At 33.8% G+C, this 288,358-nt stretch overlaps 17 protein-coding genes and 6 long non-coding RNA genes across 34 annotated transcripts in view; 8 read left to right on the forward strand and 15 right to left on the reverse strand.

Annotated features, from left to right (window-relative positions):
- The first annotated feature begins 11,188 nt into the window (after window positions 1–11,188).
- LOC136273705 (uncharacterized) lies at window positions 11,189–13,426 on the forward strand. Its single transcript, XM_066078878.1, has one exon. The coding sequence runs from the start codon at window positions 11,950–11,952 to the stop codon at window positions 13,003–13,005; it is 1,056 nt and encodes a 351-aa protein (XP_065934950.1). The 5' UTR covers window positions 11,189–11,949; the 3' UTR covers window positions 13,006–13,426.
- Window positions 13,427–19,078: 5,652 nt separating this feature from the next.
- On the forward strand, window positions 19,079–23,680 carry LOC136273331 (scavenger receptor class A member 5-like). Its single transcript, XM_066077764.1, has 4 exons — window positions 19,079–19,230; window positions 20,914–21,064; window positions 22,280–22,458; window positions 23,466–23,680. The coding sequence occupies exons 1-4, from the start codon at window positions 19,161–19,163 to the stop codon at window positions 23,678–23,680; spliced, it is 615 nt and encodes a 204-aa protein (XP_065933836.1). The 5' UTR covers window positions 19,079–19,160.
- On the forward strand, window positions 23,669–27,910 carry LOC136273704 (coadhesin-like). The gene is made up of 4 exons (XM_066078877.1): window positions 23,669–23,995; window positions 24,096–25,982; window positions 26,183–26,302; window positions 26,580–27,910. The coding sequence occupies exons 1-4, from the start codon at window positions 23,785–23,787 to the stop codon at window positions 26,666–26,668; spliced, it is 2,307 nt and encodes a 768-aa protein (XP_065934949.1). The 5' UTR covers window positions 23,669–23,784; the 3' UTR covers window positions 26,669–27,910.
- A 2,006-nt stretch (window positions 27,911–29,916) lies between these two features.
- Window positions 29,917–31,231, reverse strand: LOC117692645 (uncharacterized). The gene is made up of 2 exons (XR_004603948.2): window positions 30,717–31,231; window positions 29,917–30,039 (listed from the first exon to the last, which is right to left on the reverse strand). It is a non-coding gene; the product is annotated as an uncharacterized lncRNA (long non-coding RNA).
- An 18,643-nt stretch (window positions 31,232–49,874) lies between these two features.
- Window positions 49,875–71,602, forward strand: LOC105325348 (SCO-spondin). The gene is made up of 12 exons (XM_066078871.1): window positions 49,875–50,064; window positions 53,267–53,417; window positions 53,549–53,727; window positions 54,036–54,180; window positions 56,411–56,583; window positions 58,348–58,492; window positions 59,303–59,499; window positions 60,140–60,688; window positions 61,014–62,558; window positions 62,647–69,993; window positions 70,356–70,469; window positions 71,235–71,602. The coding sequence occupies exons 1-12, from the start codon at window positions 49,995–49,997 to the stop codon at window positions 71,285–71,287; spliced, it is 10,668 nt and encodes a 3,555-aa protein (XP_065934943.1). The 5' UTR covers window positions 49,875–49,994; the 3' UTR covers window positions 71,288–71,602.
- Window positions 71,603–73,135: 1,533 nt separating this feature from the next.
- Window positions 73,136–77,263, reverse strand: LOC105325347 (solute carrier family 25 member 35). 3 transcript variants are annotated; one of them, XM_034481186.2, is made up of 5 exons: window positions 77,194–77,263; window positions 76,776–76,970; window positions 75,800–76,043; window positions 74,955–75,173; window positions 73,136–74,679 (listed from the first exon to the last, which is right to left on the reverse strand). In XM_034481186.2, the coding sequence occupies exons 2-5, from the start codon at window positions 76,904–76,906 to the stop codon at window positions 74,353–74,355; spliced, it is 921 nt and encodes a 306-aa protein (XP_034337077.2). In that variant the 5' UTR covers window positions 76,907–76,970; window positions 77,194–77,263; the 3' UTR covers window positions 73,136–74,352. The 3 variants fall into 3 exon arrangements, with proteins under 3 accessions (XP_034337077.2, XP_065934952.1, XP_065934951.1); XM_066078880.1 differs by having other exon boundaries at window positions 77,197–77,214; XM_066078879.1 differs by lacking the exon at window positions 77,194–77,263 and having other exon boundaries at window positions 76,776–77,123.
- Window positions 77,264–86,196: 8,933 nt separating this feature from the next.
- Window positions 86,197–94,862, forward strand: LOC105325346 (transmembrane protein 26). The gene is made up of 5 exons (XM_011424866.4): window positions 86,197–86,425; window positions 87,922–88,134; window positions 89,874–90,060; window positions 92,813–93,022; window positions 94,197–94,862. Exons 2-5 carry the CDS (start codon window positions 87,944–87,946, stop codon window positions 94,785–94,787), a joined length of 1,179 nt encoding a protein of 392 aa, XP_011423168.3. The 5' UTR covers window positions 86,197–86,425; window positions 87,922–87,943; the 3' UTR covers window positions 94,788–94,862.
- Window positions 94,863–95,931: 1,069 nt separating this feature from the next.
- On the reverse strand, window positions 95,932–117,207 carry LOC105325345 (dynamin-like GTPase OPA1, mitochondrial). 3 transcript variants are annotated; one of them, XM_034481187.2, is made up of 30 exons: window positions 117,043–117,207; window positions 116,417–116,744; window positions 115,893–116,024; window positions 115,489–115,600; window positions 114,386–114,421; window positions 113,086–113,168; window positions 112,842–112,895; window positions 112,527–112,631; window positions 112,034–112,117; window positions 111,611–111,687; window positions 111,357–111,474; window positions 111,130–111,204; window positions 110,718–110,789; window positions 110,442–110,541; window positions 110,031–110,161; window positions 108,563–108,635; window positions 108,133–108,205; window positions 107,920–108,035; window positions 107,589–107,653; window positions 107,101–107,177; window positions 106,466–106,558; window positions 105,601–105,673; window positions 101,176–101,331; window positions 100,403–100,511; window positions 99,837–99,970; window positions 99,156–99,242; window positions 98,725–98,841; window positions 97,876–97,969; window positions 97,034–97,144; window positions 95,932–96,140 (listed from the first exon to the last, which is right to left on the reverse strand). In XM_034481187.2, the coding sequence occupies exons 1-30, from the start codon at window positions 117,069–117,071 to the stop codon at window positions 96,076–96,078; spliced, it is 2,979 nt and encodes a 992-aa protein (XP_034337078.2). In that variant the 5' UTR covers window positions 117,072–117,207; the 3' UTR covers window positions 95,932–96,075. The 3 variants fall into 3 exon arrangements, with proteins under 3 accessions (XP_034337078.2, XP_011423165.3, XP_065934953.1); XM_011424863.4 differs by having other exon boundaries at window positions 112,034–112,120; XM_066078881.1 differs by lacking the exon at window positions 114,386–114,421 and having other exon boundaries at window positions 112,034–112,120.
- Window positions 117,208–119,720: 2,513 nt separating this feature from the next.
- Window positions 119,721–121,340, forward strand: LOC105325344 (14-3-3 protein beta/alpha-A). The gene has a single exon (XM_011424860.4). The coding sequence runs from the start codon at window positions 120,149–120,151 to the stop codon at window positions 120,902–120,904; it is 756 nt and encodes a 251-aa protein (XP_011423162.1). The 5' UTR covers window positions 119,721–120,148; the 3' UTR covers window positions 120,905–121,340.
- Window positions 121,341–127,398: 6,058 nt separating this feature from the next.
- LOC105325342 (14-3-3 protein beta/alpha-B) lies at window positions 127,399–129,247 on the reverse strand. Its single transcript, XM_034481190.2, has one exon. The coding sequence runs from the start codon at window positions 129,146–129,148 to the stop codon at window positions 128,399–128,401; it is 750 nt and encodes a 249-aa protein (XP_034337081.1). The 5' UTR covers window positions 129,149–129,247; the 3' UTR covers window positions 127,399–128,398.
- Window positions 129,248–130,868: 1,621 nt separating this feature from the next.
- On the forward strand, window positions 130,869–137,368 carry LOC105325343 (uncharacterized). 3 transcript variants are annotated; one of them, XM_066078883.1, is made up of 4 exons: window positions 130,869–131,426; window positions 133,650–134,100; window positions 134,694–134,790; window positions 136,440–137,366. In XM_066078883.1, exons 1-3 carry the CDS (start codon window positions 131,292–131,294, stop codon window positions 134,783–134,785), a joined length of 678 nt encoding a protein of 225 aa, XP_065934955.1. In that variant the 5' UTR covers window positions 130,869–131,291; the 3' UTR covers window positions 134,786–134,790; window positions 136,440–137,366. The 3 variants fall into 3 exon arrangements, with proteins under 3 accessions (XP_065934955.1, XP_019921519.3, XP_011423161.3); XM_020065960.3 differs by having other exon boundaries at window positions 130,870–131,426; window positions 136,447–137,364; XM_011424859.4 differs by lacking the exon at window positions 130,869–131,426 and adding an exon at window positions 132,889–133,240 and having other exon boundaries at window positions 136,447–137,368.
- Window positions 137,369–139,019: 1,651 nt separating this feature from the next.
- LOC105325341 (caspase-2) lies at window positions 139,020–150,752 on the forward strand. Its single transcript, XM_066078882.1, has 9 exons — window positions 139,020–139,290; window positions 139,564–139,993; window positions 142,272–142,403; window positions 142,684–142,811; window positions 143,881–144,051; window positions 144,524–144,749; window positions 146,696–146,833; window positions 147,075–147,184; window positions 148,103–150,752. Exons 1-9 carry the CDS (start codon window positions 139,159–139,161, stop codon window positions 148,235–148,237), a joined length of 1,602 nt encoding a protein of 533 aa, XP_065934954.1. The 5' UTR covers window positions 139,020–139,158; the 3' UTR covers window positions 148,238–150,752.
- A 954-nt stretch (window positions 150,753–151,706) lies between these two features.
- Window positions 151,707–155,908, reverse strand: LOC136273708 (glutathione S-transferase kappa 1-like). The gene is made up of 5 exons (XM_066078884.1): window positions 155,752–155,908; window positions 155,088–155,123; window positions 154,500–154,616; window positions 154,172–154,265; window positions 151,707–151,904 (listed from the first exon to the last, which is right to left on the reverse strand). Exons 1-5 carry the CDS (start codon window positions 155,857–155,859, stop codon window positions 151,861–151,863), a joined length of 399 nt encoding a protein of 132 aa, XP_065934956.1. The 5' UTR covers window positions 155,860–155,908; the 3' UTR covers window positions 151,707–151,860.
- A 1,481-nt stretch (window positions 155,909–157,389) lies between these two features.
- Window positions 157,390–164,540, reverse strand: LOC105325336 (glutathione S-transferase kappa 1). Its single transcript, XM_011424853.4, has 8 exons — window positions 164,449–164,540; window positions 162,266–162,350; window positions 161,856–161,956; window positions 159,979–160,101; window positions 159,477–159,512; window positions 158,872–158,988; window positions 158,548–158,641; window positions 157,390–157,674 (listed from the first exon to the last, which is right to left on the reverse strand). Exons 1-8 carry the CDS (start codon window positions 164,521–164,523, stop codon window positions 157,631–157,633), a joined length of 675 nt encoding a protein of 224 aa, XP_011423155.3. The 5' UTR covers window positions 164,524–164,540; the 3' UTR covers window positions 157,390–157,630.
- Window positions 164,541–165,714: 1,174 nt separating this feature from the next.
- On the reverse strand, window positions 165,715–166,745 carry LOC105325335 (uncharacterized). Its single transcript, XM_011424852.4, has 3 exons — window positions 166,590–166,745; window positions 166,014–166,248; window positions 165,715–165,866 (listed from the first exon to the last, which is right to left on the reverse strand). Exons 1-3 carry the CDS (start codon window positions 166,642–166,644, stop codon window positions 165,824–165,826), a joined length of 333 nt encoding a protein of 110 aa, XP_011423154.3. The 5' UTR covers window positions 166,645–166,745; the 3' UTR covers window positions 165,715–165,823.
- Window positions 166,746–182,725: 15,980 nt separating this feature from the next.
- On the reverse strand, window positions 182,726–190,029 carry LOC105325334 (uncharacterized). Of its 2 annotated transcripts, none has more exons than XM_020065965.3 (3): window positions 189,034–190,029; window positions 184,950–185,149; window positions 182,726–184,799 (listed from the first exon to the last, which is right to left on the reverse strand). In XM_020065965.3, exons 1-3 carry the CDS (start codon window positions 189,296–189,298, stop codon window positions 182,979–182,981), a joined length of 2,286 nt encoding a protein of 761 aa, XP_019921524.3. In that variant the 5' UTR covers window positions 189,299–190,029; the 3' UTR covers window positions 182,726–182,978. The 2 variants fall into 2 exon arrangements, with proteins under 2 accessions (XP_019921524.3, XP_065934957.1); XM_066078885.1 differs by lacking the exon at window positions 189,034–190,029 and adding an exon at window positions 185,986–186,397.
- A 12,069-nt stretch (window positions 190,030–202,098) lies between these two features.
- On the reverse strand, window positions 202,099–250,860 carry LOC109618378 (uncharacterized). 5 transcript variants are annotated; one of them, XM_066078888.1, is made up of 2 exons: window positions 250,787–250,860; window positions 202,099–205,789 (listed from the first exon to the last, which is right to left on the reverse strand). In XM_066078888.1, the coding sequence occupies exon 2, from the start codon at window positions 205,765–205,767 to the stop codon at window positions 203,809–203,811; it is 1,959 nt and encodes a 652-aa protein (XP_065934960.1). In that variant the 5' UTR covers window positions 205,768–205,789; window positions 250,787–250,860; the 3' UTR covers window positions 202,099–203,808. The 5 variants fall into 5 exon arrangements, 4 of the variants coding, with proteins under 4 accessions (XP_065934960.1, XP_019921523.3, XP_065934959.1 ...); XM_020065964.3 differs by lacking the exon at window positions 250,787–250,860 and adding an exon at window positions 236,843–236,995; XM_066078887.1 differs by lacking the exon at window positions 250,787–250,860 and adding an exon at window positions 223,100–223,238.
- On the reverse strand, window positions 239,801–242,107 carry LOC136273710 (uncharacterized). The gene is made up of 2 exons (XM_066078886.1): window positions 240,776–242,107; window positions 239,801–240,505 (listed from the first exon to the last, which is right to left on the reverse strand). Exons 1-2 carry the CDS (start codon window positions 242,105–242,107, stop codon window positions 239,801–239,803), a joined length of 2,037 nt encoding a protein of 678 aa, XP_065934958.1.
- Window positions 250,861–254,742: 3,882 nt separating the features above from the next.
- On the reverse strand, window positions 254,743–257,133 carry LOC105325332 (uncharacterized). The gene is made up of 3 exons (XR_010711936.1): window positions 256,880–257,133; window positions 256,746–256,780; window positions 254,743–256,632 (listed from the first exon to the last, which is right to left on the reverse strand). It is a non-coding gene; the product is annotated as an uncharacterized lncRNA (long non-coding RNA).
- Window positions 257,134–264,339: 7,206 nt separating this feature from the next.
- Window positions 264,340–288,358, reverse strand: part of LOC136273712 (uncharacterized) — a 28,697-nt gene continuing 4,678 nt past the window's right edge. The window contains exons 2-3 of the long non-coding RNA XR_010711938.1: window positions 264,913–264,947; window positions 264,340–264,817 (exon numbers count right to left, since the gene is read on the reverse strand). This is a non-coding gene — a long non-coding RNA (uncharacterized lncRNA). The remainder of the gene's footprint in view (window positions 264,818–264,912; window positions 264,948–288,358) is intronic.
- LOC136273353 (uncharacterized) lies at window positions 273,023–273,890 on the reverse strand. Its single transcript, XR_010711541.1, has 3 exons — window positions 273,760–273,890; window positions 273,628–273,662; window positions 273,023–273,547 (listed from the first exon to the last, which is right to left on the reverse strand). It is a non-coding gene; the product is annotated as an uncharacterized lncRNA (long non-coding RNA).
- On the reverse strand, window positions 275,028–276,452 carry LOC136273603 (uncharacterized). Its single transcript, XR_010711775.1, has 3 exons — window positions 276,323–276,452; window positions 276,056–276,108; window positions 275,028–275,277 (listed from the first exon to the last, which is right to left on the reverse strand). It is a non-coding gene; the product is annotated as an uncharacterized lncRNA (long non-coding RNA).
- The window catches only part of LOC136273711 (uncharacterized), a 1,631-nt gene continuing 623 nt past the window's right edge, over window positions 287,351–288,358 (reverse strand). The window contains exons 1-3 of the long non-coding RNA XR_010711937.1: window positions 288,268–288,358; window positions 288,131–288,165; window positions 287,351–288,017 (exon numbers count right to left, since the gene is read on the reverse strand). The exon at window positions 288,268–288,358 is cut by the window's right edge and continues 623 nt beyond it. This is a non-coding gene — a long non-coding RNA (uncharacterized lncRNA). The remainder of the gene's footprint in view (window positions 288,018–288,130; window positions 288,166–288,267) is intronic.

Genomic DNA, 288,358 nt, shown 5'->3' on the forward strand with positions numbered 1-288,358 from the left:
TAAGAATCTCTCTTTGTTACTGCATTTACCTTGCGGAAGTCAGTGCGAAACCGAAATGAACCATCTGGCTTGGGAACAAGAATACAAGGGAAACTACAAGGACTATTGCTATGTTCAATTATGTCATGTTATAACATGTAAGCTATTTCTGAATGACAATGTTCTTGTTTTGCAGGGTTCATTCTATAAGGATGCTGTTTAATGGGAGATGAATCTCCAACATCTACATCATGATATACCAAATTTGTCTTTTGGGGTACATCAGGGAACAAGTCTGAAAATTCTTGTATAGGATTTGTAAGCTTCAATCTTTCAGTGTCATCTAAGTGAGCAAGTTTTAGCTTTAGATTAGCTAAAATGTCAGAGTTCTTCAACTTTGGTGTAGACTGATCATGACACCAGTTCTAATTTGTAGTATATGTAATTGAAGAGTTTGATGCAACTACTTGTTCTGACTTGCAATAATGTGGATCTTGTCTGTCATGATATTGTTTAATCATGTTAATGTGGCAGAGCTGTTTGCTCTTGCGTCGACCTGGAATTTTGATGATGTAATTAACATAATTGACCTTTTGCTCGACCTCAAATGGGCCAAAATACTTAGCACGTAATGGTTGACCTGGAATGGGTAATAAGACAAGGACTTTGTCTCCAGGCTTGAAAACTCTAGATTTACTATGCTTGTCATACCAAGTTTTCATTTTTGTCTGACTTACCTTTAGATTCTCTCTTGCCATGGTCCAGGCTATGAAAATTCTCTCTTTGAATTTAGACACATAATCTTACAGACTTGTCTCAGTTTCTGGACTTAACCATTTCTCTTTTAAGAGTTTTAATGTGCCACGCACAGTGTGACCATATACAAGTTCAAAGGGACTAAAACCCAAGGACTCTTGTTTAGCATCCCTAACAGCAAATAATAGATAGGGGATCCCCTGGTCCCAATCTTTCTCATTTGACAAACAATATGTACGCATCATAGTCTTTAAGGTCTGATGAAACCTTTCAAGAGCCCCCTGGGATTCTGGGTGATATGCACTTGAAGTGTGATGTTTGATACCTAACTCACACATGACTTGTTTAAAGACTTGGGATGTAAAGTTAGATCCTTGATCCGACTGTACTGATAGGGGTAGCCCTACATTGGTGAAAAACTTTGTCAAAGCATTCATAATTGTTCTAGACTTAATATTGCGCAAAGAAATTGCTTCAGGGAATCGTGTAGATGCACACATGATTGTCAACAGGTACTGATTACCTACCTTAGTTTGGGGTAATGGGCCTACACAGTCTATAATGACCTTGGTGAAGGGTTCATCAAAAGTAGGGATTGGAATTAAAGGAGCAGGAGGGATTTTTTGATTGGGTTTCCCTACAACTTGGCACACATGACAGAACCTACAGTACTCAACTACATCCTTTCTCATCTTAGGCCAAAATTAATGAGCCAAAACCCTACAGTAAGTTTTCTTAATGCCCAAGTGACCTGACATAGGCGTGTCATGAGCGAGACCTATGACTGTTTGTCTGTATGCCCTAGGTACTACTATCTGATGGTGGACTTGCCACTCATGATCTACAGGAGCATCACGGGGACGCCATTTTCTCATAAGAACACCTTGATTCTTATCATAACAAATAGGGACCTTTTCTGCCTCCTCAGGAGACAAGACCTGGGTACTTAGACCTTTAGTTTCTAAATCTGATTCTTGCTCAGATATCAGCCTATCCCTAGTAAAAGGTGTCTTATCAAACATTTCATGTAAACCCAACACATCAGCCTTTGATGCATGCTGATGTTGGTTCTCAGAGGAAGTATGACTTTCTGATTTCAACAAATCAGACATAAATGTCTCATTTAGACCAATATTTAAGTCATTTCCCATATCTAACTTATCCCGACTTACCTTCAGATCAGGATCTCTACGTTTCTTAGCCATGGCACTAGTGACTGCACAAGAAGGAAATAACTCTTTATTCTCCTCCTCCCCTATTATATTAGGCCTGTTACAAACAACTGGGTCAGGAACAACCTTGCCCCCTGCCAAATCATTTCCTAACAGAAGTGATACACCCTTAACTGGTAAAGTAGGTCTAACCCCAACTACTACATTTCCAGAGACTAAATCTGATCTCAAACCTATCTCATGAAGAGGAACTTTCACAAATCCCAACTCTACACCCTGAATCAACACATCGGAACCAGTATACGATTTCTCAGACAGTGGCAGCACGCCCTCTAGAAACAAAGACTGAGAAGCACCTGTGTCCCTCAAAATTTTAATAGGGTGCAAGTCAGTACCATCTAAAGACACAAAACCATCAAACACAAATGGTATAAATTCCTCCTTAAGAATATCAGATTCAGACTTTACTTGGGGGTTTTCAAACTTGCTACGGACAAACTCACCTTGTACAGAAGTAAGGGCACTGGGACTGGGACTATCAGAATTTAACTTCTTTCTCTGTAATGCCCAACATTCTGATTTAATATGGCCTTTTCTCTTACAATAATTACATATAGGACCTGACTTGGTAGTCACGTCATTCTTGTCAGTGACTTTCACTTGCTCGGATGAAGTTGATTTCGAACCAAGTGTTACCTGTGAATTGTCTGGTCGCCCGCGAGAATTGTCATTATTTGAATTTCTCTGCTTTGTAAATGACCCTTTATGAGTTAGTGCATAGTCATCAGCTGCAGTAGCAGCCTGCTCCAAGTTTTCAACTTTCTGTTCATCTAAATATGTTCTAATTTCTGGATGAATGCAATTTTTGAATTCCTCAATCAAAATAATTTGCTTTAACTTTTCAAAGTTTGAACCCACATGCTTAGATGAGCACCATCTTTCAAACAAATTCTGTTTTTCACGAGAAAATTCAACATGAGTCTGTTCATTGAATTTCTTATAGTTGCGAAACTTTTGTCTATAAGCTGCTGGCAAAAGTTCATTTGCTTTTAAGACATTCTCTTTGATAATATCATAATCTGAACTTTGGTGCAGTGACAATGCCCCATAAATTTCACGAGCTTTTCCGATAAATGTACTTTGAAGCAAAAGTGGCCATATTTCTGTAGGCCAATTTAGATTTTGTGCCACTTTCTCAAAATGAATAAAGTACTTGTCAACGTCTTTCTCTTGAAATTTAGGAACAAGTCTTATATTTTTTGCAACATCAAAGTCAGGTTTAGATCTCGCATTTGCTTCAGCTTCTTCTCGTTTCAATCTTTGAGTGTCAAATTCTAATTGCTTCATTGTCAAAGCATGTTCATGTTCTCTTTCACTTCTCTCTTTTTCATACTCTCTCTCTTGTTCTCTGGCCAATCTCTCCTGTTCTCTAATCAACCTCTCTTGTTCAAATTTTTCCCTTTCATATGCACGTCTCTCTCTTTCTTGCTCTATCTCTAATTGTTTAAATTGCAACTCAAATTCATAATCTTTTTTCACATGCTTTTCTACTTCAACAACCAATGACATAGCACTTAACTCTAAAACCCTTTCTTCTGCCAAATACTGCACAACAACATTTCTTATTTCTGCTTTCCTAGAACTACGTTTCACATTCAAGCCAAACTTTGTTACAAACAAAAACAGTTCATCTTTTGTCAGATATTGAAGCCTGCTTGCGTCAGGAGATTTCAAAAAATCCTCTAAGCTAAAAACCATTTTGACTGGTGTGTTTCTAAATATAGCGACACTTACAAAAGACACCAGTCATAACGATTAACGTTTACACATTTAATAGATTACATATATATCAAAACACAAACAATAAACAAATACAGAATCAATTAATCTTAACAAAGTTTCACAGATACTCAGCTGATTAAATGGCGACAGGACGGTGCAGTTTTACGGGACGGTACGCGCACACGGACGAATCACAGTTCACAGGAAGATCACAGTTAACAGACGGATCACAGTTCACAGAAAGTAAAAGACGGTCCAACAGTCACAGTTATATCTAGATCCCGCACGGCATGGCCGAATTACCGAGGATTCCTCAACGTCTTTCCTCACCGATCCCTGGCGTCTCTCTAACCTCGCAGACGACACTACAAATCCTGTCGCGCGCTATGAGGTCACACATAAACATAAACACAAAACAGCTAATCATCATAACAGGGGTCTGTACATTTGAATCTGCATGAACATATTCAGTTTCTGGCCAGGCTGCCTCTACAGCTTTCACGGGAGTGTTTACAGGGGCAACATCTGTATTCACGATGAAATTTACACGTAGATTACTAAGAATTTCAGATTTTTTTATTTTTAACTGGTCAACTTAATGCTTCAACTCGAAGTCTATTTTGTAAAAATTGTTTAGTTTGTTAAAAAACATCTGACACACGAACGGTGAATTTCCGTCATTTTCTTTCGGCTGGCACCGTAAAACTTCTGCAAGCTGTTCTGACACAGTGAACGATTTCCCAAAAATCAATCGGCGATATTTATTTAAATTATTGTCCTTACAAATACGACAAAAAGATACAGAGTTTGCCATTTTCTTGGATGAACATGGCCGTAGCCATATTTGTTTACATCATTTCTCCTCTGAATGAGAACCGCATTCTGATTGGCTCCAAATTAAGTTTTGGAACCAATGAAATACGACGGCGTAAGCCCGACTATTACGAGGGTTGTTCGGAAATTATTGAGACAACTCCAATATTTTTTTTTTCTAATTGACGGATTATTGTGAAAATTGGCATAGACACTGATGAAACGCCACCAAATAATTAAAAAAAAGTAATATTAAAAGAATATTTAATATTTTGTTTACGATAGTAGATAAACAAGTCGGTGGTCGGGGTACCCGGCGCAGCCATGAACTCGGAAATTTAACAGCTTAAACATCTACTTTATAAGTGTCCGTAGAATCACAGTTAACGATAAAAGAAATCAAATTAAATATGTCCATTTTGCTATTCTTTGCGACTAGCTTTTGATTAAGTTTCACTGATGTTCCAGTTGAAATACGGATATGGTACACATATATTTACCAAACAATAGAAATCTGACAACGACTTTACATTGAATTTTGACGTCAAGGCGGCGCATTGAAAACTGTCAAACTGGTGGATATCTCAAAAGAAGACCTTTTAAGGCCACGCAATGGCTAAAAAAACTATACGAGGAGTATAGAGGAGTATAGAGCTTCAGCTCATCATATTTTTTTCACTGATTGCTTAACTAGAATTAGGCCAAAGGATTAATTATCAAGTACTTTTGACACACTAACTGTTGTCAACAGTTCTAAAATATATAAAAAAAATGCAGGAGACATTCACAGTAATAAGACTTTTGGGTAAAAATAACTCGAGTTTTTCCCTAAAAAAACAAGAATGAGAGAAAATGTAAATGATGACTTCTTGAAATGAAAACAAAAGATGAGAAATAAAGAATAATTCTTATTTCCGTTCGTTTGTAAGCTGTTTAAAACACAGGAACAATAAGAAGCGTTAAAATGACGCTGCGATAAGTTTGCGGTTGCGCCGGGTCACTGGACGAGGGAACGTTGGTCAGCTTACCAAGAATGATCTATTTATGCCATGGACAAGAAACTTTTCACATTGATAATCTTTATCCTTATTTACATTTTGGTGAAATTTCAAGAGTTTATCTTTTTCACTAAAAGAATAAGAGAAAATGTCTCATTAATTTCCGAACAACCCTCGTAGATAGCGACTTATGTCAAGGGTTTGTGTGGAGTTCCGTAATCACAAAACCTTGACGTTGTGAAGATGCTATAGCTATTGACTCATTAAACACACAGCTGCAGTATATTACAATTCTGGGTTACCGTAACATAACAGCTATTTAAATTACAATTACACATACCTGTAGTCTAACTCTACTCACAATGCAAAACTAATATAAACCAGAAAAATATGACACTTACTGGGTTGTATCTCTCTCATACAAAAAGGCCCACACCGGGATGCCGTTCCCAAGATCACACAGCATGGGCAACGCCCAAGATATCTCAGCAAGAGTACAGATACGTCCACACAGCTTGTCGCCCAGAATACATCTAACCTCACTCTTCAAACCACTAAGCAAGTTAATTTAAAAATAAATCACACCTGTTAAGCAGGTTTTCTCCAGTAGTATTCCTACACCCAGTGACCACTCATGCAAGCAAAAATAAATAAATAACTCAAAAGTATGGATATACATTTCAAACAAAAGTTAGATACCAGAACTCAACCAAAAGAATGGGAGTATGTTTGGAACATAATTGTGACTGTACCTAACATTACTTGTCTGAATGGCATGGCCAACTTCCCTACTACTATTTTGAACAAGCTCTCCCATTCTAAAATAACCCAAAAAGGTTGTGTTAAAGATAGCAGCAAAAAGTGAAGCCTCATAGTGTTATGTGCAAACAGATGGTATTGCAATTATGATTTTCCGCAATATGTCCAAAGTTATGGGTTAACGATTATCTGTCTGTTCTTTGGAGCGGCAATTACCAAACAGTGTTTTCTTCACTATAAAGGATTGAGTTGTGTTTGAGACATCTGAGATTTTACAATAAAATGTGATTCCTGCTAGGTATTACTTGATGTGCTGAGGCTATATTTGTGAATCGCCAAGTAGGCGATGAATTGTGTGAACTGGTAATGGGTAGGAGACCGTATGATTCAATGGTTGTACGAAGCTCTGAATGCATTGAACATGCAAATACTTGCAGAGTACAATTACTTAGTATAATTGGCTAGGGCGAGGTTCGGCAGTGCTTGAGATCTATATTGCAGATCATCTTGTGAAATGAAATGGGTACCTTTGTTGGCTGCTTGTCGGTCACTGGAAATGACTCTCTGAACCTTGACCATTGCTGCCAGGAATGAGAGTTTGCTTTTACATTTTTAATACCCTCTATATGCTCCCCTCTGAATAATACATTATGTAATAGAGATTGCTGGACTAAAGGTCGAAGTATATACATAATTTACTCTGATTTGGATGTTTTGGAATTCAAAATTGATACAAAAAGCCTTGTGGTCAGTGTGCAATATATGGAGAAAGTCATATCAATAGATACTAACTCTAAAAATGTAACCGGAATATCTCTATTCATGTGGCTATAAAATGTAAGCCCAAATATTGCACCACAACCCATATCTGAACAACCTGCAGTGTCAGTAAATAACTGCATGTCAAAGTCTCTACCTGAAGGAATAGCCCTAATACAAAAATTCAACAACCCTGTAAGTTTTTGCAATTGCTTGAGTGTTACCTTTTTTATACAACATAGATACTAACACTGCCTTGAGCTGACATAATTTGTCATAAGGTATCTGAACAGTCATGTTGTTAAAATTAACTTTTAACCAAAGAAAAGTCAAAACTGTTGTGGGCCTATTTTTGTCTCATGAGCGATATGAATCCCAAAGTTAGCACAGATATAATATAAAGCCTGACATGAGAGTTGTACAATCCAATGTCCCTGGCCTAGCGGCCAGTAAAACATCATCTAAATAATGTATAGCATTGCTACTTTCCGACTGTTCCCTAAGTGCCCATTCTAAAAAAGATGAAAATTTCTCTATTGCTAGCACATCCAAAAGGTGGACATATATCTATGTAAACTGTGTCCAGACCTTTGAAACGTAACAAGTCAAAATCAGAGGGTAAATCATTGGTAAAAGTCTAAATGCACTTTTTATGTCCAGGCGTGCTACGAAAGCCCCCTTCCCAAAGTACCTAGTATATCAAGTGCAGTCTTAAAATATGTGTAGCTCACTGAACAATAATAGCTGTCGATCAAGTCAGTAACGCTTAATCCTGATAGATAATGGATTAGCCTCAATGTTCCATCTCTTTTGGGTACTAACCCTATTGGTGACAATCTAAGGTTAGGTAAGGGACTAGTGGTGAATGGGCCAGCCACTCTACCTAAGTTTATTTCTTAATTATTAGTGCTATTGCTACATTTTCAAAACTCATAATCACTAGAGATTACGACAATCTGTTACACGTCTTGGGCCGTCATAAGAAATATGAAACCCCTACGAGAACCCATGGATTAATTCAGTTGCTATATATGTTTTGGTCAGGATAAAATTGTAAATAATTCTTTAGCTGTGATACATTAATGGGAGTAGATGACATTTTATTGACGTCCAAATGACTGAATTGGTTTTGGGGTGTTGGTGGCTGATGGTGAGACGACTCTGCTCGATGACTGTTGTGTGTTTAACATTGTACAGTTTGTGGAAGGCCTTAAAAGGTGACATTTGGTGGATGTGTGGTTCAGTGAGCAGCGGAAACATCGGTGTTATAGGGGCAAGGCCTTCTTTGACAGACTCCCCGGTAATTAAAATCATAACACTTACCAATTTGCACGGTATTGTTTCAAGAGGAAGGTAGAGGGGCTTGCATGTTCAACAACCATAACTCTTTGTCGACCATTCCGAAAGACATATTGGGGTTTCGCTTCTTTTTTAAGCAAAACTGAACATCATAGTTGCGCCACCCAAGGCCTGCTGACCTGCCAGCACCTCAACGGACAGTAAAACTGATTTTAATAACGCAGGGGTGCATTCAGGGTGTGCTGCAGGATAAATTGATGAATATATGAAAAGTAAATCTGTCCAGGTTTGGATATCATTGACAAGTTTGGCCTTTGGTTTGCTGGCCATGGCGAGGCTGCCATCCCGTACCGACATAAATTGGGTTTCATCGTCGGGATCTGAAGCATTTCCCCGTAACTCAGCTAAGTTGACATACTGCCCATTTAATATCTGAATTTTTATTTTGTTTTGCACATTATAGCCTAACTCAAAACTGTAGCTGACCACTTGGCCTGCTTGATAGCCTATATCCCCTGAACCTGACTAAGGGAAATCTAAAATTTAGTGCTGGGTATTGCCACTGAAAAAAACGTATTACGATATATTGCAATACTTTTTTCCGTATTGCAATATACCACAATATAATCATTTTCAATTCTTTGGTGTTTTTATTTGAAAATAATTTTTTAAAAAACTGACTTGATAACATACATCACGTTTTTTTTATTTCAACTTTAAAGACTTTAAACACTTATTTAGTGGTTATATAACCTTAATGAATATTTAATTGCCTTATTTTTTCAAAAAAAATTAAAATATCAGAATAAGTAACATCTGAATGAGCTGGTAGCACAATCAACATAGCAATGATTTGAGTCACTGTGGATTTTTTTTTTAAGGAAAATTAGCTTGTCCACATGTGAAGGCTTTAAACAAGCTCTTTGACTTGTAACTATGTCGCCTGCTGTGGAAAAAAATCTCTCTGATGCAACAGAAGTTGCAGGAATGCACAATATTTTCTTTGCCAGGACTGCTAACAATGGACATTTTAATTGCTTCATGCATTTTCCACCACTGCAGGGGATCACTATTAAATAGAGAAGGGGGCAGAGTTTTATAAGTTTCCACATCTTCTGGTGATTTTTGATATAAACTTTTCTTTGTTGCAGGTGTGTATGAGACAACATACACGTCAAAAAACAGTGAGGCTAAATCTTCATTATTTCCTTGCTTGACTTTTTTTCTGGGGACTCTTGTTATTATTTGTGTCAGAGTCTTCTATGCTGGTCACAGTACTTATATCAGTTGATTCCAACATGTGAGCAGATGGTAGTTTTGGAAGTGTTGTTTCTTCAGGTTCCTGTTTGATTTTCATACTCTGTCAGCTTGGCTATTACATTTGAATGTACTTCTTCTTTTAATGAGTCATCTTCTAGAAGGGGCACTGATTTAAACCTAGGATCTATGAAACTTGCCAAAGTAAGAAAATCTTTCTGGTTATCATATCTGTGCTGCAAATCCTGAACAATTGTATTTTTCCTCTGTTAACCCTATTACTGTCATCATCTTTAGTTTGCATCTTGTGAAGAAGTGTGTGGTGTATGAGCATAATGACAGATATAGTGGGCATACTCTCAGTACAAAGAAATGTTGTCACAGTTTTTAAGGGCTTCAAGCATTCCATAACTTCCTCTGCAAATGCCAGATCTTCCTTGTCCTTGTCTCGAAATTTTGATACTTCTTTCATTCTGAGAACAGTTGCGATAGCACATTGCATTTCCAGAAAACGACTAACCATGTCATATGCCGAATTCCACCTTGTAGGCATATCAATTAGTAATTTGTGAGCAGGTAATTGTGTAATATCAGCTTGCTCTCTAAGTTTTGCAGTTGCAACAGAGCTTCGATGAAAAAAGCAACTATCTATCTCATTCTAGAAAGAATATGGGATACTTCCTTAACCTTGAGAGACTTCTGTACAGCAAGATTAAGTGTATGAGCATAACATTTAATGTGACACTCGGTTTTGAACAAAATTCCAGCCTTGTCCATATTGCTAGCATTGTCTGTTACTATTGGAGGATTTAGATTGGAAGGTAGGCCCAATCTTTAACTGCCTGTTCCAACGCTCGAGCAAGGGTTTTACCTGTAACAATAATAATATGAATTTCAATAAAACTCTTTTAAAATTATCTTGATTTTTTTACATTATTTTAAATCTTTATTAATACATTTTTTTTCAAAAATCAAAAAATACCTGTTTGATTTTCTGACAACACTTTGGTTTGAAGAACAAAAGTTTGTAAACTCCAGTCTACATCCAAAAAATTGCTGTTATTGTAATGAAAGAATCAGTACTCCTTGAGGTCCATCCATCAGTGATCGATATTTGTCGGTTTTCCCCCTTTGTTAAAATATAGGTGGCGCTACGAACGTTTAGGTTCACGATCTATACTTCCGGTAGTAGCTCGTCACTGTTTTGGTGTTTACATTGTTATCGTAATGCCTACATGTTGTTGTGTCCCTGGGTGCTCAACCCGCGGTGGATTGAGTTTCCCTAAAGACAAAAAACTGAAGAAACTCTGGGTGTTAGCCATCAAAAGAAACAGCGAGGAGTTTCGCTATAAACAATGGTGTCCTCAGCCACACAGCGTTGTCTGTCACAAACATTTTCGGGAAGATGACTTCATATCTGTAACTTCGCACGGTAAGTTTTCTCTCTGATATGTTGTTTCATTGGCGTTATAACAATTTTCAGTTAATTGAATTTGTGTTTTGGTATTAAATTTTTATAATGAGTGAGACTGTTTTCACTGGGCGGAAGGGGGGGGGGGGGGGGTCGGATTGCTTTGCATTGTAATGTATTGATGTCCCGAAAATGAAAAAAACGAGAAAGTGAAAACATATGTGTCTTGATTATTTATATGTTGTATACTTTTGTTCGTTGTTGAATAATTTTTTACTTTATTTTCATGAATTGATTGGCCATGTTTGAATAAATTGGCAGATTCAAAATATGCAATGAAATTGACAAACTTGTGATTATGTTACAAAGTTTGCTCTTCCATGGCTATTTTGTTTTGTCATAAATCACAAAGCATAGACCCATATTTAACTTGAGCTGACAGAATGTGATGAAGAATGATGAAGAAAATCAATTTCTTGGAGGAGGAATGTCACAACATGCAGGATAAGATTTATTATTTTCTTTTATGTTAAATGTTGTTATCAAACTTATGAATCAGATAAAATTCATTATAATATTTATAATGTTGAATGTTGTTATCAAAATTTGAGAAAGAAATGAAATGGAAGAAATTTTTCACTAATTAGAACTGAAGCTTAATATAGTCATAACTTCAAGTAAAGCCTGTCTGCTATTGAGAGAAGATGTAATCTGAGCTTTTTTTTTCATAAAAGAAATTCATTTTAAGACCAGCAATTTGAATAAATAAAATGAAATTGTATTAATATTTGTTTTAGGAACTGATCCTTTGAAAAAACAAAGAAAGGCTGATGCGATCCCTTCAGTTTTTCCTTGGAATAGCTGCATCAAACAGAAAAAAGATCAGCGAAGTGAGCGAAGAGATGCGCGCAATCTTAAAGTTGAAGAGATTAAGAATGAGGCTGAAGAACCATTAGAAGTATTGATGGATGATGCTGATATCTCTGATGTGGCAAACTGGTGTACTGTTGATTCAACAGACAGCAACTTAAATCAGGATGAAGATGCATCAAATTTTACTGAGTTGGAAGACAAGGAAGAAGTGTGCTTCACAGAGACATCATCTCAAACCATCCCTACACCTTTTTTATCCATAGAAAACTTTATTGATGACCATGAAGGAATGCTATTTTACACCGGTCTTGCAACACACACATATTTCCTTTTTGTTCTTCATAGTTTAGGTCCAGCTGCTTATCATCTAAGATATCTTTACAATCAAGTTCAAAATTTGTCAGTTGAAAATCAACTGTTTTTAACTTTGATAAAACTAAGACAGAACCAAACAAACTATGAATTGAGTCGCTCATTTGGAATATCAAAAACTACAGTAGACAACATTTGGATTACATGGGTAAATTTTATGGCAAGACAATTTAGAGAAATTAATTTCTGGCCTGATAGAGACACAGTTAATTTGTTTTCACCCTGTGACTTTTTTCAAAAATTTCCCTCTACAAGAGTTATTATTGATGGCACTGAAATCCCAGTCAAAAAACCAAAAACCCCTGTTGCTCAACAATCTACCTTCTCAACTTACAAAAACAGAAACACTGTTAAAGTGCTTGTTGGTGCTACACCTGGAGGACTTATATCATACATCTCCCCAGCTTATGGAGGGTCTACCAGTGACAGGCAAATTGTTGAACGTAGCCCTTTAACAAACCTTTGTGAACCAGGGGACTCGATTATGTCAGACAAAGGATTCAATGTCCAGGATTTGTTTGCCCCAAAAGATGTTAAGGTGAACATTCCCACATTCTTTAAGAAAAAAAACCGTATGTCTAATAAAACTGTTTTAAGAGACAGAAAAATTTCAAGCAAACGTGTTCACATTGAGAGGTTGATAGGGCTTGCGAAAACATTTAAGATATTAAAAGGACCCCTCAACTCTACGGAAACAAAATTAGCAAGTGAAATTTCTTATGTGTGTTTTATTATGTGCAATTTTCGAAAGTGCATTGTCCCTAAACATGCATAAATACACTCCTATTCAAGTTGAAAACTTTCAGTTTTTTGCTGAAAACAAAAAGTATCACATATTTATAGATTGAAATTTTTTATTATCAAAAAACACTTTTTATAAACAATTGTGCACTGAAAATGTATCCAATTTGTAAGTGCTGCATATTTCAATCTAGTGTACAGTCAGAGTTTTATGTTCAACTAATATACAGGGAAGTCTAATGTATACCAAGAATTCAACAAGAATTCAATAAGGCACATCTCAGCATTTAATCCATTTGTTGGAAAAAAAAACCTATTCAAAACAGCTTTCTTGAAATGAGTCTCAAAGAATTCTTTCAATTTCTTGAGCATGTTTTCAATAAAATGTTCATCTCTAAGTATTGTAACTGTTTTTATGTCTTTTAAAGTATAAACAATAAATGTACATTCCTTCCTTCCAGAACAGAAGAGCTGTCCTTGCACTTGATAGTAATAATCATGAGAATTGTCAAGCTCTAAGGTGTCATTAACATAATTAAGATAAGGTACAGTTTCCTCTGATATTTCTTTGTTTTTTGCTGAATAGGGACATTTGATTTCAACTAATCTGTTGTCATCAATGACTGCATCAGGAGATGCAGCCAAGTAAGGATGTGATTTAGACACAAAAATACCACACTTTTTGGTTTGAATACCAGATTTTTCTTGAAATTCCTGTAAAGCAACTGATTCATAGCATTTGCCATGTAAAATAGCAGGGGCAAATAATTGGGGGCTATGTTTTGTCAAATTTTTGGCAACTTTGTTTAGATCAGTTTTCTCAGTTGCTTTACAAATTTTTCCAAAGTTAGAGGAATGAATTCTCTTTTGACGTTCAGTATGCCATAATTTATTGTTACTTTGTCCACATGTCTGTCTTTCCATCCGCATTATTTCATTGTCAGTTATGGCAGTAATATTCATATTCCGAAGCCAGTTGTCGGAAAGAGAACCTTGTAGATAGTCATGGTCATTGTTTAAAGCCACTTTGTTGGCATATGAAAATAGCTGAGACACAGGGAAATAATCAAGATTTGGGTGATTTAACCACACATTTCTGAAAATGTCTTGATGTCCAGCAGCATTTTGAAATTCTCTTGGTCGAGGTTAAAAAATGACATTAAGGTCTTGGTTAGCCAATGGTAAGTCTTTGGCCTTGATGGGGCTACCCTTATAACGTTTGGTATGATGAAATGTTTGTAGGTTTTGAGTACATGTTTCTTCTGTTACTATGTCTCCACACTCATTAAACATTTGTAAACCAAACAACACAGTAGATACATGCTTACACACAGCAGATGGGCCCATCCCTGCAGCACATTCACACTGGCATTGCACAATACATCCATCTACATCCACACAGACATCCACTTTGTATGAAATGCTTTTCTTCATCTCTGCATGACATTCAGCTCTCACAAAAAACAAACCAACATCACATGCCAATCGCACATATTTCAGAAACTTGCTCTCATATATATACTTCACATGATCATCCACACTTTTCCCCATTTTCCCTAAATATGCAGCAATAGCTTCTTTCTTTACAGGTGTAAATTGTGTGTCTTTGTTAATATCTTTGTACTGCTCATAGCAGGGCACTTTCATTTCATATTCTCTCTCAACATTCTCACTGCTACCAAAATTACTGTTTCTGTCATAAGCTTCTAGTCTGAAAATATAGACCATAATAAGTTTAATCTTTTACTTAATTCGGATTTGTTGTTATTTTTCTAATTCTTTTCATTCAATTATGTGCTAAAATGAAAGACATTTTTCCTTGTGTATATTCAAGTTTGTGTTCAGTATTTTTTTTACTTCAAAACAATGTTCCATGACTTAACCCTATAGCTACAACTGTAATAGTCATTTGCGTAAGTAAATAGTTCTCATACACCAGTTAAAACAACTTTAAAACATTTAGATTTCATTTATTCACCACTCTACATGTCAATAATGTTTAACAGAGGAAATTATGGTTAAATATCGAAGCGAGTCAGACCTTTCGACAAGCTCTCTTTTTCGACCGGAGACTCGCGCATTCCGTCGACGCAATTCGTCTCTTATATCTTTGAGGCACCACCATCCGTAATCAGCCATTATGTATAATGTTTAAAGGAATCTGCGAAGCGAATTACGATTGAAGGTTAAAGTGAAAGTGATCTTCAGTCGCGGAGGCGAGAATAGCGTTGAACCTAATCGTTGTGAGCGCCACCTATAATAAGGGGTGGGTAATTGGGAGTTTTATTTGCCGTTTTCAATGCTACATACAGGATTTAATTATCATTTAATGAAATTAATCACTGATTACATGAGGGATAAATATTAAATACTCTATATGCACCAACGAGTAAGCAGTATATGCACTTAACATCCAAACAAATATGTAAAATAAATTAGTAATTTTTCTTCCCTTTTCCTGAAGCATAACATTTATTAAATTATTAAAAAAAATTGAGATTACCTTATCTGCATTCTTTGGTTTCAATTTCAACTTTGCCTGTTGTTCTGAGTATATTTCTGGGATTATGACTTCTGAAAACTGCTTTCGTCCAGGGATTGTGCACATTTTGTTATGTATAAGTCATTAAAATTAAATAATAAAATGGACATAATTTTATAGAACTGAGTCAACTGACTAATTGTGTGACTAGACCGAATTCTATTTTTACTATCAAATGGAATTAATGAAATAAACCTTTATCCAAATTATATTTATTTTATTTTTTTAAGTTTTAAACATCCACATTTCCATGGTGTCGCCTCATGTGGCTAACCAAATTTGTTGTACCCCCAGAATACTTTACAATCTCGTTACAATAATTGCAAACTGCGATATTTAAGAAGAGTTTCTTGTTTTCCACCTTTAACTTTAAATGATTTCATATGGCTGATTTAGCTTTTTCATTTTTTGCAAGTATTGAAAAGGCACAATCATACTGATATAAAAATTTCCTATAGTCTGTCCCAAAATGTTTATGCAGCAAATTTGGACGATTTTTGATAAAAATACACATATCTGTTAAAAAAGTGTAATTTAAAAAAATTAAAGGGAAATTATCAAACTTAAGATAAATGCAATGACACATTTTCATTATTTACTCGGGAAAATTCATGGGAACAGAACAGATTTCTTACGGAGGGTTATTTTTGACATTTTTTGTTCATTCGGAATACCTGGCACAATTTTTCAATTGTTATCAACTCGGTCTGTTGCAATGCAAAATTCCCGTGGACTTCTTTATTTTAAGTCGTGAATTTTAACCTGATAAGCTAGAGGGTACGTTTCAAGGAGAAATCTTTCCATACTTTTGAATAAACATCTCTTGAACCATGAGGTATAGATAAATACATTGTATCGAGTTATGAAGCAAACTCTTTTGGAACAAAGTGTAATGTGCATTTAGAGCCTGTAATAGAATCAGGATATGATGACATCTGCGCACATTTAAGAATAGGTTCAGGGCGTAACACCCCCCCCCCCCCCCCCCCGCCTCCCCTCCACTATTAAATACTTTATGAGTATCAATGTAAAATGAATTGCACTTTCAATTAAAGTTAAACGTAATCCAAACCCAAACTCTTTTTTGTGTGTGAAATACATATCTACATCGCACGTTGGATCACTCGTTGCTAAAGAGCACTCAACTCTTCTTTTGTGTGTGAAATACATATCTACATCACACGTTGGATCGCTCGTTGCTAAAAAGTACTCGGGCATTCAATAGTGGGTTCGGATGTCATTATTAGTCCGGGCATTAAATCCGAGTTTAGTAATCGGTGCAAAAATTACTGTCCCTGTATATTACTTGTTTTACAGTTAATACTTGAATTAATATACAAGGACATTTTCTTATTTCATATCATTATTAGACATCCACCAAGTATGTAGGATTCCCTTATTCTATTTTCTACGGAAATTGTTTGTAATTCATTCTCTGACTGAAATCTAAACGCCCCGTTTATCGTTTGTTTGAAACCTTCATCGACCAAATGAAAATCATGGACTGCACAAAAATAATTATGATGATGTCAGACTCAAATTCCCATTTAAGAAGACATGGCTTTTTCATTTTTTAATGTACTGATGTACATTAACAATAATTGATTTCATGTAATTTTACTTTCTGTATGCGATTCATTAATTTGTTAAATGAAAGCTGTAAAAATAAGCAATAAAATACTTTCTTAGATGATTCATGTTGATACAGAGGCGAATGTGGTGAAAAAAACAGACACGGATACATGTACGTTTCTTGAAATCACAAGTGTAAAGAAAACTAATTCAAAATTGCCCCCGTAATTGTGACAGACACAAGTGCGTCCAGTCTGAGAGGTCACTTAAGTAAAGTACAGTGAAACTGACGAGAACCCACGCTCAGAGAAAGAGGCACCTACCTACATGCATGTACTTCCTGGTCATAGGGATAAAAGAATTATGTTTACGATCTTCGAATTCGTAATACTAGTCATCCTTAAAATTTCATAATAACATGTGTAATGAATGCTGATTAAAAGAAGATTGTAATTTTTAAAAAAGTGACCGTTATTAAAAGATTTTTAAAAAAAATGCTAATTCCTCACTGTCTATAAATGAACTGAAAAGAAACTAAAGAACTATTTGTTGGGATTTTGAATTTTAATTTATTTTAATAATCTACTTTATGAATGGCAAGTATGTTGATTCATTTACAAATCCAATTAGGGACAACTTTTTTTGTTAAAAAGATTTTTGAAAAGTAGCCTTTCCATTAACAGGATTGTCGAAGGAATCCTCAAGAATATATCAAATACGATTTATAACATCCGAAGCGAAAGAAACTACAAAGAGCCTGATCGTGTTATGCTGGTATTGAATATTGGTTTTTCGGCATTCAGGACAGTATAAAAGAAACCAGGTCAATTTAAACAAAATTTAAACGCAAATTTTTGATATACACATTTTATTTTGGTTTAAAAAAATAAAATTTCTGAAGAAAAACATCATGCTCTAAGATGAAAGATGATGTATTATTTTCACTTTCACCAATTATAAGTTAACTATACATCTATTATAACCTTCTTGAGAGGATCTAATAGGCCTTAATCCCCTGTCGCTAGCATACACACGGGGTTAATAAGGCCGTCTCTCTCTCTCTCTCTCTCTCTCTCTCTCTCTCTCTCTCTCTCTCTCTCTCTCTCTCAATCTTGAGTTCATCTTAACTATATTTGAAACTATTCTTCAACATTCAGCTTATTGGCTATGGTTTTTAACAATTTATACTGTGACCTCTAACTTACAATTACAATATATAAGTAGCTTTAGTGGTCTCATGTTTGCACTCTACGGCAAAACGAGGACAAATACTCCGAGAAAGAAGAATTATAAAAATACCCATAATCTACAACTTTTTAAGAACCTTTGAAATGAAATTTGGGAATATAAAAACTCTTATTACTAGTATTACGTTGCATAAAATATATATGTAGCTGATAACTTCATGTAAATTGCGATGATTAATGACAGCTTTCGGTTCTGGTCATAATTATTGAAGATATTATATAAAACAGTATTTTCCGTACAAGATAATTAATCGATTGTTATAATTGACTGATTGATTCATTCACTTATTGCCTACTAATTTACGCTTATAAACTCTATTTTATAACACTTTAATCGCAAAATAAATGTTTCAACATTGATTCTTCTCATATATTAACTTTGACAAAACAAACTTAATGAAATACATGTTTGAATTAAATGAAAGGTTGAGAAATATATGTAGAAACAACATACTTTAACAAAAATTGACATACTTTTGACCAAGAATAAGAATATTATGATAATGATTAAAAAATAATTTTGTCTCATTACGTAGTGATAACAAAGTACATGTAATATTCGATATTTTAAATGTTTCCACGTTTGTCCTTAAAGGAAGTTTTAATTAAAAGGTCACTTTTGAAACAGGAAAGTGTTTTCATAAGAACAGTTTACCTCGTAAGTAGCGCTTTGACCAATCACAGTGAATGAAAACGAGATGGTTTTTCCAGGTTTTATTTCCATTCCTTTGTTATCAGTATATATATAAGATTTTTTTTCGCAATTTCTATATTCAGTTCCAAGCAGAATGAATAATACCTGATGTTAAATCAGGGTATGAATTCAAAATGGAATCAAGCAAAAATACAATGCAAATTATTTGTATAATTTTCTTTGCAAGAGCCGCATTTCTTGACGGTAAGTACATTTTTAACTCTAACCATCTCTCTCTCTCTCTCTCTCTCTCTCTCTCTCTCTCTCTCTCTCTCTCTCTCTCTCTCTCTCTCTCTCGTCTTTTTCTTTCTTGATAAAAATTGATCATAATTGATTATGTAATTTATATAGAAATAATGGATGCAAAGTTTTTGTTTTTAAACAATTTTTTTTTTAAATGCATACAATCGCTATTTGATATTAGTAGCATCGGGAGACTTCATATATGTATTCCAAAATCCTAAAATACAAATTTAATAGTAAATATGAAAATATACTTTAAAAAAATTCAGACAAAACTTAAGTTTTTTAGGCGTTTGAATTCAAAATTGTTTGTTGCTGTAAATGAAGAAGTCTAGATGCCTACAAACCCTCTCCTTTTAAATTGTAAAACTAAAAAAAATTGTAATACGTTAAAAAAAAATTCTCATTCTAATCGTTTCAAGATTTGACAATATGTAAAAGTGTAAAAAAAAAAAAAAAACAAAAAAAACGGTCACAATGACTTACTTTTTGGGACGACATATCGTCAAGGTTTACTTAACTGACACATTTATTTTTCCTAAGCCTTTTAAAAATTCGTATCACAGTTAATAGGACGCAGGTAAGAATGACATGTTTGAGTATATATATCTAGAAGTTGTAAAATGTACCAACTAAAATGGCTTCCTGATTATAAGCCTTGTAGTAAAATGTTCCAATGTTTAAAGACCACGTCTCTAGCTACTTTTAAATGAAAGTCCCTGAGCCCAAAAAAAAGTTATATAAATTTAACTTTTGACTTTAGAAGGCGTTTTTCTGACTTCTTAATTCCCTTCCCGATAGCAAAACAGTAATGAATCTACACAGCTGTATGATGCTCAAACGTTTGTGGGTTTTTTCTCTTTCTGAATTAATTTCTCATATTCATTTTGTTTCTAATAATTAGTCCCAAAAGTTACACATAAGATAATGATGTTTTTCTTTAACTAAAACTTCCAATGTAGTCTCGTGACAGAAACAGAACTACTTGTGCATTGAAGTTTTACATCCTCGTAATTTTACATCTTTGTTCATTAATATCATTTGAATATATTTTCTTTACTTAAAAAGTACTGATAGTGCATACAAGCATCCTCTTTTTATTCAAAGTTATAATGTAAGTTATAATGTAAATTTAATGACACTGCTATATGTGTTAAGAAATACTTTTAAAACAATGTTATTGTTTGGCATTCTTGTGCCAATAATCAATACGTTATTTAATTGCTGAATAAGTAAGGAACCTTTTTGATGTAGTTCTTTTTACAGTTTAATTACTAAACAGTAAAATTAACACAAAGGCACATTACTGGAAAAGATACTACTTTGAAGTGGACTATCAATCTAAATAACTTAAATTTAATTGGGGTCCCTTTAGGAACTATAACTATTTCATTTAATTAAACTTTTAGGCCAAGCACATTTAGAAAATGATCAAACATATTTATTGCAGTGTTTAAATATATTTTTTTCTTATTTTTAACCACATAGTCAAAGCGACCTTTTTAATAGTAATAATAGACAAAGGTCCTAACCATTAGTGATTTAAACATCAGTGGACACACACATGGTTGGATTATGTTAAAAGTGATTTAAAAAACAAATTGAATTTTAAAAAAATACTCAATGCTTTGTTTTTATTTTCAGCTCAAATAAACAATGTTCGACTGGTAGGGGGAAACTCGCCGGCAGAAGGTCGAGTAGAGGTGTTGTATAACGGAGAATGGGGGACAGTGTGTGATGATAATTTCGATGACAAAGATGCAGCTGTCGTCTGCTCAATGCTGGGTTACAGCAGGTAATATATAGGATGGATGTGTAAATTAAAAGGGAAGGGATGTCGTAATTTTTTTCAAATTTAAACTCTTCAGTAGTTTCAATGATTACATTTAGTAAAACTGTTTGAAGATGAACAAAATAATTAAGCTTTGATACACGTTTGAAATAATAAAAAATGAATTCCACTTCATCTAGTAGTCATTTAGTGGTGGCTAACATGATGTTAAACTCTTGTAATGAAAGCAAAGAAACCATTTATTTTGAAGTCACAACATTTGATTTACTATTCACTGTACATGTGCTCTGCTTTGGTTCAAAAGCTGGTTTATGTCATTTTGTTACGCGAGCAATCAACAGGAAAAATTCATGATGTTTTGATAATATGCAAACCTTGATAATATAACAAGTTCAGGTTTATTGACTAAATCTATTTGTCAGTTTATTAATACGCGTTTTTATGTTGTTGGTTTTAAGACCGCTTTCATGAAATCAAATTTATGCTGAAGCTTACAGGGTCTTAATTCTACACATTTGGATTTCATTTTCTATGTTGAGAACGATTTTAACCCTAGTCAGAAATCAAAATTTTTCGCTACAACTAAATTAATGTGTTATTATCGAGATAATGAAAATACACCCATAATCCTTGAAACTTGAAATTGCACGGTATTAAAACGACATCAGGCATTTTCTACGATGTCTAGCATATGTTGACAAAACATTACAACTTAGCTGAGATTACGTTGGCCTTACTCCTATCATGTAAGATAATGGCGTCTACATTAATAATAACTTAAATGATAAAGCATGCTGTTTTTTGATGAAGAAACTGTCTTCTCTTGATTTTGTTTTGGGGGGTAAAAAAATTTAAATCAATATGGTTTCTTTACTTTCCAGAACTTGTCAGTTAAGAGCAAAAAGTTGCTGAGAAAAAATGATGTGACGTCAAAGAGTTCAATGGCAGTTCCCATATCGGCGGGAAATTTTAATTGATCAATCAATAACTCTGATTTATTCATTTACAGGGTTTTAGTCAAAAGATATATGATATACAGTGATAATAGATGTTATTTATTTGATTCAAAGTACAACGTATGTATAGTTTTCTCCTACTTTAATTAGGGGGCATTGTGAATTATCAAACTCTGCTATTGTTTGCTCAATGCTGGATAATACAATTTTAAAATTGTTGTTCTTGTTGACAAAATTATTTTTATCTGTTTGTTCATTGTAGGATGAATGCTAAGAGTAAACAGCAAGCATTCTTTGGACAAGGAACTGGTAGAATATGGATGGATCAGCTAGAATGTACAGATTATGACAGCAATATATTTAACTGCTCACAGAATATTTTGGGTACACACGACTGTGGACACTACAAAGATGCGGGGGTTGTGTGTAACATGTTTGCAGGTATGCTTGTCCACTTGAACATATATATTTGGACTAGATTTTTTTAAAAAGGCACTTAAAACTATATGGTCTAAGTTTAAGCAACATATTTATAAAAAAAACTTTGATTTTTGATAAATGAATTGCATGATAGCATTAAAGTACTAATTTTGTAAATAACACGTTTTGTCTTCCTCAACTCAACTTTTATTTAATTAGTCTAAGAGTTCTCGTAAATTTAATGCAAATAAATTACTACAAAGTAGACAAATGTTTTAATTGAATGGGAAAACCATACTTTATTGATTAAGTATTCAACACGTGTATTACTTAGATTTTTCTTAATTGCATTAAAGTTCCTAACATAAGGTACCACTTTTGATGATACACCTAATGTCCTAAGAAAAATCTAATTACCTGGATTTATTAATTTAAATTTGTTATTCTGATGTTTAAAAAAAAACGATTAGAAAAGGATATAAAATTACAGAAAAATAAATAATATATTAAATTGTATTAAATATATCGGAATAGTAAGTAGATGAATTCAATTTCAATTGATGACAAATTGTTCTTATTCCTTACTTTCTGGTTCCAACTGATTTTATCAATTTGTAGCAATCACCTTTGGCAAGTTTTATTTGTAATCTTGTAATGTTGTAAAATAATTAGTTATGTAATAAAAAAAATCTCCATGAGAGGGCTTTTTAATTTCCATATCTCAGTTGGATGTCATGTTTTCCTGTCTTTGTTGTGCAGGGAAACATGAAATCCAAATTAAATATTTTCAAAACGACTTAAAGCTGAAATAAAATCAAAATCAAATTTGTACCCGTAGATCAAATTTAATATTATTAAGATATAAAACTATCTTAAAAGTTTTAAATGATAACTATTCCTGTAGTATCGTTAAAACTTATCTTAAGCAGAAAGGTTGCACCTAATTTTTAGCTTAATCCAATTTTCATATTGTAAGATATTTTTTTTTTAAAGGAAAAAAACCATGCTTACTAATTTGAATATTGTAGATTGTGGGAATGCAGACATTCTGATTATCATGGATGAAAGCGGAAGTGTTGGATCAAATCACTTTAATACAATGAAAACGTTTGTACAAGATGTGATTCGAGGTTTGAATTCAGTATTTTTTAGATTTAGTGTCATAACATACAGTAATTCCCCAAGAAAAATATTTGGATTTCGCAACTTTGATAATCTAAATGCCATTATATTCAGTATTTAAGTGGAGGAACGAGAACTGGCAGAGCACTTGAATACGCAAGGGTGTCTATTTTTAACACCAAGAGGGCAGATTCTGCTGGTATAGTAATTTTGTTTACGGATGGAATGTCCGGTAACTCTCAAAACACAAAAGACGAAGCTGCTTTACTGCGCAATGAAGGAGTGCGCATATTTTCGATTGGGGTTGGAAGTGGACCTAACATAAAAGAGCTTCAGTCAATCGCATCGTCACCTAGCGATGAACACGTCTTCCAAGTATCATCGTTCAGCGCTCTTTCACATATTCTCAATGCAGTGCAAACCAGAACATGTCAAGGTATTTTTGGAGAAAAACATAGCTTAAGTCGAAATAAAGTAACAAAAATAGTACTTAAATTTTCATTACATATTTCCTAAACATATTTCTTTCACTTCAGCATCTGTGGATGGTGGATTCAGTGAATGGACTATGTGGACACCGTGTAGTAGGACGTGCGGACATGGACTCAAGTCAAGACGCCGGACATGTACAAATCCAGTACCTACCAGAAATGGCAGAAACTGCACTGGAACTTACTCAGAAAATACAGTATGCAGTATAGCAGGCTGCCCAGTGGACGGTAATTGGGGACATTGGAGTTCTTGGTTAGATTGCAGTGTGACATGCGGTACCGGCAATCAAATACGGAGAAGATTTTGTTCAAATCCAAGGCCTGAAAATGGAGGTGGACAATGTCAGGGATCTAGCACAGATACACTGACTTGTAGTCTTGGTTCTTGTCCTATTCATGGGGGTTTCAGTGAGTGGAATGTGTGGTCTGTTTGCTCCGTTTCATGTGGGGGTGGATTCAAAACAAGAGAAAGAGCATGTGCCAATCCATCTCCACGACACGGGGGATCCAATTGCTCAGATTATTTTACAGATTCAGATATCTGCAACACTTCTCCTTGTCCCGTAAATGGTGGTTTTGGAAATTGGGGTTCATGGTCGGTGTGTTCCAAAAGCTGTGAAGGGGGATATAAAGTAAGGCGGAGGCTTTGTAATTCACCAACACCCGAGTATGGTGGTAAAAAGTGTATAGGAAATGCTTCACAAAACCTAGCTTGCAACGAACTGCCTTGTCCAATTAATGGAGGATTCACTGAATGGAGCAACTGGACTGATTGTTCCAAAAGTTGTGGAGGGGGTTTGAATATACGTAATCGATCATGTACCAATCCGTCACCTAAATATGGAGGAAAGCATTGCAAAGGTAGTTTGTCTGAGTCTCTAAATTGTAATGAGCATCAGTGTCCTATTGATGGTGGTTTTTCATTATGGGGTACATGGTCCTCGTGCACTGTCTCTTGTGGTGGTGGAACCTTATTACGATCACGATCCTGTACAAACCCTTCTCCTTTATTTGGAGGTAAAAACTGCACTGGTAATACCGAGCAAACTAAAGACTGTAATATACAACTTTGTCCAATTGATGGAAAATATGGCGATTGGACCACATGGTCACAGTGTTCTAATTCATGTGGTGGGGTCTCCAAACTAAGATCGCGAAGATGTGACAATCCTCTTCCTCAGAATGGAGGTAAACAATGTAACGGGATCAATGAAGATCATTTACATTGCAACACTCAACCGTGTCCAGTTGATGGACACTTCAGCGACTGGGGGACATGGACTCTTTGTTCTCATAGCTGTGGAGGAGGCATAAAAACAAGGTTTAGGCTGTGCAATGATCCCTTTCCGGCGTTTGGTGGACGGAATTGCTCGGGTTCGTTTCAACAATTTTCTCAGTGTAACCCATCACCATGTCCAATAGATGGCGGTTTAAGCATATGGAATGAATGGTCACTCTGTTCGTCAACTTGTGGTGGAGGTATTCAAATAAGAAATAGGTCATGCACAAATCCTGTCCCACAAAAGGGGGGGAAAGAATGCGAAGGGAAAACTACGGATTCTCTCGAATGCAATGTTAATGAATGTCCAATAGATGGAAATTTTTCTGATTGGGGGGCTTGGACAATGTGTTCGGTTACATGTGGAGGAGGAACTAAAATGCGAAATCGCACCTGTACAAATCCATCTCCACAATTTGGAGGAAAGGAATGCTCCGATGAATCAGGGCAATCTGAAAATTGCAATAACATCAGTTGTCCAGTAGATGGGGGTTATAGCGAATGGAGTTTATGGGCAGAATGTACCGTCCCGTGTGGGGGAGGAACTTCAATGCGTAAAAGAACTTGTACAAATCCATCGCCACAACATGGAGGTAAACAATGCGAGGGAGAAGCTAATGAAACAGTGGAGTGCAACACAAACAGTTGTTCAAGTAAGTTTGAGTTCTTATCAGATTCAATAGCGATTATAATGACCAATGTGGTTTTATTAGGACTAAAAATTCTCAAACGACTTTACGTTACGTTTCTTAATATTTATTATAGCATTATATTTTTTTATTTAAATTACCTCTTTATTTTTACCGGTTTTTTAGTCGTGTGGTCCTGCAATCGTTTTCTAATATTGTTGTAGTTTGTAACAACCCCGCAATGGAATTTGAATGTCACAATAAGGTGCACTGTATAGACAAAGATTATGTTTGTGATGGTTTACCAGATTGTGCTGACAATAGTGATGAAATTCCTGCTGTGTGTAAGTTTCCATGCTCCAATTTTAATATCTTTTTTAATTTATTGTTGTATAACATGCATTGAATATATCTTTGAAACAAGTAGGTTTTTTTTAGTTTTGAGTAATTTTCAATACATTACTCCATGTAAATAGATTTGTATTTTGTAATTTATTTCAATGAGAACTTATATTTTTAGCTTATTTTACTGTTTTCATCATTGACTATTCTTAAGCAAAAAGAAAAGACGCAACGCTGTTTCAAAGGAGTTTTACTGAGAATGTATTTGTGCATTGACAGGCTATAGTGGTGGTCAAGCTGAGATGACTTGTCCAGAGGGCCTTTATAGGTGCCCGGACGGTTCCTGTAAAACCGGGCCGGAATGTTAATGCTGTGGAACATTTTGTTTGAGGATATTAAAGTGTGATTATTGAATACATTTATGTAACATGCCTTCTCCTGCTACTCTACCTTCAATGTATAGTAATTTTATGCATGTATATTTCTGATTTGTAGCAAGAAATTTATTAGTAGAATAGCTGTGTTTAGGAAAAAGTTTTATCAGAGAAAGATTTATTTGTTACATCGTGAATCTATTGCTGCATATATTATGACCTTTGGTCTTTCTTTGCAATCATTTGCCAAGTAGTACACAACCTTCATTTTCTGTTCTTTCTGAAAATAATTGTTGAACATCTTAATATTATTTACAGTTGTGTGTATTTACTTCATATTATACTAGATGAGATCCCGCGCAGCGCGGGAATTAACACTTTACACATTATCATGATTTAATACTTGATATGTTGAACCATATTTTGTTTCATTTTTGTATATACTTTGTTTAGATTTTTCATTATCTTAATTCTTTAGAATTGAAATAAAAAAACAAACCATTTTAATTCAAAGTTGTCAGACTCAAAGTAGCTGGTCAATGCGGATGGTTAACTCGCCCTACACTATTCGCTATATGATGTCAATTAGTCAACCCATTTCTAGGCACCCCGTTCTGGAAAGTTATTTACATTAATACTAAAGTCGTATTATTTGTTCCATTTTATTTATTTAACTTTTTTGTATTAATTCTCTGAATAGGCTCACAGTAAATATATTCACTCTATACGTAATCATTCAGTATTATTTCATTGCAAGTATATATTTCGATCGAGACTATTCCTGACTTGGATCCGCTAAATTGTGTCCATAACCTTACACTCATTTTTGCTATTTCGGGCTTGTTTATCGAAAATGAAATTAGGAATTTGATTTTCACAATAATAAGTTAGCAGTTAAAATTCAATTATACTTTACGGACATCATTTCACAGGTGTTGAAATACCAAAGGTGTAAGCAAGTACTCTGGTGCAGGTATTTTGTAGTTTTTGGAAAATGCCTTAATTTACAAGTATATATAGATTATGTTAGAGGCCATAAATGTAAAATGTGATATACAAAATAAACTTAATATTTGCATTTTGGTTTTGATTGCAATTGGATAAAAAAAACCCAACGAAAACAAAGATTAAATTTTATCAAGGAAATAATAACAATATTTAGATACAGGAAAGAAAAATAGCATTTAGCTTCCTTAGCTTGCTTTTCCCCAAGCTATTCACAAACAACTGCCATGTGAGACTCAGATTTGGGGGGGGGGGGGGGGGGTTCAAGGGATCCAGACCCCCCCTTGCAAATTTCATATTTCTTTTATTTCCATTATAAAATTACCAAAAATATGTCTCAGACCCCCCCCCCCCCTCCTTGGTAAACTCAACTAAAAGTTGCCCTTTTAATCATAATAACATCATCTCCCTAAGCTCGATAAAAGGAGCAGAAGTTAAAGCTGACATGAATTCATAAATACGCGTTATTTCCCTTTTATCTCCGACTACCGCCATATTAGTTATCGATTTCTATTGTTCTGCTCATCGCTACACACCCCCTATATAAGGCTAAGAGCCCTCGTCATGCTTCACCGCATTCAGGAATTTCATACACCCGAACACGTTACCCTGGACGAAAAGACTTGTAAAAACGCGTTTTGAACAATAATAATATGACAACCAATTCACTGGCAGGATATATCCAATAAACGACGAAACAAGGAGACTGAAATCCAGGCGCAGATACTTCAAAAATTCCTCGATAATTGTAGACCGTTTTCCTGTGTATGTTATAACATCGCACATGCGCAAACCACACACTGTTGTAGATCGAGCAATGTCAATTATCGCATGGATTTTATAAACGGGGAGTTTTTGTAGGAACGGATGAAAACGTTGTTACTTTCTTGGATTTACTATCATTTAGCTACTGTGTTGGATGTAGTGTCGCCGGGGTATTCAAGAAGATGCAGACGTTATGCACTCTGTATGAACGACACACGTGTTCGATGTGCATGCGAAGTAAGGCAGCACTGTCTGTGCAAAACAATACGGATACCTTCGACATCCTTTCAAAGAATATATATATTTTGCATTTCATAGATTGTTGTTTTCTTTATTCTTTATTACTACATTTTACTATAATGTGTAGTTCATGCATTTAGAAGTCCGTGCAAAGTGAATGCTTCGATCAGAAAGCAACCGACCGTAACTCTCTCAACCGGTATATATACCCCAGTGGCAGTAGAGAAGCGATCGAAATCAATATGGCGACTAAATGCTGTTATGACTTCATGTCAGCTTTAAATAAACTTGTTATATACTAAATATAAGACTTTCATTGCATGTGTGTATCACAGGATTTTAAATTCAAACTATAATACGTTATGCAAGTTTTGGAAGCCTGTCCAAAATATTTATGCAGCACATTTGGACGCTTTTTAATAAAAAACACATACATGTGAAAAAATGCAATTGAAAAAGATGAGAGGGAAAACCTCAAAGATTACTTCATTGAACATTATCAAAGACAAATCATTGCTTACCTAGATGTCAAGAGATGAAAAAATATTCTTTTGTGACCTACAATGATATTGGTATTTGTTGCCAATAATAAACAAAAGGAACACAAAATACTCTCGAACTTATACAGCCTATTGTGATAAAAATCTCGTAGCTGATTTAGCATTCAATGTATCTATGTAAACACTTGGACTTCCACCTGCCCCCTGCTGCGATCTGATCCTCACTCTTGCCCTGGACACAGGCATCTGTGGCTGCCCCTTTGCGAAATAAATTTGTTTTGTACCCTTTGGCATCTAAACATAATTTAGCGATGAGCATGGAGAAAACTGACATAACCTGATATCTAGTGACGACTGACGTGCCTCTAGCATAACAAAAGAAAGTACCGACAATGAGATATGGCTGACATGATGACTTGAGCGACAACACTTGAAAAGTGATGTCATTTGTAGGTAGCAAGTTTATGAGTGACCCTTTCCCCTCCTAATAGGTTTTTGAGTGTTTTAGTGAAATTTGAATGGTGTTCTTTGATGCAATGTACCTGTCACAATTGCATTCAAATTGTATAGGGTTCTTAAAACATTTCACCAATCTGGTAAAAAGGATGGTCCTTGTAAGTCAAAGAAAACAATATTTACAAAACAAAAACAATTTATTTACAAATATACAATAAAAATGAGGCTGTTGACATCAGTTCTTCTCGGATGGACTAGCTGGCATTCTACACGACGTTTACATTAGGTAAGTTCCGTAGGACTGGGAAAGCATAAGTTTTTGGTTCGGAAATTAAGTGTCCCACCATCAGTCCTTGCACAGATATTACATGGTCCACCACGTGCCCACTCCGTGGTCACCTATTTAAATATCGAACAACGTGGCATAATAAGTTTTCTTATACACATATTTGACTATAGATATTGACTCATTAAACACACAGCTGCAGTATATTACAATTCTGGGCTACCGTAACATAACAGCTACAGTACCGATCAGACCCAACCTAACAGAAAGTAAACTCCAACTAAACTAAACCCTGGGTTTACTTTCTGGGTTTACTCTGGGTTTACTAGAGTGGACCCAGAGTAAACCCAGAGTAAACCCCAAGTAAACCCAGAATGGACACAGATAGTAAACCCCGATCAGAAGAATACCCTGAAAGCAGACGCTACATGTGTATTCGGAATATATAAGGGGCAGGAATTACAGGCAGTAGGATGATAAGATAAAAAAAACAACATGTCTTTTTCACACTTCAGTGCGTATAGTTGACTCCAAAAGCAATTCTCGAGTAAACCCAAAGTAAACCCCGAGTAAACCCAAAGTAAAACCCGAGTGGACCCAAATTTTCAAAAAGTAAACCCAAAGTAAACCCAGAAAGTAAACCCGGGGTTTAGTTGGGGTTTATTCTGGTGTTAGGTTGGGTCTGATCGGTACTGTATTTAAATTACAATTACACATACCTGTAGTCTAACTCTACTCACAATGCAAAACTAATATAAACAAGAAGAATAGAAAAAAATATGACACTTACTGGGTTGTATCTCTCTCATACAAATAAGCCCACACAGGGATGCCGTTCCAAAGATCACACAGCATGGGCAACGCCCAAGATATCTCAGCAAGAGTACAGACACGTCCACACAGCTTGTCGCATCTAACCCCACTCTTCAAACCAATAAGCAAGTTAATTTAAAAATAAATCATACCTGTTAAACAGGTTTTTTCCAGTAGTATTACTACACCCAGTGACCACTCATGCAAGCAAAAATATATAAATAACTCAAAAGTATGGATAAACATTTCAAACAAAATTTAGATACCAGAACTCAACCAAAAGTATGGGAGTATGTTTGGAACAGTACCTAACATTACTTGTGTGAATGACATGGCCATCTTCCCTACTACTTTTTGAACAAGTTCTCCCATTCTAAAATAACCCCCAAAGTTTGTGTTAAAGATGGCAGCGAAAAGTGAAGCCTCATAGTGTTATGTGCAAACAGATGGCATTGCAATTATGATTTTCCGCAATAAGTCCAAAGTTATGGGTTAACGATTATTTGTCTGTTCTTTGGAGCGGCAATTAACCAACAGTGTTTTCTTCACTATAAAGGATTGACTTGTGTTTGAGACATCTGAGATTTTACAATAAAATGTTATTCCTGCTAGGTATTACTTGGATGTGCTGGGGCTATATTTGTGAATCGCCAAGTAGGCGATGAATTGTGTGAACTGGTATTGGGTAGGAGACCGTATGATTCAATGGTTGTACGAAGTTCTGAATGCATTGAACATGCAAATACTTGCAGAGTACAATTTCTTAGTATAATTGGCTAGGGCGAGGTTCGGCAGTGCTTGAGATCTATATTGCAGATCATCTTGTAAAATGAAATGGGTACCTTTGTTGGCTGCTCGTTGGTCCCTGGAAATGACTCTCTGAACCTTGATCATTGCTGCCGGGAACGAGAGTTTGCTTTTACATTTTTAATACCCTCTACGTGCTCCCCTCTGAATAATTCATTATGTAGTAGAGATTGCAGGACTAAAGGTCGAAGTATATACATACTTTGCTCTATTTGTAGATGTTTTGGAACTCAAAATTGATACAAAAAGCCTTGTGGTCAGTGTGCAATATATGGAGAAAGTCATATTAAAAGATACTAACTCTAAATATGTAACCTGTTTGAAAATATTGGAATATCTCTATTCATGTGGCTATAAAATGTAAGCCCAAATATTGCACCACAACCCATGTCTGAACAACATGCAGTGTCAGTAAATAACTGCATGTTAAAGTCTCTATCTGAAGGAATAGCTATTACACAAATTCAAAAACCCTGTAAGTTTTTGCAATTGCTTGAGTGTTACCTTTTATTATACAACATAGATACTAACACTGCCTTGAGCTGACATAAATTGTCATGAGGTATCCGATCAGTCATGCTGTTATTATTAATTTCTAACCAAAGAAAAGTCAAAACTGTTGTGGGCCTATTTTTTTTTCATGAGCTTTATGAATCCCAAAGTTAGCACAGATGGGAAAAAAAGCCTGACATGAGAGTTGTAAAATCCAATGTCCCTGGCCTACCGGCCAGTAAGAAATCATCTAAATAATGTATAACATTGCTACTTTCCGACTGTTCCCTAAGTGGCCATTCTAAAAAAGATGAAATTTTCTCTATTGCTAGCACATCCAAAAGGTAGACACATATCTATGTAAACTGTGTCCAGACCTTTGAAACGTAACAAGTCAAAATCAGAGGGTAAATCATTGGTAAAAGTCTAAATATACTTTTTATGTCCAGGCGTGCTACTAAAGCCCCCTTCCCAACTTACCTAGCATATCAAGTGCAGCCTTAAAATATGTGTAGCTCACCGAACAATAATACCTGTCGATCAAGTCAGTAACGCTTAATCCTGATAGATGATGGATTAGCCTCAATGTTCCATCTCTTTTGGGTACTAACCCTATTGGTGACAATCTAAGGTAAGGTAAGGGACTAGTGGTGAATGGGCCAGCTACTCTACGTAGGTTTATTTCTTTATTTATGAGTTCTATTGCTACATTTTCAAAACCCATAATCACTGGATATTACGACAATCTGTTACGTCTTGGGCCGTCATAAGATATCTAAAACCCCTGCGATAACCCATTCATTAATTCAGCTGCTATGTTTTGATCAGGATAAAATTGTAAATAATTCTTTAGATGTGATACATTTATGGGAGTAGATGACATTTTATCGACGTCCAAATGTATGGATCGGTTTTGGGGTGTTGGTGGCTGATAGTGAGAAGACTCTGCTCGATGACTGTTGTGTTTAACCTGGCACCAAAATAGTTTGTGGAAGGTCTTAAAAGATGACATTTGGTGGAGGGTTGGTTCAGTGAGCAGCGGAAACATTGGTGTGTATAGGGGCAAGGCCTACTTTGACAGATTCTCCGGTAATTAAAATCATAACATTTGGCAATTTGCTCGGTATTGTTTCAAGGGGAAAGTATAGGGGCTTGCATGTGCAACAACCATAACTCTTGGTCGACCATTCCGAAAGACATATTGGGGTTTTGCTTCTTTTTAAAGCAAAACTGAACATCTTAATCGCGCCACCCAAGGCCTGGTGACTGCTAGCACCTAAACGGACAGTAAAAATGTATTTAAATAACGCAGGGGTGCATTCAGGGTGTGCTGCAGGATAAATTGATGAATATTTGAAAAATAAATCTGTCCAGGTTTGGATATCATTGACAAGTTTGGCCTTTGGTTTGCTGGCCATAGCGAGGCTGCCATCCCGTACCGACTTAAATTGGAATTCATCGTCGGGATCTGAGGCATTTCGCCGTAACCCAGCTAAGTTGACATACTGCCCATCAAATATCTGAATTTTATTTTGTTTTGCACATTATAGCCTAACTCAGAACTGTAGCTGACCACATGGCCTGCTTGATAGCCTATTTCCGCTGAACCTGACTAAAAGAAATCTAAAATTTAGTGCTGGGTATTGCCACTGAAAAAACGTATTGCGATACATTACAATACCTTTTATCGAATTGCAATATACCATAATATAATCATTTTCATTTCTTTGGTTTTTTTTATTTGAAAATAATTTTAAAAATCTGACAACATACATAATGTTTTTTTTTATTTCAACTTTAAAGACTTTAAACACTTATTTAGTGTTTATATAACCTTAATGAATATTTAATTGCCTTAGAAACCTCAAATATCAGAATAAGTAACATCTAAATGAGCTGGTAGCACAATCAACATAGCAATGATTTGAGTCACTGTAGATTTTTTTTTAGGAAAATGAGCTTGTCCACATGGGAAGGCTTTAAACAAGCTCTTTGACTTGTAACTATGTCGCCTGCTGTGGAAAAAACTCTCTCTGGTGCAACAGAAGTTGCAGGAATGCACAATATGTTCTTTGCCAGGGTGGCTAACAATGGACATTTGGCCTCATGCATTTTCCACCACTGTAGGGGATCACTATCAAATGGAAAAGGGGGCAGACTTTTATAAGTTTCCACATTTTCTGCTGATTTTTGATATAAACTTTTCTTTGTTGCAGGTGTGTATGAGACAACATACACGTCAAAAAACAGTGAGGCAAAATCTTCATTATTTCCTTGCTTGACTTTTTTTTCTGGGGACTCTTGTTATTATTTGTGTCAGAGTCTTCAATGCTGGGCACAGTATTTATATCAGTTGATTCCAACATGTGAGCAGATGGTAATTTTGGAAGTGTTGTTTCTTCAGGTTCCTGTTTTATTTTCATACTCAGCTTGGCTATTACATTTGAATGTACTTCTTCTTTTAATGAGTCATCTTCTAGAAGGGGCACTGATTTAAACTTAGGATCTATGAAACTTGCCAAAGTAAGAAAATCTTTCTGGTGATCATATCTGTGCTGCAAATCCTGAACAATTGTATTTTTCATCTGTTAACCCCATTACTGTCACCTTGTGAAGAAGTGTGTGCTGTATGGGCATAATGACAGATATGGTGGGCATACTCTCAGTGCAAAGAGATGTTGTCACAGTTTTTAAGGGTTTCAAGCATTCCATAAATTCCTCTGCAAATGCTAGATCATTATCTGTAAATGAATTGATGGCCTTGTCTCGAAATTTTGATATTTCTTTCATTCTGAGAACAGTTGTGATAGCACATTGCATTTCAAGAAAAACGACTAACCATGTCATATGCCGAATTCCACCTTGTAGGCACATCAATTAGTAATTTGTGAGCAGGTAATTGTAGAATATCAGCTTGCTCTCTAAGTTTTGCAGTTGCAACAGAGCTTCAATGGAAAAAAGCACCTATCTTTCTCATTCTAGAATGAATATGGGATACTTGCTTAACCTTGAGAGACTTCTGTACAGCAAGATTAAGTGTATGAGCATAACATTTAATGTGACATTCGGTTTTGAACATAATTCCAGCCTTGTCCATATTCCTAGCATTGTCTGTTACTATTGGAGGATTTGGATTGGTAGGTTGGCCCCAATCTTTAACTGCCTGTTCCAACGCTCGAGCAAGGGTTTTACCTGTAACAATAATGATATGAATTTCAATAAAACTCTTTTAAAATTATCTTGATTTTTTTACATTATTTTAAATCTTTATTTATACATTTTTTCAAAAATCAAAAAATACCTGTGTGATTTTCTGACAACACTTTGGTTTGAAGAACAAAATTTTGTAAACTCCAGTCTGCATCTAAAAAATTGCTGTTATTATAATAAAAGAGTCAGTACTCCTTGAGGTCCATCCATCAGTTGTCATTGCTACCTACAGGACTTAATTATTATTTAATGAAATTAATCACTGATTACATGAGGGATAAATATTAATTACTCTATATGCACCAACCAGTATGCAGTATATGCACTAAACATCCAAACAAATATGTAAAATGAATTAGTAATTTTTCAATTTAAAATTTCTTCCCTTTTCCTGAGGCATAACATTTATTTAATTATTAAAAAAAAATTCTGAGATTACCTTATCTGCATTTTTTAGTTCCAATTTCTACTTTGCCTGCTCTTCTGAGTACATTTTAGGGATTATGACTTCCGAAAACTGTTTTCGTCCAGGGATTGTGTACTTTTTTTTATTAATAAGTCATTAAAATTAATAAATATGATGGAAATAATTTTATAGAACTGAGTCAACTGACTAATTGAGTGACAAGACCAAATAAATCGGATGACTGTTTTATTATTTTAAAATGATTTTATTTAACACTTACCTGGGGTCAAGGATTTTAACAAGATTCCTTCAACCACTGAATAAGGACAAGATCCTTGATGATTAGCCGAGCTATTTGCTCTGTAATTGTAATTGCTCTCGGGCTTTGACTGGGATACTTTGCACCAAAAGACACCCCCCCCCACTCATCATTGCAGTAAATTTAACCTGACCTTGGAGGTTTAAAGAAGGTTGTGTCACATTGTCACTGGATGAAATATCTGGTTTCAGCGCTGCGGAAACCCTTTGGAAACTCTGCGGAAACTTTAGGTTACTTTAAGTTTCCGACAGGATTCAGCACGGAAACTTCAAGTTTCATTAAGTTTCCGCAGTGCTGAAACTTAGGCTGTCCATGAATCCAAATGGTTTCCGCAACGGAAACTTAATGAAACTTGAAGTTTCTGCATAGTTTCAATCTCCATATCTATATTGTGAATTAAGTTACCTTGACATGAGTTCTTCGTTCCTGCATTATCTCCTTGTTGTAGTGGCTATGAATGCTTCTCAATTCTCCATTTTACAACAGCACCTTCTTGTCCATTTTAACCTTCGTTCGGAATCATAAAGTGCGCCAATACTGACCAATCAGAACCCGCTAAATCTTGGAAAAGTGCATCTTGGGATAGTTTAAAATGAATAATGTTTAATCAAAATTATCATTTTTTACCGAATAGTATACTTTTTACATGTATATTTATTCTAAATAAGAACTGTCGGAGTCAGTATTTCCTGGTTAAATACTACAAAGTATTGGCGTGTGTTTGTTACAATTGTATCTGTAACACGTGATTAACAAAAAATAATGGCCGACCGTTTGTTTACAAATGTCTAATGAAGATAAACAAATTCTAATGAGACATATGTATCAAATTTTGTCTTTAACTATATTTTATTTACATGTACTGATGATTTTGCCAAACTAAATATGATAGAGCCATATATAATTTACTGACAATTTAGTCTTGACTAGTCCAATTTTCACCGCGATTCTAAGCATGGTCATATTCTTATTCAAAATATAGAGGTGTGAAAATATTATGTTCATCACAGAGCAGGTTCTGCATGAACACACAGAAATCACAAATATAATTAGATGCCGATCAATTAACGGGGTCCGGTTAACAGCGTTCACCCGTACGGTGAATTTACAACTACGATGAATTGATGGCAATTATTTTACAGTTACACATGTGCACTGATTGGTCATACGATGAACAGTACTTTAGGAATACTTAAGAAATTAATATACAAACGCGTTAAACAAGCCGGGAAGTAAGACGTACACGTCGGACTGATATATAAACAAAGTACAATTTTAATTATTTGGTATACTTTCTACATCAAATGTATACGAATGTATAATCAAATTTTTAAAATGGGATGAAAATCACGTGCACCACATGGCTAGTGCTGGATTTTAAACTGATTTTGTCATATAACGTATAACTTCAGTAAAATTATAAATAATGCTTATTATATCTTATAACCGAAACATGTGCATGTTTCATAAACATGTATCAATATCTGTGTTTACAGTACCCCCCCCCCCCCCCCACGGATTAGGAATTTCCTGATTTTGGGAAAAAAAATTTGGGTAGGGAAAGTATATAGTATAGGTATACCCCCCCCCCCCCCCCCCCCTCCGACGGATTAGGATTTTCATGATTTTGGGAATTAGGGTTTTCCTCAATATTTCTTAGGATTAGTCTAGCACCCCCCCCCCCCCCCACTTTCAATTTGCTTCCGATGCCGCCAGTGAATTATGATACAGTCATACATGTAGTAAAGTCTGAAATGCATGTAAATAATTAAACAATTATTATATTAGACTTAAACTCTAAGTGGGTTTTACTTGTTATTATCAACTGTAGAATTAAAAAAAAAAATTCCTGTGTACATGAATTAGCTCTAAACTTCAGGTTGTACGAATATTTGGTATGATTTGTAAAAATTTACAACGACTTTACCTTAATTTGTTTGCTTAATTAGTAACTGTACCTCAGGGTTCATTCAAATGATAACTAAAGGATTTAAGAAGGAGTCTTACAAAATAGGTATATTAATTTATTGAGTGTATTAAGTAAAATACTTCTTCATACACTGTTTGCGATATACAACTAGCTAGATTTTTTTTTACTAAATAATTATAATTTACTTAACAGTTTTACTAACTCAGGTACACACAAATTGAAAAAAAAAATCCTGCCGGACTCCAGTTATAAACTCACGCTTCGTACTGTGTATATGTTATGTAACAGTCTTTTGTTCACTCCTGACAGTAAAAACCCTGCAATCCACACAGAATATACAGGAAAATCACAGAGGAGGTCACCTGGACAAAGAATGTATACACATGTATACACGTGCCCGAGTACCTAAGATTAATGCTTTCATCATATGCATTAAACAAGATCAGACATCAGTTTTTCTTTTCAAATTCAATTAATTACTTAGTAAGGCTCTTAATCGCCTTATTTTCCACATTTGAAGATAGTTACATGTATACATATAGTTTCAGTCACGCTGAAACCTTACTATACATTTTAGTATGTACGGATTCATTATTATTAGGCTAGAATTAAACTTAAACCTGTTGAAAATATATGATATCACTATTAAACTCAAATCAATTTTAGTAATAGTTTCAGCAATGCGTAAACCATTTGGAATCTTAACTTAAAGTTTCAGCATACTGAAACCTAGCGGAAATGTTCTGAAACTGATTGATATTTCCATAATAATTTACACAACTTTTCACACGATTCAAATTTAGTTTCCGCATTGCGGAAACCATCAGGAATCTTAGACTAAAGTTTCTGCTGACTGAAACCTAACGGATACTTGCTGAATCGATATAATGGTTTCCGCATTGCGGAAACTATACATGAAACTTCAACTTCAAGTTTCAGCAAGGTTTCCATATAGTTTCAGTTTTGCTGAAACTTGATTTTTCATCCAGTGTGTGTGTGTCCTGTTTTCTGACTCGGACCCGACGAGACATCCACATTTCCATGGTGTCGCCTCATGTGGCTTACCAAATTTGTTGTACCCCCAAAATACTTTACAATCTCGTTACAATAATTGCAAACTGCGATATTTAACAAGAGTTTTCCACCTTTAACTTAAAATGATTCCATATGACTGATTAAGCTTTTTCATTTTTTACAAGTTTTGAAAAGGCACAATCACACTGATATAAAAATTTCATACAGTCTGTCCCAAAATGTTTATGCAGCAAATTTGGACGATTTTTGATTAAAATACACATATCAGTTAAAGAAGTGCAATTTCAAAAAATTAAAGGGAAATTATCAAACTTAAGATAAATGCATTGACACATTTTCATTATTTACTCGGGAAAATTCAAAGGAACAAAACAGATTTCTTACGGAGGGTTATAAAGAGGCATAGCGCACTCAGTATGTGATATGGCCCAAATATAGCTTAATTTACAAAAAATATTTTTTTGAAAAAAAAAATTCATGATATTAAAGGGGCATGGTCACGATTTTGGTCAAATTTTATTTTTCTGATTTTATTATTTGAAATGCTTTAGTAATGCATTTCTAATGATCAAATGAAAATTGGCTGCCAGTTAATGAGTTTTAAGCAAGATACAGGGCTCACAATTCTTCGTCATGTAAACAAGGCTCGTGTCCTGTTTTTGTTTACATAGTTTCAATATACCAGTAAAAAATCTTTTTAAAGCTGATTTGTCTATCTTATTATTCATTTAAAGCATAAATAAACAGTTCCTAGCGATTAACACATTTAATTTAGGTCTAAAACTGGAATTTTCACTTCAACATTCGAAATGTAAACAAACGCTTTGTTTACATAGCGTAGAATTGTAAGCTCTGTAAATCGCTCTTACCTCATCAAATGACGCTCAAATTTTGGTTGCCTATTAAACATGCCTTACTAAAGCATTGTAAACATCTAAATCGAAAAAATAATTTTTGACCGAAATCGTGACCATGCCCCTTTAATTATTTCTGGCTATTAAAAATCACAAATTGAACATTTTTTGCGAAAAAAAAACTCCATGGATATAACATAAAGAAATCGTGAAATATAAAGGTGTTGTATTAATTATATAGGAAATTGCTACATGTACATACGCATTTTGAAAATTAAAAGTTAAGTAATTTAACTACCTTAAACCAGAAAACTAGAGAATAAACTAGGTGAAATAGATATCGGGCTATGTTATTATACAAAAACCGTTTTTGGTTTAAGGTGGTCTTCGTATTAAACTTTGACATTAAAGCTGAACACCGCTCGTAAATAGGCACCGTCACACAGATATCTGGTATATAAACCCTTCGATTTCGTTACACCCGATTGCACACCTGAACATCGTGGCCGACATGTAGTATTCCTTTCCTGGTCTTTAGATTTTATGCATTTCTTCTTATGTTCATTTTCTGTTCGTAAATAATGCATTGACCAATTTATTTGATGTTAGTATTCTCCTGGCCTCAAAAAGTGCGTAAAATTTGATAATTTCATCGCGACCGGGTAACACGGCGAGGCAAAATGTACGTCCACACAGGTGAGACCTCTACAGCGAAGTACTTTGAACTGTTTAGAGGTCTGTACCTTATATAAGGGTTGTAGGGACAGCAGTGATTAAAGAGAAATATGACGGACAGTGCCTATTTACGAGCGGTGTTCAGCTTTAAAATACATAAGCCTCTTTTTCCCGAATACACCTGAACGGCATCATTTAAAGTGAAATGAAACCCGCTTCTTTGTTGTGTTGTGCGTGGTGTAGTGGTTTATGCGAACTGTTTTTGCCTTTAGGGCCCCGGGGTCAATCCCCACTGATTTTACATGCACGTTTATTTTTCTTATCTATGATAGAATAAGTATTGTCAGTTTTTCTTTTGTTTTAAGTGTCTTAGCTGATGTTTATTATATTTTAACCACCCACATCACGTGCATTGATAATTCTAGAAAAGACATTACTCATAACATATATAAACGTTAGTACCGCACTGTGAGTTTTCTCGAACCACTACCTGCACGAGACATAGAAAGAGAGAAAATTCGAAACGTTTTTCATCTTAAAACTTGAAATAAGACCCAAGTGCACTGTATGCGGTAAGGGTGTTAAATTAGGTCGAGGCGGAACAATATCTAACAATTTGACTTTTATATAAGACATAATAATATTGACAAAAAATGGGACAAGCTGCAACGCATGCACGATGAAGGTTTATAATATAGATAGAACTATTATATCCGCAAGCAGACTGGTCACTTGCCAACCACCGTCGTCGAGTTTACCGAAGAGCGGTATACATGTGATTCTCAGGATGACGTTGACGTACTTGTTACTATTCCAATGATGTCAGTCAGTCAGTGCCACAATATTTGCGCAATATGTAGAGTGAAAATCAAACCTCTTGTTTGTATGGGGAAATCTGCACGATTAAGCGTATTTATTAATCAAGGTGTATTGCTTAAAGAAGGGGTGAGGTGTTGCAAAAGACATTTAAACGGGAAACAGCAGCTAAAATGCAGTTCTATCATAGACAGATCAAAGCATCGTACAAAGCACGCAACAATAAAAACCACACAACTTTACCAGCTACTAGAAAACCTACGAAGGTCAGCATCTATGTCATCAACAAGGCGCCTCAACTTTGACGATCTGGATAATTAAAGAAACTGACCTTCTAAACCTAACTGGGCTAACAAAGCAGAAATTTGAGAAATGGGTTGAAATGGTGTCAACTCTCAAGAAGTCGAATTAAAGTCACCTAGATTCGCATTTGGGGTTTTACTGGTGAAACTAAGAATTGGGCTTTCTCAGGAATACGTTAGTTAAAATAAAAAAATAAACAGAACCACTAATATTTTTTTGCTGTCACCATCATCTGCATACTACAATCGTAAAAATGAATATATTACATTTTATAACACAATGAAAAATACCCACAGTAAAACCATATTGAACACATATGCAAAAGATAAGTACACATTAATTATTAGTTTCAATAAAAAAAAAAGTGATAGAGAATAAATGGAAAACTAAGAAACCTAGATCATATGTCATATGCAAACAAATCTTTCTATCCTAATATATTGTTTACTTTGTAGATTTATTAGAACTCTTTTTGATAAGAAGCAGAGACAGATATCTCGATACATCAAGCAAGCAAGGAACGCTCTTTGCTCGGATTTTGTCCTTTCCTTTCTCGGGTTTCATAATATTTCAAGAGAGGTAATTGTTCAAGAGCATACAACGTACTATGCTACCCAAATATTTGACTACTTCCTTTCAGATTCTGTAATATCCATAATGGATGGAACTTACTTATATATACAACAAAAGTAGAAATCATGCATTTCAGTGTCGATGTTTAAGCATGCACAAACACAAGCATGATTGTCACAGCAACTGATGGCTATATTATTAGTATTTTGGGACCCTTTTATGCCAATGGTTGTAACAACGATGCATCGATTCTTAAGTATATGTTAAAATCGAATGAAGAGAACAGGATATGCTATCCTGGTTTAAAAAAGATGACATTCTCATTCTCGACAGGGGCTTCAATAGATTTCTTAAACGACATTGGGTTTTCAACCAAATTCCCCGCCTTTCTTGGATCGAAACAGAAACAGTTTAGTACTAAAGAGGGCAATGAGTCTAGATTGGTCACGAAGATCAGGCGGGCCGTTGAGTCCATCAACGCACGATTAAAGACGTGGAAATTCTTCGATCGGGTTATCTGCAATAAAGATATCCCCCAACTCAAAAAATACATCGACATTGTTGTTGCTATCTGTAACTGATTTCGCTTGCCCGTGCAACTATCACGTGAAGTTGATTGTCACATAGCCCGAAAGATGGTAGAACGTTCAATGATGACAAACTTAGTCCAGCAAGAGGTGGAAAGTCATGTACATTTAAGAAAGCATATAAGTCATTGGCAGAGCATTGAATCAATTGATTTTATATTTTCATTTTTAAGTGGAGACTATCTTAGGTCAATCACATTTGGAGTGTATCAACTCTCACAGGCGCCCTGTAATGCCGACCAGCATCTGAAAGACTTAAGAAATGAAGATAATAATTTTTCTATTGATCGACGTATCAAAGAAAAAATTGACCGGAAAACTTCATCAATGCGCGTAGCGCATTGATGAAAAAGTTTTCCGGTCAATTTTTTCTTTGATACGTCGATCAATAGAAAAATTATTATCTTCATTTCTTATCATTTAATAAAACATTTTCAAATAAAAAAATGTGATGTGTCATTGATCAAAAATGTAAATAATGTAAATGAAGCGGTGCGTATGAATACAAAACAACAACAGCAACAATATTCAAAATGGATGCGCCTCAGCTGATGCAGAGCTATTGAGCTGAATTAAAGGATTAAACACAAATAGTGAGTTAAAATCTGAACCGGCTGAATTGAAAACGAAAGGAAAATACATGCGATAGCTTGTGATATTATTCACTGTGCAGAAAAACTCGTAATAAAACTAGTTTTCATGTGAGATCGCTGGAATATGCAACTTGACATAACCATCCAAGGAAAGGCGATCGTGGATGAAAATAGCTGATATGTCGACAGAGAATAGTATGTATAAGCGACTTTTGTAAACGTTGTGGTAACTAGATAGCCAGTGATGTACTTAAATGGTATATTAGCCGCTTGGAATGCGCAGAAGGAGTTGATGCATCACTCATAGCTTTTCTTTACGACGCTTATTCTGATGACCGATCATGTACGTGTGTAAATTTAAAAATTATCGTTACCAAATTTGAACAGCAGTGTTACCTTGAAAGTTTATAGGCCTATATGTTCGTTATAATATTCCTGGAAAAGGAACAGCCAGCCTCGCTGTAGGCCTAAATGCAATGTTGATTGATCTCAAGCAGACGAAATCGTGAGAAGACGCTTAATTTTCTATGTCGTGAATCAAATAATGTGTTTTGTTTATTTTTGAAGGTTAAACTTTCAATTTTTTATATTCACAAGGTTGCATTTTGTTTGCTGACAATAAAACAGACACAACTTTACTTTTCTTGACAGTGTTTATCTTGGAAATTCCCGTTCTATAAATAGTGTTAGATCAGAACAGTTGAGAAAAGTAGATCCGGCAAAAATTTTATTGATGCAGGTATCAAAGAAATTTTTCGACCAATCAGAAGCGCCGATATCTCATCAAATGAATAAATATTAAATGATTTGCACATCAAGTTGAACGTCAACAAGACCTCCAATGAATACATAAGAGGGAAAATCCAATCCAGACATACATCGTTCAAGACATATTTCCTTTGGATAAAAATTAATCTAGATGTTCAACACGATCCACTTGTTGGTTGGTACAAAGCTGGGACATACACGGTTGGGTGTTGTGCCCATGTTGCAACGGTTATTTGGTTTCTGTGAAACGGAGAGCACTCACAAAATCTGATATACTGACAACATTGGTTCAAGATGCGGCAGTAATTCCTGAAACAGAGTTTGACGCTGAACTAGCTGAGTAGTAAATTGGAACATTGATACTTGAGCATTGAATAGTATCAGAAATAAAGATTACAAGATTTTTCGTCTTAAAAACAACCTGATTATTGTGTATGAATAACATTCAGTAGCTAGAATATAATAGATATTATTCGAGATGTAAAAATAAACTATGAATCATTTTAAATTGTAGTTATATATATTTATGAAACACAAATTATTATAAAAGATTAATATTTTAAACAAAAAGTTCGGATGTTAAGCAAAGCATTACATATACTTGACTTTACACTTTAACGCTCCAGGTATTCCTATTTAAAGAAAAAGGAACTTCCCGTTTAAAAACCAAAGGCGGCGAAAACATGGGAAAGGGCGCTATGCCTCTTTTGACATTTTTTCTTCACAATTTTTTCTTATTATCTAGGTCTGCTGCAATGCAAAATTCCCGTGGACTTCTTTAATTTAAGTCGTGAATTTTAACCTGATAAGCTAGAGGGTACGTTTCAAAGGAAAAATCTTTCCATACACTCTAGAACCATGAGGTATATATAAATACATTGTATCGAGTTATGAAGCAAACTGTTTTGGGACAGAGTGTAATGTGCATTTAGAGCCTGTAATAGATTCAGGATATGATGACATCTGCGCACATTTAAGAATAGGTTCAGGGCGTAACACCCCCCCCCCCCGCACCTCCCCTCCACTTTTGAATACGAGTATAAATGTAAAATGAAATTTAAACATAATCCTTTTTTGTGTCACACTCTTTTTTATGTGTAAAATACATATCTACATCGCACTTTGGATTACTCGTTGCTAAAGAGTACCCAACTCTTCTTTTGTGTTTGACATACATATAGCTCGTTGCTAAAAAGTACTCGGGCATTCAATAGTGGCTCCGGATGTCATGATTAGTCCGCGCATTAAACCCGAGTTTAGTATTCGGTGCAAAAAGTACGGTACCTGTATATCACTTGTTTTACAGTTAAAACTTGCATTAATACATAATGTATAAAAGAACATTTTTTTTTAATTTCATATTATTCTATCAACATCCACCAAGTATGTAGGATTCCCTAATTCTATTTCATACAATTCATTCTCTGACTGAAATCTAAACGTTCCGTTCATCGATTGTTTAAAACCTTCATCGACCAAATAAAATCATTGACTGCACAAAACAATTATGATGATGTCAGACTCAAATTCCCACTTAAGAAGACATGGCTTTTTCATTTTTTGACGTACAAACATTAACAATTTATTGCATGTAATTTTACTTACTGTATACGATTAATTCATTCATGCTAAATGAAAGATGTAAAAATAAACATTGAAAATTTTCTTTGATGATTCATGCGGATGCAGGGGCGAATGTGGTGACAAAAACAGACACGAATAGTTACATGTACGTTCCTTCAAATCACAAGTGTAAAGAAAACTCATCCAAAATGACCCCCGTAATTGTGACAGACACAAGTGTGTCCAGTCTAAGAGGCCACTTAAGTAAAGTACAGTGGAATTGACGAGAACCCACGCTCAGAGAAAGATGCGCATACCTACATACATGTACTTCCTGGTTATAGGTATAAAAAAAATTATTTTTACGATCTTCGAATTCGTCATAATTACATGTGTACTTAATGTAGATTAAATGAAGATTGCAGTTTTAAAAAGTGACCATTATTAAAAGATTTTTTTTAAATGATAATTCCTCACTGTCTCTGAATGAACTGAAAAGAAACTTCAGAACAATTTGTTGGGATTTTAACTTTTAATTTATTTTAATAATCTATTTTATCAATGGCAAGTATGTTGATTCCTTTACAAATCCAATTAGGGACAGCTTTTTTGTTAAAAAGATTTTTTAAAAGTAGCAGGCTCCTATTTACTAACAGGATTGTCGAAGAAATCCTCAAGAATATATCAAATACGATTTATAACATCCGAAGCAAAAAGAAACTACAAAGAGCCTGATCGTGTTATGCTGGTATTGAATATTGTTTTTTCGACATTCAGAACAGTATAAAAGATAAAAGAAACCAGGTCAATTTAAAAACATTTAAACGCAAATTTTTTAAATGTTTGTCAAAATCCAACAATACGCATTTTATTCTGATTTTAAAAAATAAAAATTCTGAATAAAAATATAATGCGCTAAGATGAAGGATGATGAATCATTTTCACTTTTACCTATAATAAGTTAACTATACATCAATTATAACTTTCTCGAGGGGATCTAATGGGCCTTAATCCCCCGTTGCTAGCATACACAAGAGGTTGATAAGGCAACTTGACATCCGTTTTTGTTAAAACATTCTGAAATAAACCATAACGGGACTTTATTAATGGCTACACGGTGTTTTTCTTTCTTCATCATTTGTATGTTCATGCTTCTTAGGAACCTTCCTGTGAAAAGTCATGGTAAGTTGATTATCTCTCTCTCTCTCTCTCTCTCTCTCTCTCTCTCTCTCTCTCTCTCTCAATAAAAGTATCATGATGTGAAAGCATTTGTCGGTTTCGCGTTTGAATTCATTCATCTTTTATGGGCATACTTCATGTACCTAAAATTACTAACCATCAAGCACTGTAATAGCACAACTATGAAAGTTCTTAGAGAAAACAGTAGATGCACATTTAATATGATTTTGTATCTTAAAGATTAACATGGTGATACCATAAATAACCATGTTTAGATGTGTTTATTATAGATGGCGAAGGTGAAAGCTGGACAGAGTGGTCCCAATGCCAAACGCCGTGCCCATGGACATGGTGCGAAAACACTATTTGCATCGGTGCTCAAACAAGAAATCGAAGCTGTGTGCCCCATTTATCAAACAATGCCACGATAAAGTGCACAGGAGCTATTAGCGAAAAACAGTTCTGCTTGATAGCTGGGTGTCCCGTGAAAGAGATCTGGAGCGATTGGACGGAATGGTCTGCTTGTAGTGTGACATGCGGAAGTGGATATAGACAAAGAGTTCGATTCTGCGCAGATCGCAAAAATTCCTGTCACGGTGACCTTTTTGAAAGGGAATTATGTGGTTCTGGAATCACATGTGAAAGACTTGATGAATTAAGTATATGGGGTGAATGGAGTGCATGTTCGCAATCCTGTGGGGGGAATAGGACAAGAAGGAGGATTTGCACTGACCTGGGAGATAAAAACTGCTCGAGGTCGTTAGAGGAGTCTCAAATCTGCCATGAACACTTCTGTGAAGGTACACAAATACTATCTTTCCTTTCCAAACATTACTTTTCTATCGTTGTTATGAAATCAAACACAGAATATACATGTATAAACCTTATTCTACTTTATTAAGAAAATGCAAAATCGAATAGTTTACTTTGATGAATGAAAATTTCGTTCTTTTCTTTTTTACTCAGTACGGTTAAATAAGAGTAAAGATCAATGTCGCAAGATAACAAATTTAATATTTAATATAATTCATCACAACTATTAGGTTATAAGTTTAATGAGCCATGTATAAAATATCTGGACTATATAGTGGAAAAAACCTGTATAAAAGATTTTGAAAGTTTTTTTCTCGGATATTCCCATGTTGAATATTAAGGGCCTTTTTAACAGTGTAAAATTATTTCACATATTGAGCATTGCAGTTCAATTAAATATCAACTACCGGTATATTTCAACATACTTGCATATAAGAACCATAATATCATACATAATAACATTGAGTTCTTGAGAAAAAAAATCTAAAAATTTCCCTATGTAAAATTGGACCCCTTAAGTTGACCCCAACCTATCCTAAAATATCATGATTTTGACAAACTTGAGTCAACACTATCTTACTTTAGGTTCCTTTTATCAACGTAAAGGTTTTTCTAGGCAAATAGTATTTAAGATTTTAAATTTTATTTTTCTATATATACCTACATGTATGTAAAAATTGCCCCCCCCCCCCGCATTGTGGTCCCACCATACCCGCGATGGTCGTGATATTGTCAAACTTGAATCTACACTTAGTCTTTATGAAGTTGCCTTTACTTTTACAGGTGTGATCCATCATTTTAACAAAATTGAATCTCCTTAACCCAATATTGCATTGTGCTTTATTGATAAAAATTAGCTAAGTGGTTCTAGATAAGAAGTCTATAATGTGAAGAGTTTACAGACGGTCTGACAGACAGACAGACAGCCAGATGGACGCAGGACAAAAAGTGCCTGAAAAGTTCACTTGAGCTTTCAGCTCAGGTGAGCTAAAAAGTTGCAAAAGCAGTCCACTGTTGTCCCTTTATATCCTCCATATCGCTGATGGGGGCTTTTGTTTTATTTTCAGTAAATTAGGAACAACTGCAAACATTCCGTGCAAGTCATCGTCAACCAACGGATTTTTACTTTATTAACAACCAACAAGTTATCACTTAAAGCAAATGATAGTGCATATATGAGAAACGGTTTTCTTGCTGCAGTGCTGTAGACTGTCCTGTCTGTTGCGTATCATTCACGTCAGAGCAAACAGGTCAATACCTTTTTTTCGCATTCGGTAGCCGTTACATTTTACGTTCTTTTCGTCGATAAGTTGATCCACGAAATTAAATTAAATAACTATGATAACATATTGTGTCAATAGGAATTAGTGTACCCTTAAAACTGTGACTTTCCCTTCATCCATCTAAATTGGTACACACTTACAATAGTTCCACACTAAATACTTTGAAACGCAGAAGTATCGTGTTAAAGTGAAATAAAAAAAACACAGTCCGGTGATTTCTTTCGAGTTTTGATACTAATAAAATTTCGCACCAGCTTGGTTTCAACGATTCTTATTTTATCATCTTTACCTCAGTAATGGCCAGTACTTTATTACAAATTGATTATGATATTAAATACGTAAAGGTTGTACTCTCTGATTTTTCTCTTTGATTTTTCTTTGTCATTTTCTGCTTAGCAATGCAATATGGATCTATTATCATTTCGTAAAGAATACATCTACCTGTGTATACGAAAAATACATTTATAATAACATAATAACAGCTTTCAAACATACCTTTTCTACATGTAAGTTGGATCCTCTGAAATGACAAAGAAAACATACTGTCAAACAATTGTAAAACTGGTGGTATTCCGACAAGTCCAAATTGGATCAAAAGTACCATTCAATGAAAAGTACATATACATACACGTTATTACGAAGTTTTATTTTCTAACAAAAATTTTAGGGGGATTGATGAAAGCAGCGACTCACTCACACATTTTTCGACTCAATTTCGGCATGGAATTCTGTAACGAAATCTTTACGAACTGAAATTGTAATCATTACAATATATATTATTTAAGGAAGTATGACTATCTCAACGCCTTGAGTTACCTATTATTGAGAAAGAAAGGTTTTGCATCAACAGATGTCTTTCTAAGTAGCAAGCTACTGCAAGTTAACCAACACCATGTGTTAAATAAATACAAGAGCCCTCTTTTAAGTTTTCACTTCCTTTCGTGTCGCCTTTCGCAAGCATTTTCTCCATTATCAGTTAATTTCTAAACATGTTTATTCAATTGCATGGATGAAGTATAACTCATGGGAAAACAAAAGACATCTAAGAAATGGAAACATTTTATCGTGCCACACTGTTTATCTGTCTGGTTTTATTATCACACGATGCATTTTGCGACGGTAAGTAATGACGTGCGCGGAGAATTTTTATTATTTTATAGATTTCTATGATCTTGAGCCGAAAATCTCTCTCTCTCTCTCTCTCTCTCTCTCTCTCTCTCTCTCTCTCTCTCTCTCTCTCTCTCTCTCTCTCTCACACACACACACACACACACATTTGATTGACACACAAGCATTTAAACACTGATACAGTATATATTTTTCCTGTTTGATTGTGTTTGATTTTGATTTTCAACTTAATTTGTAAAGCAAATATAAGGTTGAAAATTAAGTCTTTGAAAAGGAGGCAGTTGGAGAGTAACTGCCATATTAAACAATTTCAAAATTAGAACTTTGATATATACTAGTACATGCATCTACATTTTTCAGTGTCTTTGTATGTGATAACACTACAAATCGATTTCGTTATGTATATTCCAATCATGTCAAATAACATATTATTGAGGCGCAAGAAGGGCTTGCTTAATTAAAAGAAATGAAAATCGCATAAATATGTTAATATTCCAATATTTAATCGTACAATTGCTAAAAATCGTATAAATATAAGAAATAAGAAATCATTCTTTGAATATTATGACATGATGCTTTCAGTCGAGGTTAGATCAAATTTATCATAAATCCCATCGTGCTTTATTTGATTTGACCATGCCCCGACCAAAATTATCACCTCATAATACTCAGAGAATGATTCATCATTCCTTAAATAAAACACTTTATTCTCTGCATTCCTTTCAACGAAAAACACTTTTCAAAATACCAGTGACTGAGAGTGGGTGAGTCTAAATGAATGGTTAACCAATAAAATATATAAGCATCATTGCTTTGCCTGTACTTTGTAAAAAGACACATTTCCAAATTGTTGATTGATTTTACAATATTATGTCTATCTTATAGTCATAAACTAATGATGGTTGTATGTTATGAACAAAATTATGTCATTGGCCTACTCTCGAGACATCCATTTTAAGTGCTTATAAGTTGTAGTTTCTATGTCAAGGAGCCTGGACTGAACAATTTTAAGTAGCGTAAATCTGTGACGACTAGATTAGGATCCGTTATAGACATACCTCTAATTGCTGTATCCCTAGATGACGTTTGTTCAGTATCGTCTAGTCCACATGCAAGCTTGTTTTAATCAAATGTCTTTTTTAAACCTTTTTTAGAAAAAAAATAATTGAACAAAATCGTCCAACGTTCATACTGTAGTGCACACGCAAAAAATCGAGAACAACGTTTGTGTTGTACTAGTTCAATATATGTGGGTCATGACGTCATTGTTTTCTGCAACTGATGCTACAGAAAGTAACAAAATGTTGTTGTTCAAACATTCTTATGGTTAAAACGTAAAATAACACCCGTTAAAAAACATCAACTTGGTAAAGGGCGTCAATACAAATAAGAAGAACAATTTACCAAATTGCAGCTTATCATGTCATGTTGTTGACCGTCTTAAATATAGATTATAAACTGAAAAAAATGAAGGATAATAAAAAGGAATTTGATACATTAACAGCTTGTACAAATTTTCTTGAGCTTGAATCACAATGGAGATTATTAAAAAGACGGAAAGTAAGAAACAGGAATAAATTGAAAATGGAAGGTTAGCAGGAAACGATTACAATATTTGATGTCATTTCCGGTGCTGTAACATACTAGTAGTACATTGTATTTGCATTGTAACGTTTCAACTACTGTGTGTAAAATCGTAGCCAGTGTAGATCTACTGTCACTTTTGGTGATTGAAGTACGACGTGATCTAGATTCAGATATAATTTGAGACTACTTTTTAAACTAAATACCATTACTGGTACATCACATGCATTTTTATGTACAAACAAAATATACGCAGCTGAAGGTCACTGCAAGTACGTGATCCTCGCAGTACAAATGCTTTGCTGATGTTCAAAGTATTTCACTCTTCAATGTAGTTATTTCAATAATTTATTCAAAAGTATATCAATGAAACCTGTTACCAACACATACTTAAATATACAAAGAAAAAAGGGAATCAGAATACATACCCCTCAGTTTAGGAGTTTAATTTGACCTTTTTGATTTTTGACCCAAAATACAGTTATTGGTGAGTTGACATGTGTTGCCAGTAATTTTAGTAGGCGGAATAATTACATCAAATATTGTTTTTAATCATGCACAACGACTAGATTGAAAGTACCGATTAATAAGAAAAAAGCATGTATACTGCCACATGATTTATTTAGTGACCTTTGCACTTAAAAATGAACGTTTTCTCAATAGTAACAATTTGATATGAAATAAAAGCTTTTCGAAAGTCAATTTTTTAAATCCAGTACTATTTGTATATTTCATCATGATTTAATTGAAATAATAAAACATGGGGACAATGTTTTCATACTTTAGGAAGAGGCTTTGGAGGTAAAATTATTGGAAAATCAAAGTGAAAAAAATTCTGATTTTTAGATATATTTGCATGTTTTCACGTTGATATCAAATCCTTATCTTAATATTGTTTTGTAAATGTAAAACAAGGCACATAGACTGTGTTTCAAACATATTACAAGTTTAAATCTTTGCATGCTTAATAAAGTTGTAATAAATGATTTTATTTCATTTTTATTTCAGACAACTGTATGATTTTTATGGGTTTTTCTCAACATGAACACCTTTTGCAAAAAGTATATTTAGTTATTGACCGATATCAAAAGGCTATAACTGTTTTATTATAATAAATCAAAAACTAATTCTTGTCATTAATTCTCTTCAAGCGTATGATAGAAAAATATTGTGTACATAATATATAGGTGTTGATTTCGCTAGTATGACGTTACAAAATTGCACGTGCCAAAACCAGTGTTTTGTCATGAAAATCTATTTTTAGTTTAGTAAGGTTTATTTTTCTATCTTTAGTATAGTAAGGTCTGAACCAGAATTTATAGCACGGTCACGAGACAGCAATCGACCAATCATACATTGTATGCTTAAGAAAAATGCGATATTATAGTAAATTCAATAGTAAAGTTTGAAATGCAGGGTCTCAGGCATCTATTCCGACTGTCACTCTTCTCTTCGAGAGATATCTAATAACAAATTTGACCCTCGCCTAGCCAAGATAGATCTCAGAACAAAAATAGTCATTGCTTTGACGCGTCATGAGTTCAAAAATGAAGTAAATGTATATGATTTTGAAGCATTTTTTATTCTAATTTTTATTTTTCCATTTAAGCCCAATCAAACAAAGTTCGACTAGTAGGCGGAAATTCCGCGACGGAAGGTCGGGTAGAGGTGTTTTACAATAGAGAATGGGGTACAGTTTGCGATGATAATTTCGATGACAAAGATGCAGCTGTCATCTGCTCAATGCTGGGTTTCACCAAGTAAGTACCTTAGTCGCTAAGTCGCGTAACTTTTTATATTCTTAGTCATATAAAGAATGCGGATTATGATTGTTATGATAGTGTAAGTTTTATCTATTATTAACCATTCTCTCTGTAATCGTTTTTCTAAGAATGAATGCTAAGGCAAAACAGCGAGCATTTTTTGGCCAAGGAACTGGCAGAATTTGGATGGACGAACTCCGCTGTAGGGATGCTGACATCGATTTATTTTCTTGTCAACAGAGTGCTTTGGGTAGCCACAACTGTGGTCATTCGGAAGACGCGGGAGTGGTGTGTGCCATTTCTGCGGGTATGAAATTTTTCCCAGTCATCTTGGCTGTACATTATGCTATTATATCTTATATTTCTTTAAAACATAACTGAGAAAATAAATATTTAACTGATGTTAACATTTTTATAAAAGGTAGAAAATTCGGTCTTCAAAAATTCAAACTGCGACAAAAAAACCTAAAATAACATAGCCTGCATGTTTGTTGAAGTAAGCATGAAAAAAATATTATTGAAAGGTATTGAAAACTAAAAAAGAAGTACTCGAAATGTTGATTAAATCATCTCAAGTTAATTGTTAATTTTTCAAACGTTTATATTTTATTGAAGCATCTAATATAAGACTGGCTGGCGGAGGTAATCCGATGGAAGGGAGAGTGGAGGTTTATTATAACAATCAGTGGGGTACTGTGTGTGATGACTCATGGGATACAAGGGACGCGTCTGTCGTCTGCTTCATGCTGGGATATTCAAGGTGGCTTTACTTTTCATTTTTTTTAATCTTTTAAATGACTATATATGGTTTGAGCCTAAAATGGCCCCCTAAAATGAACATTGTCATTTTACTGTAATTCTTTATTTAATTTGTACAAATGTACATTTGATGTTTTTTCATAATTTTCATTTTGATTATTAGTGCCCACAATTAAAAAATATGACATCAAAAAGTTTACCTTTTCCAGCCATTTTCTCATTTTTAGCATAAAACAGCTTGGTTTGAAGCAGTTTTTTTTAAGGAAACGTTGAGCGACTGCTTGAACAAACAAAATATTTTCACCAAAGATGTATCTTTCAAATACTTATAAGTGACAACAAGTTCGTTCTTGTTCAAAGAGTCGCTCTATATTTCCCATTCGAAAAAAAATAAGAAAAATGTCAATTTTTGATTTTAATTGAATTATAAAAATAGCGTCACTTCTTACGTCATATACTGCCAGTGAGTGCATATAAATTAAATAAATAGGTGAAAAACATATTTCATGTCAACTCTTTTATAAAATAACACAAAGAATTAATGTACATGAATCATTTAAAAAATAGCAAATTATGGGGGCCAAATTTGGCTAATATCATATATATATTTCTCTATTCTCTTTTTCTTTTATTTAAGAATTAATTTCATATTTATTACATTGTAATATATATAATTTTTAAATTTGTGGAAAAAACAATTTTGCATATTTTATATCAATGATTTAGAATATGTACATAAAAATAACGATTTGAAAGCAACACTACAGCAAATTTAAGGAGTACCCTGTTAGTACATATATGTCCATCCTTATACCAATGTTACACCTTGATTCTAGCATCCTTATCTCTTTTTTTTCAATTTTTACAAATGAATGACTGATATGTATAAAAATGTAGGTAGCTGTAATTTTTTAAATATATTTTTTAAGCCACATAATTATGCCGTATCAAACGTTTGCATTTTTGGAATTCAGACATACCTTTTGTCAGTATGATGAGCTGTACATAAGATAATCTTGCGCCAAATGCGACAGATTATTTTTTGGTATTCATAAAGTACTTGCCATTGGGTAGTTTAAAAGGGCATGGTCATAATTTTGGTCGAATTCTATTTTTCTGTTTTTATAATTTACAATGCTTTACGAATGCACTTCTAATGATCAAATGAAATTTGTGGGTCAGTCGTTAAATTATAAGCAAACACAGATACATAGCTCACAATTCTTTGTCATGTAAACAAGGCCCTTGTTCTGTTTTTGTTTACATAGGTTCAATATACCAGCAAATTAAAAATCTTTTAAAGCTGATTTTTCTATCTTTTCATTCATTTTAAGCATTAATAAACAATGTCTATCCTTTATCACATTCAACTTAGGTCTAAAATTGTTATTTTCTCTTCAACATTTAAAATGTAAACGAATGCTTCGTTTACATAGCAAAGAATTGTAAGTTCTGTAACTCGCTTATGACTCAACGAATGACCCTCAAATTTTTGTTGCCTATTAAAATGTTTAACTGAAGCACTGTAAAAATTAAAAGAGGGGGAATATCGTGACTATGTCCCTTTTATGTAAAGAGAAATATTGCATATCTGTAGACATTTACGTTAGTTTGGACATGTACATGTGCGCTAGAGAGAGATAAAGGAAACGTTATGAGGAAAGAAGCCTGGCAAATTTGTACAAATTATATTAAGTTGTATGAACGTCCTTTTATGATGTTGCCAAAATATTTACCCTTTTCCATATCACAGCCTGTATCAGCCAAAGACCATATATCAGCCCAAGGGCCGAAGGCCCATGTCTTTGGATGCACTCTGAAATACTCAGTATAAAGCTGTAATTAACAAGAAAGATTAAAATAAAGACTTTCGTTACCTTTCTGTCGGTTGATGATTGTATGCAGATAGCAAGCATTGCAAAAATATTCTGTGATGATCGATACTTTTGTCTTTTACTAATTAACAATTTTTAATTGTCAATGTAATTACTCAATGACTCATTGACAATTAAAAATTGTTAATTATAAAAAGACACTTTTATAGTGTTTATGCATGACTTTGTATGTAGATTGTACTTGATATAATGTGTTACTCGCAAATGCAAGCTATTAGGGGGTCAAACTAAAAATAGACACTGTTGAAAAGTTAAGTGAAGAGGTATTGTGGCCCTCTTGTTTAAATTTGCAAGAAACAAAATATCCGATATATATTGCTTGTCAATTTTTAACAGAGAAAACGCCATTCCAAATTTATCGGCATCTTTCGGCCAAGGGACAGGTCAAATTTGGATGGATGACGTTTTATGTGAAGGAACAGAAAGAGATCTTTTTGACTGTAAAAAGTCACCCATAGGAAGACATAATTGCGGTCATTCCGAGGATGCAGGAGTTACATGCTCATTGGGTACATAGTTTTTGATTGTATAATAGTTGCGGGTTTTTTTAATACATGCAACAAAAAAATTATTTTAAACATCTAAATAGGGATGTCAATTGACTGCAAAATTGCCAATCGGTTCATTGTAACTCGTTTTGACCGATTTACCGGTTACTCGTATCAAAAACATTCTTTTTTTTAGTTTACTATAACAAAAATCACTATAAGGATATTGGAATATTCTGTTTATGTGTTAATTAGGATGATAAAAGGAATTCGTTTTTTTTTATTTATTCATGAAAAAAAATTAGGAAAACATACAAACAGTCGTGAAATGGCTTTAGAGACGAAGTATTAATTTTAATTTATCAAATTAAAAGTGATCAACAAAGATTGATTTCACTTTGCCTATGACAAGTTCCATCGCCCGTTGTTCCTGATTGGACCCAGTGTTTTAAGAAGGGCTGGGTTGTCAGCAAATTACAAATCTGATTGTCCTTTAATTTTTTAGATATGATTTGTTTACTTAAAACTATCAATAAGTAAACTAAAATTCTATCTTTTGTCATTTTGAATTTGAAAATGTTACCTTTATCATTATATAGAGCTCTTTTTTAAAAAAGAAGATTGATAAAGTTCGAAACGGACACGACCATCTAGGCCTTATTTTTTTTTAAACAATATTTTAGTATGTAAAAAATATTACAAAATAGGATTGGGCAGCAGGCAATCTGCCTATTTGAGCCCTCTCCTTATGAGTCAAGTGTTACTTCTTTCGTCTGAAATATTATCTCTTCAGGTTGTTGTTACAAGCATACGCCCAATATGCATTTGCTTTTTAATTAACTTATGTTCTCTGGAATGAAAAAAAATCATTCACCACGACATAAGAAGACTAAAAAGATTTTATGTAAGGCACAGTCATAATAATAAACGTTATTTAAAGAGATTTTATTTTTAATTGCCAATGATTTTTTAAAAAGGTTAAACAGGGGGTTGGATATTTAATAATTTAACCTTCAAGCATACCTTAAAATTTTATGGATGTTTTTTAATCTTACCATTTTATTCAGAAACGGAAAAGTCCTTATAAATTTACTATAAAAGAATGTTTTCCCTTATATTTATACAAGCCTCTTTTTCTATTAAAAATGAGAAAATAAAGCCTAAAAGTTGCCTCTTTACAGTAATTATGATTTAAAACATACATATAAAAGAGGCTTGTTATCAACAAATAAACGATCCGATCTACTTCAAATCATTAGCTATGATTTGTTTAGCAATAAACAATCATCAGAATAAAAAAAAATCCATATATTTTACGTAAAAATTTTATTTTTCTCATATATTGATAGAGGGTTTTTTTCTTGAGGAGATGTGCTTTAAAAATGCCACAAACATCTAGCCCTCTTAACAAAATTCCCTTCTTTATCTCAGCCCCTGGACCTTCCCTGTTTTCAACTTAAATTGCCTAAAAAAAAAATTAAAACAAAAATCATGAAATGGCGTTAAAATATAAATTATTTTATTTCATATCATTACGGAATTCGTAACCGGATACCTTTGTTTCAACAGAGTAACTGGTTAATCTGTTAAAAATTGACATCCTGTTTAAGAAATGATATCTTTGCGACTGAAATGGATTACTAGTAATGTAATTCTATCCTTAAAAATTATGTTTAAATATACCATACAACTGAAAAGAAATAATGTTTTAAAAAGGGGTTTTGTACAAGATGTATTAACCGAATTAAATTTTAATACAAAAATGTTCAACTATTTGGTGTTAAGAAGGGAGTGTGCGTTTGGTCGGCGGATCTTCACCTCTGGAGGGTCGAGTGGAAATTCATAGCAGTGGCTCCTGGGGCACAGTCTGTGACGATTCCTGGGACAATACTGATGCCGCAGTCGTATGCTTCATGCTGGGATTCCTAAGGTCAGTATCATTTAATTCCAATTCATTTGTTATTAGCTTTAAGGAGGATGGGTGATCAACACATTAGCCAGCTGAGATTTCAAATTTTTTCTTTTTAAATTATGTATTTAGCTTTAACGTATTATTTAGTAAAGAAAAATCAATATATTTCACATCATAAATTTCGGCATTTTTCCTATATTTTTATATAGAGCTCTCCTTTTAAAGAAGTTTAATACAAATGTACAGTCTAAAATGACCACGACCATCGAACCCTTTTAGATTAAACATTAGTTGTACAAGTCATTAAAAAATACAGAAAATGCTCATTCTACACGTCTTAACTTTATATATACTATTTAAAATAATAAAAATTCCCTTTTTCCACCTTGACAATAAAAAAAGTAATATACGCCTAGGTCGTAAGATTTCATTGTTTTAGCAATATTTTATTTACTAGTAATAAATGAAATCTGAGATCAGGCTTAGCTATTTTTTGTCTTCTTGATCAAAAGTTTCATGACTTAGGTGTGTCAAAGTATTGGTATATTAATGGGATACGAATGAGAGACGAATTTAAACCATAATTATAAATTATCGAATTAGCATTGATATCTTTTAATTTTAAAAATGGGGAAATCATGTTCAAAGGCTTGCTGTAAATGAAGTGTTGCCTAGTACATTATTTATCATTATTCATAGAGTATTAATTATATACCTAATAAAGCATCAGATTTCATTGGTTAATATGACCAAAAACTATGTCACACACAATATAATATTATCTGTATTCTGAAATGCTTATTGCATTGGGACTTCATTTATTTTTAGAGGAGGCGCTGTTGCGAGGACAGGAGGATATTTCCAGTCAGGAGTTGGTAACATTCTGCTCGATGAAGTTAATTGTATCGGTACAGAGAGGTCCATCTTGCAGTGTTTACACGCAGGTTTGCTAAGTGCCGATTGTGGGCACCACGAGGACGCCGGAGTAACATGTAAGGGGGTTCAAAGTGCTGGCATACTAAGAGGTAAACATTTAATTATAGTCAATGGTAATAACCCCGTTCTAGCAAATCTGAGCCAAATTTTCAAATCGTTTCTTTTTGTGTCTGTCTTTCGCCTGTCGGTCCGAAAAAAAATAATATTTTTCTCCTTTTGAAAGCCACTTCATAGGTCAATATCAACTTAAGTGTCTTTTGTAAGGTCAAAGCTAGTGAGGATTGCTAGTATACATTATTACTCTAAAAATATGGAGCTATTTGTAATAATTACAAATAAAACCATTCAGATCAAGATTAAGATATATTAGCATAATGTCATGTTAAGTTGAATATTGGATTAAATGTGTGTTTAATGCTGAAAATATAGTTGTTTGGGTAAGTGATATTTGTGATGCTATCCGTGTACGAGTGAACAATGTGTTCCATGGATCTCTTATCTTATGTAAACTTATTTTGCATACCTGGTGAATAACGGTACCCTAAATTGTTCCATATATATATATATATATATATATATATATATATATATATATATATATATATATATATATATATATATATATATATATATATATATATATATATATATCAAACAACTCTTATAGGAAGGAATAATGTCAGAAGTTTTTAGACCCGGTTCTGATTAGTTTGTATGTCGGTATTTTAGATTGTGGTGCTGCAGATATTCTTATTATCATCGATGACAGTGGAAGTGTAGGAAGAAACCACTTTAATGTGACAAAAATGTTTGTGAAAGACGTTATTCAAGGTCTAAATTCTAAGTTATTTCGATTTGCTGTATTAACGTACAGCAGTAACGTCACAGAAAGATTTGGATTCCTCGAGATTAGTAGGCTTCCTGTTATATTGAACAACATTGATCGTATTCCGTATACATCTGGAGGATCAACGCAAACAGGCAGGGTGCTGAAACACGCTAGGTTGTCAATATTTAACAACAAAAGGGCTAATGCTGCAAATATTGTTATTCTCTTCACGGATGGAGAGTCAACTAACCCTGAACAAACAAAAGAAGAAGCTGCTCTATTGCGCAGGCATGGAGTGCGCATCTTTTCAATTGGAGTTGGAAGTGGACCTAAACAAGAAGAGCTAAACTTAATGGCTTCTTCTCCAAGCGAAGACCATGTATTCCAAGTTTCGTCGTATAGTGCTCTATCGCAAATTCTCAGTGCAGTACAAAACAGGACATGTGAAGGTCTGTATTGTATTTTAGCGATGTTTATTTCTACTTACAGATATAATTTAATTTGACCATGTTTTTAAGGAATTGGGTAGAGGTGAAAATAAACTATTAGAAATGTTAACTGTCATAAATAAGTTATCTATAGATATATTGACAAAATACTTCCAGATAAATATATTATTGGATACCCGTAACTGCTTAGTTTTTCAATGATTTTTTTTTAATTTCGTTGCAAAGAACAAAACATTCATAAAAGTGTATCTTTTGAAATGAAGTTATGAATTTCAAAATTAATCTTTAAAAATTATAAAAGGAAGACTTTTCTCTTCAAATTTAGCGTCAGTAGATGGTGGATTCAGCGAGTGGTCAATGTGGACACATTGCAGCAAGACTTGCGGAAGTGGGATCAAAACAAGACATCGCACTTGTACAAATCCAGTACCAACTAGTAATGGCAGAAATTGTACTGGGGCTTATTCAGAAACTGTCTCATGCACAATAGCTGGCTGTCCTGTGGACGGTAGTTGGGGTAATTGGAGTCCTTGGTTAGATTGCAGTGTTACATGCAGTATCGGATTTCAGACACGAAGCAGAGAATGTACAGATCCTATGCCAGAAAATGGAGGACTTCCCTGTGAAGGACTTAACATAGAAAAGTTAATTTGTCAACTTAAACCTTGTCCTGTTGATGGTGGTCTAACAATTTGGAGTGACTGGAGCACATGTTCAGAGTCTTGTGGGATTGGAACGAGAATAAGGAGTCGTTCGTGTACGAACCCGATTCCCCAGTACAATGGAAGAAACTGCATCGCAGCTTACAAAGAAACGAACGAATGCATGATTAAACTCTGTCCCGTTGACGGGGGATGGAGCTTTTGGTCAACATGGACAGCGTGTACTAGTTCATGCGATATAGGATATAAAATACGAAGCAGAGACTGCACAAATCCAATACCTAAAAATGGAGGTCGTCTCTGTGAAGGCTTTAGCAGAGAAAACGTAACCTGTAATGCAGAACCATGTCCTATTGATGGTGGATTTGCGATGTGGAGTGACTGGAGCGCTTGTTCAGAGACCTGTGGAATTGGATCAATGACTAGAAGGCGCTTATGTGCGAACCCGATTCCACAGCACAATGGAAGAAACTGTACTGGAGCTTACTCAGAAACTAAGGAATGCATGATAAAACTCTGCCCCGTAGACGGAGGATGGAGTTTATGGGCAACATGGACATCTTGTTCAGGTTCATGTGGTGGAGGTCAACGCGAAAGGGAAAGAGCTTGCGATAACCCTTTACCTAGATTTGGAGGACAACTTTGTTCTGGACCTCATTTAGAGCAAATGGAGTGCAATGCAATACCATGTCCAATAGATGGTGGCTTTAGTCAGTGGAGTGATTGGAGTTCATGTTCAGTTACATGTGGTATGGGTGAAAGAAATAGAACTCGTTATTGCAACAATCCATTTCCGAAATACAGTGGTAAGAACTGTAGTGGTATAAACAGTGAAGCAGAATTATGCTTGACTTCGTTGTGTCCTATAGATGGTGAGTGGAATTCTTGGAGTTCTTGGAGTGCGTGTAATGTCTCATGTGGAGGAGGCAAACGAGATAGAGTCAGATTGTGCAATAACCCATTACCTCGAAATAATGGACGTCGATGCCCTGGCAAAGATATTGAAAGTAGCAATTGTGAGATGAATCCGTGTCCAATTCATGGTGGATTTGATCAGTGGGGGAGTTGGAGTATGTGTTCACAAACGTGTGGTGGGGGTCAAAGAACAAGAAAGAGAACTTGCTCAAACCCTAGTCCAGCATTTGGTGGCTCTAATTGCTTTGGATTATGGAACGAATCTCAAGATTGTAATAATCATAATTGTCCAGGTAAATCTACACATTATTTATAACTTGTTCTTAGTTTATCCTTTTATTCAAATCTACATGTCTAAATCATTTTAATTTTTTTTTTAAGTTCATGGGAAATTAAGTGATTGGACACAATGGACTGATTGCAGTGCAACTTGTGGACCGGGTTTTCAACAAAGGTCGAGGACTTGTAATAATCCAAAACCAGCTTATGGCGGCAGAACATGCTCTGGTAGTCAGAATGAACGAATTGATTGTCAAGTTCAAAACTGTCCTGTAAATGGTAAATTTTCAAACTGGGGTTCTTGGTCAATATGCTCCAAATCATGCGGCGGAGGATTGGCCTTTAGATACCGAGACTGTGATAATCCTATGCCAGAGTTTGGGGGATTAAATTGTACGGGTGCTCATATGGAATCTATTTTGTGCCAAACCAATCCTTGTCCAATTGATGGACAATTTGGATCATGGGAGGGGTGGTCAGATTGCACAAAGTCTTGCGGAATTGGTTCCAAAAATAGAGTTAGGAAATGCAATAATCCTTTGCCTCGATACGGAGGTACAAATTGCACAGGGACATCTTTTGAAAACATATCATGCAATACGCACAAATGTCCAATAGATGGTGGTTTTAGTGATTGGACAAGTTGGACATATTGTTCAGTTAGTTGTGGTGGAGGAATAAAAAATCGGAAAAGATTTTGTAATTCTCCGTCGCCATTATTCGGAGGTTATAACTGCAGTGGAAATTTTTCGGAAAAAGTGATATGCAAATCTTACCCATGTCCAATAGATGGTTTCTTTGATGAATGGGAAGAATGGTCGTCTTGTTCGCATAGTTGCGGAGGAGGTATTCAAAATAGAAAAAGAATATGTTTTGATCCTAAACATGGCGGTCAAGCCTGCACGGGTCATTTTGTTGAGTACCAAAATTGCAATTTTCATCAATGTCCAATTGATGGTAACTTTGGTGAATGGGGATCATGGACTTCATGTAGTAAGACTTGTGGTGGAGGCTCTAAATTAAGATCAAGACAATGTGAAAAGCCTATACCAATGTTTGGAGGCAAAAACTGCAGTGGAAAATATAGTGAAGAAAGTGAATGCAATTTAAACTCATGCCCTTTAGATGGAAAATATGCGGAATGGAATGAATGGACAGAATGTTCTAAAACGTGTGGAAGTGGCAATCAATATCGTGAACGAACTTGCACGAATCCATCTCCCAAACATGGAGGTATGGACTGTTTAGGAGTATCCAAAGAATCGGTAGGTTGTAATGAAATTCCATGTCCTGTGAATGGACAATTTTCTTTTTGGGCTGAGTGGAGTAATTGCAATGTAAGTTGTGGAGGAGGGGCATCATATCGAGTGAGGAAATGTAATAGTCCTTTACCTAAGTATGGTGGAAGAAATTGCTCCGGAAATTTTGAAGAATTGAGGACTTGTATGGAGAATTCATGTCCATTAAACGGGGGTTTTGGTAAATGGAGTAGTTGGTCCTCGTGCACAGAAACATGCGGGGTAGGGAAAGAAACGCGTCTACGTTTTTGTAATAATCCAGAGCCACAGTTTGGTGGACACAGCTGTAGGGGTTTATCTAAAAATACAAGAGATTGCAATACACATCCATGTCCGATAGATGGAGCATTCAGTGATTGGCAGTCTTGGACTCCTTGTTCAGATAGCTGTGGAGGTGGAGTAAAATCTAGAATTCGCTATTGTGATTCTCCATCTCCATCAAACGGAGGTAGAAATTGCACAGAAAGGGACTATGAAGAAGTGAAATGTAATGAATATTCCTGTCCTATTGATGGAGGATTTTCTGATTGGACAAAGTGGTCACAATGTACACGAAGTTGTGGTGGTGGGAGCAAAATCAGAAATAGAACATGTGACAATCCTATTCCGCAATTTGGTGGAAATTCATGCAACGGCCATTTTACTGATATTAATAATTGTAACTTTCAGCCTTGCCCTATCGATGGGGGCTTTTCTGAGTGGGGCCTGTGGTCTTCTTGCTCTGTAAGTTGTGCTGGAGGATCTACTCAAAGACGACGTTTCTGTACAAATCCATCTCCAGAATATGGCGGTAAGTATTGTTCAGGGCAATCTGTTGAAACAAAGACATGTCAAATTAACCCATGTCCTATAGATGGAGGCTTCAGTGAATGGAGTACGTGGTCAACGTGTTCGACATCATGCGGTTTGGGTTTAAAATATAAAAACAGATCTTGTGATACACCTGCCCCAAAATACGGTGGACAAAACTGCAGTGGAGTGTTCTTTGAAAATGAGTCATGTAAGAGAAAACCTTGCCCTATTCATGGAGGATTTAGTAACTGGGAGAGATGGAAGGGTTGTTCCACAACATGTGGAGGGGGAACACAAACAAGAAAGCGTAAATGTAACAACCCATCACCTGAATTTGGTGGGTATAACTGTAGCGATCCTTTCTTAGAGAACAGGGAATGTAATATATTTCCATGCCCAGTGGATGGGCAATACTCTACATGGAGCAACTGGTCGAAATGTACAACAACATGCGGTGGTGGCTCAATGTTTCGGACAAGAACTTGTAGTAATCCACCTCCTGAATATGGCGGAAGGCCTTGTAGCGGACTTAATACCGAATATGATAGTTGTAACACAAATGCATGTCCTATTGATGGCGGGTTTTCAGAATGGAGTGGGTGGACAACTTGTACAGACACATGTGGTGGAGGTTCATCAAGTAGGAAACGATTTTGCAACAATCCAGAACCTCAATATGGAGGTGATAATTGTACTGATTCTTTTGAAGAATTAAGACAATGCAATAAATTCCCCTGTCCAATACATGGAGAATTTTCGGTATGGACTATCTGGTCACAGTGTTCACGAAGTTGTGGTGGCGGAATCAAAATCAGGAATAGAACATGTGACAATCCTATTCCAAAACATGGTGGACGCCCATGCTTTGGGCATTTTATTGATTATGTTAATTGTAACATTCAAATGTGTCCTATCAATGGGGGCTTCTCTGAGTGGGAGCCATGGTCATCTTGCTCAGTTAGTTGTGCGGGAGGTTCTGCTCAGCGACGACGTTACTGTACAGATCCAGTTCCGAAATATGGCGGTAAATTTTGTTCAGGGCGGTTTGTTGAAACGATGACTTGTCAAGTCAATCCATGTCCTATAGATGGAGGCTTCAGTGAATGGAGTATGTGGTCAACGTGTTCGACATCATGCGGTTTGGGTTTAAAATATCGAAACAGATCTTGTGACACACCTGCCCCAAAATACGGTGGACAAAACTGCAGTGGAGTGTTCTTTGAAAATGAGTCATGTCAGAGAAAGCCTTGCCCTATTCACGGTGGATTTAGTAGCTGGGAGAGATGGGAGGATTGTTCTACAACTTGTGGAGGGGGAACACAAAGAAGAAAGCGTAAATGTAACAACCCATCACCTGAATTCGCTGGATTTAACTGTAGCGATCCTTTCTTGGAGAACAGGACATGTAATGTATTTCCATGCCCAGTGGATGGGCAATACTCTTCATGGAGCGACTGGTCGAAATGTACATCAACATGCGGTGGTGGCTCAATGTTTCGCACTAGAGCTTGTAGTAACCCGCCTCCTGAATATGGTGGAAAGCCTTGTAGCGGGCTTAATACTGAATATACAAGTTGCAACATTAATGCATGTCCTGTTAATGGCGGATTCTCAGAATGGAATGATTGGACTACTTGTACATACACATGCGGCGGAGGTTCATCAAGTAGAAAACGGTTTTGTAACAATCCAGAACCTCAGTATGGTGGTGATAACTGTACTGGTATATTTGAAGAAACAAGTTTATGCAATGAAAACTACTGCCCTATTGATGGGGAGTTTTCGGTATGGACAGAGTGGTCACAATGTTCACGGAGTTGTGGTGGTGGAATTAAAATCAGAAATAGAACATGTGACAATCCTATCCCGCAATATGGTGGAAATCCATGCATTGGCTTTTTTATTGATTATGTTAATTGTAACATTCAGATGTGTCCTATCGATGGAGGCTTCTCTGAATGGGAGCCATGGTCATCTTGCTCTGTTAGTTGTGCGGGGGGTTCTGCTCGGCGACGACGTTACTGTACAGATCCACTTCCAAAATATGGCGGTAAATATTGTTCAGGTCGATCTGTTGAAACAAAGACATGTCAGATCAATCCATGTCCTATAGATGGAGGCTTCAGTGAATGGAGTATGTGGTCAACGTGTTCGACATCATGCGGTTTGGGTTTAAAATCTCGAAACAGATCTTGCGACACACCTGCCCCAAAATACGGTGGACAAAATTGCAGTGGATTGTTTTTTGAAAATGAGTCCTGTGAGAGAAAGCCTTGCCCTATTCACGGTGGATTTAGTAGCTGGGAGAGATGGGAGGATTGTTCTACAACTTGTGGAGGGGGAACACAGACAAGAAAGCGTAAATGTAACAACCCATCACCTGAATTCGCTGGATTTAACTGTAGCGATCCTTTCTTGGAGAACAGGACATGTAATGTATTTCCATGCCCAGTGGATGGGCAATACTCTACATGGAGCGACTGGTCGAATTGTACATCAACATGCGGTGGTGGTTCAATGTTTCGCACTAGAGCTTGTAGTAACCCATCTCCAGAATATGGTGGAAGGCCTTGTAGCGGACTTAATACTGAGTATGCAAGTTGCAATATAAATCCATGTCCTGTTAATGGCGGATTCTCGGAATGGAATGACTGGACTACTTGTACATACACTTGCGGCGGAGGTTCATCAAGTAGAAAACGGTTTTGTAACAATCCAGAACCTCAGTATGGTGGTGATAACTGTACTGGTATATTTGAAGAAACAAGTTTATGCAATGAAAACTACTGCCCTATTGATGGGGAGTTTTCGGTATGGACAGAGTGGTCACAATGTTCACGGAGTTGTGGTGGTGGAATTAAAATCAGAAATAGAACATGTGACAATCCTATCCCGCAATATGGTGGAAATCCATGCATTGGCTATTTTATTGATTATGTAAATTGTAACATTCAGATGTGTCCTATCGATGGAGGCTTCTCTGAATGGGAGCCATGGTCATCTTGCTCTGTTAGTTGTGCGGGGGGTTCTGCTCGGCGACGACGTTACTGTACAGATCCACTTCCAAAATATGGCGGTAAATATTGTTCAGGTCGATCTGTTGAAACAAAGACATGTCAAATTAACCCATGTCCTATAGATGGAGGTTTCAGTGAATGGAGTATGTGGTCAACGTGTTCGACATCATGCGGTTTGGGTTTAAAATATAAAAACAGATCTTGTGATACACCTGCCCCGAAATACGGTGGACAAAATTGCAGTGGAGTGTTCTTTGAAAATGAGTCGTGTGAGAGAAAACCTTGCCCTATTCATGGAGGATTTAGTAGCTGGGAGAGATGGAAGGGTTGTTCCACAACTTGTGGAGGGGGAACACAGACAAGAAAGCGTAAATGTAACAACCCATCACCTGAATATGGTGGGTATAACTGTAGCGATCCTTTCTTTGACAACAGGGAATGTAATGTATTTCCATGCCCAGTGGATGGGCAATACTCTTCATGGAGCGACTGGTCGAAATGTACAACAACATGCGGTGGTGGCTCAATGTTTCGGACAAGAACTTGTAGTAATCCACCTCCTGAATATGGCGGAAGGCCTTGTAGCGGACTCAATACCGAATATGATAGTTGTAACACAAATGCATGTCCTGTTGATGGCGGATTTTCAGAATGGAGTATGTGGACTACTTGTACAGACACTTGCGGTGGAGGTTCATCAAGTAGAAAACGGTTTTGTAGAAATCCAGAACCTCAGTATGGTGGTGATAACTGTACGGGTTTGTTTGAGGAAACTAGACTTTGCAATAACGTATCCTGTCCAATTGATGGTGGTTTCAGTGAATGGAATTTATGGACTGTTTGTTCCGTTTCATGTGGCGGTGGGTTGAAAACAAGAAAACGAACATGCACAAATCCATCTCCACAATACGGAGGACATAATTGCTCGGGTTCTTTCACACACACAAATACTTGCAACACTTTTCGCTGTCCTGTTGATGGTGATTTCGGGCCCTGGAGTTCTTGGTCAGTCTGTTCTGCAAGTTGTGGTGGTGGAAACAAAGAAAGGAAAAGGTTATGTAATTCCCCTCCACCAGCATATAATGGTAAATATTGTGAGGGAAATAGTTCCCAAACACTAAGTTGTAATGAATTTTCGTGTCCAATTGATGGAGGATTTACCGAGTGGAGCAACTGGGGAGAGTGTTCGCAAAGTTGCGGAGGAGGTGTTCATATACGTAATCGATCATGTAGCAATCCAACACCCCAACATGGGGGAAAACTTTGTAACGGTCATTTTTCGGAATACTCATATTGCAAGACACACCAGTGTCCTATTGATGGTGGATTCTCACTCTGGGGTGCGTGGTCTTCGTGCACTGCATCTTGCGGTGGTGGAACCTCAATTCGGACACGATCCTGTACAAACCCATCTCCGTTATATGAAGGTAAAAACTGCACTGGAAATGCCGAACAACTTATAAACTGTAGTATACAACATTGCCCAATCGATGGACAGTATGGTGACTGGAGCACATGGTCACCGTGTTCTCATTCATGTGGCGGGGGATTTAAATCAAGATTACGAAAATGTAATAATCCACTTCCACAATACGGTGGAAGACAATGCAATGGTAACAATAAAGATTATATACAATGCAACACTCAGCCGTGTCCAATAGACGGGGTCTTTAGCGAATGGCAAACATGGTCAGTTTGTTCACATAGCTGTGGAGGGGGTACAAAAAACAGACTCAGACTGTGTGATGATCCTTTTCCAGCATTTGGCGGGAAAAATTGTACTGGTTTGTTTCAGGAATCTTCAAACTGTAATCCGTTGCCATGTCCAATAGATGGGGGTTTAAGTTTATGGAGTGAATGGTCACTTTGTTCGTCAACTTGCGGTGGAGGTATTCAGAAAAGAAACAGATCATGCTCAAATCCAGTTCCTCAGTACGGTGGTAAAATTTGTGAAGGGGAGACCACTGAATTTCTTCAGTGCAATACCAACGAATGTCCAATAGATGGAAAATATTCGGACTGGGGAGCATGGACAGTCTGTTCTGTAACATGTGGAGGGGGAACAAGATTGCGAAGTCGGACTTGTACAAATCCAACTCCTCAATTTGGAGGAAAAGAATGTTCCGATGGGTCAGAGCAGTCTGAAAATTGCAATACAAACAGCTGTCCAGTTGATGGTAAATATAGCGAGTGGAATTTGTGGTCGGAATGTACCGTCACGTGCGGTGGAGGAACAAAAATGCGTACAAGATCTTGTACAAATCCATCGCCGAAATATGGAGGTAAACTATGCAATGGACCAGCAGACGAAACAACAGATTGCAACACGAAGACTTGTTCAAGTGAGTATTTTTGTTCAATTTTGGCGTCGATCAAAAACAGATTGCGCCTATAAGCTAGCTACAGGTCTATGGCTACATTAGGTCTCATACATATTCTTGCTTTAATAAACAAAAGATTTCCAATTATTCGGGGGTTTTTTTCGATCGCTATTAATTTCTTATATAAAAACATTAATAACGATAAAGTTAAGTGTAAGTATTTTTTCGTCGTTAATGTCTTTACTAATGTTAATTCAAGACGTGTTGAATTTCACTCAAATGAACCCGGCATCTGATAATCTCACAACTTGAGTATTTGTTTATTTATTTGTGTCGCCGAATACGTCGATATAATATCTTTTTCTTTTCTTTTTCGTTTTCAGTTTGTGCTGATCCAAACACGGAGTTTGAATGCCATGACAAAAAGAAGTGTGTCGATAAAGGTTTTGTCTGTGATGGAGTTTCAGATTGTATAGATGGGAGTGATGAAGCTGTGTGTAAGTTATATTTGTCCAACATCTGAACTTTTTTTCAACATTTTTAAGGAAAATTCTTCTGTGTCGTATGCCATGCATGTACCACAAAATGCATATACATAAATATATGAATATGACAACGTAGACATCAAAAGCGTGGACATATCTTAAAAGAACAGCGGAGATGGGATAAATAAGAAACATGAAAATCATTTAAGTAATCTAATTCTCGACTGGATATTATAATCGTCCGATTTGACAACACTAACCTCAATTTAAAATACAAGTTATACAATATCATACACTTATAATTTTTTACTATAATAATAACAGTATATCAATTTAAAATGTGGTAAACTTGCGTACGTACTTATAGAAATTTGAAACACATTCTATTGCTTGACGTGAGCGATAAAAATACATGTACATGTACATTTCATACTTAGTCTACTTAGATTAAAAATTTACAAATTGACAATACCGTTTTCTTAATACACGCAGCTAGGAGTTATAAAAAAAAACAAATGGAAAAATATAACATCAAAACTACATCTTAATCGTTATATTTTGTTTCTTGCCATGAATAATTTATGGCGAGTTTGATGGAATTCGTGATAGGGTGATAAGGCACCAATTTTTTGTTTCATACAACACTGTCTAAAACCTTCTGTCAGTTAGTAAAAATATATCTCGTGTTACTAAGCTATAATAAAAACTAAGAAAGAAAAGAGGAAATTTTATATATCTGATTAATTAAATTATAAATGTAAGTTTTTGCATTGACAGGTAATAGTGGTCAACAGGTTCCACAATGTCCTGAAGGTGCGTCGGAATGTTAATATCTAGGAAGATACTGACTGGTGTGGGAACGTGTTTTTGTGATGAAGGGTTTATCTGAATATCGTGGAGGAATTATATTGGCGTTATCTACGTCTACATGTCTACAATGTTCGAACTACAAATATTATCTTTTAAAAGTAAGAAAATGCAAAGGATATATACTTGCATTCTTGGGGGTCGTATATATATTTTTTTGGAATTCTTAGAAAGAAATGCTGTGTGTCTTTTGAAATAACTGTGTGAATTCAGGAATGCCTGTAATTGTAGATATTTTAATGTTTATCTTTTGTAGACCTCTTCCCTTTGTGTTTATCCCTTTAATCGCAATCCGTAAATGGAATAACATGTGGAAGCAAATCATTAGTTATCATTGTGTAGTCTCTTTCTTAGGAAGAACACACCCGTTTCTATTTTCTGAGAGAAACTTACTGAACACTTTATAAATGTTAACACGTGTACATAAATATATTTCACTTTTTTAAAGGAGTCTGGTCAGATTTCTGAGTAGTCTAATTTCGAAAGTTCATTCAGTACTCGTGCATGTATTTGTCCATTATGTTGAGAAATAAAATATTTTCTTTTCTTAATTTTTTTTTCACAAATTGGCCTTCAAGTAGGCGACATATTATAAAATTTGGACAGGATATTATATATTAGCTTAACGGCGGTATTGGAACGTGTTTGCTAATCAAAATGACTGCAGTAACAATGGTTTATTTCACATTGTTAAACACTAAAAGTTTTGCATGATATTTTAAACTTAAATAACTAATGATTATGAAATTGAATTTCAGAACGTGTTGTATGAATAAGCGTTATATTAAAAAGATTTATCACTGTGTATTATTATAATTTTTTGGTTGATATAATGGAAGTTTTAGTGTCAGCTACTGTAAAATAGTAATACGTGAAATTATCAGCTATTGTTCAATACGTGAATTTTTAATTTTTTTCTTTTCGCATGTACAGATGTATATACGATATAATTATGTATAATAAAAATCACTTTCGTTTTAATGTGCATTTCGAGTTGCAATCTTATGGATTTACTTTTTGTATTAAATGCTTGGTCGGATAAATGGATTGACTGCTTAAAAGGAAGCACAAGAAATCATGTGTTTCAAGACGACAAATATTGGTATTCCCTAAAAAAAATTGCAACTCCCTAAAAACATTCTGAAACATGATTTCTCTTAGTTAATAGCAAAATCATAGCGAATGGAATCATTTACCCGTGACAAAACGTCTAAACATAAAATTGGTATGTTTCTGCGCATGCTTAATATGATTGTCATTATTTAGTGATTGAGTTTAGTCTTTGGTGATAATCTTAAAAAAACAACTTAACATAGCCAAAATAATAACTGCAAATACAGTCAGAGCCGTTGGAATATTGGTGTCTGCATTGTTTCCACAACAGATAGTATTCACTTAAAATTTGCTGTTTGTTTTTACCTCGACATTGAATTGAATATTAAGCAATCCGAAGGAAACGTTATTTTGATATCATTATTCTGTTTCGTAAGCGTAATATCATTTTCATCGTCAACTTTAAAGAATCCAAAAGCTCTGAGCAAAATTCAACCAAACCGGAAGTTTTAGTGATATTTAGCAAAGGTCAACATCTCGAGTCGAAACCTGGGGTCAAAGTCAATGCATCATTCTTAACTATTTGAAAATTCAGTGGAAATCTGTCACCCTGACGGCAAGACAAATAAATGTGCTTATTTCATATATGAAATGCATTATACTTGGTTAACACTTTAAAGTTTTGTTGGTGTAGACCAACACAGCTTTTTTCAAGTTTCGATGATGAAGTAGAAATAAATTGAAACATTAACTACTAATTTGTACATAAAATTATAATATGTAAGTGTCAGATTCAAAATCTTTAAATATATGATTCTAGTAAAGAATAGAGTACTCTTTATCTATGAAACAAAACATAATGAAATAACACTCCACAAATTCTAATGCTTTACAGAATCTCTTACACCAAATTTCAAGCAAACACATACATAAATATATCTCTATGTACATTTTACCAACATTTGAACTTGTAACAGATTTTTACAAATCAACTGTTTAACATTTATAATGTTTATTAGCATATGCATGCATACCAGCAAAACATATCTTGGAAACATACATCACATTACATTCATTCATTAAAACACTTGAGTAAAACTGAGCCTGAAATGAAATATTCAATGAATCATTGTATTGTGTACACAGTTTCTCCAAAATATGCATCATGCATTGATATCCCTAATATCTCTCTTGTGCATCAAATCAATATCTGTGGAAGGGAAGTAACTACCTCAAACATAAAAATTCTAGCTATTTATATGTGTATGCAAGATGTGCAAAATAAATAATATTAAAGATAGAAAATTTAAACAATCTGATGCAAAGAAAATTAATCATGTGGTTTGTTTAGAAATAAAGTTAATGGCATTGATATGTAAAACAAAGGATAAATAAATTTATTTCTACTTACTATTACTGTTTTCACAACTCATATAAAAATTCTTGATGAATAAAAGTTACAGATGGAAAAAATAACCATGTATTATATTAAACACGGTAAATAAGATTTAAAAAAAAAAGAAAATATATCCAGTGGTACATGTATCAAAGAATACTTTTTTCTAATTTCAAGGACTTTTATTTTTTTCAAGGACTTTGTCTTTTTACTTTTCAACACGAAGATAAATGTATATATGTACTTTGTATTAAAACATACTTTTTTCCTTCAAAATTTTTTCTCAAAATATATGTTAACAAAATTACTTGAAGAATTAATGTCCTTGGTTTTCTCAGAAAGTGTGGTAACAAAATTCACTCGCAGAATTAATATCCTGAGTTTAATACAAACTGTTAACAAAATAGAGATTAACATGAGTATAAAATATATACATGTATAAACACTTTCAACAGAAAAAGGAACGGTTTCAATAACGGCATTTCATTTTGTGAGATTTTTCTCCCAAGGCACAATATTCTATAATGACTACAAACTTCCGGTAAATATAATGCATGGATACTCTAAAAATAAGTTCAGCTATGATTTAATGACTTTGTTCATCTGAAAATTCTTATGAAATACTGTCAGTCTGTCCCAAATCATCAAACTAAGTACAGTATGTGGTCCAAGTCTCAAAAATGAGGGTCCCCATCCTTTATAGAAACCCCATAATCCCTCTGTACGGAAAATCTTCACAAAACAGTCTACTACGTTTTTGTAATGCAATCCATTGCCATGCTTATCAATACCTTGGTTGTACATTCGCGTCGACACAACATCAAATGGCGTCATACACATTGTCACAGTAAATGCACTGCAAATTGTGGCACCAAAAGTATTTAACCAGCTGTTCACAGGAAATATCTGGAATTGGGAAAAACAGTCTTAGAAGTAGTGTATATGTGTAACAGATGAAAGTTTAAAGCTATTCATATGATAAATCTTAATTAAGCACTGTAAAAAATTATAAATGCAATACAATATACATGTAACCAAAAAGTTTACACATGTAATCCCTCTTAAAACTAAGGATAGTTAGCAAATGAAATTAATTATGTTGTAAGCATGAATTTGTTATATATGTATTTGCGTTAGCTGTAACCCTGTTTTACTATGCAAAACATAAAATAAAAACTCACCTGACGCTTGGTAAGATACTCCTTTGACTTGGTAAATGAGGATAGCTGTGTTGCTGACCCAACCATGACCCTAGGAATAGCAGCTGACACTCCCCTCCACAGCCCAGTGAATCCGTAGCTTTGGAATACTGACCTGAGCCCATGTAACATGCTTTCATGAGGATGCTGATGTCCAACAGCTATTTCCTTAGCTGCTTTTGACTGCATGTGAGTTTTTATCTGAATACAAATATGTCAGCCCACCATAATTGATATGTTTACAAATGTTGTACATTTTCATTTCAGAATCAAAATCATTTGAATGTTTTTAAATAACCATTCTGTAAAGCATAAATATATACAAAGCATTTTTTATGACTGGGTTAATATCATTTCCATTTAATAAAAATATATACATTAAACTTAATTCAAAAGAACTTATTAATTGTTTTATTACATGACCATTTAATGAAGCTGAGACCAAGAATTTTACTACATTATCTTTTAATAACAGCTTAAATGTTTAATCACGGTATTTCTTGCCTTCCTGAATATAACTGACAATATACCAGTACTAGTACATGTAGTCAATATGCCACTTATTAGTCATTTGAGAACAAATTTCTCATAGGTATTGAGCCTCCTTAATGAATATAAAATTAAGGGGCATGCTCAGCAGAGTGTGTGTTAGTCAGTGCTCAACAAAATTTGTGATACAGGTATAGGAAATTATGGTGAGCACTTCAAGAATGGAGAACCCGCTTTGCCAACCAACTGGGGTTTCTATTGCTGAAACTTTGTCAAAACATAAATTGATTCTTAGTATGTTGCTTTGTCAAAACATAAATTGATTCTTAGAATGTTACCATATAAAATGGACTTCCAATGCTTGCACCCATACAGCCTGCACATGCTCCTGCGATAATACTTTTTGGAAAAGAAACATTTCCATGTTTGTCCTTTGTGATACCAACATTCAACATAGTCTGATAGGAACCAAGGCGAATACCATTCATAACAAGCTGGTACCACAAAGCTGGAACAAGGCCACTTTGAATGGCCAAGATCCCATCTGTTTTCACTATTGTTTTGATGGCATGAAAGGAATTTCTGCAAAATCAAATTGATAATAAAATAGAAAATACATTTATTAACATTTTTTTTTTAATTTGCTACACTTCATTGTAAAAGCATCCTTCATATTTTTTTTACAAGCTTCAATACTCAGTTTGGGTATAAAATCGTCTCATTTCTTAAAGGATGAAAAATGAAACCCTTTCAGTGTCTACATTTAAATCATAGGTTCAGAATATAAATATTTTTTCATTTATTTGCACTAATTGTGTTTGGATCTTCTACATATTTATTACAATATCTGCAACTCTATGACCCTACAGAAAAAGCAACATATTGTTTATGTTTGAATACATTTTCCATCATTTTTCTTTTACTGGTATGTATATAGAATGATCATAATTGATCATTATGTAACACATATGAAGGAGTCACCATGCATGTGCTCCATGGAAGTAAATAAAGATAAAAGTTAAAATGCATACAACACAGAATGTACTGGCGTATGACCAATTCTTGCCAGGGACCATTTCTCACCAGTGCATTTTTTCGTCATTTTTTGTATATGATTTTATGTGTTTGTAACAATGCACTTGAGAGAAGTGGTCCTTGGAGAGCATCGGTCATGTGCTAGCAGTGTTTGATAGTGATGTAACAAGATTATTCCACTGATGTTGGCTAGCTGTTACCAGAGACATAAATAACATTATGTTATTTATGTCTCAGTTGTTACCTTAAGGCTTAAACATGATCCAGTAACACTTTTACCTGTAGTGAATGGCATGCTGTCCACGAGCCTGTAACTCTCCTTGCAGCTGCATGCGAGTTTTGACCACCTCTAGTGGATTAGTGAAGAAGCCCGCGCCGCAAGCTGCGATACCGCCTATCAAAAACTCCATTTCTTTATCAGTACTGCGAGATGACTTTTGTGAAAAGGGGAAAATATCAATGGTCACATATCATCTGAAAATATGTCAATAAAGGAAAAAAAAAAATACAAAACCAACGCAAGTCAAAAACGAACCGCCTCCTTGAGATGACCCGTTACATTTTCCTATAGATTTCGAATTTACTCTGTTAAAGAACTTGAACTTTAGAACAACTGCTATACTTATACATACATATATCAGTAAAATATTTGTCATGTGTAAAAAATTATATAAACATGTTAAAAACTCGAACATACTACGTTTACATTCCCTTTTTTAACCTCAGTAAAAATCTGTGCAACCGTTGATTGATGAATCTTACTTATGTGAATCCCGAACCCGACTCTTAAATATTGGTTTCCATTCAAGGGGTGAATTGTAGCAAAAATAGGGTCATAAGGAGGAATTTTTCAATTATATTTCACTCATTATGTTCTCCTAAGTCACTCAGATAACATAAATGTACACAAAACAAATGGGTTTTTTTTCGAGCGTCAGTCGTAAAATTTTGAACAGTTTTAATTTCTGATGAGTCGATTTTTTGTGTATCATGTATCACATATATAATGATATGTAGGGGGGTGAGGAACAATAATTCTGAATTTCATGACCCTCCATCCAAAGGAAGCAAACTTTTTTTGGTTTAGGTTAATTCAATTTAAACAATATTTTATTATGCAATATATCATAAAGAAACGGATGGGATAGCAGGCACCGCCTATATAAATCCTCTCCGACATACAAGGTCAAGGTCATATATGCAAGATTTAGTGCCATACAATATTGACAATAATGACAAATTTGGTATAGATTATGATGAAACTAGGGGGCACTATAAACGTAGCACCATCAGACACATTATTATAGTCGACACTGTATGTACACGTAGTACTATCAGACACATTATTATATAGTCGGCACTTTATACACGTAGTACCATCAGATACATTAGTATAGTCGGCACTTTATAAACGTAACACCATCAGACACATTATTATAGACGGCACTTTATAAACGTAGCACCATTAGACACATATTATCTTAGGAACCACAATATACACGTAGTACCGTCAGACACATTATAATAGGAGCCACAATACACGTAGTACTGTCAGAAACATTATTATAGACGGCATTATACATTATCTGTTTTGAAACGCCCCCTCTACCGCTTCAGGTTTCAATACACATCCAAAAATTGAAAGTCTACGGAGATTTTGCATTGGATCAGCCATTAATCTGTTAACAAGCCCGGATGATAACGTTAAAAAATTGTGCGATGTTTTCCGAGTGTATTCCGAATGGAGAAAAGATGCAAACATTTCCCATTATAAATCTCCGTAAGAAAATTGTTTTCGTTCCTGTGAAATTTTATGAGTGAAAAGGGATAATTGTTCAATGAAGATATCTTGGATATATTCCCTTTCATTGATTTCAATTGTATTTCTTTCACAGGAATGTGTATTTTTATTAAAAATCATCAAAAATTGATGGAAGCAATAACTTGGGACAGACTATAGTCGATCTTTTTCTGGAAGTAGAGAAAATCGATTTCAAACGCTTGATATTATACATTGAATGTCTTAATTTTGTCTGTTAATATAGTTAAAAAAGTAAATATAAAACCAAACAAATGCCTAAAAAGGTACTGTTTGATTAACTACCCCTACCGACCCCTATATTCTCGGTATGACAGGGAGTTTAATTTGCGGACTTTCCATGTGTCCGTTAAGTGTACAGTGTAACTTTAAAATGCTTATTTAAAATTAATGCACTGCTACTGAGAGTATACCATATAATGTTAAAGGAGAACAAAGATGGAAAATATAGTGGATCCCGTATGAATGTGAACCAACTATTCCCTCCCTGTTTACGATTATTAATCTGTTGAGAATGCGACCAGGATTGATTTGTCGTGCGCCATTACTGATGAAATATTACACTTTCCATTGACCACATTTGGTCTATAAGGTCTAAATACAGATTTTATTGCCTTTCCAGTTGCAAAAACGAAACAATATTTAAGATACATGTAAAGTTGCAATATTTCAGATTCTTATTTGAATTTGATCTTAGAGAGAAATTATTTAGATGGTGGCGGATCGGGGGGGGGGGGGGGGGGTGTTAAAATGGAATCTGAACCCATCAACACCCACCTTAATTGAGGTACTCTCCTTAATGTGTTTTACCAAATCCAATTACTCTATCTAAGGGCAACAAAATGAAGAAAAAAACTTTTTTGGTGGAGTTGTGGAAAATAGCGACCTGAAAAGAAACATTCTATAGCTATTAAAAAAACAAACCGTTGTACATATGCCCTTACTTATATATCTGAAAGATATTCCGTTGTCTTCATGAAGTTTACTAGTATTTGACGGGGTATTTGAATGGCGACCCATTTAAAGACAAGTAGCTCATTTTTTTCGGAATTATCTGATAATTAAAACAGATTTTAATGATTTTGAATGCATCATTTAAAAAAAAATAGGATTTCTATTATCTTACCTAATGCGCAGACCTGAGAGAAATGATACTGTAAATCTTGACTATGTATATTGAATGCAGATTTGTTTATATACATTCAATTAAAATCCCAACTTGTATACATTCGTCCCGCATAGCTTTTGTTTCATGGTAACGACTGTTTTGAAGCACTTTTATTGAAGAAATGTCCAGTTTTTACTGATATTTCTGAGAACAATTCTCTTTAAACTCGTCAAACCATTAGAGTTATAATTAAATTCATGCGTGCATGTGCGTAAAATCAAATTAAAAAAATCAATCTGACTCGACCGGATGTTCTAAATCCATTTCACATGAAAAACTATCTGCAGCCGTAGGGGATTTAAAAAAATCTTATTGATAATTATAACGAAAAGTCTGCATCATTTAAAATCTGAATAAATGTTTTCTACAATCCAGATGGTTATTATCTTAAAAGTGGATCTTGATACATTAATTATAATGCCAACGCCGCCCCTCCTCCCTCGCCTATTTCAGATTTCTTCTTCAGCTTGAGTTAATTATGTAAATTTATCAGTATTGTGAACGAGAAGGCTGAACCTCCTGGCTTTTAGTTTAAACAATATTTATTCATTATAGATTCAAATACATTTACACGATGATAATTACAATTGTAAGATCGGGAAACAATTCAATTCAATTCAATTCAATTCAATTTATTCTCTCAAACCATTATCATACAATGGTACATGAGGTACAATAACATATTTTCATTAAATTGTGATGTCAAGGGTCTAACAAATTATATATAAATTATAATACAACATAGTATTACATGTGTTAGTAAGCATAAGTTAGTAAGAGAAAAAAAATAGTAATAATACAAAAAGTGGTAGAAAAAAAAATAGGAAACAAGCCATAGGGCTTATATTAATCCCTCTCTTGCATACACTGCAGAAATGAGAGGTGTGAAATGAAATGTAAGTAAAAGGAACAAAATAGAAAAATGTGTCAAAAATCAAAGTTGGAAACACATTTTATGAGGTAATGAAAAAAGTCAATAAAATAAAATATCATGAAAAGAATATTACAATATATTCGTTGGTTGAACATCAGAACAGAAATATAGTATACATAATCACGTGTTAATGTTCAAACACATCCATACAAAAAAGAAAAGGTGGCTTTATTTCTTACACCAGTTATGTGACGTTTTCAGTACAATTTTAATTCAATACATGCTAACACATCATAGGTATACCGTAGGATTTTTGCCGATTTCCATTAATTATTGTCATAAATATAAATATAAGTGGTGGGAATAAGATAAACAGGCAACCGAAAAAAGGTATTATTATTGTACAACATTCTACGTGATATTATGATTGCTGAATCTTTTACTCTCAAGTATAAATCTTTGTACGGTGTGAAAAATTTGTTCATTTTCTACAATACTTAGATAATTAGATCCGTAGAGTAGTAAGTTAGGGTCTGTAGAATTTGCAAGTGTGTTTATTGTTATATTTCGTATTGTAGCATATTTTGGACAATGCAAAAGGTGATGATCAGTGTTTTCTACTGACCCACGCGAACAAAAAGGGGATGGACAAAGATTTCTGTTGAACATATAAAGATTTAAAGTACTACATTCTAAACGTAGTTAAGAGTGGAGAATTTGACCTATGCGAGACCCTATATGATAGTATTCGGGAATAGTTATGTTGTTTTTGTTTAGATATTTTTTGAAGCTTCTTATGGAAGGGTTGTTCTGTACATTGCTTGGTATTGTGTTCCAAAGTCGTACGGTATTGGGAAGAAAAGAGTCGTAATATAGCTTAGTCCTGGCTTTTAATTCCGATGTATTTATCTATGTTATAAAATTTACATTTATACTTGATATATATTATGAATAGAACCATTATAAATGTTTATTTTTTCTTCTATTCACGCATAAAGTGTAAATTGTGTATATGTTTGTAATATTCTCTATGTTGTAAACTACAACCAAAGAGATAAAATAAACTGTTCAACTGTGAAAATAATCTTTTTTTCTCTTGTAAATCTACTTTTTCAAACTTTAAAGAGGCATGGTCACGATTTTTGTCAAAGTTTATTTTTTCCATTTTTAATGTTTACAATACTTCTTTACAACATTTTAATGGTCAACCAAAATTTGAGTGTCACTCATCCAGTTATAAGCGAGATATACAGCGAGATATACAGAACTTATAATTCCTTAGTACACTGTTCCTGTTTGCAAACAACTCAGGTCATGTTTTTCTTTACGTATTGAATGTTGTTATAGACCTAAAATAAATATGACGCTAGAAATTGTTTCTTGGTGTTCAAAATGAATAAGCAGAAAAACCAACTTTAATCGGTATATAGAACAAAAAACAAAAAAAAAACATGGCATGAGTCTTGTTTACATAATTATTACAAAGAATTGCAAGCTCTTTATCTTCCTTAATTATAACTCTACGACTGAAACTAAAATTGTGTTCGTTCATTAGAAATGCATTACTAAAACATTCTTCACAATAAAAATAGAAAATTTAAATTTGACAAAAATCTTGGCCATGCCCCCTTTAAGTAGAGCTGTATCAATTATAATTTTTATGTGTCTCCTGTAGTTTATCCAACAGAAGTTACTTAGCAAAAAGACAGATTGACGCATACTAGTATATTCCATTGAAGATTTGCACCTTATCCCTATCTTATACCCCCTCCATATGTTCTTTCTCGGTTAGAGTTCATGCTTATAATTACCAAATATATTATGTTTCAGAGAAATTCAACAGAAGAGTGATTCGCATTGCTTCCATTACAAAGAGATTACTTTGTCACGCTGTGCATTTCAGTCAATTGGGGATACATCATTGGTTTAATTAGAAACACTCCGGAAATTTTCGTTCCACCGATACCGTATCGATCCGTGACTGTATTATAGAGAACAATCTCTCTTTGGGTGTTACAAACTGAGTGTGTTTATGTGAATTTTTTTTTCAAGGGACGAATATTCCAAATTTGCAATTACTTTTTTTTTTATTCTATTTAAGAGAAACTGTGACGGCAGAAAACAAAAGCAAGGCTGAGTGTTGATGCGGCAGTCATTTTGATTTCCCCGGGGAAACACCGCGATCCACCGCGAGTGACGGGTGTAGTAGGGGACAAACAAATAAATTTATTATTTTAGCTCTAATTTTAGTGCTCGCTTGTTTACTGGCCGGCAATGATACTCTAAAGGCAAACGATAGAAATGCGATATAAAACGTAGTGACTCAATAGTTTTGCTTTTGAGGTCTTTGGAGATAGCATGGTATTTATGCTAATTGCGAGAGTTTGACGAAATTTCTCGGTGACACATATCTAGACATCATTAGTAGTAATCCATCATATTTTGGATTAAGTGTTATATTTTGCTGCCGGGACAATTATGTGTTTGTGTGTGTATGTTTGGACATGACCTTTTATGCAAAAAAATAACTGAATGAAAAATAATAAAGAGAAAAAGAAAGAAAACAACTACAAAAAATCCCGAAAATCGCAGCGACATAAATAAGTAATTTAAGGTAATTATCCATACGTCACAAAACAACGTCTGACGTAATTCACGCGTTATTACGTCTTATCCGTGCCCGATCTAATTGAGACCTAACGTTAAAAGGTGTATTTCAAAACAAAGAAATCAAGCTGACATCGAAATTGATTCAAAACAAATATATCAAAAATCCTGACAACTGCAATCAATTAGGCCTACCGGGGTATTAATCAGCGAAATAACATGACTGGGTTCTGTCGATTGCGTTCTCGTTTTGAAAATATAACACGTTAGACCGCTTACTTTTGTCCTGCATAAACATCAATCCATTATAAGGTTGAATTTAATTCAATTCTTTGAACATTAATTCCTGAAAGTCCATAAACATCCAAAATGAAATCCTGACCGAGATCTATATTCCAGTGCATAAGGGAGATAAAAACACAAGGGGAAATAATTTGACCTATATCATCTTTATCATTTTCGCTTAGCAACGAGCATAGATTTATTTTCCACAAAAAAACTGTTTTTAAAATTAAAATAATGCGCTGAAGAGAAGTTATTTCATTATAAGAACAGTCTTTAAAACCAGTAAAAAAAGTTTGAATAGAGGTTTTGTCTTGAAGGCATATATCAGGTAGTTAGCATTTTCCACGCATGCGACTGCAATTTCTAAATACCGATCTCGATCCATAATACTTACCGATATCCAAAGAAACCATCTTTTGCGATTTAAATAATACAGATTAATCAACAGTTTGTTTAAATCATGTTTCCTATTTAACAATAATCAAAACATATTTTCTAGAGTTATGAAATAATAAGCCAATGCACAGTTTTTATTTTTACGGATCTTTTTTCAATATATATATTTTAATGATTTTACCAAAAATATGCCAATTGTGATCCTGAAAAGGCCGGTCCCTAGGGTAATTTTATTTCCAATTGATTAAGGGCGTTAAGGTTTAAAGAATATCAAAATTTTAGAGAATTCTGTACGTAAATAAAATTATAAGAGCTTAAATTCTCTTTGAAAATTTATTCATTTTATCTAATTTGTAAGCAGATTTATCTATTTTTTTTATAAATAAGCAAGTGTAACATAAAAAATTTTGTTTTTAAATAATAATTCCTTTATTTTACATAGGATATAAGTCAAAAAATGATTTTGTGAAAGTCAAATTTCAGGCTTAGGCTTATATTCTTTATGTATGAGAAAAGCGCCTTTTTCCGCAATCGGTTCTATTTTTAGCAACGGCCCTAGCTTTTATAATACCGATGGACCAGCCAACAGGGTAAAATTTGATAAGAACATATCCTCAGATACACGTTTGAAAAATATGAAAAAATTCTGTACGCATTTTATTTATCCAGTTGGGTATGGACCATTACCTTAAACATATATTGCAAATTGTTTATATTCGTTTTGTTGTCTTAAATGCCTTTAAAAGTTAAGTTTATGTAGAAAAGTTGCTAGTTCATTGGATCTTAAGGTTCCTCACTACACCTTGAAATAGTTTCTAAAATCAGCAGGACATTACTTGATTATGATACATATGTAGATAGCATGATGAATAAGAAGTATATGTGTCAAACAGGCGAAAAAATGAGCAATTTTAGATAAAAAATTATATTTTCAAAAATTTCATTTAGTAAACATGAACAAAAGCCCCATGCGGATTCGAACTCATGACCTGATGTTCCCAAGCCTGATACTTTAACAACTGAGCTATTACAATTTACATTTGAATCGATTGATACAAACAGTTTAACAAAACATTTAAATCGCCATCTTGTGATGTAGTGTCTTAAAGGGGCGTGGTCACGATTTTGGTCATATTTTATTTTTCTGTTTTTATTATTTACAATGCTTTATGAATGCATTCCTAATGATCAAATGAAATTTGGGTGCCCGTCGATGAGTTTTAAGCAAGATACAGGGCTCACAATTCTTCGTCATGTAAACAAGGCTCGTGTCCTGTTTTTGTTTACATATGTTCAATATACCAGTAAAACATCTTTTTCAAGATGATTTGTCTATATTCTTATTCATTTTAAGCATAAATAAACAGTTCCAAACGATTAACACATTCATTTTAGGTCTAAAATTGGAATTCTCACTTCAACGTTCAAAATGTAAACAAAAGCTTTGTTTGCATAGCGAGAAATTGCAAGCTCTGTAACTCACTTATAACTCAACAAATGACATTCAAATTTTGGTTGCCTATTAAAAATGCCTTACTTAAGCATTTTAAACATTAAAATCGAAAAAATAATATTTGACCAAAAGCGTGACCATGCCCCTTTGAAAAGTATTAGTCTCGGTGTAGTGAAGTACCTTAACATAGTACCCGTTTCATTTTTTACTCATGATTATGTTTTCATTGAAAAATAAAAGAATAGTCAAAAAAACTATGAAAAATGCTATGAATTAACCCCGGCCAGGATAATGAGTACAGGCTGCTTGTTTTTTTTATCATCGATGAAGAATGCTCATAGAGCATACTCGTATGTTGCTAAAATATTTGCAAAGTGAACGCTCCACATTTATTTAGAGAAGAGAAGAATTAGAAGGAGATATATATGTAAAAAGAAAAAGAATCTATAATCATAAAACCAATATGTATGAAACCTGGATAATTCATTAAAAATTAAATCATTGATTAACTCTCGGCACAAAACGCGGAATAAGAACAGACGAACAGATGGATAAATAAACAGGCAAATAACACATTTAAACTGCGTCCTAAAACTGTCTTTCTAATTCGAGGTTGCGTTCTTATATAGCATAAAAGTAATACAAGTAATAGGACGTCTAACGTTGTTACTTTTATTAAAGATGGGTGTTTTTCAACCAAAAGCAGACCATATGTACTAAAAAAAAACTACTCTCACGTACCATTTTACTTCATTGGGTGAGGGGGAATGGGGCGGGGGGGGGGGCTTGTACTGAAAACAATGTTCAAACAAATAGCTGTGGTAAAAATATCCAACTACGTTCCTTTACTAGGTGGGGTGTCAGGAGGTCATTCTGGGAAAACGGAAAACACAACAGTATAATAAGATAAAGATATATATTTCTGTTTTAAAAATAGTAGTTAATCTCTCATTCAAAGAAGAAAAGAAACACTGTAGAGAATTTTGCCTCTTAATTCTGGTCAAGGACCGACTTGTTATTTCACGCAGAGATCCATTCCGTTACCCTTATATCAAGAATACACAGCATTACCGAACTGCGCGGAGTGAGTGCGCCTAGCTATCACTAGCTCGCAGACAATTGTAATCTGTTACGGACGCGAGATGTAACCTGAACCCTCTTTCAGTGAGTGGTTTCTGTGGAAGGTCCTACCCCTCTTATGCGCACTCCAGTCGATTCCTGCTAATCGATAAGGTATTTCCGATAATTGAATCGAAAGATCTACAATTTGGCAATTCACGTATTTTCGTGTTGGAGCAGATATGAAACGGGACATACACTTTTGTTTGTAAGTGAAACATTTTTTGTGCTGATCTTATATATATTAGAACAAATTTAAAGTAATTGGAGATATTTTAAAAAAAAAAGAACAGAAATATATAAAAAGATTTTAGTATTTCGTCTTAAATTTCCTAAACCATTAAAATAATGGGTTTTTTTTTCTATATATTAATTATCATGCATTGCAAAGTCAATGGAGGAAAAAGTCTCAAAAGAATCTGCAAAATTCAGGGAAAATATTTTAATAAGATTGCATTTTTTATAACAGTAATCCAAAGTCTTATGATTTTTAAGAGGTTATATAAAGAAATATTTGGGGGAGACCGCCGGATTTCGAGACATTACAACCTAATCCCATCGCAGAAATAGCTTTGATCTTTTGGCTTCAAAATTATTAAAGCAAGTTTCAAAATATTATTTTCAGCCACAGGTTCGTCTTCAAAGTGCATAGTCTATAAGTTATCATGCTAGATACATAAACGCATTTGATATATACTAAACATAAGTCTGCTTCGTCCAACGCAGATTTGGTGAAGAATATACAGTTTTAATTAACTGAAGACATTGAGATGAACTCAAAATTTAAAAATATATGTTTAATATATTCACATCATAACAGATTATAAGAAAACCTCTAACCACACAAAAAATACCAAGTTGAATGGGGGTTTAATTAAGCACATGCTACCACAAAAAACAATTTCTAAAGCTATTCGGAATCTTTCAAGATGAAACTGGAATATCGAAGTAAAAAATTATAACGGAAATTAAAATTATTAAAAAAAATCTTTAATTTCATGCATAGGAAGAGAGCTATTCATTTCATGATGCATTAAAATCTATTTTAGTATTGTAGTATTTTGCATATAATTCTTTTTTATGTGTCGATGAAGCTCTCAACTGAAAATATAATTGATAATTGTATTTTTAAAAAATATAAATAAGATATACATGTACATGATTGTATTTATTGTTGCTGTTGTTTTCAATGAATATTTGTCAGCCCTTCAAGAATGTCTAATACATTTATAAGAGTAACATGGTGGGGGGGGGGGGGGGGGTATTCAAGCCTGGGATATTCAGGCGATAAGGATTTTCATATGTGGGAGTTGGACAGTCTTTATATTTCCCAGTGTTGGATTAATTTATGATTTCCAAAAACCTAAAAAAAAACCTCGCATTAACATTCAGAATGGGTAAAAGCTTCGATAAATTGATTGATAAATTAAGGTTGTGTGAGACACCTCCATGTTGTGACATACTTCCTTTCAAAAATAACAATAAAATCAAGTATTAAACTAAAAAAATAAATGTTTTAATTCTTTCCCGTAATTGTGACCCAACAACGTAGAGCAATGAATTAGAGCCTTTTGGTCAAATGTTTAAAATTTTAAAATTCTAAACCGGTGAAAGTATGTTGATTATAATGCACTTTTATCCATTTCGACAGGTGTCCCATACCATCTTAATCAATTCTTATTTCATTTTCATTTTTTTAAACAGGAAGATGGAATGAGACGTGAACATGGGCAGTTTTACTGTGGCGCGCGCTATTATTGTCCGGCTTCTTTTTGCCTGTCACGGACTGGTTTCAATATGGCTGCTGTACCAGGTGACGCAAGAGCCTCGCTTCTGGTACCTAGCTGCGTCATTCGGGTTTCTTCTGGTTGAGACCACAGTGACCCTGGTGAGAAAGCAGGGAAAGGAATGGAAGTGGTGAGGATTTTTTGTTATAGGGTATTGGATTGGTCAGCGTCCTTCATACACCCGAATTTCTTTCTCCATCCTCAAGTTTGGTCATCTCCCTCTACCCCCCCCCCCCCCTTTTCGATAAAAGGTACTGAAAACGCTATTTACTTCTTATGGAGTTTAAAGTGAAATATTTGATAATTTTTGACTTATTATAGGACATAATATTAGAAATTCTGTACTTTGAAGCTTTTTTTTTTAATATACATTGTAGATGTAAACTGGGTGCACTTTAAAGTTCAGATACATACATTTCATCTAATAGAAGTCAACATGTTTGACTTAATGGATTTGAACGGATAGAATTTTAGCCATATGGATTGAAAACAAAACATGTAAAAGGATCATTTTGAGCTTAAAGTCCCATAAATTCCGTGTCATAAGTCAAGTTCTCAACCATCTTTAAAATGAACAAAAAACCCCGTAAAAGTGGGAGCACTTTTCACACGCGTTCGATTGGTATGCCAGATCTATAGGCGTTTGGTAGATTAGGTCAACCTTATGAACAGTAGATTAAGATTTCTATCTGCGGTAAATCAAAAGTCAAAAAATGGTATAACGAACATTCGATCATAATTATAGATCTGGGCGGTAAGGGGGTTAAGTTTGAGCCTTTATTTAAGGTGAAGACTTCGATATAAGATATAGGAGGTTTACTGCATGAAGAAAGCCTGCCGAGAATCAGTGGTTGACTCTGTTGTGAATTACCTCACATTTTGAATAAAAAGAAGAAGAAAATCGAAAAAGAGCATATTAACTGCAAAGTTAGGATTAATGGCATACGCAATCAATATAATGGGTTTCGTTTCTTGTTGCAACAATAAATGAAATATCTCCATAGTCTATCGGGGTTAATGATCTCTTATTGGAGAAATTATAGTAATTTCTGCATTTGGAACTCATTTGCTTGGTGGGTGTAAAATGTTTAAGGTACTGGTATAATACCATATCGTTACAGTGACACCTTTAACGGGTTTTGCAAGCAGTAGGTTGAGGCCAATTTGAATGTAATTTCCTCCCTCTAGATATGATGGGCGAAAAAAGGATGAACTCGAAACAATGCACCCTTGCAAGAAAGTTTTGAACAATAAATCACACTTTAATTAGAGGTTTTTTACTACTGACCCGGTGGCGTATTCTCAATTTAAGAGAATTGCAGAAGATGCGTTAAAAAAGACGTTTGCAGAAACGCTCATCTGATCCACGAGTGCCCACAGCCATGTTTGTTATGTATTTAATTCTTTTTGGAATAGATTTATGAGACTGAATAAAACCCCTGTTATTACTGTGTACTGTATAAGTACAAGAGGGTGGAGTTTTTACCCCCCCCCCCCCAAAAAAAAAATTAAAAATAAAATATAAACCCACACTTATTAAAAGGCGTTGCTCTCCTATGACATCATGATGATGCGATACTTGAAAGGCGAAAACTAATTATTGCAGCCTTTTAGAATCATCCCCATACGCAAACTTTAATCACTGTTTAATCACTGTTGACTCACAACTATTCAATGCAGTGACGAAAGCCCTAAGTCTGACATATATAGTTGTTTACCCAGAACAACTGTCCTGTAAAAAGAAATTAAAATTTGAAAAAAGCGTCAGACAATTTTTCATCTTCCTCTTTTTCCATTTCACTACATAGAGATGTCGTCTAATTTTTCATAATTTAATTGTTATTTCATTCCACGTGTATTTTTTTACAGGTTTTGTCCAAGTGTTCTGATATATTTAACAATGACGGTTCCCGCCATTTGGTTTTTGGAACTGCACGAGCTGGAAAAACGCATCGACCACCGCCAATCCACTAGCTTCAACCTTAGCAACATGAGTCTGATCGAAATCCATAACGAAACCTTCGACTTGTCCGCACATCTGGGCAGTGTGTTGGGGGTGAGTTTCATTTGCTTAAGTGGCCCTTTCTGCACTTTTAAGACAAGGGGCGTAAGAGATAAAGAGTAAATTAGTCAAACTTATCTTAGCTATGAAAAGAGTGGGTTGCTCTTTAATTATCTTCGTTCCGTTAGAATATTGTTATTAAATATTTAGGTGATATTTGACATCATAGAATACTTGGCTTCGCCCCTGCATTTTGTTTCCCTCATCAACGCGGCATACAAACAACTTTGTAGTTGCATAAAAATATAATTATCTTCAAACGTTTGGGGAATGTTTGATTGAAACTGGCGTACGCTTTTCTCATCACCGACAGATCTAACAGACGCTTGTTTCATTGCTTTAGCATCTTTTCCGTCCATGATGCTATGGTGTTTTTGGTTTTTTTTGCCCCAAATTTCGCTGTCGTCTGCACGACAAAGTGGTTACGTAACGTTGTTGATTTCAAAATTCCGCGAGAAACAAAAGTTCGGTGTAAGTTTCCTTTGATCATAATGGTTAAGCTTTTGAATAGGTATTTTGACAAACTAAAATTATAGTTGTGTTTTCTAGGTGGAGATGCACAAGATTAGCAAAAGTGTACTTATCTAGAATGAAGCGTCCATATCACATGATTCGATGTATCGGCTGCTAACAACTGACGTGGTCTCATAATAAGATAAACATCTTTTCTCTTTGAAAATAAAAATATCGACCATCAAAATACCTCTTTTTAAGCATAATGTGCATTAACATCGACCTGTCTTTTTAGTGATTCAAGAATTCAACTAGAGTAGGTCATGGTCAGAATTGTTATAAACTTATGAAATTAAAATTAGTATTTGAACCCGCTCTTGTTCGACTTATCTATGATTTAAGCTAATATCTTGAAGGTATCAACATTTAAACAGAAGAACATATTTTTTTTTATTTTTTATATAATTATATTGTAAAAAAAAATGTACAGTACACTGTTTAATGATAGCTTTTAAGAATTAGTAATTTCAAAATAATTTCTCAAATATTTCTAGAACCTAAAGAATAAATGAATGGTATATTTTTGGGGTGTTGAATACAAGATTTTGTGCATTTTTTAAATTTTATATTTCAATTTGATTAAGTGCGTTACACTTCGCTCTCAGGGTATCAAATAATAGTATATAACGGTCCATACTGTCTGTCTGTGTCTAAAAAAATAACCAATAATTTTTTTAAATAGTTTTTTAAACACGTACCTATTATATAATATCTTCAATTGATGGAATGTAAAATGAATACAAAAATATTGCGTAATGTTCATCATGAAATTAATTCAAGACTAGGTTGAAAAAAAAACTAATGTTTTGTACTTATTAAAGTTGCACTAGTTAACAAGTTGCCGGTATTACAGTATCGAGTACCTTTAACTACTCCTTTGATATCATTTTTCGCTCTAACGACTTTTCCATTTAAAAAATTATTCCCAAATTGTGTAAAAATTTCCTATGCCGTGGGCTTTTGTTAGCAGTCGACCGCTTAAAAACTTTACCAAGTATTCCTTTTAAAGCTGATAGGGAATGGGGGTACAAATTGAACAACTGAAAACATCGGAATTTTTTCTTTTTTACAAAAAAAAACGAAACTACTTTTTTTCAAGTTCTCCCCCACTTTTTGGGGTTTTTTTTTTTGGTTATAAAAAAACCCTGAAATATCCTTGGAATAAATGACTGCACCTCCAACGTTTTTGATATCGATTTGCAAGATTTTTTTAATTTGGCTGCAGCATTTGCTTTTCCCTTTCTTTAATTTTATTGTTCCAATGCACGTGCTCATCGTGTCAGTTTCGCATGTGGTACCTGTTTTTTGTTCCGTTTTTTTAGATTATAATGAAAGCAGTATTGAAGAGTCATCACCAATTCAAACCCAAAAATTTTCAGATAAATAAATTAATCACTGTTCAGGTGATGCACGGTTTTCAACCCTTATAGCATTGAGATTTCACTGAAAAACCCCATCACTTTTTTTTCTTTCGCTGCAGTAGTGCTGAGATAGCAATTACCTCCTTCTTAACAACAACACATTTCGTAGATAAGTTCTCCATGATAAAACATATTTATATTAACACGTCTTATCAGAGATGTTATAGGTATTGCCGCTGTTTTATTGGAATTTTGATTTGTAAATCATGAAATGTACTTAGAAAGGTCACGGCCTTAGAGATAGGATCCACCATTTTGACGTTTCTCGTCTGCTAATTGAGGGTGCGTTCTATCTATACGATTATTATTTTTAAAATGCCAGGTTCAATAAAAGAGCGGTCATGTTCATATTCAAATTCCATGTATTCTTTTCATTTTATCTCGATGAAATCTTGTTAAAGTTCGTGAAATGACATTGACTCCAAAAATAATAGAATCGTTAGAAATCTTGAAATTCTTCTAATTTCTACAATTATTTTGCATTAATGGCCAACATCTATGAAAGTATATGTAAATGGAATTTCATAATTCCGAACGAAAAAATTATGAGATGTTTGTGGAATGAGTTAAAAGGGGAAAGGAAAGAGGGCTGCGAAACTGCAAGATACTAGTATGTATGTTGTATAGGTAGAAATGTCCAATCATTAACAAAGATCATTTTTACATTGGAATGAAATCCGAATGAGGGGGGTGTCAATTTGAATCTATAATCCATTTTCCCCACCAATTTTCTCCTCAATTGTTTGGACTTTAATTCTTTCTGTCCACTATTAACAATATAATTATCCACAACAGCGCCTCTTCTTTCTCAGGTTAAATTTGAGATTCGATTACCGATCAATTTGAGTCCGGATGAGTGGATCCGCACCCTGGAACAACTGCTGCTGCTGTTGCTCATTCTGGGTCGATGGATGTTGCCGAAAGGGAAACTGACACACGACCAGTTGTCGCAGTTACTGCTGGTCTATATAGGAACGGCCGCAGACATCGTGGAATTCTTCGAGGCCTTTAAAGAAGACGAGGTATAAATATCAAATTTCCTCTTATAATCGATAGTTAATTATCAATTTTCTCACGACGTCCATATGTTTGGTCGTTCATAAAAGTTACTGAGATTCATTGACGCATTCTTAATTTGAATAATATGCATCACATTTTGAACCCACAATACCAGACTTTGAAAAAAAAAAACCGTTTTCCTGGCCGACTGACAAATAAGTACATACTAAAGACAGTAACATTTAGAACATTCTTCTTTTAAAGGAGCATGGTCACAATTTTGGTCATTTTTTTTTTCGATTTTAATATTTACAATGCTTCAGTAAGACATTTTCAATAGGCAACCAAAATTTGAGTGTCATTTGTTGAGTTATCAGCGAGTTACAGAGCTTACAATTCTTTGTTATGTAAACAAAGCGTTTGTTTACATGTTGAATGTTGAAGTAGAAAGTCCAGTTTTAGACCTCAAATAAATGTGTTAATCGTTACGAACTGATTATTTATACTTAAAATGAATAAGAAGATAGACAAATCAGCTTGAAAAAGATTTTTACTGGTATATTGAGCCTATGTAAACAAAAACAGGGCAAGAGCCATGTTTACATGACGAACAATTGTGAGCCCTGCATCTTCCTTAAAACTTATCGACTGGCACCCAAATTTCATTTGATCATTAGAAATGCATTCCTAAAGTATTGTAAATAATAATAGCAGAAAAATAAAATTTGACCAAAATCGTGACCATGCCCCTTTAACGGTAAATCCGAACAAATATCGTTTTCGATTTTAAAGCTTATTATATCTGCTAGATTGATGACGCGTCTGAGTAGGGATCCACCTTAAGTTTAATACCGAGTCGGTAGAGGACAACCAAACAATTTTAAGGTGGCCCAGCTTAACGTGAAATAATTTTATAACTGAATGTATGCCCTCAGGGGTCTAGGAAATGGTATTTAGTTAAAGCAACGCATCATACATTTGAAATTTCTTCAAAATTTTTACAAAAATTATTCAACAAAAAAAGAATTTTAGCGAACAATAATTGTAAGAACAGTTTCACAACTACATGTACATGTACTAATGTATTTATTGCTCTTGTATTTATAAAATGAAGGGAATCGAGAGGATTCGAATTGTTGTACATGCTTAACTTTTTCGACAGAAAGTTTAGTTAAATAAATGATTAACGTTTTACAGGTGCGGTTTAACAAAATACTATGCATTTGCATCTTGGGACTGTGGAGCCTCAGTTTGATCCAGTTTACCCTCGTTCTCACTGCAGCACGTGCAAGACGTGACCAATCCGGCCTCGTTACCCGCCACTACAACGTCAAACAGGGGAAACACGGATGCTGCGCAGCAGACGTTTATGGAATACTCATCTCAATCCTTCTTCAAGATTTACCATTCTTGGTTCTGCGGATTTTGTTGATTTTTAAATTCAACGTCCTCAGTTATACGAACATGTTTTTCACCTCCAAGAACACTTTAGTCATACTGTTGTTGTTATATCGACTCGTGGTCGTTTTCTTGGAGCGCCGCTCCGAGGGCAGACAGCAAAAGTACAACAATCTAAAGTCGAAATCGGATCATTCCCGACCCGTAATGTCCTCCAAGTATAACGGCCCCGGTATACCTCGTTCTAAACCCTGCAGTGGGAACGTCACAACGAGAGAAAAAGCCAATCTGGTCCAAAGGGACGTATGTTTGGACGTACAACCCTCTCTGTACAAGTTAAATCAAGACAAAACACTGAGCCGAGAGAAAAATTTAGATAGCCGTTTCTGAAGAGGGGATTATACAACATCGTCATTTTCATGAATGTATATAGATCATCGTCGTTAAAAATTGTTTAAAAGGGAATAGTTTATTTTTTGTGTCCCGTAGAAATATTACATCGTAATCATGAATATAGCATCTGCCTATTTGCTATTTGTGAACAGGTTCTATATGTATGTTCGTTACGCATGCCACAAAAAAACCCTTTCGAACACTGTTGAAATCAAAAGAAAGGGAAAATGTTGGTAATTGTGACAAAAGAATTGCATGACAAGCATTTATGAAGGGTAACTAAATACTAGCAACATGTGTCAATGTGATGCCATATCCGGGAAACAGAAATTCGGAGGGGTCGTCAAATAAAGCAATAGCTTCTTATTAAAATTTGACCCATCGCATTGCAATTAATCGCCCATTTATTAGGGATCTTAAATACTGAATACGCACAGTTTTGTGCAGGGAGTATGAATAACATATCCTAGCAAATATGAGGATTGTTGCAACACACCAGATTTGCAAAAGAAATGACAACTGGCAATGTGTGAGGAAATCATAAACTGAATCATTGTACAGGAACTGTTGACACGTGCATTATCAATTCAATGTTTTTCTTTTAATTTTCCAAGATATCGATGATAGTATATGTAAATGTAGTACGTCTAGTTAAAATTTAGTTCAGTGAGTCAATCTATTACCTATTGTCATTTTTCCATATCATAAGAATTAGAATATTTTAACACATTTATTTTTCAATGTAACATATATATATACCATGGAAATAAAACGCACACAAATTTTATATGCTGCTGTGTGACTAATACAAGTCATTAAAATAATAGCATCATCAGAAAACTTGTATTCTGGTGTTTTTTTTCTTGCACACGATGTCGATAATGCTGTGCAATCTTGTTGACAAATACGTAGTACATGTACAATATGTAGATGCAAATAGTAGACATTTCACATAAATAGAGTTCATACAATTCTGCCGAAAATAATTAACATTCAGCAATAAAAAGACAATGATCAAGGTTATTTCTGCATCATGCGTGTAAATAAATTCCTATTTGTATTATATAAACAAAGGAATTTCAGCACTAGTTACAAGATTCATTAGAAAAATGATCATTTCTGCACCACATATATAAAGAAGTATTCAAGCTAAACATCAAACTCGTACAAGAAACCGAAAAAGTTCTGTTTGAATGGGTTCTTTTTTTTTTTCCAGAGTTTCTGCCCAAAAATGCAAATAAAAATCACAGACGTGCTCCTCTGCCTCCTAGGTTTTGAGTTGTCATCACTTCTCCTTATTTAGAGCTTGGATAAATTCTTCTAATTTCTCTTGAATCTGTCTGACTTTTTCTAGTAAGAAAGAAGAAGAGAATATAAATGCATGTATATAGAAATATTTTGGAACACAAGACTTATGATGTAATACCTGTGAATTTACACAGAAAAATCTCACATTTCTCAGTTACACTGAATTATGAAAATCCCCCAAAATATGAACAAACTTTTTTATGACAATTTTCTTCACAGAGCACCACAATGTGACAAAAAATTTCGGGATTGAGGTATAATCATAACATTTATTGCCATTCATAATTAACAACTAATATCCAATTCATATTTTCTCCTCTGTAACTGAAGTTAAGTAACGTTCAAATAGAGGATTTGTATATTTTTAAAAATTGCAATTTGACCATGTATGAACTAGTCAAAATTACAAAGGGGCAAAATATACCCCTTTGAAAACCAGTGTACTACAATACATGTACATACCGTATATCAGTTTTTTTCACGTGTCACAAAATTTGCAAACATTTGGGAAAATCTTTAACGTTTTTAATTTGCATCATTTTTTGCGAATCAAAATGTTTCTTAAAGAAAATGATACAGGATATAATTTCTGCATATTAAATAATTTGCAATTTAAAAGAGATCGCGAAAAAAGCGAAAATTAGATCATTGCAAAAATTACCACATATACGGTATGTCTATGTATTAAAAGACTGTTTATTGTGCATTCAATGTCCACGTATATTATAAATCATGTTGATATTGTTATAAAAATGCCTTATTTTATACTTTGGTAGTTTACTCTTCATAAAATTTCACAGGATTGATCAATTCTTCAGCAAAACAAAGAAAATTACAAATTGATGATAGAAATTTTCACTCTTCATCTACTATCAATCAAACTCTTATAACAGGTAAACAAAACAGTGTAAACATTGCAGAATGACAGTACTTACTTAGTTCCTCGGCCAACTGAACTCTAGGACCAGTCAGCAGTTTGGCTAGAGTGTCCTGATCTTCCCCAAATTCATCCAAAACTTCCTTTATTATTCTCTCCAACCTTCTTGCTGCAATAGAAAGGAAGGGTTTATGAGTTTTAAGCCTAATGCTTCAAAACCCAGTTTCTAATATTTTATTCCAACCACGAGTATCAGTAGGTTGTAGTAAAAATATCTCAAGTGTAACAGCTTTTTTTAATGAGAGATATCTTAAAAAAGTAACAGTTTTATCATCAGAGATATCTTAAAACTGTAACAGTTTTATCAACAGAGATATCTTAAAGTGTTACAGCTTTATCATCAGAGATATCCTAAAAGTGTAACAGATAAGGATATCAGAGATATCATAAAAGTGTAACAGCTAAGGATATTGGAGATATCCTTAAAGTGTAACAGCTAAGGATATTGGAGATATCCTTAAAGTGTAACAGCTAAGGATATCAGAGATATCCTAAAAGTGTAACAGATAAGGATATCAGAGATATCCTTAAAGTGTAACAGCTAAGGATATTGGAGATATCCTAAAAGTGTAACAGATAAGGATATCAGAGATATCCTAAAAGTTTAACAGATAAGGATATCAGAGATATCCTAAAAGTGTAACAGCTAAGGATATCAGAGATATCCTTAAAGTGTAACAGCTAAGGATATCAGAGACATCCTTAAAGTGTAACAGCTAAGGATATTGGAGATATCCTTAAAGTGTAACAGCTTTATCATCAGAGTATAAAAGTGTAACAGCTTTATCATAACAGATATCCAAGAAGTGATGCATTCATGTAACTAGTTGGGTTAATTACCTTCATTATTTACAACTTGTTGTCGTAGAGCATTACTGGTAATCTGTAACATTCTCTGTAACCTCCAGAAGAGCACAACATCATTACACTCCAGCTGTAAACAGAAGTAACACATTACAGTATATTTCATTACATTACAGTATATTTCTTTTTTACTTTTAACAAGCAATTGACTGTAAATTTTATACATGATCCTAAAATCATCCTTCAAGATGAAAAGCAAAATGAAATCGAACATTCTATAGGTAAAAACAAAATCACTTTCATATCTTTCACATTTTACTTTGTACACACACAAATGTATCAGCTTGCAAAAATTACATTACTGTTTAAAAAGTGTTACATATTTATAAAACTTCAAAAAGAATAAAACCATGTTTTAAAAAGCATATTACACCACTTCATTATAGCATATGTAAAAAGTTACGAATAAACCAATGTCAGAGCACTACACCATGAAGTTATTCTATCCATTTAACATGATCCCATGCAGTCAGTTAATTTCGCTGTGCTAATACATGTATCTCCTTTCAGGCAATTCAGACAAAGTCACCTAAATATTAAGCTCTGGTAAATATTTGGAAATCATCCACATTACGAACATTAAAAAAAAAATAATATACCTTTGATCCCTTAAAATCACAAAAAATTCAAACTCATAAAAAGTAGCCCACCATATACAAAAATAACTTATATCAATATACATGTATTAGGCATGTACCTATTGTACACAATTCAATAGTACAGTAGAAGAAATTGAACTTGAAACAGTACAAAGTACTTGACTGAATGTTTATATCAGAAGTCCTAATTTATTATCAAACTACGGACACTGAAATGCTGACTGACCCCTGAGTCGGTGAATCCTTTCTGGTAGTAGTAGAAGCCCTTCCTACACTCCTGACACTGACCCAGGGCCTTGGTCAGGAAGAACTGTCTGTACACATGGTACCAAGTTTCCCTTATCTATAAAACATACATGTACGCATGATACAACTTGGATGTAAACATACTGTAAATTTTTTTCTTTTTTTGCTTGTGGATGCGACATCGTAACTGTATTTCATGATTTTCTTTTTTATAATCAAAGAGACTTTGCAATTATTTGTGATATTGATTTCAATAATTTAGTCAATTCAAAAAATTAAAGTGAAAAAATCAACAACTTACAAGCATTTTTTCTATAAAAATTTCTCTATCAAATTAATAAAATAATTCTGATTTCTGGTTCTAAATACGCCATCAAGAAATTAAATACAGGTTCATAATTTCCAACTTACAAAGTCATTGGTGACTTCTATTCCGCTGGTCTGCAGGTTCCTGCGGACAGTGGTCAGTTCATCTGTGGCCAGGTTTGACTTGTGGTCCTGTGAACACCGAACGCAACATTATAAGAACATGAATGTGTGTGCCTGCACAATTTTTAATATTTCTATACAAATGAAAGCTTAATGAATATTTATGGGTATTTAAATTTAAAAATTTCCTCAACAATTACACAACTTTAGATCAGTGTTAATATCTTCTCTAAAAAAATCAAATTTTGTAGGTCTCTATTTTAAGTGTGATATCCATTTTAAAAGAACATGTGAATACATCAGATTCTGTATTTAATCAATAGTCAATACACATGTACATTTTTGCTGACATATATCAGATGCCCAAGGTATTTCAAGTATAACATAAATATATGCCCTTGTAATTTAGTTTTACTTATTTTAATACAACAACACAGTTAGCATACTGTAAACTATCTTTTATTTACAATGTCTTTATGTCACATCTTAGCAGTAATAAACTTGCTCAAAGCAATTTCTTTAAAGACCAAGCCTTTGGTCTATACACCTATGTTGATGATACTCAATGTCTAGTTTGTGGCAAGAAATGATTTTCCTGATTTTTCCTGATTTTCACAAAATAATTTTTTCAAAAGTTGGTTTATAGTATGATATTTTCCTTACTTTTTCAGCAGACAGGATTTTCTCCAACTCCCCTTTGGTGGCCCCTCGGTTTCTGTGGTCCTGAGTCTTGGACTTCCAGTGGGTCCACTGCTCCCACTTTCCTGGACCAGTCAGCTCTTTTAGCTTGTCTTGTGCTATGAAAACGAGAGGACGGCACAGGTTAAGTAAGACCAAAAAAAATGAAATTGCCAAAAACAACATAGACTTAAAGTCCCCTTAAATGTTTTCTTGCATAATTAAAATTTGCTTCCATAAGAAGCTCTGAATGTGTGAGCTAAATGTAAATAAACATTAGGGCCAAATAAGCAAGAAAAGAGCGGAAAAACTTAAAAGGTAATGAACATATCTTATAAAGAAGGAAAGAGAAAGAATAGAAATGCATAAGAACAGAAGCTCAGGAAAGTAAAATGGCTTCTAAACAAAGCAGTTTGATCTACTGTCAATTTCAAATGAGAACAGTAAAATATTTGAACAAGTTTGATTTCCTCCTGGGTAATTAAACTTGAGATATAGGACATCACCTCACCCCATCAAAGTCTTAATTACTGACAGTTCTGTGTACATACTCTGGTGTAGACGACCTTTGACCGTCTCTTCCATGAATTTGACGGCGGCGTCCCACTGCTGTTTGTCCGTCACAGACCGGTCCTCCAGGGTGTTCACCTGAATGACCCTCTACAATAACAAAATTGTAAAACATTCTCCCTTACTCTTTCACACATATACACAATGTGATTTCATGTCATACTATGAAAAAAAAAGTTGCCTCTGAAAATAGTAGTGCAGCTGAAATAAAATTTGGACATCAACCACAACTAAGGCATAAAACTTTATTTCTCCTCTTGAGTTCATGTGGATTTCAAAATCTCAAAAGCCATGTTATTATTTGCTTATAAAGAAAATATGATTGTTTTATGGTTGCAGAATTACTCTCCTATGAACATAAAGCACTTTTCTACAACTAAAATATAAAATTCTCTGAAAGATGTAAAAATGAAGATGTGTATTCATGTACCAGTCTGTGTATTTTGGTTTTTTTTTTGCTTAGAACCATTTTAACAAGACCTTGGACTTTTGGTTGGACATATCTATCTATTTCTTGCATCAAAATTAGTTAAAAATGACGCAGTTTCAAGCGAAATATGCACCAATTGCATAGTCTTAGCTCAAAAGCCAGACAAACCTTGTTGATTTCAAAGAGCCATGATCGGGTGGCCGGCAATGATATAGACAGGCCTACATTACATTGCTGTTTGACACATCTACCCAAAGTCCAAGCTCTTGTTAAAATGGTTCTATATATTTTTGTTTGGGGGTGGAGGGTTAAAAGAGTCCTTACCAAACTGTCCTCTGCTTTACTGTCCCACTGGTGCTTGTTCTTGCTGGCCTCAATGACCGCTAACTTCAGCTGGTCAAAGATCTCATCATGTCCCTTGTTTTTCTTATCTTTTTCTACGATTTTTATGAATTCATCGTGAAGCGTGTCCCAGCCAACCTACATTTATAAGTACCGGTGTCATATAATATTTTGAACCCCGCGATATATTGAACCCGGGTTCAAAATATCGCTGCGATATATTGAACCCCCCCATAAAATATTGAACCTGGGTTCAATATTTTATGGCCGCGATATTTTGAACCCCCCCTCTATTTTTCATTGGTATTGGAGAGGGGGTTCAAAATATTATGGCTGCGATATATTGAACCCCCTACCTTTTTCCAATTTCCATTGATAGGGGGTTCAAAATATTATGGCTGCGATATTTTGAACCCCCCTCTATTTTTCATTGGTATTGGAGAGGGGGTTCAAAATATTATGGCTGCGATATATTGAACCCCCTACCTTTTTCCAATTCCCATTGGATAGGGGGTTCAAAATATTATGGCCGCGATATTTTGAACCCCCCTCTATTTTTCATTGGTATTGGAGAGGGGGTTCAAAATATTATGGCTGCGATATATTGAACCCCCCTCTATTTTTCATTGGTATTGGAGAGGGGGTTCAAAATATTATGGCTGCGATATATTGAACCCCCTACCTTTTTCCAATTCCCATTGGATAGCGGGTTCAAAATATTATGGCCGCGATATTTTGAACCCCCCTCTATTTTTCATTGGTATTGGAGAGGGGGTTCAAAATATTATGGCTGCGATATATTGAACCCCCTACCTTTTTCCTATTCCCATTGGATAGGGGGTTCAAAATATTATGGCTGCGATATTTTGAACCCCCTACTTTTTTCCAATTCCCATTGGATAGGGGGTTCAAAATATTATGGCCGCGTTATTTTGAACCCCCCTTTATTTTTCATTGCTATTAAAGAGGGGGTTCAAAATATTATGGCCGCGATATATTGAACCCCCCTCTATTTTTCCAATTCCCATTGGAGAGGGGGTTCAAAATATTATGGCCACGATATTTTGAACCCCCCTCTATTTTTCATTGGTATTGGAGAGGGGGTTCAAAATATTATGGCTGCGATATATTGAACCCCCTACCTTTTTCCAATTTCCATTGGATAGGGGGTTCAAAATATTATGGCCGCGATATTTTGAACCCCCCTCTATTTTTCATTGCTATTGGAGAGGGGGTTCAAAATATTATGGCCGCGATATTTTGAACCCCCTACCTTTTTCCAATTCCCATTGGATAGGGGGTTCAAAATGTTTTGGCCGCGAAATTTTTTAACCCCCCTCTATTTTTCATTGGTATTGGAGAGGGGGTTCAAAATATTATGGCCGCGATATATTGAACCCCCTACCTTTTTCCAATTCCCATTGGATAGGGGGTTCAAAATATTATGGCAGCGATATTTTGAACCCCCCTCTATTTTCCATTGGTATTGGAGAGGGGGTTCAAAATATTATGGCTGCGATATATTGAACCCTTTACCTATTTTCAATTCCCATTGGAGAGGGGGTTTAAAATATTATGGCTGCGATATATATTCAACCCCCCACCTAATTTAGATTTCCTTTGGAAAGGGGATCAGTGTATTATGCCTGTGATATATTGAATTGTTGAAACATGTAAGAACGCATTCTCTGGTAGTGTACATTCATCTTTGTTGAAATTGGATGGACCACATTGCTTGGTATAAATTATGAAAAAAATATGGTTCCTTTAAACTGTATCTAAATGCTACTAAATTGTCAAGATACTGTATAGGGAAATATTAGCCCCTGTTTAATTTTCGCCCCTTATGCCCTTGTTGTCAACGGGCTAATTTACAACTATGTAAATTCAAATGTTTCTAATCATCTTTCTTTAAAGACAACTGCTTCTGGGCGAATTCAAGATGGGGCGAAACTGTTTGCAATACCCTGGTAGTAGAAGGGCAAAAATTAAACAGGGCAAAAATAACCCTGTATACAGTATTATTTGTGTGGAGTTCTTAATGGTGCTTTGACAAAAGTTATGACCATTGATGCTCAGGTTACATGTAATATCATTATAATTTAGTGATGTGGCTATTGGGCCTCTTGTTTTTTTTTTATAGATATTAGGCCATCTTTAAAAAAATATTTGTTTGGAATTACCACCTGGAGGTTTTTTGACCCAGGAGGGAGGGAGGGAGGGATTATTTTTTATTTTTAAACTTGAAATTAAACTAATTAAAAATTGTAAAAATAAAAATCTCCACATTAAAAAAAAAAAGTTATTTTTCATTGTTTGCAAATATAATTTTATCAGTAATGGGTATTTTAAAAAGGTGGGAGGCAATTCCAAACAAATGATAATTTTATTTTTGCCTTATGGCCCTCACCAAAGGGAATTGGAAACAGTAGGGGGTTCAATATATCGCGGCCATAATATTTTGACCCCCCTCTCCAAAGGAAATTGGAAACAGTAGGGGGTTCAATATATCGCGGCCATAATATTTTGAACCCCCTCTCCAATAGGAATTGGAAATAGGTAGGGGGTTCAAAATATCGCGGCCATAATATTTTGAACCCCCTCTCCAAAGGAAATTGGAAACAGTAGGGGGTTCGAAATATCGCGGCCATAATATTTTGAACCCCCTCTCCAATAGGAATTGGAAATAAGTAGGGGGTTCAATATATTGCAGCCATAATATTTTGAACCCCCTCTCCAAAGGGAATATTTGAACCCCTTCTCCAATAGCAATGAAAAATTGAGGGGGGTTCAAAATATCGCGGCCATAATATTTTGAACCCCCTCTCCAAAGGAAATTTGAAACAGTAGGGGGTTCGAAATATCGCGGCCATAATATTTTGAACCCCCTCTCCAAAGGAAATTGGAAACAGTAAGGGGTTCAATATATCGCAGCCATAATATTTTGAACCCCCTCTCCAATGGGAATTGGAAATAAGTAGGGGGTTCAATATATCGCAGCCATAATATTTTGAACCCCCTCTCCAATAGCAATAAAAAAAAGCAGGGGGGTTCAAAATATCGCAGCCATAATATTTTGAACCTCCTCTCCAATGGGAATTGGAAATAGGTAGGGGGTTCAATATATCGCAGCCATAATATTTTGAACCCCCTCTCCAAAGGGAATTGGGAACAAAAATATCCAATAGCAAAAAAAAAATAGAGGGGGATTCAAAATTTCGCGGCCATAATATTTTGAACCCCCTCTCCAATGGGAATTGGAAATAGGTAGGGGGTTCAAAATATCGCAGCCATAATATTTTGAACCCCCTCTCCAAAGGGACTTGGAAATAGGTAGGGGGTTCAATATATCGCGGCCATAATATTTTGAACCCCCTCTCCAAACGAAATTAGAACAGTAGGGGGTTCAATATATCGCGGCCATAATATTTTGAACCCCCTCTCCAAAGGAAATTGGAAACAGTACAGGGTTCAATATATTGTGGCAATAATATAATGAAACCCCTCTCCAAAGGAAATTGGAAACAGTAGGGGGTTCAATATATCGCGGCCATAATATTTTGAACCCCCTCTCCAATAGGAATTGGAAATAGGTAGGGGGTTCAATATATCGCAGCCATAATATTTTGAATCCCCTCTCCAAAGGGAATTGGAAACAATAATATCCAATAGCAAAAAAAAATAGAGGGGGATTCAAAATTTCGCGGCCATAATATTTTGAACCCCCTCTCCAAAGGGACTTGGAAATAGGTAGGGGGTTCAATATATCGCGGCCATAATATTTTGAACCCCCTCTCCAAAGGAAATTAGAACAGTAGGGGGTTCAATATATCGCAGCCATAATATTTTGAACCCCCTCTCCAAAGGGAATTGGAAATAGGTAGGGGGTTCAATATATCGCAGCCATAATATTTTGAACCCCCTCTCCAAAGGAAATTGGAAACAGTAGGGGGTTCAATATATCGCGGCCATAATATTTTGAACCCCCTCTCCAAGAGCAATGAAAGTTCGAGAGGGTTTCAAAATATCGCGGCCATAATATTTTGAACCCGGGGTTCAATATTTTATGGGGGGGTTCAATATATCGCAGCGATATTTTGAACCCGGGTTCATAATATCGCATAATATAATGAACCCGGGTTCATTATTTCGCGGTATCAAAATATTATATGACACCGGTATACCAGTAAAAGTCTGAGATGCATAAAACTCATGCTTGAATAACCATTTAGAAAATTTTTCACAAATAACCAGCATGCAGTGTTATATTCATTACTAATACATGTATATATAGTCTAAATACACAAAGTTTGAGTACTTTTGGCATCAATGTTAAATGCAGACTCCAATTCCTAATTACTTTAGGAATTCCAACTATTCAATCAGATTGTGTGACATTGCACTGACCTCTACACATTTCTTGGGCAGCATGTTGTCAGCCCACTGTTTCAGTTTGATGTCCACTGTTGTGTTGAAAATTCTGAATAAAAAAATGCAAAAATACCATACAAGCTACAACTCTATTCTTATGGCTAAAAGTGTTTCCTACCACATATTAAATTGATCGCATCTGAAAATAGGATTTTTTTTTAATTACTTTTAGTTTTTTCAGGTCTGAACTTTCATTTTCAGGGCAAGGAAATGACCTCATCAATATAAAATAAAAACTTATATCTGTGCACATTTCTCAACTAGCAATTACATGTAAATGATTTCTATAGCCTTGATGGGATAAAAAAAAAAAAAGGTAAGAAGTGAAAAATGAGAGGGGTTGTTATTACAAAGTGTTCGTAAATTTCAGATTGGATATGGGAATGAATGAGATCTTACACATTAGGATTAAATCTGGAATGAAACAAATCATATTCATTCCAATTCTTAAATTGTTTTTAAAAATGAACAAAAAATCTAGGCATTTGTAAGGCAAAAGAGAGATTACTAGGTTCTTTATTTTCTGGCTCCTTGCTTAGAAATGGAGATAGAGTAGCTAAAGCACAAATCAATAAATTCCATATGTTTTGTTCTGAATGGAGTTAATTATTATCTGCTCTAGATGAGCTTTCTGTGTTATTCAGATAAAAATTTTAACAATTTGTTAGTTTTTCTGTCATGCAAAGGACAGTAACTCTGTAAGCTTTATATCAATAATGGCAGGCTTATACATATAATATTCATTTTTAAAATTGAAAAAAAAATTTACAATACAATTCTCTTACTTAATATAATCAGTGTCATAAAACAAAACAGAAAAATATGTTTTATAAAAAATTACCCAGAGTTCTCGGTTTGAGCAGCAGGAAGGTAGATGCTCTCAAAGAAATAAGAAGATGCCCTCTCCCACAGTTTGTTATAAAATGCCTCCTCCCTGCAACAGCACATACATACATGTACTTGTGTTTATATTTATACATCCAAAATATACATATGTATGCAGAGATACATCTCTTTGATACATGTAACAACTTTTTTTATTATCATGGTAAATTAATTTGTTTTCATGTAAATCTATATGTAACCTCATTAAAAATTGAATTTTCATTCAATAATTACTTTAATCTCATAATAGTAAAACTATAGACATATGTGTAGTATTAGTGATACACATGACTACAGTAAAATACCCTTAAAACAGAGTACTAGGGACAGGCCAATATGCTTCGTTATAAGCGTAATTTGTTAAAACCGTTTAGTTTAATACAACATGTAATTTAAGTCCCGGGGAATGAAAATCACTTTGCTCTAAGCGTTGATTCATTGTAAACGTGTTTCGCTATAACTGTGTTTTACTGTAGTACATTGTATGCACATGTGTGCATTAAAGAACATGGAATAATTAGATTGCATGACTTAAAACATATCAATTAAGAGAATTGATGATGTAACTAACTAACTATGATCTGGACATACCATTCTTTTGGAGTGAGCTGGCCAAGGTTGATGATTTCATCCAAGATGTCACCCTTAGCTTTCTCAAAGAGTTCCTCCTAAGGATAAAATACAGAAATCAGAGTATTTGTGAACCCATAAAGTACTATGATCTATAAACATGCAATGTACATGTTCTTTGATACAAATCTAAGATATTATTTTATAGTTAAAACTACAAACTTTAACCTTAAATAATCTAATATAGTGATGTCATCTACAGTAATCAGTCGAATTTGACCACTGAACCCCTTCTAACACAAAGCCAGATGCAATCATTTAATTGCACCAAATCCATGTAAATGTACATGTATATATTCTGTCTACAAATTTGCCAGGTGGTATATCCAATCTTTACTTAAACTAGGATATGAGTCAATCCAACATGAGAAAACTTTGAATTTACAATAAACCATGCCATGATAAAACAATGTAAATGTATATACAGTAAAAGAACAGAAGTGTCTTACCCTATCTAATTCTCTTTGTCTTGGGAATGTATTTTTCCATTCTGTTTCCAAATTAAATCTTGTTGCTGAGAAAAAAATATTTACATTAGATTTCAAGCAAGATATAACTGGTACTTTCTTTTTAAATGTAAAGCACTGTTCTAAGTAAACCTGTAAATGTGCATTCATTCAAAAGGGTCAAAGAACAAGAGGACTTGGAGGCCAACTTACTAAATAAACTGTGAAAACATACAATTAAGACAAAAACATAAACCAAGCCCAAAACACAGAAAGTAATTCATAGGCATAAGCTAAAATGGAGCGAGATATACATGTATAACAAATGTCTGACCTTTGAAAGCATCGGCCTGTTGCTCCACGGTTTCTCGTACCATTTTCCAAAAGAGTTCCGACACAGCCATGCTCATACTCTGTGTACCCATTTGCGTTGGTTTCAGTACACCATCCCTAAATATCATAAAAAATGTAAATTAATATTCATAATGACAATTATCTAATATTTAAAAATGAAAATGCTGGAAATAAGTATAAATGCATGCCTTACTTGAATAGTTTGGAATTCCGGAAGAAGTTTTCCTCGTAATTTTTTATTTCTTGAATACTGTCATTCTGGTTACCTACAACAAACTGCCATAATTAACATGAAAGCTTACAAAAAACTTTAAATAAATACATATCTTTTTGCACAAAGAAGGTTTTCTATTGGCACAATTTTCTTTGATTACTGTAGATTCCTAATCAAACGTGTGGAATTAATATCCATGTAAAATCGCGAGAAGCACCTCTCAAGGAATTTTAAATCTCGCTTTTATTTTTGGAACAGATGTAAACTTTATGAAACTTATAAAAAAAATCAGCATTCGCAATTTCATATTCTCGCAATTTGGTGCAAAATGGTTGAATTGCGGAATTAAGTATTTGCGTAAAATAAGGAATCTATAGTATGGGAACTCTTGTCACTGCCATTCTCCTACCCCTTCCAGTGACCACAGCGAAATATCCTAGAGCCTTCATTGGGAACAGTCTGCCTTCCAATATGGATTTGATCTACAACAATGAAAGGCAATCTATTGATTTAGAGCACCCAGTTTTCAAACTGTAGCATGAAGATGAATCCCTCGAAAGGTTCATTAGTTATTTGTCAATAATTCATATTTATGAACTATTATCTCACTTTACATGAATGAAGATTATAAATATACGATGACTAAAAGTCCTTATTTTCTCCCTCAAACTTTACAAAAACATGTCCCAGACATGTGCGAAACAATGTAAACAAAGACAATTCTGCAACTTCTCAAAATCATTTGATCAACAGAAAATAAAGAAAGAACAAGTGCACTTTTTTTTTTCAGTTTTTTTTTAGAGAATGGGCCCTTTTTCAGTGCCGTTTATATGTAGAAAATATCAACAAATTGCTTTTTTCTCGTAATAGTTAAGCACTCATGGATACTTCTGATTTATATGCATGCTTAATTTTACCAAAATTAGTATACAATTTAAAAATTGAGGATTTTTAAATGCCTATAAATAATCTAAATCCGGAAAAATCGAACCGAACCTACTTGAATTGTGTCTATTTAAATCAGAGGGAGGAGACATTTAAATCAACATTGCTCTGTTGGTGGATCGATTGGCGCGTTTGCTGAATTATACTTTATGTATTATTTTACGTTTTAAAAAAATCGAATGAAGCTTTGAAGTTGCATATTTCCATTGTGACAAACAAACATTCCTGACCATACAAAGATGATGGAAAGTGATCTAAAACGTGTCAATGTTTTACAGTGAGCACATTTGACAAACGTTTACCTGGATAGAAACCACGTGATTGTTTGACATAATTTATTCCATGCGTGAGTTCAAACATGGGTCACGCAGGTAATAGCTTTCGCTTGCTATAGGAAAAATCTTGAAATTTTCATACGTTTTTCATTTTTTAGGTACCAGCCTAACCGAGTACAAACTTCTTACTTTCACAGGAGTTTTCTAAATGTATAATGCGTATTTTGTCTTTTCCACAAGTTTGTACTCGGTTAGGCTGACAGTAAACAAAGGCTTTAAAATGAACGCCTGTCCTCGATTTACTATACAAAATCACGAATGTCTGCTGACCCCTACTATGTTTTAAAGCTTCGTGCTTTTTATAAACAATAATTTCAGCGCTAAAACTTGTTAATTCTTATGGAATAGATATCAATAGATAATGTTAAGGAAAAAAATATGCTTAATTTGATTCTTAATTTTTTCACTTTTTATCGGGGCCCATAAGTGCACTCGTCCTTTACTCGGTACATGTAATAGTTATGTACAATCTCTATGTGTTCATATGTTGATTCAACAATATACATGTACATGTATCTTGCATTAACATGTACATCTTGCTGACATGTATTTTGTATTTGTATGATCAACTTGATAATCTGCTGTGACAGTCCTTACCCTGTCTGGGTTGTACAGATTGGACTCGGCTAGGTCGACTTTGGTGAGGACAAATATTGTGCGTTTCCCTGTGGGGTCCATCTGGCTGACTAGATCCGTCACGTTACTTCTCTCAGCATCAAGAGCTCCGTCTGTTTATAGAACAAAAAATTATAATCATGGTGGTAAAGAACGAAAAATTCTACTTTAAATTCATTTAAAGTAATTTTTGAAAGCAAGAAAATCATTGAAAATGGTCATTTCCATTATAACTAACCATAAAAGTTATTAAATGCAAATTCATTCTGTAGAAAATAATGAAAAAATATTCAATTCCCGTTTAATATACATGTAAATCTCAAAAATGCCATGCAAGAGTGTTCTTTGTATAATATTTTACATCTGAGCAGAAAGCAGGGAAGAAATCTTTACCCTGAATACAGAGAATAATGGCGTTGGGGTTTTCCATGTGCCCCCTCACCATCTTGCGGATGTTATTCTTGGTCTCCGGGGCCATCACCGAAGTTTCCGTCTAAAATAAATACATATACGCTTAAGTTAGATTTCAATGGCATTTTAATCACCCTCTAGTATCATTAGGGAGGATTCCAATACACAGAATTAAAAATTTTCAAAGTTTGCCTGAAAAATTGACGTCATATATCTTCTTTAAAATACTGAACCATTATACTGTCTGTAACAACTTACAGAGATAATACCAGGTAGATCCACAAGTACCATTCGCTGGAGTCCGGGGCCCTTCACTGTCATGGATATTGACTAAAAAGTCATGCATATAGAATCAGTCAATGGTATATCACATTTAATATATATGGAGTAACTACGACTTGTTCATAAATCAGAAAGGTAAATCAAAAATAAAATACAGACAAATAATTTTTCAATAATTCGGTACTTAGTATTTACTGTAAACCAACTTTTATTTGCCATTTATAAGCAATAAACTGGTTGACACCTTGGACACCTGCCCTTTGTAACCATATTAGGTGTGCATTATGGGTAAACACTAGATGATACCACAGGGGTGGTCTCAAAAGTTCAGGCATGATCGTAGGCAGCTCGGGGAAAATGCAAAAAGTTGATGCATATTAAGTGTTACCTCTTGGCTCACTGTCTCTCCATCACCAACACTGGCTTTCATTCTCAGTTCCACTTCTTTCCTCAGTGCAGCAAGCTAAAACACATATAGAAAGAAAAATTTAATACAACATTCCTCATCCACACAAAAACCAATGTATTACTTAATACATTTAAAATTCTTCATTTGTAACCAGAAAGTCTTTAAGAAAATTGGGTACTGGTTTCAGAGGAGTATTTCTCACTTACATCGCTTTCCTTTGTGAGATCAAATTCTCTGGAGCTGTCTTTGAATGATGCAATGTGGTAGGGACCCTCACTGAGAGTGACCTTGACCGGCGACCTTGTCATCATCTCACCAGATCCCCTGGAAAAAATCAAGGACAATATCAAATTCAAATGCTTTTACTCTTTCATACATGTAAGATGAATCAGATGAAAAAGCTACAGTATTATTTTACACAAATGTACAGGTAGTTTATTGAAGAAGAATTAGTTAATACCTGGGAAATATACGAGCTTGTACTATCATCTCCAGGACACTGGTTTTTCCAGAACTTTGGTCTCCCACGACAACAACCTTAAACCAATCAGAACCTCAGATTGTTTATTCATAAAAAGTTGGATTGTTTAGAGTGGTATAGGACATCACCAATCTAAAGTTTTCATATTGTACAGCTTTTAACCATAACATGCATTCTTAAAATCCTTGAAATTTTAAAAATGCCAATACTATAAATACAAGTCTGAAATTACAGATAGGACAGAAACAGTCCAAACATTTTGCCCAATGTAATTTAATACCTTAACGTACATTGTACATGTATCTAAATTACAATGTAAAAATTTGACCTATAGTTAAAGGAAAAGGGTTTCAACCATGGAAACTAAAAGCTGACATTTATTTTCTCGGTCTTTAACCTTACCCTGGGTAGGTTGTCTTGTGTGTTGTAGCTGGAATCGTAGCGTTCTAACTCATCAAGCACATCCGAATACATGTCTATCAGGCTCTTCTGAAACAAGGAATACAGTGAAACATGTTCATAACCCTACATGCAACGAATCAAAGCAAAAAGGAATCAATGGTGCTGAATCTGGCCAATTTTAAATTACATGTATTGTTTATAGAATTATGGACATGATGATTAATACAAGCTTAAACAATTAAGGCTCAGTAGGAAGGTATAGTAGTCAGACATCGGAACTTATGTAATTGATACATATTTTTCATTTAGCTTACAAAAAATATACATGTACATGCACCCATGTATACCATAACATTTTCAATGAAATAAGGAAGTTACAAGGATACTTCCATGCATCCAAGGGGGGGACTACTATGATGTTGAAAGGATTTTTATATTGATAAAGGTGACTTCAACAAAATGAAATTTGCATTGAATGAGACGCCTGACATACCCTCATTGTTCTTTTGCGTCCACTTTTGGGCTCTTTCAACATTAAACTTTTCCGCAGATCTTTATTTTCTTTTATCAATCTGTCTATTTCTTTTTGGTATCGTATCTGTATAAAATTTATAAAAAAGGTCATATTTTATCAGTAGATGCTTTATACTGTACAATACATATGAGAAATAATTTTTTCCTTCGTTTATATTTTAAAAAAACAAAAACAATTATAGTATATACATTTTGTGTAACTATGTAAAAAAAACATAACAATGTCATCGTTTAAAGATGCGAGTAAGTTTTTTGTTCATTTTGATAAACCTACCTGGATCTGAATCATCTCATCCTGGACCTGCTCCAGTCTTTCCTTTTCTGGATTCTGAAATACAAGAATTAAAAGAAAAACTAAAACTATCAAATCATTCTTAGTATCAAAAGCATGTAATATGTTATTCTGTTACCATTTTCTTGGGCAATGCAATTAATTTATTGTCTAAAATAGAGGTTATCAAAAATCCATGTAAAAACAGATTCACCGGAGGAGTTCCTACAATCCTTTATTGCTTTACCTTTTTACTAGAGGTTGCTGTTGCCCCTGACCTCCCAAAGCCCAGCAAAGGAACCGTGTTCTTGTGGGTGGTGCCTTTTTGATCTGAAACAGAATTATGAAATTATTGATTCAATCCTATTACATTAATACCTTAAAAGCAAAGCTAAATACATGTATACTGTAAAGGTACTACATTTGGTTGTGTATTCTATTTAGCACTTTTGGCGGAATGCGGTTTCCGCTAAATCAAGTACATCGCTTCATGTCATGCATAAATGTTTAAGAATGGTCACATTCAGGAATACGCTAATTCAAATCTACGCAAACTTGTTCAAAAACTAATTTACACCAAATATTGTCCACGCCAAATATAATACGTTTATAGTACTACATATATTAATAAGAACATGTACCGTCAACCTCAGTCATAAAAATATCATTGATTAAACTTAAAATCCCTTCACCATCTTTCAATTATATGACTATTTAAAATAATACACAAGTACTATTAAAAAATTAATAAACAAAATCGGTAAACGAAAATGAGACTTAAATATGAAACATGCAACTTAATCATAAGTTATCAAAACAGATCATTTTAAGGAGCATTTTTAAAGCTTTAAAGCTCAACAGAAAACTGGGTTGATATGAATACATATTACTTAGCTAGCTGATTTCTGGGACAAATAAGAGTATCAGGCTCACAGTTTTTTAGAATTGTTTACATGTATACAAATAATCCATTCCAATACCGTAATTCCAGTGACACATTGCAGTAGCACTAAAATAGTAGCTCTCCAAAATACAAACTTTGATGACAAAAACGAGGAATTCTTCACATGCAGTTCCAATGAAACTTTAACTGCTCATTTGTTGGCAATTTTTTCAACTATATACTAAATTTCTGTCATATAAGTTGATAACATTTCCAAACATTTACCTAATTTAGGTATTCTTGCTGCATAACTTTTGATGCACAAAAGTGTTATACAAGTATAGCTTTTTGTATGAGTATGATGAGCAAAACTGTCTCTCTCTGATCTATGATCACACATCCAATTTGTCCAGAGAGCTACAGTTCTGGAACTAAGAAGGCAAACTAATTCCAAATTAACAAAATTTAACTTTAAACTACCAGCTGGTTTAAACCACTCCCTTCTAAAATTCTTCAACATGAATTTTTGTCTCTATTCTTGTTGGTTTTAAATTGTGAATTTCTGTGCAGAATTCAAGGGATTTTATAAACAGAACTTTATTTATAGCACCTGTTTCACGTTTATAACACACCTGACAGGTGAAAAACGCATAGATCTACACACCTGTATCTTGGGATATGGCATACAACACCCGGCCACCTGGTAAAACAACAAGGAAAAGACAATCATCATCAAACTGGAGCTAAGCACCTGTCCACTGAAAATTAATGATTGTCTCAGAAACACTGACAGACAGAAAGACAAACAATGAAATACCAAAGTCTGCATGTCTAGCACCTTGAGTGCTGCACTTATTAAAATATGAAAAACATGAGTTTTGTAAACTGAGCTTGAAAATAAACTTGAAAATAAACACACACAATTTTTGAGTACATGTACATATTGTCTTCCCACAAATATTTATTTGAAAATAAAATTTGGTGCTATGACTATTTAAAAATAGTCATAACACCAAATTTTATTTTTAAATAAACATTTGTGGTGAGACAATATTTTACAATCACTAGAGATTAACTGATGAAATGCATTGTATGACAAAATGAAATTGTGAAAAAGAACAAAATGTTAACAGAAAATGACAAAAATCAAATGAAAACATATAAATATACACTCCATCTCATGCCCCTTCCCACCCACAGCCTCTTTGAATGATCTTTAGTAATAGCTTGAATTCTGCACACTTGTAGAGATAATTGTTTAATGTGCTTATCTAACAACATGTCTGTTCACATGTATTGTGTATACTGTTAAAATAAATATAATGATATACATTTTTGGAAATCTTTTAAGAGAAACTACTAATTCACAGTGAATACCCAACACTCAAGTGGAATGACCAAAGAGTCCATTTCACCTTACTTATAGCAAATATGAGAGATGAAACCTTCAATCAGCTTAATGCCGGTAGGTGCTGTTGTACCTCAAATGAAAAATATAACTGGTACAGTTTTTTAATAAACATCTCCTTCCCTAAACATGACAATTTCATCTTCAGACCAAAACTTTTTACCATTCTGTTATACCTATATAATACTATCCTCACACTAAACTTCATAATATTTGGATAGATACCCTCAAAATAAACATTTTAAAGTTTGTGTATCTTATCTACCAAATACTGTAGTAAATATTATAACCTCTAGAGAAGGCAATTGCGTTACTTTGAGAGTTAATTTAAGTGAGTACATTCAGAGTAACTGCCTTACCTTCAGACAACACAGCAGCACTGTTCCTCCCTGCATTCTCCTCCCACCAGGATTTGATTCCCTCAACCACAGCAGCATCCTTTACTTTAGGCAAGTGGCTAGAAATAAAGCCCTAGAAAACAAAATGAAACATATGAATTTCAAAACCAAAACAATATCTTAAATTAACATAACAATGTACAGTCACACTAAACATTCTCGATTTAAACAGGATCAAGGAAAGACTTTCTGATATCAAAGGCTTTAAAGATAATAAAATTGAATAATGAATTGTGGTTGAGACTTCTAACTGCAGTCCAGATTTTAGTCTAATTTTTGGTTTGTTTGTTACATGTAGCATTTTTTTTGGGGGGGGGGGGGTGTTAAATTGTGTGTTATTCAATATTCAGTAATTAATACTTTACCTTTTCTGGTAGGCTGAGCTTGGAGGTTGCACTTTGGATGCTCTTCATGAGGTTTTTGACTGCTTCAGATTCTGGCATGTATTCCTTCATCCATTCTAAATCAGGTAACTGCTGTCTGACAGCTTCTATTTTCTGTATAACAAAACCAAATGCATCAAAATGTTAGTCATTTATGGATTAAGCAAAAGACAAGTTACACCACCAATTTTGACTGGGGAAAGTGAGGATGCGATTTAACCAAATGAGAAAGCAAACAAAGAAGTTAGACAAAATTTCAAAACAATTTTACACAAACAGCTAAATTAAAGAGTCAGAACTGGAAAAAAACATTTGAGCAAAATGCAAGAGATTTAATCCATGTATACAGTGATTCTAAAATGAGGGAATCAATAAAATGAAAGTAAACACGATAACTGAATGCCATGGCCATATAAAGTGACTTCATTTAACAGATGCCAGATGCTATAAAATTAAAGTACATGTATATGACTGTGATAGCGACATCAGCTGGGGTGTGATATTACCTGACTTATGACTGCGCCTGTTCCAACTAGCCCAGTAATGATGATATTGCGGGGCCTAATCAAGGCCTTGGTTATTCGGGTCCATGTGACAATATTATGCCGATTGCTATGCACCAACAAGCGGCCTCTGGATGACAGAAGGTGTCTGGATGATCTATTTTTGTAGGCATGATAGAATCTCCAGAGCCCTCTTTCAGAGATGAGTAATATGGGTGACTGACTAGATGATGGAGCCTTTAATAAGACATGACTTTTGGATACGATGTTCCGTGATTGCTGTAGACTGTGCTTTCTCAGTGCCTGTTGGACATATCTTTCACAGTGAGGCCTTGAAATAAATAAAAATGAGATTAGACATTTGATTTTCTCAACGATATAGTTTAAAATATAAAATAAAAAAATTAAAATGTATTTTACAGTAAATCCGAACCTCAATATTCTTAAAATTTCTGTAGATTAAAAAAATAAAGAAAAATTGTCGTTATAACAGATATTAGAACATTCAAAATTGCGTATCATTTTGATCAATGTTATTTCGTCATTATTTCATTAGCCTAGGATACGTCCTGTATAACATTTCTGTTAAAAATTTGTCAAAAAACATAACTGTCTGTTGTTTCACTGACCCGAATCTTCCACAAATAAGCATGCTCATCTCAAAGCTGCTGCTCTGTCAAAAATATCACACCTAACATGTACAGTGTTCTACTTTCAGATTAGCTATCATCTCGAATCATGACTGCTGTAGTCCGAATTTCCCAAACCATTTCCGTTATTCAATGTCCTTTGTAAATAAAATTTAAAACCAGAAACGTGCAGTTTTTCTTTATCCGGAATGACAAATCTAAGGATTTTTTTAAACTTAAGACGGGTAAAGGATTAAATAAAAAACACATAATAAAAAATTACGTGTATAAAAGTTTAATTCTTATGTCAACATACAGGGATACACTTACAATTTAGGCGTCGGTCGAATAATAATTAACATGTACAAGTACAACCAGTCAGCAGCAGAACAATATTATGGAAGTTTTGGTCACCAGCTGTGGTTTTGGTCAGATTGCTTTTTTGTGACATATTTATTTTTATGTCCGTGCCCATTTGGCTTACACATTTATACAAGTAACAGACACAACCCCCCCCCCCCCCCCCCCCCCCGCTCCTCGTCATAAAAAAACAACAATTAACAAATTTACATTGCCCCTTCCCTCCTTCCCTCCAGAGAGAGAGAGAGAGAGAGAGAGAGAGAGAGATGCGCTTGATATGATACTTCGGATGCTAACGATTCAGTTTCATGAATAAATATACATATATATCCCGGTATATATGCTGATTTGTTCAAATACATGTATTTGAACAATGAATCAAATATTGGTTGATTAAGATGCCAGGATATAACTTTTGGATTGTACATGTAACAGGCTATGTACTTCTCAATTCCTGTAGAACATTTCTTTCTTCTTCAGGTGATTGCCTTAATTAATATTTTGAACGGAACATATTGTTTTGTGTTGCTTTTACCAGACCGAAATAGGGAAACTTTTGTTTTCTCAATCTGTATTGATTTCATTCCTACATATTATTAGTGTGGATGTGATAAATTACTAAACAGTTAAAACTAGTGTAAAACGTTTTGACCAAATAGCCTACACAGCGATCAACCTCTAATCTTTCATGCCATAGTCATTCAGTACTTATTTACGGTATGTAAACAAACGCTCAGTACTACTAGTATGCATCGATATATATACCATGGTTCACATACCTCATAGCAAGATTTTGATAAATGGATATTATGTGAGACTTTTACTCGTCTGGCAAAGTCGATTTTTATCGCTACAAACGCCTGTTCCAAAGCTCTGCCAACTAAGATTATTTATTTGATACTGTCAGTGTCTATATAGCATATTAAAATTTCATACGCAGTTCATAATATATCATATTCAGACTGTTAATTAGTATATGTTAATCACAGTTTTTTGAGGGATTTTTTTTTTCTAGTCTTGAATTAACACAATTGTTTGAAATCATTTTTAGAAAATATATACATGCATTTGTCATGCAATCCGTTAGTTTTATCAGGGACTTATATTCCAGCATTTATGCATGCAGTAATTAAGCGCGAAACTTGTGTTAGCATCCGGTTCACCGCCCTCGATATTGAAATATCGACTAAGTTTAACTATTTCAAATGAAAGATTCATTTACACAGGTTATATTATATTTTATATAAAATATAATGAAAATGACCCATACATCTTTTTTTGATTGGAAATCATGATTTATAAGCATTTAATTTTCTTTTCAGAATTTTTATTTCAGTCAAAAATATGGGTACAGTTTGTGAAAAGAGGCGCGGATCAGAAACTCTAACGTGCAAATGAAGATATGGCATTAATGACTTAGCTCTGAATCTCGTTTGTTAATGTTTATTTAATTGTAATTTTATTTTACTATGACATCATTTAACCCGAATGTCATTGGAAAGCAACTATATACGTAGATGGTTCTAATTAACCTTAAAATTATAATGAATTTAGTTTTATGTGGTATTAATTAAGCGATAATTGAATGAATATAGAATGTAGATGCACATTCATGAACCGTTACATAATTATTAACTTATATGTAAAATCTTCATCTAATCCTTTAATTATATAATCTGGGAAGAAATTGATTTTTCGATATATTACTTTCCAGTTCTAGGCCAAAATTCTTCCTCATTCACTGAGTTTTTTTAACGTAAATTTTAAAAACTACAGGGGAGAAAGAACGCCGGTGCCCTGACTTGGATATCCCGCGCTTTTTCGCGCAGGTGAATGGATCTTCGATTTTAATTTATCTGTCGAGCCGCGTTCCAGTCAACCATGACAACTCTATTTACGCACTGTTTATTCATCGCTAGGCACTTCAAAGGGGGCAGACAGGAGGTTTATAAATTGAAATCATTTCTACAATGCCTGGCTAAGCAATCAAGACATAACAAAATTTCTGAGATCTCGTCGTAAAACAATTATATTCTTGGTACAACATATGCAGAATCTCTCGTGAAATTGCACTTGATTTGTGTATCAGATACCAATGCGCACTGTAATCAATAAAATCCCCACCTGGACAATATATTTGGACGTGTATCACTGCACGGTCATGTGTTGCTTCATGAAAATTTCATATCGCTATCGATCGCGCCGAATTTCATGTGTTTTGTACGAAAAATAGAGTGCATTTCACGATGAGATCTGCATTTTCCTAATTAATTCTACCCCTCGTGAACCCCAACTTGCAAGACGCTACGTTCCATACTTGACATTCTAGCATAAATAAATCGCTGGTTGTAAGCCGATTTCCTGACTGGCCCCACCTATGACTAATTCGTAGTAATACTGCGTTGAGGCCCATAGTCGAGTTAGTGAATTGAGGATTACATATATGCATCCTTCATTGATTGTGCATATTATATATATTTAACCACAGACAGGGAATGGTACGTTTGTGAACATATTGAGTGACCTACTTTCGTGAGAAGTGTAAATTGTTGTAAAATACGTTTTTCACACTTGACGAGACACGTTTTGGAGAGCAGCCATTTTGTTGACTTGTGCACCTATAGAGCGGAAGCCGTGATACAGCCTTCGACGGATAACTAGTGTTGGAGGAGAGACTGTACTCACAATTTTGTACCATATAATTATCTTCGAACGGGAGAAGTGATCAATTGACTAATTATTCATCATGGGCGACAGGGAAGAATGTATCGCGAACGCCAAACTGGCGGAGCAGGTCGAACGATTCGACGACATGGTCGCCAAAATGAAGGTAGTTGCAACCGGTAGTGATCCTCTGAATGAAGAAGAGAGAAATCTTCTGTCGGTAGCTTATAAAAATGTCGTCGGAACGCGCCGATCTTCGTGGCGAGTCATATCGTCCTTGGAACAAAAGGCCAGGGAAAAGGGCGAGTCGGAGAAGAAGTTGCAACTATGTGAGGAATACAAAAGGAATATAGAGAAAGAATTGAACGAGCTATGTGATGAGGTAATTAGTTTATTGGATAACCATTTACTGCCCAAAGTAGGAGATTCAGTGGAGCCCAAGATATTCTACCTTAAAATGAAAGGCGACTACTTCCGGTACAAAGTTGAAATTGCCAGCGGAAAAGAATCCGAGGCGAATTTGGCTGCCAAGTCCGAGGAAGCGTACAAATTGGCATACGACATTGCTAAAGAAAGTCTGAACCCAACAAACCCTATTAGATTGGGGCTGGCGCTTAATTTTTCAGTCTACTACTACGAAATTAAGAAAGAGTCCAACACTGCTTGCGAGTTAGCCAAAACTGCATTTGATGAGGCCATCGCCCAACTGGACGCGGGTAAAGAAGATGACTACAAAGATAGTACTTTAATTTTACAACTATTACGAGACAACCTCACCCTGTGGTCCTCAGAACTGGAGCAAGATGCAGATGACGCAGCCCCAGACGACGACCAATAATCTGTCGTCTGCTACGTATTGACTTGTAATACATACCGTAGAATCTCGGTTCCACCTCTAATTTCTCGTTTTATATTTGAAATGCAAAAAAACTAAAATTCGCGGCTGCAACAGAAGTACCCTTTAAAGAGAAATGCAGGGTATGGAGAAGAAAAAAAGACAAGAGTTGACTTTTAATACTTTTATCATTCCCATGAAATATGTTTTAAAAGACTGGACGTAAGCAGATAGATTCTTTAATATTAAGACATTTTGTTGGTGTTTTTTTTTGTACTAGATGTAATTAAATGTTCACTTGGATTGAATGTTGCTATGATGAGCAAAAACTAAAGATTAAGAGAACTAGTAACTCACTATTGGAAGACATATTATGCTAGATACACATAATATTTATATATGTACAATTATGGAAATTAAAATCAAGCTTAAAACGCTTTCTCTCTGTGTGTTAATGTGGTGTTGTATAAAAAGCCCCAGGCGTGTTTCATTTCATCGGGCTGATTCATCATGGACTGAACCAGACTTTAATCTTCAAACAAATAGATGAAGCAGAAAGTGTCATAAAAGAAATATAAATGACCCCGATAAGGAAATATATGATACATGTAGATTTGATATGTGAAGTGTAAATATTGTAAGAGGAAAGATTGTAGAAAGCGGAATATATTGATATTACGTCAGATGTATTCGCCTTAGAAGTTAAACAGATCATAGTGAATCATCATATATTTAATTTCACCCTGAAGTGTATTTCAACCGCTAGGGAAAAAAGTAATTATCGCTACAAGGTGACCATGTCATGGGCTGAATATAACGGATGAAAATTTAGCATTTTTTACATAGAGATAACACCTGTCTTTTAAATATTGCAGACGTTTGTGAACATCGATCACCTGATGATGAAAAACTATTAAAATTCAGGTAAATTGTTTGAATTAAAAAAAAAAAACTTGAAGAAAATATATTGTATAATCGAACTAATTTGCTTGATGTTCGTGTTGCCGGTGCGTGCACGTGATGTAAGGTGTCATTTGATGCACGTGTGGCAGGAAATCAAATTTTACAGGTAATAACTGCGCAGAAGTTTCAAATTATTTGAAGTGATGCAAGCAATGCTGTGTACTTTTATTATATGGATCAAGAATCATGTGACTTCTTTAGATGTAATATATCGATACAATAATGAATTGTCTCCGAACTCTCTAGAACCACTCAAAAGTCAAGGCCTGTGTTCATGTATTGAAAACAAGCCAAGCTTGACGTACGGACGTCGTGTGCACCTAGCTATAACGTAATGGCAAGACAAACAAAACAGACAGAAATCAGATCTGATTAAGGTGAGGAAAACACGGCATTGTTGAAGTCTTGTTTATTTACATTCTGCGGTTCACAATTGACATATAAATACAACAGAACAAAATAAAACTCGCATAACTGCACAGAGTTGTGAAAAATAGCTATTCACTAATGTATGATAAACTCATGATAAAAATTCATCACCTGTTTGCAACAATGTGCAGTGGATATATATCACCCGTGTATATCCCAATTTGCTACGTGTATATCAATGTGCTAGCGTCACAATCATCTTCGCTCGGTCCGCTCTGTTCCCCACAAACCGATATGTGTGAGAAGAGGCGCGGATCAGAAACTTGACTTGGGAAGATGCGTCACAATGGATTTTACCACATCAAATTGGGAATCTATAGTAAAAGAATCTCCCATGATATATGTGATTTTTTTCCACCTCGTAATGAGTTTTCTATCCCCTCGCCTCTTCATGAGTTGGACACACACTCAACTGAATCCACAGATCACAGGTAGCACATTATTTATTTTTCTACAAATGAAAACCCTAATTAATGATACACTAATAATACATTAATGCTTTGTAATAAAGTCTTAGATAAGGGTGTATATTATTATATTAACAATTACGATTAAAGGTTATAATATACACGTAGTACTACCAACTGTGTGTCTCAAGAAAAATTGGTAACAAGTTTACAGTTTACTCTGAGGGTTTAGGAAGATTATTTTCCGTCATAATTATGTGCAAGAACAAATACCAATATTATTTTGTAAACATACACATAAACAACCACCTTATTGGAGTTGTTTTTGTTGCGAGTGATAAAAACATTGTATACATATACTAGCAGTTTATGGCACGTATACATACACGTACAACAAAATGTGACTGTGTCGGGAAATATTTCAGTTAGACTGGGCAAAACCACACCCAATTAACAGCGTGAAAGGGTGGACACTAAAGATAGTCATTGAAAACTCTTCACTGATTTCAATACATTTCTTAAGAATTATATATAATAGTGCACTTGCTCTCGAATTTGTAAATATGCATACTACTACTACTACTACTACTACTACTGCTACTATACAATTTTAGAACTACTAATCTATTACATGTAGTACTTCTACCACAACTACTACTAATACATGTAATACATAAATGGCGTGTAGTTCCAAAGCACGTAGCATCGGGGGGTGGGGGGGGGGGGGGGGGGTCAGCCACATATACGCTTGTTTTCGCAGCAGACATTTTGGCAAATTTACGTATGAAAATTTGAGTAAAAATGGAGTCTCCCCCTCCCACTTTTTTGAGAGGGGGAGGGCACGCCACTTTTTGAGAGAGGAGGGCATGTATTATATGGAGATGAACAACGGAGAAATCAGGTGTGAAAATTGAAGTTACAAAAGTTACAATGAATACCCACTGATTAGGATTTTCATGATTTTAAGATTCCCCCCCCCCCTTTTTTTTTGCTTGTCAAATTTTTGTTGGAGGAGCTAGGCTTCCCTCCCCCCACTTTCAAAAACGATGCTACGTACGTGCCTGGTTCCGATCGGCTTTCATATAAGTATCCAATAAAATCGATGGTTTTAGCTGTACCTACCAAGTTTCAATAATTTGATTTCTAAAATCATAATGTCATCTCATACGCGGCTTGCTGAGCCCGCCAGTTGAGATTGGTCGATTTAATAGAAGCAACAGAATTACAGAAATCAGAGAAGATGTCTATTTTATAGTTATGATTTTGCGGAATATGATTTTCATTTGATCTTGGTGCATATATATTTCTTTTACATGATATTTTTCTTTAAAAAAATGTATAAAAACTTATTTTTGAAACAAGAAATTTAATATTCAAACTTGTGTAAAGTTTAACTTCAGAAAATGTAAATTAAAGATATGAACAATCTTGGAAATTATATATATATAAGTAGTTTGAAATTAAGAAATAATTTTTTACCGTAAAAGAAATATTTTGTCTATTCATATGTTCCATTTGCCTATATGTTTAGAAACTGTATTATATTGAATACTAATGGGCCGTAAAGTGAACAAAGAATGAATGAATGAATGAATGAATGAATGAAAATGTTCATTGATTGCACATGCATGCATGCATGAGTGAACCGTGAACTGGATTTTGGACACATGCTTGGATTGCTAACACAATGTCTCGATCTCCAGATGTCTAATTTAAGGTAAATATGGACCAAATTACCGCCAGGGACAATTGTCTATGTAATCCAATATGCAGTCGTGCACGTGTTGTACTGCAGAGGGTACATGTACATGCTGAATCAACTCCAGAACTCTCTTCCCTACTCTTTTTTTCTGTGTTTGTATTTATTGGATTTAAAACCAATCAAGAGATTTACTTTAGAAGCTTGGACTTTGGGTAGTTAAGTCAAACAGCATTGTGACGTAGGCCTGCTCATTTCATTGAAGACCACTTAGCCAACAATCAACAAGATTCATCTGGCTTTTGAGCTGAGACTACGCAATCGGTGTATATTTCGCTTGAAACCAGCGTAATTTTAAACTTGTTTTGACGCAAGAAATAGATAGTTATGTCCTACTGAAAGTCCAAGGCCTTGTTAAAATAGTTCTACCAAAACACCCATGCAAGTACTTTTGTAGGTCAATGATATGGATACGAGATATAACCTTTTGAATTATCAACCGTTGTCAAAATTTATACAAAGCCTCTTATTCCGTCGCATGTAAATCGACCTTTAGTGTAATGTTAATGAATTAAGACTTAGTCTATCGCAAAAACGTAACGTAAACATTATCCTAGGTCGCGTTTTTAAACCGGGTTTTCCAACGGAAAAATCCGGTTATTAAAATGGTGAAAATGGCGGGCGGGCGGCTGCCAAAAGGGTACCCTCATTGTACGGATAACTCCTCCTACAGTTTCAAGATATGAAGTTGTTCCTTTGCAGATCTTTTGTACATATATCAGAGGTGTGCATATTGCTAGGATTTTCATTTCTAATAATTTATGAAAAAAATACCAGCTTTTGAACTTAGTCATTTTATGGCAAAACATTGCATATAGGGTACTCCATTTCACTGGATACGGGTTGACATGGATTATGGATACAGTTCACATAAAATGGCGGGCGGGCGGCTGCCAAAAGGGTACCCTCATTGTACGGATAACTCCTCCTACAGTTTTCAAGATAGGAAGTTGTTCTTTTGCAGATCAATTGTACATATATCAGAGGTGTGCATATTGCTAGGATTTTGATTTCCGATAATTTATGAAAAAAATACCAGCTTTTGAACTTAGTCATTTTTTGGCAAAATATTGCATATAGGGTACCCTCTTTGTACGGATAACTCCTCCTACAGTTTTCAAGATAGGAAGTTATTCTTTTGCAAATCAATTATACATATATCAGAGGTGTGCATATTGCTAGGATTTTGATTTCCGATAATTTATGAAAAAAATACCAGCTTTTGAACTTAGTCATTTTTGGCAAGATATTGCATATAGGGTACCCTCGTTGTACGGATAACTCCTCCTACAGTTTTCAGATAGGAAGTTGTTCTTTTGCAAATAAATTGTACTTATATTAGAGGTGTGCATATTTCTAGGATTTTGATATCCGATAATTTATGAAAAAAATACCAGCTTTTGAACTTAGTCATTTTTTGGCAAAATATTGCATATAGGGTACCCTCATTGTACGGATAACTCCTCCTACAGTTTTCAAGATAAGAAGTTGTTCTTTTGCAAATCAATTGTACTTATATTAGAGGTGTGCATATTGCCAGGAGTTTGATTTCCGATAATTTATGACAAAAATAGCAGCTTTTGAACTTTTTTGGCAAAATATTGCATAAAGGGTACTCCATTTCACTGGATACGGGTTGACATGGATTATGGATACAGTTCACATAAATGAAAACCCGTTTTGCTGTCACATTGACAGCTTCTTTTCGTCCTACACCGACCTTAAAAATAATACATGAAGGAAGGAAATATTTTTATCTGGCACATGACTTACCCGACACCACTTGGTGAATTCGGTATTTCATTGTCAATAAAAGTGTAAAATCCAATGTAGAGCGTTTATCTGTCAATGATGGTTATGATACAGTAAGATCGTGGTACCAAGGATCCAAATTTAAATCGAGCCGAGGCACTTGGCTAACAACGTAACGATGAATATTTTTAATATAAAAAAAATACCAATATTCATTTTTTAATTGAAATATAAAAATATATGTATAGAGATTTTGAATTGAAATACTCATGTGATAAAGATAATTTTTCAGTTGGGTTATGGATTTTCTTTATTTCCTCAAATTCAAAGTGTCAGCCCCTTAACAAAAGGTGAGTTAGATAATATATTGTGTTTACACTGCAATAAAGACAGGAAGAAAAGGTATATGTGTACATGTATGTATTAATTCTCAATGAGCCAATTGGATTACAGATCATTTGGAGGTTTTCCATATATTCGTTGGGGTGGGGGGTGGGTGCTCAGGGTCAACGCGAGATAACTCTCATTATAATTCAATGAATTCACTCATGCGCATCTTTGACGATTTTCTTCAAATGTTTAAATTGCAAGGCTTTAAATAAATCTAAAAAACAGCATAATTAGATATAGTAATCAGATATACTGCCATGGCTCAAAATTATCAGCGTCAATATTGAAGTTGCATCAACGGTGAACATACATAAAGACTTATAATTTGATTGCAGAAATTTTAAGTTATCATAATTCATAAACACGGAGCATTTTTTAAATGGGAGCAAAACTAGGCACTTGCTCGTAGTATTAAAATAAGCATTAATATATTACTGAGTTTCATAAAATTAAACCCGTATCTTAAAAACAAGGTTGTAAAATTTAGTGATTAAACTTTTATCATGCATATACATATATCAATGTGTTAACATATAGCTTGCATCACACCATAAGGAAAGTTAAATGATACCATATTATTCCATCTAACATCTTGAACTTCTAAGCAAAAGCAATTCTTCGGTACTCTGATGCTCCAACAGAGAACTAAATGCTTTTTGAGGTCAGAGACATAAATAACATTCATTTATGTCTCTGCTGGGATTGTAGAAAACAGTAAAAATTTGATGCAAATTGCAGCGAACCCAATGCCTTCATAAATTCATGTATCTATGTACAAGTGAAACAAACTAAATTCACAACATTCATGTCTCTTTAATATATATGAATTACCATACACAATTTCATCAGCACACATTGGTTAATATTGCAACTCATCAAATGGTTCATTTAAAACATGCATTAAAATCTCTATAAACATACATGTAAAATGTAACAACAAAAAATAAAGCACAGTAGCTGAAAAATGAACAACACTCCATCAAAGAAAAAAAACCACATGACTTTTGGTATGCAAAAGCACACCGACTGAACACTTAATTACGAAAACATACTATTTTCCAATAGGATAAAAGTATTGAAACAGGATATAGTCATATGTACATGGAAAACATCTGTGAAATCACATCAAAATCTTTACCACAAAACTAGGTGAAAGTCAAAAGGTCAACTGGCTTTAAGCCTTGGTATTCAAATCCAAAATGGAAAAAAATTCTCAAATATTCATATGTTTATAATGTTCTCAATATACATGTATCAATTCATACAGATTTTCAAATAGCTGACAATATCAAGCGAAATCTATTAACAATGGGTTGTAAAAGTCAAATTCAATATGTAGGAAAAAGATATGACCCAGAGAGAAAGATATGTTGCTCCCTCAACACCTTTATGTATTTTTAAACATTCTATAAATGACTGCAATTGCCTGAGTAGGAGACAATAAAATCATTTAGATTTAGGCATCTCTAAGAAAAGATCTACAATTATATCATTAAAAAATTGCTTATGCTCAGTCAAGATCATCTATTGTATCTGATAATTTTTGTATAATAACTACATGTATATTCATCTAGGATGATATGCTGAACAAATTAGGCTAAATTTTCATACCATGCATTAAGAAATCTACTTATATAACAAATGACATGTCAACACATGTATAAACATTGCATATAAATTAAAAAAAAAAAGGCAAGAAAATAAATAATACCAGAGTGATAGAGACTAGTTTTTAGGACATATGAAGTCAAAGCTACACATGTGCATGTATAAATATATCAATTAAAAATAATGTCATTAATTTTCAGCATTATCTCCCTTTCCTTCCTGTTGAGTGTCAGATGTCCACAGATTGAGATTATCTCTAAGGAGCTGCATGATTAGGGTACTGTCCTTGTACATTTCTTCATCTAACGTATCGAGCTCAGCGATTGCATCATCAAAAGCCTGTTGGGCTAGATGGCATGCTTGTTCCGGGTTGTTCTTAATCTCATAATAAAACACTGAGAAGTTGAGAGCTAATCCAAGTCGGTTGGGGTGAGTTGGACTCATGTTGGCTTTCGCGGTGTCATAAGCGAGTTGATATGACTTCTGTGCTTCTTCAATGACCCCGCTTCTTAAACTCTCATCAGCATACTCTGCTCTGTATCTCTGGTAATCTCCCTGCATTTTCAAGAAGAACACTTTGCTGTCGATTGATGTAACATTTACTAACAGGTGCTTTTCTAACAATTCCAAAACTTCCGAGCAGATTTTCTCTAGTTCCTCTTCGATTTTTTGCCGAAACTTTTTGGCCAGTGCTAGCTTGGTTGGATTAGATTCAATTTTTGACTCCATCATGGTAATCATGCGCCAGGAGGATCTTCTGGAGCCAACGACATTTTTATACGCTACAGAAAGAAGATTTCTCTCATCAGATGTTAGCTCTTTGCTGTCAGATGCTGACAGGCTTTCGGTTACTTTTTTCATAGCTTCTGCCATATCTTCGAATCTTTCTGCCTGTTCGGCAAACTTTGCCCATTGCACTAGTTCGTCCCGGCTGCTCATTTTGAAATATTTTGGAGGAAATATATCTGCTTTTGATGACGGGTAAAATCTTCTACCGCAGCAAAGATGGCGAATGATGCACCGGAAATTCTATCAGTGCTGAATCACGAACCCGAATTTATTTAATCGATTGCAGCAATGACGATAAGGTTATTGAGGATATTTAACAGCGATCGTGTGAATTTCACTTTGTTTTTATTGTCAATCTGTTAATTTGTTAAAAGAAAGATGTAAATATAAAAATAACGCGGGCTGTGTATTTTTTCTGCAATGTCGCCACCTTCATATCCAGCATGAATCATCAAAGAAAACATTCCATCGTTTAAAGAATTTGAGATTTGTGCAGGGATAAATCAATATACACATTTTTGCGAAAATTATACGTGTCGGTAACATGATAAACCTAAAACCAGTAATTTGATTACATTTTCAAAAATATACACTTACTTAGATCTATTTCAGTGACCAATAACAATTCAGTTTAAAAAAAACCCCAGAAATCCAAATAACTGCTATTTTGTGTTATGAAAATATATATATATCAGAACAGCTGTTGACAAGCAAATAAATATTTAAACAACATGTGCATTCTTCTTTTAGTGTAAATTTAATTCAACATTTGATATTCATGTCATTCAAGTAATACATAATCAGGCACGTAGCATCGTTTTTGAAAGTGTGTGGGGGGGGGGGGGGGGGCTCATCTAAAAAATCTTGACAAGCAAATAAAGGAAGAAGAAAAAAAAGAAGGAAATTTCTAGAATTTTATTTATTTTCATATCAACTCTTTTACATTTTACCAAAAAAGTTGGGGGGGGGGGGCAACTCCATGATAATTCAATTTTTTATATGTAAATTTTAAAAAATTGGTTGCTGCGAGAAAAATTGGGGGGGGGGGGGGCAGGCCCCCCTGCGCCCCCCCCCCCCCCCCCGATGCTACGTGCCTGTCACGCGCTTTTTACAGAATTTAACGTCATATAAAAAACACAACAAATTTTCCTTAAATCTGCGATATATAGAATTCACGTACCGGTTAAACAAGAAATAAGTTGTAATTTACCTCGAAAATACATAAATACAGTTTACAACATTCCAAAAATTTTAAAGATTATTTTTCAGAATGAAGTGATAAAAATTAATTAAGAATGATCATGGCTTATATAAATTGATATATATACAAATTAAAAACAAAAGAATAACATATTCTTTTGCCAGACAGAAACAATATTTGCAAAAAAAGATATAAATTTGTCTAAGGCTAGCTACCAGGCTGGCATGTTGCAACGGAGAAAAAGGGGGGGGGGTGTCGGGGCCCCTCTCCACATAATTATGTTAGAATAAACGTACATGATAGAATAAATGACTTAAAAAAATAATATCCACAAAAACGTGATTTTATAGCCTTATAGAATGGTCTTAGAACAAAGTAAGTGATGTCCTAAAGTTAGGGCAAAGTTATGGCGGTTCCGAAATTTAGAAAAGCTAAATTTAGGTGGGGAGGGGGGGGGGGGGGAGGTCGAGGAATAATTTTGTTTGCCTGTGGAAGGGGGCCTATTTTGTTAATTCATTATGAGAATTTCATAAGTTTGAATATTGCAGAGTTTGTGTGTGTGCGGGGGGTGGGGGATTAATCTATGTTCTATGAAGTTCATCTTCGCTAGCCAAGGGTTTTTGGTCCCGAAAACCCTTGGCTAGCGAAGATGTATTAATTAAGTTATACTTTTTATTTACAAAAGATATGAACGTTAGATCTAAATCCATTGGCATCGAATTCCATCATTTTTAAAACATTCTAACCATGCGTACATATGTGCTGCATGTATGAAAATTACACACAGAATGTATCTACACAGTATATTGACAGTTCAAATTTAATGTTGAAATAAGGCAACACAAGTTATCGACATCGATAGTTATATTTTAATACATTTCGACTAAAAATACTAGCAAACGTACTATAGTACTTGGAAATCGTTCTATCTCTGAAGGAAAACGCTACTTATCCACACGTCCGCTGTGAACACTCATAGAGAAAGATTCATTCTATAGCACCAAACAAAAAAAAAAAAACCCTAAAAACATCAACAAAAATTCATTGATTGGGAATACCGTGGAGATCTGTGACCTAGCTATTACTGTTGACATGGATCTAGTTCAAAAAGGCGCCATACTCCGGACACGGGTGGCACTCGTTAACGATTTAGACGTGAGCGATGAACTTTGTGATGCACTTATGAGCCAGGATATTTTCAGTCCGCTTATGATTGAGTATATAATGGTGAGTTTCAGTGATATATCTGCTGTAGATAATGAAAAACAAAATGATCGCACAGTTCATGTATTTTCCCTTTTAAATATGCGTCTTTTACTAATTAACAATATTTGATAGTCAGTGGATCAATGACTATTACTTAGTATAATGGACTTATTGACAATTAAAAATTGTTAATTAGTTAAGGATATATACACTATAGTATCAATCTAAGCAAAGAATATATTCTGATATCGATGCTAAACAGTTTGCAAAAGCCAATGGTCTGATGCAGTATGCCGGTACATTTCTCGATCCCGTTCTGCGACAGATTTACATTGTACATGTATATACATGTACATGTTTTGTAAACTTTATCCTCATGGTTAAAATCCTATTAACTCTGTACGATATTTCTTCCGCATATTTGAACACATTCCAACTTTATATCGTATATATAAACGACTCATTTATTTTATGTAACTATGTAAATGAGTAGAAGTTTTAAACAATGTAATGCTTTCTTTGGCGATACATGCGGGAATAAAGGTAGCAGAAAAAATACATGATTGTATACAGGAAGCCCGTGTTAGCGGACTATGTTAATTTTTTTTTTCTGCAATGATTTCTACCTTTATAGCCCGTATGAATTATCAAGAAAGGCATTTATTGTTTATATTTACACCTTTATTTAAGAAAATTAATGAATTTGTTGTAAAGAGTAAATAAAATACGTAAGTAAGTAATTGTTTATTATAGTGAATTTGTGCATGACATATATATTAGATCTATAAAAAGTATATGCCGAATAATCGTAATTTACACCCGGCCCTTTGCACCTCAAAGTCAATTTATACAATTGTAACTTTATACATGCATGATTTCAAATTTATATTTTATTAACCTTTGGACATTGATAAATTACATTTCTGATGTACAATATTTTAACACATTTTAATACTTTTGAATATTATTTTTCCTGAGTTGGTAAGCATGCAGAGTTTATAAATCTAGCAGCTTATAATGGGTAATAGTTGATCAATGAAACAAATAAATATTGCCTATTATCAAATTCTTCGAAATTCACCATCGGCTTTCTTAAGAAATAGAGGAGAAAATACTCGATAGATATGCATTTAAACTATGATTCTATGGAACTGGACCACGTATTTTCAGATTACTGAACCAATCTTAGCAGTGCGAAAGTCAAGGAGTTTCGAGTGTGACTCTACTCAAAATAGATATTTCATATGATTCCGAAATTAAGGGTCATGTTTAAAAAATCCTTCACTGAAAAATAATACCAAATTCAGGTGACCTTTTACTTTTAAATATCACCGCAAATTGTTGATAATGAAAATGTAACCTACATATTTCTAAAAAAAAAACAAAAACAAAAAACAACCCCCCCCCCCCGGATTTCTACAAGCTAAAAAAGAAACCCCGGAGTCCGTATACATATAATTATGTGTATTTACATTTTACGATATATGTCAAGAATTTTTATAAAATGTACAGCATTGTTGACCCTGATACGTTTTCAGCCCCAATTCTGGCATCGTTCAGGTGTGAATGTATGCGGTCGCGGTTTACTTTTTTTTCTTCAAAGACATACATTAAAAACGACAAGAATTGCAATTGAATTCAATAAATTGAACTTGTATGTGAAAGAGATTTATATTTAAACTGTTTAAAACGCCGTTATCATGGATCAAGTTCACAAAGAAACCTTACTCCGTACTCGAGTAGAACTAGTCAAAGACTTAGACGTTAACGACGAAATTTGTGATGAGCTTTTGAGCCAGGGCATTTTCACTGAGCTTATGATTGAGTATATAGTGGTAAGTTTTGTTGCTATATCAGTAGGTGAATACTTTGAAATAAACTTGTCATTAACGAATTTGAAATGGCCGACAATACATTCTATGGGTCGTTCGTCGCTACATATAATATCTCGATCTATGTGAGCGGATCTATAATGCTATATGTACATTTTCTGCTGTCTTTGTCTGCGATAACATTACGAATCAATTTTGAAGCCCAAAACCTAATAATCTATCATAAAGCCCTTCGGGTTTTATTGGATTTGATCACACCCCGGCCAAAATTATCATGCACCTTATAATGTTCAGAAAATGATTCCTTATTCCTTAAATTAGACCATACTTTATCGCATGTCCTAATGAGTTTTTTTTTATAGTCTGTAACGAATTAAAAGGACTTGTAAGTTTACATTCTTTTAATAAACAGGCCCAACATACACGCATGGACAAGGTTCGTCGCCTCTTGGACGATCTTTCCAGGAGAGGTTCCAATGCTTACCATGGCTTTCTTTGGGCTCTGAGGAACGCTGGATACGATTTCCTTGCAAGTAAAATTGTAGAAAACGAGAAAATTGTTCGCAGGGAAATAGAAGAGAAAGAAAGGGAAAAGAGGAAAAAGAGTGAAGAAAGGGGGAGTCCTATGCAGACAGCCACCAATACAGTACCCTCGTCTCGGCCACTTGAATCAGGAAATGACAGTGCTGCTCAATCTTCTACCATTGATAATCAACATCTGAATCCGAATTCCAATTCTTTAGAATCATTTAGAGTTGACTTAACATCCGACAGGTCGTCCGAAGACATTCCCCAACAGTCCAAGTCAGAGGAGCCCTATTTCAAGCCTCAACCTCAAGATGAGGTGACAGTTCATGAAATGGGCAAGTTTGAGATTTGACAGATTGCTATTATAAAGCACAATTGTTTACTTTCTCTATTTTATATAAATATATTAATTAATCATTAATTTGCAGCTCTTTCGACAAAATAATAGGTGATAGTATAGAGTTAAGTTTTTTGTAATTGAATCTTTATTGATTTTAATGGTACAACTATTTCCATAGCAACAGCACTTTAGTATTGATTAATTTTTTAACTTGGTGAGTTTAAAATGTAGACATTTATGAACTGCTGATATATGGTGACACGTAGCTACTAGGATTGCACGTTCTGTAATGTTTGCAAATCTACTCCACTTTACAAGAGTCATTCACAAATTCTTATAATAAAATAAAAAAATAGTATTTGAAAAAAAAATACAAAGATAAGTAGTAATCAACGATTTCCTTTTCTTAGTTTCAGTGATTAACTATATCAACCATAATAGATAGATACGTGATCAATAAATAAGTATCGATAGATAGATAGATAGATAGATAGATAGATAGATAGATAGATAGATAGATAGATAGATAGATAGATAGATAGATAGATAGATAGATAGATAGATAATGATAACAGATAAAACTTGCAGCTTCCAGTTCAACAATATCCCAAGATGATGACATGATTGATTTAAACCTTAGCACCACCTCAAATCAAACAGGCATGGATGTTGATCATTGACGAAGGTACGTGTTTTAATAATAAACACTCAAATGATTTTTTTCTACATTTTATATTTGAAAACAGATGGAATAATTACCTATTGAATATGCCAAATGCGGTTATGAATAACAAAAAAGTCCTTTGAGGCTGAAACTGTCGGTGATAATTTTTTTCCATTTCGATTTTTTAGGTCACCTGAGTCACCCAGGTGACCTATTGCTATCTGTTATGTCCGTCGTCGTTCGTAGTATGTCGTTCGTAAACTTTTGAACATTTTTTTTTAGATAGATTGATTGAATGATTTCTGAAAAAATTGCGAAATTCATGGCACTTGCTCCCCTGAGGCCATGGGGTCGGGCTAAAAGTTAATGCAATCTTTAAAAAAAATGTTCTTGTTTACTCATGGACATCAAGCAGTCAAACTACTGGCATGATTGTAATAAGCATTAAGCTCTCTACCAAACTTGTGAATTCTATGGCCCCTGGGTCAGAGGTTCTGGTGTTGAGACTGGGCTCTAATGATTATTTGTATAGAGAAAATGCATTCATTCATAAAAAAAATTTTCTCCTCTGCTCCTGGATATTAAGCATGATTTAAGTATATAGTTAAAAAAATGATGGGGAAGAATGCCTCTTCCAAAATTGTGAATTTCATGACCACTGGGTCAGGGTTTCTTGTGTTAGGGTGGGGCTTTAATGAGTACATGTATATTGTGAAAATACATAATTTCTTAAAAAATCTTCTCCTCTAATCCTGGGTATTAAGCCCATGATCTATGTACAAGTACATATTTATAACAGGGAAGAACGCCTCATCCAAAATTGTGAATTTCATGGCTCCTGGGTTAGGCGTTCTTGTGTTAGGGTGGGGCTCTGATGATTAAATTGTGAAAATACATTAATTCTTCAAAATCTTCTTCTCTGATCCTTGGTATTCAGCCCATGAACAAAGTACATAGTTATGATGGGGAAGAATGCCTCTTCCAAAATTGGGAATTTCATGGCCCCTGGGTTAGGAGTTTTGGCGTTAGGGCTCTAATGATTAAATTGTGAAAATACATTAATTCTTTGGAATCTTCTCGTTTGCTCCTAAGTATTATGCAGATGAACTTACAAGTGCATAGTTATGATGAGAAAGAATGCCTCTTCCGAAATTGTGAATTTAGTGGCCCCAGGGTCAGGGTTTCTGGTGTAAGGATGGGGCTCAAAACGAATGCAGTAATTCTTTGAAAATATTCTCCTCTGCTCCTGGCTATTAATCCGATGAATAAAGTACAAAGTTGCGATGATGAAGAGTGCCTCTTCCAAAATTATGAATTTCATGGTCCCTGGAACAAGGGCTCGGGTAATAGGGCAGAGCTCTAATGATTATAAGGGGTGGGGTGCAGTAATTTTGACCGATGATTTTTTGTACTTCAGGTTTTTTTTTCAATTATGGAACTGTATGTTTTGCTATAATTTTAAGTTTTGGTTTTTTTTAGAATTTAGAAAGTTTATTGGATTAAACAATCCCGGAATAATAAAAAAAGATTTAATTAGCCCTGTAATTATAATGCACATGAATATACAAAGCAAAAGCCACACTGCAGTTACTCAGGTGACCGATAATGCCCATGGGCCTCTTGTTTGTATATACACGGCATACATATATCAATCATAAAACTGTCTTTAAATTTCAGAAAATTTGTTGGTTTACCGATAGACTTTAGGACATTCCGAATATAAATTACCATTGGATTTCCAAATGAGAATCCGAAGATTGGCAGCTTTGCACCAAGAAATTTCCGAGTATTTCGAGCCTGAATCATGTTTTCCTTCTGTTGAATGGTCAGCAGTGGTGGCCTGTCGATGGATCACCCAGCATGTTTCAACAGTGCTATATATAGCTCTTTCGTCACTCTTAATTTAACAAGAGTGGTAACTAAATTGTTTATTTACAAAATTTATAAGTATACAAGAAAGAATTAAACAGAATTCTTATAAAAATTATGCTGGCATTTTTTTTTTTTGCCCCTTACATGCATATTGAATTCAAGATAAATTAGGTTAATATGCAAGAAAAGTAAATCAAAATTCAAGAAAATCATGTTGACGTGTAGGTTTATACATGTAATTGTGATTAATTGTAAAAATCCATAGACGTATATATGTAAATAAAAACAAGTTCTAGAATATACACGGATTTGACTTCTATTACTAACATATATACAATTGCTATGTAAATGACAAATATTATAGATAATTTTGCTTTCTGTTTTATATAACCAAAAATTTGAAATTTTCATTAACAAAATGGGGCTTTTGTTTATTTCTGTCGTACTGGTTAATTCTAGTACATGTCCTGATATTGATATATTATTCCAGTTGATGAACTTCCGCTTTGAGATCTATGATAAATGTACAACATGTAATATCATTTTAAAAATAAAATGTGTGAATAAAAACAACTTTATTATTTTCAACAAAATACAATGACAATTTCTTTATTTTCTGAACTGCATAAATTACAGTGTTGAGAAGAATCAATTGAACAATAATACATATGATACATATATTGCATGCATTGGAGAGTGACAATACAATAGTGAAAAAAAAGGGAAAAAATGATTGACAATTAACTAAGCGTGTTATATGTACAGTGCATTATAAAATGAAAAACTGCAAATAGAAAAAAAAAAAAACCTAGCGAGCTAACTCTCTCAATTATAACTTTAATGAATTTACACAGATTAATCAGCAATTTTTTATTATTAGTATTAAAGAGTTGTTGAAATTTGTAAACATTTGGGTGTGTGTAGAAGTATGAAGGTATGTATAAAACTCTCTTATATTTAATTGTTATATATCTGTACAAATAAATGATGAAATTCATCTCCTATCTCATTACAGTTGCATATGGTACATATACGGGTTTTCACGAGGTATATCATACCATCTACCTCGTTCTATAGGCAATTTAGCATTACTTGTTCTAAAAGTACAAAAAAAAAATTCTGATATTTGAAAGTGCAGTAACTGTTCTAAAAAGTATTTTACCAAGGATAACGTGGTTTTAAAAATTCTATAGTTAATACTTTTAATGAATTATACATTTCACTATTCCATGACTGCTTGAATTGGTCTACAGTATATGAAAAACAGTTTTCTTAAGCCACTGGATATTTACATTTTGTTGACACAAAATAAAAGATAGACCACAATCATTCAATATTTTAACAATGAATTTAACCAGGGTCTGTTCATTTTACCCATTGCATATTATTGTAGTTTTGACGAAACTTTATTATTTTTAGAAAAGACAAGTTTACTCCAAAATGCTATAGGCCTAATGCGGAATATAACATTAATTATTAGTGGGTATCGTCCAGGCCAATTTCCCCGTAAACCTTATAATTTGGTGTTGACTGAGACTTTATTATAAAGGTTTAAGATATGTTTACAAAATCAGATGTAACTTTTCAACCAGTGCTATATTACCAAATCACCAAACTTTACATCCATATACTGTAGTATCCACAAGTCAAATTTTATATCGGATATTTTCCACAAGTGTGATATATCATTTTAAAGCTTGGAGAAAGTATTAAAAGAAAATGACATTTTGGAATTCTTTGGTCATATATTGTTACTAAAAATAGACCGCAAAAAGTAGTGCTTATGTTATTCTTTGTGACCATTTCTTGGGAATACTATTCATTTTAATAATCGGCATATATACAAGATAATTATTATCACAAATCAAAATAAGTTCAATTGGATTGTAATGTACACTTTCTTTAATCATGCTCTTTTGATTTTTATTGGATATCCAAATTCCTTTATTATTCCGCACCTCGGATTTAAACGTATTCCTGCGCCAACGTCCCGTTGACAAAAATGACGTCAAAACGTCAACAAATAAAAATTAAATACATACATGTACACTAAGTATTTTAAGGTAAATCATTTCACAAATATTTTTGTTCTATGATTATTGAGTGAATACAAGCTTATGAATTTGCTGTTTAAAAACACTTAATTTTGTTTAGAGTCACATAGCGTTACGTTATGACGTGACTGTGTTTGTGGATGCTACATATAGTAAAATATGTTTCACGATTTTGTCAAACATATATAATTTGTTTGATTTTGTATTTGATTCTCTTTTGAGTATTTGCTGAATTCGAAATCGTCCGAGGCTCCGATAGGCCGAGTCGCAGGCCGAGTAAGTTAATGTACGACTTCTCTAGTACCCAGTTGAACGAAACTTGGAATTTCCCGTTTATTTTTAGAAAACATGGCCGACAAAAATGTCACCATCGACGATCGAATTCGAAAGTAAAAATTTGATCACTCTGAGTTAAATTTGATTAGAATTTTACATGTCAGTGATGTGAAACAGCGCTGTTGACATGGATCAGATCCACAAGGACGCCCTGCGCCGCACACGTGTGGCGCTTGTTAAAGATTTGGACGTGAACAACGTTTGTGATGAGCTTTTGAGCCAGGACATTTTCACTCAGCTTATGATGGAATATATCATGGTGAGTTGTGACTGTGTTTTCACGTGTTTCATGTCAGTGTAATTAAGTATTTATTATTAGACAACCCCGAACCCTACATTGGCCCAATTTACGGTATACGCCTTCTGATTTTCATTAAAATTAAACTATAAGTTTAATGATACATAGTTAATTTAATCATAAGTTAATTTTTAACTTATGATCTCTTAGCCATTTTAACCACAAGTTATATATTCTACTGATTTTCATCACACGTCATCTTTACTGGACATTAGCCTATTATCTTTTAAACAGTCGGAACGTACACGCATTGACAAAGTTCGCCGCCTCTTAGACGATTTGGTAAGAAGAGGGCCTGACGCTTACCTTAAGTTTCTTGAAGTTTTAAAAAAATCAGGATACCCATTCCTAGCTGATCAAATTGTTAAAAATGAGGAAATTCTTCGAAGAGAGAAAGAACCTTTTTCTTCTATACCAATTCAAGCAACCAATCAGACACGAGAAGAAATCCACCCAGCCTCAAGACCATGGTCAAGGAAAATCACAGCAACGCAATCTTCCTTTGTTGGGAGTCAAAATTCAAATTCAAATTCCTCATCCACGGAATCATTTGGTTCCAGCTCAATGACATACAGCGGACCTTCTGGATTCTCTCTTCCCATGTCTAGATCAGAGCCTTCTCGTCTCAACCCTCAGCCCAGAGGTTTGGCTGTTGGTGAAATGGGTAAGTGTTGGGCGCAAATAGAATAAGTACCATCCAATCCAGATATATAATAAGAAAAAATGTGTTTGTGAAATTCTTTGACCAGGTTGGTGACAAATTTCCACAGAAGGAATTTAAGATTTTTTGAATGGTAGTGATTGAGCCTTCATCTCTAGACTAACCTTGATTTTTCTCTTGGCTAGATATGAAGTCTTTATGTTGTAAATTCACAAGATATGGTGAAGGTTAAAATTACAAATGCCAGTAGACTGAAAGACAAGTGGACATACCTACCAAAAACCATATGTCTACCACTCATGAACACTCAAAAATGCCCAAACAGTTTTTTTCTCAAATCTATATGCATACCCCATACCTACAATTGTTTATAATAGATAATTTAATAAGCTGCTGATATTCATCTTTATACAATATCTTATATAAATATAATTTAAACCTGTATACACTTGTTAGATTTGTGATGATCTATAATGGTTAATAAAATCGAAAGTAACCTATAGGTCCGATGGGCTGGGTGCTTAATACATGTATTTAGTCCAGATTTGTATAATATTATAATTATAATATTGGTATTAAATGGAACAACTGTTCACAAAATGCAGATGTCACTATGATAGATAGGGTGATTTCACCATGGATCGGACACCTTTGAGTTTTTCCCTTTGTTCATGCATCAAATATCGTCCAAATAAAAATAAAACTTGTTTTAAAAGTTACAGGTTTTCCTCTTGTTTAATTATTGGAGAAATAATTGTGAAATTGTTAAAAATGTAGAAAATAAAGCAAATTAATGAAGTGTTGAACTATTTCACCATGGATCGGACAATATTTACCAAGCTTCGGACAGCTATACAGTACTGAATAGAGATTAAAAATAACAGTTTCTGGTTTTAATGCAAAAATACAAAGGTTCAGAAAAAATAAATTCATTCAATTGCTATTCAGATATCTTTTCATGTAAATCCTCAAATCTACATATAGGAATTTAGACTAGTGCTTCTGTTTATAGGAATATTTATCATGAGGGGTTCTTTATCATGCCAGCTCCGACAGGAACTTTGGACTAAAAAGGCGTTGTCCGTAAAACTCGAATTTGAAGTGGTCTGAAGAAAATGTTTGTATCAATTATTTTTTAAATATTAATTTTACTTCAAATTTAAAGAATATCACAAGGAATGGGCACATAATCTCCTTATTATTAGATGAAATCATGCACTGAAAACTGTCCGATGCATGGTTAATTTGTGTCCGATCCATGGTGAAATGAACATATGGAGTGAAAATGACCTTGACATTAATTGTTCAAATTTCTTGGACTTATTTTAATCAAATTTTGTTTCAAAACTTACTTCTTTCTAATTATTTTACGCAGAGAGTGCATTGTCACCAATTTCCAATCAAATGCACAACATTCAAATCATGCTTTAGTGTAAAATCTTCGTAAATAAATTTTCAATGATGGCGTATTTCACGTCATTTTACGACACCTATATTGCTATTTTTTTGACAATGTGACAGTCAAATTCTTAATAATGATAAAGTTCATTAGTTCTAATTCAGGAATATACGAAACAACACATGAGCGCATGTACATTTATTTGTATATTTATTACCAAAGTTGTCCGATCCAAGGTATGTGTCCGATGCATGGTTAACTCACCCTACTTATTTATATTGATTATGAAATTGACAAACAAGCATATTGCTGCCTTTGTATCAGTAATTGTTGTTGACAGTAATTACCTGGTATCAAACATACATGTACCTACTTGTTATGCAATTTAACATACATATACCTACATGTTAAGCAATTTGACATACATGTACTTACTTGTTAATAAGATTTACATTGAACTTACGCTTGTATGTACTTTTGATTGATTGGGGAGAGGTGGGCAGGGGCTGCATCACATATATATGTTAACAGGTGGTGAAAAGTCAAGTCTCAAACAGAACTCCAACCCAGGGCCTCTGGCATAAACAAACATTCTTAGGATTATGTATTTGTACCCATCATGCAAAAAAGGAAAGATGAAATAAAAAAAAAAAACCTACCTACCATACCTAATTTTTTCATCAGTGTTACTCTAAACACACAGTTTTTTCTTAGGCCTATCCTCAAGAATTTGTATAATATATCGCCTATTGGTTTATTGATAGTGATTGTTCATCATTGTTTCAAATGACGAACACATTTTTTATAATCTGGCTGTTAATACATTAATTACTGAATATAAGATATGTATGGTATATGAGATATGTTATTTCTAACTGACAGAATATGGAGCTGTAGAATCTAGTGAGGATGACACACTGGATTTAACTGGTTCCCAATTAAATCCATCCAGCATGGATGTTGATGAAAACGATTCCAACATTGGTAGTATTGACGTAGAGGCTTTGTTAAGAGGTATTACAAATGTACTACAAAACACCACAAAATGAGTCAAAAAATCTCTCTCTCTCTCTCTCTCTTTCTCTCTCTCTCTCTCTCTCTCTCTCTCAAATTTCTTTTCATGGGAAAGACTTGCCTTAATGCCTGAGAAACTTTTCAAAGAACTAACAGTATTGTACATTGAAGCTCTATTATTCCTCAAGATGATTATTTGTGGCGATCTATGGACATGGTCCCTGAGCAGGCTATATCTATGGTCATAAAGATATGGTTTCTTAATTTTGTGTTTTGAAAGAGTCCTCAAAATATCCTGTTCAGCCCTCAGAAGATGGGAATCGTCCATATAGTTTGGGACCAACAACAATGACCTCTAGATACAGCTCACTAAGTATCTCTAGATACAGCTCACTAAGTATCGAAAAGGTACGTTTGAATTATTGCATTTTTTAGATCTCCTGTACTTTTCTTTGTAAAATTATGATAGGTATATTGATAATGATTTTTTATGTAAAATTACTGGTAAATCTGCTATTTCATCTACACAATGTTTATTGTGAAATTTTTTCTATGCTACATGTATTTGCTCAGTGTGAATGGTCATTGAAACTATTCACAGGAAGCTTTAGATTTCCTTTGCTTTTTATGTTGGAATCTTCTGGTATTGTCATGCAGACTCACTTGAATAGACTACATTTTATTCAAAGTTAGATAACTCCAGCTTGTCTACTATCAACAAACTCAGCATCATCAGAAATTAAATTTTTTGAGTATAAAGATATACCGGTACCTATTTAGTAACACTGATTATTCAGATGATGGCAAGTTTATTATATTTCAAATTGAAAAATTTTTGCATCACAATAACTTCATTTGAATAATATTGAAAAAAGATCTAATTGGTGCGATCATGGTTAAAGGAACTGATGAAAAGAATATATGATTGTTTCAAAATATACTTCATTGCTTATAAATAGATGTTAATCATAGTATTAATCAATAAAATCTAAAACTATTTGTAAATGAAATGTAAAAATGTAAATTTCATGTTTTTAATATACTTATATATCAGCCATTAATGTTAGACATTGCCCTTACCAAAATGAATTGTTTGCAGCAAATTTGTCGCAAATTTTCGGCAAACTGATTAGTTTACCAGAAAACTTTATAACTTGTTTGCCGATCATTACCAGTAGTAGCAAACTTCTGGTAAACCTCTTATATTTTGCCAGAAGTTTACCAGACTTTTGGCAAACTCTTTAAAATTTGTCAGAAGTTTACCACAAACTTTTCTTCTTTTTTCTCTGTTTTGTTTACTTCCTGAGCTTTCCAAAGCTTTACCAGAAATAAGACTTATACAATTTTACACATTCAGCACAACTTTAAGACTGTCATACATTTATAAAGAATTGCTTTAATTTATAATTTTGTAATTGAAATCAAGATTGATTATTGTTGGCCTTAATGTTTCAACTGTTAAACTTGCATTTTCCAGCGCTACACAATGGATTCAAAACCAAGAGGGGCTGTTTTTATTATAAACAACAAAAAATTTATGAATGATCACCATGAGCGATCTGGGACAGAGCAAGACTGCATGAAATTGAAGCTTCTTTTTGAGAAACTTGGCTTCCGGGTGTGTGTGAAAGAAGATTTGAAAAGACATGTGAGTCATCTTGGAGAATTTTATTCCCCCTTCCAGGCCCCTGCAAACAAAAGCTATAGGGGATGATATATTAGAATCACCATTATGTCCCTTTTTATGTGTGCATGGAGAGATCAAACTTTTAAATCCATTCCATAACTTTTTATTGAAAAAAAAAAAAAACATCAGAAAGTTATTTTTTGTCAAAGGTTGGCTATCAATTCCCTTTCACCACTGCAGGAAAAAATCACATTCGTTTCTGACTGTGATTTTTATTGCCATACAGTAATAAAATAGCTGAAATTGCAATCAGCATTAATTCTTTTGAAAGTCTTTTACTCATTATAGTCAGTCTTAAATTTTTACATATTATAGTTATTAAAGAAGATCAAAAGGACTTCCACCAAATTGTGAAGTTAATGAATCCTGGTAGCTCTTTACATGTATATCAGTATTTAATCGATGAAATATGAAAGTTGCATACTTTTTGTAGGAAATATTGAGAGAGTGTCAGGCTTTTGCAAGACAACCAATCTTAGCCGATGTTGACTCTATGGTGCTGGCAGTGCTTTCACATGGCACAGCAGACAACATGATAAGTGGAACTGATGGAGGAGAGATTCATGTGATTAATGAGATTTGTCCCATTTTTTCGGCAAAGAATTGTCCCTCTCTGTCTCGTAAACCAAAGATGTATATCTTCAATGCTTGTAGAGGAAGTAAGTTCATCTGCATGGACCTTTTCTTCAAATTTAAAAAAAATACCTTACAGCCTCAGAGCTTTAGAAGAAACCTCCATTATATTTAATATTGACTGGGTTTGAGGGCAACTTATGATTAATTGAACCCTTTGGCAGAAATGTTTCCAAAGACTGAGAACAACAGTTTCTCTGTATGAAGATCCAACGAATAATGTGTTGTAGAATCCCAGTCAGCAATTTTTATTCAATACCAAGTGCTTCCCATGATTAGAATGTATCCAGCACGGGGGCATTAAAATCATTTCTTTTTTAATGTAGATAATGCCCCTTTACTACATGTATAATAGGTTGGAATTTTTTTTAGTAAATATAAAAGCAGACACATAGCTTCGTTTTGAAAGTGGAAAAATGGGATGGGGCAGAAAGTGGGGGGGTGGGGGGGGGGGCGAGGCAGACTAACCAAAGACTACCGGTAATATTACCTTAACCAGTATTCAAATTAGAGTAAGGAGAATCATCTTATCATCTTCAATCAAGGGCAGACAAGTCTAGAATCCAGATGTTTGCAGAGCAATTAGGTTTAATCAAAAACAATGAAATTATTATTTTATTGCAGCACAGTTTAAAACCGTTATGACATTAGATTTCTATAATAATTGGAAATTGATCAAACTATATAACAAATGATTTGAAATAATCAAAATTAAGTGAGAAGAATGTTCCATACATCATAGTAAGACTAAAGTCAAAAACGTAACAATCTGCCTGACGCTACATTTAAATTTGGTACAATTTGATGTCATTTTTAAGGTCAAATGACTGTTTTATCTACAAGTAATAGCAAGAAATCAAATCATAAGCAATGATTTCAATATTTATAAGTTTTATACAATATAAAAAGGTGTTGGAAAGTTTATGCTTTTTAATTAACCGCTTTGCGGTATATAAAGCATAAACTGCCCTAAACCACTTTATATTGTATAAAACTAATAAATATTGAATTCATTTCTTAAATATTAATTGGTATGAAGTCCAAGCCCAAGAGGCTTCTTAAAGGTGCGGTCACACAATGCAATTTTCCATCCGATTTTAAATCAATATGCTCAGGTAAGTTTATTGGAGTTGATTGCATGTTGAGGTGGTCACACGATACAATTTTACAATCGATTTTTGATTAGTTAAACCTATTTATTATTTTTATTGTACGGGAAAAAGTCATTGTGACGTCACAATTTCACCAGAAAGTCGATTGAAAATAGGATGCACTTTAGATTTTCAATCGACTTAAGATTTTAATTGCTTTCAACTTTCGACATAGGTGATCATACGGTACGATTTTAGTCGAAAGGAATCGGATGAGAAAATCTGATGGAAAATCATATCGTCTGACCGCACTTAAGAGATTTGGTCATGTACCAACCAAATTTATCTCTTGTACTTTTAGATGTTGTTAATTATTTATATTCACCGGTATGTTTGAGCACGTTTAGAATGCCAAATTGTTCAGAATTACGAATATAACTGTGTTTTTACATGTATGTTTGTAATGAAACATTTATTATGAGGTAACATATATATCATTGATAAAACCTCATGACCTGTGAAAAAGTTCATACAAAAATGAATATTTTTGTTCCTCTTTAAGTTCATGAAGTTTTGTTTGTGTAAATTTCAATTGAATACTTTCAAAACATCGTGATATAATTTCACTAATAAATTAACCTTGAAATAAATTTTAAAACATACGGAATTCTTTTCTAATTATGAATTATATAGTTTAAATACATAGAATATTAAGCTGATTGGTTTATGATAATAGGCATGGAATTCAATTGTTAATGAAAAAAGTGGAAGTTTTAAAACAAATCCCTACAAATTTTTTTAATGTACAAATTAAAACTCATTACATAAAAAAATATGCTCCCTTAGAAATCATTAATAAGAATTTTTTCTTCACTCTTTAGACAAAACTGGCCATTCAATCCTAAATCTTTCCCAGAGTATTCAACGAGATGAACTTCAAAAGGATGGACTTAATGTTGCCGGAGAATCCCAAGTTTTGGATACACAGGACATTCTTCTGTGTTATTCTACTTTTCCAGGTAAAAAACAAAAATGTGTGGTACATTTTACATATCTACATATACTAAGTACCGGGTAAGTAAGAAAAGTGTCATAAACATTATACTCTGAAGGGATCAATTGAATCAAAAACCAAGTATACACATCTATAAGCAAATGATTAAGAGTTCACCTTGTACATGTATGCATTTCAAAAGTGACTACTTAATGGAGTTGGTGGTAAGTCACTGTTACTAAGGGTTCCTTTGTTTTTTTTATTAGGATACACATCCTACAGGGATACAGAGAAAGGCAGTTGGTTCATTCAGGAGTTTGTAGAAGTATTTCAGGAACAGGCTGATGGAGAACATGTATTGGATATGTTAACTGAAGTATGTACTGGATATGCATCAGAGCTCTCAGTACTTTGTATTCAAAATTGGGAATTGTTTTCAAAAGGGATTATTTTTTGTATTTTAGATTTAAAAAGAATAAATAATGAAGCTGTCTATCAAAGTTAAGATATTGCAAAAGCATTAGGAAAGAGTTCAAGGGGTTGTAACAGTTTGTAAAGTTATCTTCCCTTGCTTGTTAATATTTAATGATTAATCATTTTAAAAAAAATGTGATTAAGAAGTTGTATGATTAAAGAGGTACCCAAGTTTTTTTTAAATCTAAAATAAAACAACTAAAACAGTTTTTGAACTTTCTCAATAAGCAAATAGACTTGTCAAAAGTTATCAATAATTGGCTAGCTAAAATCACTGATAAGCAGTAAAATGATTTTTGCATGCATAAATGTCAGATGGTGATGTACTAACATAGGTTGACTTTTGAAATACAATGTATTGCAAAGCTGAGGCTTGAGAAGTTAAAAAAAGAAGAAGAGAGATTTAATTGTTTTTTTTTGGGGGGGGAGGGGGGGATTTGCATTTGAATGCCCAAGGGGGAGAGTTTCTGTGTGCCCCCAGAGGATGGGGATAAAAGGTTACCGGTATTTTAAATAAAATATGTATTCTAGCCATCTTTCTTAGTCTATTTATGAAAACATACACATAAACCTATCTTGAAAGTTAACAATTATGGGAAATTTAACGATCAGTCTTGCACATTTTAAATATCAGCTAGTTCATGCACTCTCTTATGATCTATAGGTTTTTCACCAAAATTCATAGGTTTCATAGTCCTCTTTGAAAGATTTTAGGCAGGAAGATGGTTGTCATAACTATATCTTTTTTTTTTTTACCCCAAAATGAAACTTCATTAAATGCAGGTCTAGTTGTATAATTAATTAAACTTTTTTCCAACAGATAAACAACAGAGTTGGCCAGAGGAAGCATAAGGATGATTCATCAGAGGCCACATGTGTGCAAATGCCATTTCCTGCATCCTCCTTGATGAAGAAATGGTTCTTGAATCCTCCTCCAGTCTTGAACATCAACTGAGCAATCTATGTTACTTAAAGGACACCCCATTACTTCTACTTCTTATGATAGTTTGTTACAACATGGGAATTTTAATGTATTGTGAATCAGTTTGTATTGCCACAATTTAGTGCCTATCTCTGTGGCACAATGGGTGTACCTTCAGTCTACCATTGCCCGCAGATCCCGAGTTCGAATACTGCAGGGACTTTAATTTTTAAGAAGAATGGTAAAATTTAAAAAGTTGATGTTTTCCCCAAAAATCGATTTTTCAAATTTCATTTTTAAGTCAAACACATGCTAAAAATCCATATCTTTTAGTAATTCAGAAGAATGGGCTATAAAGCCTGAATGCAGAACTTTTCCAGGTGTGTGGAGGACACTTAAGGTGGTATGGGACATCTATTAATATTAATATAGGTTAAAGTACATTATAAATGAAATACTTTCACCAGTTTAAAATTTTTAAATGTTGTAACCTAAAAAATATGTTTTAAAACTTTTGAAAAAATAAAAATTTCAAAATTCCCAGCTGGATTCAAACTCAAGATTAACAGTTCCATATATATAGTGATTCCTCTAGCCCTCTGAGACACCTTGTAAGGCAACACATTTGGGAAAGAAACATTTATAAAAATTTCTCTTGATTTTATTGTTTATTTTATTGTATAAATAATATGTCACAACATGGAGGCGTCCCATAATACCTTAATACATGTACATAACACAACTCATCATACATGTATATATATACATCTGTGAATTCTAGGCAAAAGATTCCTGCAGTTGTTCCTCCTATGATTTGATACGGAAAAATTCATAGATAACATGCAAATATGTGAATTGAATTTCATGTACAAATACAATGCATGTATTTTGAATTTATTATTGAAATAAAGCAAAACAATAGACTTTTAAAGTAATTTAAAAATAAAAGACTATAGTATTATTATAATTTTTACTCTAATAAAACATGCTTTTTTCACATGAAATCTACACAAGGCTTTGGTATATACGATGCATGTACACATACAAGTAGCTAAATGATAACTGAGTTATTGTTTGATTTAAAAGTTAATATTTTTAAACATTTCTATAGAATTGAATATACAAATTTGGCAATAATGAAATATAGCCATTTGTTGAAAGACTGTGTTTTGGTACTTGTAATACATGACATTCATGTATCGCATACCGGTGCATTATTAATTTATGTATTGATATGATGGATTCTTTCGTTATATGTAGTACACTTTACAATCAGAGATAATGACCTGATCATGTATGCCATTCCAAGCATAGCTGCTGACTTTTAATGTTTTTTTTATTTCATTAATTATTGTCTCTTAAAATGTGCAGATCTAGAAAGGGGCCACGGGTCTAAACACCTCCTGAAAAATTCAAGCTTTTTCAATTTATACATAGTAAAATTACGGTACCAAAAATAATACCTGAATTGGACCACCCAACCTTGTTAAAATTCTCTGGATCCGCTGATGCTTACCATGTGTTTTCTGAGATATAACAGTCATGCTTTTAATATGTTTCACTGTACATGTAACAGAGTTGTTTTACCTCTCATTCCACACAAAGGTTATTCCATGCATTCATATGTACAAGTTTAGAAGACAGATTTTAACCAATTCTTAAGTACCTTGTACAATGAATATACAGTGTATCATTGTACTGGATAATGATTTTATTCTTTTATGTCAATATGTTAGTTGTAAAATTATTTACAGATATTTGATATTATATGGTAGTACACCGAATGCAGGATAACATATATAAATGGACAATATTTGCTGTCATATAAAAGTAAAATTATTGATCATGGGGAAAAGCTGATAGCAACTTTAGAAGCTATATGAAGCTTCCTCTATGATCTATGTACCGGTACCATATCATAAACACATGTAAAATCCATTACATATGCATATTGCTTTTCAGATTTTGCTTCGCTATTGGAATCATTCATTTCTTATTTATATACATGTATATATATATATTTGTGAGATATCGATAGGAGATCTGGTTATCCATTGGTTATGTGTTAGCTAATATAGGTAATACATTTCATTCTAATTCTTGTATACACATATGCTTGTACTTTACAATCATTGATCAGAGAGACTGTGCACGTAATTACTGCATATAAGCTTTGCTCATTCTATAATTTATTCTGGTTGTTTATAAGATTGAGTGAGTTGGTATAACCACAGTGGTGGGTTCATTTGTTTTTCTTGATGGTTTGAAAAACCAAGTCTCAATTTACACATGTACATTATATAACAAAATGAAACAAAGGAAGAACCAAGACCCACCTCTGTAATGTACACTGCATTTATGAAAATTTCATGTTTTTTCTATCATCGAAAAATCATGTCATAAAAATTGGTTGAAACTGCTATTAGAATATTACATGCATTATGATTAAAATTATACTGTTATATTGTGTCATTATGTTTCCTAGAAAAAAAACACCTCTTTAATCTAGCACATGATGTTGCTGGTAAAAGCAAATAAAGTTATCATGCAAAAATATTTTCTTATTTGTTATATGTTCCTACCAACTTTCAATCCTCAGCCCATAAAGAAGATGGGGAGATAAGATATGCCCATTTGGATTAGTTGTAAAATATAATTTTAAAATTTTTGCAACTAAATCTACTTGATAATGAATGTTGTAATACAGGTTTGCAAACGTGCAATTTCTAACTAAATTCAGTTTTAGATATGCTTTAAGATTTGGTGGTATCTAACCCATGACTTAATAAGCTGGTTCTCTAATTTAGATATACAATGTACTTGTATTTGAATTAAATTTAAATCAAAAGAATTTTATGTAGGTGTTTTACAAAGCTATATATCCTTTTTGTCAGAGTTCTTATGGAAAATACAATAGATAAAATGAACAAAAATAATAAAAGGATTCATTATGTGTTTGATTTTGTGGAGAAATGGTATATGTCACAAACGCAGTGAATTAAAACCACCATGATAAATTTCACATTCTACAATATATGAGGCCATAACATTAAAAAAATGAGGTCACTATGACCTAGCTGCTTTTGGGTGTAAAAAAACCTTTTCAAAAAAATTCATCAGCTGACCATATATTAAGAATGGAGGTTCTAAGCCTCACATTGCTGTAGAAATGATCCAGACATGATTTTGAGCATGTGCAGGTAAAAGTGTAACATGTTTTGGGACACCCTGTACAATAAGATTCCACAATTAGGCCAACATGACCTAGCTTTTTTTCAATTGTGACACACCTCTCTAAAATATGCATCAGCTAACCAGGTTCAATCATTCTAGGCACAGTACCAGTGTAAAAGATATGACTTGGGCACAAAAAAAAGCTAAAAGGATGCAGATGTCAAAAGACATGCTATAAAATGCAACTTCATTAATTTCACTTTTATTATACGCAAAACATAGTACATGTACAATGTAATTACAAAATAATGTATCACAGATTCAATCACACCAATTACTTCTTTCACTAGGATTATTATTGGTGTGGTACCAGTATATATGCAGTTGGACACAACTCGTAATTCTTGCATTTATGATTTTGCTGCCACCACTTAGCTTCATCATGACCTCAAAGAATTTTCCAAAGCATATGCCTTGCTTATTTACAGCTTTGATAATTCCTTTAATGGGCCATGCCATTCTTCTTCTGAAAAATTAGAAGTTCAAAAATAAATTTCATCTTGGATGAGTACAAGACAATATGGACGTTACCTGATTAATTACAAACATTTGGATATCAACTACAGATTTTTCTTTAACATTCAGTTAAAGTTGCAATTATGTTTGAGTGCAAGTGTACTAAGTAAACTCTCCTGAAAGTTTTAAGGGATATTTGACTCCTTTTCAATTAAGCCATGTCCACATGTAGGAAAGTCACTGTAGTTGTATTGTTTACAAGATTTTGTATGATTGTGTATTTCGCTAAAGTTTAATTATTATCTAAAAACATTTAGAGTTATCTTCCATTATCATATTGATATGTATTTTCTGCAGTTATCTTTCTTTTTTGAACCTAGAGTTATCCTTTCATTATATGATTTAGAGTTACTTTTCCTAATTGTTGACTTCCTGTTTGTTGTTTGTTATTCTCTTTTGAGAAGTGGACAGGCATAGCCTACATCCACTTCTCTTCGCAAGCTCTCATGTTTTGATTCTGGAAAACGTGTAAATGTCGGAACCAAAGACGGTTTACACTTCGAGCCATATTTCGACTCCAGTTTCACTGAATTTTCGTAACAGACCTATTATTTCTATATTTTAAACATAAATGCATCCATATAACACAAACAAATCACCACTAACCCGTTCTCAAATCATTTTCTCAACCTCAACATTCCGGGTTTAAATTATGAGATCACTCGCTATAGGTGGTTTAAAAAGTAGAAATTTTAGAGTCGGAAAAAACGGAAAATAGTGTTCCGATTGTAGACTTTAGATTAAAGGTATTTTTCTTAAAATTTACAGAGATATATAGAACGGTCTTACAATTTAAGACAAGTTAACAAAATGCATACGATAAAATAAGTAACTTTGTCACATAAAACAATGAAAACTCTTTATTTTAATCTTTCTTGTATGCTATATTAATCAATGTTCGTTTTATTGTTTAAAATAGATGTAGAACAAAATTTGTCACCATAAAAGATGGTTAAAAAGGGAAGAAATACCACTTTGTAATTTATCGACTCAGTATTTGTTTGTATGTTGTAAGATTAAGTTGATTCAGTTACGTTTTCCACATTATTGTCGTAAATAGGTTTCCAATTTTATCCGAAACATAAACATTTAATCTGCGCTGACCTAGATAAACAGTGTGATACACAAAATTTAAACCCGGGATGTAGAAGTTGCGAAAATGATTTGACAGCGGGTTAGTGTTGATTTTTTGTGATATATGGATGCATTTATGTTTAAAATATAGAAATAATAGGTCTGTTACGAAAATTCAGTGAAACTGGAGTCGAAACATGGCACGAAGTGTAAACCGTCTTTGGTTCCGACATTTACACGTTTTCCAGAATCAAAACATGAGGGCTTGCGAAGAGAAGTGGATGTAGGCTATGCCTGTCCACTTCTCAAAAGAGAATAGTTGTTTGTGTGACCCACACAAGGACACTTAGTTCACCCAACATGTTTTTCGTATTCCTATGCTGCCACACACTGTAAGTAGTTTTCTGTTGATTTATATTACATACGCGGCTATTCATTTATATGTTTACTGTTTCGTATTGTTATATAAATGCAGTTTATAAGTAAATTTCTCATTATCTCTAAAAAGTATGGAACGCCATAATTGTCATTGTCAATCTAAGTAAATAACGTACGTTTGTTACAATTTTCTATGGAAACCCATTTGTGTTAAAATTCATTGTTTTTTGGACCTTATCTTCAATACTGTTATTTTTTCATTTCTATTCTTTCATTACAATTATATTATATGCATTTTGTCTTTACATGTACATTGTTTTTGAGAACGTATGAGTAATTCATACTTTGTTTTTGTTTCAGTTTTTTACCGCATACACAATAAATACGAAGCACTGGATTGTTGTGTTGGTTAACTATCTGTAGGCAAAGGCAGAATAGTAGTACATATGTAATATAAAATTACCACTCAAAGACTGTCATATTTTCATCGGGGATGCATTTTACAAAAGAACTTCTGACAAAGTTGTAAATATTTTCAGTCTTGTGGAATGATTTTTGATGAACAAATTTTATAAAAACCATTAATTTACCCTTAATATTTTGATTTTAATACATGTAATTATATTTTACGGCCATTAAATTCAAAGATTCGTTAGTTTGTGATAATAAGCATTCATTAATTTGGTCATAAACTTCTGTAAAACGAAGCCATAGTCTCTACCTGTACATAAAATCATAAGTCATACATTGTATGCTTGTACTTGCCTAATAACATTGCTAATATTGGAAATCTGTCTGATCCAAATATAGATTCTTTCTTCCCATTTATGTGAGCCACAATCCATGGACTGCCAAAGGCCTGAAAAGATCAAGTTTTAAAGGTATTATTTTATTATTATTATATGTCTTATTATTATATTGACATATAGAGCGCAAAATATACATAGTTTCTATGCGCTGCACAATGTACAATTTTGAGATCTCTCGCATATTATCAAGACTTACATTGTTTTTACATAGCTTCCTCCCAACTGTAAGCTCTTGACCTGCCCCTCAGGTATTTCACTCCCGACATTAGTTCAAATGTACTCACCCCTTCATCCAGGGCCTGTTTTGTGTACTGAGCAAGTCTGTCCTTCACATCTTGGTCCTTCATTCTTTTAAGTGCTGTTGCTATGGCATCATCACATAGTCCTGCTTTTTTTGCGGCCTTGAAAATATTGAATGAAATTGAGCAAATGAAAATCAAAGTATCATTGTTGAGAATATTAATGATTCCTTTTATTTTTACTTTTCTTGAAATTAACTTTCCAGTAATGTAAATTTCTTCTTGTTCAACATAAATTTATGTCTAAATTAAATTAATATCAGAAAAGTTTGCCATTAGTCTGAAGAGGGGTGATTCTTTTTCTTCTACACTTATTGAATAACTTACTAGAAAATGATTTCAAAATAATACTACATTAAAATGAATATTTCATTCATGAAGACACAGGCTTAATTTAAGTATATACATGAACCAGTAATCAAATGATTTTGGAGTTGGTTGCATGTACTGGTAATTGCTTTTGTTCTTTTTTTCCTCAAATTAATTTAGAAGTAAACTATGCTTACACACATTAGTTTTTTCTCTTCTTCTAATATTAATTTGAGAAAAAAAAATCTTTTTCAATGTTTTTACCTCTGCATAATGCTGGGGGTCAGTGACTGGTTCATCCTGTAAAAGAAACAGATTCATGTTTGACATACTGTGATGTAGAACCATTTTAACAAGACCTTGGACTTTCAGTAGGACGTAGCTATCTAATTCTTGCATCAACGTGGTTTCAAGCGAAATTTGCACCGATTGCATAGTCGTAGCTCAAAAGCCAGACAAATCTTGTTGATTTCAGAGAGCCGTGGCTGACAATGAAATAGACAAGCCTACGTCACATTACTGTTTGACAAAACTACCCAAAGTCCAAGCTCTTGATAAAATTACCAGGGATTAGCTTATTTCCTTATTTCAGTAATGTTATCATACATGTCTTGGGAGTCACCAAACATACTTAACCCTTGTGTAATTGACTAAAGTGATTTCTATTTGCAGATACCTTCCTCAACATATGCTTTATTATACATATATAGCTAGTTTTATTTTACAAGCATTTACTGGAAATGTTTTTGAGATATTATTAGTTGATGCATCTAGATGTTTTCATTTAATTTCTACAAAAATAGACATTTTTTTTTTCAAAAAATTTACCAGTATATTTACATATAATAATTGATAGGCTATGAATATTTCCTATGAACCAAATCAAAAGAATGTACAAGAAAAACCTTGTAAATCTAAATCAACATACATTTTTCCAAATTCGGAACCAGAATTGCCGAGAGAGTTCCTCTGTGTACTCAGGATGGGCGATGTCCACAGCTGTTAGTAACCTCTGGACGGGAAGAGTCCCAAACATCACGCTGCCAAAGTCCTGACCCACAGGACAGAAAAGAATTAATTCAAATTTTTTTTTTTTTAGGGGGGGGGGGGAGATCAACTTTTTTAAATCTTACAGTTATTCATGAAAATAAATAATAAATTAAAGTCCCTTCAGTATTCAAACTCGGGACCTGCGAGTCGGTAGGTCTAGGCTACACCCATTGAGCCACAGACAGAGTTATTCAACTGGTTTGTATCCACACACCGTTGCAGTTATGATACCACATCTTTAAAAAAATTATGATTCAACACCTAAATAAAGTCAAATTAAGCGACAGCACACCGATCTAATGCAGACCCTATCTTAATGTATGGAACCTGTATAATAGGGCCCACTCAGTGCCCTGGCGCCAAAAATAGGCACCTATATCGCCACTTTTGAGACCAGATTCCGTCAGGGGACACTTGTAACCTTGAGGACCGGGTCTCAGCTAAATGGCATACCTCCTAGTTTGGGCGCTAGGCGCCCCGTTTAGAGACCCTATCTAAATTTACGGAACCTGTACGATACATGTAGGGTCAATTCGGTGCCCTGACGCAAAAAATCGGTAATTATATCGCCACTTTTGAGACTGGATTTCGTGGTGTATGGAGACAAAATATATTTTCTCTTCAAACTTATAACATGTACATGTACTTTCTATAGACAGCAAGTTAAACAAAGCATTACATATCCGGCATTTTTGCAATAATCTTCCTTTTTTAAATAAATTAATGAAACTGTTCATGACCAAATTAATGTTTGAAATTAAATTAAAAAACATGCAGGTCAATTAATATGTAAATGTGCTTTTATGCAATTTATATTGTAACATTAAATAAAAGTAAATATCAATTGGAAATAGATATGTTTTATTTATTTTATTGTCAATCTTCCCTCACAGGAACTGTGATATAGACTAAGTAAGTAGACCCTGACAACGTTTTCCAAATCCTTTGAATTCCATGTTGACTGGTCCTCTGTCTAGTATATATCGCGCATATCAGACAGACATTGCCAGTCTAAATTCCATGATGATGCTAAGTGGAAGGGGTCGGTCCTGTCCCAAGCACCTGTGTTCACGATTTGTATCATTTTGTGGAGAAAAACTATGTCACAAACACAGTGAATGTAATAGACCATCATAGAAAAATTTCCAAAATACAATTACATGTGTATAACTTTATACTGGTACATGTACATGGAACCATTAGATTACAAAACAAGGTCAGAGTGACCTGCTTCTAAAAGTACCAAACCTTTTCTTTGAGATTCGTAGAGATTCTAAGACTCGCATTGCCCAAGAAATGATCCAGACATGATTTGAGTATGTACAGTAAGATTCCACTACAAGGCCAACATGACCTACTTTTGGGTTGTGACACGGCCTCCCTAAAAACATGCATCAGCTAACCAGGTTTCAACCATTCTAGACCCACAGTGTAAAAGATATGACTTGGACACAAAAAACAAAAAATAAAAAGGACAATGTCAAAAGACATGCATTTAATAATAAAATGCAACTGCATCAATTTCATTTTTATTATCGGCAAAACATAGTACATGTACAAAGTAATTACAAAATAATGTATCACAGATTCAATCACACCAATTACTTCTTTCACTAGGATTATTATTGGTTTATGGTACATTGTACCAGCATACATGTATGTAGTTACACACAACTCATAATTCCTGCCGTTTATGACTTTGCTGCCACCGCTTAGTTTGACCTCAAAGAATTTTCCAAAGCACATGCCTTGCTTATTTACAGCTTCGATAATTCCTTTAATGGGCCATGCCATTCTTCTTCTGAAAAATTAAAAGGTCAAAAATAAATTTCATTTTCATATTGGATGTGAATACAAGATAGATAAAATGGACATTAACTGATTAATTACAATTCTACTACAGTTATTGCCAAGATCAAATGGATGCCGCGGACATTATTCTCCAATATACCACGAACGTCATCAGTAAATTATCAGATCAGAAATACCTATTTTTCTCGCACTGATCATGAAAGTACAACTTCAAACCGTAAAAATTTTTTAAAACCATGTCAATTTCACGTGTTAGTTCCAGTCAAAACGATGTGTATTGCCTCAAATGTTTATCTTTAAGAGATCAATGCGGCTGTTCCTAGGACCTCCCCAGCACATTTTCACTGCGTGTTTTTACATGGAATATATAACGTGTACTAGTAATAATCGTATTAAATTGTCCTTAAAATTTTAGGAATATAACTCAAAGATATTTTATAAATAAGTGAAGAGTAATAAAAATCCAAAGAAAAATTTTGTCGTCTGCATGTGATTCCTTTGATCGAACAACATTTCTCGACCTCTGAGGTTATTCTGCAACATTCACGATAACTCGTACTTTATTTCTTAAATATATGGATATCAACTACAGAATTTTCCTTTTAAGAGTTCAAATTACAAAACTGGCACATTCAATTATAGTTGCAATTATGTTCAAATTCATGTTTTAAGGGATGAGGGATATTTGACTCCTTTTAAGGGATGAGGGATATTTGACTTCTTTTCAATTAAGCCATGTCTACATGTAGGAAAGTCGCCGTTGTAATAAAAAAATTACCACTCAAAGATTGTCATCTTTTCATCAGCTCCACCTGAATATAAAATCATAAGTCATACAATGTATGCTGGTACATGTACTTGCCTAATAACATTGCTAATATTGGAAATCTGTCTGATCCAAATATAGATTCTTTCTTCCCATTTATGTGAGCCACAATCCATGGACTGCCAAAGGCCTGAAAAGATCAAGTTTTAAAGGTATTATTTTTACATGTGTTATCATTATATTGACATATAGAGCCCAAAATATACATATAGTTTCTATGCCCTGTACAATGTACAATTTTGAGATCTCCCTCAGAATACATCAAGACTTGCATTGCTTTTACATAGCTTCCTCCCAATCGTAAGCTCTTGACCTACCCCTCAGGTATTTCACTCCCAACACAAGTACAAATGTACTAACCCCTTCATCCAGGGCCTGTTTTGTGTACTGAGCAAGTCTGTCCTTCACATCTTGGTCCTTCATTCTTTTAAGTGCTGTTGCTATGGCATCATCACATAGTCCTGCTTTTTTGGCAGCCTTGAAAATATTGAATGAAATTGTGCAAGGAAAATCGAAGTATCATTGTTGAGAATATTAATGATTTCTTTATTTTACCCTTCTTGAAATTAACTTTCAAGTAATGTTAATTTCTTCATTCTTGTTCAACATAAACTTATGTTTAAATTAAATTAATATCAGAAAAGTTTGCCATTATTCTGCAGAATGGATGAGTCTTTTTCTTCTATATTTATTGTATAACTTACTAGAAAATGATTTCAAAAATAAAAACTATGTTAAAATGAATATTTCATTCATGAATACACAGACTTAATTGAAGTACACGTTATGACGTATATACATGTACCAGTAATCAAATGATTTTGGAGTTGGATGCATATACTGGTAATTGCTTTTGTTCTTTTTTTCCTCAAATTAATTTAGAAGTAAACTATGCATACACACATTAGTTTTTTCTCTTCTTCTAATATTAATTTGAGAAAAAAATTCTTTTAAAATGTTCCTACCTCTGCATAATGCTGGGGGTCAGTGACTGGTTCGTCCTGAAAAATAAACAGATTCATGTTTGACATACATGTAAATTACCAGGGATTAGCTTATTTCTTATCTCAGTAATGTATACTATACATGTCTTGGGAGTCACCAAATTTACTAAACCCCTTTGCAATTGACTAAAGTGATTTCTACTTGCAGATACTTTCCTCAAGATATGCTTTATTTATACATATATAGCTAGTTTTTTTTTACAAAAATCTCTTTACTAGAAATGTTTTAGAGATTTTATGAGTTGATGCGTCTAAATGTTTTCATTCAATTTCTACAAAAATAGACATTTTTTTTTTTCAAAAAATTTACCAGTATATTGACATGTAATAATTGATATGCTATGAATATTTCCTTTGAACCAAATCAAAAGAATGTACAAGAAAACCTTGTTTTAAATTTTTTCTTCTGTTTAAATCAAAAAATTTTCATTGGTTATAAGTAAGAAAATCTAAAACAACATACATTTTTCCAAATTCGGAACCAGAATTGCCGAGAGAGTTCCTCGGTGTACTCGGGATGGGCCATGTCCACAGCTGTTAGAAACCTCTGGACAGGAAGAGTCCCAAACATCACGCTGCCAAAGTCCTGCCCCACAGGAAAAGACAAAATATAAGTCTGGATTTACCTTTGAGCAACCACTCATATGTGACCTTCACCAAGGAGTCACTCTATTCTGTTGGAGGGAGAGGGAAGGGGGAGGGGTATGGGGGAGGGGGTATGGGGGAGGGGCATTTGGCACTGGGGAGAGTGTGTCTAAGTTTTCAGAACCTGTGCCTAATCATTTTGTTGATACCATCACAAAAATAAAGTATATGTTTGTTCTAATCACACATGAATTAACATTATACTAAACATATACTGGTACATAATGTTTATTCAGGGTTGTCTCTAAGGCCCGGGAAGGCAGAGAATTTCCCCGCCTATGAGGACATAATTAACCGGCTCTAATTGCATTTCAAACACAATCTAGTAGCTATAAGCTAGACCCCCAGACACCCTTCTACTTTTTAGTTTCTTCCTTCTACATGAACTTTAATTTTTAGAGACAAATTAACCCTGGTTTGTTGATCTTTAATGAAATTACATTACCAGACCCATAGACCAGTAAATTTATGCATTATTAAATTGTTTGTTTAAATGCTAATTATTTCCTGAATGAATACCGGTATTTTATCATAAAGTCTGACAAGTGAATAATAGTGATGTTTTGATATTTGTTTAAAACTCTACTACCTAAATGTATGTTGCATGTTTTAATTTCAAAGAGTATCTAAATCATTTCAAATATATCATGTGTCCTTTAAAAAACAGATGACAGTTCAGTGATTTTTCTACACCCAATTTGGGTCTGAATATCGGCCCTTTCCCCTAGCAAAAATTTCTGATTTTTCCCAATTTGCTCTTGGTTTTTTTCCCCAATGAAAAATGAGGAAAATATTTACGTTGTTCTTATTTACTTGAATTTTTCTTATTTACAATTGAACGCAATGAATCTCCGTCATTCAGACTCTTCCGTCAATGCTGAAAATACCGGTGCTATATGATGTGTATAAAAGACCAAGACAACACGCATGGTTCAGGGGAAAAGAGACCGAGTTATTCATTTGTCTGAAACCATGTCGCATAATGCAAAATATTATTTTAAACAACTTCGCAAGAAGGATACAACTGGTCTGACGAAAATATCGAAATTTTTTGTAAGTCCAAATACAAGCACAGGTATAGCTATTCAAGCGTATACAAGGAGTTCTGTCAGGATATTGTCTTGACAGACTGTTTTCCTCTGATATATCATCTTTTCCTGTGCTTGTATTTGGACTTACAAAAAATTTCATACATTTGTAATAAGGGGATTTTCACTTTTGTCAAATATTATCACCAAAAAAAAGAAATAGGCTCACTGAACAAAACACAGATGCCTTGATGAGGATTTGTCACTGGTACAAAGAGTTATGCAGTGAAAATTTAGAGAAACTTGTTAACAACTTCAAAGGATTAAGAAAAAGAAAATTACAAATGTAGAATTGTGTGTGATGAAAATTTGTTATTTTTATAGCAAATTTATTGAAAGGAAATAAATTTCTTGTATATATTGTATTTTACACTCAATAAAGTTTAAAAACAATATTATTAATTTTTCCCAAAATGGTGAAAATGTCGATGATTTCACCCAAATGTAAAGGTCCAGGCGCCATTTGAAAAATGTAGAAAAATCACTGCAGTTTTAAACGGTTTGAAATCACAAACCACATAAAGCTCTCCTCAATTACTATCAGAAAATATACATGGCTTTCATTTTTCTGGAGAAGATAATAATTTTTGGACTACAGATTGTTTACCTTTGGTTGGTTCAGAGGAATTCCATAGTATTTCCCCAATCTCTGTATGTCCTTTATCATATAAACACCTTTGTTTGGAACCATGGCTGGGGGTTTGTTTCCTACAAGACATCCCTAAGTTCAACTTAACTTTTAAAGTACACACATTTCTAGTCATTTGAATCTCCTAAACTTAATTTCAGAAGTATTTTATTCAATATATAAATACATTGATTTGGATCAAACAGCATATCATCTCCAAAACTTGAAATATATACCTCTCTATAATGTACTTGTAATTCGCGTAGAAAGATTTGTAAGCAAGTGTTTTGACAATACATGTATACATATAAACCATTAGCTGATGAATAAATAGAAGCATTTAAAATTTCAAACGGAAAGAATAAATAGCCGGGTATATAAAATCATACCTGATTCCTTCATTACTCCTCCAAGAAAGAATGGTTTCAGCTGCAGGTCCATGTTTGGCCATTTTGTTCTGTATCGACATAGCACCTAAAATGTAGAAGCTGTTATTTTTTTCTCTTACTAAAGTTTTACAGTTGTGCTAACTAAATGTTAAATTCAAAATGATCAGAACAGATAAAACAATACTGGAATCATGAAACTGCAATATACCTTCAAAAGTTCTGATATATAAAAAATTCATGAATTTTAACATAAGATATCAATAACCATAATATAAGCAGATAAGCCTTCGTTAGGAATAAATTTCAGCTTGCTAGATTTCGAACCTCAATTCGTTAATTTACGGACAAAAATTATTAGAGGGAATTTTACTGAAAGAGGTAACCAAAAAAAAAAATAATTTAATGATAGCGAGCGCAGCGAGGCGGCGCAAAGCGCCGCTCGCGTAGCGAGCTCCATAGACAACGTGTACGAGCGGAGGAAATTCGAGTTGAAATCTGCACATTGTTCAAAGAAAATTTTGTGGACCCGCGTGAAAACGTTCTACTATCCCAGTGATCCTTTGCGGTGCATAGCAACATGGCTGAACAGGAAGCGTTTCTAAGGAAAATTCTTACCTGTAAATCGCATACATCATTTTCATTTAACAATAAAAAATCCTTTGAAAAACATTAAAGTAAACAACACATATGCTTACGTAAAAAACTGTACCTATGACGTCATTTCTTTCCCCGAATTTGTCCGACAATTTACGAAAACTGTCGAGCGCAAAAAGTTAAGTATGACGTCACAGTGATCTCGCGTTTTATATTCCTGCGATACATTTAGAGGTGGATCAAGCATCTGTACTGAATGTAACGTGTAGGAAGTACTCAGTAGGGAGTCACCGTTAATACTGATAGTGATACTATGCTCGCTATTAACGGTGGCTGATAAGTTTTGTTTTGATGATTTTTTTTGCTCAGTAAATACACATGCAAGTTCCATGCTAAAGTTGTCATATTGATCCAATCATTGTATACGTTAGGTAGGTGACAAAATTATTAAAAAAGAAAAGTCTAATCGTTATTAGATCTACGTGTAGCCACGTCATTTTGTAGTGAATGAATAAAAGAAAAAAATTAAACTGTTAAAATATCAACATGTATTTGTTACAGTTGCATATGTGGTCAAACCTTTCAATAATATTGGATATCACACACTAAAGAGAGGGGGAGGGCACATATGTCTACTGGCAACGCTTATATAGCGTACAAAAATTAAAAAGATTAAAAACAAAATTGATGTCTCAGAGGAAAATAATTAAAACACCGGTAACAACAAGGAACAAAATGAGAAATAACACAGACACACAATTTATTGATTTTAATGATCATTATTAAAAGGTAAAGAAGAGATAAAAAAAAACGGCTTTGTGTTTATCAAAATATATTAATAAGTTTGTTTAACATTTTATTAATGCTCAGTGGTAGTTTTTTGTTTAAGTGTATTTAAGCCTAGAAAGGGACCATTGGAATAAAAGATTGATATCTTCCGGTTCCTTGCGGTGGTTAAAGTTTTCGAGACAAAGCCAAAGTTTTTTGGTTTGGTTAAGTCCACGGGTTGCATTCAACAATGATGACAGATGTGTGGCTCCTTCTGCGCTCACCCCAACGGTCACACCGTAAAACATATTATGTAAAAAGTATAAAGGAGATAAATTCCATTTGATTTTTTTGCTTGTTTATTGCAGCATGTTGAGAAACATATTAAGAAATACAAGTGTTCCAAACAACAACAAAAATCAGTGTAGGGGGGAGGGGTGAGTGGGTAGAGAAGATATTGTATCCACAATTCATCTGCCATTCTTGTAAACAGACGGGTCATTTATTTCCCCTTATTTTAATATAACAAAGTGAGATGATACACATGTAATTTAAAATGTGCAAAACATTGGCTAACTAACACGTTAAAGTTATTCTCTTTTGAGAAGTGGACAGGCATAGCCTTCATCTACAAGGGTGTTCAATTCCAATCCACTTATAACATGTAGAGCACACAGAGTCTAAAGTCCATTCTATAGTTATAACGCTATAGCTAACGTTATCGAGGTTATTTTTTATTAATGCAGCTTCTGTCAGAAGTTGAAACCGTGGCATTATATTAAATTATGACATTTGCATTCCACATATTAATTGATACAAACTTCAAATCCAATCCACGTATAGGGTGAAACTACATCATAAAAAAGTTCAACAGTTTTCTTCATGGGGGCTGCCATCTTTGTTTTTATGAACAACTGTTACCTCAAATGTTTCGTGTATAACATTTGAAAAAAATATTTTCGATACATTTATTCACGTTAATTAAAAAAATGTATCTCTCATCTTTGATTTAAAGTAAATTTATCTATAGAAAGATATGATTATGCACTCAATTTATTCATTTTTATTTTTTCAAAGTTTTTCTGATGTAATTTACTATTACATGTACTTTGAATTTTGATACATATTGAAATAGTTTTTTTGTCAATTTATATGTAAAATCTGGCATTTCAAACACAACATCAATATTAATTATGATTATATATTTTTTTTTAGAACATTACTTCATATGACTCATATTTTTTATTTCTCTTATGCAATCAAGCCGGAAAACTTACTTTGGTCATAAAATCTTCGAAACAGAAGGTTTTAAAAATATGTTTATGGTACATGTATGCCAAAAAAGCATAACAACTTCTGAATCTTTTTAAAACCGACAAGGAGTTTTTTTTAATTGTTTTACGCGAGGTCGTAATTTTTTTTTACTCAAAAGAATAAACAAGATACACATGTATAGATCTATCCTTTTTCTAAGAGATATATCTTACAAACTTTGAGAAATATCTTTTCTGAAATAGATTTTGGGCCACGTTTGGTGAAGAAAATAGTAATACAGAAGAAGAAACGTCGAATTTACATTTTTTTATCTATTCATGCAATTTGTAAATTGCGATAATTAAACAATGAATTAGCACTTTCAAACATATTGGTCCACACTACTTTACGAAATAAACATCTTTTAAAAAAGAAGTACATGTACTAGTCCACATAAATGAATATTTAATGAATTCATAACTTTTAATTTTCTTATGACGGTCTTTTTTTCTGAAGGGGGGGGGGGTTGGTTGGTAGTGAGGATGCCGTATTTTTTTCCATATTAACAATAAAAGGATCGAATGTGGTCCTATCTGGACCCTCCAATTTTAACGTAATTTCTACCGACATCTAACTATGCATGTCGCAACCAGCCCTTGTACATGTGAACAAAGTTTTAATGCAAATATGTACTGTTTGAAAAAGGGAAAATCTAGAAAGCTAAGGGAAGTACATTGTACCTAGATATGAATCAATATCATACGAATTACAGCAAACATATAACACAGTTTCGTTAAATTAAATTGAAAAGCAAAAAATGCCACTCCTAAAAAGTCTAAAGAGCTTGTTATTTTTTTAAACGAACTCGTTGAAATAAAGATATAGATAAGACACATAGAATTTGGTTTATCCTGTTTATTTAGATAGCACCAACAATCTCATCTAGTAGTAGCCTCCCTTTTTACCTCCTCCTCCTCCTCCCCATCTGCAAATCAAAAACAAAAAGGGTTACAAAATAACCAAAAGAGAGAGAGAGAGAGAGAGAGAGAGAGAGAGAGAGAGAGAGAGAGAGGGAGAGAGAGAGAGAGAGAGAGAGAGAGAGAGAGAGAGAGAAAGAGAGAGAGAGATGTACCGTGAACAGCACTGTTGCAACAAACTATATCCACAGTAGCCCTGGCTGTATTCCCCACGGAAACAGTACTGTCTGCACTGACAGTTTCTGCCAATTCCACCGCTTCCACCTCCAGGGTACCAGTTTCCACCGCCAGGGTACCAGTTTCCTCCGCCGGGGTACCAGTCATCGTTACCTGGGTACCACCCGCCTCCACCTCCGGGATATCCACCACCAGGATAGTTGAAGGCAGAAACTGAGAAAAAGGAAATACAGATATTTAAAAGTAGTCATTGTATTTTCCATTTGCAAGTATTTTGATTATGCTTTGTTTTGAAATAAACAGTTTTTTAAATTTTGCACGAAAGACATCTTGAAACAGAAAAACATAATATGTTGAGTGTCACTGGCTGTTCAAAGAGTTCAATCTTACAAAAAGTGCAGTAAACTAGATTGTGCAAGAAAAGGTAGGCCACACTAAAAGAATTAAAGATACTCCCCCCCCCCCAAAAAAAAAAAAAAAAAAAAAATTTAAAAAAATTTAAAATAAAAATATGAAAACAATTTGAACTCGTAAAAGACTAAACATTTTCTTACCGGAGACTACAGCAATGCAGAGTACTGCTAGGGAAACAAAGTGAGAGATGGCCATTGTTGTTACGTCGTGCTTCCAGACAATTCGAATATAGGGAGGGAGTGCCAGGGGTCCTTATATATACACAGATCTACCTAGCGTGACCCCGGGGTCACTGGAATTGACCGCTAGTTTCCTCTTTCCATCACAAAGAGTAATGATGAAATATTACTGTTGTATAAAGGCTTAATTATTATTATCATAAAACTTATGAATTCCCATTACTAGTAATTGTGGCCATGTTTGGGGGTATGATGAATGTTCTGATACGTGTAAACACGTTGTTTTCACGCAAAAATGTTTATGTAGAACTCTAGATATATATATTATTCTTCTCTATATCAGAATTATTGAAATTGATAGCACTCACTCTTCCTATGTGAGTAACGCACTATCAACGCACGGTCATTGTATTTTTGATATGAATGTAAAGCTAGAGATTTTAGTTTATATTTTTGTTGTTGTTTTCATTAACATTATTGATTAATTATCATCATTATCATTAATAAAAAAATGCTGTAAAAAAAGTAAGAATAAAAACGTTTATCGTAAACGTCATATTTGAACACACTTTTCATATTTATCTTTGCAAATTTATTAATTATACTAAATTTACTAACTCTCTAGTCATGAAAAAAAATAAATCCAATAATTATATTTTAGATATTAAATGCATGATTACTAGCTTCCTTGTCTTTTTTTCTGATCGCGTGCGATTGTACTGGAACTATAAAAATGTCGGAAACAACTATTTCATTACATATCTTAAGTATGAATGATTCATGATGACGTTTCTACATATGTATCTATCTTATATTCATTAAGCAGTCAATCTTTACTGAAGTGACCGGGGAGTCGTTAACTCAGACATTATATTGGCATTAACACTTATGTAGACCTATATGGCTATTTTTCACGATGAACTATCATGAGTAATTGCACTTACGATCCCCACAAACAAAGAAAATACTAGGTGTACACAATACGATCATCCGTGTTCGCTAGATTTATCATCTTTGACATAGAAGGGGATTCACCACACGTTTATTTACCCCCCCCCCCCCAGTGACCCCACCCCCTTTATAAACTCCTTCCCAAAGTTATTCACACCTTATATATACACTGTATATTACATGTATATGGACAAATATTATGTTTCTTTCATGTATGTGCGTAATCCCTCCACCCCATTGTAGATTTTTTTTCTTTTTCGTTGGACAACTACATGTGCAGCTGTATATTAAATGAAGTATGCTTTAACCCCCACTCTACCCCAATCCCCTCTCCCTTCCCCTGTAGAAAATAGGCTAGTCGTTTCTTCATATAGGAATAGTTTTTATGAAACTATTATTTAAAAACCTTTTTAACAACAATTTCTCTTTTAAGTTAATAAAAAATCGGGTGTAAACATATTACATTGAATTCTTCCTCAAGGATCTCCGCATTTTATACATAATACATGCGTTCATGTCTGTTAATAAAATATGTGTACTGTCATGAACAAAATAATAAATTACACATATCCATACAAGTGTTATGGAAATTCAGCCCCCCCCCCCAAAAAAAAAAATAAATAAATAAAAATCTCAATTAGCTTGATATACAAGTTTTAGAAGAAATATCATTGAATAGGATAGGATAGGATAGGAAATACTACTCAAAACTTTAAGAAAAATTTAGCCATACTAATCTTGCTATAATTTCCAAAATCCTTATACAATTAAGTTACAACTAGCATAACAAGAGGCCAAATAAATAAGCCGCCATTGGGGCCACATCGTTCACCTCCTTGGTAGAATAACAAAAAATTAATATTGTAAAATATTAGAATTTTTTTTTTGCAAACATTTAATCTTTGACTTTGTACCTTTATGCAATACAATTTTTACCACAAATAAGAAAATCCTATGCAAGATATAAAAGTAAACTATTGGTAGGGGTACCCTGTTAACTTCCAATTCCCTATATTTTCGTTTTGCCCCCTACTCCCCCCCCCCCCCCCCTTCCCACTATATAAAGCGATCAAAATATTTAAGAGCATATAGGTACCTTAAAACTTACTAGTTTTTTTTTTATTTTTAAACAATTTATTATAATATTTATTGTTCTGTATTACACCAGTTGGTGGAAAGAACTATATGGGAAGAAGATTTTATTTTATTTAAAACATTCCTATAGATGTGAAGAATAAAACTGTGCCTCAATGCACTCAATTCCTCAAATTAAAAACATTCAAAAATTTAATTGGTCTTCCCCATCATAAACGACTGTTGTTTACCTGGCGTAAACTCGTGTGACTTTTTAACCTTACTCAATGATTGATGAATACATTGGAATGAAAAGTGTCACGTGACATGTAAAAGAGTTATTATAGTCAATGTATTGACAGGCATATCACTGTATTTTACTAAGACCCACCCATTATTTTCATCTTTATTCAAAAATAACAAATGGCTGCAAACCAGGATGATTTACGCTGTAATATTTTCTTAGGAATAGTGATAATGCCTTTATCCCCGTAACAAAATGTGGTCAGAACTATAGAAACTGTTTTAACGGTGTCGTTTTTATTAACTTGAGTCTGAAAAACTATTAAATTTAATGTGGAATTCATATAATTCTGAATCATCGTATAAAAAGGGGGCACCAGAGAGTAGTTACAGCATATCATTTTTTGTACAAGTATTTAACGTTTAGCGAGACATTTCTAATGTATGATCAACTAAAACTTAGAATTATAAGCAAGATACAGAGCTCACAATTTTGCTAGATTTTTAACTTGGTATTTCCTTTTCAGCATCTAAAATGTAAACAAACAAATGGCGTCATATTTGTGTACAAAGCTCTGTATCCCAGCAGGCATTTCAACGTTGTATCAACGTTGAAACAACGTCACCCTTCAACGTTGAAATGACGTTGAAAATTAGGTTATACAGTTCAGAAGCCATCTCTATACAAAGAGTTAAATGATGAAATTTCAACCATATTTCAACCAAATTTAGACATTGTATAAACGTCAGAAGACATTGAATCAACGTTGAAACAACGTCAGAATTCACCGTTGAATCAACGTCGGAATTTCAACGTCCATTCAACTTTATTTTTCAATCAATTTTCAACGTCATTTCAACGTTGAAGGGTGACGTTGTTTCAACGTTGATACAACGTTGAAATGCCTGATGGGGTGCACTCAAACAAAGAGCACAATTTATTTTTCAAAATAAATCATATATATAGATATATTTATATATATCTAGCACATATTTCTGTCAGCGATTTTAACTCTGTTTAAACTGCATTGTATCAATGAACCACATTACGCAAAAGATCATACCGAATTCCCAATAGAATGAATTGTATTTTAGTACTTTGTTAATACATCAGATTTTGCTTATTTGCGCAGGTAAACAGTTTTGATTTGATACGTAAATATAACAAAAAAACAGGCGATAGTTCCCAGGTAACAAAGCATAAATAATATGAAAATGAACGAAAATCAAAACAAGCTATAATCACACAACCGTCAAATGTGAAAATTTCAACGCATTGAAATATTTAACCTCAATTTACTTCACAAAATCGGAACCAATATATCTTGCATGTTTCAAAGATTCTCTTCGCACGCGAACTGATGCACAGCATTTGTCAGATCGAGCCGTTTATCATTCAACATGCCTGCTTTAAACAAAGAACCTACTTTTGCACCGTTCCGTTTTTAGAAGAATGGAATACCGAACTCGACGTTATAATCGGATCGAAAGAGGCATTTCCTTTACTATTATTTTCGTAATAACTCAGATTTGAAACAGAATTAGCCCATAATTTTTGCAATTTATAGTCTCCTTTCCATATAAGGATTATTTATGCTTAATTACGTGGATTTTGACTCAGTAGTTCTTAAGAAGAAGATTTTTAAAAATGCACCCCTTTTTCTACAATTTCGAGGGTTTTACCGCTTTGAATAATGATCGGTCTTTCATTTCTGCAATTTATATTTGCCTTCGCATAAGGATTCTTTGTACAAAATTTGGTTGAAATTGGTCAAGGGTTTTAGAGAAGAAGTTCAAATTGTAAAAAGTTTACAGACCGACGGACAGACAGACGGACGACTGACAAAATGTGATCAGAATAGCTTACTTAAGCTTTCAGCCCAGGTGAGCTAAAATTGAAGTATATACCCAGTAATATCAAAATTAACATTTTCATTTTAACGCTTGTAAAAGCTAGTTATGTTCATGGATGTTTTTAAAGGTAGCTCGCGGGTTTACCTGCTTGTGAGAAAATCTACCTTGAAAATTTGTCCACGTTTCAGAGTTTTATTTCTAAAATTTATTTGAGATTCGTCTGCGCGGTACGTAATAATGATATAGTGTTTCAAATACAGTGTCATTGATAAAATCAAGCAACACAATTTCAATGAAATATATAGTAAAATGCACACCTTAGTCGAGAAACGCATTACAAAACTATGCTTCAAACTTTTATACGATTCAGACGAAATTAATCATATTCAACACAATAACAGAGCAGATAATTATGAATCAATCAATAAAAAATAATCAGTATGTGTTCTCGGCCAATTTTTGGCAAAACAAAAAGATTTCTCAAAACCTTATATTTTCATTACGACGTTAGCCCGACGTCACCATTTCTTTAAAGTCTGAGAACCCAAAAATTGAAATGCATTTATTGACAAGACTAGCTGATTAACACATTTTAGAACATGTAAATACTAATTAGACATTATTGTGAATGTTATCAAATGCACAAATAAATGTAAGGCTTTAAAGATACAGAAAATTGCTATTTTTGTTTTTATGAAACTGAGTCAATCAATGCAAAAGAAATTGCCAGTCAACTACTACTGACATAATAAGTTTGTAATCGTATAAAATAATTAGCTCAAGCCAAAATAATTTAAAAAATTTGATCGGTAGTTAAAATTACGTAACTTATAATTGTAAAAAAAAAAATTCGAAGTTAATGAATACGGTTCAATTAATTTCCTTTTCTATTTTAAAACATGATTTTAAATGGAAGATCGAGTTCCAACGCACACTCATTCTTTATAGAACAAAATGTGACAGTGTATGTGGCATCTTTAAATTTTCAGCACTTCATAATTATAAATGTCAACGCTAAAAAGATATAGAAATCTTCTTTACAAAATTCTTCTCTGCCTCTTCTTGATTCAACTTTAGATCTTGTAAAACATTGTAATAATCGTTCCTCTTTATAATATGTATTAATGAAGCCAGACGGTTGTGACTATTTTATAGAATTTACCAACGTTCGGCTTTTCACTGTGTCGAGACGTAAATCATAACGAATTAAAATGAAAAAAACAGTAGTAAGTTTGAAAATGATATTGCATGGACTTGTTGTTCTTAACTCAGAGTCCTTATAACGCAATATATTTACATCCACTAAGCACGGTTCCCTCTCTTTCTTACGGTAATTGGTTGTAATTCATTTCTCTACAGAAACTAACGGGACTGAAATCTACACGATCCAGTTCTAACCAGTTTGTCGATCAGCAACCTAAGAAAAAAAAGAACACGGACTGCACGAAATAATCATGACGGTGTCAGACTTGAATTCCCATATAGTACGACTTAGCTATTTCTTTTGATCTCAGTCTTACTTTTCTGCTATATACATTTCTTTTGTAAAAGTGAGACTGAGATCATGTACGTTAACAATGATTTAGTTACTTTTACTTACTCTTTACGATCAATTCATTTATTTGTTAAAAGAAAGATGTAATACAAACAATAAACTGCTTTCTTTGATTATTCATTCGGGTTATGAACGAAGCAATCATTGCAGAAAGAAATCATTTAATTGTTTTTAAAAAAAATTATTTTTGGTTTACTCACATTAAAGTTAGATCATTTCTGATCTGTTCAGGTCTTTTAACTAGTATGGGGCCAGAAATCAATTAAAGATTCGTAATCTTTCTCGAAAGAAAAAACGAAAACATATTTATTTGCAATAATTGACCCGAAATATTTCACGATCATATGATTACAAATTAATGTCTTTTTAGCTCAAGTTACAATGAGTTGTTTAATCCCAGAACTTTTTTTTAAAAGAACGTTAAACGTGTTAAAAGCTATTTTAATTGATTTTCTCGAAACGTATAGGTTCAATGGGGTTACATCCAACACATATTCAGTTACTCCCTAAAGAAGAAAGGAGTAAAGAATTTGTTTAAACTGATTTGGAAATAGCAAAACCTAATAGACCTTAAAATAGATTACAAAAATCATTGTGCGCTTTGACCTCAAAGCAAATTAGGGTATATACTACTTTTGACGCAGTGAAAATTTACGTAAAATTTCAATTTAAGGGAGAGAAAAAGATAAATGGCACTTCAATTTCTATAATATTTATTTTTAGAACAAGATTCAAAGTAGCAAGGTAAAATAGAGCGAATTAAAAAAAAGACCCAATCATATTGCAATGCTGAAGAATTATGAGTTCATTGTTATAAAGACATAATTTTTCACTTTTTACAGTACATGTACATCATGGCTTTGTGGCGGTAAAATATAAAGTAAAATTCAACGAAAAACAAAGTAAAAACAAAACAGAACAAAAAACAAACAAATCTTTGGTATCGAGTCTATTTCAAAGATATTCTCTCATGTTCAAACAACGTGATTTTCCTCGCATTTTTTAAGCAGTCCGCTTCAACAAATTTTTGTTTGCAAGCTGTGAATGCATCTCTGGCCTTCACAGGTTCACCTTTTCTCCTGTATAACTCAACTAGAAATTGATAGACCTGTAAATCCGAATTAATTTCAGCTGATTTAATGAATTTATTTTCAGCGAGATTGTAACTTCCATATGACATTAACCACTGTCCTTCATATTTCAATATTGTTGTATTTTTATTGTCCGTTATGCTCTTCTCTACCATTTCCAAATAGCTCTCTTCTTGGGAATCAAACGAACGCTTTAACACGTGCATGGTACCATACCTGAAAACCTCTACATAACCTCGAGTAATAAACTGACGTGTTATTTTCATCACAAGATAATTGTATTCTTTTTGCCTAATCAAACATTTGAGTAAAAACGGAGTGTTTTGAATATGGACGTAATTCGATATTTGTGACGTAATTGATATTTCTCTGTTGCCATAGAAGGACCACACAGCCAGTCGACTTTCTTTCGAGAACTCCCTAAACTCTGTATTAATCAAGGAAAACCACGGAACATTTTGCCTCAAAACCGTATATCCTCCAGTCATGTGAATATCCCTGTCCATGAACACACCCGTGACGTCACTTTGTTTTGAAAAAAGACGACATCAATCAACCAAACTTGTTGTAAATTTATTAAGACCCGACACTCTAGACCACATTATGAGTACACGTTATACACTGATATTGTTATTATGGATGCATAGAGTGTTTCGGCGGTTTTTGTAAGAGTTATGGTTTTAACTCTTAAGGCCCGCCTCATCAGGGGTCTACCTATTATGATTTTCACATTTTTGTAATCGTGATTGAATTATCATTTCGCCGATATTCTTGTGTTTACTGTAGGCGATTATAGGTTCATTGGTAAATAGTTCTTTGCATATTTCATCATTTTTAAGGACATTCCAGTATTTCAGGATGCGCTTTTTGAGACCCTTCAAGTGTGGGTTGTACTTGGTTATCATGACATTTGGTGGTCGTTGTTTGCATTTTATATCTGTTTTCACCAAGTATTTTTTTCTATTTGTGTTTTCCATTGTACGCACAGTGGGATCTATTTCCTTATCAGAGTAACCTCTCTTTGAAAGGTGTGTCTTGAAATCCGTTAGAATTGTAGATAGAATGCAAGGATTACTGGTATTCCTTGTATGTCTGATGCATTCGCCTTTTATGAACCCTTTAAAGACAGAAGGGCTGTGAGTGCTTTTTCTGTGTAGATATTGAAAATTGTTTGTTGGTTTTATATATGATTTAATATCAAGTATGTTATTTTCCTGAAACCTCACGCCTTTGTATATAGTAGTGTCCAGAAAATTGACGCTTTTTTCTGAGATTTCATACGTGAATTTCAGGTGTTCGTGACATGTATTGCCGATGTCAAAAAATTCTAGAATTTCATTTTGTGTGCCGTTAAAGGCTATAAAACCATCGTCTCTAAATCGCCCGTGGTAAAGAACTTGATTGGCGAGTTTGAATTTTGACATTATATAGTTGGTGATTTGATACATTCTTGTATCTGAAATTTCTGGAGATGGTATTGCACCCATACTGCATCCTATAATTTGTTTAAAGTATTTTCCATTGAACTCAAAGTAATTGTTTTCCAAGACGCATTTCAATAAGAAGATAAGATCTTCGCTCTCTGGATAAGGAATGTCGATTTGTGGTTTGTTTGCGTTTTTGTAAGTTTCATTGACGGCGCTGAGTAATTCGCCGAATTCCATGTTGGTATACATACTAGTTACATCATATGTAATTAGTAACACCTCTGCTGGAAGTTCGAGAGTCTCAATTTTATTGATAAAATCGGCGGTGTCCTTAATATAAGTTGATTGATTTTGTACTATGGGAATGAGAAAGTAATCGCAATATGCGCCGATTTTCCGTGTTGGCGTATCACACTGTGAAATAATCGGGCGGCCAGGTGGTAATTGTCTGATGCTGCATAGGCCGTTTTGAAGGGCATATCGGACTTCATCTTTGATTTTGTGTATTTTAGGGAGCAAGTATAAATGACCGCATTTAAGCGATGGTTTGTTATCGCAGAGATAACGATACGTTTCCTTATCTATTGAGCCCTTAGAGTACATTTGCGTTACTCTATTTTGTATGATATGATGCAAGTTCTGTAGATCTGGTTTATCAACTTGCATGTAATGTTTTGATTTGAGTTGGCGCATGGCCTCTGCAATATATTGGTCTTTGTCCATAATAACAATTGTATTGCTTTTGTCCGCTTTTTTGATAACAATATTGTTATTGTTTCTCAGAGACGTCAGTGCTTCTCTTTCAAGCTTAGACGTATTATTTTGAATTTTCTTGATTGGAATAGATGACAATTCTAATTTAGTTTTGTCGATGTAATCCTCTAATGCATAACATGTGAATGAGGGGTTGTAACCAGACGGTTTTCTGAATGGGTGAATTGGAAGATTTTCCCCTTTGTCAAAATGATACTTGCATCGGAGTTTTCTAGCAAACTCGTCAAAGTCGTTCAAGATGACTTTTTTAGTGTTGCTGTTTTGTGGAGTCGGTATAAATTTTAAACCTTTACTGAGCACAGAATACTCGTGTTGGTTGACTTTGTACTTAGATAGATTGAGTACATACTTCTGAGAGTTGTTCTCGTTATTTTTGTATGTATTTTTAAATTGCATTAGATTAGATTGGGATCTACGGTAGTTTTTTCTGGTTTTGTTCCGTTTATTAAAACGTCTTGCCATTTTAATAAAGAATACCCAGAAATGTAGTAGATCTTTGTTACTTATGAGAATCAAAGGTTCCGTCTACTAAACGACTGGTCGATGTAGTAGAGGAAAGTAACTGGTTTGTTAAAATCCTTGGGAAGACATCAGAGAAGATAGCACGTGGCTTCAAACTACGCCCCGTTTGAAACTGAGGCTAATACACCTAAATAACCACAACCCAAGTTGTGTAAACAATCCAAAGATAATGAATAAAAACAAATAATGCAAGTATAATGGTATATTCTGGTATCACACGATATATAAACAATACAGTAGTATTATAATCTTTAACTAACAAAGTTAGTTATTAATTTTATGCATGTTCTTGATTATGAGGGTTTAAAATTTCCAATCATAGAATATTGTGCATCACATTGTCACAAAAACGCTATATTCATTTCGGGTAGAGTGTTTCCAGAAATTTTGATGTGAACACCCCGTTGGTCAGAACATTATAAGTGTCAATATGGCCTGCCTCTTAGTTGTTGTCTGCGTGGTCCAGGTCTACGGAAGGGTCTTCCGCGTGGTCTTTTAGACTGGTCCCGCGTTTGGGAGTTAGATTGGGTTGCTGTTGCCAACCTGCTCCTGAATTCCTGGATTTCCGATATCTGTTCTTGGTTGATTTTGGTAATGTTTTCGTCAAAGTGACGCTTTTCAATTTCAAAATCAACAGACTGGCGCCTTACTGCTTGGAGAGTTTGATTACGGATTTGGTTACTCTCCATTTCCTTGGTTTTGATTTCGGCCTCCACATAGTCAAGGACTAATTGGGCTGTTTGTTTATTCTGGGATTCGGCCAAGTCTCGCCAGAATTTTTCAAACTTCTCATTTCCTTCGCCGTCCAAGTTTAACGCACAGTAAGACCGGGTATGAAACCAAGTCGGAAATTTTCCTGTCTGGATGCCATAGCGTAAGCTTTCTTTCCTCTTTGCCAGGGTCAGGCGGTTTTGAAGTGTTTTGCGAATTTCTCCCAGTCCTTCAGAAATTATAGTAGATGAATTATCACTTCCCTCTGGAAGGTTGATCGTCAGATCAAGGTCTGGGATTGCGAATAAGGCTTCCTGGTTTGATGGAACCAAATCATCATCCATTTTGCTTTCATAACTGTTCTGCATATTACTAGTATTAGACTGTTTCTTAAGAGAGAGTCTGTTGAATCTGTGGAACATATTATAGGAATGAGATCGTGAAGTTGGTACACTGCCTTATAGTTTGTCGTAAGGAACATATTTTATTGGTGATGACCACTGTAAGGTGTGAAATATCTTTGAAGTAACGTTCATTTGAATAGATGAGCGGATGTGACAATTGTTAGAGAGATGCAAATCGACGTTTTTGAGTTTGCGGATCTTCAGCACTCAAGGTGGTCTGAGGGAGAGACCCTAATAAATCGTAACAAGCTGATCGCTGTCACTGGTAGGCGATACACGGGATGATGCCGGTGGGACATTGTCCCTGATCACAAGTTTTGAAAAAAGACGACATCAATCAACCAAACTTGTTGTAAATTTATTAAGACCCGACACTCTAGACCACATTATGAGTACACGTTATACACTGATATTGTTATTATGGATGCATAGAGTGTTTCGGCGGTTTTTGTAAGAGTTATGGTTTTAACTCTTAAGGCCCGCCTCATCAGGGGTCTACCTATTATGATTTTCACATTTTTGTAATCGTGATTGAATTATCATTTCGCCGATATTCTTGTGTTTACTGTAGGCGATTATAGGTTCATTGGTAAATAGTTCTTTGCATATTTCATCATTTTTAAGGACATTCCAGTATTTCAGGATGCGCTTTTTGAGACCCTTCAAGTGTGGGTTGTACTTGGTTATCATGACATTTGGTGGTCGTTGTTTGCATTTTATATCTGTTTTCACCAAGTATTTTTTTCTATTTGTGTTTTCCATTGTACGCACAGTGGGATCTATTTCCTTATCAGAGTAACCTCTCTTTGAAAGGTGTGTCTTGAAATCCGTTAGAATTGTAGATAGAATGCAAGGATTACTGGTATTCCTTGTATGTCTGATGCATTCGCCTTTTATGAACCCTTTAAAGACAGAAGGGCTGTGAGTGCTTTTTCTGTGTAGATATTGAAAATTGTTTGTTGGTTTTATATATGATTTAATATCAAGTATGTTATTTTCCTGAAACCTCACGCCTTTGTATATAGTAGTGTCCAGAAAATTGACGCTTTTTTCTGAGATTTCATACGTGAATTTCAGGTGTTCGTGACATGTATTGCCGATGTCAAAAAATTCTAGAATTTCATTTTGTGTGCCGTTAAAGGCTATAAAACCATCGTCTCTAAATCGCCCGTGGTAAAGAACTTGATTGGCGAGTTTGAATTTTGACATTATATAGTTGGTGATTTGATACATTCTTGTATCTGAAATTTCTGGAGATGGTATTGCACCCATACTGCATCCTATAATTTGTTTAAAGTATTTTCCATTGAACTCAAAGTAATTGTTTTCCAAGACGCATTTCAATAAGAAGATAAGATCTTCGCTCTCTGGATAAGGAATGTCGATTTGTGGTTTGTTTGCGTTTTTGTAAGTTTCATTGACGGCGCTGAGTAATTCGCCGAATTCCATGTTGGTATACATACTAGTTACATCATATGTAATTAGTAACACCTCTGCTGGAAGTTCGAGAGTCTCAATTTTATTGATAAAATCGGCGGTGTCCTTAATATAAGTTGATTGATTTTGTACTATGGGAATGAGAAAGTAATCGCAATATGCGCCGATTTTCCGTGTTGGCGTATCACACTGTGAAATAATCGGGCGGCCAGGTGGTAATTGTCTGATGCTGCATAGGCCGTTTTGAAGGGCATATCGGACTTCATCTTTGATTTTGTGTATTTTAGGGAGCAAGTATAAATGACCGCATTTAAGCGATGGTTTGTTATCGCAGAGATAACGATACGTTTCCTTATCTATTGAGCCCTTAGAGTACATTTGCGTTACTCTATTTTGTATGATATGATGCAAGTTCTGTAGATCTGGTTTATCAACTTGCATGTAATGTTTTGATTTGAGTTGGCGCATGGCCTCTGCAATATATTGGTCTTTGTCCATAATAACAATTGTATTGCTTTTGTCCGCTTTTTTGATAACAATATTGTTATTGTTTCTCAGAGACGTCAGTGCTTCTCTTTCAAGCTTAGACGTATTATTTTGAATTTTCTTGATTGGAATAGATGACAATTCTAATTTAGTTTTGTCGATGTAATCCTCTAATGCATAACATGTGAATGAGGGGTTGTAACCAGACGGTTTTCTGAATGGGTGAATTGGAAGATTTTCCCCTTTGTCAAAATGATACTTGCATCGGAGTTTTCTAGCAAACTCGTCAAAGTCGTTCAAGATGACTTTTTTAGTGTTGCTGTTTTGTGGAGTCGGTATAAATTTTAAACCTTTACTGAGCACAGAATACTCGTGTTGGTTGACTTTGTACTTAGATAGATTGAGTACATACTTCTGAGAGTTGTTCTCGTTATTTTTGTATGTATTTTTAAATTGCATTAGATTAGATTGGGATCTACGGTAGTTTTTTCTGGTTTTGTTCCGTTTATTAAAACGTCTTGCCATTTTAATAAAGAATACCCAGAAATGTAGTAGATCTTTGTTACTTATGAGAATCAAAGGTTCCGTCTACTAAACGACTGGTCGATGTAGTAGAGGAAAGTAACTGGTTTGTTAAAATCCTTGGGAAGACATCAGAGAAGATAGCACGTGGCTTCAAACTACGCCCCGTTTGAAACTGAGGCTAATACACCTAAATAACCACAACCCAAGTTGTGTAAACAATCCAAAGATAATGAATAAAAACAAATAATGCAAGTATAATGGTATATTCTGGTATCACACGATATATAAACAATACAGTAGTATTATAATCTTTAACTAACAAAGTTAGTTATTAATTTTATGCATGTTCTTGATTATGAGGGTTTAAAATTTCCAATCATAGAATATTGTGCATCACATTGTCACAAAAACGCTATATTCATTTCGGGTAGAGTGTTTCCAGAAATTTTGATGTGAACACCCCGTTGGTCAGAACATTATAAGTGTCAATATGGCCTGCCTCTTAGTTGTTGTCTGCGTGGTCCAGGTCTACGGAAGGGTCTTCCGCGTGGTCTTTTAGACTGGTCCCGCGTTTGGGAGTTAGATTGGGTTGCTGTTGCCAACCTGCTCCTGAATTCCTGGATTTCCGATATCTGTTCTTGGTTGATTTTGGTAATGTTTTCGTCAAAGTGACGCTTTTCAATTTCAAAATCAACAGACTGGCGCCTTACTGCTTGGAGAGTTTGATTACGGATTTGGTTACTCTCCATTTCCTTGGTTTTGATTTCGGCCTCCACATAGTCAAGGACTAATTGGGCTGTTTGTTTATTCTGGGATTCGGCCAAGTCTCGCCAGAATTTTTCAAACTTCTCATTTCCTTCGCCGTCCAAGTTTAACGCACAGTAAGACCGGGTATGAAACCAAGTCGGAAATTTTCCTGTCTGGATGCCATAGCGTAAGCTTTCTTTCCTCTTTGCCAGGGTCAGGCGGTTTTGAAGTGTTTTGCGAATTTCTCCCAGTCCTTCAGAAATTATAGTAGATGAATTATCACTTCCCTCTGGAAGGTTGATCGTCAGATCAAGGTCTGGGATTGCGAATAAGGCTTCCTGGTTTGATGGAACCAAATCATCATCCATTTTGCTTTCATAACTGTTCTGCATATTACTAGTATTAGACTGTTTCTTAAGAGAGAGTCTGTTGAATCTGTGGAACATATTATAGGAATGAGATCGTGAAGTTGGTACACTGCCTTATAGTTTGTCGTAAGGAACATATTTTATTGGTGATGACCACTGTAAGGTGTGAAATATCTTTGAAGTAACGTTCATTTGAATAGATGAGCGGATGTGACAATTGTTAGAGAGATGCAAATCGACGTTTTTGAGTTTGCGGATCTTCAGCACTCAAGGTGGTCTGAGGGAGAGACCCTAATAAATCGTAACAAGCTGATCGCTGTCACTGGTAGGCGATACACGGGATGATGCCGGTGGGACATTGTCCCTGATCACAAGTTTTGAAAAAAGACGACATCAATCAACCAAACTTGTTGTAAATTTATTAAGACCCGACACTCTAGACCACATTATGAGTACACGTTATACACTGATATTGTTATTATGGATGCATAGAGTGTTTCGGCGGTTTTTGTAAGAGTTATGGTTTTAACTCTTAAGGCCCGCCTCATCAGGGGTCTACCTATTATGATTTTCACATTTTTGTAATCGTGATTGAATTATCATTTCGCCGATATTCTTGTGTTTACTGTAGGCGATTATAGGTTCATTGGTAAATAGTTCTTTGCATATTTCATCATTTTTAAGGACATTCCAGTATTTCAGGATGCGCTTTTTGAGACCCTTCAAGTGTGGGTTGTACTTGGTTATCATGACATTTGGTGGTCGTTGTTTGCATTTTATATCTGTTTTCACCAAGTATTTTTTTCTATTTGTGTTTTCCATTGTACGCACAGTGGGATCTATTTCCTTATCAGAGTAACCTCTCTTTGAAAGGTGTGTCTTGAAATCCGTTAGAATTGTAGATAGAATGCAAGGATTACTGGTATTCCTTGTATGTCTGATGCATTCGCCTTTTATGAACCCTTTAAAGACAGAAGGGCTGTGAGTGCTTTTTCTGTGTAGATATTGAAAATTGTTTGTTGGTTTTATATATGATTTAATATCAAGTATGTTATTTTCCTGAAACCTCACGCCTTTGTATATAGTAGTGTCCAGAAAATTGACGCTTTTTTCTGAGATTTCATACGTGAATTTCAGGTGTTCGTGACATGTATTGCCGATGTCAAAAAATTCTAGAATTTCATTTTGTGTGCCGTTAAAGGCTATAAAAAAAAGGCTTTTGTAAAAGTGAGACTGAGATCATGTACGTTAACAATGATTTAGTTACTTTTACTTACTCTTTACGATCAATTCATTTATTTGTTAAAAGAAAGATGTAATACAAACAATAAACTGCTTTCTTTGATTATTCATTCGGGTTATGAACGAAGCAATCATTGCAGAAAGAAATCATTTAATTGTTTTTAAAAAAAATTATTTTTGGTTTACTCACATTAAAGTTAGATCATTTCTGATCTGTTCAGGTCTTTTAACTAGTATGGGGCCAGAAATCAATTAAAGATTCGTAATCTTTCTCGAAAGAAAAAACGAAAACATATTTATTTGCAATAATTGACCCGAAATATTTCACGATCATATGATTACAAATTAATGTCTTTTTAGCTCAAGTTACAATGAGTTGTTTAATCCCAGAACTTTTTTTTAAAAGAACGTTAAACGTGTTAAAAGCTATTTTAATTGATTTTCTCGAAACGTATAGGTTCAATGGGGTTACATCCAACACATATTCAGTTACTCCCTAAAGAAGAAAGGAGTAAAGAATTTGTTTAAACTGATTTGGAAATAGCAAAACCTAATAGACCTTAAAATAGATTACAAAAATCATTGTGCGCTTTGACCTCAAAGCAAATTAGGGTATATACTACTTTTGACGCAGTGAAAATTTACGTAAAATTTCAATTTAAGGGAGAGAAAAAGATAAATGGCACTTCAATTTCTATAATATTTATTTTTAGAACAAGATTCAAAGTAGCAAGGTAAAATAGAGCGAATTAAAAAAAAGACCCAATCATATTGCAATGCTGAAGAATTATGAGTTCATTGTTATAAAGACATAATTTTTCACTTTTTACAGTACATGTACATCATGGCTTTGTGGCGGTAAAATATAAAGTAAAATTCAACGAAAAACAAAGTAAAAACAAAACAGAACAAAAAACAAACAAATCTTTGGTATCGAGTCTATTTCAAAGATATTCTCTCATGTTCAAACAACGTGATTTTCCTCGCATTTTTTAAGCAGTCCGCTTCAACAAATTTTTGTTTGCAAGCTGTGAATGCATCTCTGGCCTTCACAGGTTCACCTTTTCTCCTGTATAACTCAACTAGAAATTGATAGACCTGTAAATCCGAATTAATTTCAGCTGATTTAATGAATTTATTTTCAGCGAGATTGTAACTTCCATATGACATTAACCACTGTCCTTCATATTTCAATATTGTTGTATTTTTATTGTCCGTTATGCTCTTCTCTACCATTTCCAAATAGCTCTCTTCTTGGGAATCAAACGAACGCTTTAACACGTGCATGGTACCATACCTGAAAACCTCTACATAACCTCGAGTAATAAACTGACGTGTTATTTTCATCACAAGATAATTGTATTCTTTTTGCCTAATCAAACATTTGAGTAAAAACGGAGTGTTTTGAATATGGACGTAATTCGATATTTGTGACGTAATTGATATTTCTCTGTTGCCATAGAAGGACCACACAGCCAGTCGACTTTCTTTCGAGAACTCCCTAAACTCTGTATTAATCAAGGAAAACCACGGAACATTTTGCCTCAAAACCGTATATCCTCCAGTCATGTGAATATCCCTGTCCATGAACACACCCGTGACGTCACTTTGTTGACCAATGAAATCTAGGCACACGTTAACGTCATGACTGTCTGTCTTTCCCTCGTAAGTCCAATCTTTCACTGAATTGTCAGTTGAGTTTGGCACGCTTTGGTATTGACTAGAAATAAAACAAAATAACAAGAAACACAAATAGACTTGCTGTGAAAGACATTTGCTTGAAAATAGGGACACCACCGATGACAAATGTTGAACTAATATGTACAGTAATAGGCCACAACAGATATAAAATAAAACAAACGCATCATGTAAAAATCTTGCCTCTTTGTGGCCTTGTAATGAATACATCAAAAACATGCATATAAAAGTTAACGAAGTTTTTCTTAGGAAATCATGTATTGCTGAAGTCCTATTAAATGTATAAATTGTAACAATAAGAATGGACACCGATAGGAATAGCAATATGTTATTTCCAAAGAATATCTGTAGATAAAAAAGTGTTGGCATCGTGCCGAACATGCGCTTTGCGTAGCCATTGAAGACATTGAATGATATCCATTGATACGGCGTCACTACAAAACTTCCGTAGGACAAGAAATCCTCTAGAACACCCGTTAAAATACCAGTTACACAACCAGATATACAAATATATATCCTGATAGATGATAGCATTGCCTTTAGATGAGTCAGAACTCTGGGCATATAGGGTAGCAAGACACAAATCAAAAGACTTAACAAATCTGGTCGTATGTAAACGAACAATCCGCTAAAATATCCCAAAACAAACACGTGACAAACACGACTCTCGTTTCTTCCTATTTGCACAGATTCATGGTTGGATGTGTCCACTTGCTTATTGCAACGATGAACTCCATTGCAGTTGTTCATTGTATGAATGTTGTAATCATTGTTGTTGTTGTGTTGAATTCCGTTTCCCATCTCCTGAACGTTTCCATTAATATTATTTTCAACGGAAAACGCTGTTATAAACTTTATCAAATATCCAATGACTAGAAAAACAAACGGGGAAAGGAAAGAGTTCAGTAAAGTGTGCGTTCCAAACACCCACAGGTGCGTTGATGACGCAACGAGAATACACGAGATCATGGACAGATCATGGTTTCCGGTCACAACTTTGCAGAAGACGTAAACAGAAAGCGGAAGGCAAGACGTTATACTGGCATGGAACATTCTCCACAGCTGAAATTTAAATAATGGAAAAATAAATATACATGTATATGTATTAAAAAAACTCTTATTATATTTTATTATTTTTTCTCCAATTTCAATAATTTTCATTGCTCCTTTCTGATTATATACGAGTACGATTACAGTGTTTTTTTTTCTTACCACAAAGAGACTACTGTTGTAGCCAAGCAGCAAAGCAATATACCCCGCTCCAGTCAAAATTCTCGGGTAGATGAAGGACCTCATTGCATACATTCCCAACATGCTCTCCTGCATTCTTGCTGACGTCACATTAGGTCCGGACGCTGGAGGCAGAAATTCATAAGGTCGGAAACCATATCCTTGCAACTCAGAGTAAGCAACTGCAATAATAGAATCGACAAGACCTCAATTACCGTGTTTTAGATAAAAGTATTGAGTTTTTACACTATGGAGCCATTTTACCAAGACCTTGGACTTTCAGTAGGACATAGCTATTTATTTCTTGCGTCAAAACAAGTTAAAATGACGCGGTTTCAAGCGAAATACGCAGAGATAAGGTACTAGGTACATCAAATCTTTATGATTTCAAAGAGCCATGGCTGGTTGGCTAGCAATGAAATAGACATGACTACGTCATATTGCTGTTTGACACATTTATCTAAAGTCCAAGCTATTGTTAAAATGGTTCTTATTTAAATCATTGTTTGTATACGTTCTAGTTAGCATTAGGTTGAGGTTGAGGGGGTAAATATGCATCGTTTGTTCTTTCGTTAGGGTGGTGGGTATTAAGCAGTGCACGTGTCTTTTATCGGAATATGATAAAGTATGGTATGTAAGTATGGCAAAGTATGGTATGTAAGTTATCTGTTATTGCTTTTAAAACTGCACTTATGATTATAATTAGATGGTAAAGTGTTCTAGATTTAATTAAATTTATATGGAATTTCTCTTACTGTAGGCTCATTCTCTCTAACATCGCACACAAATAACGCTGCCATAACACCGCCATTTCATTTCAAGATTGATCAAGACATAAATCAGCTGGTATCTTTTGCATATTAAAAACCTTTCATCATCTGATAAAATATGTGGTTTTTGTGGGAAATGATGGCTATATTATGGTTATTCATAAACATACATAACCTTACTTAATCGAAAGCTATAAAACGACTGCGACTCTCCCGAAAAAAAAATCCCATAAATTTTATTCACACACCTCTATATAATCCTTCAAAACCAGAAAACAGTAATTGATTTTGTATATCTTGTAAGAATTAATAGAATATGTAAAATACAATTACTGCACGCTTGTACGAGATATAATCTATCTTGATCTTACAACTTGGATCGCCAATTCATCACTTTAACTATACACCAATCTTATTCCCCTCTTCATACCTTGGAACTGAAAACCCAATCTTAACGAAATGTAATTCGCATAAATTTGCATAATTTCCATGACTGATGGATTTTGGAATTCTATAAATTATCTACGTTCTTTGAAATTGAATAAAAGCGTTTGGCAATAACCAAAATCTCAAAAAGACCACCATCCAACTTGATACATTTAATACAGACGTACAGAGAATGGAAGAGAGAGAAAGATAAACTATCTAAAATCTTGACAAATCTTTTTTTTCTTTTTTTGCGCGTAACATATGTCGTTTGGGGCTTTTTTGACACCGTTGACACTGAAAATTTAAATGGAACAATCTTTTAAATTGTAAAGGGTGCCAGTATTCAGTTACAGTGGGGAGAATAAAAGATGAAATTCTAGAATATTTGATTTAGAACATCCCGAAGGGTGTGATGTTTCTGTACCGCATTGTTTAAAATTCCGACAAAGTTGTATTTTGATCTTGTTTACCGCATGAATAAAAAAATATAAATTCTGCATACAAATTAAATGATTATATCCTCACTGTAAGCCAAAAAATTGTAATTTTTAAGCCAACTTCATTTAGTACATGCAAACTTATTAGTTTGATTAATTCAAAACTTTTGATCGAAATGAAGCAAACTTATGTAAGTCTTTCATGACAAATGTATACTGTATTTGGTGCAGTGACCTTTGCATTCATGCACAGCACATGCGCACTTCCTCAGATTAATTAGCTACCTCTTCATACCATCGTTGAAGGTAGAAACTCATAAAAGGCGTTTCCCTCTACCACGTCTGTGTGAAGAAATTCATACGAACTCGAGGTAGTTCTGGACGACAGTTCACTCGCTGCCAGGGGCGGCGAGTTAATCGTATTCAGAATTAAATGAAAAGTTCCAAATGAAGTTAAAATAAATATTCAACCAGTCGTGAAAATATTTTGATATTCACTGGCGCATGTACGAAGAAAGAAGTTTTTTTTATCGATCTATGAGAAACTCCCGTTCTTACACTTAGAAAAGAATTGCTATCTGTTGAATAGACTGTAGCGTTGTACCAAGTTTATATAGAATATATAGTTTTTTTTTGGTACAACCATCATAAAAAACTATTTGCGCGACATTTACATCTTCAAAACATAATAAAATCTGCATTGATTTAAAGCATATTTACTAATTTATTGTTAGGCTTATAAAGGATAATGCAAATAATTGCCCTGATCACTATGACAAGTAGGGAAAATATTTTGAACTCTTTAAAATTAATTTCAGTACTTAAAAGATCTGTATTGCGCAACATTCTTCTTCATATGGCGAATTAACAGTAATCCCTGTATACTTAGGAACGCATTTGGGAGCTAAGATTGCTCGGCGAATCTCCTAATAGCTCTTGAATATATTTACTGAAGAATGAAACAAGTTTATCCTTGATAAATCTCAAAAGTGGACTTAAAATTCTGTAATATTATGAAGATATTTTTTAAAAAGAAGGACGATGGTACGATGTTGGGGGGGGGGGGGTGCTAAATTGACATTTTCATTTCACTTTAGATCAGTTTTTGATAAGTCACAAGTAACGTGTACCCCGTGGTGTCAATAGTAAACAAGAGAACCTGGGGGGAATAGAGAGACCCGCACAATTACCCATAAAGTTCACATTATCTCCACCGGATCAATGAAGCGCCATTAAAGGACAGGACGATGGGAAATACCATTGTCTGTAAAGATATCAGAATTCCAACCTGAACGATAAATGTTACCATGACAAAATTGTCCAAGTCAACCCGGAGGGGAACCCGAGATACAAAAATCTGTATGATTTTGTCAAGGTTTTTCATGATTTCAAACGGAGACCCTTGAATTTCTCCTTTCCCCCGGGTTAACCTTGGTTTCATGCGTGTTATGTAATGATGCAAACAACACTTGAATATCGATTATTATCTCTAGCATTTTACTCTATTTCAATTTTAAATTCATTGCAACCGGAAGCAAAGTATCTGATTTCTTTACATGTACCTGCAATACACTGTATGATGCATGATCAGGAACATGCACATAGCAACATGACAGTATAATTGGAATCTGGAGGCCAATTAAAAGATCAAAAACATGGAAGAATAATTTTTACTGCTTAAATCTGAGGCATTTCGTGTAAACCAAATAATCAACTTTAATAGCATGCACTATTATAAGCAAGCGTGTACTTTTACATGAATATGACGCCATGGTTAGGTCTCCAAACTGTATATGGCCGATTTGATACATTTCATGAGTGCCTCTTACGTTTTAAAAATTTGACGCCGTTGTTCAATTTTTCATTTTTACGAGGAACCAAGCAAGCTTTCAACAGAAAATACGACACTACTGTTTTTACGTTCCTAGTGATAAACTCTTTGAACCATGCACAATAGAAAGAAAAATCTTGAACGTTTTGAAGAAAAAAAAACCCATTAAAGTTACGGTTTTGGGTGTGTGTTTTTCCGTCTTCTTTTTTCTGAGGTTGAAACATTTAAAAAGGCGTTATTAAAAATGCATGAAATTTCTCGACCGGGGAAAAGAATATTTAAACCCCCCAAAAATATATAAATAATTCCAATCGAACCTCGTCAGTTAATGTATTTGTTATTTTAAAAATCGAAATTGTAAACATCGGTGCGTTTCCTAGCAAAGAAAAATGATATAAATGAAAATAGAATTTATTGTCCGTTTTCATTTCAAGGCTCAACATAGTACTGTATTCAAGCCTCCTACCCCCCACCCCATTAAATGCATCCAAAACTTCGAACAAATACATGTATAGGATTTTGGAAAATTCGAGAGAATTTACAATATTAAATTTTGTTTTAAAAGTTTTTTAAAGTTCCAGTTCCCCCCAGGCGCTTACCTTCCATGGCCTGGAAGATTTCATCTGGATGCAGCACCCACCAATTGTCTTTCTGCGAAACATAATTACAGCGCAAAACCAGGGTGACCACGAAAACAATCCACTCGGAATACCTTGGAAATAAGCCTTGTACATCCTCATTATCCAAATCATATCCATGATTTCCTTTTTTACAATTATTCCCCAAGAACCCATCCGCTATGAGCGGATTTCTCATTTGATCCCTCGGTCTTGGCGTCGATATGTGTTTTTTCCTCTGTTTCATTTTTTTTTCAAACGTTCTAAAACCTGCAAAATTTCCTCTGTTGTTTTGCTCGGTCGTATATAGTTAAGTCGCATTAAATTGTCGACTTGTTGTACACTGCTTTTATTGCAAGTGCATCCATCGATTAGAGATAAATTTATGATGAGGCTTGGGAAAAATCACATCATCTACCTTTAACGGATAGGAAGTTGATCAATACGAGCATATACACAGAGAGAAAAAAAAATCACCAGGTATATATTTCATTTCAGCTCGCACGTATATTCAGGTGTTGTTCTCAAAGAAAATTAATCATTTGCGTACCGATCATCCATTATGAACTTCATTCTAAACCACGTGGTTTTCAGTCGTAAACATTTTCCTCCTTCATTTTTTTGAATGATTTAGGTCAACTTTGCATTTGCGTTTTTTACTTCGTGTGTGTGTGTTCAAGCAACGGTGATTGCTCCCTCTAATACTCTGCGTTCCAGAAGTTCATTTGGACCATGAAAAGGTTTCTTGCCGCTCAATCGGCGAGGCCCGTTCGACCGATTATAGCATTAAAGAGCGTTAGAAATAGCAAGTCAAGGTAGTTTTTAGTCGAGATGAAAAGAAAGAAAAGCAAAAGAATACCTGTAATTAAGATTCCCGTTTTCTTAGTAGAGGTCAAATTGCAGTGACACATGAATGGTAAATTAAAAAAGATTATTCATCAAGGACCAATTTGACTTTTGTCAAGCTTTCACTGAAAATAACTTGGAAAGGTCACGAGCACTGGTTAATTGTACTCGATAGATAATATTTAAAAAATCATCTTTGTTCCCCTCGTAAGTACCCTTATACAATCGATCACGACATGATCATATAAAAGGAACATGGCCTTGGACCACATCGCTCGCCTGTGTAACACTTACATTTCTTCTGCTACCGGGGGAGGGATATTATCAGGATATAACAATTCATTTTTATTCTATAACTTTATATTTTTTATGAGATATGCCATCTGTAATGAGTATTTTAAAACGTAAACTGTAAAAAGACCCTGCTCCTCCTCTTCATAAAAACCGCGCAATCGGACAGACTGCAAATGCCTACCATGCGCAGTGGATCGGGAAATTTCAAATTTTATAAACTTACATAGCAAAATTAACGAAAATATGCTTCGGAATCCCCCCCCCCCCCGTTCGCTTGGTAAACTTAGATATTCCTCGCCCCCCCCCCCCCCCCCTGTTTATCCGGGAAAATTTTCTTGATTCGCGAATGCCTACAAGCGAATATGTTTTTTCCAGTATGTTTCAGATTGTCCATGTTATTGCAAAATAACCTAGTACCGTAAAAGGCTTAAATGAATGTTTTCATTTGGAATTTGGCCATACTTGAGGCATTAAGATTTACTGTGTATCACCTGTTTAGTCTGTGTCAATATAAAAGGATCGACCTAAAATTTTCTTTTCAATAAAAAATAGAACTTTGTCAATGTCCTTGACGAAATAATGGCACATCTTTCTGATAAATATAAAGGATTAATCCCCTGATTTGTTGGGGATATACATGCGCTGAAGTAAACTTTTAGGATATTTGTTGATAACAATATACATGCATATATATATATAAACATGTATACGTTGAATTAAACTGTCAGGATATTTGTTAAATAGCACAATGTTTACTTATTCTGGTGTTCCTTTAATTAATTTGGAGAGAGAGAGAGAGAGAGATCGGAAAGTAATCAGTATAATCTATGATGCTATTTATTAAAAAACATTAACAGAAGGGGTTAAAGTACAGACGCCTGAAGTTAAAAATATTTCGTTTAATAATAATGTTATTATTTAAAGTACAGGGAATAATTTTATTACTTTTGAAATATGAGAGAGAGAGAGAGAGAGAGAGAGAGAGAGAGAGAGAGAGAGAGAGAGAGAGAGAGAGAGAGAGACTTCTCCTCCTTCAATTGTATGTCAGGATGGTAGAATACTTGTTCATCCCATTGACAAGGCCAATGAATTTAAATCTTTTTTCTCAAGCAAATCAAGTCTTAATGATGTCCCAGAGCTACATGTACCTGAGCGTGGGTCTGAACCCCCTGATTTTGAATTTAATGATATTATAATAACTGAGCAAGATGTTATTGACCAATTAAAAATACTTAATGTAACTAAACCTCCAGGACCAGATGGTATTTCTCCAAAAATTCTCAAAGCAACTTCTTCTTCTATATATATACATCTAAACCTCTAACCAAACTATTCAATCTATCACTTAGTAAAAAATGTCTACCATATATTTGGTACAAGCTAATATTACACCTGTGTTTAAGAACAAGGACAGTGTTGATAGTCGTAATAATTATAGACCTATTTCTTTAACAAGCTCATTGTGTAAGATTATGGAAAAAAGTATTGTTCAAATATATGTTTAATTACATTAAAGACAATGAGCTACTATCAAAATTCCAGTCTGGGTTCCAGTCTGCGGATTCAACTATAAACCAACTAGTAGAAATTTATGATGAAATTAGATATCAAGTTTAGATAGAGGAAAAGATATTCGTTTTATCTTCTGTGATATTTCTAAAGCATTCGATAGAGTTTGGCATCTTGGTCTTATTCATAAGCTTGAGGGGCTAGGTTTTGGGGGTAACATATTGGCTGGATAGAAGATTATTTGACTCATAGGCAACAGAGACATTAGAAGGATTTACATCTACATTTCAGATGTTAGATGCTGGGGTTCCCCATGGTTCAGTACTTGGTCCTTTCCTATACCTGCTTTACATTAATGGCATTACTAATGGCATTTCAAACAATATTAGATTATTTGCAGATGATACTTCTCTATTTGCTATTATTGATGATGATGTCATTCAACAAACTTCATCAATTACTAATGACCTTGACATAATAAAAAATTGGTCCAACACATGGGCTGTAGATTTTAATGCAAATAAAACTGTAAATGTTGACTTAACGAGAAAAAATATAAACTATCCTGCAATTCTGTTTGGATATAATGGTGAAGTCATAGACAATAAAAAAAAAGTCATGTATACTAAGGCTTGCATCTACAGTCTGATGGTGGTTGGTGCAATCATATTTTAATGGTTTTTATGAGAAAGCATGCAAAAGGTTGAATATATTGAGATTGCTCAAGCATACAATTGATAGAGAAACACTGGTTAAAATATATATGGCTTTTATCAGACCTATACTGGAATATGGTGATGGTGTGTGCGGCAACTGTACCAAAGAAAACTCTGAATTGCTTGAAAAAGTACAAATAGAAGCAGCCAGAATAATAACAGGGTTGAGAGTTAACTCTTCTTAAAATATCTTATATAGTAAACTTGGCTGAGAGACCCTTCAATCTCGAAGGGATAAACATAAGCTTATTCCATTCTACAAAATAGTTCATGGTTTAGCACCGCATGCGCAGTACCTGTTAGACTTAATTCAACCATACTTTCCAACTGAATATGCATATAATATTAGGTCTAATGGGAATTTTTACTCTCTGCCACTATGTCGGACTACTTCTTATTCCGTCTACAATTATAGATTATGGAATAATCTTGATGCAGAAATAAAACATTCATCATCTTTGTATATTTTTAAGTCAAAACTCAAAAACCATAATATACCCAAAACTTGCAAACACTACAGCTTTGGCAATAGGAAAGAAAATATTATTTTATGTCAATTACGGAATAAAGTTTAAGCTAGTAATTTAAATGCTCATTTATTTAAGGATTTTTTAATTGATGATAGTCGATGTACAATCTGTGGGTGGGTCTGAATCTGAGTGTAATATACCTTTTTTTGAGTGTCCAAGATACATTCAACAAAGAGTTAAACTTTTTAATTAATTTAATGACATAAGTGTACCTTTTCATACTAACTATATTCTTTATGGTAGTTCTAGCTTTTCATACAACTTAAATTGTAAAATTGTTTCTTATGTTCACAGTTATATTATAGCTTCTAAGCTTATTTGACTTTTTTTTTACTTATTAGTTTTTTTTTAATTACTGTTTCCTTCAAATGGGCTGGATCATGACACCAATATTCTATGTCTGTCTGTCGGTATGAATGAATGAGGTGATGGGTTTATAAATGTAGGAATGAATGTGTTCATGTATACATACGCTAAATAACAAATTAACTTACAATTTATAATCATATGACAAAATTCAAGCTTATTATTTATTATACAATTACCCTTTGTCTTGTATATAAAAAATATCAATAATATATCACTCTGTAAACTGGTAAATTATACTGTATACTATATACTATATTCTATGATTATTTTATAACACCACTTCTTGACTTTGTATTTTGGAGAGGGTTTATAAAGGCTTTGCCTGTTGCCTAATCCACTTGATTACTCAATAAAATATGTTTAAATTACAATTTGCCAGAGGAGATCCGAGGTATAATTTTGATAATTTTATAATGCAGTTTAAAGGAATTTGAATATCCAGACCCCCCCCCCCCCCCACTAGATCCGCGCATGTGGTCAGTTATTTTTTTAAAATTATGATCTTTATACAGGATGTTAGATACCGATATCGGCCAATCTAAGAGCTAAAAATATTCAATGATAAATTACATGTACATGTATTGAAAAAAGAAATAATCCATAATTATTTTTAAAAATTCAATCACAAAATCATTTCAATTTTTACAGGAAAATACTGCATCTTGAAAAGAATTTTTCACATAGATTTGAGACACATATTGACTTTGTCTGATTTAATTTGTCTTATATTTAAATAATGAATAGAATTTAAAAAAAAACTAAAGATGCAAATAGATGCAAAACTATAGCGTGTTTTCGAATGTTGAATTATGAGAGTTATCTCGCGTTGAATACATTCACCCAATTTTTTTCTCCAAAAGCGAAGTTCAGTTTCTGTCCTCAAAGACTCATTTTGCTATATTAACAGGAAATAAAATTTTGCGATGAGTACACGTACATGCTAAACTAGTACTTGAGTAAAAGTGCCCAAAAATTTTACTCGTAGTGTATATGTATCTATATAAAACACAAATCGTTGAATGTTTATGGCATTACGTATTTGACACTTATTTGCACCTTTGTATGAACTCAGTTTGTGAAATATATATGGCGTGAAAGTGTTTAACATAATCATTATCAAATATTATTTTTTGTTTGTTTTTTTTAAAATATGAAATCATTTATTGTGATGAAGGTCACATAGTTTTTTCTGCAAATCGAATTTGTTTTAAATGAATGAAGTTCATTAGGCTTATGCCAAGTTGTTTTTTTTGCTTTTATTTAAACAATGAAATGCCTTCTTGGTCTTTCATGAGGGTTTGAGAAAGCGAATATCGCATAATTCCATTTTTCTGCAATAATCGCTATCTTTATAGCCCGTATGAAACACCAAAGAAAGCATTTTACTTTTTAAATCAATTTTAAAAACAGGTATCTGTTTGAATCTTTCTTTAAGTATTCTTATAAAGTGAATGCATCTGTAAAAGTTGAAAAATTAACCATGTTTGTTAATAAACAAGTTACAAAGAGGGAAAGAGCCATACCTTCTATAAATTTCTACAACTACTTTGAAGTGTGACGTCATCCTGTGCGTGAAGCATTTGTACTTTTTTCTCATATTTTTTTTTTCTCTCTAATTTGTACTGTACATGTACCTCTGACTCTATACATACATTTGTAAATATTTATATATATATATATGTGTACCTCATGTACCGTCATGTTGACGGTTTGAGTGAAAATAAATTGAATTGAATTGAAGTCCATGGAGTTCGTGCTTTTAATCAATGTAGCTATAACGACATTTGATTGATCACAAAATAATCCATGCAAAGACAAGTTATAAGAGAAGTAAGATAATATATAAATAGTGCCTGTTTGGGAGGGTAACAGTTGAAATTGACACCCCGAGAAAACCATTGTCAACCGACGCGAAGCGGAGGTTGACAACGGTTTTCGAGGGGTGTCAATTTCAACTGTTATCCTCCCAAACAGGCACTATTTATTTTGTTATACTGAATGTCTTTTTTAAGAATTTTAAGAAAATTTTACTGCTTTTATATAGGAATAACGTGAATTTTACAGCGAACCGTACGCGCATAATTTTCGCGCATGTAACATTTTTTAATGTTACCCGTTGCCAAGTGTGTTGCTAACGCTGAGGGTAATAGTAAATATTATTAACTGCGTCTTAACCAATCAGATTTCAGTATTTAACATGAAAGTATAACAATGAATAATATTGTTTAAATCTTTTATAAAAGACGTAAACGATATTATTAATTTTAGTTATTTGTAGATTTTTAAATTTTATTTTGAACGTCTTAAACAATACAGTTGAACAGTTGAAGTTAGATCGCGATAAATGAAGCACATGCGTGTGTATATGATTACAGGTTGGTGTATTAAGATTTTTTAAATTTCCAATGATGAAGTTTTTAATTCCCTTAAATTAAGAAGTGCTTAATGTTTTCTTGTACAGGGTATAATTTCCCCCCAGCCCTTAGGATTCTGCATTACGGATGTCAATTTATAGTGCCGCGGGTCCATCTCACCAGTAATGAATCGGACCATTCCTCCTTAGGCTGATGGCGATTTTATGACAAATGTATGTCCTCTGAGGTATAAATTACATATCAACAACTTAATGAACATATCATGTAAGAAATCAACAAACGTTGAACCTACTTTAGCATTCTTTACCATAATGTATATAGCTGGGGTGTGAAGATGCCTTATTTCACAGAATAGCTAAATGCAAATCAAAATAAACTTTATGGTACGATAACAGTTTTTCGTGTAAAGCAATCGAGTGAAAACAACTTGGTTTTGAAATTTACAATTTTTCGTGGAAAGCAAACGAGTGAAAACTACTTGGTATTGAAATTCGCATTTGTGTTCCACTGCTCATCGAAACATACAGTAAACAACTATATATATGGTCGAGTAACTGACATGACACTTAACAACTGCATTAAAAAACAGACGTCTATAGACAAAAAAAAAGTATCACCAGACATTGATATTTAATTCACAATGGAATACATCGCAGGTCATAATATTTTGCTTTTACTATGAACCTTTAAAACATTTTTACAATCTCATCTCGAGAATGTCTGATGTACCTTGAGAAATCGTGCGCGTTTCGCTCCGTTTTTACCCTTAACCTTTACTTATAAAGGTCTAATTTGTGTATGGTAAATGCGAAAAAAGAGTCCTGTTTAATATTCTTCAGCCTCTTTTAGAATGACTAGGGTAGAAATTCATTTTTAAAAAAATTTCATCGCTTTATATCAGTAATTCAATCATTAAATTGATATTGTGAAGATGTCTGAAAATCGTATTCGAATTCCGATTAATTACATCAAATCAAATAAAAAGTTCATTGTCAAAATTGAGGAAACCAAAGGATCGATGAAATACCAGTATCTTGATCCATCGGTGAAATGTTACGTTCAGTAACAATTCTTCTTCTTAACATGTTTAAACTGTGGCCACTTTGCAGATGAAACACATTGTTATCTGTATTGCTCGAGTTTCCTCTGTCCTAATCGAATTATGAATGCAATAACACTCTTCTCCCGTCAATTTAGGATTACGACATCGGTCATTCAGAGCATACATGATTATGAAGAAAAAAAATATAAAACAAAATTCTTGATGGGGAAAACAAGTAAAATGTTCGATTTTCTTCATAATATTTTTAAATCAGAGAACTGAATATACCCTACTGTTCTTAGTAAAGACTTGATCCAGGCACAATTTCCTTACTTTACTCTTTGGGGGTTTGGGTGAAGAGACTGAATGAAGTAATGAAGCATGAAGTAGAACCATTTTAACAAGGCCTTGGACTTTCAGTATGACGTATATCCGTTTCTTGCGTCAAAACAAGTTAAAATGACGCTGGTTTCAAGCGAAGTATACCCCGATTGCGTAGTTTTCGCACAAAGGCCAGACACATCTTGTTGATTTCAAAGAGCCATGGCCGAGTGGCCTACAATTAAATAGACAGGCATACGTCACATTGCTGTTTGACACAACTACCCAAAGTTTAAGCTCTTGTTAAAATGGTTCTAAAACATACTTCATCAAATCGCCTTCTTAAAAGATATAATTACTGACAATCATGCTAAATATTTCTTGATAAGCCAAAAACAATTCTTAACAATAGCTTTAAAAACAATAGCATTCAAATTCCGTATAATTAAAAACTGGGAATTGGACTATAAACCCGTTTTTGCAATAATGCATTGACCCGAAATATTAGAGACATGATTAAACTGATATACCGTAGTCAAAACCTTACGATGGCAGAAGTTTATCTTCCCTAACTTACACCATGACACCATGCTTTAGAGTGCACAGGTAAAGGAGCTGAAAAAATAGGTAGTAACTAATGCTGGCCCATCTTCGCTAGCCAAGGGTTTTCGGTCCACTTTGCTCCCCATAAACCCTTGGCGGATTTCATTACGAAAACTCGGTGATGTGGTGGCGCTATCTAGCGAGCAACTTGAGTTGCGCCCCTTGCATATTTACATTTTAATCGAATTAAACAACAGGTTATATACACACTACGGCATTAATACAACTTGAAAACATGTTGACTACCGAATATCGGAACATCATTAACGATGCTATTAAATACGAATTAAGTTATAACCTAGGGAAAGCACGGAATGTTTTATTCATAGTGTTTTGTAAGGACCTGTACCGGGAGTGAAAAATCGCCGATTTATATGAAAGCTTTCATACCATAAAATCAGGTATCGTTGTCGTGAATATTGCAGACCAAAGAAATTAAATAAAACAGAGCTCACTGAACCTTTAAAAGCAATAACCATAAGTAGGAACGTATATATACCAACGGGATAGGCAACTTCTACATTCGCCATGTTTACTTCCCATGCTATCACGCGAGCCTTGACAAGTTTGTAGAACTATGGTCAATCCCAGTAAAATATATAGGTTTTTAAAGCGATCTGGTTAGACCATCGTTGGGGAGGCACTGTACTTGTGTCTCAATTTGTTAAAAGCACCGAATGTTTTACCAAAGATCACACATGTGTTTTCTTTTAAAGTTTATATTTACAAGCACTGCGATTGGATCAGCTACTCGCAGCTGCAGCCAATCATAAAACAGATCTTGTCACCGAGTTTTCGTAATGAAATCCGCCAAGGGTTTATGGGGAGCAAAGAGGACCGAAAACCCTTGGCTAGCGAAGATGATGCTGGCCTTGACCATAAACACTTTACATCTCAAGGACATAAAAAAGTCATGTCATAAAGAAAAGTTTGTCTCACAAAATTGCTTAAAGGAGTTTTAAAGAATGCCAAAGGTTTCATAAATCGGAAGATCGTGTAAGACCTCAATGACCTTCACAATTTTAAACACGAATCAAATGAAAGACATGTCCACCACATGCACCCACTGATGTTTTGCGACGTTGGACTTAGTACTTTGTATTTAAGTAATTATAAAATCAGTATCTGTATAATTCATAGAATTACTATATGGTGCTCCGAATAAAATTTATTTTTATAAAATTGCATTCAGTGTCCATGACCTTCAGAATGTGAAAATGTTTTAACATATTGATATACACTTTAAACGTGTAAAAGATATAATTGAGATTCTTTTGAGCATTGTTGAAGCAGCGACTTCAAATGGGAGGATTTTAGGTATTCCTTGTCTTTTAAGTCAAGGTAAAAGAAGTTAAAAACATTTCAGATTCTTATTATTTTTTATCTAAATCAGCGGTTTGGCCGTGCGGTTGAGATTTTAAAGCTATTGACGACACATTAAAAATAGCAAGGCAGCAAGTAAAAAAGAAAACAGATAAAACCAAAGTTAATATAATACAACGCCCCCATCACCCCCCCCCCCCCAAAAAAAATTGCCTCAGAAAAAAAAAATTTAGAATTTAAAAAATTATTATTAAACTAAATATAAAGTATAATTTAAAAAAAATACTTTAGAGATTATCAGATTTCGATAGAAAGAAAATATATTGATCATAAATGTGGGTTTACGAGTACCGAATCAAAAACATTTCAAACGCATTAAAAATACCTTTAAAAATTCTGGATATGGGTATTTGTGTAATTAAAAAAGGGTAAAGCTCCTTCTTTAAAACTTGAAGAGAAAAATCCATCCTCTGTCCCAATGTTGATAATCTCTGAACAATGAAAGGATTTTTCACTAATTGCTGTAATTTATGGCGACCATTGATAACCTATTGTGTACTAAACATCGGTACTGTGTGAAACATTTTGTTACGAACAAAAAGAACAAATAGCAATTAGGAAAATCAATAATTTCTCATGATTTAGAATTACTGTATGATGCTTCATCAAAATTGATTTATGGGTCTTGGTGTATAACAACAGTCTCTCTCTCTCTCTGGCTGCATGTCTGTCTGTCTGTCTCTCTCTCTCTCTCTCTCTCTCTCTCTCTCTCTCTCTCTCTCTCTCTCTCTCTCTCTCTCTCTCTCTCTCTCTCATTATATGATTTAAACCATATCAAATTCATGTTTTGAAAGTACGATTTTTTCATTCAAATATAATTGAAATGCATGTTTGACGTGTATATACATGTAAATCACTTAATTTATGAAATATAGTTTATAATGCATATGGTCTTAAATGTAATATTCGATAAAATTATATACATAATCTTAAAGGCCAAACATTTTACGAACGCCTTTTTTTACCTGTTCAAACTTCAAAATGATGCCGCTTGTCAATCAAGTTTGAAACAATGGCACCCGATTTGATTGACGTGATCGTTCGAAAAAACTTATGAGCTACTAAAGTTTTATTTAGGTAATACACTCAACTGGAACTTCTTGCACGAAAACGTCACTCCATGGAAAACGAACTCCATAAATTGTTTTCGTTACATGTCTGCCTTTACATTCCACATTCTTACTGATCGTATGGTTTTTTTTATACAATTACATTTGTTAAAATTAACTTCTTAAAAAATAAATGTCAAGTGCTAAACACAATGTACTGAGTTATATTTTAAAAGTAGAATTAATTTACTTTCTCGAAAGCAGATGGTTACTTTCGTTTTTTTCTACTAATTAACAAGTTTTTGATTGTCGATCAATGAGTCCATGATTTTTTATTAGTAATTGACTCATTGACGATTAAAAGATGTTATTAAAGCATTGAATGGTTTTTTTTTTGGATGTCTTCGGTCCTATGAGGCACCAAGCGTGAAGACAAATTGAATAGCGCGCGTTTTGTCTGCAACATTTGGTGAGTCATAGGACCGACGATATCCAAAAATAACCATTCAATGCTTATATTTATATTTTCATAAACATAAAATGTATATTTGTATGAAATATTGTGTATCGCCGCTATAAATCCATTATTTGCGCTCTTATTCAGGGATATGATACATGGAACAGCCATATTAACATGTTATTTTGTTAGCTTCCGCGATATAAAATAAAGTGCCAGAAACTTTATATATTAATGATTGTTTTTCAAAAGTACATATCAAATTGGTTATGTTAGATTGAAAGTTTCATTTAATCTTACAAAAATAAATATACTCAAACACGTAAAGACGTGTGTATCTGTGATCATGGCGCATGAATTAGCGAAGTGTATTCATAGAAAATTGAACGTCGCAGATTTCCAATGCAGACACAAGGGGAAATCTTATTACTTTTATTTAAAGTATTTTCCATTATTACACTTTAAAACAGCATTATTCTAAAAACATTATATTAAATGTAGCACATGCTATGTATTACTACGCGGCGCAGCCAGTGCCGTTTTTCGGTTATACTATAAGACACGCCCATGTTGTGTTACTCATGTTTCATGAAGTTCAAAATCGATTCGTAATGTTATCACAGACAAAGACAGTTGAAAATGTAAATATTTTGAAGTAAAACACACTATCGTCGAAAAGAAATATATAACCCGCGTTAGCGGATTATGTTATTTTTTCTGCAATGATCACAACATTCATACTCTGCAAGAATCATCAAAGCAAAGTATTCTATTGTTTGTATTTACATCTACCGAGTATTTTCTATCAAATATTATTTCTTATGAAAACCTCGTGATTCAAAGCTCCATAGAAAATGACAGGGCTGAATCTACACGATTCAATTCAAAATAGTTTATCGGTCGGACGAAACCTTCAGCAACCTAAGAAAAATCCCAGACTGCACGACATAATTATGATGACATCAGCCTTAAATCCTCATATAAGACGACTTGGCTATTTCCTTAAACTAACGTAAAGTTGTAAATAAACAACAACTCAGTAACTTTTACATACTCTTTACTATCTATTCATTAATTTGTTTACTAAATGTAAATATAAATAACAATTAAATGCTTTCTTTTATTGTAAATGCTTGAGCTATAAAATGCTTTCTTTGGCAATTCATACAGGTTATGATAGTAGCGATCATTGCAGACAAAGTTTGCATAACCCACTTAAAGGGGGTTGTGTATTATTTCTGCAAGAGCACTACCTTCATATTCCGCATGAATCTCCAAAGAAAGCATTTTATTGTTTTTTATTTAAATCATTTTAACAAGTTAATGAATCGATCATTTTGCGTTATCGCGACTGTGCATGCTTTTAATTTTCCGTGTAATGCATTATACATGTATATTCATATTAATTTTATATACTGGTATGCACATGTAAAACGAAGTCAGTGGACATGTTATCTTGATGAAAAGAAAGTCCAATAGTATGGAATAGGCCATTGACCGAATCCATATCACTAGGTCAAAGTAATATCAGCAAGGTAAAACAAATAAATACAAAAAATGAATAATTGTTTATTAGCAATTAACATGATGTCTGATAAAATATTTAAAAACATAGCACAAAGTTTCAATGAAATATTGCTTAATTTTGCTGGAAAAGCAATAATAAAAATCGATATTCAATAAAACATTTCTGTGTATCTAAACTATTTGTGAAGAAAAGATATACATATGTACAAGGTTGCATTTTTTCGCGAAACACTTTTAAATGATGAGAGTATATTTATCATCAGTTTATGTACTTTAACAAATAAAAGTTAAAAACTGCATTTTGTGCCTCATCACATTTACTGAAATACATAAATTGTGATGACTGACTGTACCAAATAAACCACGCAAAAGTATGAAACATAAAAATGAATATGACCCCCCCCCCTCCTCCAAAAAAAAATATCAGCATCGGGTATCTTAAAAAAGAAAAAAAAAAAATGATAAGAATATACGGTATAACAGTTAAATTCATAATAGCATAATTATTATGTACTTTACATGAACAATAAATGAATTTATTTGGTGTATGTACACGTAAAAGAAAGCAGCCATTCCTCGTGCAAGACATTCACATAGGTATGTATGACATACCTCAGACAGAACTCTAAGCATGTACACGCATATATAAATCATTGAATTGGTTCTTTTTTACCAAAACAAAACAAAACAAAAACAACGAAAAGGGCAGTCCAGCATATCAAACATTTAGCGTTTTAACGCTTATAAGTTGAAAATTTGAAAGAAAAAAATGACGCAATGGATTAAAACAAATTATACATGTACATATGAATCGAAAAAGCGATAAAGCTTGCTCTTCCAAGTCAGTAAAACGATGAAACATGCACGTAAAGGTATACAAGTATCATTACCAACCCCTTCTATTCCATGCCTTATACTATTTCAAAACCAGCGTATGATGTGTACAGATAACATAAAAAGAGAACATGACAACGATATGTACGTGCATTTGTTAGAGAAAAAAAATCAGAATATAACAGACATACGCGGTAGTTCCTGTGGTAATCAATTCCTTATAACAGACCCATACTAAAGTACATTTGTTAGGGGGGCTCTCACGCTGCTAGTACGGTGCCTTATCAAGGCTAGGGCAGGAAATACTACCAGTACTTTTCCCAAGTTTCACTTTAGGTTAAGTTCAAATTGCAATAGATAGACACACAACAAACAAAAACTAAGAATTCGGTAACAAATTGTCTGCAATACAGTCTGTAACTTGAAGCACCATGTTCGACACGTAAATACTAGAATTTCCTCTGTCAGCGTCCAACATTAATATGTCATCATCAGTACATACAGTTGTTTGAACTGACAACTGTCTTTGGTTCATCGATCTTGTTTACATATTCTTAGACCTCTTAGTTGTCACTTTTAGAGGTTTTATCGCATAACTGTCGATGCTTTTCTCGTTTCATAGATCCGAATTGCCGTATTCCGTGAACGTTGATTAGTTACCACGGTTAATAATATTGTTGTATCATGAATTATCACAGTCAGGAATAAATTATATTACTATAATACACACATGTAATTTACAAATTTGCAATAGTTATTCCAATTTTCAGATTGCACGTCTTTTAATCTTTGTCTTAAATTAATGATGTCACATGGTAAAATGACAGCCTTCGTCTTTTGTGGACCACTGGGACTTTGGTCTCAAGCAATTGAGCAATATTTTAAAACATTTTTACATTAATTCAAATAATCAGTATGAAAAATAATGACGACAAAAACAAAGAAAATTTGGCGGAATTTGTGCAGGAGCCGCTTTCATCTATACTCGCCGACTTTGCCCCCGAGGCTTTGGGCGTTTTGTACACAAAGGGGGTAGTTTCTCCTGGTGGTGACGGTGTGTTGGACACCGGCTGAGTGTGCATATGATTATTTCCCACGATAGGAGCAACATCAATATAAAACGGGCAAACATTCTTTTGCTCCTTTATTACAACAAACGAATCCAGTAGCGAGGCATTGCTGTTGTACAATGATTTAAATGTTTGCTCATTGCAGTCTTCCAAACTGAGTTGAACAATCCTTCGCGACTGCTCTTTTCCGATGAATCCCCAACATTTGTAGGACCTGTCGAAGAGCGAGGTCGTAATGACGAAAACGCCGCCGTCTTCGAGCTTCTCCGTTGACAAACAAAGGTGTTCCCTGTTGATCGGTTTTGTTGTGTTGATGTTAACCATGTTGAATTTGTCACTTCGACCAATATACTCATTATACGCGATGCAGTAATCCTGCGCTTTGGAATTCCGGAGATACAGGTGGCCGGATTTGAATCCGAAATCGCCCGGAAGACGGCAGTTGGTTGTATATATTTGAGCCTCGTTTATGGCAACGGAAAACGGCTTTTTTAACAGTTCCTCTTGGCAGGTATCGACGATCATTTTGTCCAAAGGAAACACTGGCCATTTGACTCTTCGTCCGAATTTGAAATGTAGGGTCATTTTAGATGTCTTTTTGTATTCAAAGCACGTTGTTCGAGGAAAGCATCCATTTTCGAAAACATGAAGCAGAGTTAGTCTGTAGGCGTTATCCTCTGTTGAGTTGGCTTTTCCTACACATTTAAAGTTGCCTTCGCCTGGCAAATGTAAGTTGTATGTGGATATATTCATAACACTTGATGCGCCTTTAAAATCAGTGTGCCATGCACCTTTCAAAAACTCAGGAAAAGAGCAGACGTTTGTTTCAGTATGGCATTGTCGACATGACTTGTGGCAGTATTTCTTGTACTTGGAACACGCTAGCTCTTGGGTACAGTAGCCAAATTCATTCTCACAGAGATTCGAAAAGACCGTTTTTTCAAATTCCAATTCGACATTTTCTACTGTGTTTGAAAAACTATCCCTATCGTTCAAGACACATTTTCCATCGCGAAAAATGTTCGCTTGTTTCAGATCGGATAAATTTCCCTTCAGCCTCATGCACACGGGAAACCGTTCGTTATCGGCCAAAACTACAAAGGTGTAGTTATTTTCCGCTGATTTATCTGTCCACGAGGCCAAGCATCGGAGTTTTTCTTTCAAACGGTGATCGTCGTCCAGTTTACATTCATTGATCCTGAAATCCAACGTAACGCCGTCGCCATCTTCACATTCACTCTCTAAACGAGGCTGTATGACGGAGGATCCACATACTTGCGCCTTTTTGTATACGATTTTCAAATTATAACCCCCAGAGAAGGGACAACTTACCGACGGATTATCCACTAGAGGATATTTTATAATTGGACTATTTTTCAAAACCATATTCTGTACAGAACAACCTATCATACTTTTTAATAATGACGGTTGTGATTCTCGAACCTGAACCACAGAATCAGACCTTTTCAGAAACTGCATACATAGATACATTACATTACTCCCGATACCACGATGTTCATGCACAAAATAGATTCCCTCTTCACGATTTATAATCTCACCACAACGTCTTTCGTATTGAATTCCCTCTCTAGTTTCACGGATGTTAATTCTATCTCCATTGAAATACATATTTTCAGAATTACGAAACTCAGTTTCCCTGCGCCATAACTTGTCGCGCTCCAGAAAGTCCGGAAACATGCAGGGTTGATTGCGCGGTTGCGTACTGACACGTAGAAATGGAAGACACAAAAGAACGATAACTAAGAGGCACCGGTCCAAAAACGTTTTCATGGTTATTCTCGTTCGTCAACACCTAAAACAAAAACGAAAAAAGGAAAATTAAAGAATATGAACTTGGTATCTTTCTTTAAATTTTGCACTATTCTGATTCTAGATAAAGAAAGGAATATTTACACCTTTCTTTATTTTGAGTCACGATAGAAATGTCATTGACGATACTTTTTAAGTGTAATACGTTATATTCATTCGGTCCTAACTAACCAAAAACAAGTAAATACCGGTAGGTGTAGATAGAACGGAAATATGTGAAGGATCGAACAATGCAACATGTAATCAGCACATATAGCCACATGCCTTGCGCACAACAAAAATACTCTTACTATATACATGTATATACATCAGGCTTGGGGTAATGCTAAATGTAATGGTAATGCAGTGCAATACACTACATGTTTTCAAAGTAATGCTGGTAATGTGTAATGCCACAAATTTGTAGCAAGTAATGGTAATGTAATGCATTACTTCTCAAAATCTAGTGTAATGCAAGCATAAAATGGCATTACTTTTTATTACATTGTAAACTAATGCAAAGTTATGCCATGTAATGTTTGCATTACACTAGATTTTGGAAAGTAATGAATTGCATTACCATTACTTGTAATGCTAAATTTGTGGCATTACTAGCATCACTTTGAAAACATGAAATTTAATGCAATGCATTTCCATATATTTCATTAAGCATTACCCAAGCCTGGGTAATGTAATACATTAGTTTACAATGTTATTCGCCTCAATCCTGATATACATCTATAGGATTTGAATTTGTTTTGTAGGATACCCATTTTCTAAGTATAAAGTTTAATAAAAGACCAGTTTTTTGTGCGAACAGGAATGTTGGAAGACTAATGTTTGACAGCTTCCAAAAGTTGCTGAAATAAATATGCATAGTTTTATAATAATTATAACGCAGACTTTTAAAGTTAAAATAAATCATCAAGAAAATTATACATCTTACTCAAGTGTAATATAATCCATCTCTAATATACCTGCGAAGTTTCGTGAAAATCTAGCATCTGGGATTTTTAGGGATCATCTCAATTTATTTACTATACTAGGATATTTAGAAAATTGAAATTTTCCGCTTTTTTATGCATATTTTAAAAAGAAAACTACAAAAGACATTTTCCTAAAATTGTGATGTGTGATTAGTAACATCATGTATAGAACACAATACTCTACCATCTGGTATCCAAAAGAAGTCATCTCAAAATATCAAAATGCACCATATTTTGCTATTTATTAGGAGTATTACATACAAAAAAAGGAAAATAACCCCGGTGATAGAATATCTCTGCTCGTAAATTTTCTTACACGTGCACAATTTATAAAGAGCTGCAAATACACGGTATTTCACAGGAAAGAGCGAAGGCATTCTCAATGAAACCCGAAGAAAATGTATATACACTGACTTTTTTAATCATCTTCTCGAGATAAAAAAGGAGTATAATGAGCTCTTCACAAATGGCGGACGGTAATGGTGGCATCAAGATAATATTCGAGTTATTGTTCCTGACGAGAACCCATTCTACGAGCTTTGGTAGCAAGGGACAGTTTCGGATAAAGTACAATCAACATTTTTGTAAAATTGAGAATTGCTGTACTTGAAGGCTTATGAGTGTTGCTTAAATTCATGAAATGATTTTTAATGATCATCATTAGTTAGAGGGATGTCTCTTGTTGAAATTAATATGCAATATGTAGGCCCCATATGTTAGGTAGAAGTAAAATGCGAAACCTGCGGCTATGACTGTTGTGTTTACTTTACACAATGAAATTGCAAGTTACAGACGGGAGGGTAATAACACGAAAAGTAGGTGGATGGGACATTGTAAACTATACACCGGTAAGTTTCTGACATGTGATGGTGAAACACGCACACGGTTCGGAAGGTCAACCCTCTGCAGGGAATTGGCTGGGGGAGGTCTAAAAAGCGGAAAAACTTGAAAAATTAGCAAAATATGAAAGGGTCGAAATCTCATAAAGACCAGTATGTAGAAAATTTTACAGGTTTTGACCAGTAATTTTCTTCAGAAATTGGTGGTTGGCCTTATAAAGAGTGAATTAAAGGTATTTGTGCTGAATGGGAACTGAGGAAATTCTAGTTACGGAGTTCCGAAGACACACATCCCTTGGCTAAAATGAAAATTAATGTATCAAAAAACTGTTTCGTGCCCCCTTTACACTTCAATATCTTCTACGTATAAAGAGTTGAAAAAACGTACATATACATGTGCATTAATTAAAATTTGTTATTTGATCGTTTGTAAGCACAATTTTAAATTATTTCGAAGGTGTAAAAATTAGTATTCGTTGGATATTCCGTCGTTTTATAATTAGATCATTGAATAACTAACTATTGTCCGCCATGGAAAAAACCCAACCAGTTACATGAAGTAACAGGGTCTTGGAGGTTGCATGCACGTGGCATGGGGGGGGGGGGGCATGGGGGCGCGCTTTTTGAGCATGTAAAAAACTTGAAGTGAAAATAAGGAAAGTAAAAGTGAATTGTTGTTATACTCCCACCCCGGTTAGAATTTTAAAGTTTTTTTTAATTTCCTTTTTTTTTTTGGGGGGGGGGGGGGTTGTCAACATTTTTTGTTAGAGGCTAACACCCCTTCCCCATTTTCAAAAACGATTCTACGTGCGTCAGTTGAGTGAAAATTTATGTCTACTTAATCTTCTTCTTTGCGACTGCGCATCCATTGTAATTTTCAAACAATAAACCAATTTCTTTCAATTCCGTTTAAAAAGGTTTATTTTCAGTGAACAATATTTCATTCTGTAAATTTGGAGTTTACTTTGGGGGGGGGGGGGGGGGTAACTACAAAATAAACAAAATGGCAACACATTTTGTATTTACAATGTACTACCACCCAGTAAAAGTAAAATTTACAATATGACATAAAAAATCGTAGAGTCTGTAGTTTTATCATTTTGCATTGCATTTGCTGGTATATGCAGCTGCAAGACATAGAGTGACTGAGTCCATTGGTATTTTTAAACAACAAGATAATAGTTGTCTAAAAATAATATGAAAAATTAATACTTTTAGATTAATACATATAGCAGAACTCTTTTTACAAATATTTCAGTTCCTGAAAAATGAAATCCTATTGTGTATTTCATTAACATTCGCCCTTAAACCATTCATTTCTTTCCTATCATAATGTGTTAAACATTGGACAAATAACATGCGAAATCAATAGAATGAGGAATTACGGAAATGAAATACAAATATAATTGCGGTCTGATCACTGCAGGCTTTTTGCTCTTCTTTTGTGTCTACTGTTATCATTGCTATCAAGGTCTACCGTTTCATCAGGTTGATGATTATCATTTTAAAAACTACCTACAATGGCTGGAAAACTCTCTCTCTCTCTCTCTCTCTCTCTCTCTCTCTCTCTCTCTCTCTCTCTCTCTCTCTCTCTCTGTTATATAAATTCCAATAAAACAAAGAATCTGTACATTGAAAAACCAAATTCTGTTTCGATTTAAACATATTTAGAGATACATCTGTACTATTAAGTTGGAAACTTTTAAAATATCTTGATCAAATTTCAATGAATATTTTATATGAAAGGACCTAGAATTCTCGTTTGATTACAGGTTGCAAATCGATATTTAAAAATAAAGCTAGCTCATTTTTGGCAAGAATGTAGCATTTTACCTGCAAATGAAGTACTGATACACTAAAAGAAATAGCCCACTATACGCTTTAACTGAACCCGTTTCCTTTCGGTTTATTAGGGGAGGGGTAGGTTCTTTTGCCTTCTACATTTTTATTGACAAAAGTCTTCAACTCAAAGTGAGGAGCTTTGATGCTTATCGTGACGTCGTAACGGTACACTGTATTTGCTCAAGCCTTTGCGTTTTCTTCAAACTAATTGTGTATTGTGATTAACCCCTAAAGAAAGACCTCGCCTTTAAACATCTACGAACCTTTATATACCAAAAAATGAGCCCCAGACAAGTCCCCAGTGATTCTGGGTATTTCTGCATAAGGCATTCACTTATGATTCCTCTTGATACCGGTATTTGAGGTTGCCTCAATGACATTCTTGTGATTCTCCTGTGCACTTTGATTATACTTACGAGTATACTCCGAAAAATTCTTCATTTTTTTAAAGAGACAGATTCTAGTTAGGTTTATACCGAATTGAATTGTTAGCATACTAGACATTTTTGCTTGCATTTCTAAGTTATTTCTTAATCTTCGTCACTCTGAGTGCATTTTATTCATTGTTACTTGATATCATTAGATTTAATTTTATGCAGTTTTTAATTAACATTGATTCTGAAGCTTTTTTTTTTAAATAAATTAAGAACAATTGTAAAAAGCTGAAAAGTAGATCCTATTCTTTAGTTTAAAATTTTACATTAGTTCAAAACTGTTGCATAATTTTGATGCACTAAGTCATGACATCCACGGGCATGTTGCTCAAATACTTTTTGGAAACGTTATATCCCCCAAAATTAAAAACAAAATCGGACCAAAAAAAGAAAGTTCCTTCGTGTCATATATTTCGTAACTCCCAAATACGTGTTTCGCAGAATTGTGATAGTATTTGTTTTATAAAATTGGGAGGGCAGGGGATTTGTTTGATATGTGGGTGGATTAGGAGGATACTTGTCCATTTCTGTGCCCGTGATCGAAACATTAATCGCTCGTTTACAGTTCGATCAAACAAGAGTACACACAAATCAAACTAAAGATCCTCCCATGCTATGATAAACACAATTAGCATGCAAACACTCCAGATCGACAATACAATGAAATAAATGGGCAGTACTGGGTTGTTTGGCGCTCACATATGGACCCGTTTTTTCGGATGATATTGACTCAAATGACTCGGTGATTAGCAATCAAAGAATTCTTGACTTTACCTAATTTTTTCCTAATTCATTGATATTGTAATATGTCGTAAATTTCTGGGCAAAAATGATAAGAGAAATGAAGCATTTACATGTATCCAATGTATTTGAAGTATTTTAAATATATGATATGTTTGTGTCTTAAGGCACCTTATATCAATAATCATATTTGATGACACCACCCTCCACAACACCAACCCCACCCCTTCCACGATTTGAAAATTTAATTTGTTGATTTTGAAGCCTTTAACGAAAATCTCGTAATGCATGTTATCTATATTTTAAAATCCGATATACGGTATGATGGAGAAAATAAAATGAAACGTGTATAGGGTTTATCAACCAATCAATAAACAAATGTATAATTCATAAGTTCATAAGGTCAGTTACAACATATGTGATACGTGAAGGGATAATTTAGATCCAATATCAGTTAATCATGGTTAATCGAGGATCGGGGTAACATATTTCACCAAAATCCACACGAAGACTTTAATTTTTCAATCACATCTGGAGGCAAGTCCATGACTGCTATGCTACCAATAGATATCAAAACAGAGCATATACAGATCTCTGATAAAACAGTTCCAGGATCAAGATTAAAAACCCGTTGAGACGCTTAACAGACTTGGAGACCGAGATAATTCGAAAATCGAACCCGATCCCCTCTGGTCAATTCTAAATGCAAGGGCACTTTGCTCTTTCTCCTTTCTTCTGCGCGTCGCTTATTACATGGTGAAATAAAAACCATCGCCAGCCAGACTCACATTATAGAATATTAAACGCAATTTGCTTTAATGGAGCAAAATGTCAAGAAGCCCATGAGAAATGTTTACTCTAAAATGGCGATTTTGTTCTGAAAGGATCACGTGAGCAAGTAACACTTCCCGCGCCACCAAGGCGAGGCTCGTCAATTTGGGAATCATGCATGACGTCCTTTTAGCCGTGTTGATTACTGGTAATATCTTTCGAACACGATGAGGTTAAAGAGATGCATTTGAATATTATCCTAAGAAGGCTCGGTGATCATCAAATTAACCATCAGATGACCAAAAAACTTTCAGATATGATTTGTTTACCTATCAACTATAATCTAGTAAAAGAAAATCCATAAATTGTACATTTTATATATAGAGCTCTTCTTCCAAAGGAGATCAATACATTCAAAAAATGGCCATGACCATCGAACCCTCTTAAAGTATAAAGATAACATTTTGTTTTTCAAATGATACAAAAATTCAAACAATAAGAAAAACTTTCGAACAAACATTCTCATAGAAAGGAAAGGATAAAATTTTCAATGTTGACCCTAACCAGGAATCTCAATGTCCTAATTGTCAACATTATCAAAATTACATCTGAGATTTGACAGAAACTAAATATTCTTTACACTGCACATTTTCTTCTTTAAAAAAAAAAAGGATTCGATCTTTCACCAATAAAAGAGAAAAAGTGCAGTTTTCAGTTTTGATATCAATACCTTACGCAACAAACTATGGGCTTTTATTTATGAGCTTTTTGCAAATTTCGCTCGATATGAGCATAATTAATTAATTTCTGTGATAAATTGACATCATGTAAATATCGAGGTTTGTGATATTGGTTTATATACATATGAATGAATAGAACATTTCAAGCAACCTATAAAATGCTTGTTATAACATCGGAATGCCAATATAAATCACTCAACAAACCATCTTCTGTTTGGAAACTGTTTGATTTCAATATCCAAATCTATAACGGGTTTTCACAAGGGAGAAGGGGGAAAATGGGCATCTGTACTCGATGAATGGTTAAATGAATTCGTTAAGGAGGACTTTTATAGAAGATAAAATGTTTTGAGTCGAATTCGAGTCGTACCGTAATATGGCATAAATAAATATAGTCATTTTTAATCAGTATTAATTGAGATGCTTTTATTTTTCGGATTCTCTCAGCTTTTTCTTTTTCTTTTTTTTATTTTTTGTCTCTGCATCAACGATTCAATATGACCAGGGCGCTCAGAGATAACACAATGTAGCTAGCGTCAAATCTCGTGATTAAGGAATTTGGACGTGATCTTATTGTTAACGGTCGTGAATTCGCGGCCGTCGCATCACCTTCACTTCCGTTTGTCATTTTGTTTGATTAAAAGGTTCTGCAAGCAAATACATCTGATAAAGCTCAAAGCAACTAACAGCGGCCATGGTCAGCCATGATTTTTGTTAATCATTTGCTTTATAGCGACTTTTAGAACGAAAATGGAGGAAAGTGTAAGATGACACAGAATGTATCACAAAATAATGAAAGAAATATGAAGAGAGGCCAATACCATGTATCAAAAACGCCGATGTGTGTTGACAACACGCTTGCTTACGGGAATAATTCAATATTTATAGCTATCGCCACATCTCATATTGTTCTGAATAGAAGAACCCTTTTGTAAAAAGAGTTTCCGGGTGTTTAAAAATCCTCATTGTCACTTTTCAAAATCAATATCACTCTGTGTTTGAATAATTTGTCGATCATTATCATATATGGATGATCAGCTTATTTTCGTGGATAAGCTCGGCTTTCTGTAATATTTTATATATTTGTTTCATAGAAAATTCCCGATAGTCTACCTTTATAGATAACGCCCTTGGAATATATATATATATATATATATATATATATATATATATATATATATATATATATATATATATATATATATATATATATATATATATATATATATATATATATATATATATATATATTGTAAGTTTCCATGAAATAGTACACTGAAATTAGAATTTTCATGTTCTGTCTAGGTAAGGTTTTCAAAAACCATAGATATATCCAAACAAAAAAGTGTTCTGTATGGTTAGTCAAACAATAAACAAAGCAGTACACTATTACCCTGAACAAAGGTACCACGTTGTTGATTGAAAAAAAAACCATGCACACACAAGGAAACTTAAAGAGGGATAGATGGTTGTGACCATTTTTAGAACCATATTAATCTCCATTTTAAAGGTCAGCTCTAAACACAGATATCAAAATTTTCAAAGGCTTCAATCTCTTAGTAATTAATAGTTTATGGCTTCTGATATGTAACGGTAGACATGCAGGATAATTCATTCTCTATTCAGCCTCCTTAATGGTGAAGTATCTATTATTATCATATATTAGATTTGAAATGTAAATTAAAATTATTTATAACTTTAAAAAAAATGAAAGAAAGCTTTCGAAAAATGTAAATGATATAGTATTGTTGTTTTTGGTCAATGTTATATACATTGTATTACGGTTATGTTTTTTCAAATCCTACTTACTGATTCCATCCAAAGTGGGTTTTTTTTTATTTAAAAAAAAAAATAATGATATCAGATATTAATTGTTAATTACTTTTTTTGTAAAGAAAATCTCAAATGAAAACATACCTTATTCAGAGAGAGAGCATGTATCACGAAAATAAGTATCCAGCTGAAAGGAATTCAAAAACCAAACTAAACATTTCACCGACTCCGACTGAACACATTGATATTGTCTCTAAACCTCACATCCCTTTCTGTTCCGGAAATTTTAAAAAAAATTAAACTTGCGATTATATAACGGTGTCGCTTTTAATACACTGTTGCCCTATACCTTAACCAAACACAGTTCTGAATGAATATGCATGCACGCCTAATATTAACTGTACTATAGACTGATAGAATGGAATCTCCAATAATCGAATTGTCCGCCCAATTACTCTATTTTCCGGTATGCCGCTGCCTGGGAGTTCGATCGCGAGTGGTCAGGCGGGGTTTAGTTCTACCGATCCGAGACAGACGTTTGCCAATCGATGGTGTTTTAAGGGGGATCTACGGTGCGTTATGATTATCTAATATTCAAAGCTAATCAATTATGATTACACCTACGTTAGACGCCCCTTACCGTATTTAACCCAATTAATTAATTTCATCTCTGATTCAGTTTCGGTTTGATTTTTTTGATTGATTGATCTTTTAAAAGAGGTCCAGAGGTTCAAAAATTCATTGCTGATCTATAATTTTTAGTTTTTTAAATTAAAGATTTCGTTAAAAGTAATGGACAGTATACACGACTTGAGGAATACCTTGCAATCATTCGTGACACTGTTCGAATTTTTTCTCCCGACAGGTGTGGTAATTAAAAATTAATACTGTCCTATTACCCGATACCCTCGGGCAAAGGTGATGAAAGAGGAGACACTTATAGTTTAATTTAATAATAAATATACATATGTGTTTCAAAGCGAAAACATTTTTCGGTATGAGCTACTAACAGAAGTATGCATCAAACGCTTGAATGTGTTTTTAATTATTCCTCTGATACAAATAAAAAAATGATCAAAAGTATTTCATAATTAATGCCTTCATTAGTAAAGATTTCTGCTCGCCTTGACATACATATGTTACTCTTGTAGGTAAAAAAAAAATTATGTATATAAAAAAAAAATCAAACGTAAAAGTGTCTTTTACTAATTAGCAATTTTTAATTGTCAATGAGTCCACGATTAATTAGTCATGGACTCATTGACAATTAAAAATTGTTTATTAGTAAAAGACAAAAGTATATTCAATTTTATTTAAATTCCGTATCAAATACACTGTACCTTTAAATATTTGATCAAAGGCGGGTGGTGGGGTGCTATCTTACAATGTACTAAAAATATAATTTATGTTATGTCAATCTGATGTGCGTTTTATTGATTACTAACGGTTGTGCGTTTAAAATTTAATGGAACATGCATCCGGAGATCCTATGGGCTCATTTTTAGTGGGGTTGTTTTTTTTTTCGAAAAGACTTTGGGGATTAGACTTCAACATGGATAACAGGAATGCTGTGAAGGTTTCATTGATAGATAAATCGAATCAAACCTCAACATGCATTTTCTATGGGTAAATTTGATTGATGAATTTTTTTCTTTATTTACTGGATCTATTGCATAATAAATTTCATGTCTTAGAAACTGGCTCAATACAAAAATCACTTTCATTTTGTTAATTCACAGAGGTCTCAGTGGTCTGAAGCTAGAAAATTATTAATGAATGGACACATGCATTCATACAGACTCCTTAATCTGAGAGAGAGAGAGAGAGAGAGAGAGAGAGAGAGAGAGAGAGAGAGAGAGAGAGAGAGAGAGAGAGAGAGAGAGCAAGTATTAGTTATATTTCAAGAACTACATGTAATTAAAATGTCCAAAGGAATTTATTATAATGTATGTCCTGCTTAGTATACGTCAAACTTTCACAATGTTCACCCAAGAACTGCATTTTACTAAAAATCATACGGAACTGCGAATTACTAAACACCACACGACTTAAGGGCTAATTTCCAAATGCTCACAAGTCAAAAGCTTTAAATCCTATACTTTATCATTTAGCTTCATTTAAAAAACCCAAACTTACATGAATTGAAATTGTTTGATATAAAATAAATGGTCAAATGAAATTTGCTCGTGAAGAATCATTGCATGAAGATTTATGACTTTGTCGTAAGGTCTTTGCAAAACACAGCACTGGTCCCACATAACCGACAGTCATTGTTCTAAAATAACCACACCAGCACCACCAACGGCACCGCTTTCAGTATAAAAAAGATGTCAAGATGTCAAAGAGGTTCCCACCATAATTTACTTGGACATATACACAATAAGAGTATTCAAAATAATTACAGATCTATGTTCCCCTTTTTCCCAACACTACTACCACCAACAAGGAAAAGAAGATTCAATATTACAGATACCCATGAATTTTATCGATAAATTCCAGAGGCAGAATGATATATCTTTCATCAACATTGTCAGATGAATCAATCTTACATCCAACTCCATATTACCATCATAATAGAATAAAAGTTTGCAGTTCCCTAACGTTAGAGATTCTTCTTCAACTTTCTTCGAAAATAAGTGGTTCCGTCAACGAAACATTTTTGCGTAAGTGGGATATCGAGTATTTTGTTAAGACTATCAATAAATGCATTACACGTTCTAATGAAAACAACAGAGAGAGAGAGAGAGAGAGAGAGAGAGAGAGAGAGAGAGAGAGAGAGAGTATTGTTGCTTGCACCCTTTAAAAGAAAAAAAAATGTCAGTGTTAAGCATAATTTTCCTATTCTAAAAGTGTGCACATGTTGTATTTAATCTGACCGATACGACTGAAGCAAAGTAAGCTCATTTTGGGCGTTAACCAACATCGTCTTAGCTATATGCAAGCAGACGACTCTATTTGACGTGATATCCGGTTTTGAAACACGCATCCTTTTCATCATACAGGAATAAACAATATGTCATATACGACATCTCTCAAAACAGCTAGAAAATTTCGTTACACTGTGCTCTGCAAATACCAGCAGCGATGTGTGAATTGTATCTCCCCTATAAACAAATGACTGCCTCGAGGGGGGCAAATTGAATAAAAATTGATCTTTGATTTTTTTGTTCATGGGATGCTGAGGCGGAAATAAATTTATATAACACAGCTATAAAATAGCATCAATTGTGATCAATATGCCCGCATAAAGACGATCAAATATTATCAAGATAAACGCCATTTCTCTCTATGTAGTCATACTCCTGTTTTGCATCTTTATATGATCTGGCTCCATTTTGAAAAAAATCGCGTATTCAATTTTTCTAGTTCGTTATGCAGAGGTAAATGTTTTAGCTTTGCAACTGAAATTAATCATTTTTTTTTTATTTACCGACAAGTCAGACATTCTCTGTTCATGATTTCATATTTGCTTAATGAACAAATTAATTCATCTCTTTCTTGCATGACACATTTCACGTTACCCTAGGCTTACTTTTATATTATTCGATGTTGATGAATATGATAAGACGAGAAAACCTAGACTGGACTTCTTTGTGTCTAATAGTTTGCGCCGGTCATGTAACCGCGCCGAAAAAAAAAATGGGAAAATGTAAAAGAGACAAAGGTTGCATCAAAACCACTTGCATTGATGCAGCGGAATTTTGAATAAATAACCATTGATGAAAAGATCCGCCTTGCAAGATGTTAGTGAAGGATGTGATAATGTTGCCTATTCTAATAGAAATTTCCAAAAGTGACATGCTCTTGGTTAAACATCAATATATTTAGCAGTCCCATACGATAAAATGGCTTTTAAATTCTTGGCAAGTTTAACAAATCCTTTCTATACTAAAATTAGCTGCAGAACTGGAGCTTTATCGGTAAATTTTGGTTAGAACCCTTATTTATTTCACAGAGCTGCATGTACAAGTATCAATAGATATTAACTATTGACGCACTCCGTTCTTCTCTTAAGAAATTCTTCGAACGTTTCAAATTGATTAGGTACATGATTTTATAAGGAATGGATAAATACATTGATTCAAAGTTTATTATTTGTATTTTGAAATGTAATGTTTAATTATCCCCCCCTTTTCCAAGAGAGAGAGAGAGAGAGAGAAAGAGAGAGAGAGAGAGAGAGAGAGAGAGAGAGAGAGAGAGAGAGAGAGAGAGAGAGAGAGACATAAAATTGCGATACAAAAAATGAAAACAAATACTAGTATTCAATTTCTGATGTTTAAATAGATAAGTCAAAGTTTTTTTCTTCAAAGTGTTCACATTCTAATATAGCAATGAAAATAAATCAAATAAAAAGATTCCTATTTCACGCATATGCCTGTGTCGCTAATTTTGTATGGGTCTCGGGAGTAAACATTTCTGAATAATTAAACAGCGATTCAACTGTTTTCTTTTGCTAGATAAAGCAGAAAAACTCCCTAACAAATTAGAGTTAGAAGAATGCGGTAACATTGAATTCATATTGATTTCCAGTGTAAGATACTTTTGCGCATGGAAACATTTATAATTTACGCGTGTGGTCCTACAGGACACAGAACAGTCTATGGCGGGTCTCTCCAGGAAAATTCCCCACAGAGAGATAACAGGAGCCGCCTAAATATCAATTGAATATCAAAAACTAGTTGAGATATCCCCCAATGATACAGTGTTGCAATCTTGCTCAAAGTGACAGCTGTCCAGTTGGACTGTTTGGTGGCCCCACCTTGCTTTCAACTCTTGAAGTACGTCCTCTTTTCATTCCATTGACATTTTTCGTTGATATTACATTGAAGTATAATATGGTGACCCTCGATGGCTCGAAGTCCAAGGGACCAAAGAAAAGTGATCAAGAGTTCGAGTTTTCAAGAGTTCGGAATTTTCGGGATTGACCGACTGGTTTTAAATTATGTATGAAAGAAATGTCTGCATAGTCTAAGCATTGTATTTTTGTTGACTGCTTTTCTAGTTTCTTTGGATAAAAAAAAAAGTTATTTTAGTTCAAATATGAAGAAATTTTCACTTGTCTTAAAAATATCTAGCTGTGTATAATATGATTTGATTTGAACATTAAAAATAATATGCAATCTTTTTGAATGAATCTTATCAAACTCATTATTACTTTTCAAAATTTCTGTTCATCATGTAAAATTAACACAACAATTCATCCAATAACTTTCTGCTGGAAATTTTATTACTAAACTGATTGTCTGAAAAATGCAAGGAAGCAGACATGAATTTTTTATAAGATGTACTGAAAAACTTTTCCGCACCGTTCCACCTCTGTATGCAATTAAATTTTATTGAACATTCGTAAAAAAATATTTATAATTCCAACATCAAGATTTCCGGTTATCATGCAAAATTTACGCACATTTTCCAAGAATTTTTAAGTCCGAATTTGCATTGCTGCCCGTTTTTTTTTTATTATCACTCAAGTGATAATCTGCAAAGACAAGAGCATGCACGGTATTCAATATTAATATTGTATATAGTGTACTGAAAAAATACCTCGCTACCTTTCAATATCCGCATATAAAATAGAGGGAAAAAACTACTTTGAGTGACAAAGTCACTTTTAAAAAAGAAGGAACCAATGAAATAAACATGCCTTGTAAGCGACAACAGGTATATTACCCGTTCTAATAGGGTACTGAATTCCGCTGATCTTTGAACGTAAAGCGCCTGCTCAGAAATGAGACGGATTAGCATTCGCTCTATGATGAAATATTAATGTTATCGCTGCATTATATGGAAGTATCACTCATAAAAACCACAGATCGATAAAGGTTGTATAGTTTCCGAACACATGGGTCTTAATAAGTATATTTTTCCTGTGACGGCCCTGGTCCGCCGTTCTTGATCCCGTGGGTATACAAGGGACACAAAACCTCTAATTACGGGCCATACACGGGGTGGATGATTTGTGTCAATATTTCGCAAGACAATGAAAATGAAGCTTCTGCAATGAAAATCTATAGTTACACAAAAGATTGTCCTACACTGCGGTAGCAGGCTTCTTTCTGATTTCAGGTGCGAATATAATGGCACACGAATACAAACAGAGTAGGGTGCCAAATCAATGAGAAATGGCGATAATTTACTGTCATTCAATATTTGCAGGTCAATTTGGACAATTTCAATATTTTTCTTTATCTTGTAAAATTGGAATGACGACACTTTTATAAGTTTTGATGGGATTAAGGACCAAACAAGATGGGTATTTGTGTTGCTCACAAAGGCGTTTTAAATGATTATCGGGGTTCAATTTAATTCATTTTTAACAACTTTTGCCTGATGAGAAATCTTCACATTAGGTAAATACCAACTCTCAACGGATTTAGGAAAAAAAAAATTAGCAAATTAAGTTTTTAATTTTTTTTTCTTATTCACGAAATAAGCTGTGCAGAAGAGATTTTTTTTTATCACCCCCCCCCCCCCAAAAAAAAAAACCACCAAAGCGACAAATATCACCCGCAGCCCCATCACAATGTTTCTGATAGAATTTATCGAAGAACTCTCTACGCCAACCATGAAAACAGCATGCATTTAGCTTCTATAAATTGTAAGTAGAGATTCTGGAGGTGGAAAATGACCCGTTAGGAGTGCCGCCAACATTTTGTCAACTAGGGTACATTGTGGATCCGACAAGCGATGGAGATGTATTTCTAAATTACACAATAGCATGCCTATGAATAGATGAAAAGCCTATATATTACAAAAGTCATTACAAATCTGAAGATGCGATGAAATGTAATATCCAGTGTCAATAAATTATTCAGAATTACTTCCTCTCTCAAATTCAATATTCCTTCGTGATTGTCATGTATGGGATATTAAGCTCCCTTTATATTCGCCCTATTATTTGCAATACATATAAACATATTTATACACAGGAGTGGATGCATGAATGAATGCATGTGAATGCGTTAATGTTATAAACTAGCATTTGAATTTGCAAACTTCATAGAGAATCAGAAAATTGATATAAATTATATGTAATTACATGATGGGCATTTGCATGCAGCTTAAAGAGTTGGATTGGGATGAGAATGTGTACGGATATTGTTTCTTTTCTTCGTTTTTCTACTTGAAACTCTCTCTCTCTCTCTCTCTCTCTCTCTCTCTCTCTCTCTCTCTCTCTCTCTCTCTCTCTCTCTCTCTCTCTCTCTCTCTCTCTCTCTTTGCGATCTTTACTGGGTACATGTACTATCCGACAAATCAATCCATTAATTAAACCGTGGGGTTTAAAACCTAAGTAAGTGTCAACTGTATTATTATTTCAAAGCTCAAGAATAGTCTCTGAAAGTCCTAAACAAAACACATACAACAACAATTAGATTAAGAAAGCAATTCTTGAAAAACAATTACATAGCCCTTCTCTTTTCTAATACAGCAGAGGTCATTATTACTATTGATCGGTGCAAAATGTTTAACTTTTGTATTGTCAGAGTCTGTAACATGCCCCCCCCCCCCCCACAACTCATATTCGTGACGATGAACAGTGAAAACGGTAGGCCTTACTGTATCCCAAAACAGCGCCAGTTGTAGGAAATGTACGGGATAACTTAATAAAAGAACCGGTATGATGCACCTTGGGGAAATCCGGAGGCTACAAATGGTTAATTATAGAATCCAGATGTAGACTTAGTAAGAAAAGAAGACAAAGCACAGGAATGGACAATGGCGATGAGGAATTTATGAACGTGTGACGGTTTCTGAACTACCAAGTTCACACTAGTTCACATAGTGTACACGACGACCTACTTTTAAAAGTACTTATACATGTACATGTATTGATCTATCTTTTAAGGTGAAAGCTTATGAGGTCATGAACTCATCCGACGATCTCGTTTCTTTAAAGTTAGTGCTAATCTTGTAAATTGTCAGTCTTCTTCAACTTTGCATAGTCTGGGGAGTTAATAACAGTTACTAGACTTTACAAGCATCTTCAAACCCTCCAAATTTCCCTTTTTACATGAACATGTATGTACTGTATACAGAGAAATATTCGCCTCCTTATATTTTCACCCCTTTCGCTATGTCTTAAAATAATCTCTTTTTAAACATAATATTGTGAGGGCAAATTCAAGAAGGTGCGAAAATTTTTGCAAGTGAAGAAGGGCAAAAATAACACTTTATACAGTATTCATAAAACGAAATATCGGCAAAGTAAAACTTTGGTATACTATATTATACATTCTGCTACAATATCATTTGATTGGATCAAACTCAACAATCTACAAATCTTAACATAGAATTCAAAAATAAAAACAACAGACTGGGCTGTAAACATGATAATATTTTTTAGAAGTTCAATTATATAAAGGCTTTACAGAATCTGACTACAAGCCCGACGAAGTTCCTTTTTTTCATCAAAAACAATTTTCGAAAAAATACATTCTTAGTACAATGCACTGATGATGTGAGTTATCTATCTTTACTTTTAAAAGTCAAATTGATTGATAAAATCAGTATGTAACAAGGATAGAGTTGCGACTCTTCATGAAATTATAGCAATCGCGTTTTTGACAAGAAAACAAGGTGGGCATTTCATCCTTATAAAAAATAAATGATAAAAAAGGCCGAGCTAGAGTTCTTGCGTAAAATTTGCATAAGCTTTTATGTAAATGAAATCGCTCATCTTGAGAAGAATTCTTTGAACTTTGGTAATGTGTTGGGGAGATTAAATTCTTATCATGCTTCTTTGTGAATTTTCGAAAATGCAATAAAATGGACAAAAGTCGCAATGGATACAGAAAGAAACACTTGAAATTGATTTTACCTGTGAATTCAGATAATGAAATTTCGTTAAAATTTTAAATGAAATAATAGTACATTTGACCTAAAGTTGCTGTGTCAGTGTGCTAGGGATGACCCGGTTTTAAATTGCGGCCAGGAGGAATTCGCCCTGATATGATTATTATGTTAAGTGACCTTGACCGTGAATCAGCGACCTTCACCAAGATAAGTTATTTCTAAAAAGAAAATGGGTGGGGAAGAGTCCTAGAACTTTCCTCTCATTGAGAAGGAAATTAATTAGCCTTGACAAAGTACACTTATCAACAGTTACTCTTACCAAAAAAGAGTATTGTGTGTCTACAGTTCATGAAACACAACGCTGATAGAAGAACAAAGTGACGGAATTCTCTTACCTTTTTTGTTGGATGTTCTGAAATTTAAATCGTCCTTTCTAAATTCAGATTTGTCGTGATATGAAAAAACAAATATCGAAACAACTTGGCAACTCGAGGTCTCAAACCGAACAGAGGTTGAATTATTTATGGCGGGATAGGATGCTTTTAGCACCTTTTTACGTATAGTATCATCTCCTTACAAAAGCATCGAATTTCCCGGTGAGAGAAACTTGTGATTGCATATTGGCGCCCTGAAACCACCTCTAATGGCCAACTAATCCAATTTCTCCATCAATTGAAGATTCTGAGACTAAAGTATGGAAGCTAATGACGGAATGATGAGAGAATCGTAACAGCCTTTGTCTTAATGAAAAAGCAGGATTATATGCTGTATATGAATGAAATATGTCAACATCGCGCAAAAAGCCGCTCTAATAACAGAGAATCTTCATTTTTATCTTCTTTGCGCGGACTTTGGGATGCTTATTATCAACATGCCGCACCATACTATTGTATTTAGAACTTAGCTTTATGAGGAAATTCATAACAGAATAATAACGGGATCTTAGACTTTCAAAATACACATGGTCATAATCGAGCATCTGTAAAAGACTTTCCTCAGCCGTTCGCATTTGATGGTTCTAGAGCGTCATAAATCTTCTATAAAGAGAAGATTGGAAATACAAAACTTGTTTATATCAAAGCTGAACAATATTTAGTTGTTATAGTTATTAGGAATTAATTTGATTAATTGACTTCAAATTGACTACATGTATATAAACACACAGAGGCACGACGTATGAAATGAGATATCAAAAGACTTCATTCTGCTACAATACGATTCCAGTTGTACAAAAAAAGGAGCGACATATCATAATTACTGAAGTTTACAGACTATATATAATATATTACCAAACGTTATGGAGAAAAGCAAACAAATATAATGACTTCTAAATCTTTTAAATGGAAAATATAAAGTTAAATTCCAATTTCGTATTCATATAAAAAAATGATTATCCTTTATTCTTGTAATCTTTGTTGAAATATTGTTAAATTGAATTTTCTTTTCTATGAATGCTTAACAAAATTGAATTATTGGTGTATGCAGCAGTTTTCGAGGCTTCCATATGGAGGAAGATTCGATTTTAAGCCAGTTGTTTAGCTTTAATATCTTTAATTTGATTTTGGAAGAGAAGAAGCTATTTAAGCCGTGAACTTTTCCGAACTATATTTTCTTAATCGAGAGAATGTTGTTGACTTTCACGCAGTTCCATTTAGTGAAGAGTACAACAATTAAAATAGAGAGAGATTCCTAGATGCCATAAGTATGGAGTTTATCTCTATGATATCACGTGATAAATGTAGACGGAAGGTACGAACAAAATCCCTGAAGATTTAATCTTATTATACAGAAAATACACGCAGATAAAAAGTCATCTTCGCTAGCCAAGGGTTTTCGGTCCACTTTGCTCCCCAAGTGGACCGAAAACCCTTGGCTAGCGAAGATGATAAAAAGTACACAAAGTCTGAGAAAGAATCGGTGAAAACATAATATATGCTTCCTTTGCCCATTTTCAGTTGACCCCAAAATTATGGCTATTGTCTTTAGCTTAAAGCAATGACACAAAGCAAAAAGTACTGTAACATGGCGAAGTGATATTATTAGTCATCTTTACAGACCCCCGCTGTTTACATCGGTAGGCAAATCTAGCTACTTTTCAACATCCATATGCAAAATGTTGTTGAAAATAGCCAGACACTGGTATAAGGTATTCTAGATAATTCAATTGTTCTATGACTGATCGAACGGTACAAAGTAAGATTCTAACCGTCTTTTCTCAAGGGGGTCGTCTCATTTCGTCCACATCTATGCCGAATATTCCCTAAATTCCCGAATAATTCGTGAAAAGGAAAATCATGTATAAAAGCGGAGGAACAATCAATATACAATGTTTTTATGAATTTGATAGCCACCAGTCTTTTGATGGCAAGATGATGAAACAAACGTGAAATAGGTTATGACAGTTAATTCTTTATAAATCGTAGATACTTGCCAAATACGCACCCTATTTCATCACATATTTGGCACCAAGGAATTGAATCATCGTATTACGGGAATTTACTGTACAAAAAACCATTTAAGTACTAGACGAGAGAAGGAGTTAGGATTTTCTTTTTCTCTCAATTTCAGCAGGGTTTTTAATGAAATACGGACCCTGTGCAACAATAGCAATAATCAATATGTGACTTTTGTGTATGCATGAAGAATCTATATTTTACTAACTTAAGGTATCATGCAACTTACATAAAAGTAACTTACATAAAAGTATCGAACAACATATTAATGTATTTGTTTGAAATGGTAAAGGAACATTTATTCGATATTTTTTTTATTTTGGGGGAGATTAGGGAGGGGCAGAGGGTGCGGTTTAAACAAAATGCCTTTTTGTATGATTTTTGTACGATTTTGATTTATATAAAATAAACTACCTACTAAGTTTATGAAAGATGTATTAAGAAATGACATACAGGTGATGGGTGTTACCTGAAATGGTTCTAATCTAGAAATTTGTTAGCGTAGAGAGAGGTAGAATGTAACTTTATTTACATGTAACTGGTTCAAATGGGAAAAACATTTTTATTGCATGCTACAGTGTATATGTATGTAGCTTTTAAAAAAAGCTAAAAAAAATTATTTTTTTCTTTATGATTAATCTAATCATCGGGCATGATCATCGAGTCCACAGCAAAATGTCTTCATTGAATCAAAAACCTTCATCAAGACTTTTCCTGTAACCAAACACTTTTGTCTCGTTTTTTGAGCAATTTCAAAAATCTATAGTTAATCAAATACTTGAGGCATCCCTAGGAATAATTCCTATACACGAAAACTAATTTCCGTGAATAGGATAATTAGCAACCGCTTAAGTTGTCTTCTGCGTGTATTGTTTTTCGGGTGTTTCGGTAAAATTTACAGGATGGACCCTGTGATCGTATTCTAGTTTCCTTCGAGTCTGCAATTCAAAACTCAGAAGTGCCCAAGACAACGCACTGAAGAGTTCAAATGAATGGATGGATCTTTCAAACGACTTCCTTTGATCGCGGTTATTGAGACGCTTTGATACATAAATTTTGTACGACTTCCTCTTCTGTTCTACATATATTCGTCGCCTCTTGGATTTGGATATTTAACGGAATATGATTGAATGCGATAAAAAAAATCACCAGAGTAAACGTTGTTATTTCAAAACATGTTACAGAATATTTCATTCCTCGCTGAGTTACAAAGTTACCAATCTTTTTCTTTTAATTGACAGACATAACGATAACAGTAATCTTACCAAATATGTGTTTTAAGTGCAATTGAAATCTGTATTTTGATCTTACTTTAAATATCTGGTAAATTAGCTACAAATTATTATACAATATACATAGAAAAAAGTTAAAAACATGTGTATATGCGTTTTTCATCGATATTTTTTTTTTTTGCATATCTTCTTTTGAATAGTAAATTAAAATTCACCCGCACTCAGAAAGAGTTATGACTCAAATCCAAATAAATCATAAACCTGTCAGAAGAATCAATCATACTGAGCAAAGGAAAGGTTGGGGGTCAGGAACATCATAACTCTACATCTGGTGAAACAATATTTGCGATGATGCAACAAATTTGTTTTTATAGAGACGACGTTGACTTGCTAATGCCATCTTTCATTTAGAATTATTGGGCCCCAGGGTAGCGTCCAATTTAGATATTCAATTTGTGGACCGACTGTTTGGTCTCTGGTTCCCGTCCTACAGAGGGCCTCGATTAGTCATCACCAACGTACACACAAATTCAGCATGTCAGATCCTCAATATATTTGGAGGATATATGCCCATGGAGTGACCTTCTCATCTTACGAATCCATTATAAGGAAATTTTCTCGCAGACTTTAATTCCTGTTTGTCTTCGACGTTATAGATCGTTGGGTCCTCTCTTCTCTCTCTCTCTCTCTCTCTCTCTCTCTCTCTCTCTCTCTCTCTCTCTCTCTCTCTCTCTCATTGGGATGTGCCGAGCGGAAATTAAGATTTGATAGAATAGGAAGAAAGTCATGGTGTATTGTTTTGTACTTGTACTTATTCAAAATTTTTATTAAAATATATTGTTGAATCCGATTTTCAAATTTTGCTTTACAATAGGATAGCCTCGATTTACCTTTTTTTTTTTTTTTTTTTTTTTAAACTGATAAAAGATATTGATATCTTAATTCCTATTTGTGTAGAACTTTCTAAAAATCTTGTTTTTTGAGGGTTAAAGCCCAAATGAGTCTTAAACCCCAAGCTGTAACTTTCTAAGAAGGTAAAAAAGTAAGTAACGTGGAAAAAATTATTTCTTCCTTTTAATCTGATAGAGCCCTTTAATGTGTTGTGTATTGATCAGACAATTTAGATATCAGGATAATCACATTGAACAAGACAAGTGATGAAATTTAGTTTTCCCTCGGGACTAGAAGAAATGAAATAATTCATTTCCAATATGCCCGGATTACGATAAACAAAAGACAAATTGGAGGAACCAATTTTTTTTCTATCTCCAAAGCTCCAGACTTCAGGATTGCAGAAATGTGGATAATTTTTTTCTCAATAAAAAGTGACAAAAATCAATTGTAAATTAGATAAACTTGACAGAATGATGTAAACATGCCTTTCTTTAAATAAGCTTTTCAGTAATCAATCAATCTATCTATCTATCTATCTATCTATCTATCTATCTATCTATCTATCTATCTATCTATCTATCTATCTATCTATCTATCTATCTATCCATCCATCCATCCATCCATCCATCCATCCATCCATCCATTCATTCATCCATCCATCCATCCATCCATCTATCTATCTATCTATCTATCTATCTATCTATCTATCTATCTATCTATCCATCCATCCATCCATCCATCCATCCATCCATCTATCCATCTATCTATCTATCTATCTATCCATTCATCCATTCAACCATCCATTCAACTATCAATCCATTGCTTCATCCATCCATTCAACTATTTACCCATCCATCCATGCATTGTTAGGTTTTTTTTTTACTTTAAATCATGTAAATGAAACATAGAATGTATTCAACGAGAAAGGACAAAGACAAAACACTGCAAATTGCAAGACTGTACAAATGTTTTTGAGTGTCATTATATATAATAAATAAATATAAATATAACCCCAAACATATACCCCAAACAACTTTCCAACAATATGAACACTTTTGCCAAATAATTTAAAACAAAGTAACAATCAACCAACCTAGAACTCAATTTTATGTAAGAAATGGATCGCATACTTATATGTCATCATTACTAACATACAAACCATTGAATAAAAACGCCAACCACTTTCAAACCAACCGTCCGATAAGTAAAACCAACCGAAACCTCACTCCAACCAAGTAATATCACCACTGAACTAACTAATCAAAAAACATTCATACTGACCAGCAAAAATCCCATTCATTATATTAAGTGATACCAACCAATAAACTAATAAAACATTGCCAACCATCAAATTAATCACTCGAGCTAAAAAAAAATTACCTCCATCCCCACCCATCAACACCAATCCCCCCACCGTAAAGACAAAAAGAAACCAGCTTCATTGATTACCTTTAAATTTGATTTTAAATACTAGTACCCTGCCAAATCGTAATCTACCCAAAATATTATCCGAAAGCGGAAATTTTCTATAATTCCAACACATTTCTTTTTGTTGTAACTAGAGATGAGTTAACGTATTTATTCCCTAATCACCATTAAATGAGAAATTTCAGTATTAACGTAATGACATACGAATTAATAAAGTCTAGATTTATTGCATGCATTGGCAAGGATGAGTGAGAACAAGCAACGCTCGACGCATGAAATGTAACTATAAACTCATAAAATAGCGTCGGGTTTTCCTTGATATATAGTGACCTTAAATGGGTGGCTATTAGTTTTGCTTCAGAAGAGAAAATGTTTTCTGTCATAACTTATGTCTGATCAACAAAATATGCGAGACTTTTTAGCTCGCCTGGCAAAGTTACATGTAGCTATTACAAGGCCTATATCGTCGGCTATGGGGCTCAGTGTTGCCAAATGAGTTTCCTCAAGAGCGGCTTCTAGCGTGAAATCTATCATAAATCTAAACAATATCTCATCATATAAGAAAAATCACTGTATTGTCCAACAGACGTTGTTGAAATGATAATAACAAGCCCAATATTTTGAAGATACGAAATGACAAAACTGTTACATGTATATGGCTACATATTGTTGTAACTCCACAATATTTGGATTGGGTTAATTGTTTGACATTTGAGTTGCATTTAAAAACATGATTTATATATGATTAATTTGTTTGTACAATAATTAATAACTTTGTGCAAGTGGTATGGAGTTTGTCCTGGCTAGATTCTTATTTGCAATCCTCGATCACATGCCCTGTTTTACGAGGGTCAATAAAATAATACGAAGACAATGTCGCTGTCTATCATATATTTTTCATGAAAGTCATACTTAACAGATTATTCAGTGCATCAACACTTATGTTATTGATATGCGAAGTTTAAGTCCATTTGATGAAATGATATTTTTGTTACCCCTTTTTAAAAACATGTTTTGTCACCACGGCGCACGGTAACGTTCAAAGCATGACGTCAAGAATTAACATGCACAGTTTATAGATATACCCCATTTTTATATCACGCTTAGTCTCTTGAGCCTGTCTCCTTACAATTTAAAATGGCACTGAACCACTTAACATCTTATTTGCACACATTTGTTCGAGAATCATAAGTTAGTTCTTCAAAGTTTTCATTTTCTAACCGCGTATCTCTTAGTTTACAGTAAGGATAACCCTGGACGTCGGTTGACGTTATTTATTTTTTGACCAAATATTTACAGATACATGTATTCTACTCTCTTTCGGACTGTTTTATATTCAAAATACAATTACAACCACCCCACAAAATTTATTACAATTAAACACAAACTTGCAAATAATTGTTGACTTATTTTTTGCACCATTGAGCATTTTCACAGCTTGTATCAGCTTTTTTCCTGAGTTAAATCCATTTTGTGCGTACTTCTCGTTGCGCCGTGACGTTCGGCGACGACGATGTTTTTAGTCAATTCTAAAGAGGATTATCTGTCTTTAGTTACTAATATCTGTTCGACAAAACAATGTATCCCGTAATTTTTTGGAACATAAAATACCAAGACCAATTTAATTAAAATTAGAATTTCCATCCACTCCCCGGTTTTTGATATGTCGCGTGCATTGACCTCTTTTTTTGATGTTAGTATTCTCTTAGCTTGAAAAAAAGTGTGAAAAAATTGATAATTTCATTGCAACTGAGTAACATGCTGAGGCACGCGACATATCGAAAACTGGGGAGCGGATGGAAGTTCTAATTTTAATTAGATTGTACCAAGACAATACTTAATTTCAGGTTTCAATATAATTTGGTTTTTAGCCCAATTTATAGAGATATTACTTTTCACATTTTATGTTTTTTTGTTGACATAACACAAATTTTGACCGTGCGCCGTTACCTCAATTTTGCAGGATTAGATTCTAGATAATTCTTAGAAAGGAAGGAATTTATTAACTTTTTCTTCTTGCAAATTGTTTGAAACTATTGCTAAATTATGTTTACCAAATTTAGTAATGATATGACGTTAAGTAACATAGCTATGACAAAAGTCTTCGTATTTTTTGATTGACCCTCGTATAATACATATATTATTCTAGTAGATAAAAAAATCGAGAATTTAATTGACTAGACTGAATATGTTATCTACATGAAGTGATATTTAATGGTTTTGTATGTACAAGTAAACAATAGGCCCATGGGCAATACCGCTCACCTGAGCAACAATGGCCTTTAAAAATCAGTTTTGTAAAATCGTATACAAAATATCTTTACAATGCAAAACTAGATCCTGTATTGAAAAAAAATCAAATTTTTTCTCCAGATTTTCTTCTGTTAAACATTGAGACCCTTCTGAAACTGGATGATTTCATAGTTATATGTCATATTGAGCATTGTAGTTCTCCAGAAGATCTTAATCAGCTGTTTATATAAATATAAGTATAAACTATATCAAACTTTGAAACCCCTAGTGGCCCAAGTATTGTCCACAGTCTAAACAATGAGAATTGACATATGTCAAGATGCTTGCATATAGGTAATACTATATATTTGAACATTTGAGTTTTGAGCATAATCAAATTTCTTTCTTACTAGTATGTAAACAAAACCAACCCCTCTCCCTTCCCAATTGTGGCCTCATCCTACCCCTTGGGATCATGATTTGAACAAAGTTAAGACTATTTGTATATTGCCTGAGAATGCTTTTACACAAGAGACAGCTTGTATGGTCGATTTTATATTCCTATCTAAAAAATTGATCCTCATTGTGACTCCACTCTACCCACAGGTATAATGATTTGAACAAACTTGAATCTACACCACCCGATGATGCTTCCATCCGAATATTGGCTTTTCTGGCTGATTGGTCTTTGATAAAAATATTTTTGAAAGTTACTAACAAACGTTCATTATTTTTTAATTTACCCCTTTGAAATAAAATGAATTCCCTAACCCAAATCTGCTTTGTGCAAAGTTTGGTTGAAATTGACCAAGTGGTTCTAGAGAAGAAGTCGAAAATTTAAATTGCTAACAGACGGAGAGACAGACTGACGCCGGACAAAATGTGATCAGAAAAGTTCACTTGATCTTTTAGCTCAGGTGAGCTAAAATGTATTTTCCGTATACAAGTATTTTGTCATTGACCCTGGTGAATGATCTATGCTCGTTTGAACCTAAGGAGATATCAAACAAAGCATGCGGATTGAAGAGCACATAGTCAAATGTTTTTTCATCTTAAAGTTATGTACATGTATGTTCAAATAAAAAAAATTCAATAACACATGTACGGATATCTACTCATACCACCACACCAAGTATTTGCTTGAAGAATAACTAGACTTTGACCCGTGCGTGCACGGATTGACATTGGATACTGTGGTTTCATCAATATTCGCTGAATACCAATTTTCGTGGATTTCGTTGTTAAGTTGATCCACGAATCTTAATGTTCATTGAAGTTCAATTTCAACTAACATTTTGTATTGAAAGGATCATTGGCCACGAAATTACGTATCCTTGAAACTGTGGTTTTCAGAAAATCCACGAAATTTGATACCCACGAAAATTAATGAAACCACAGTATTATGTCGGGCATTTACGTAATAGATTTTGAAATTTGCACACCATGTTGACATTCAGAACTCTCGGAATTTTTCATATTTAACGCACTGAGTTAGAGTTATATCCCGTATTTTCTTTCATGAACAGAAAGTATAGCAAATTTTTAATGAAAATTTACACGTATTTATATAATCGATTTTGAGTTTATCCATGCAAATGTGGTATTGTGGAAACATAAACTAAAGAGCATCCCGTGATTTAGCGTGAATGTAATGCGTATGCACAAGATTGTAAAATCCGAAAAATTCAGACGATTTCCGGATTTTTTAAAGGAATTTAAGTAGAGTATTTATTAACGAAGCCTGATTGAGAAAAAAAAAATTGGTAATCACAAAGTACCAATGATGTTAAAAACATATATAACAAAAAACAGACTTAGTACTCTTCCGGTTTCTCGGTATTAAAGCCCAAAAATTCGAGTCTATTATTTTAATATAGTAGTATAGATGTCTGTCTAGGTCTCTTTAGTATAATTTAATTTATTATTCATATCGGACAAGAAAGATAGCATGATGTTCTCGAATATTCTTAAAGGTAAGGTAATTCTATCTGTTTTGAATATACCATATATTATTTCTTTAAGGCATACAGTAAATCCTATCAAAAAATAGCATCATTTCGTAGTTTGGATATACCACAGAGATTTTCAAATACTTTTTTGCTAGCGCTCTCGAGCGCTAGCAACTACGTTAGTATCTTTCACTGGAATACGCATGCTCGACTCCAAAGTAGGGGATTCTGGGAATACTGTACTACTGTAGATAAACTGTACGATTTGAATTTCGTTTTATCATCTTCACATGAAGTTTTGTGTTTTATTGTAAATGTCAAAGAGTAACAGTAGGTTAGGTCTCATAATGCAAAGTTATTTTCAATATTATAATAAAAAGCTAGCTTTATCTTAAATTCCTTCAAGCTCGGAAAACAACATCGGATATGTTTTCTGAGCTTGCCGGAAAGGCCCGAGAAGATACAATAGCTACAAAACAGTACCAATGCTTCTTGAAAATGTTTACCTTGAAATTGAAATTAGTAAATACATAATGATTAAGGCACAGTCAATAAGCTATGCATCTGCCGACGTGAAGCCCACTCTAGATTCACAATTCTAAATTGAGACCCCACTCCAGTGTTCAACTGTTCAACTTCAGTACAATTCCGGTACACCACTGTGTTTTCCTGTTGTTAATTAATAAATTCAGAAATTGAAACCAATGTTAAAGAAATCTGCTTCTTTGTTTTACGATGGCTACTGTAACAGCGCTAGCTAAGCAATCTTTTTTAAAAAGATAAGCTTTTTTAAGATGTGTATCATAGATAGTCATCAAAAAAGAAAAAAAACTGATAGTACATTGCATCCTATTTTTAATTTTGTTTTCCAATTTTTACATTACCCCCCCCCCCCCCCCCCCCCCCCCCACACACACACACACGAGGACATAAAATCCACCAAAGACACAATTACATATACATTACACATTCATGTTTAAAAAAAATTTGATAAAATATTTGTATTTTTTTCCTTTTTAATTTTCTATTTAAAAAATGTATATACTAACGACTGACGACCGCGGGTAGCCATAGGCCAACTCGACTTCCCGCACCCTTCCCACAATGCACCGCAATGCGGTAGTAGTAGTTAGATATGACGAGGTTCTCGTTAACATTTATGGACTCCAGTGTTTGTTAATGACACGCGAGGGAAATTGTTGATTGCATAATTATCCACAAACTCGTTTTATTGCCGTCACTTCAGCTTAGTGCTGATTCGCTGCGGAAGAGAAGACCCAACGCCGCGTATTCCTCGAGGACGAGGGGCTTGCATCCTAATCCTTGCCCGTGTACACGCGAAGATAGTCCCCCCAAGCCAAGAGGGCATAAAACAGTGCAGCAGTAATCTGCTGGAACCATCGCCTCAGAATATGGCCGGAATTCACGTAACCCGCATGTATCGGCCATCCCAAGAGTCGTATATGTCTTAACTTTTCATCCTGATTAACCAAATTTAAACGATCGCTTTTTCTTTTTTACCACCAATTGGTTTCTTTTTCAATTTGGCAGTTAAGTTCCCACGAGGTTAAGTTAACAAGTTCGCTTTGATTATCAATTTAAATATTTATTTGATCCATGATATTTGCTTAAAGGAGAAGCAATTACAAAAATGCAAGGTAAAACTATAAAATAAATGTTTCGCATTTTATGATAATTTCTCTTAAAAATCAAAGGGTCTCTCTCTCTTAAAAATCAAAGTATGTCTGTCTGTCTGTCCGTCCGTCCGCCCCCCCCCCCTCTCTCTCTCTCTCTCTCTCTCTCTCTCTCTCTCTCTCTCTCTCTCTCTCTCTCTCTCTCTCTCTCTCTCTCTCTCATATAAACGTAACAAACAATTGGTCGTTCGATGATAGACGTTTGATATTTTGCCACATGCTTATGATGCTCATAACGTTACATGTATTCATCAAAACTCGGTTACTCGATATCAATTAAGATACAGCAACCATAAGGTCGATATTTTTTCAGGAACACAAAATTTATGCTGGTTGAAATGTACAAGAAAAATAACAGTACCGTTTTATTACCTTTTCCATAACGAGGGCTTATTCATGATCAGTTAGTTTCGAGAATGGGCTTGGGGAGAAGGGGGGGGGGGGGGGCGGTGGGGGCGTTTAAAACTATTTCAAAAGAGTGACAAATTGATTGGACCGAGAATTATGATGGGGCTCAATTGAAGACGTCTAAGCTGGAGAGTTGTCAATCAAGGCAATGGCCATCAACCCGTGTTAATGGCAATAATCTTCTCTATGGATTGTTGGCTGCATTATATACAGTCGTTTATGTGTTTTGGGACCTTGTAACTTTTGACAGAAAATCGATTTATCCTGGTTCCTATGTCCTGTTGGTTTTCCTTATTTGATGCAAATTATAAGGTTAAGGGTCAGCTTATACATACTGGGTTTGATGACAGCTTCTAGGACAATCATATTCATATGATAATCGAAATTTGAACAGTGAAATGGTGTATTTATTTATTTTTCAGTACTTGTTGATCAAATCATTTTTTAAAATGGATTCCAAAATGAATGCGCGATAATTGATAAAAACTTATAGAACCCCCCTCCCCCCCCCCCCCACACACACAAAATAAACAAAAACAAGAGAGACAATAAATAATTAGCTAAATGAAAAAAAAAATCATAATAAATAAATGTTTATTAATAATTAAAAAAAGTGAATCTTGTTAAAATTATGAAATCAACTTCTCTCTCTCTCTCTCTCTCTCTCTCTCTCTCTCTCTCAACGGGTCATAATAAGTTGAATTATGGGTCTATATAAAGAAACAGGATATCTGTATCATTTTGACTCTTCATCATCGATAGAGACATCACCGTCTATACACAGAATGTCCAAAAGTATGTCATTTGTTATGAATGGCATATCATGAATAAGGAGTTTAAAATACCTTACGATTTTTGTGACCCAATCGACACCAGTTTGAAATATACCCTCCAAAATATGATATATATTTGTTGCGTTTTTTGCAGGTGGGCTAGATATTAATATTCAATTCCGTCTTTTGAGATATTCATATTCCGTATTTTGGAAGCAAATATTCGGAAACAGATGGTGGTACATTATTGTTTAACAGTGTCACGGTGACCTAAAACTGAAAACAATGCGTCTATATTTCACTCGGCAGTGACAAGCAAGATGAGTTATTACGCATTTTTAGATATCTATATTGTACGTGACTTAAATTACAAAATACTAAACTCCACAAATCATGCTGTTTATAGAAATAAAGCACCGCACTCTACTCCCCCCCCCTCTCTCTCTCTCTCTCGTTTGAATGACCGGAAGCAATAATGCTCTTTTGTCTTTCTTAATTATGTAACAAACAGGCGTTCGACGAAGGAAAAAAAAAACTCGACAGTCTGAATCTTAGCTATTTTCACTGACATGCTCACTGTACTTTGCCAAATATGCAATAAAGTTCCGACCGTCTCGCTCCTACCCTTAACATCATTAACAGCTGGGTAATGTAATAAAGATGGAGATAACAGTCTACATTTCCATTTAGTCTAAGGTCGTTTAGCGAGAGAGAGAGAAATGTCCCATTTATGGAACCAGATATCAAATCAACCAGAAAAACGAAATCATAATGGACCCTACATGTACAGCGGACGCTGCAAATTACAGCCTACAAAACGCAGAGGGGATTACATCCCTTTATCAGATCTTACGCATTCTGGGCGCTTGTAATTCTTTGAAATCGTATTTACAAGCTAAAGAGTCGTTAGACACGTCTTAGTGTTACCATGCGCTAAGTTCGCTAAATACGAAAATCAGTAGAAAGCTGACTTAATACGAAAGTAAGCACCATTTATGTGCTCCCTTTAATCTGAATCCATTAATCCAAGCATAAAAAATTGATTGGAAATGTTTAACAAAGAAAAAGTACTCACCAACGTCCAAACTCCTTCGGATCCCTTCTGATTTTGGCTTTGATTGTTATAGGAATATTCAGAGGAGTTCTACTAGCTTTTATTCGGTCGATACCTATGCGTTTTACACATCGCTACTTATTTTTATTCCTTCTGCATGTTGGACGACCATTGGGGGAGGGGCCTCAGTTAAGTGGCTCTTAACGCTGAATACATATTTAAATATTTTTTTCGATGACAGTTTACATGTTAATTGCATGCATTTTGCAAAACATATAAATCACTGTATTTGTTAGACCTGCCAAGAGCTTGGCACCTGCAATGATTGACAAACCTCTAATTTTCTGGGGCTGTTAGCAAAACAAAAAAAAAAGAAAATAATCTTTGTTATGATTTAACTCCGTTTAATAGCACTAATTTCCTTTACAGATAAAAAAAAATACACAAAAATAAGAAAATGTTCAGTAAAAGTAGTGAATTATTTATTCATTTTCTTTTTTTTTGGGGGGGGGGGGGGTGATCTGTCATTCTCTTAACAGGAAAACATTCTACATCACACTTCCCCTCCGCACAGCATATGTGTGTGACTTTTTATATATATTTGTTTAGAATGGGACCATGATAATGCAGCACAAAACTCTCTCTCTCTCTCTCTCTCTCTCTCTCTCTCTCTCTCTCTCTCTCTCTCTCTCTTTTATAAATTGGATCTTTATTTTACAGTTCATATAATGTGTGAAATACATTACGACAATCCATACACTTATATACAACAAATCAATTTAACGAGAATAGGTTCTAAACTTGGGAGTACGTAGATAATGTCTGATTTACACTGTCGCAGAGGGAATTCTCTCCAGTAAAAAACGCGCAAGAATACAAACATTAAAGAGTGCAAAAGACTTATTCTAAAAGGCCAGCATTTGTTAGAGGGGCTTAAGTATCGCAATAGACGTTCTGCATGCCACGAAGGACTTTTGATAGATCTGGGAGGGTTTTTTTTATCTATAATTGCTGCACATGTACATGTATATACAACGGTTTCTGATATACTCATGAACATAAACCAAATTCTGAAAAGGGACAGCTCATATGATGAGGGTCAGACATGCCTCATTTTGAAAAATAGCGCACTGTGAAAAATGTCAAAGCACTTATTTTGTTAAAAACCCTTTCGCGTGTAATTGAAAGTAAAAAAATGATAGATAATTACTTCAATCTACATGTAGCTTATCTCACTGTAACAATTAGCAAGAAAAATACAGAGTTTAGACCAGCATAATCGGCAGTCTCGTGATGAAAAAGTTTTTACACAGTTGAAAAGTTTCGTGAAATTTGCATCAACTATCTTTGCATTATTTTTAAATCTTTTTACTGTGTAAATATATGTATGCAGAAGTCGAAAAGTTTACTATACTCTCTTATTTGATTCAAAACAATACAGGGTGTGCCAAATTGAGATGATTTTTCTATGTTTACGTTATGCATATAAAATATTAATGATATTTTTTGAACTCAATTAAGAAAAGCGCACGTCATAATGCTTTTTCATGTTAACAAATGAATGTCTTAATATAGTTCTAGATGCAACTTCTTTACTTTGTTTTAAAGAATGACTAATTTCAGTTGAATGCCATTATTAAAATAATATGATTTGATTGCTTTCAATTTGAGAAAAAAGTTTATGTATTAAGACAACCACAGATTTTTGTGTACTAGTAATGCATTTAATATTTACAAACATGTAGTGTTTATAAAAGTATTTATCCGCCAGATTAATAATAAATATTGACATTTTCCAGGGTCTTTGTCTGTGATACCACTACGAATCGATTTTGTAATGTATAATCTAATACATCAATGACTATTTCAATATTTAATCGTACAATTACTAAAAATAATATAAATATAAGTAATAAGGAAACGTTTTTTAATATTTTGAGATGGTAAAATACGGTCAGGCGTGGTCAAATACATCATAAAGGCCTTCGGGCTTTATTGGATTTGATCTTTCCAAACCGTTCCTTTTTCCTTAAAAAGAAAAATATAGCGTACAAAATCATCTAACTTTAAATATTATAACTATCAAAATGGTTTTGATTGATAGATATTTTTTAAAAGATAAGCTTTTGATTAATATAAAGTTTTTAAAGCACTGGACTGAAATAAAAATGGTTTTAAAGAGAATCAGAATTATATATAAAAGCTAGATTTCAATAAGGATTATTTCAGATTGAACACGTTAACATTCTTATAAGAATAAATAAATCTACACAATTATCCCAGAAAATTAATCCTTGAAGTTAATTTAATTTGTGTATTAAATCATAGAATATGAAAACGACAAGGAGTACATTATTTAGCAATCGCTGAAAAATTTAGGTGATTCCCCTAGTTCACGTACACGTACCCGTACACGTTTGGAATCTCAACCTCCCTAATATTAAACGAACATGATAACAGAACACATCATGCAAAATGCACTGACATTAGTCTATACAGAGGAGATACCCCTATCTAGTGCAAACAATGTTTTCAAGTTATACAAACATATATATATATACCAGTAATCAGGGTACAATTTATCTGCAGTGAAGATTTTGTAATTGACAAGAAAGTTGCATAATAAAAACTAGGTAGTGTGCTTCCATCATGATTTAGATAGATTGTATATACTTATCGACAACAATAAACATCTTATTTAAATTAATACACAAAAATATCTTTTGACACTGTATTAGAATTTTCTACTAGTATATATGTAAAAAAAAATTATGATATAATTCTCGCTTAAGTCATAATATGTTACAATTGACAAATTGTTGATTACAAAACATTTGTGTGATAATAATGCAACCAGATCTGTATTGTGTTTAAATGAATCAGATAAATGAATATTTCATATTATAAATCAAAAATGTTCATATTTTCAGGATACCAACAGAGTCTGATTAATCACTAGAAGAAGAAAAATGAACTCAGTTACTCCTCTACCTCACTGTCATCACTGTCCTCAGATTCGTCAATGACAGCTGCATCAGTGACAAACTCGGACCAGTCTTGAATAGACGAAATAGCCTCCCTGTTGTGTCTCCCAACAGCGAGAAACCAGATAACGGCGGCGACATGGGAACATACTCCCACAACACGGGCACCCGCTCGACATCTGCAATACCATGCAGTGATATCAGACTCGGAAAACTGGATCCAGAGCAGATACTGTCGGGAAGAAACATGACGACTCTGTAGCTTGACCCTGATAAGCCCATGGAACTCACTGTGAACCAAGATATCCACATCCCCCTCCAAATACTCCTGAATATAACTTGGACACAACTTCAGTTGATAAACTCCACAGGTCAGATTTCGTATGTCATCTTCGCTGATGTTGGGGAATTCCAAAGAATCAGTAGCCACTTCCCACTTTACAGACTTCTTATCCAGACAGTTTTCTTCAACAAATGTCTTTAAAGAGTTAACTTTTGTTGACAAATACCTCATTTTGCATGCAAGGGCCATGTCTTCATCTTCACTTCCTGTGGACAGAGGCTTGCAGTAACGGTTGGAGAGGGCACACACGATGCGCACATAGTCACCGATAAATGGCACTTGATTGGTTGGAAGAACATGAGCAAGGTACTTCCATCGCTTTATCCTTGCATTGGCTGCCTCAACAACCCAACGAATCTGAAAAGTTAAGAACAAGCACCACTCATAAAAAAGGTAAAAGTGCCTTATTTAAAATTAACAGTGGGTATATTTCTTTACTAAAAGAAAAAAAAATTAAATGATGAAAATCATAAAATCAATGATTTGGAACAGCATTTGTTTATATTTCAGATGAAGACAGATGTAGAATAATTGTATAATGTAATTGTATTGAAGTTTTTCTGACATCATGATTGATGATTGAATTTATGTTGTAGGTCTGGTAATCAAAATATGAAAACAACTAACCTTGGTGACCAGACGAGAGGCATTGGCATCTAAGGTTGTCATCTGCTTCTGCCCTCTGCTCATCAGGCGAGGCATTTCGGCCCTTATTCCCAGCTCCTCGAGCATATCGACTGAATCTCGGAAGCCTCTGTCTACAACAAAAACATCATCTTCATGGAACCAGCCCTTCAGATCTTCTACATTGGTATGAAGCATATGGTTGAGGATAGTGGCATCATTATTCCTAGCTAGGTAGGGTCCAAGAACTGTTAGAAAGTATCCGTCTGTGGATGTGACAACCATGGGTTTAACAAGGGGCCTGCCTTTATGTAAACTATATGATTTCCGTTGAAACTGGAAGTTGTTACTTTTCTGAATATATATATAAGTTCCATCCAAAACAGCAATAGCTTTCTTATTTGTAAAATCACCAAAAAGTTCCTGTGCCAGAGGTCTTGTATGATTTTCTATAATTTCTTCTCTTGTTGTATGTTGTAGTCCAAGATGATGTGGTACAAATGACTTCATGAGTGCTGTACGGACTGATTTTACTGCTCTACAGAGGGAAGACTTTGAAATTCCAAAAATCGTGGCCAGAAGTTGATTTGACATTCCTGATCTCAGTTTCAGAAGAAAGATTCCAAGTGACATCCTTGTGCCTCGGTTTTGTGTGTTTCGAATATCACTGGAAATAAAGGAATGGAGGTCTTCAAAGTTTTCTTTAGAGATACCAGTCAGTGCCATATAATCACTGTTGCTCATGGTAGACAGTTCAAAAGAAAATCTGCTTGTTGAGGTCTGGAGGGCATAATTTCGTATTTTTTGGATCAGTTCCAGCACTGTCGACTTGTTTACAAATGAAGACTCGAATGTCTGTATTTTGGTCAAAACACCAGGTCTAAACTCTCCTTCATCAATGTGGGATGGACAACATCTGCTTCCAGGTGGGATGATGATTTCATGGTGAAGAAAGGCTGAAAATCTAGCTGCTGAAGACACGACAACAAGTTTAGGACCCGGTCGCTTGCAGATTAAGCAGTAAGCATGTGAAGAAGGTGTTCTCTGGAGAGGCAAAGATATAGATGGTGGACTGCACATTCCTGGTTGTAGAGGCTGACACACAGTAAGGGAACTAGACTTCTGCTGGCATGTTTTCTGGTTTCCATGGTAGCGATGTCTGCACTTGTTGCACAAAATGTCATTTGAGTTTGCCTCAACAAGAAAGTTCTTTCTGAGGAAGCGACGGATTGCTGTTGACTCACATTTTTTTCTGTCATTTGGCCTTGTTCTTTTTTTGCAAAGGATGCATGGGAAAATCTTTTTACTCTCTGTTTTCATTTGATCTTCATTCATTTTTATGTTCTGAAAATACAAAACAAAAATGTAGTGATACACAACTTTAATGTTCACTAAAAAATAAAGATATCATTTTATATGTATTGTGAATATTTATGTTTACAACTACTAAGCAAATAATTGCAATGTATCAAGTATAAATTAACTTTATAGAAAAACTCAAATTGACAAACTGTAGAATTACAGTGCCCCCCCCCCCCCAATGTATTTAATGGAACTGTCAGTCTAATATTTTTTGGAGCTGCAGACCTTCAGTTGTGTTACAAGTGTTGTTTTGACATGTGATCAATATATTATCATTTACACATATTTTTCTAGATTAACTATAATTGCCAAATTATGATGAAAATGGTTTTTTTTAGGGGGGGGGGGGTTATAGAAAAAAAGTGTATATTGAAAAAAGGTGTACTCAATAATTTTAAAGAAAAAAAAAAGCGCGCCGAGCGGTGATCGATCCCGGATCGTCGGATTTGCAGTCGAGAACGCTACCTTTATACCATTCAGAGTACGGAAGATGTGAGAATAATATGCTGTACAGTACACTAAAAAAAACTTTAAAACAAAACACTTGGCCGTTTTTCCTTCTATTAAGAAAATAATTATGGTTTATACAGGTTGATTTATTTACTAAATATATATTTTCCATTAGCCTATATTGCGTCCTTCATTTTTTATTTCTAAATATATACGACTAACGTTCACTCTTTGCCTACATGATATCTGCTATACTGGCTCGCCAGTATGCATTTTAGTATCGGCTATCGAATATTGATTGTTTTTAGACCAAATCTTCAGATTAATAATCATTCTTGTATGTTTTTAATTACATGCCTATATAAAAACAGTCTTTAAGGCTGAGTAACGTATACACGGATTGAACAATCTTCTCATCTGTCAAATAGTATCATGCAGACGAACGTTGCGAACAATATTATTTATTCAAGAAAAAATCAACAGAAATCTACGTATTCAATCAAATTCTTATACATACCTTCAGAGTTCTTCTTTCTTCATTTTCTATAGGTTTTGTTGATCTCTCGTTCGTGTATTTTCAAGATTAATCACGCAAAGTAAAAGTCGCTGTTTGTTTACGTATGCAAATAAGCATGTATGGAATGTCGTGCATGCGCAAAATTTGGTGTTAAAATTGAACACAAATACGTTTCATTAACAACACACTGTACCTTTTTATTTTTCAGATTAGATGACAATTACACAATGTGTTTGATTCTTGTGGTTTTTATATTTTTAAAACAAAAAGGTGTGAAAAAACGTGCAATACTGTCAAAAAATAAGTAAATCCGGATTGCTCCTCTTCTTGTTTACATTTTAATTTTCATCAACAGCACACCCTCTGATCCAAAAACTTTCACTTTGAATATCTTTTTTTATTGATACAATTTCATAATTTAAAAACAGTTTTTAGATCAGAGGGTGTGCTGTTGTTGAAAAACACCACCAAAGAACGAAAATGCTGTGATTTTACCCCAAAACCGATCCGGAACCGGTTTTGTCATTTACATATTTTTGCAAGCAGACGTTTTGGCGGGGAAATTCTGGCATGTCAAAATAGTATCAGGTCTAGACTAACACATAACACCAATTTTATTTCATTTTGACCTAGTTTAATTTTTGACATATCATAGGGCCATTTATAGCTAAACATGGATTTTGTCCTTTGTCTAATTCATTTACTTTGTATTTGTTTAATCATAAAGGTTTTAAGGGTAAAGGCAACTTTGAAATTTAAACTGAGTTTATAAATAGATATATATACAAGGTAAATATGGAAATACACGTTAGATCATAAAACTGCTTTTATCTGATTTCCAGGTGTGGATGAATTACATATACATGTATGTTCTAAACAATAACTATATTTCCAGAAAGGCATCGGTGAATTCGTACAAAGATTGTAAGTACTGCATGTAAACAATTCCAGACTACTTAGCTTATAACTCCAAAGTGAATTTTTTTTTCAGAATATGTTTTATTACTTTCAATAATAATTTAATTGAAAACTAACCGTTGGTTCAATAAATTTTTATTGATAAAATATTTATTTACTTGTTGAAAATTAGCAAATTTTAAAGACAAGCAATGCATATTACTACCGAAGTTATAAAGATGAGTAAGAAAGGGGGTCTTAGAAAATCCTGAAATGTATGGTATTTTAAAAATTAGGGCCACAAAAATCATTTGTATACATTTCTTTCAATTACAGCTTTACTTAAAAAAGTATCGATCTGACAATGTTTCCCCCGCAAATATCTATGTTTTAAAGGCACTACATGTTATGCACAAGAATAAAAATATAATTACGGCACCAGTCAGAGACTGATGTTGGGGGACAATTGATTCCATCTTTCCTTACGACCCCGAACATTAAATTTTCTTTTGTGTCATTAGCAACATTTACGGTCGCACAGGGAGGAAATTATCACCCGAGCTCTACTTCTGTTAGTGATAGTAAAGCGTGTGGATTTCTTAGAAAATCAGACGCCATCACAACGAGGTTAGGGTTCCGAGGGGTATGCTAGACGATGGACTTGTAATAAGTTAGACTACATTAAAAATATCTAGGACTCGCAGGAGAGGCTTCAAACTTATGAATATTTTACAATCTTTCGGCATGTGTAGTCCAATGGGGGTTATTTTCATCATGGCAGAATGTCCAAATTCTTTGCATTTCAAAGATGGCCGCTAAATGTTCGCTTCCTCTGAGGTTTAAAAGGTGACGCTAATGTTAAAGATTTATTTTTCTGTATTTTGAATCGTGTCGTGTGGTTTCACACAGAAAGCAAGATGGTCGGGATTGAAATGATGGATACAAATGGATTTCACAGTCGTGTTTAATTCTGGAGAGCTTTATATAGTCAACATGAAAGACAGAGAAAGGAAGGGAGGGGAGTTTTCTTCTCTTTTGTCTCTTATACCTTAAAATCATTACATTATTTTAAAAATTTATATCAGTGACAATATATTATAACAAAATACAAACTAGTTGTAATTTAGTAACTCTGTAAGCATGTCAAAATTTTTTGGTTGAAAAAACCCTCCAAAGATGAAAACTTTACACTAGTTAGTTGACCATGATTGTAATAATAATGATTTTTCTGTTGTCGTATTGAATATAGATTAAAAGAGCATAAAATATAGTATTATTGCTCGATATACCGAAGTAATTCTGGGGTTTACGCAATTTCAGTAATTAATAATGAAATTCTCCATGTCTAAACATATAATATATTCCGGATTGAAAGGGAAGAATAAGTATTTAGTCTAGTACAATGTAGTATATTCTATTAACATACGCAGAAGAGTGTCTTGTACAATACATGTATAGTTATAATAATTCCATAACGCCTCATGATAAATCTAAACATTTTTGATACCCCTAAATTTTTTATGTGGCAGTCACTGCCTGAATTTTACATGGTCCCTTAAGGGGGCGCCTGTAAAGTGCGAAACGAAATCGAAACGAAACGAAACCAATCGAAACGAAACGAAACCAATCGAAACGAAACGAAATCAAACGAAACGAAACCAAAAATCAAAACGAAACGAAACTGAATTTAAACAAAACTAATATCAATTTTGACTACATAGAAGTGAAAATAAATGTTTGAACCATAAAATATAACTACCTGTATGTTTCAGATTGTCGCTGTAAGTTTTTAAGCCGATTATATATAATTTGCAAAAATTATATAATTATGTAAATAAGTGATGTTCATTCCTCTACCTCTTAATGTGTCTAATTTGTTTCATTAAATGATATTCAGACGTTGAGAGAGAGAGAGAGAGAGAGAGAGAGAGAGAGAGAGAGAGAGAGAGAGAAAGAGATGTCTTATCAGCGACATCACAAAGCAAAGTATATACGCAAGTTTGGGAGAGAGAGAAAGAAAGAGAGAGATAGAGATATGATGATGATACTGAAGGGGACATTCTAACAACAATTTTCTTTCTATCGATTTGAAATATTGTAAAAATTAAACGATCGAATACATTGTGATTTAGAGCATACTGGTTGGTTACCAGTTTCTGACATATTATAAGAATGGTTGTAATACGTATAGCATAAATTTGGACGTCGTAATTTGACAAAATTAACGTGCAAGATAAAGAGTTTTTTTTACCTGTGTTTTACCTTAAATCAAACATAATACCCTCTTTCCCTCCCTTTCACACGCATGCACAATGTATTTGAATCATTTTTACAATATTTCATATCGATATAAAAATCGTGGAGTTGGAATGTCTCCGTAAATACTGTAAACGCACTATATTTAGGGTGTACAATATTTGGCGGAATATAATTTTCAACAAGTTAGCATGGATTTGATTTAGTGCATATCTGAATTTACCTTTTTATCTACATGTACTTATATATTTTACATTTGGCAATGTACTTGATTTTGCGGACGCCGTTAAAATAGAATACACAGCCAAAGGGGTAAAGGCCATTTTTTTAATACGTTTACAGTATGATCATCTTTATATTGCACGTCAATTTTGTCAAATTACGACGTCCAAATTTATGCTATATTTATTACATGTACAACAATTCTTATTGTATGTTCGAAACTGGTAACCAACCAGTATGCTCTAAATCACATTGTATTCGATCGTTTCATTTTAACAATATTTCAAATCGATAGAAAGAAAATTGATGTTAGAATGTCCCCTTCAGTATCACCATCATCATTACATTCATCATCATATCTCTATCTCTCTCTTTCTTTCTTTCTCTCTCTCCCAAACTTGCGTATATACTTTGCTATGTGATGTCGCTGATAAGACATCTCTCTCTCTCTCTCTCTCTCTCTCTCTCTCTCTCTCTCTCTCTCTCTCTCAAAACGTCTGAATATCATTTTTATCATTTAATGAAACAAATTAGAAACATTAAAAGGTAGAGGAATGTACATCACTTATTTACATAAAATTATAATTTTTGCAAATTTCAGATAATCGGCTTAAAAATTTACAGCGGCAATCTGAAACACACAGGTAGTTATATTTTATGGTTCAAAAATTTATTTTAATGAATTTATTTTCATTTTTATGTAGTGAAAATTGATATTAGTTTTGTTTAAATTCCGTTTCGTTTCGTTTCAATTTTTGGTTTCGTTTCGTTTGATTTCTTTTCGTTTCGATTGGTTTCGTTTCGTTTCGATTGGTTTCGTTTCGTTTCGTTCGATTTTGTTTCGTTTCGTTTCGTTTCGATTTCGTTTCGCACTTTACAGGCGCCCCCCTTTTTTAAATTGTTGCAAAACTAACAGTACTACGTCGACCAAAATATATTAAACACAAAAATATCGCCATATTAAATATTTTGCGTCCTTTTTTATGGTGCAATACATGTATATTAGTCAATAGGCACTTCCGACACTGTAGAATAAATGTGAGTTCTAGTTCAAAATGGAATACAGAAGCTAAATTGTTATTTTCTTTTTGAATATATTGAGAGTACGGTGGCTACTGTTTCACCATAACGCCTCTTCGCATTCAGCACATGAAAGACAACTCTTGTCAATATTGTGGCATACACCAACATATAACACACAATACAGAGATAAACTTAAGGTGGCTGCTTACACCCACAGTTTATTCCAATTTTCAATAGAAGACCACAAAACATATACATGTACTAATCAAATATTAAAATGATGATAGGGATACTACAGGTATTTTTAAAGAATTTTTTAATGTTTTTTCGTGTTTTTGTAAAATAATTTTTAAAAAGTTAACTATTAACATATTGAGAGAATTTTTTTTGTCATATGATGGATATTTCCTTCAGACACCTTAAAAAATATAACACTTCTTAACAATCAAAAAAGTTATTATTACAATTTTTTTTTATTTACCCAAAACATAATTTTTCATATTTTCTTACTCTGTTGACAAATCATCAAATAAGATAAGGTGCTTGATGTTGTAAGAAAATGTATTTTAATAAATGTGACATACAAACTTGAATGAAAACCATTGCAAATAAACACAAAAAATATTTTAAATTGTATTTGGTATGAAAGTTCCTCAGGTAAAAGTTATCTTTCCTAAGTTCCGAGGCCCAAACACCTTGGGGACTTTTCATTTCTGAGTTGAAGAAAATTTCCTAAATACATGTATCATGTTGGAATGATAAATACATACATATTTCATTATAGGCCTATATAAGTGAATATATTCGCTTTAATTAATTCAAAACTAAGTCAAATAAATAAAGGGGGAAATTAACTAATATGGTTTATGTATCTCAATCTGTGAGAAATTCAAAGCCACCCTCCCATCTCCTTAAGATGGTCAGAAACATCTGTCGATATTAATGTAGATTAAAGTATATTATAATTAAAATACTCTCACCGGTTTAGATTTTTCTTTCCCAGTATTTAACCAAAAATACGTTTTAAAAAATTTTGGAAAGTTAAAATTTTTACTGTTCTTAACGGGATTCGAACTCATGACCTACAGGTTTGTACATAATGTAGTGAACCCATTAACCCTCTGCGCTACGCTGTAAGATACCAGTGACGGGAAAGAAACTATTCAAAAAATTAAACTTGATTTTATTGTTTATTTCGATAAATTATACGACACAACGTGTAGGTGTCACATACCACATGGATTTCCCAATTATCAAATTAAATCTATTCATTTAACAAATTTTTCAAAAGAGCGGTCCCCATATAATTCGCCTCAGTTCAAATCAGCCAGTACCGGAATTGCATGCTTCCAGATTTACTTTTTTGCGTACTGCCTCATCAAAAAGTGGCGTATAGAGCCACCTCAAAAAACATTCTGAATATTCAAAATGACGCGTTGGAATTGTTAAAAAAGTAGTTAACTTTAATTCAAATATTTATTTGAAAATATCGAGTACTTACGATTAGTGTCAATAAAAGTTGTATAAGGGAGATTCCATGTTAAACTGAATGCACGCATTTAAGGTACTTTTTTATATTTCACTTTAATGTTAAAGGACCTATTTTGCAGACCGTAAAAGGTTCTTTGAAACGTAAATGTTTCCGAGAGGACAAAATAACTCTTTGCGGCGTGATTGAGCATTTTTCGGGGCATGGTAATGAAATTATCTCATTTGTGACATAACGAAAAAACTTAATACAATCAAATATGTTATATTTGACATTTTATTCACTTTATGCCTCTGTGTATTTTTACGAGTAAACTTGTTATTTATCTCTTATTCCCTCGGCTCCACCTCAGGAAATAGTTGCTGTCTCGGGAGGTCTAGACTTGCAAGTGTTCTCATACATGTAGGCTGGAAATCGTTATTTTATTGACCTGTAAATACGGTATCAATAAGTTTCGTTGGTCAAATACCTAGTTTTGTAGAGGTAAAACTCCGAAAAAATTATTTTTTCTAAAAAACCAAAACTATAAAAGGTGTGTTTAACAATAACAATATGCGAAAAAAAAAAATTGAAGGTTTTTAAAAAAAACAAACAAAAAAACATTTAACAAAACGATCTATTAACTAGCCTAAGATTGATCAGAAATGTTGTACTAAATACATGTATAGCATGAAGCGGATTCGATCATATTTATGACTTTTGCTTTATAGGTGAGCCATGTGGCCCCTGGACTTATTGTATTCATAACAGTAAAATCATCGACAAATATTCTTTATCGTTTTTCTCCGAACAAATCACCTCTTATTGAAATACATACTAATTTAATATAAATAAAATGTATCTTATTCATTAAACTGCTTATCAAATAAATTCTATATATCATTTATTATATAATTTTAATGTTTTCCATTCGTTCTTGAATGTGTTGTATTTAAAGGAACTGTATGTACGATTTACCACAGATCCAAATATTCTGGTTGGATGAAACACGCTTCCATGTTTTCTATTTAAACTAATTGTCTCTCCATCGCGATCATTGTTGTTAACTTGACTTTTAGGGGATATTTCGAGGGACTTGAAAATTACATAACCGTTTGTCATTACGTGTAGATAAGAAGACGGTTTCTTTAAGCTCCTAAAACCAATATGATTGTAATTACCTGATCCCCTGTACCAATATCCATATTAATTTTGGAGCCAATGTAACGTGTTAGTAGTATTCTAGCCTGGTTAGATGGTTCTTAAAGGGGCATGGTCACGATTTTGGTCAAATTATATTTTTCTGTTTTTATTTTTACAATGCTTTAGGAATGCATTTCAAATTATCAAATGGAATTTGGGTGCCCATTGATGAGTTTTAAGCAAGATACAGGGCTCACAATTCTTCATCATGTAAACAAGGCTTGTGCCCTGTTTTTGTTTACATAGGTTCAATATACCAGTAAAAAATCTTTTTCAAGATGATTTCTCTATATTCTTATTCATTTTAAGCATAAATAAACAGTTCCTAATGATTAACACATTCATTTTAGGTCTAAAATTGGAATTTTCACTTCAACATTCAAAATGTATAGCGAGGAATTGTAAGCTCTGAAACTTGCTCATAACTCAACTAATGACACTCAAATTTTGGTCGCCTATTAAAAATTGCCTTATTGAAGCATTATAAACATTAAAATCGAAAAAATAATTTTTGACCAAAATCGTGATCATGCCCCTTTAAGTCATTCTACCTGTTTTTACTTGATTTACCACTCCATTCAACATGCATTGGGCGGCAAATACTAAAAGAACTCACCACTATTAACAACTATTCAAAAATCCCTGACAGCATCACAGATACCTTCTTGTCCTGCACCTCTCTGAGTAGGTTTCTTTGCTTTCTCCTAATATGAAAACGAAATATATTCAAGCGAACCAAATAAAATAATATAAAAGACATTGATGTAAGAAATAGTTATAAAAATAGTAAATAATACTCACAGTTCTTGATAACAAATTAGACGAATAGCTCAAAACCCATATTGTTCTAGTCTTTCTGCTTGAGCCTTCACGATGCATGTATCATTAAATGGTGCAATGACAAGTACAGTGTACCAGATTGTTTATCAACAGAGGCATGCACTCGTAGATTTAGGATTTACCAACTTTTTACCGCTCTGTCTTTCACCTTTCGAATGAATTCGATCTCTATGTAACATTTCACATTATTCCTTTTTATTGATTACACTGGGTACTAAAACGTTCTTCCAACTTGCCAGTATCAATGTCTACAGAGGCTGCCATTTCTGCAGGTACGTTAAAGTACGGCATCTTTCATCATCTTGCTGATTTAAAAATAGGATAGGAGATCACGTGACGATAAAAATCCCGACTTTTTTGATAGCACGGTATGCCAAGGGTTTGTGAAAAGCGGTGCGGATCAGAAAACCTTGGCTAGCGAAGATGACAACAGAAGTAAAACCAGAAGACCAGAGATAACGAGCAAGGACCAAGGATGTTTCTATGGTCGTAAAATCCTCCGGATTAGGGTTCGAATTTGTGCTATGGGTAAACCTATAGTTCCAAAAAAAAATTCTACCTACCAAAAAATTTCTTTCCCTGATCATGAAATTCATAATCCGTATGGGGGGAGGGTAATACTATAGTTCCAAAAAAATTCGTACCTACCAAAATCCCCCCCCCCAAATCATGAAATTCCTAATCCGTGGGGGGGGGGGGGGGGGGGGGGTAGGGGCAAAAAAGGTTCCGACGCCTATGTGTTAATTCCTAACGGTATTATTTGTGTCACAATATAAAATTGAACTATGCACTGTTAATACATGTATAACATATAAAAATTTTGCGAAGTTTAAATTTTAGTCCGCTTTTGATTCAACATACATGTACCTTCAATAAAGCTTCATTTTACATGTTTGTGTTAAAGATTCGTTGCTAGTCGCTTTTATTCGTAAAAATTGCGATATTTGCTATTTAAAACCAATAATTATATAAATATGATACTTTTATGTCTGATTATTCATACACTATTATTTACGTTCGATACATCCTTGTTTGGGGTCGCATGTCTGCCGATTACTACAAATGCACCTTCTACGACATCCGTGTCCATATACACCACGTGTACAGTTGTTCCGACATTCGTGCCCCCATGAACCGATGCAGGCTGAAAAGTACAAATAAATGATCAATTTTATCATTTGTATGTCTCTGATTTCAGTTTTCAAGTGCTCTACAACTGGTTAGTTCAGAGCATGCCGGTTTACCTTTTGATACGTTAATTAACCAATAAAATGAATCTTTGGTGATTCATACGGATATGAAGGTAACAAGCATTCCGAAAAAAATACCCAAATAGTGTGTTTTATTTAGGGGTTTTTTTCTGAAATTAAAGAAACGTAAACTTTCATAACCCGAATGAGACACCATATAAAGCTTTTGACTGTTTCTTAACCCATACTTTTTTTTATATAAAAAAAGTTAATAAAAGTACGTTCTTTATCAGTTTTGTCAATCTGCACGTAAGAGACAATAAATCTCTATGATAAATGATTTTTTATTACTACTTTGATGTAAAATGTCTAATGAATAGAGGCCGTACTCGCAAAATTTTATCATTTTTAGATAGCTTTATTAGGTTTCGATTGATCAAGAAATAATCCGCATCAAATGTACGAAAAGGCAATATTTCTACAGCTTTTTGAATCAAAATTGATATCAAATTTTAATTTAGTTAAACAATGCAAAAAAGTAAAAGAAATGCGTTTATTAGGACCCCGCCCCGCGGCCGCCATATGGTGTTCAGTCTGTTTGTCCGTCCGACATCACATGTCTGGAGCATGCGTTCTATTCCCTTTGCCCAATCTGGCTCATAGTTCATACATACAGTGTAGTCTGCCTTTGGTGAGTATTTTGTTTGTTTGTTGTAGTTATTTCATGCAATAATACATGAAAAACAGATAAAAAAATACCCGACCTTTGGACCTAAAAAATATCAATTTTTAAAATACTAAATTATTCATAAAAATGCAAATGTTCTTTATTGGTGGTGTTAGGTTCTTACTCAAATCATTCATGATCAGTAAGAAGCACTACTGTGTACTAGAGAAAAAAGTCAGATTAATTTTAATGGACCGATCAAAATGTGTGTTGTCCATCTGTGGAGTCTGTTGTTACAATTATACCATCAATCTAGAGATTATCCAGAAACATTAAACTTTTAAAGTATATGTGATATATTAATAATATCAGTATGTTTATTCAAAGTTTGGTTTAAACAAATTACAAAGGGTTAACTTGTCCATTGAAAATTCGGTCTACACCAACTGCATATTGTTCATTGATGTTTAAAACCAATTAGATCCAGTTTTGTCATTTGTACGTTCATAGAATAAAAGCTTCTCAATTTTTTACTTATGAAATAAAATACAAATTAAATTTGGAAGATTTAATGTTAACCATTGAGAAATTTACTTAATACATACTAAGTGACACGTAAAAATTATAAATTCGATCATGTGCATGAGAAGCTTTTCAGTCATTATGTTCTGCATAATCTACCAAAGTTCATCAATAATTAGAGGGAAAGATTTATAATATGGAAATATTTGTAAACTGTAATCAGTCTGGGTCAAAGTGATGTTATACAGAATTCATACCTTCGCATTTCCCAGAAACGTTCCTATAATCTTGACAACACTCATTTATGCCTGTTTGACTGCAAACAAATAATGAACTAATTTAACGTAAAAATTATTTACTTGTTAATTACTCATATAAAACAGAGAATGAAAATTCTTTAGGACACGACAGTAGTTTGTAGAAAACAAGGAAAATTTTAAAATCTGTCAATAATATCTTTTGGCAAGGCACAGCGACTTGCACACATTTATGCATACTTCATTGCTTATCGCTTCTTTTGTGCTACACTATTTTGCTGTTAATTATGTGGTTTATACTTATTCGAGGTGTAATTGTTTTAGTTTAGTTTTTTCCTGGAATAAATAATTGAAAGTCTAGTATGTATTTTCACTCCCAAATTCAAATGATTGTTTTATATACAGGCATTTATTTTCATCCCAGTCAGTAATTATTATATGTTTTGATATTGATTACGTTATTCGTTTTTACAATGACGAATCAAATATTCACATATTTCAGTTGTCTTATTTTACAGGCAAAACAAGCTGCAAAATGCCAGATTTTCATTTTCTTAAATTGTAAAATTTCTGCATATAGATAATATTCTCTTTACAGAATACGATTTGGGCTTAAATGAACATGCTGGTAAAAAACCCTCAAAATGATAAGGAATACAATTGTCTTACTTGTCAAAACACACTGCATTTTCAGATGTTTTAATATAAATGAAGTATGGAAATAGAACAATGACCATGCCCTGTAAATCCATTTTGTTCTGAAAGTTTGAGCAAGAAATACCGCTTAGAGTTATAGAACCTAACTTGACTTCGTACGGAAAAATTGTAAATGGTATGTTCAAAGGCCATAATTATATACTACTTGAACTTTGTCGTCAGACTCATTAAACTATCAATAATAATTATTAAAAATCTTTCTTTTTCATTATCGAGCTGCAAAATATCGGACATTTTTCTTATATTAGCTAGTGTTAGGGATAGAATATACGAATAAATACTGTACAATTTCACTTACACGTAATTTCTAAACGATTTTTATTTCAATAATTGTTTCAATATTTAAAAAAAGGCATTACAATAAATAGTTTTGTTTAGGAAGAATACATTTCCAACCCATAGACACATTAACTTTTTGACATTGGATGTAAATGCATACATGAAAGTTTACAAAATTTTAAAAATATGTCCATTAAAACAAATTGGAATCTAATTTCAATCAGCGTTTAAAGCCACGACCAGTCTTGTATAGACTTACATAGATTTTTTTGTCCTTTTTCAAGAAATCGCTGACGAAGTTTCATCAAGAATAATGATAATAATATAAAACGAAAACAATAGGTCTTTTTGAATGAAAGTCTTAAAACCCTTATCATGTAAATACAGAAGTCAAACTGGAGAAGAGTGAAAAAAAAATGAAAATCATTGTAGTCTACGCATGATATGTGTGAGATCCAGCTTAATAGTATCCATTGTACAATACAAGTGCAATTTGTTGAAATGCAAATTATACTTTATTTCTTTATAGCAAATTATACATGTGATCACAGATAATTTTAGTTTCATTATGAGAACTCTTGTGAAAAAACAAAACAAAACCAGAAAACAAGATCTAGAATTCAACCAATCAAAATCATTCATGATAAATAGATGGCTTTATATGCAGGTACTGCTCAGAGAAGTCGGCTGCGATGGTTGAAGCTGGAAGAACTTACTGGCATAGACGTGACTGAACAATGCAAGTCTTTCCTTCCCTGACCGACAAGGCTAACCCCTCTATAAAGAAAGGTAAATACTTAAAATGATCCAGCTAGACATGCATTATTATTGAACTTATTTGAGACATTGCTCCGCCTCATCATTAATAAGTTTAGGTTTTAGTATTATGTTCTTAAAAATTATCTACGCTTTCCCACGAATTACATCGATCATTTATAAGTAAGTAGCTTGTCTAAATTAAGAATTTAATATATTGTATATATTTTTGATTATTTGGTTATATAGTATTTTTAATTCAGATTATTGTTAAGATATTTAAGATAAGCTACATGTAGATTGCACGGCACAAAACTACATGCAGCCAATTTTGCATATCTGTATGATTGACATACATATGTGCACTGTATATGTTGATGTACTTCCCTATGTAGATAAAAGAAAAAGATGTATCTGGTGTGCTGAATTACAACTAGAATATTTCGTAACAGTATTTTAATGAGGAAGAAACAATATGGTGAAACTGTTACTGCTCATAATACGTTCGGAAAGAAAACATCAATTTTGATTTTGTATCTTCCCTTGAAGGAGAGCAAACACTTCTTCTTTAATATTGCATATGCATATTTACTAAATGTTACTAATTAGTATGTATTTTTATATATTGTATCATAAGTATCATAATTATTAAACTATAAGATACCATTAAGGTATATTAAACATGGTTATGGTCATTAGAATCAAATAAACTCTAAATGTTTGTCATAATTTTAATGTTCTTCATTCATTCTGATTTTTCTGTTGTATTTCACTGAACTGTACGGACGATTCACCATAGATCGATTCTTTCTGATTGGGTGAACTATGCCTCTATGATTATTTCCAATTATGTCCTCTTCAAACTGTTTGTTTCCATCGCATTCTTTGTTGTTTAATTGAGTTTCAGAGGATGTTTTTGGTGACTTGAAAACGTCATAATCGTTTGTCATAGTATTTGAATACGAGTACAATGGTTTCACGCTTTTGAAATCAATGTGGTTGTAATTATCAGATCCCCTGCACCAATGTCCATATCCCCCTGGACCCAGCGTTCTAGAACGTCGTAGTGGTAGTTTAGTCTGGTTAGATCGTTCTTTTGTCAATCTGTTTTTCTGTATTGGAGTTTTGTCTCCATTCATGCTTGGAGGCAAATTGCAGACTGTTGTCAATGGATCACAATTATTATCAACCATACAGGAGCCCCTGATATCATCATAGATGTCTTCTTGTCCGTCTTTTATTTCAGAAATGTTAAGTATACGACAATCAACTACAACTTTATGTATTTTAGAAGAGAAATAAATTTGTCGAAAGTGTCCGTCATAAGAATCAGTGATAAATAAGTACCTGCATATGTTTGAATCGGTTTACTTTGCTTTTTCCTGAAAGAAATGATATACATTCAGATAACAAAAAATCTGATAATCAGGACATTGATACTTGATATGATAATAATAATGAAAATCGTTAATAGTACTCACATTTTACGATAACAAATGAAAATAGTACATAGCAGAAATAATATCAGAAGACCACTGGCAAGTATCAAGTATGCCTCCAAGGTTGTAAAATCATCCAGATCAGGGTTTGGAGTTCTGCTTGAGGGTTCTGTCGAGGTTATAGTATTTTCATGTTTTTGTTATTTGTAAAATGAATAAGATAATAGTACATTTAACATTTACACTTTTCATTCCATAATGAAGCTTTTTAAAATCTTATTGGCAATGTTACTGATTGCAAGAAATAAATTGGAGAAAAAAAATGTAAATGATCCATTTTTTTTTTTAATTATAAAACTGTTTTTGATTTTGAAAAATAAGGTGTGAAATGATTGCTGAATGAGGCTTTCATTAAGCTGAATGATGGAATTGTTGAAATCCTAAGATTAATATTTAAAGCATTTAATTGTCACCAATCAACATGTACCTGACTTTGTGAAAATGTTATGATAAATCACAAATTCATAAAACAATTAATGCGCATGTATGGAACAAGACAGGAACATCTGTCTACGTATGGTTTATGTAAATTTTCTTACTCGGTTGCTCGTCATTAAATTTGAAATTAAATGTAATTTATGTTTCTTGCGTACCAGTGATTGGTTCAAACGAAAGTGATTGCTTCTTTACCTCGACATGATTGGTCCATAAGTTTTAATGTAGTAATAGTTTAAGAACATTAAACTGTGCACAATTTATGAATATAAATAAAACTTATATACACATTGTGACCAGACTTTTGCTACAACATACTTTTAATGTAGCGTTAGTATCTATATTAAAGATTAGTTGTTGGTTGCTTTAATGTAAAGTATTCGTACTATTTTTTTTTATTAAATAACTTATTATACGTGATATAAGTTTATTATACATCATTTTTGCCTTCATTTATTTACCCTTGAATGACCCGATGCATCCTTGTTTGGGGTCGCACGTCTGCCGATTACTACAACTACACCTTTTACGGCATCCAAATCCATAATAGCCAAATAAACAGTTGTTACGACATTCGTCCCCCCATGAACCGTTGCAAGCTGAAAAGTACAATAAAAAATTACAATAACAAACTGTCGACCATCTCAAAAATCCATAAAACGAAATACTAATTCAAAGCAGAGCAGCACGAACCTCTAAAAAGGCAGAGGTAGGATGAGGTGCAAATAGATAACAAATGAATTATCAACTCTATTATTTTTATGTCTTTGATATTATTTTGAAGCACTCTCAGACTAGTTACTTCTATATGATAATGAAACAATAATTATTCTTTGTTGATTTATGGAGGTATGAAGGTAACAAGCAATAGCAGTAAAATATATAACCAGCGTGACGGTTTTTGTTTAGTTTTTATGCAATAAACACAATATAAACCTCTACGACCTGTATGAGACAATAAGAAAACTATTAACTCGTTCTTTTTAATACATCCATCTCCAAAATACTACATTTTTTTTTTTAAAAAAGGAGCTTCCTTTTTCCTAGAGATTCGGAATTATTTCATATTTACCAAAAGGTGACAAACCGAGACAGTATTTGAAAAACTGAACACCCATCACTCTTTTGAATGCTCTCTATAAGCTTATATAAGTATTAGTTATCGAGCTAAGTCAACACTAGATTATATTATATCTGATACACAAACAGGCTTTCTTAAAGGAAGATATATTTGAGAAAATACTTCAATCATTTATGATTTGATGTCGTTCACTGAAAATGAAAACATAATAATTATAGTCCAAAATACTTTATAATAATATCAACATTTAAATCAAATGTTTTTGTAAAAACAAGATTAAGGTGGCTCTATACACCCACAGTTTATTCCAATTTTCAATAGAAGACCACAAAACATATACTTATCAAATATTAAAATGACGATAGGGATACTATAGGTATTTTTAAAGAATTTTTTAATTTTTTTTCGTGTTTTTGTAAAATATTTTTTTAAAAGACAGCTATCAACAAATTGAGAGAAATTATTTTGTCATATGATGGATATTTCCTTCGGACACATAAAAAAATATATAACACTTCTTAACATTCAAAAATGTTATTTTTGCAATTTTTTTTTGTATTTCCCCAAAACATAATTTTTAATATTTTCTTACTCTGTTGACAAATCATCTGAAAAAGTTGCTTGATGTTATAAGAAAATGATTTTTTAATAAATGTGACATAAAAATTTGAATGAAAACCATCGCAAATAAACACAAAAAATATTTTAAATTTTATTTGGTATGAAAGTTCCTTAGGTAAGGGTTATCGTTCCTAAGTCCCAGGGCCCAAACACCTTGGGGACTTTTCATTTCTGAGTTGAAGAAAATTTCCTAAATATTATGTTGGAATGATAAATACATACATATTTCATTATAGACTTTGCCCAGTATAAGTGAATATATTCGCTTTAATGCAAAACTAAGTCAAATAAAGAAAGGGGAACATTTACTAGGCTAATAGGATTTATGTATCCCAACCTGAGAGAAATTTAAAGCAACCCTCTCATCCCCGTTAGGTGTCGATATTAATGTGCATTAAAGTATATTATAATAAAAATATTTTCACCAGTTTTGAATTTTCTTTCATGATATTCAACCAATGTGTTAGAAATTTTTGGAAAGTTAAAAAATATACTGTTCTCAACGGGAGTCGAACTCATGACCTACTGGTTTGTAATGAACCCACTAACCCACTGCGCTACAGTGTAACATATCGATGATGGTAAAGAAACTCTTTAAAAATCTATACTTGATTTTATTGTTTATTTCGATAAATAATACCACACAACGTGAAGGTGTTACATACCACATTACTTGTAAGTAATGAATTTTCCAATTATCAAATTAAATCTATTCATATAACAATTTTTTCAAAAGAGCGGTTCCCATACAATTGGCCTCAGTTTAAATCAGCCAGTACCGGAAATGCATGTTTCCAGATTTACTTTTTTGCGTACTGCGTCATCAAAAAGTGGTGTATAGAGCCACCTTAAGACGAATGTTAAGTTTTTCGTTGGTACATTTATAGTGTAAAAGCTTTTTTTTACTTTTAAGAAATTGAATAGAAATAAAAATCGGATGATTAATGTTAAGCATTGACGAGAGTGGTTTTTGCTTTAAGCTACAATTGGTGGGTAAAAATTATAAATTCGTTTATATGCATAAGCAGCATTTCAAAATTACTATGCTCTACATCATATTCCAAAGTTCATCAATAATTACAACGAAATCACTGTATTTGTAATGGGTCAGGGTCAAAGTGATGTGAGACAAGAATTCATACCTTCACATTTTCCAGAAACATTTCTATAATCTTGACAGCACTCAAAAATTCCTGCTTCACTACAAACAATTGTACAAAATTGACTTATTTGACTTATTATATATGTAAATCATTAATTCGTTTAAAAAAGAACAGTAAAAAAAAAAAAATTAAAAAAACAATTGTATTAGGTTATGATTGTTGTCGGTAGAAAATAAGTATAGGGAACTTTATCTTGAGCATTTGATTAACAGAATATGAACTTAAGCTGGTAATTTAATTTAAAATGATAAAAAATAAAATTTTCTTACATGTAAAAGCACTCTGTACTATTAGAAGTTACAATATAAATGAAGTATGGCATTAGAACAATGCCTATTCCCGGTGAATCCATTTTGTTCTGATAGTCTTCATTAAAGAAAAACATAGCGCTCAAAGTTATTGAACCCAACTTGACTTCATACGGAAGTATTGTAAATTTTCCGTTCAAAGTCCATAATTATATTACCACTTGAAGTCAGATCCATTAAGTATTCATAATCAATTTTAAACACCTTTCTTTTTTATTATCGAGTAGCAGAATATTTCAAATTGAGGAAAACCTGTATGTTTTTTTTTCTTAAAAAAACCCTACTGCATGCTTTCTTACATGTAACATGACCTTCAATAACTACAGGGATTTTTCTTCTAGAACCCGTTTATTAATTAAAGAAATATTTAATTGTAAAAAAAGGGAAAAAAACATAACAAAGCAAATACGTTTACTGCAGTAATTTATAATATGTTAGTTCGATCATTGGTTTCAAGATGCTGAACAAAAATATTACCAAGGACAGTGGTTTTTTAATTAAGTTTTTACACGAGAGGGAAAGAAAGAAAAGGGAATTTACTTTACTTATGTTTCCTTCATCTTATTATCTATATCATACAGTTTTATGATTATGATATATCAAAATTTATACCAATGCATACAAATTGTAATTTAGAAACTCAGTAAACATGTCAAAATTTTTGGTTGAAATTAAAGAAAATCACAAAAGCATGATACTGATAAGAAAACAAATAAACATGCAAGGTTGCACCAGTTACATGACCATATCCGTTATAATAATGTTAGTAAGAATGTGTTGGATTGGATATATAATGTCATTTGAAGTGTTTTGCTCTATTCAACCATATTCATAACACTCTAAGAATACAGACGTTGGTAACGGTAAAATTACCAAGTAAATGAAACACATTCTTGTTATCATTTTAATGACTATAAAATCGTAATCTTATGAATAAGACTAAATGCATGAGTAGCAGTAATTCTTGCAAAACAAATATGCATAAAAAAGTTCAAATCACAACGAACAACTCTTAATGCAAACCGAATTGACCTACGTGACAGTAAATGTACAAGAAACAGAGTTCATTGAAGAATTTAAGAATTAAAGTACGAGTGTGTGTAACCCCTGGTCAAGATATGTTGTATTGAAACACAAAAACCGAGACGTTAGCCAAGGCTTTCTTCCCACAAGTAACATTTCGAAATGAGGTTATCCTGCAACATTAACTATAACAAGAATTTTATTGCTATTTCCACTTATCGTTTCTCATAAATATCTATGTCATTGGCTTTTCCGTGTAACCCCAACGGTAGTTTACATGTATATTGGCTACCGATTAGAATTGCATGCAGACAACATATTTTTCGTTGGATATTTAATACACTTTACTAAATAAAATTTTCTTTGAATCATATTTCTTTTATTTTAATGGTAATTACTGTAGTAATACGATTTTTAATACTACACGTTGTTTTATGTAAAAACACGCAGTGAATATGTTTTAGGGATGCCCTTGGAACAGCTCCATAAAGCTCTCCAAAATAAACATTTGAGGTAATACACTGGAACTGACTGGAACTAAGACGTGCAATTGACATGGTTTTATAACTTTTTTTGAAGTTATGCTTTCATGATCTATGGCTTAAAGTTCATCTGATCTCATAATTTACTGATGACGTTCGTGGTAAATTGGAGAATAACGTCCGCAGCATCTCTTTGATATTGGCAAAAACTGTAATACATGTAATATGCCATAACAAGTATATAAATTTGGGTAAAAGCAAAATCACGGTTCTGCATCATACATGCATGAACTATAATCAAAATACATTGTCGCGAAATGTACATGTACCGACATAAAATCAAAACGTTTGCAAACAGTCGTCAGATGGTGCTTTTCAGAATTTCATGTCACAGTATTTCGGCATGTCATCCGGAATTAAAAAACTCAACATCGGTTTTCTTGCGTAGAATTTGTTAATTTTTGTTATATTTGTTACTTGTTGTTACGTTTTTAACTGTCATTCAGTTAAAAGTATATTGTTGTTCCCTTTTTTAAACATTAATAATTATATACAAAACTATAAGTATGAACAATACTAGCGGAAAAAAGAAACTGTGCATTATTTAATATATGAAAAAACATTTAAAAATTACAATGAACAAAATTTATTTTTTGTAATACTGTTAACACATTTATTCGTAACAACATCTCATAACACATTAATCAATTTCAGCACACTCTAAAGTCACTGTTATTTGAAATTGAATTAACAAAATTAATAATGCGTGTGACCACCATTTGCGTTCACGCATGCTTGACAGAGACGCCTCATTGATGCCCGTAAAGCGTTCAGAAATGCTTGAGGGATGTTGTTCCAAATGTTGGTTAAAGCCTGGCCTAAATCAGCCAATGTCACTGGCTGATATGGTAAACGGCGTAAATGTCTTTCCATTTCATCCCAGACGTGCTCGAATGGCGTCAAATCGGGGAAAACAGCTGGTCAAGGCAAGACATCGACATTCTGTTGAACAAACAAGTCCCTGAATACACATGCAACGTGTGGCCTTGCGTTGTCTTGCTGCAGAGTGATGTGATTTTGATGTCTCTGTATGACGGGTATCACATGGCGCTGAATAATTTCATCTCGATAGCGTACGCCGGTGAGATTTCCATTGACAATTTGTAGAGGGGTCCATCCACGTGCTGATATTCGACCCCAAACCATAATGCTACCTCCACCAAATTGTCGACGTTGCACAACACAAGCGCCATTGTAACGCTCCCCAACGCGACGATACACTCTACAACGGCGGTCGCTGCTATCCAAATGAAATCTGGATTCATCAGTGAACAGAATATTTGCCCAGTCCTGTATTCTGAATCGCGTCTGGCGAGACGATAACGTTGAAGCAGTACTGGGTGCACCACTGGACGTCTTGGTCTGATGTTTTGCTCGCGCAGACGATTACGCACAGTTCTTGGACTAATTGGTCGAAGCCCTGGAATGCTACGGGCAGTCAAACTTGCTGTCTGGAAACGATTTCTCAGATGCACAAGTCTAATGTGGTTGTCCTGTTGACGTGACGTTACACGAGGTCGCCTAGAGCGCGGTCGATCCTGAGTGTTGCCAGATTGTTGAAAACGTCTCCATAATGACTGGATAGTGTTCCTTTGAACTCCAAAGTGTCTTGCTACAGTATTTTGTGCCATTCCAGCTTGCAGCATCCAAACAGCACGATTACATTGGTTTTCGTTGAGTCGTGGCATGACATAGGGGTAAATTTTGTTGAAACTAAAGTGATTTCCTAAACAAAAAAAGTTTAAACAAATCCTTTACAGTTTTTATTCCAAACAGTATTGGCCCGTAAAACTCGTGCGTACAAATTCTTCAATAAACAACAGGTACTCACTAACCATGAAAAAGTCCGTGCACCTGGACGGTTACCATCCGATATTGTCAAAATCATTACCATTATCGATTGTTTAAATTTTATAAATACAAACAATAGATAAAGAAAAATTATACGAAATTTTATGATGCACAGTTTCTTTTTTCCGCTAGTATATGTTTGATTACAATTATGGTCTGCTTCGAAAATCATTTTTACAACCAAATTATGCAATGAAACTAGAGATATTAGTTTTATAAATCAGAATAATAGCATTCAAACCGTCGAAAAATATTCAATATTTTATTTAGAACAAATTACTATAACAAAGATATTTTATTTTTAACTATAAACATTTCTTTTTTAATCTAAAAAAAAACATCATTATTTATAATGGATAAATATTTATTTCGTTCATTAAACTGCTTATAAAAATCATTATCATAGTTTAATTTTATGTTTCTGTTGTATTTCACGGAACTGTATTGACGATTCACTATAGATCTACTCTTTCTGGTTGGATGAAACCCGTTTCCATGTTTATTATTTAATATTTCCTCATTAAACTGCTTGTTTCCATCGCATTTTTTGTCGTTAATTTGAGTTTAAGGGGATGTTTTGGGTGACTTGAAAACGTCATAACCGTTTTTCTTTATGTTTGAAAACGACGACAAATGCTTTAAGCTGTTAAATTGAATATGATTGTAATTGTCAGATCCCCTGTACCAATGTCCATATTCTTCTGGATCCAACGTTTTTGAACGTGTAAGTGGTATTAAAGCCTGGTAAGATGGTTCTTTCGTCATTTTATCTTTTTCTACTGGAGTTATCGCTTTATTCAAGTTAGAGGGCAAATTGCAGACCATTGTCGATGTATCAGCACCATTATCAACCATTCGGGAGCCCCTGATATCATCATAGATGACTTCTTGTCTACCTGTAATATCAGAAATGTGAAGTACTCAGCTATCAAATACATATACATATAGTATAGATAAGAAGAGAAATCAACTTGCCGAAAAAGATAAGTACCTGCATATCTTTGAATAGGTTTACTTCGCTTTTTCCTAAAACAAAAACCCCCAAAACCATAACATACATTCTGCTAACAACAAAAAATGTATGCAAGACATTGATATTTGAGATAGTTACAGTTGTGTAACAGTAAAAATGCTCACATTTTTTTTTATAAGAAATAAGAAGAATACACAGCACAAGTAACATAAAAAAAACCCACTGACAACAAGCAAGGAGACTTCTTTGGTGGGAAAATCCTTCAGATCAGAATAAGGAGAAGAGTTAGGGTGTGCTGTACAGTATTTTTTTATTTTTGTAATATTTTTGAAAAAAATTTAATAAAATGGCGTAGATATATTCCAGTCCACATTATTATATCTTTCTTTAATGTAGCTTTTTTAAAAAAAAAATTCAATGTAATTGATTCCACAAATAAATTAGAAAATTAGACCGGTTTCACAAGGTGGATGGACCATATTGTCATGCGGTTATCTTATATATAATTGTTTAGTTTGTGAAATCAACGAGTACTCGACTATCGGTCAGGTACCTTAAATAACCTTAAATAACGATTCTATTCAAGTAAGATTGACATCCCTATTATATAAATCCAAGGATTAGTATCTGTGTTAGAGATGAGTTGAAAGTTGCTTTTAGACACGTAAAGAACGTAAAGTATTCGTAATATCTCTTAAGAAATAAATTAGGAATAAAAACCACGTGCTTATTTTTACTCTTACGAAATAAAATAAAAACTAGATGCTGTCATTAGACAGTAATACCCGCACCAATTGTTTGTCCCTAAATAACACTGTTTTGTACCAGTTTAATTAAAAATGAAGGCTACATGCAAACTCCGGTAATACATCTAAAAATTATAATTTTCATAACTGAAGGATGAGATCCCTGCCCATATGATAATACACATCGTGACATGAGCAGCACTTTATGTGCAATTTGGGGTAGAACTGTTTGCAGTGAATTTTCAGTTAATCAATAATCTTAACATTTTATGTCATAGGAAGTATAATGGTCTATATAATTATTACAAACAAAATTAAAAATTAAATTATGCCCCCTCCCCGTGGCGGTTGCCGGTTTTAGATTTGCTTCTGTGTTGTGCCTACATGAACATCATCGTGTGCACAGATTTAGAGAAGGGGTGGGAGTGAGGGGTCCAGACCCCCCCCCCCCCCCCTCCCCATGAAAATTCGTAAATTACCAAAAATACACCTTGGACCCCAATGCTCTTACAGACATGTAAACGCTCTAACCCATTGCGCTTCAATGTTAGGTAACATTATTTTTGGGGTAAATATTTAATCAATATTCAACATACTTTATTGTTTATCTCAATAGGAAGTATACATGTACATCACAATATGCAGGTGTCCTGCACCACCTTAATTAAAGCTGTTATTTACCTAATAAAATAGTGCAAGTGGATTTGAAGAATAGTTCATAAAAATACATGCATGTTACAAATGACTGATCTTTGTCTGAAGTTACGTACACAACACAGGTTTGCATGTCTCATTAGCGGGTACTAGTTTTACCCAGCTCTTCGATTAGATGGGTTCACGTGTATACATACATGGGTGTTGCTAAAACGCGGAACGGAAAACGGAACGGAAGGAAAACGGAAAATCTTATCTAGTGTTATTTACCTCATAGATTTGTTAAGTATGCTAAAACGATATACTTTATGTACCTTTTTAATTTTTTTTGAAAGATTAGCAATATTAGATTATTTATTCAAGAATATTTATTTCCTCAAAATTAACAGTACATGCATTGACCACTATATTCTGTCCCAAAATATCCTCGATTCACTTTTTGCTGTATATTTATATATACCTCAGGGTCCAAGCGTTTCTTGTTTAGAAGCATTAAACATTCTCATTATTCTTTCTTTAAAACGTCCTCTCTAGCTTATCAGCTGGTATAAATACACGGCTAAAAATAAAGAAGTCTACGGGGTTTTGCATTTTAACAGACCCGGATGATAGTGTTGAAAAATTGTGCAAGGTCTTCTGAGTGACTTCCAAATGGAGAAAAGATGTCAACATTTTCCATTATAAATCGTCCAAATGTGCTGCATGAATATTTTGGGATCGACAGACTATAGTCCCAATATATAATCGGAAAATCAAACCAGGCAACGTCTAGAGCTCTCTATTCGGATCATATGTATATAGCTGCTGGAATAAACAACTGCATGCTTTGTAATGCAAACGTAAACAAAATTGCATTGCTAAAAATACTAGTTTCACAAATTACTAGTTTCACAAATTACCGGGTATTTTAATGTTTACTGTATTTTAATTTTTTAATGTCGTCAGTCCTACAGTTTTTTTCTTCCATCTCAATGATACTGTATCGTCTGTATGATAAAAGATCGTCTAGAACACCGAAAATTCAATTTTGATGTAAGTATATACATGTACATCATATTTGAAAATAATATAAACATACTCAAAACACGCATAAAACGCTTTCACTAACTGCGTACGTTACGCTAATATGCCAGCAATACCATATAAGAGAAATAAGTAAAAAGTTATAGCTAATTTGCTCGTTTAATCACGTTAATGTTTCACAATTCGTATACATTTGATTTTTCCGTTTCGTACTCAACTAAAGCCGAATGAATACAATGCTATAATTGATAGACATTTATATGAATATTAATAAGATAGCAACATGTTGATAATCATTCATTAGATATAAATAAAAGATACAAAGTAAATCGTTTCTGGCCAGTCTATACCCTTTTTAAGCGATAAACGTGATGATATTCTCCATTCCGTTCCGTTTTCCGTTCCGCGTTTTAGCAACACCCATACATACATGTCTGTGTTTTCCGTATGCAGAAAAGGATTACGGTAGTTAAGATCAGCTAAAGGAATTCATTATTGTGTTTTAATTGGATTATCATTATGATGTTGACCAATTTAGGTAAACATAATACATTTAGTAGCAGTAGCACAATATAATAAGATGCCAGCATGGGATTCCTGCCAGCATACATACGCATGTATATAGGTTCTACTTTCACTTTCTAAACGTAATCTCCCTTTGACAGCATACTGTATCATCATCTTTTAATATTTAAATAAGCTTATCATCGTTACATATCCTATCGCATTTGTAAAGTTTCTGTCATTTTAGTTGCAAAAGTTATTTTTTTCATTTGTCAGACTGCATGCACTGTTGAGTTGACCCCATATTGACCCTGTATAAACAATTTCTTATTAAATATGTGTATTACATTTGTAAGTAAGTGTAGACACTTATATTTTTTTATATGAGTAATAATAGGAAGGAAGGAGTATTTCTTTCTTAATGTATTATAATGCATCAAATACAATGTAGGTCATGACCTTATGGGACTGTTCTGACCCCACGAAACAGGAAAATACAAAATATCTTCTAAAGTCATTATGATGCATCAACTGGTGTAAAGTACATTAATGACCCCCAGGTGTTGTCTTTAACCCCCCCCCCCCCATCCCCCCGCCTTTATGAAATAGGAAATGATATGATACACTGTATATTTTGTTAACTTCTGAGATCTGAGATCCTCATCCCTAAACCGTTTAATTTATTATTGCTCTTTGTGTCATTGCGCGTAAAATTGTATTGTAAGATTATGCCCCCTTGGAGACACCCTGACATTTTAGAACTAGAAATAATAATGTATTTTATCTTTTTCATATGTTATACAGTAGTGTTTGATCCATGTGGATAATTCCTAGCCTAATGATGTCACTGCTTTGTTTAGGAGACTTTACAATTGCCCCAAATAGGTGAATACACATGGCAGTGATGCATATAACATTTTGTTTATAAATCTTAAAAATTGAATTAAGCAATTTCCAAAATGTTAATGTGAATCACGAGAGAAAAAGCAATCAAGAAATGATTTAAAATTTGCTACTGTACACATGTAAGAATGTATTAAGAAGACTGAATCTTTATAAGCAGGTTAGATTGGGGGGGGGAATGAATGTGGAGTATAAACATTTATAATTTGAATCATTTATTGTTATTAATTAATTTTAACTTGTCAATGAATACTACTTATTGGTCCCAAAGTAGAAATATGACCTCTGATCGTATCGCAATAGATCATTTGTCAATTATGCAAGGTGTAATGTAATTTTTTTTAAGAATAACATTTTTTACCAGTTTATAAAAGTTTTTAGACACCCAAATTATATTTTGATTTTAATAGATTATTCGACAAGGAAGGGGGGGGGGAGAGAGAACAGTTTATATTTGAGTTTGTTTGGGAGTGGGGGTTCCAAGTCATATATTTGACAATTTTTTGATGTAATTTAAAATAAGACTAAGCCATACTACAGTCATGAACATGAATAGTATAGAACAAAACACAAACTAATACATGTACATGACATTGTATATATACATAGGAAGTATTACAAAACAGATGATTGATCTATATCTGGGTTCTTGAATTGAATCATATATCATGTACATATTATATTATTGTTTCTTTGTTCAAGGCATTTAAGATGGTATGTAGGTCATGATCCCAAGTGCTCTTCCTGAAATTATCAAATATCATAAAAACCATTGAGGTCCCCACCTTAATCCAAAGATATTATTCCTCCTTAGGTCATGCAGGCGCATCAGATCATTATGGCATGTAAGTCATGACCCTAAGGGGTCATCCTGACCCCCTTAGAATCAGAAATTGTCAATTATCTTTAAATTATTAATGTTTGATGATCCTATCTCTATTTAATCTTTATTAATTATTAAGTTTCCTGAATGAAGTTTGGAGACTTATTGTTTTTGTACGGTTCTTAATACATATATATTCTTCATCTTCTTTTTCTTCTTTCCCGCTCTGAACTTGTTTCTCAGAGATGGCTGAACATAATTGTACAAAACTCTAGGATATGATAGGCCTGCAAATCTAGTTGTGCACCCTCGTTTGATTTTTCTCATTTTGGGTTAGACAACCACTTTTCGGGGGGGGGGGGGGGGGTGTCAAAAGGGTGTGGGGTCTAACATTGAACCTTGTAGGAAGAATCATAGACTCTATATTGTAAATGGTAACTTAAAAAAAGATAATAATATTGGGTTTTCATAATCATATATTGGCTGTTCCTGGCAATATATAGGGTTTATTAGATCTGACCCCTGGGGTCATCCCCACCCCCCCCCCCCCCCCCCCCCCCCCAGGAATTTGAAATTACCATATATCTCAGAAATTGTTATAATCATGACCCCTAAACCATATATATTCATGTTTCTGATGTCAAGGGGCATCAAATGTTATGTAGGTCATGGGCCCTGTGGGTGGTCCTGACGCCCTCAAACAGCAAGTCCCTTAATATCTTCAAAACAGTTGAGATCCCCACCCTTAAACCATATATATTCTTGTTCCTTGTGTCAAGGGGCATCAAACGGTATGTAGGTCATGGGCCCCGGGGTTGGTCATGACCCCTCTTGAACAGGAAGTGCACGAATATCTCGAAAACGGTTGAGATCCCCACCCCTTAACTATATATATTCTTGATCCTTAAAGGGCATCAAAAGGTATGTACCGGTAGGTAATGGGCCTCAGGGTTAAATTTAATTTTTCAAAACCGTAATGCACATCTATGGAACAGTTCCTTTCATATCCCAAGATATGATGTGTCTATCCATTAAATCATAAAAGGAGTTTTAGGATCTATGTTTTTTTTAAGTGATAAACGTCAATTTTCTGCTACATTTTGACTCCCTGGATGAAATTTAAATTTTGAAAACCTTACTGCACATCTATAGAACAGTCCTTATCATATCCCAAGATATGATTGTCTATCCATTAAATCATAAGAGGAGCTCTTGGATCAATGTTTGTTTTTTTAGTGATAAACGTCAATTTTCTGCTACTATTTGACTCCCAGGATGAAATTTAAGTTTTTAAAACCTTATTGCACATCTATAGGACAGCCCCAATTATATCCCAAGAGATGACGTAGCTACTCCAAAAGTTGTAAGAGGAGTTCTGGGAACCATATTTTTTTTGCCAAAAAACGTCATTTTTTGTTGCCCACTGATCCCCTTAATTAAAAAAAAAAAATTCTGGATCCTGATCATGCCTCAATATGACACCCCCAATCATATTCTAGAAGATCATTTGGCTACTGCTTAAAAAAAATGACGTTTTTTAAACCAGTTTTTTTGTAAAAAAAACGTCATTTTTTAGCCATTTAATGACCCCCAGGACAAAATTGAAAATTCTGAAACCTTATTGCGCATCTATAGGATACCATAAAACATATTCCAAAAGATGATTTGTCTACTTTTGAAAATGTAGAAGGAGTTCGAGGAAGAAGGTTTTTTGTAAAAAAAACGTCATTTTTTACCAATTATTTGACCCCCAGGACTAACAGAGAATTTTTGAAACTTTTTTACAAAACAACATGATACCCCAAATCAAACTCCAAGAGTTCAGTTTGCTGGTTTATAAGATGTAAGAGCAGTTTGAGAAAGTAAAACGTGACAGACGGACGGACGGACGGACAGACGGACGGACGGACGGAACAGGGTAACAACAATATACCCGAACTTTCTTTAGAAAGTGCGGGTATAATTAAAACCAGATGCTGTAATGTTAATCAATAACAAATTGTTTTTCCAACTTATGCAATAATTGTCAAGTAAAAATTGTAAAGTGTTTTACATGCATGAGCAGCTTTCCATAATCATTATTCTCTACAATATTTTCTTAAGTTCATCAATGTTCAATAGGAAATTTTTGTCGGCGGTCGGTGATATGATTAAAGTAGAAAGTGGTTGTGAGTTTCTGCGGAGCTATTATTAACGTCTAGTTCAACCAAACGCTTTGTCTACGCAACGTAGATTTGCTCAAAGAGAGCGTGTGGTTTAAAGAGACCAGTTATAAAAATTGATTAAAAATGATAATAAAATGTATTGGTTTTGTGTACTTTTATATTTTAATCATTTAACAAAAAATAATAGGCTGGTGTACATACATGTAGCTTTGTTTTCATGTCTACAAAATATCGATCTTTTTGATTGCCTTTTTTTTTTGTTCAGAAAAAGTAAATGGTTCGCAAACGTTCTTTTGAGATTGCCTCAATTTTTAAATTTACTTGTTAACTGTAAAGTCAGGTTCATGGTGATGAGAGATAAACTATCATACCTTCGCATTTTCCTGAAACTTTCCTATAATCTTGGCAGCATACGCCTGTTTTACTGCAATCAATTTTACAAAATTAACTTATTATTTATGAAATTTTATATCTCGTTGAAAACAATGATATAAAACATAAAGATCGATAATCCTGTATATTTGGATAGTCGTTGGTAGAAAACATTATTGGGAACTCTATCCTGATAAAGAATTTAATTGTCTTACTTGTTAAAACACCCCATCGTATCAGAGATATAAATCAAGAATGGTAATAAAACAATGACTATTCCCTGTGAGTCCATTTTGATCTGACCATCTTTATTTGAGACAACGCCCAAAGTTATTGAACTTAACTTGACTTGATAAGGAAATATTGAAAATTGTCCGTTCAAAGTACATCATTATATGACCACTTGAACTTTGTAGTCAGACTCACTGCACTTTTCATTTCCAAAAATTACAGACATCATTCTAAGCAAGGAGTTTGTCTAAAATAACAATTAAATATATTGCATTTATTTTTGATTATTTGTTAATATATTATTTTGAATTCAGATTATTGTTAATATTTCTAATGTACGCGAGATTGGGCGTCACACAACTACATGCTTAAGTGGGTTTCTTTTGGTAATTTCAACCTCAAATTTCGACATGTTTAATGAGTTACTAATTAGATGTATTATCATAAATTATATATGTATTACATCATTAATATTATAATCATAAAACTATGTAACAACATTAAGTTATATAAACATGGTTATTCTTATTTTTATTTTTTTGCCTCTGTGTAGTTTTACGACGAATAAACTTGCAATATCATTTACTTTTCCCTCAGCTCTACCTCAGGAAATATTTGCCGTCCCTGGAGAAAATAATGGTTGTTATTTTTTTCAATGTGGAATTAATTATTGATTAAAAGTATTTTTTTTATTAAAATGCATCAAATAAAGTCTAAATGTTTATCATAATTTTAATGTTCTTCATTCATTCTGGTTTTTCTGTTGTATTTCACTGAACTGTACGGACGATTTACCATAGATCGATTCTTTCTGATTGGATGAAATATGCCTCTATGATTATTTCCAAATATGTCCTCTTCAAACTGTTTGTTTCCATCGCATTCTTTGTCGTTTAATTGAGTTTCAGAGGATGTTTTTGGTGACTTGAAAACGTCATAATCGTTTGTCATAGTATTTGAATACGAGTACAATGGTTTCACGCTCTTGAAATCAACGTGGTTGTAATTATCAGATCCCCTGCACCAATGTCCATATCCCCCTGGACCCAGCGTTCTTGAACGTCGTAGTGACATTCTAGCCTGGTTAGACGGTTCTTTTGTCATTCTATCTCTTTCTACAGGAGATATTACTCCATTCAAGTTGGATGGCAAATTGCAGACTCTTGTCGATGCATCGTCATTATCAAACATTCGGGTTTCTCTGATATCATCATAGATGACTTCTTGTCCATCTTTAATTTCAGAAATGTTAAGTACACAACAGAAATTAATATGTCAAAAAATTTCAATATAAATTATCATTTATAAGTACCTGCATATTTCTGAATAGGGTTACTTTGCTTTTTCCTAAAAAAAAAAAAAAAAAAGAAATATATTCAGCAAACAAAAAATAATGATCAAGACATTGAAATTTGAGATAATTTTAATGGTAAATAATACTTACAATTTACGATTACATATAAGAATCGTACACAGCAGAAGTAATATCAGAATACCACTGACAACTAGCAAGGAGGCCTCTATCGTCGGAAAATATTCCAGGTCAGGGTTAGGAGTAATGCTTGGTGGTTCTGTCGAGGCTACAGTATTTTCATGTTCATATTAAAAATGAATAACATTATTGTACATTTTACATTTACACTTTTTATTCTTCAATGTAGCTTTTGTTTTATTTAATTGCTAATTTCACTGATTCCAACAAATACAGTAGAAAAAATGTTTGTCATTCAATGCAAATGGTCCATTTTATCATTATTGTTATCATAACTGTTCTGAATTAAAAAAAAATAAAGTGTGAAATGATTGTGAAATGAGACTTTCAGTAAACTGAATGTTGGAATGGTCGAAATCTAAAGATTTTAAATATTTTAAGCGTTTAGTTTTCACCAGTCCACATGTACCTGACTCTGTGAAAATGATGTGATAAAACATATCATAAAAAATTAATAAAAGTAATTTAAGTGCATACATGCGTGTACCAAGACTGGAATACCTGTCTACGTACTGTAAATATTTTGTTTGCTAATTTAATCACGAATTTAAGAACCAAGGTTAGGTTCTTTTGACATGGGTTATGTAAATACACTCTTCATTAAGAAAGTGAATTTTATTAATATATATAAATTAGTTTATTAATTAAATTAATTGACTAGATTATCCGAGTAAATTTGACACCCTTAATAAATGTTAACGGCAGTAAATAGTGTTATTATACATTAATAGAATCTAACAGTACACAATATGAAAATGATATAAGCAAATTGTGCAGGGTTCTGATTGTTATTCCAGCATATTCTCAATCTGAGTTTAAGTTTTTAAAGCAAGAATATATAATACTATTTTATCATGTGTTTATCTCAATATGCGGGGGATATCACTTATGGGATAAATTTTTGATATTCTACGGTGTGTTCTCATGCCACGAGACGTCATAATTAAACATTACTTAGCTTAAGGGGATGAATGGCGTCGAATGAAAAAGTAACAGAATAACTTAGTTGAAAAGTGTAGAGTCATACATGTAAATGTGAAGAACTTAATGCTGTTTCATCTTTTTTATAAATAAATAACTATATGTTAGAAAATTAAATACCCGTTTGTTAATCTTCAAGGAACTTTTTTCCGAGCATAAGGTTGTTGACGTCTATATATCGAATGTGTTGTGCAAAATACGTTGAAAACATGTGATAAGAAGAATCCCAAGGCTCGGGGATAGAAAACACACAACTCGTTGGATAAAAATCATATACCATCGCAAATCATGAAAGATCCTATATATAATATCTTAGTACACATTTAAATTGCTTTTTCTTCATTTATTTACCCTCAAATGGCTCAATACATCCTTGTTTGGGATCGCATATCTGTCGATAACTACAACTACACCTTCTACGGCATCCAAATCCATAATAGCCAAATGAACAGTTGTTACGACATTCGATTCCCCATGAACCAATGCAAACTGAAAAGTACAGATTAATTTATTATCATTTTATAATAGTTATGTAATTGATATTATTTTTCACGCACTGTCAGACTAGTTTGTTTTGAGAATACTGATTTATCTTCTATATGTAAATGAACCAAAAAATGATTCTTTGGCGATGTGCGGGAAGATGGATGTAGGTAACAAGCATTGCAGAAAAATCTTATCCAAAGTGACAGGTTTTGTTTAGTTTTTCTGCAATGAGTGCAACGTGAACCTTCATTACCTAAATGAGACGCCAAAGGAAGCTTAAACTCTTTCTATTTACATCAATCTTCAACATACTACATAATGATATCAAAGTTTAAAGTTTTTTGTGAAAACAGAACAGAATACTTTTGGATGGGGGATAGATTATGTCTAAATGAAGACGGGGTATCTTGCCAATTGATAATTGTAATTCGGTTTACATTAGCTGTATATTGTTCATTGTTTATTGGCGTTGAAATAGTCATTTATCAAACCAGTTAGATCTAGATTTGTCATTTGTACTTTCATTGTGTTGATGCTTCATATTTTTACTCTTAAGAAATAACATAGAAATGGAAAGATGATTTAGTGTTAAGCAATAACAATTGAGGTTTTTACTTTAATTGACAGGTAAAATTGTAAATTTGTTTATATGCATAAGCAGCTTTTTCAAAATTACTAGTATGCTCTACATCATATTCCAAGGTTCATAAATGATTACAAGGAAATCACTGTAATGAGTGTGGGTCAAAGTGATGAAGAGACAAGATGCAAGAATTTATACCTTCACATTTTCCAGAGACGTTCCTATAATCTTGACAGCATACCCCTGTTTTACTGCAAACAATTGTACAAAGTTAACTAATAATATATGTCAATGATTAACTTGTTGAAAAAAAAAATGTAATTTAAAACAGAAAGAACGATAATTTTATTGTGTTGTGATAGTAGAAAATAAATATAATGAACTGTATTTTGATAATTTTATTTACAGAATATAAACATGATCTTAAAATTTAACTTAAAACGATAAAGAATGAAATTGTCTTACTTGTTAAAACACATTGCACCATCAGAAGTTTCATTATAAATGAAGAATGGCATTAGAACAATGACTATTCCCTGTGAATCTATTTCGTTTTGATAGTCTTCATCAAAGAAAACATAGCGCTCAAAATAATTACCCCAACTTGACTTCACACGGAAGTATTGTAAATTTCCCGTTCAAAGTCCATAATTACATGACCACTTGAACTTTGTAGTCAATTTTTAAAAATCTTTCTTTTTTATTATCTAGTTTCAAAATATTCAAAATTGGGGAAAGCCTGTGTTTTTGCATTTATTCTGTTGCATGACTCCTTAGATGTAACATGACCTCCAACAACTAACGGGCATTTTCTTCTAAAGGCCGTTTATTCATTAAAGATATTAAATTTTTGAAAAAAGGAGTAAAAAAATCAAAACTGATACGTTTATCGCAGAAAGTTATTATATGTTTGGCCGATCATGGGTTTCAAGATGTTGAATATCAAGCGGCCCTTATTCCAACTCAAAGTACTGGAGTACTGAAGGGAGTTGATTTTATCGATTTTATTTATTTTAAAATTAACAATAACTTATTTTGCATTGCAAGTATATTGTTATCTGTATTTTAATTACGCACATTTTTATAATTTGAATTCTCGGACTTCAAAGGCAAGAATTCGAGAAAACTCCATATAAATCATGTTGAGTAATTAAAGATAGAATTAATTCTATTATTATTTGATATATGTATCAGTTATCGAAATATTTCTGGCAAATTGTATGGATCCAATCAATATTGAACTTAAGTTTTGTTCAACCAGACGCTCGGCTCTCGCCGTTTATCTTCGACAAGCAAGAGAAATTCTCGCCTTGTCGAAGATTTACAGATACAGCCGAGCGTTGGGTTGAATTTTACGAGACTAAATTGATTTCTGACATAGGAATACATACGACTACAAAAGATATCTAAATTGATCGTACCATTGTATATCTGACTATTTTCAAGGTATTATAGATAAGTGTCTTTAAAAACAATGCTTTAGCATACATTACGTCGAATTTCGATTATTTTCAAGATCTAAGTTTTGTCAGCGGTAACGAATTGTGCTTAGGTCCAAACACTGTTTCACTTCCGGTTTACCAGAGTAACTGTATAGGAGAGTTGATTAAAATCAACTCCCCAAAATTACAAAGGACAGTAGTTTTTAATAAAGTTTCTATTTTCACACTAAAGGGAAAGAAAAAAGGGATTTTTCTTTGCTTATGTCTCATTTACCTTATCATTTTATCATACAGTTTTATACCTACATATATAAAATATTAAAATGCACACGAATTGAAATTTAGAAACTCAGTAAACATGTAAACATTTTCGGTTGAAATTAAAGAAAAACACGACAGCATGATATTCATCAGGAAACATATACATGATTTCACCGGTTATATTCATTAAATTCAGTAAAATGGCATGTTTCCGATTTAATTAATTTTGGATCCTTCATGCGCCTGTATTTGATATGCCTTACAATGACATATCATATATGGAAGTGTGGAAAGTCTTATTCTAATTCGATTGTAATGTCTCTATATGAATATCGTATTTCATTGTTCTTTGAATAAAAAATTTAAGCGCACTCGGTTTTGTTGAAAACGCTGGAAAATTGAATTTGTCTCACTTGTTTAAACACAATACATTCTCGAAAGCTTCACTAAAAAATCAAGTACATGTTTAGAACTAAACAATAAATATCTTCTTTGAATCCATTATGTTTTGTTTCATACTTATTTGAGAAATTATCATAAGGCTATTGACTTTAGCTTGATTATGTAGATAAGGAAATTTTGTAAGTTGTCCGTTAAAGTATCTCTCTGACTACTTGAACTTTGTATTCAGACTCTTATCATAATGCATGTTCATCATCGATGGAACTCAAAATCTTTACGCCTCGTTATTTCTTTCCAATTGAGGCATCTAAATTTTAATTACTTCTGAGTACAGAAACTTTACATTGAACATTTAGATTTTTTGCATTACTTGTCACAGCATCCTGTTATAATTATCTTTCCCAGAACGATCCGTTTTACTTGCACGTGCACGTGCACTTCGAATACGTTTTCCGTCCCTACAGAATGCATATTGAAGATAATAACTCTATTTCACTAAAAGTAGTACAAGGTATAAGTGAAATCAAGTCCTTGTGAAGTTTTTTTAGTTTGGTTTTCAAAATAAAACAAAGAGTTCCGGTACGAAATATTAATATTAACATTTTACTGTGTCTTTGTCTGTGATAACACTACGAATATATTTTGTATTGATAGTCCAGTACACTTCATTAATGACTATTTTGATATTTAATCGTACAATTTAATCTTATATTAAATTTTAATACTTCTTATCTCAGAGACTATTAAAGAAACAAAATTACTCAAATATCTTTAGTACATCACGTAATTCTGTTCAAAAATCGATCTTTTCGAAATATATGGTAAATTTAGTCCGTGCTGTAACTTTGATTTCACAATTTGAATGTTATATATCTTCCTCATTGTATTGTAGAATTTCTTTGTGATATATTCTGTTAATTTCTAGTTATGTAATGTAGTTTTCCAAAAGTATTGTATAGGATATTTGTATTGAATATTGTCTTCCTATTTCTTTGATGTTTCTGATTTTCTTCTTTGAAGTTAATGGTTTACATTTTTTTCCTCGTATGTGCGGTATGTAATGATTTCTTAAGGTTTTTGAAGGTAGAACTATTTATCATAATCAAGTAGATTTCTGCTGATATCAAAAACTTCTTCAAGGGGTAGTGAGCCACTTATACACAAATCTTTTAAAAGAATTTTGGGGTCGGCGCCTTGCCTAGTAATAGCGCCAATAATCAAACGTATTATACTATTATTATGCAAAATATTACTTGAACACGGCACAATTTGCTATGTTTGTACACAAAACAGACATCTATTTATTTTTTAACAACATGGTATTGCACAACAAAAGCATTAAACATAACTATAATTTTTATTAAGCAATCCAAAGTTTACCTTCTCTAACCATGTGTAGAGCGGTTGAACAGGGACGATAACTCTGTTCCAAACATGACCGTTTAAATACAAAAACCGACAGATGTTAAAGAAGACTTATCTCTCAATACATTTTCATAATTTAACATACATACATGTAAAAATAAAATATGACATAAAAACCAATCAATACTTCGAAACTATTATCCGAACTCTATACACAGCTTAGAGTCTATAAGGGACACAGACTCTAGGAGTTCACTTAGTATCCCTCGGATGGTTGACGGTTTGTTATTGTCATTTTTTTCACCTATACTTCCGCTAGAAATTTTACAGGAACTGTACAAATCTTTGACTCGCCTCGAAGAAAGTCTCGTGAACCTTCATTCGAGCACCTCTTGATTTATTACAGTCTTTGAAACTTTAATTACAACATATTGAACACAATCGCAAGGTGTAAAAGTCTGCATGTTGAATTGCTTAACCTTAATATTAATACGAGTTGTTCGTCTGTTTGCATTTCAGTGTCGCATGTTATGACTTTTGCATGGAAGTAAATAAAGATAACAGTTAAGCAAAATTCAAAGTTCGAGAAGCCAATATTAACTTGGTAAATGAAGAATTATGCTGATAAAGCAAACTTTAAGGTTACAATTACAAAAAGTTGGAAAAGCCAATATAAACTTGGTAGATGCAGGCACGTAGCATCGTTTTTGAAAGTGGGGGGGGGGGGGCAGACTCGTCCAAAAAATCTTGACAAGCCAAAAAAAAAAGGAGGGAGGATTTAGAATTTTCCAAAATCTTCTAAATCCTAATCCGTCTTATCCGTGGGGGGTGGGGGGGGGGGGGCGGGGTGGGGATGGTAGTATATCAATAACTTCAATATAACTTCAATTTAACCCATAATTTCCTTATTTTCATATCAATTTTTTTTACATACTCCCAAAAAAGTGGGGGGGGGGGGCAACTCCATGATGATTCAATTATTTACATGTAAATTTAAAAAAAATAGTTGCCGCCCCCTCCCCCTCTTTGATGCTACGTGCCTGGGATGAACAGTCATGTTGATGAAGCAAACTTTAAGTATGATTACAAAAAAATACAACATGGTCTCAATACTTTTTCAAAAAAAAAAACACATACAGAGAAATTATTTTTAACAATGCAAATTTAAAACATCAAACATAGAATTGTAATTAAAAAGGATTAACAATTAAAAAGAAGTGAAAAAAAAACACATACAGAGAAAATTATTTAAAAAAATGCAAATTTAAAACATCAAACATAGAATTGTAATTAAAATAGAACAAACAATTAAAAAGAAGTGAATCACGATATAAATTCAAACTAAAGAAAAGGTATGAAACAATACAATTGATGAAATACTAGTAACAAATAAAAAACGACAATTGTAAAATGCATTTTCAACAAAATCAGTTCGTTTATTACAACAATTGACATTTGCCATTAGAAACAAGAATCATGGTCACCAAAGCCAAATTAATTATTGTGAAAAAGGGATGAACTGAGCTGTTATTCGCCGTATTATCAAACGTTACTATATTTGTAAATTTAACTCTTAGGGAAACCAACTGCAATGTCTAAAAGATATTTTGTGTTTTGAGCATATACTATAATTAATATAATATTTCAGGATCTACTTATACCATATGAGGTAAAACACACTGTCCACCAAAGAAGGGACGGGCACAGTCTACAGTGGTAACATTATATATTTATGATACTCATCTTTGTAATGCCTACATTGCATTTGTGATATACTAGTATTCATGTTTATTTGTAAGAGCTACTGCACCTTGAATAATATTAAGCATATCTACTTGTACAAAGGTATCGCTGGTGGAGGAGATTATGATCAGCCAGGAAATGGTGCAATCACTCTCTGTCTCCCTCACATTCCGGATCCAGCTCCGTCGGATTTTCCAACTCATTTTCAAAATAACGATAGAGCAGCGTCAAGCTTTATATATGGAGCAGAATATCAATATACATACAGAAATATTGCGGTAGATGATGATGTTCCCTGTGCTATATGTAGTGTTGCACATGCGTCATCCGTTATAATGATACCTGCCAAAATGACCTGCTCAACGGGATGGTCAAAAGAATATGCTGGAGTCTTAGCAGCATCAGCTCATGTGTCTGGTCATCGCATTGGAGAGTATTTGTGTGTGGATCAGAATGCTGAATATCTCGGAGAAGGAACTTGACAACAGAACTACGACGGAAATTTGTTTTATCCGGTCCAAGCAGCCTGTGGTTCCCTCCCGTGTCCACCGTTTACATCGTCACAACTGATAGCTTGTGTAGTCTGTTCGAAATGAAAGAGGTTGAAACACAATCCTAGCTGATCACTATAATTTTTGGTTTGATAGAAATAGTAATTTTCAGTTGATAAAAAACTTCAGTTAAAAAAGATCAAATCAGATGCAGTTTCAACCTCCCCACAGAACCGGGGTCGAAGGTTCACAAAAACGATTCAACCACCAGCATAGAGTTAATTTGTTCAAAACAGTTTCCAAAATGAAGATAATTTTGATCATAGTGTATATTAGAAGTTCTCAATAATAGGTTTTAAACAATAGCTCAGAAAAGTTGGTAGTTGAGGTTTTTCTGTTTGGAAAGTAAAAAATAACACTACAAAGTCTTAATGTAATATATGGTTTTTCATAATTATCAGTGGATTTTTTTTACAGTGTGAGTGAACGCCATACTTAAGCAAAATTATAAATTGGTTAAAATACAATTGTGTTATTAAACCATAGATAATGTTATCCAAAAGAAATTACAAAAGGTGCGATCTTAATACTTTCCACTGGAAATCATTGACTGAAGGAACGCATTTTTAGACAGCGAACTGAAAATGACAAACATGGAATAGGAACAAACTACGGTAGTCGAAATTCATGAAAAATAGTATAAATTTATAATTATAGAACGCAAGTTAAAATAATACGATTCAATAAACTTAAACACACTCTCAAATCTAAAAAAAAAAACAAAAAAAAAAACCAAAAAAAAACCAACAACAACAAATATTTTAATTATTAGCTCGCCATTGTTTAATGCTTATATGTTCTTGTAAATCTGGCATGTCATAATAATGTTATAACATACAACAAATGTAACACGTTAAACTTATCTCACCATTTGCATTAACTGACGGAATATGACAGGCATATAAAGGATATATATATATATATATATATATATATATATATATATATATATATATATATAAACCTTATCAGGTTAGGCCCAAACAGATAACAATCCTTTAGAAAAGTTTTGTGCCACGTTATAATTATGGCGAATGAAGAAGTGCACTTATGTGCCCGGTAAAAAGTAAATAAAAAATGAAGATTCAAATTAAGCTTAATTTCCAATCTCACATTATCTATTGATATTTAAACCATAAGAACCAACAAGTTTAGCGCTGAATTTAGTGCATATAAAAACACAAAGCTTTAGAACATAGTAAGCCAAACATTCGTGAATTCATATAGTAAATCTAGGACGGACATTCAATTCAAAGTCTTTGTTTACCGTCAGCCTTTGTTTATCGTCAGCCTAACCGTGGACAAACTTGTGGAAAAGACAAAAGAAGCTTTATATATTTAAAACCTCCTGTGAAAATAAGAAGTTTGTGAAACATTAGGGTGGTACCTAAAATAAGAAAGATGTCTGAAAATTTTTTACTATAGCAAGTGAAAGCTTTACCTGCGTGACCAATGTTTGAACTAACGTATGGAACAAATTATTTCAAACAGTCACATGGGTTCTTTCAGGTAGTCCTGTCATATTTGCTCCTTGTAAAACACTGACACGGTTTACATGTAAATACCTTTCCATCGACATTTGATGGTCAGAGATGTTTGTTTGATCACTATGGTAATATGCAAACTTCAAAGCTTTATAATTACCTCGCACAACTTGTTGCGAGGGGGGATATAGCATCGCACATATATAATATTGCACAAATATTTTTTTATCAAGAATGAATTGTGAGCTCTTTATCTTCCTTTGAATTTGTAAACTGGTGTACAACCCTTATCTACCCTATGTAGCATTGCAAAGAAAAAAGGGGGAATGGATGACCAAAAATTGTGACCATGCCCCTTTCAAATCAAAGCGATAGTAGTTCAATAGATTAAGCTTTTATTGACCCTGTAGCCGTTAGTGCAAGTCCTAAACAAACTTTCCTCATTTAATTTTTTCAAGGATCTACTTATACTGTTTGGGATGAAAGAAATTGTCCACCAAAGAATGTAACGGACACCATCTACATTGGTAATTATACTTTCTTATGATTATTATCGTCTATACCTATATAGCTACATAGCATTTGTGAAATATTCAAGTAAATACATGTACGTAAGAATCTGTTTTTAGATATGGGATTTCAGATGCATACCTAAATGTTCAAAGGCATCGCTAAATGAGGGCATTATAATCGGTATGGAAACGGTGCCAATACTCTTCGTCTTCCACACAATCCGGAACCAGCTCCGTCAGATTTTTCAACCTGATGTCCCCTGTAAGGTTTGTGATGTTGCAACTGTGTCATCATCAATTATAATGATACCTGCCAAAATGACATGTTCTTCGGGATGGTCTATTGAATCATCAGGAGTCTTACCAGCAGCTTGTTAATATTCTGGTCTTGCTATATGAGAATATTTGTGCGTGGATGAAAATGCTGAATACAGTATCTTAAGCCCCTTTCACATTTGGCGCACGAGCAGAAGCAACAAAATATTTGTGCGACCGAAAAATTACATATGAATCGTAAATTGTTGCCGTAATAATCGCACTTGAAAAATATTCGTAAGAAATTTGCATGATCTAAGGGGGCGTTGTGCGATGTAAACGCATTAAATTTTGCGATATATCTTGCGTCTATATGCAACTGTTGTACAATGAAAGTGACTGTTGAAAGAAAATGCGATAGGATCGCACGAGAGACCAGGTGATCGGACGATTGAACGTGCGATCATGCGTTCCATGGTACGAATGCTCTTGCAAGTTAAAAGGGGTAAATAAATATACCGCCCATTTTCGACCCTTTTAACGTAGCTCGCGGGTTTGCTGACGTCACAGTAGGAATCGACGTAAAGAGTTGACCGTCTTGTAAACTAATATGCTACATTTTTTTTCAAAATGACAAATGAGATAATTTGAAGCATAAAAGGAAACATATTAAAAATCTTAAATGCAGTTTATAACTGTTTTTACAAAAAATTTATTATCATCAAGTGCTTTAAAATTTAAAGATGTCACATATATTGTCACATTTTGTTCTATGAGTATGAGTGTGCTTTGGAACTTTTCCATTTAGAATCATGTTTTAAAAAAGACAAGTAAATTAATTGAACCGTATGCATTAACTTTGCTATTTTTTTTACAATTATAACTTCCGTAATTTTAACTACCGATTAAATTTTTAAAATTCTTTTGGCTTGAGCTAATTATTTTATACGATTCCAAACTTTTATTTCTGTAGTTTACTGGCCTTTTTTTGCATTGAATGACTCAGAGTTTCATAAAAACAAAAATAGCAATTTTCAGTATCTTAACAGCCTTACATTAATAGCATTTGTACATTTGATAACATTCACAATTATGTATGATTAGTATTTACATTTTCTAAAATGTGTTAATCAGCTAGTCTTGTCAACTAATGCAATTCAATTTTTGGGTTCTCAGACGTAAGGAAATAATGAAGTCGGGCTTACGTCGTAATGAAAATATACGGTTTTGAGAAATCTTTTAAATCTTCAAAGTTGTTTTGCAAAAAATTGGCCGAGAACACATACTGATTATTTTTTATGAATTGATTCAAATTTATCTCCTCTGTTATTGTGCTGAGAATATTTAATTTCGTCTGAATCGTTTAAAAGTTTGGAGCATAGTTTTGTAATGCGTTTTTCGACTAAGATGTGCATTTTACTATATATTTCATTGAAATAGCGTTGCTTGATTTTATTAATGACACTGTATTTAAAACACGGTAACATTATTACCGCGCAGGCGAATCTCAAATAAATTCTAGAAATAAAACTCTGAAACCTATAGATCACGTGAACAAATTTTCGAGGTAGGTTTTCTCACAAGCATGTTAACCCGCGAGCTACCTTAAGCAGACAGTTAAAAGCGAGAGAACATGCCACCTAAGAAGAAACAGAGATAAAAGCAATATGAGCTGTATTTTTTAGAATTTTATTTTGGTGCAAAAACCTGCTTGTTAGATAAGTCTGCATGTAACGTAAATTTTCTTGATGAATAAGCTTGCAAAAAAATCATTTGATTTTGTCAGCAGAAAGATTTCTCTACTTAGGAATTTAAAGCAGATCAATTCTTGTACAGGACGACAATAATTCAATTTTGCTCCAATTAAGGCTTCTTAACGGCTTTCCCCACAAAAATAAAGCTAACAGAAATATGAAAACCATGATATTTTTTGTCATTTTAGTAGAAAAAAATTTTTCGTAAAAAAAATCACCATGAAAATTGCAGCTCATATTGCTTTAAGCAGCATTTATTATTATACCTCAATATGATTATTCTTTTTTATCTGATAGGTCTAGAAAGTCACGTGACAGGACGATTTCATATGAATGAAAAAGTCAATATAAGCAAACGATGTAGACAAATATGATTAAATCAAAAATATTTAATCATTATGATTCTCTTTATATCACAAAACCAACTTTACTATCTATGATTCGAAATAATGAAAGAAAAGTGACACGGTAACATAGGAAATCAAACAATCACGATGTTATTGTTATTGAAAAATCAAACAATTTTTAGAAATCAACGTATTTTGTATTATCATCTGTTGTTCGATGTAATGAAACGTTTATTGCATTAATGTTCAGGGAATATAAAGATTTATTCCCCCAGAAAAACAAATTTTTCTTGGGCGAAGCACTCGGGAAAGATGATTTTTCTTGGAGAAATAAATCTTCAAATTTCCCTCACCATCAAGCAATAAATGTATATTGTCAATTGTGGTCTGAAACAGAGATGCTTTTAAAGGGTATATATACTAATGGCAAAGCATGGCATGTTGAAGCTGATAAGTCGTGCAATGATAGTAAATCGTTGCAATTTTACATAAGACATGTTGAGCAACAGTCTCACGGTCGCAAAACACACGCATATACAGTAGCGATTCATCTTACGACCTTGAAAAAATCGAGCATCACTCTTGTACGTACACAAAACGTTGTAAAACGCTCGTACTAATGTTCTTGCGTTGCACTGCGATGATTTGGATCGCATTCAGTCGTGTCTGAATAGTATGCATGTCCACTTTTTTGAAGAGACTTGATGCGAGATCTGAAACGCATGCAACGAATGCGAGAGCTCGTGCAACGTATGAGAGAGCTCGTGCGAATCTAATAAATTCCGATCGCAAAGTGTTGTAAAGTGCTCTTGCGCCAATTGTGAAAGTGGCTTTATGGACAAAACTTAGCAGAACTGGCATAGACGTGACTGAACAATGCAAGTCTTTCCTTTCCTGACTGACAAAGCTAACCTCTTTATCAGAGAAAGGTAAATACTTGAACGATCAAGCTAGCCCTCTAGCCCTGCATCATTATTGAGCCTATTTGATACATTGCTCCGCTCATCATTAAGAAGTTTAGATTTTAGTATTAGGTTCTTAAAAATTATCTAAGCTCTCCAACTTATTACACACATCATTTTAATTAAGAAGTTTGTCTAAATTAACAATTAAATATATTGCATACATTTTTGATTATTTGTTTATAAATTATTTTTAATTTAGATTATTGTTAATATCTCTAATGTACGCGAGATTGGACGTCACACAACTACATGCTTAAGTGGGTTTCTTTTGGTTATTTCAACCGAAAATTTCGTTAGTATGTATTATCATATATTATATCATAAATATTATAATCATAAAACTATATGACAACTATAACTGTATGACAACATTAAGTTATATAAACAGGGTTATTGTTATTTTTTGCCTCTGTGTAGTTTTACGATCGAATAAACTTGCAATATCATCTATATTTCCCTCGGCTCAATGTCAAATAATGATTGTGTTATTTATTTTACTGTGTAATTTATTATATACTAAAAGTATTTTATTTATCAAAATGCTTATCAAATGAAGTCTTAATCTATATTATAATTTTAATGTTCTTCATTCATTCTGGTTTTTCTGTTGTTTTTCACTGAACTGTACGGACGATTCACCATAGATCGATTCTTTCTGATTGGATGAGCTATGCCTCTATGATTATTTCCAAATATGTCCTCTTCAAACTGTTTGTTTCCATCGCATTCTTTGTCGTTTAATTGAGTTTCATAGGATGTTTTTGGTGACTTGAAAACGTCATAATCGTTTGTCATAGTATTTGAATATGAGTACAATGGTTTCACGCTCTTGAAATCAATGTGGTTGTAATTATCAGATCCTCTGCACCAATGTCCATATCCCCCTGGACCCAGCGTTCTTGAACGTCGTAGTGGTATTCTAGCCTGGTTAGATGGTTCTTCCGACATTTTATCTTTTTGTACTGAAGTTATTACTCCATTCAAGTTGGGAGGCAAATTGCAGACTCTGTTCAATGGATCACTATTATTATCAACCATTCGAGAACCCCTGATATCATCATACATGTCTTCTTGTCCATCTTTAATTTCAGAAATGTTAAGTATACGACAATCAACTACATTTTATGTATTTAAGAAGAGAAATAAATTTGTCAAAAAATGTCCGTAATAAATATCATTGATGAATAGGTACCTGCATATGTTTGAATCGGTTTACTTTGCTTTTTCCTGAAAGAAATGATATACATTCAGATAACAAAAAAACTGATAATCAAGACATTGATACTTGATATGATAATAATAATAATGAAAATAGTTAATAGTACTCACATTTTACGATAACAAATAAAAATAGTACATAGCAGAAGTGATATCAGAAGACCACTGGCAAGTAGCAAGTATGCCTCCAAGGTTGTAAAAT

The sequence above is a fragment of the Magallana gigas genome, chromosome 3, assembly GCF_963853765.1.
Source record: "Magallana gigas chromosome 3, xbMagGiga1.1, whole genome shotgun sequence".
In the NCBI taxonomy this organism is placed as follows: Eukaryota; Metazoa; Mollusca; class Bivalvia; order Ostreida; family Ostreidae; genus Magallana; species Magallana gigas.

Excerpts from the sequence above, each read along its gene's own strand:
- LOC136273331 (XM_066077764.1), top strand. The coding sequence starts at position 19,161 with ATGGAATCAAGCAAAAATACAATGCAAATTATTTGTATAATTTTCTTT. Across the intron at positions 19,231-20,913 it reads AAGAGCCGCATTTCTTGACG|CTCAAATAAACAATGTTCGA; the intron begins GTAAGTACATTT and ends TTTTATTTTCAG. Across the intron at positions 21,065-22,279 it reads TCAATGCTGGGTTACAGCAG|GATGAATGCTAAGAGTAAAC; the intron begins GTAATATATAGG and ends TGTTCATTGTAG.
- LOC109618378 (XM_066078888.1), bottom strand. The coding sequence starts at position 205,767 with ATGAAAACGTTTTTGGACCGGTGCCTCTTAGTTATCGTTCTTTTGTGT.
- LOC136273710 (XM_066078886.1), bottom strand. The coding sequence starts at position 242,107 with ATGAATGAAGATCAAATGAAAACAGAGAGTAAAAAGATTTTCCCATGC. Across the intron at positions 240,506-240,775 it reads CCTCTCGTCTGGTCACCAAG|ATTCGTTGGGTTGTTGAGGC; the intron begins GTTAGTTGTTTT and ends TTAACTTTTCAG.
- LOC105325335 (XM_011424852.4), bottom strand. The coding sequence starts at position 166,644 with ATGGCCATCTCTCACTTTGTTTCCCTAGCAGTACTCTGCATTGCTGTA. Across the intron at positions 166,249-166,589 it reads CTGCATTGCTGTAGTCTCCG|TTTCTGCCTTCAACTATCCT; the intron begins GTAAGAAAATGT and ends CCTTTTTCTCAG. Across the intron at positions 165,867-166,013 it reads TTGCAACAGTGCTGTTCACG|ATGGGGAGGAGGAGGAGGAG; the intron begins GTACATCTCTCT and ends TTTGATTTGCAG.
- LOC105325336 (XM_011424853.4), bottom strand. The coding sequence starts at position 164,523 with ATGGCAGCCCCCATGAAGAAAACTGTTGAACTTTTTTATGATGTAGTT. Across the intron at positions 158,642-158,871 it reads AACAGGCCCTGGATGAAGGG|GCCTTTGGCAGTCCATGGAT; the intron begins GTTAGTACATTT and ends TGATCTTTTCAG. Across the intron at positions 157,675-158,547 it reads AATATTAGCAATGTTATTAG|AAGAAGAATGGCATGGCCCA; the intron begins GCAAGTACATGT and ends TTAATTTTTCAG.
- LOC105325341 (XM_066078882.1), top strand. The coding sequence starts at position 139,159 with ATGGATCAGATCCACAAGGACGCCCTGCGCCGCACACGTGTGGCGCTT. Across the intron at positions 144,052-144,523 it reads AAGAAGATTTGAAAAGACAT|GAAATATTGAGAGAGTGTCA; the intron begins GTGAGTCATCTT and ends TACTTTTTGTAG. Across the intron at positions 146,834-147,074 it reads GTGTTATTCTACTTTTCCAG|GATACACATCCTACAGGGAT; the intron begins GTAAAAAACAAA and ends TTTTTTTATTAG.
- LOC136273708 (XM_066078884.1), bottom strand. The coding sequence starts at position 155,859 with ATGTTTGGGACTCTTCCCGTCCAGAGGTTACTAACAGCTGTGGACATC. Across the intron at positions 154,617-155,087 it reads ACCCCCAGCATTATGCAGAG|GCCGCAAAAAAAGCAGGACT; the intron begins GTAAAAACATTG and ends AATATTTTCAAG. Across the intron at positions 154,266-154,499 it reads AACAGGCCCTGGATGAAGGG|GCCTTTGGCAGTCCATGGAT; the intron begins GTGAGTACATTT and ends TGATCTTTTCAG.
- LOC105325348 (XM_066078871.1), top strand. The coding sequence starts at position 49,995 with ATGGAAACATTTTATCGTGCCACACTGTTTATCTGTCTGGTTTTATTA. Across the intron at positions 58,493-59,302 it reads TTCATGCTGGGATTCCTAAG|AGGAGGCGCTGTTGCGAGGA; the intron begins GTCAGTATCATT and ends ATTTATTTTTAG. Across the intron at positions 69,994-70,355 it reads CAACACGAAGACTTGTTCAA|TTTGTGCTGATCCAAACACG; the intron begins GTGAGTATTTTT and ends TTTCGTTTTCAG.
- LOC105325345 (XM_011424863.4), bottom strand. The coding sequence starts at position 117,071 with ATGAGCATGCTTATTTGTGGAAGATTCGG. Across the intron at positions 107,178-107,588 it reads GACAAAGAGAATTAGATAGG|GAGGAACTCTTTGAGAAAGC; the intron begins GTAAGACACTTC and ends TTTTATCCTTAG. Across the intron at positions 101,332-105,600 it reads TGCCCAAGAAATGTGTAGAG|GTTGGCTGGGACACGCTTCA; the intron begins GTCAGTGCAATG and ends TTATAAATGTAG.
- LOC105325346 (XM_011424866.4), top strand. The coding sequence starts at position 87,944 with ATGGGCAGTTTTACTGTGGCGCGCGCTATTATTGTCCGGCTTCTTTTT. Across the intron at positions 90,061-92,812 it reads ATCTGGGCAGTGTGTTGGGG|GTTAAATTTGAGATTCGATT; the intron begins GTGAGTTTCATT and ends CTTCTTTCTCAG. Across the intron at positions 93,023-94,196 it reads AGGCCTTTAAAGAAGACGAG|GTGCGGTTTAACAAAATACT; the intron begins GTATAAATATCA and ends AACGTTTTACAG.
- LOC136273705 (XM_066078878.1), top strand. The coding sequence starts at position 11,950 with ATGGATGATGCTGATATCTCTGATGTGGCAAACTGGTGTACTGTTGAT.
- LOC105325347 (XM_034481186.2), bottom strand. The coding sequence starts at position 76,906 with ATGGAGTTTTTGATAGGCGGTATCGCAGCTTGCGGCGCGGGCTTCTTC. Across the intron at positions 76,044-76,775 it reads CAGCATGCCATTCACTACAG|AAATTCCTTTCATGCCATCA; the intron begins GTAAAAGTGTTA and ends TTGATTTTGCAG. Across the intron at positions 74,680-74,954 it reads AGTATCTTACCAAGCGTCAG|ATATTTCCTGTGAACAGCTG; the intron begins GTGAGTTTTTAT and ends TCCCAATTCCAG.
- LOC105325344 (XM_011424860.4), top strand. The coding sequence starts at position 120,149 with ATGGGCGACAGGGAAGAATGTATCGCGAACGCCAAACTGGCGGAGCAG.
- LOC105325334 (XM_020065965.3), bottom strand. The coding sequence starts at position 189,298 with ATGAAACAGAGGAAAAAACACATATCGACGCCAAGACCGAGGGATCAA. Across the intron at positions 185,150-189,033 it reads AATCTTCCAGGCCATGGAAG|TTGCTTACTCTGAGTTGCAA; the intron begins GTAAGCGCCTGG and ends CTATTATTGCAG. Across the intron at positions 184,800-184,949 it reads ACAACAGTAGTCTCTTTGTG|CTGTGGAGAATGTTCCATGC; the intron begins GTAAGAAAAAAA and ends TTTAAATTTCAG.
- LOC105325343 (XM_066078883.1), top strand. The coding sequence starts at position 131,292 with ATGGATCTAGTTCAAAAAGGCGCCATACTCCGGACACGGGTGGCACTC. Across the intron at positions 131,427-133,649 it reads TTATGATTGAGTATATAATG|GCCCAACATACACGCATGGA; the intron begins GTGAGTTTCAGT and ends TTTAATAAACAG. Across the intron at positions 134,101-134,693 it reads GGTGACAGTTCATGAAATGG|CTTCCAGTTCAACAATATCC; the intron begins GCAAGTTTGAGA and ends TAAAACTTGCAG.
- LOC105325342 (XM_034481190.2), bottom strand. The coding sequence starts at position 129,148 with ATGAGCAGCCGGGACGAACTAGTGCAATGGGCAAAGTTTGCCGAACAG.
- LOC136273704 (XM_066078877.1), top strand. The coding sequence starts at position 23,785 with ATGTCCGGTAACTCTCAAAACACAAAAGACGAAGCTGCTTTACTGCGC. Across the intron at positions 23,996-24,095 it reads GCAAACCAGAACATGTCAAG|CATCTGTGGATGGTGGATTC; the intron begins GTATTTTTGGAG and ends CTTTCACTTCAG. Across the intron at positions 26,303-26,579 it reads TGATGAAATTCCTGCTGTGT|GCTATAGTGGTGGTCAAGCT; the intron begins GTAAGTTTCCAT and ends GTGCATTGACAG.